At 40.4% G+C, this 253941-nt stretch overlaps 3 protein-coding genes across 3 annotated transcripts; 2 read left to right on the top strand and 1 right to left on the bottom strand.

Annotated features, from left to right (window-relative positions):
• The first annotated feature begins 13416 nt into the window (after positions 1-13416).
• On the top strand, positions 13417-28206 carry TARS1 (threonyl-tRNA synthetase 1). Its single transcript, XM_042875362.1, has 19 exons — positions 13417-13491; positions 14030-14110; positions 14841-15031; positions 15586-15709; positions 16867-16988; positions 17126-17243; positions 18009-18073; positions 18155-18233; positions 18795-18941; positions 19806-19904; positions 20587-20753; positions 21303-21465; positions 21554-21691; positions 22416-22493; positions 25056-25156; positions 25237-25341; positions 25969-26041; positions 26724-26838; positions 27780-28206. Exons 1-19 carry the CDS (start codon positions 13471-13473, stop codon positions 27926-27928), a joined length of 2136 nt encoding a protein of 711 aa, XP_042731296.1. The 5' UTR covers positions 13417-13470; the 3' UTR covers positions 27929-28206.
• Positions 28207-48489: 20283 nt separating this feature from the next.
• On the bottom strand, positions 48490-235567 carry ADAMTS12 (ADAM metallopeptidase with thrombospondin type 1 motif 12). Its single transcript, XM_042875418.1, has 23 exons — positions 235456-235567; positions 229824-230185; positions 156883-157057; positions 128843-129039; positions 126004-126087; positions 124651-124775; positions 122595-122744; positions 118856-118999; positions 115632-115776; positions 111259-111351; positions 110918-111063; positions 109914-110083; positions 102150-102283; positions 94328-94448; positions 87759-88003; positions 86680-86821; positions 77345-77471; positions 71151-71361; positions 67374-68513; positions 59713-59865; positions 58177-58350; positions 53310-53463; positions 48490-51272 (listed from the first exon to the last, which is right to left on the bottom strand). The coding sequence occupies exons 1-23, from the start codon at positions 235565-235567 to the stop codon at positions 51040-51042; spliced, it is 4737 nt and encodes a 1578-aa protein (XP_042731352.1). The 3' UTR covers positions 48490-51039.
• An 8758-nt stretch (positions 235568-244325) lies between these two features.
• Positions 244326-246870, top strand: RXFP3 (relaxin family peptide receptor 3). The gene has a single exon (XM_042875358.1). It carries the CDS (start codon positions 244397-244399, stop codon positions 245732-245734), a length of 1338 nt encoding a protein of 445 aa, XP_042731292.1. The 5' UTR covers positions 244326-244396; the 3' UTR covers positions 245735-246870.
• Positions 246871-253941: the final 7071 nt, after the last annotated feature.

The following is a 253941-nucleotide window of genomic DNA, read 5'->3' as shown; positions in this document are numbered from 1 at the left end:
TTCTCTTCTCTTCTCTTCTCTTCTCTTCTCTTCTCTTCTCTTCTCTTTTTTTCTTTTCTTTCCCCTAGAAATCTATCCTCACTATTTCAAGGAATCTGGAACACCCATAACAGATTTCTTATTGCTATGTGTTGAATCTGGGTGTCTCTTCTTGCATTTTACGGTCTCACATTTGTATGGTTATATAAAAATGCACACTGCCATTAGGTAAAAAATGCTGTAGCATGGAAAGCTGAGATGAGCAGATCTGATACTAAGAAATAAAAAGGAGTCATGTTTACGTCTATCTTTTAATTGAAACAAACGTATTTGTAGATATCTATACGAGAACTACGTAGTGACAGGATAGCACACAGAAAACAAGGCTTACATATAGGAACAACACTTCGCAGAGCTAGTTACTGTTGCTTCCGCTTCACAGCTCAAAGTAAGGTTAAGTGGGAAGGTGAAGCTTCTCTTAGGACTGGGGAGAACAGGATTTGGGAGGACAAACCTGATGTATCAAAGATCAACGGTGATATCAGGGTCATTCCTTCACCGTTATGCTGATCTTTCCTTCCAGTGCTGAATCAAGGTTTGAGGATCTGCTTTGGTTACACAGTGCTATACCTACCTTTCCTTTCCCACTGGTGCTGAAAGGTGCTCTGGAATTCAGCCACATGAGAGATGTGCTCCTCAATTGCACAAAAGCAGGTTCTAGGATGAAAACATCTCCCCCTCACCCTTCAACTGGTCATAAATTTTGCTCATACTCACAGGGAGTATTTTGAAAGCAAAAAATGTTTTAGATGCTTCTAAAACATACAAATTATGGGGCTGAATTCCAGCCAAATATATATATATATCCTGACATAACCAATCAATACTTGCTGTTTTTCTTCAAATCTGCAAGGTAATACTGAATGTGAGATAATCATAGAATCATAGAATCATAGAATCACTAAGGTTGGAAAAGACCTAAAAGATCACCCAGTCCAACCATTCACCTATTCCCAATAGCTCCTACTAAACCATGTCCCTCAACGCAACATCCAGTCTTTCCTTGAACACCCCCAGGGTCGGTGACTCCACCACCTCCCTGGGCAGTCCATTCCAGTGCCTGATCACCCTTTCTGAAAAGTAATACTTCCTCAAGTATTGCAGTGAGAGACAACAAAACAGGAAATCTCTGAAGAGACAGAACATTCAAAGGAAGACAGGAGAGCTGCCATGGCCCACAGAAAAATCCTCCTCTTCGAACTGTCTTAATAGGCTCCAGCCTGAGAAAAGAAAAATTATGACAGACATGATTATATGTTTCTTTTACGTATGACATGCCCTGATTTATCAGAATTAGATTACTGACAAACTGGTAGGAGTTAGAGCAATTTCTGCATGGCCAAAATTAATACTTTGAGACTAAGTATAAATCACTGTCAGAAAGTGTCTTATAACAGATTTATTTTTATGCCCCATGTAATAATAGCAAAGACTTCAGAGGCTCCCTGAAGCATTGCCCTTCCATGGAGGAACAACTGTAATGATCTTAAATTAGAGTTTTTAGCCCTTGTATGATACACATTTCAGACATCTCATTTTTTTTCTACTTCCTTATTCAGGTCAATCCATCAATCTACGGCAGGGATATATTAGCCCTGACATACTCCATGTCAAAGAAAGCTGAAGATAAGGAATAGATTGCTTGTGAAGCTGTGAGAATAATTATTTTACAGTAGCAGGCCACCAGGACAGCATGTCTGAATTATATTCCGTGAATTATATTCAATTCCATGAACTATATTTGATTATCTTCCATATTCCCTTTCCCTAGCCTATATGAACCATAAACTGTCCACCTTAGTAATAATGTGTCTAAATAGAAAGTGTAGGAAATACAGGCCTTGCTGAGAAAAATTCATGATAATTTTAAAATAGAGAGAAATCATGTTTCATTTCTATGACTATGCTAAAGTTGTCACAGATTTTTCAGTTCCTGAAGACACTTGTCAAGTGCCTCAGGAAGACTATTGCCTGTTGACTGCAGGAAGAAGCACTGCAATTTTAGTGAGGAATAGACAAAATCATCTTCTGAAATGCTTCAAAGTATGATAGAACAGTTTGCACAAAATGATACTTCTATTCAAAATAATTTTCTCTTCAGTATTCCCATTACTGGCAAGTAGAAGTTATTGTTTCAGGTTTATTGCAATGTACTTTTTTCTTTCTGACCTGTGACTAATATTCATGAAAAAATGAATGCCTGTACTTCAACAGTCAATGTGTGTCTGTAGCAGCTACTGTAACTTTGCCACACCTGTGCTTTTTCTTTCCAAAATGAAGGAAAGCTGAAAAAAGACATGACTACAAAGAAGGCCAATAGTTTTCTTCACTAAATGTAGCAATAAAAAACCTTTGCTACTATAGCGTAATTATAAATACCCAGCATATAGTGTCTACTATATATAGCGTCTACCTAGCAGTAAGTCCACTTGATATTGCCCTTTACATAGTGACCTTACAATTATATAAATATATACTGGCACTGTTTTCAGTTGCTTATGATTTTAGCTGAACATTAATAGTTTGGGTCCAAGTTTTCAAGATGTGCGTTTACTGCAGGCTTTCTTTCTGTTCTTCTTTTTTTTTTTTTTTTTTAAACTTTTATTCTTATTGAGTATTGAGCTGGAAAAACTTGGCCATTCCTAAAAAGGTTGAGGAACTGCCTTAAAGGAGTAAGGAAAGGCATTGCCTTACCCCTGTAAAAAAAAAAAAAAAAAATTCTGGCAACTTCTTTTTGATTTTAGCCCTTCAAATCAAATCGGGCTGGTGAGAGGGAGGAGGAAAGAGACTATGTGTGAGGTACAGACACACGAAAATACGCTTGCACCTAACCAGATGCAAACTATAAAGTTTGAAAAACTGGTCCTACAAACAGTCCCACCAGCAGCTAGAGGTTAATTATAAACAGATTATAAGCAAGATTTCATCTGTCTTCTGTGTGCACCATCCCATAGCAGCTTGCTCACCGTGTTGTATGCGCAGTCTACCTTTACTAACTCAGCTTTAGCTGCACAGCACCTCTGCACCCTACAGCGCACATGCTGCATTGGATGAGTATAATTCCTTTGGGATAGGGCTTTGGGAGACCCCAAACTGCTCCAAACTATGCTGGATGAAGGTACCAAATATTACATTACATCGTGAAGCTGGATCCTTTTGTTTTCTTTGGATAGTCCAGGGAAAAGCTGGTCAGCCTCCTGAGACTTGGCAGCACTGGCAATTCTCCAGGACTTGCACCAGAGCTAGCTAGCCACAGTGATTCCTTTCTGCGTCCTACCAGACTTTACATGCTTCACAAAAAATGAACAAACAAAAATCAAAACCAAAAAACAAATGAAAACAAACAATCAAAAAACCCAAAAGCCAAAAAACACACTCTGGATAACAGGAACCAATCCTTCCTTTTTTATTATTTTTATTCACTTTGGCCAACATTTAGTTTGGAGTAATTTTAGATAGTTCTGATTAGTAATAAGAAAGTACACTATATTTGCATGATATTTTAATTATAAAACTGGGCTAAGGAGAATTTAGTCTTATTATGTGTAGATGTACATCTATAACTCAGTCTTATTCCAACATCTGCAAGCTGTAGCCTCTAGATTTTACTGACAGCAAGTAACAGACCAAGTAAAGGTGTGAGAGTTCAAAGGCCAACCAGAAAACACAGCTTAATTTGTTAACACAGCCTTATTAAAAAGAACCAGCTGAGTTTCAATTGTTAGCATCGACTTTGAAGGTAATTAGTTGCCAAGAAAAGTGCAGAACACCCATTCAGATGTGACTCACTGAATTCTCACTACAGAATTTGGCATGTGGCTTATCTGTGCGTTGTGCTAGAGGAGAGATTGCACAGTGTTGAAACAGTGCCAGACATACAGATACACAATGTGGACAAACACTCAGAAGCAATGGAATACTTGCAAGCTTCACTGAAAGGTGAAATGAAATATGAAATAACTGATTGGCTGATCATAACCCAGTTCACAAGTGGAAATAAGAAGGTTAGGAAATAAGAAGCTCTCAAGGACTACTGGAGTATGGCACTACTCATAAATCCACAGATGAGAAGATGCCCTGATTGTGCAGCATCATTATTGACATGGCACAGGCATTGTTTCTGTACCACAGGCAAACAAAACCCAGTTCTCTTTTGGGTTGATAGAAATTCTGTGAGTAATGTTCTACTTGACGTCATCTAATGGTGGTGTTGAAATCAGTTAATAGGGGCTGTGAAATAGGAATCTTACTTCTGAACCAGTCTCAAATGCTGGATATTAAAGATAAAGCTTTATTACTATATAGGAATTCTCTATAAAACTTGAAGTATAATTCAAGTACAAATTCAACAACCATCAAACTTCAAAACTTTGATATCTTTTATCTCTTGAAAATATTTAATGTGGCTCTGCTAGTGTGATGCCTTTTCAATAATTTGTCATCAATTGAACTAGAAGAAAAAAGAGCAGAATTCCTATAGAGGATAAAACTTGGAATTCTGTCTTTTACCATAAGATTAAAATAATAGTTTTTTAAAAAATTTGAAAAATGTGGATTTTTCCATCAATAGCCTTTGCAAAAGAAGCTCCTTGTTTATGGATCTACACAGTAAACAAGTAAATGAAATTTCTAGGTAATGATGAATTAATAGGAATTATCACAGTGTACTTTGGATGAAATCTTTTCCAGTTCCTTTTGTTAGCTTATAAGAAAAAAAAAGTCCATTTTTTCTTTTTCTTTAAGAATTCTTCAGCAACAGCAGAAGTACACACTGCACAAAAGTTGCACAATGTACAACTGTACAACTGTCATTCTGTCGAAAAGGGGTGACAATCCTGAATAAGTGGCTGCAGGCATCTTCGGTAAACATATATGGAAATGAGTAAGTCAGACAGCTTGATACCACTGATTTGATTTGAGCTCTACAACCTTACTCCTTGAAAGTACGAGGCTGTCACAGAGTGGAAGCTATCTTTCCTTTCTCCTGCATAAATTATAAATATTAAACTTGTTGCACTGGCTGCTCAAGAAGGAATAATACTTCTTGTCCACCTTCTGCCAATGTTAACATTAGAAAAGATTCACTTCAAAGAACCAATTTCTAAATTTATAGATCTTATTTGAGTTCAAAACAGACCATTTATGAAAACTGAATTCAATTACAACGAGAACCATGTTGATTCAGATCAAAGTGAAGTTATGATAACTACTTAAAATTGTGGAGATTTTTGCTGCCTTTTTCACTTCCCTGTATTAAAACAACGCCTACAGATTTTGCTCCTGGGATTTTACTAATTAATTATGACCAATGATTATGATAAGAATGAATGATTACGATAATTAATGCTTATACTAAGAAATAATACATTGGACACTTTCCTGGACTCAGTTTAGCCTTGGTTGATCACCTCTGACAGGCATGGGGCAATGGCCACTCTGTTTTTTATATGCATTTGTCTCTATCAAAGAATCAAGTCACAGTTTGAGATAAGTAGCAGGAGCTGAAATACAAACATCTGCTGTACCTCACCAAGTATTCCACCAGGGCACTTGAAAAGGTTTTGGAGAGCAAAGATCTTTTCTGATCTAGTTTTAATAACTCTAAGATAGGTACAAATATCGTTTGTAAAATAAATGTTATAAATTCTGTCATGGTATTCCTCAAAACCAGACATTCCAGATCCACTATCAACCAATTGCTGTTATGTGTTATATCAAATCGGGAGCAATTCTGATATGCTGTTTTCACATCTATTCCTATATAAAAGCAGTAGAATTTTCACAATATAAAGAAACAAGTCTTCGATATTTTGGCTGGATATTCAGCCTTACAGGCAATATTGCTTTACATAGTACCATCAACAGAGGAACGCATTCATCTTTAACAATATTCTGGCAGAAAATGGGGTTTATTTTTTAGGCCTGATCAGATCACTGAGGTGGTTTGCAGTTGTCCTGGCATGGTGGAGCAGGGGATCTAAAAGACAGCAGCAAGCCTTAAGACGGAAGACAGGAACTCCTTAAAGCTGGCATTAGCGCTGAAGCCTCCCTAGGTGTTTTCCCCTTGTATTAATTAATGAATAAATTATGGTGAAAACAGAAAAAAAAAACCAACAAAAACCACAAATTAAAAACCTCACCACTTTCAGTAGTATTGACTAATCTTTATGCAATTACTTGATTATCTTGATTTTGGGATATTGTGTAATGAATTTTTGAAGTATTGTTGGCTTGTGAGAGAGTAATAGAAACACTTCTGTTTTAGGCAACACAAAGTTGTTAGACTCCTCAGGCTTGTCACATCTCTTTCTCTGCTATCAACAGCAGTCATATGTCCCTCCATATAAAACAAACAAATGAATAAATCAATGGATGCAGTGAATGACATTTAGAGATGAATCCAACTCTATTTTAAAACAAATCACAGTTTTTGACAAGCAATCTGCTTTTACAGAAGGGCTTTCTGTAGTGCAGTGCTCTGACTATTAGTAACTGTCCATAGATCAGTTCAAATGAAAGTGAAAAAGGAAAGATGTTATTTCTCTGCCTTCAGCTGAAAAACAACTGCTTCCTGAAGTGATGGCTAAATGTGGTGTGTAGCATTTCATCAGAGGTAATTCTAGATGCAGGAAGAAGTGATGTTATTCCACACATTTCTTCTGTCAGCTTTCGAGAGATTATTATGTGAAAATGAAATCAAGCCATGATAAAAAGAGCTTCCTAGTGTTACAAGTCTACTACGGTTACAAGTACCACAGCTTAGTGGAATATTTGGATTCTAGTTCATAGCTGAAGCTATGCAGGTAAGACTCGTCTTTCAGCCCTGATGTGAGATTCAGGAGGATTGCTTTACAACTGTATGGTCAAAACCCAGTCTGATCGATGAAGAACACCTACATAATCATCTCCACAAAAAAACACCTTTAAATACTAATTGAGAAATCTGCCTCAGATTTAGATAGCATTAAAACCTGTGCATAAATTGAAAAAATATCTGATGCTTTCTTCTAAAACAACTGCTAGTGACTTAAAATTTAATTAGTAATTAATTAAAGATATAATGCCTATTTCATTCTCCTTTTAGTCATATTTGGAGAAAAAAGGTGGTATTTGGTCTAGCACACCTGCTAAGATTTGCAAGATACTTAGAGATGATGTGAATCCCATACTAAACAACCAACAAATAGTGTATTCAAAGACTGAAAATTTTAAGATCTTGTATAGATCAAAATTCATCTTGTCTGTCTGAAGATGGAGGACAATGGTTTCTTCCTCAGTATCCCTCTAAGACACTGTATATCTCATGACTATAGAAAAGGTATCTATGTAAGGAATAAGCACAGGCAGAAACCCTAATCATCTCTGCATTTTTAAAAATTAGTTGGCATAGTCTTAGCATAGTCCAGCTATGGTCAGCTGCAAAAGTTGAATCAGTAAAATAGATAGGAGGAATTCCTATTTTAATTATGCATCTATGCTGAATATAAAGATTACACTATCTATAGAACCCAAACTGAAGTCTATTTGGTGTTGTCTCAAAGAGCAGTCAGAAGCTTCTGTTGGTCCTTCATAGCAAGGTGTGCTATGCAACATCCAGAACTGTCAGGAACAGATGGCAGGTCCCAGAAAGTGGAATAGTTTAAGTGGGTGATAAAGAAGGAACAACTTATGGAAAGGCCAGCTCTCTAACACAACAAGTTTCACATTTGCATCAACATACTATAGATAGTCTCTACAAAGAGCATAGAATAAACATAACATAATTTGCAGCTGAAGTGTGACTGTTCTAGGGATTGTGTACAACAGCAATAACAAGATAAAAGACTTAATGTCATATCCATACTGGAAGCAGAAGGTCTGAATGAAACACATGGCTTTGAGTACTGTTATCCAGCCCCTAGCTGGCTAGCTAGTTCCTGCTGCCAGAGTTTACTTACCTACTAGACATGCCAGGACAATGGCAGATATAATAATTGCTACCTACCCCAATTGTGTCAGTTTGATTTTGAGTTTAAAAGGTGTTTCTACTAAACTAGGTCATTTGACAGAACCAGTCTAGGGAGCAGATTCGTATGAAGAAATGCCAAGAGTGTGGAGGGGACAATAATTTCTGGTGAAGTGAACAGTTCCAGTTGAGTAAAAACAAATTTCTTACCCCAAGGCAGCTGCACCCAAGTTGGCATACAGTGCTCTCATAATGTAGAAGAGAATACAGACATTTACACAGACAATAACATTTTTTACTGTCTTTCTCCTGTGGTTTACCTTTGGAGCAGACATTAAACAGTACCACTGTCTAAAAGGGTAATGGACCATACAATTTTTATGAAAGGAAGCCTTTAGGAATAGGGCCTACCAGCACAGGCTGTCTAAGTATGTGCCATATACAACAATGTAGTGCTTTCCTCATACAGCGTTGGATATGGTAGAATCACTTGAAGACAGGGCCAGAATCTTGACAAATGAATGGGGAAAGATCAGAGAGATGTGAGAGAAATGAGAAGTGCAGATAGCCTTGGCAATCAAAGACTAATAGGATCACAGAATGACTTGAGTTGGAAGAGACCTTGAAGCCCATCCAGCTCCAATCCCTGTCGTGGAATGGTTACCACCCGTGAAATCAGGCTGCCCAGGGCCCTATCTGATGTGGCCTTGAACACCTTCAGGAATGGGGCATCCACAACTTCTCTGGGCAAACTGTTCCAGTGCCTCACCACCTTTATGGTAAATGATCATTTTATTTGCAGCAAAACGTCTGCATTAGTGTGTTCGGAATTAGCTTACTGAATTCTTGCATGGTTAGATGAAACTGGCATAAATATATATATTTTTTTAAAAGTACTACAGCTACAGCTACCTGAGTTAAACTGGACAGAAATTTCAAGAACGTTCTCTCCTGGTTCCAGTCCAAAAAGTCATTAGGTTGTATAAGGAAGGGGTATTATATTAGAAGTTTGTGAACATGCCAAGATAAATACTGGGCTGACAATTAATTGAAAGACAGTGAAAGATATGATACTGTTAAATTATCTGAAATGCTTCGTGTCAGGTATGAGTAACAGTTCTCTCTGCTCTCTTGGAGCACTGTTATGAGAGAAACACAGATAAACAGGACCGTTCAGAAGGGAAGAACAAGAGTCTGGAACCATGTCTTGTGAGACAGATTCAAAAATTAAGTTTGCTTAGACTAGAAAAGAGAAGACTGTAAAGAGGTACTACACTCCTTCCATATGGAACTAATGGACTTATTGCCAAGACTCCTTCTTTCATTCTTCCAGGTAGACTGTGAATAAATCAAATTTTAAACTCCTCTCAGAGTATCTTCCCCTTTAAATATCTGAGAGCAAATCCCTCAAAAATCCAACTTCTGGTAGTTCCCATAAAATTAGGAAAATGTTCTATCCTCCATCTCTGTAGTTATAAAATCTTGAAATAATTTTACTAAGATAATAAATAGTAAGGACACAAAGAAAAATGCCTTTACATGACTCATCAAGAGTGGTTTGACGAAATTCACAGTAGAAGATGGCCCAATTTGGATCATCTTGAATGTTTTTACTTGAAGCAATATTATTGGGATGTGTCCATGAAATGTCATTAAAAAGGGATGTTCATAGGAAAATCACCAGAACGTTTGAGTCATGCCTAGAAAAAAGAAACTGGTAACATATTCGGGCAATAAAATAAATGATACTGAAAACGCCTAAGGTGCAATTAAAGACAGTTAAAAATCTTATTTTAATTTTTGTAGTTTGTCATTTCTTCTCCTGAATATATAACAATGCTAACATTTTATTTCCCTTTTTAAATATTGTCTCACAATCTTATCTTAACTAAGCAAGAAACAGAAGGTAGGAGCTCTGAATCTTCATCTCACAGTCCACTCATAAGATTTGGAGTGGAGAATAGAGTGGGAATCACAAATCCAGACATAGGAAGTCTATCTTCTCCCGAGACAAATACCCAAAAAGAAATTTCTGTGAAAAACAAAAAATGGTTTTATAGGCGTTCTGTAGTGTTTTTTTTTTGCTTGTTTATTTGTGGGTGGTTGTTTTCATAATTTTTTTTTTTTTCTTTTTTTTAAATACTTTAAAGTGCAAATCTTTTTAGTGATAATGTAAAGGGGACATCTTGTTGTAAATGCAGAAGTCTTACTCCTGAATATGCCATTTGGGTTAATAACATGCTCCCTTCAAAATGACATGTATGATTTCTAGGATCTGACTTTGACTGAATGAAAAGCTATTACTTTTCACGCTGTGAGATAACAAAATATTGTTGACTTAACTGTAAGTAAACTAGAACTCTTCAGCCAAGTGAAGCAGGGTTAATTCTGAAGTATAAGGGAAACATGAGACATGAATTACCACTGGCACATTTGTTACTGAGGTAGAAGGCACTAGATTTTATTCAAGAAAAGAAATATCACCTATTGTCCCACGTTTTTAAAAAGCCTAACTAATCCTAGTAGGGGCCTTTTGCTGTAACGTCAAGGAATGAATCTTGGTTTTAAGATTCACCAAAACTTTTTAACCTGTGATCCTAGCATATGTAACCATGAACAAAGAAACTGGATGTCTCCCACATTTGATCAAATACAGCCTATACTGTTACCTTAATGAAACAAACAAACAAACAAACAAAATCCAACAAACAAACAAAACAAGCAAGCTTGGTGGTAGACAACAAACCAAACCTGTATCTTCCCTCAGTACTGACTAATTCGAATGCATTATCCTCACAGCCGCAGATATGAAGGATGGCTGAAGGAAAACTGAAGAGGACTTGCATTCTCGGACAGAGATGGGATAAGCCATCACTGCGTAGAGTATGCTTCCATTGTACAGATAGTATGGGAATTGCTGCTATTAGAATGGATTTGCTCCATAGCAAGAGAGAAGCAGCATCTCTTTTGCGAGAAATATAATGGTTAGAAGGCTTAAGCAAATCTTCTGGTACCCTAAGGACTACATACAAAATACATAACTACATACAAAACTACATACAAACAATGACTTGTACATGAAGCTGTCCTAGATAGAGACAAAATGAAACCGGGTCATTTCATTTCATGAAAGACAAGTCATTTTTCTTATCCTCCTAAAAATATAACTATTTTATTTTGAGAATAAGGCCATCAATGTTGAACAAATACGAAAGGGCAAAGGCTTTAATTCAATTTTCCAAGCATGTGCCAGTTTGAATCAAGGCTGCATTTCTTTTCACAGCTATTTGACATTTAATGCCAGCTTCCTTAATTTTTCCTTTATGCGTTAACTCTATGATTTCTATGCTTGCTTTACTGAACTTTTGAGAAGTTTACTGCTTTGTTACAGCAGTCCAGTTAAAATTAACACAACAGAAAACTGCACAAAAAGATTTTTACTCTGAGATTCTCCAGTCTGCATTATTTTTTAATGGGAGCTGATGGCTCTTCCCTTGATGTGGGCTTCTGGCAGTTCTCTAGACCTTGATTCTAACAATGTATTTTAAATCCCTGACATAAACAGGTGGCTATTTCTACATTTTAGCATATCTATATCTATCTGCCATTTTTAGTTCTCCTAAACAAAACAGAAACCAAAGTCTTATTCCAATCAAACTCTCCAACATTGTCTTCTAACACATTTCAAAGTAAGCAAATACGTCCAAACATTCACTTGGTGATAATCATTAAAGCACATTCAAATCAATTTCACTGGCTTTGAACCTAGATGAATTCAAAAACATATCTTTAATTCTGCTGCTTAAGAGTAAATCCAGGAAAACATTCATCAGCGTTCTAGACATTTTTGTTTAATGCCCTAAATCTCATTATCTAAAATCAAAAGTTATGAAGACAGCATGCTCTGAAATGCTTTTCCAATCAGCACAGTATGTTTCACTGCTGCCATCTTCTGGCAAAAGACAAAAGTTTTCCTGCCACCACTTCTGAAATGTTTGATTATTCTTCATCATTTCTTGACCCAACTGGAATTCAAAACACAAAAAGTATTTTAGAAGATACAGCAAATCTAAAAATTAGTATTTTAAAAAATATATCTTTGTATTATTAGACTGCGTTCCTACAAGACATCTTATATATATCATTAATTGAAGCATGAAAGGAAGTTTTTCCAATATTCAGTTGATATTTTACTCTTAGATAGCAAATAAATTATTCAGGTCTATTTAACAGACTTGATTCTGTCTTTTAAACTCATATTTACTACATCTTCCTTTTTGACTATTTTAAACATATAAGAAGATCTGTATTTCAAGCTCCTGCATTTGTGGTCAAATAATGCAGTGGCGTTCTCTAAACTACCTCACCCATATCAAAGAAAGCCATACAAAACTGCATAACTTTTCTCATCTTTTTCCTCAAAGCACCAGAGGCTGAAGACTCCAAGGTGCTCTGACATTCATATAGGAATATTTTGATTAAATACTCCCAAGCTCCAAAGCATTGCAGTAGATTAAGGGGAAGCATCCTACACGTCTTTGTACACCAGGAAGCAGAAGGGATGCCAGGCAGCCAGTGGACAGAGCTGTATTCCTGACCTCTGATTTTGACTCTTGCGAGACTCCTTCCAGTAAGAACTATGTCTGAAATTTTTGGAAGTGTGGAATTTCGTAACCAACATCTTTCTTATGCCCCGTCACTTGACCAGACAAACCTAAGGCCTTCAACAGGATTGCACGTGGAATTCCACGGCCACGAGAACACACTGAGAAAAAGCACATTTCCTAAATGAAAATACTATTTATTTTCATATAGAAAACACCACTAGGGTGAGGAGAGGAGGAAGGCTGCAATAGCAAGAAGCTGTGCAGGAATACCACAGCCTTTTCTCAGAGAAAGAAATCAGTGACCTCCAGCCCTTGCTGACAGCAAGCGTCCTCCAGCCTGCACCTTTATGCCCAAGTTAGGATTTCTTCAAAATGTCTATCAATTTTTTATTCTTTTTTTCTTTTCTTTTTTTTTTTTTTTAATTGGGAATCAGACTAGTCAGGTCAATTCGATTTTTGTCTCCTTTGCAAAAAAATCACTCTAATTAATCTATCCTTAGCAGATTCTGAGGCTGAGATCAAGGGAGCAGAGAGAGAAGCAGACCCCACAGCAGCCTCCTTCCCGTGGCGGCTCTCCACGGCCCCGCAGCCCTGGCCGCGAATCTCCCCGACGGAGTGAAGACAGCAAGACCGCAAAGGGGGTGGGGACGGGACGCCGCCCCGCTTCCCGCCCTCATGGCCCCCAATGGGACCGCCGCCATCTTCCGCCACGCCCACGCGGCCGCCTGGACACGCCTCAGCTCCGGTCCCGGCTCGACTCGGCTCGGTCCTATTGGCTCGGCTCGGTAGAGCCGCCCCCGGTTGCATCAGCTTCGGCGGCCGGGCCGCGCCTGCGCCGCGTCGTCAGCCTTTTCCACCCACCCCTTCCACGCGGCGGCCATGGCTGGCGCTGATGGGCAGGTGGGCCTCGCGCAGGGATGGGGCGTGCGGCGAGCAGCACCGGGGAGCCGCCTGGCTCTGCGCTCTCTCACCGCGCCCGGGGGCCGTGCTGAGGCGGGGGTTCCCGGTGGCAGGCCTGGGGAGGGGCGGGCAGGCTCGGTCCTTTCCCCGTGAGCCTTCCATGAAGCCGCCGGGGTGCTCGGGTCTCCGGGAGAGGGGGGTGGGATTGGCTGCGTACCGGGCGGGCTTCGGAGGACTGTGCCCCAGTGTGTGGGGTTAGGGTAGAGTGCAAGAAACTGCTGGAGGATGAGGAGATGTATGTGTTCCATGATGTAGGTTACATATTAGGAAGAAGTTTTTCACACAGGGTGGTGAGGCATTGGAACAGGCTGCACAAGGAAGATGTGGATGCCCCATCCCTGGAGGCCAGGCTGGATGTGGCTCTGGGCAGCCTGGCCTGGCGGTTTGCGGCCCTGCACATAGCAGGGGGTTGAAACTGGATGATCTTTGTGGTCCTTTTCAACTCTGGCCATTCTACTATTTCATGATTCTCTTATAGGTAAATGCTGGGGAAGAAAAAAAGGCTGACTGCGGGAAGAAGAAAATGAAAGAAGCATGCGGTGATGAAGGGCGTGCAGAGGTGAGCCCATGTCAGGCCATCGGGTGTTGAAAGATGTAGTTTTGTGTACTGTTGACTGCTGTATGTCACCCGTCTGATTCATTCATCTGCTATTGCAGTAATTCCTTTCCCTGTTGTTTCTTAGTTCAGCAGAGTTTACCATGAGGTGGCTTTGTTGCTCTTGACAGCAGGTTATATTCTTGTCAGGGGAGAGCAGCTCCGGTTTCTGTGGCTGCTGCTCCATGATGCAGCCCGCTGGGGATCCCACCAGCAGCAGGAGATAGGCAGCAGGTCTGTGGGGTGATGAAAGCCCGCCTGAGATGCTCTGCTGCTTCCGTTTGTGGTTGGTGTGAGTAAACAGTGGGCACAGAGCTGCTGGCCAGGTCTGAACTGCAGCCATCTGCACCGTGGTGCCTGCACTGACAGCCTGACGTCAGAGCAGGACCTGTTCAACTTCAACAAGCTTTTCACATTGTTTTTTTTCCTTTTGTACTGTGTTAAACTAGCATTTGCTACAAGTTTAAGCACGAGGTTAATCTAGTAGTTCATTAATATATCTTATGCATATATTAAACAGATGCACTGTGGTATGTATAATGTTACTATGTAATTGTAATAGTTGTCTGTTAAGGCACAGCACGCGCATAGCTGCAGACAGTCACATAGGCCTCTGTGAAATGTATATGCTGTTCACATTCTTGACATCACATGGTATTAATCTTTTGAATGTACCTTTATTCTTTATGTGTAGCTAAATCCTTGGCCTGCATTTATCAATGAGCGCTTAGAGATGTACAATAAACTTAAAGCTGAGCACGATGCACTTCTTGCAGAGCGAGCTGCTAATGATAGTAAACCCATTAAAGTTACATTACCTGATGGCAAGCTGGTTGATGCTGAGTCCTGGAAGACCACACCTTATCAAATTGCTTGTGGAATTAGGTATGATTCTATCCTATTATATGCTTAGTAATTTTTAGACTGATCTACATCTGCAAATTGTGGCTGTGATCATTAACATTAGCAAATGCAAAATTTGTTTTTGTGGACCTGGATAAGATGATTTGGGTGATGTTTCAATTGACTTCTAGAGTGAGCTAACATTAGAAATGTATTTTGCTTAATTATACTTCTATGGCATGGGAGATACCTATCAGAAAGAACCCATCTCCAGCTGACTCGCATATCTTGTGAGGTGGATTTGAACAATGTGTGCTGGACACCCTATCAATTAGAATTATGAAAACTGTTTGATTCCTAGAGGTGAAATACCACCATTTTATTATTATTACTAATTAATGTCTTAATACTTTGTCATTCGAATCTGCTTTGTTTTTGTGATTTGGAATCAAGGAAAGTGTTTTTGCCTAGAGGAGCTGTAGAATGACTGCATTAGGAACAGTATTTGATAATTTAGTGGAGCAAATTTTGAGTACTTCTGCTTGTTGATTTTAAACAATTATATACTATGTTTTTTGTTTGTTTTTTTTTTCCAGTCAGGGCTTAGCTGACAACACTGTTATTGCTAAAGTGAATAAGATGGTTTGGGATTTAGACCGTCCTTTAGAGGAGGATTGCACCTTGGAGCTGCTCAAGTTTGAGGATGAAGAGGCTCAAGCAGTGAGTATCTGCTAGCTAAAATTTGTTTGCTTTTAGATTTGCGTTAAACCCAGCCTCCAGCAGGTGCTAGCAGGTGCTAGCTCAACTGTGCTCAAGGGAGGAGAAAGGGAGGGAAAAGATATGCTGTGTAGGTACATCTCATTTTTTGTAATGGTTCCTTAGGAAGACATGGTATTGAGATAATGTATAGTCAGTGTATTTGTTGTGAAGTGTGCTAACTGTTGCTGTAGTTATGCAAAGTGTGTGATATTTACAGCCTTAATGTTACGTAAATCTTCTGAACCAACCACTTTAGCACTGGCTGTGCGAGCAGTGATGGGTACAGGATTGCTAGTACGAATATCAATCTGCTGAGTAAGTTGCTCTTGTATTTTTTCTATATACTGAAGTACATATTTTCTTTTGGCTACTCATTCATCTAAGTGTGGATACCCAGTGAATTTGTAAATTCTGTCTTTTAGAAAAAGTAATTTGATTAAGAAACTGCAAATTCATTGCAGCAGAGATCCTGTGTTCAAATGTAGGATTTTCATGCCAACTAAATGATTACTTCTGTAATATTGATCTACTGTTCTCTGACTTGTGCAAGTAAAAGCAGAGTTAAATCTTACAGGTCAGGTCTTACAATCTTAGCTTTAATTTGCTAACCCTTTAGGTGCACTACAAGGTAAAGAGTAGTTTTTTAGCTTTAAACTGGTTTTATATCACTGCAGGACTTCCCATACTTCTAAATGTTTGTAGGACTGTGGCCTTGTTGCAAATGCACCTTGCTGTTTATGCTGTGTGTCAGCAGAGCCAATCGATTGCAGTTGATAGAAAAAAAGATGTTGGATTAGTTTCCTGACTTCTAGACAAATCTAAATCATTTCAGCAGAGGCTAGAAAGAAGAATTCTATGCTTTCGGTCTGTAAAATTAAAAAAATCCAGCATTTCTTTGGAAATACTGGTGCTTAGGATAGGAGTATTTCTGGGCCAGTCATTGATGTTCTGAAGACTGCTATAATATGAGGTCTGCATGAAGTACCCTCAGAAGCAAGCGTTCAGGAAATATTTTATTTAAAATATTCAGAAATGTGTTGTGCATATTTGGACTTATTCCCTCCCGCCCCCCCCCCCCCCCTTTTTTGTTTTTTTTTTTTTTTTTTTACTTCCATTAGGTATACTGGCACTCAAGTGCACACATAATGGGTGAAGCTATGGAGCGAATTTATGGTGGATGTTTGTGCTATGGACCACCAATAGAAAATGGATTTTATTACGACATGTTCCTTGAGGATGGGTAGGTTTTATATATTTTTTTCTTTTTTTAGCAACTGAGGGAGACGATGGTTATATCAAAGTCTGGGTTACTTGCAAACAGATGAGAAATCACAAGTGCAAGTGAGAGTGTTGTGCTCTTCTGCTTGTTTATTTTAGAGGTGTATCAAGTAATGACTTCTCTGCTTTGGAAACACTGTGCAAAAAGATCATGAAGGAAAAGCAACCCTTTGAAAGACTGGAAGTTAAGAAGGAAACACTACTTGAAATGTTTAAGGTAAGTTGTTCTTGGTTGTTGTTAGCACACCATGCAGTTACACTCTGAGTATCTGTAACTTTAGCCACATTTTCTGTTGTTCTGTTAGTGATAGAGGAAGGTCTTTCAAAGTCGTTTTTGAAGATGTGTTCTTACAAACTCATTTGTGATATTTTACCAAAAAAAAAAAAAAAAGTAAAATTATCATTTAGATTCTCACAAATAAATCGATTTTTCTCCAGCTGTGAGAATTGTACTGGGTGATCTTGGCAATATGTTTGAATTGGCGTTCTTCATTTATTTTCCACAGATGTAAATTTGCAAATGTGCACTTGTATTACATTGGCTGTGGTAATATGGTGTGCTGATACTGAACTGTGTATGCTGGTGCATTCAGAAAGCTTCATAAAATATTTTAAGGATGAGATTATCAAGCAAGAATAAATATTTTTTTTTCTTTTTTGTAACTAGCTGTAAACAATTTCCTGGCATTCTTCAAATAGAGGTTACTCAGTTTTTTCTATTAAGACTCTAAAGAGAATCAGTATTGTTCAGAGTGGAAGAGGCCTTAATAGGTCTTCAGTCCACTCTTGTGGTCTGTGTGATCACTGAAGCTGGATCAGGTTCCTCAGGTACTGCTTGCTATTCTGTTCGACAGGAGCACCATGTTATTGAGCAAAGTGTCTTTTGATGTACTGTAGCATTGAGTTTGCAAAAAGCCTAAACTGCTGATCAGCTCTACTGCCTAACAAGAAGTTAATAAATGTGTGGTTCTCTTCTTCTCAGTATAACAAATTCAAGTGTCGCATCCTGAATGAGAAGGTCAATACCCCAACTACAACAGTATACAGGTAATTATGCATGCATAGTATTACTAGGTATAATTTGCTGAGATTCAATATACTAAACAGATGTTTTTTTTCTATTTTTAGATGTGGTCCCTTGATAGATTTATGCAGAGGACCTCACGTTAGACATACTGGCAAGATAAAGAGCATAAAAATTCATAAGGTATGACTGAAACTATTCTAGGCAAATGTGTTAATTGACATGTGTTGCTGTGTTTGGGCAGTACAGCAGTAGATTATCCAGGAGCATAGTGTGAAGTGGATAACCTGGCCATAAACTCAATTTAACCAAATGGCAAAGGATTGTGTGCTATAAGAAATAGATGGCCAGGGACATCATTTCCAGCACATCTTGGGAAGTGGGTATGGCTTAATTCTTGGTTGGGATGTATCAGTGAGAGTTCTTGTTTTAGTTTAGCTGATGGTTGTGGCTCAGTGTGAACAGAGCAGATGAAATAGGATGGCTTCAGAGGGAGATAGTAGACTTGAGGAAGAAAAAAAAAAAGGACCACTTAGGGCCTGAAACTGGTTTTTACAATTCAGCTCTTCTTTGTACATTTCTTTTTTCACCACTGTGTTTTTATAATTAAAAGTGTATTCATGCCATATTTATATTAAACAGCAATTTGTTTAATTATTATGTGTGCCTTTTACAACAGGCAAGAGCAATAAAATGTGTAGGCTCTTTCTTTTCTTCATTGTTTCATTTATTTTTTGTGCGCAGAATTCATCTACTTACTGGGAAGGCAAGGCTGATATGGAATCTCTCCAGCGAATCTACGGAATTTCATTCCCAGATGCAAAAATGTTGAAGGAATGGGAAAAATTCCAGGAGGAGGCTAAAAACAGAGATCACAGAAAAATTGGACGGGTAAGGCATTCTGTATGGTAGTGTATTTTACAAACATAATGCATACATAAGCTCACAATAGAACTATCTCACACACAGCATATACTTGCTGACACAGCTAAGATGCGATGCAGCTGTATTTTCAGTTGAGTTGCAAAGTCACGTTCTTTTCTGTTTAAAAGCGTCAGAAGTCCTAAAGCAAATGATGCAGAGCAAAAGCCTCTTCAACAGGTTAACCAAGACATTGTATGAATGCTTTGGTATGCAAGACCTCTTTAGTCTGCAGGCAGTGCTTATTCTTACCTGGGTTGCTGCAGCCTCTTCAGTCACAGTTTTGCCTTCTTTCTGATCTTTAGAATCTATAGTACGTTTTGGGGTTGAGTTTTTCTGGTTCATTAGTTCTTCATTTTGTTTTTTAGATGGAAATCCACGTCTTATAATTGGTAGCTTTGAATGCTATTAAAAGGTCTACTGCTTGGACATCAGGAAAAAGAACAGAGTACATTATATGCAATCTTGAAGCATATGCTTAATTTTTCACAACGTTAGCCAATTACAGTCCAAATATATAGTTAATATTTACTTCTGCAGCTCTAATTATTCAAATATTTTTTGTCAGTGGACAGGGGTGCTGTGTGCGTGCAGTTAGGAATTGCATATAAACCTGAGTTTTTGGGGTACTGACAGTAGAATAGAAAATTAAGTTTTTGTACTGTATTTGTACTAGTGGGGATACAAGTACTAGTGAAATGCAACTGGTCTATTGTTATTTATCTTTTATTTTATTTTAACCCTTGGTGGTGACCAGTAGTAACTCATTTGTGAATGTTTATTGAGGAATAAATGGCTGCGCAAGTACTAAGTTTTTCCAATATTTTTCTGCAGGATCAAGAACTCTTTTTCTTTCATGAGCTCAGCCCTGGTAGCTGTTTTTTCTTACCAAAAGGAGCTTACATATATAATACCTTAATTGAATTCATCCGGGTAAGTAATGTCTTTTGGAGACTGTCTTACAGAAGGAAGTGCTTAACTTCAGAAAAAATGTGGAAGTATACAACGATGTAACAGTATTAATTGACTTGAAATGAAGGGCTGTTTAAGCTCCCCACATGTAAGCTGTGTAACTGAAGGAACCTGGTTACTTACAACTGGGGTTTTAACAATGTCTGCCAAGTTATATTTTTATTGCTGCAGTTAAAATAGTGATAGTGATGACTCATGATAGAGCTAAGCTCACTCTACTGTTGTTTCACTGATCCTTGTTGATTCTACTTAATAAGCGTTAGACTTGGACTTCTTCAGCTAATTATTAGAAAAATGAGGAAAAAAATCCTGATCTACCTGTTGCAAAATGTAAATATCTCTGTGTCTTATTATTAGATGTTTGGGCTGTAAAGTAATACCAAGTGTCATGGAATGATTAGAGACTGCTGCTTTGCTTGGTTGGAAGGAACTTGTTCTTGCTTACAACAGAGGAATTTTTGAGGGAAGGGTGGTATGCTGCCATTTCCAGCTTGTTTTTCTTTTTTTCTTTTTTTTTTTTTTTTTTCTTTAGTGGTGGACTCTATAAAAATTGTACTTGCTATTTTCATGACTGCAGATCAAAGTCTGAGTACCATTACTTTCATCTGCTTATTGATTATTTTATGTACTGGGTTTATTTTAGAGTGAGTATCGAAAACGTGGATTCCAAGAGGTTGTCACTCCAAATATTTTCAACAGTAAACTATGGATGACTTCAGGGCATTGGCAGCATTACAATGAAAACATGTTTTCCTTTGAAGTGGAGAAAGAAGTATTTGCTCTGAAGCCTATGAACTGTCCAGGACACTGGTAAATGCACATCATCTTTGCATTGGGTTTTCTTTTGATTTAAAAACAAAAACAAAAAAAAAAAAAAAACAACAACAAACAAGTAGAAAATCACAACTAAAAATCCTTGTTAGGAGTGTCGTAATTATGACTGTTGTTATTGTGAGCTCTCTCTACAGGGACCCCAAAAATTGCCTTTTTTTTTTTTTCTTTCTGTCATTGCAGTGACTTTGTTTCAGAACTGAAGCTTACCTTGATGCTGCAAAATCTGAGTAGCCAAAGTGGCTAGCAGGGTATTGTCAGTTTTGTGGCAGTGTAGCCATTCAGGTTTCAGTGCTCACTTCAGGAGTTGGTACTGTCACTGTGTGAGGTGGAGGAATCCTCCTGCCCACGTAAGAATATCTGATTAATTTTCCTGGAAGAAAAGAAAACTAGATATAAGTGATTGTTGTATTCAGATGACGTCTCTGGCAGTGTGGGCACTTGCTTAGGCAGTGGCTGCTTCCTTTTGGTAGTTCTTTGCAGAATTTTGATTCTAGATGAATTTCAAGTAATTAACTTTTCCTTCAGCCTTATGTTTGATCATCGTCCAAGATCATGGCGTGAGCTGCCCTTACGGTTGGCTGATTTTGGTGTTCTGCATCGAAATGAACTGTCAGGAGCTCTTACAGGACTCACTAGAGTACGTCGGTTCCAGCAGGATGATGCTCACATATTCTGTTCCGTGGAACAGGTATGGACTACTGGTAAATGAAATAGGGTATTAAAATCAGAATAGCTGAATTTCCTGTAGTTGAGACTGTATTTCCATTCTTACGTAGATAGAAGAGGAGATAAAGAGTTGTCTACAGTTCTTGCGTGCTGTTTATGATGTCTTTGGATTTTCCTTTAAACTGAATCTCTCTACTCGTCCTGAAAAGTATCTGGGAGATATTGAGGTGTGGAATCAAGCTGAGAAGGTAAAGTCATTTTATTACCTTTCTGTATGAAAGCAAGACTGCAGCTGCAAGATCCATAAGGGTATATTGCCTTCTAGGAGGTGGTGTGGTAGCTGGGCATGAGAAATATAACTTAATAACTGTCTCTAGTTCCGGGTGGGTAATAAAATAGCTTTCTTAGTATGCTGTGTACGAACAGTGTGCTCTCCATACAGAAGTGATTTCCATGTCAGAATCAAATTGTCTCTCTCCTTTCTCTTGTGTGTTTTTGATCAATTAAATAGTAGGAGAGAAGGGGGGGAAAGAAAAGAGGATGAAAAGAACTAATTTTAACAGCTCTTGTGGTAAGATTTTGAGGCATCTTCCAGAAAACGTTATTTTCATTACTAAAGCATTAGCCCTTGCAGGTACAGTATGGAAGGAAGATGAGGCATGAACAGACATGAGTAACAGGAATGGATTCTCCCTCAACATTTGCTATGTGTAAAAAGTTCTTGCATCTTACCTAATGCTGCTTGTTTGGCCTCTTAAAAAATGTATGCATTAGTTTCAATTTGAACTTTTTTTAACCTGAGTCTCTTCTAAAACTTTGTTTTTCCAGAAGATGAGTTGATAGGAATGTGCAGAGGTGTTGTTGCAGTAGTGGAGAAATAATGAGAGTCTGGTAGTGTTAGATGGCTGCAGCAACAGGATGACCTGATGTGAGAAGTGAGAAACACTGAATACACATATTCTTTATCTCTAGCAACTGGAAAACAGCCTTAATGACTTTGGTGAGAAGTGGGAGTTGAACCCTGGTGATGGAGCTTTCTATGGACCTAAGGTTAGCGCGTTGCAACGGACCTCTGGGTGGCGGTTTTAATTTTGTTTGGATTAAGTACGCAAAAAGTCTCACAATTCCTTTTTTTCCAGTGATGCTTCTGTAATTTTAGCATGCAGATTTTCATCTTCATAGTACAGCAGACCAGGAGAAAAAAAAAAAAAACTTAAAGTCTTTGTCTTCATAAAATTATGCCAACCGTAGAATTTCTTGGAAAGAAAAGTGTTTGGCGTGTATTTGTACAGAATGTTTGCAGACATTCTGTCTGTGTACAGACAAATTCAGACAGATACCTGACCAGGGTGAAGGGTTTGTCAAAGTAACATCTGAATTGCTTTGAGGTAGAGAGAGATGCTTGCCGTTATTAAATACATTGGTTTTTTTGTATCTTCTAGAGAAAATAGTGATGCTCTTGTTTTTTATTCATCATCTTCTTCATAAAGACAGCTTTTACTTTCAGCCTGCTCTGCATGTGTGCTTCCAGCATAACTTTACAGCTGCATTTTGCGATGTTAGTCTGCGTTTCTGAAGCATTGGTGCTGTTCAGTTTTGGCTGGAGAATAAAGAAGGATTCTCAAACTGACAGACCGGTACAAGCAGTGATTGTAAAAGGCTTGAAAGAGGAAGGGAAAGTGTGGGTTTGCTGGTTTTTGCTGTTTTTTTTTTTTTTTTTTTTTTTTTTTTTTTTTTTTTTGTGGTGATTGTTGTTGTTGTTTAATATATATGTTCAGTTATCTGGTATCATCATCAAATGGTGCTTTCTGGCTGAAATTGTCTGTTTCCCCAATGACCTAAATTCCTGGTTTACTTGAGAGAGAGAGAGAATTCTCTGTGATCCTTTATGTAGCTTTAGTACTCATTTTACTGAGTTTACTTGTAAAACTATGTGCTGCTTGAGTTGGAGTTGGTTTATTGAGAGATATGAACAGAAGGTGGCACTGTAAGATCAGTGTGCTGTGTTAGAAATGATCATTTTGGTGATCAGTGAATGAATCATAATGCGATAATCCTATAGCATACAAGCAGGAAGAAAATCCTAAACCTCTATTCCAATTTAGGAAAAAAAAAAAAGACACGAGGGGAAAAATAATCAGTTGTAATTAAGTTTATTAAACAGATTTCTGAAAAATGTTGCTTTTACTAACATGGTTTTGTAGCACTGCTGGTGGGTTTTGGTTTTAAAAAAGACCCTTGCACAGTCTGTGTGTCTTTGTAAGAGCTTCCTCTTCGGCTGTAATGATGAAGAAGAGATTTCTAGAAATTTTCTGATGTCTTTGAGCATGAGGACACAAAGCCTTATAGCATTGCTTCTGAATGTTTCCCTAATAGATGTAAATTTAATATATGTTTGTCTTCATTCATCTAGTAAACTAGTTCTGATTTTTGTCTTTGTATGCTGATTGAATCAATTTCATTTTATGGGTTGTAGGTGGAACGTTCTGTTACAGCTTATCATTCATAATGTGAAATGCAAACAAGATTTAGTAATTTCCTCAGTTCATTTGAAAGGAGGCAAATATCTGCAGGAACACTTTCCTTTGTTAACCTTAATTTACTTTAGCTACAGTACTAGGAGCAAGGGTAAGTTGAAGTGAGCAAACACATAGCTGTTTGCCTTGGTCTTAATGTGAACTGGTTAAAGTTGCATTGTTAAGTGAAGCTTTGCACTCAGGATAGAGTGTTTTTTTGTGTTCTGTAAATGGATTATTTTGAGTTTCTACCAGAAAAAGTCATTTACAACCTTTTTTGATTTCTTCAATTGTAGCTAAATTGTGATAAGCACTGGCTTCAGAGTGCAGAACTTTTAAATGAGTTATTATTTTGCCCAGTGACTTCAGAAAGGCTCTTCATTGTCTTTCAGCACTTAACACACTGATCTCTTTGTTTGATCCTTAAGTTTGAAAAAAAATCACATTGCCCTGCTGGGAAAATGTTGAAGAAGACGTCAAATTCACTAGATCAGTAAGGACTGGATAATACAAATTGACTGTTTTCTAGTGATGTCTTGTCTAACTTCTGTCCAAAGTGTATTCAGGATTAAAGTGTCAGATGCAATAGATTAGCTATCTGTAGTAAAGACTATTCTTAGTAAGACCATGTGCCATTAATTAATATGATCTCTCTTGGTAAGTGGATTATTTAACAATACAGTGTGCATCCCGTGTTCAGGATTTTTGGAAATAAGTGCTCAATTTGGAGCCAAAACCTACACTTAACCTATCCTCCTTCCCTTAATGTGCTGCTGAGTTTACTCAGTGAAAGACTCATGAAGGTCCAATGAAAAACCAAGCAAACTCGGAAAATGTTCTTGAGATATTAATTGTAGTTCCCTCTGAAATAACATCTCTTCATATGCTCACCCTGTTTTTGGTCAGACGTTGTTTGCATCAGAATCCACAAGTTGTTTTAAATCATAATATTGTCCAAAGTGTGTTGTCCAAACCCACATATACTTTCACTGTGCTCTGTGAGTGAAGGCCTCCATCTTAGTATGGTGAATTTATTTTCAGAGTGGCATGCTTCATCTTAAACTCTGGTAAAAGTTTTGTTCTTTCGTTTCATAAGATTGACATTCAGATTAAAGATGCCATTGGACGCTACCACCAGTGTGCTACAATCCAGCTGGACTTTCAACTGTCAATCAGATTTAACCTCACTTTTGTCAGGTAGGCACAGTCTGAATTTCTTAATTGCTATGTAATTTAACTTTTCTGTTGTTCATGTGTGTAACTAACTTTGTTCACAGCCACGATGGTAATGACAAGACAAGACCCGTTATCATTCACCGTGCTATCCTGGGCTCTGTGGAGAGAATGATCGCCATTTTAACTGAAAACTATGGAGGCAAATGGTAACATTGAAAAGTGGATTCTAGTTTGAGCAAACACTTTCATATGAAATACCAATTAGCCCCAAGCATGCAATTGTCAGTAGAGTTTATTGTACTTGCTTGCTACTGAGGTATATCATAGGCAATTGTCTCTGAATCCCTTTCTTCAGATATGAAGTAGTAATAGATACAGTAGCACGTGGTACATGGTACCACTCTTGAACATACACAAGCTGTGTATCTCTTGCCTTGCTCTTCCAGGTTTGATGCTGACAAAGAGTCGTTTATGTTGGTAATTTCCTTTATCTGCTGCGGTGTAGTGACCCTACTGATGATGACAAGACTCAAATATTATTCCCAGTATTTGTTAGTAAAGAGACTAGTGGCTCAATTATGTGTGTAAAATGTAACTCTAGTCTTCAGGACAAAAAGTACTTTTGCTCACCCTGCAATTCTTTCAGACACTTTCATTTTCTGGAAGATAAACTGTAACTTAGATATTGGGCTGTCAGTGCCTCTGGAGCCATTCTAAGCTGCTTGCTTAATGAATCTTGTCCGTAGATTTTTAGTCTCATCTGTTCCTAGGTTTTTCCATTCTGAAAAATACTAAAAACTCTCTAACTTTTTTTTTTTTCTTGTTTCTTGAAGGCCACTCTGGCTGTCTCCACAGCAGGTAATGGTAGTGCCAGTGGGACCAACGTGTGATGAATATGCCCAAAAGGTGTAGTATATGGTTTGGTTTTTGTTGGTTGGTTTATTTAAGATATACTGTATTTAATTGAAATACTTAGGTATTATTACTAGTGTCACTTGTCACAGGGAAATGTTCTAGATCTTTGTATGTATCATTTGTTTATTAACGTGACAGTAAGCTGCTGAAGATGTAAATGGATTTTAAAGAGGAACTAAAATAGATGTCAGCAATTCAAATATCAGATGTTTATTTGGGGTGGGGTTTTGGTGCTTCAGGTTCCAGTTCTCTCTTGCAATGTCCATCTTGCAGAGCAGTAAGAAAGATGAAGAAAATTCTCTGCATATTTGGCATTTAGCAGACTTCTCTATTTCTAAAATAGATAAATATCTAAAATAGCCTGCAAAATTAAAAAACAAAAATTTACAAACAACTTTTAATTAAGAGCTTCAGCATGCTGTTGCCATTCACAGCATCAAATTAAAATAGATACTGGTCCTAAATGTGAGGTATTCATATCAGTGCTTAGCAGTTTGTATGATGGCAGACCTCGTTTCCTGCTTTGAATAGGGCTCATCTCCAAGGCTTGAGCTGATGATAGTGCACTTGATTTAGAGGGTCAGATAAGCTTGACTGGCTTAACTGCCAGGTCGCAATTAGTTCATCATCACAAAATACCCTATTGTGACGGTTTAAATACATTTTCTCCTAGGTGAGACAGCAGTTCCATGATGCTGGGTTAATGGTGGATATTGATGTAGATCCTGGGTGCACCCTGAACAAGAAGATCAGAAATGCTCAGCTTGCACAGTATAACTTTATTCTGGGTAATGTATAGTGCATTTGTTTGTACCTTATGCTGGCTGACCTTTTCAGAGAGGTTCTCTGAGCAGGCAGAAGTGTTTTAGCTCACTTTGCTCCTCCAGAGTCTCCACTCCAGATGGTCTCTCCTGTACATCTGATGAGCATTCCTTGCTTGAATGGCTTTTAGTGAAAAAGGTGCTTGTTTTGTGGACTGAGGCATTACTGCTGCTTTAGAAAAAGTCTCTTCTGTTTTCTGGCCAGCAGTGTGGAGACACATGTCAAAACCAGTGTCGCTTGTCACTCAGGTTGTTAACTGTGATTATGAATTTAGTTTAAAAACCACAAACAAATAATGAGAGTACCAGGAAAAACATCTCACCTGACTTAAGTCCAAATGCTGCTTCAAAGAGTTGTTAGGCAGCTGCAGCTGAGGAATCTCCCATTCAGTGGAGAAATGCAATCCTGTAGCTATCTCCAAGTACATTACATAATCAGTAGTGCTGCACATAGAGATATGTCTTGGTATCTGTCAGTGTTTAATTAGCAAACCTTTGGACTTTGCTAATAAACTATCTTACTCTTTCTGTAAAGAACAAGCAAACTAGTAGCTCTTGGTCAGGTCTTGTTTCTAATGTTTGCTTTCGCATTACTCTTCTCATTTTCATTTCCTGGCTCTCTTTAATATAAAACTGGGCTCATTCAGTTTACTTCTAGCAAAACATGAATAAATAAAGTGTATAATATACTAAAAGTCTGTTGAGTGATAGGAGATTAAATAGAGCTATTGGCTGCTATAAATCTGAGTTGGAGTTCTTTGAAGGAGGACCTCCTAGGAGACTTAGGAGCATATGTTAGTTGCTAACTTCTTAGAATTTTTGTTAAATATACCAGTGTTTTAAGGGAACTGGTGGGAAGACATTTTTTAAGTGGTGGTTTCATCTTTTTGTACCTTGGTTTTTCCTAGTTGTTGGTGAAAAGGAAAAGGCAAGTGGAACAGTTAACATCCGTACCAGAGATAACAAGGTGCATGGTGAGCGTACAATTGCTGATACTGTGAAGAGACTGCTGGAACTGAAATGTTCTCGTTCCAAACAAGCTGAAGAAGAATTTTAACACCACCTGTTCCACCTGACATAAAGTGATTCTAGATTTCCTAACTCAGTTAACCGCAGAGTTATTTGTACAAGATTTGCAGAAGTGTTCTGTCAGAAATGCCTCTTTTTGTAAAAATCAGTTTCTCACAAACCTTGAAGTAAAATTTTGTGGCCTCTAAACAATGACAAATGAAGCAAGATGAAATGACTTTCTGTGACTGCAAAGGAAAATGGAAACATTAATGGGGGATATTTACTGTGTTCTAGCTACTTAAAAATAAAATGTTTTGATAACAACTGTTTTTCATGGAAGTTTTACAAGAAACCTCAGGCTTAAGAAAGCACATAGCAGTGCTACACTGCAGCAGCATTATGATATCTCCTTTGGCAAGTTGATACCTTGCAATCTTGTCTGCCTGTCCTACATCAGTTAAATTCATTGACTCTGAACGTTTCCCAATCACATAGGCTGAGAAATGAGTAGAGATTCTCTGCTTAGTAGGTGTAGGTGCTTCTGGGAGGGTTCCAGCTCTCACTGCAGAGTGCTCCAGCCATGGGGTTGTCTGCTGTGTAGCGCTGAGCTGATAACCAAGGCCAAGCTATGCCCTTTTCTGAAGGCAGCACTTGAAACATGCTTTAATTGTAAGCTCACTGTTGTTTCAAGAGAGGATATGACTGGAAGAGGTAGGGAATAGTAGGGCCAAAGAAGCAGCTAAGGAAGCCAGAATTGTTAGGACCAGATGATACTAAGATGTGTTACTTTTCAGTGTGGTACAAACACCTTTTGTGCAATATTTCTATACCAACCTTCCAATCCAGGACCTCACACAGTTTTGGTTTAGTTTTTGCACATCTGTTTGACAAGGCAGTTGCTAAATTCCTGTCACTGACAAAAATCCTGGGATGTACAGATGCTTTTTTGTGTGTTAATCTTAACTGACCCAAACGCCTTCTAAAAGTAGTTGATGACTTTTTTTCTGAAAATAAAATCCATTCTAGATTAGCCAAACAACCAAAGTTAATGTAAGACCTTCTGCATACAAGTCTGAGGCCAGGTTTGAGCCATCTTATTGTATAAAAAACTTCCAACTCTCGTAACTTCCTGTGTTATTTGGGAAGAAAAAACTCATCCAGCCTTTTCTCACCCATCTTTTTCAGGTATGGATGATATATTAGCATTTGAATTCATCAAATTTTAACAAAAGCTTTTTAATGCTCCTTTGTCAGACAAGTAACATTCTATTTGATTGCCTACTATAAAAGAGAGAACTGACTTTGAAAGCAACAAAGCAGTGGAAAATTATTTCAGTGAAGATGGAATAGGCTTAAAATACCTTAATCGAATTTTCTATTTTTTTCATCTACTTTACTTTGCTATGAATTGGTTATTGCTATAACTAAGCAGGACTAGATGTAATTTCTGAAGTCCTGAAGTGGCAGGACTTAACCACACGTTGAAACAAAGTCAGAGTAGAGATCAACGCCACAGGAAAGAAGAGCAACTAGCTCCTTTTCTCTCTGGGAATCATGTCTTAAACTGCCTTTCAGACACGATGATATATATTTCTGAGTTTCATGGAGAGCTGTCTTTTGTGTTGGAGGGTGTCCCTGTGCGTGCTGGTAGACGTAATAAGATAATGGTGCTGTAAAATGCTGGCCACTACTGTGTATGACTCAGTAGATGTCAGTTCTGGACAAACTGTCCTTTTACAAACCTTATTTGCATAGATCATGCTGATAGATTGTGTAGTTCATCTATGGAAAAACCCTATGAAAGGAATATTAAGTACATGAAAAATGTATTACTAGAAACAAGACCTAAGGAAGATCATCCAATAAAATATGTATATACCCCAAGCAAGGTGTGGGCAGAACTGTGGTGACTACATCCAAACTGTGATAAATACACAACTCCATTCAGGTGCCATCTAAATGCTTTGTTCTCTGCAGCTTTGGTTTAAGAAGTCTTCGCTGCAAAGACATGCAGCCAAGCACAGAAGCAGAAATACTGTGGTCTGAGCTCCATCTTTTCCTTAGGTTAAACTGGAGGTTCCTTGAAGAGCAAGATTGGGTACAGCTTCTATAGTCTTCAGTCCATGCTTTACCACAGTTAGGCAAGAGAAAGCCAAAAAGTCTGCAGCCTGATTGTAAGTGCACATCCCTTGGGAAGTTATTGTGGGAATGTGAATTACCTCCACAGACTGCACTGTGCCATGGGCATTTCCTCTGGAGTAGCTGATAGGATACAGCTCATGCTTTGCTTTACTTCAGAGTGATTTTTATTTATTCACTCCCTAAAGCAGATTCCAATGCAGATGGCTGAAGGAGGGCCAAAAATCGACAGGGCAGTTAGATAGATAACCTGATAAATCACTCCAGTATATAAAAATAAAATCTTCAAGGAATTTCAGTATCTAAGATAGATCACTGTGCCAGCTTTCCCTTTTTCTGTTATTCTCCTCAATTGTTGTGCAAACTCCCTTGAAAGAAATTCCCCTGGTGAGTCAGCTGGAGACTGCCATGAACCATTCATTCAAGAGTCAGACTCTTCCTGTCACATCTTGGAATGAAATTCCCGCAGTGGCTGATATTACTGCTTCAGAATAATGCTCCAGTATTTACTGTTCATAAAACTGACATTTACTGCCTTATTGCACTCCTGAAACACCACACTTCATGTTGGGAATACTCACAACTAACCCTATGATATATGCATAAAGTGCATACAGCAACAGCACAAGTTAACTTAATATTCTGCAACAGCTTAAATGCCCAATGACATTAATCTAATCATGCTTAATACGTGTTTTCTCAATTGCACACTTTATGATGAACTGTAACCTGTCTATAGTATTAGTAATCTAAGAATTTATTTTGTGATTTTGTTTAATGGGATAAAGACTCAGATGGAAGAGATACCCCTGTATATCTGCAAGGATACTGGAACAACTCTCAATCAGCTAAAAAATGGGCTTCTTAATATAACTATTAAAAGTTATCTTTTACTAGTGCAGCCACTGAAACATCAAAGTAGAATTGATAACAGCGTATGTTTCCAAGAAGCCGTTACTACTTGAGAGGTAATAATCATGCAGTCATCTTCATTCATAAATACTCCACTAAGCCTTGAAGTAAATCAAATCACAGGTGTATTCTACATTCTGGCATCTGCATCACGATAGATGGGGTCAGCAGAGGGAGCAGGTGGAGTCAGATACCTTTACATCACACTAACAGGAGCAGAGTTTCTTCCTTTAGGATTTGTAAGACCCTGTAAGTCTTTGAGCAGGTGATCCGTGGACAGTTTGTGTACACAGCTATGGCCAGTGATGACTTCTTGTCTCACACTGACAGGAAAGTGTACCCAGCGTTTACATTGCTTTTACTGACAGATATGCTTTGGAAATTTCAGAATTTAATTTTATCCATCAGTGTTTTATTTTTCCACTAAATTAAACTGTAAAGATCTGACTAGAAATGATCATCAAACAACAAATACCTGTCTTGCCTTAGAGTACATAAACTTGTATTATTCTGGATCTGCATGTGAAGAACTCAGAGCTGAGAAGGAACAAAGAGCACACTTGTGAGAAGGAATACTAAGCTTTTTTTTTCAGACCAGAGATTGGCAACTTTCAGATTTCTTTGTTGGGAATCCAACATTTAGCCTGGCTGATGGGAAGGAGATGGCAATGTACTGAAGAAGAATGATCTGTGTGAAAGACTCAGCTCTTGCAACTGAGTTCAGGAAAGATGTCATCAGACAAAGTGGGACTGAGGAAAATGAGAGCTCAGAGTTGGTCCACAAGTACTCTGCAATGATGCTGCCCAGCCCTGAGGTACCTCAACTGCAGAAGCAGTTTATTTATCTTAGAGCTCCCCACCCAACATGCACCAAGTGCCAGTCCCAGAAGTGAAATCCATCCTTTGGTTCCCTCCTCTGCCATCAGGATTCAAAAGAAGAACCTATTGTGAGATTGGAGTCACTCCCATATAGAAAATGATGCATGGGAGAACAAAGAGAACAAAGAAATACAGAAAACAGGGCCTTCAAACACATTACAGTTTTATAGGAAGGAATTGTCTTCTCACCACTTTGGCGAAGTCAGAATTTCTCTTTACATTTCAGTACGTAACAAATCTCAAATTGCTAGCAGTTAAATCCTGAATTTTCAATACACTCCATGCAGGTGCGATGGAGTCACGGAATCACAGTGTCAGGGATTGGAAGGGAACTTGGAAGGCCATCTAGTCCAGTCTCCCTGCTGGAGCAGGAGGTGCAGTGATGTGCATGATTTTGTGTTCTCGACAGAAGAATTCTTTGCAAAGACATCATTTATTTACAGGATAATCCAAATCTTCTAGGTAACAACCTTATCGGAACTATTGCTGATAAGGTCATTTCAGTCATCTCTATGTATGGAAGTGCAGGGAGATGATGGCAAGCTGTCATTCTTTCTTTCCAAATAAATGAGAAAGTAGTGGCTGTAGTTAGTTACATCAGTCTGAATATCTCACTAAAGATACACAGAATAATTTAACTTTCTTTTCACATCAATGAAGAAAAGCAAATATTGCATCACTTAGAAACACATCTCGCATAACCCGTTCAAATTTAAGCTGGAGAGAGGAGTCAGCATGCCTTTCATATAGAGCACTAGCCTTACCTCAGTAAATGAAAAACCTGCTGAGGTCGTAGCACTGAGACTGCCATTCTGATCCTATCCTGCTGTAGCTGCCATTGCCACTGCCAAATGGTAACAGCTTTTTTTCTGAGTGAGAATCATGTAGTATTACCTCATGGCTTGAGCTAGGACTGCAAGGAAAAGACTGCAGAAACACTGCCTACCCAAGTGGGGGGCTGACTCCAGGCTGTGCTAGCCTTTAGCTGATAGAGGAGCAGTTCACCAACACACTGTGAGCATTAATTGCAGCGTGTCTGATTTTAATCATGCTTTTTCAGAGAAGTAGTACTGAATTTGCTGCATCAGGGTGCATCAAGTTGCATGTCTGTGGGGTGTCTCAAAGAGTGGATATTTCCTGTTGCAACTCAAGGTGTCAAGGTGACAAGGACCCACATGAACCAAACAAGGTTCAGCAAGGCCAAGCGCAAGTTGATGCATTTTGATTGGGGTAGTCTTGAATATGTGCACAAGCTGGAAAAAGACTTTCTTGAGAGCAACCCTGTGGAGAAGGGCTTGGATTCTGTGGATGGAAAGCTGGATATAAACCAGAAGTGTGCTTTCAGCTCAGGCCAACAATATCCTGTGTCACCCTCGACAGAGGGGTGGCAGCAGAGTAGAAAGCAGAGTGCAAAGAGTGGGGATTGTCCTCTTCTGCTCTGCCTATGTGAGGCATCATCTGGAGTACCATATGCAGGCCTGGGCCCCCAAGAAGGACAATAGAGCTGGTGGAGCAGGGTTGGAGGAGGGCCATGGGGATGCTTAGATGGCTGGAGCACCTCTCCTACAAAGAAAAATTGAGGCTTGTTCAGCCTGGAGAAGAGAAGGCTTTGGGGAGACCTTACTGTGGCCTTCCAGTACTTGAACTTTCATACAGGCAGATAGTGATAGGACAAGAGTAAATGGCGTTAAACTAAAAGAGGAGAGATTTAGATTAGATTCTAGGAAGAAACTCTACTCAGAGGTCAGTAGAGGCACTGCTACCCAGAGTGCTGTGGTGCCCCATCCCTGCAGATGCTCAAGGCCGGGTTGGACGGGGCCCTGACAGCCTGACCTGGTGGGGGCAATCAGCCCACTGCAGGGGTTGGAAATGTGTGAGATTTAATCTCCTCTCCAACATAATCTATTCTGTGATTCTGTGATTCTTTGATTCTGTGATTCTATGAAATAACAACTGAAAGCTCAGCTGTGTTTCGCTCATGAACAGTGACATCCATCTTTTTGCAAGGGGCTCCTCCTGCACCTCTCCACGGCAGCTGCCAGTCTCCTCAGGTTCAGACTCTGGGAGAACACCACCTGCTTGTGATGGCTTCGCTACACAGTGACATGAACATAAATGGATTGGCTGTGTCACAACCAGAGGCAAAAAAAGGACAACAGCAACACAACAATCGAGAGGGAATTTCCATAAATAGTTTTTTTGATCCCTACCTTGTACAAGCCGTGGTTTTATGCCAATTGAAGGAAAAAATAATTAGCTTAAAACTGTAACAGAAATCTGGAGAAGAGCTTTCAACTTCACATCCTAAGCTCTGCCCCTTCACTGTGGGGTCATTACTCTTAAAAACTGTCCTGATGTGACAGTAGAACATGTAACATGATTAATGTAATAGTATTAATGCACTGCCGGGGGACCTCAAACAAGATCAAACCCTCATTGTTCAAAGCTGCACACAGGCGACCTCTGCTCGGAGGAGACGGCGATTTAATTAACGGGGGCACAAAGAGTGCAGGGCTCTGCAGCGCTGCCCAGTGTCACCCTGTGGCTCCACGGGGCTCCAGTCATCTATGCTGGCACACCTGCACTTTCCTCCCCTCTGTGTCTCTGGTGGGCTTGTCATATGTCTACTTGAATTAGACTGCATTCATTAGAAGAAAGTGAGACTGCGCATGTGTGTACACTCTGTGTGCAGCATCAGTCTGTGTCACTGGAAGGCATGGCAAGGGGATTGCTGCTTCTGCACTGTTTTGCCAGCTGCCAGCAGCACTCACTGGCAGACTCAGTGATACATGAACCATGCTGTCAGCCACAGGAAGGGAAAAGAGAGGCAAAATCTTTTTCTCTTGTGTAGGATTGAGTTTCTCCCTGGTTTTAAATAGCAGTGGTACCAAGCCAACTTGAAAACACTGTGGCAGAGATCTGTGCTGTAATATTCGGTTTCAAACACTCAGTTGGACCTCCTTCACCTCAAATCTTGAACATCGCTTTCCTCCAGCTCTGTAGGAATAGTCTGAGCATCCAGCTGCACAATGCTGATGGGCATTCATGGCTGAACTCCTTCATTTTGTGGCCCAAATCAGCAGTGCCCAGCTGCAAGTTGAAAAATCTATCAACTCATCTCTTTGATCAACCTTGGCTTATGGTATTTCAGGTCCCATTTTGATTCAGTGCTCACAATATCACCAGTGCCTTTAAAGCACGATGACCAATCCTTGAGAAGACAGCAGTCTTCATAGGCCATATAACAATATCTGGAAAAAGAGATAAACACAGATAACAATATCTGGAAAAAGAGACCAAGAAAATCTTACTTACTGATTAAGTCAGCCCGGTGGTTCATAGGAAGCAGCCTTCAGACCCTTGGGCAGGCAGCGTCCATCATGTACCACAGTCAAGTGCAATTCTAGAGGGGGATGACTACCAGAGAAGTAGTGGAGTCACCATCCCTGGAGATGTTAAACAAAACACGCAGATGTGACACTGAGGGACATGGTTAGTCGGCATGATTGGACTGAGTGATCTCAGCGTTTTCTTCCAGCCTTTGTGACTCTAAGATTCTAAGAATGTGTGCTGCTTCTACCTAGATGTTTGTCAGCAACTCTTTTTTTTCCTTTCTCTGTTCCTTTCCAGAAGTGCTGTGAGCAATGAAGACGTTACTACTGGTGTTGGAGTGCACAGGAAGATCTACATTACCCACTTGAAAAAGACAAAAGCCTAATGGCTAGCAGTATAATTTTTTCTTCCACAGAAGACTGATAATAGCTTTCAGTTCTCCTTCCTGTTGGAAGGGGGGGAGGGGGGGAGAGATTTTCCCTACACACTTGTTTGTTACTGTTGTAAAATTGCATTTAAACTTGACAAGAACCATTGCCACTCAAGAAACAGGAAGAGCTGGTGGAGAAGCACAGGACAGGAAGGCAGCACCGCAGCCTCAGCAAGGGTTACCTGGTGTAGGAGCAGCACGAAAGAATTTCATAAAATTAAAGACTCATAAAATTAAAGACCTATGGCTCATTAAAGAACCACAACCCCATAGCATTCATCTTCAGATGCAGCTGAGGTTTCTTTCCTCTACCTTCTGGAGACTGGAAACTTCTGGCTCTCAATTACTCTTTGTAAATCCAGAATGAGAAGATGGGTGACAATTTCCTCAAGAAATACAGACATTGTCTGTGTTAGTTACCAGCACTTTGTGAAGAGCTGAGTTTGCTGAATGTTTCTTGTCCGTGCTCGGTTTTGATAGCCCTCTTATTTTGTGTTGCAACCTTAAGAACTGTCAGCAGAGATTTCTGTGAGTACATCTTAAGCTGCCCCAGGCAAAGTTTGCAGAGCTATCCTTGATCAAGTAAACCAGCCTTCTGGATTAGCATTCCTGAATATCCACCAGCTGTCAGTCCCAAATTTATTAGCTTTTGACACCATCTCCTGTAATTTCTTATGAACAAACTGGTGGAGTCATGAAGGTTGAACTAGGTAAGTAAATATACATACCATGGACTGACAGGTGGCTGAAATCCCAGGCCTATCAAATTGTGATCAGCAGCACCAAGTCCAGCTGGATACTGGTGACTAGTGGTGCATCACCAGGTTGAAACCGGGACCAGTTCTGTTTCACACCTTCATTAAGTAACCGGGCAATGGGACTGAGTGCTCCCTCTGTAGGTTTGCGCTGGGAGGAGTAGCTATTTTTTTCCTACTGTTTCAAGTGGTTGTACGTAAGGACAAGTTACCCAGAGAGGTGAAGGAGTCTTCATCCTTGGAAAAATTCAAAACCCAACTGGACATAATCCTAGTCAAACCGAGCAGAGAAACTGGACTAGGCAGTCTGCAGAAATCCCTGCCAAAATCATCCACTCTGTGATTCCATGAATTTTCCAGAAGGTTATTAAAGAGACATGAATAGCACACACTGCTTCAAGTACAGGACAGAAATCAGCAGCACACACATGGAAGACTTTTGAGCTGGGGATTGGATATTGCAAAAAAAATGCACATATAGGTATTTATCAGACAAGAATTGACCTTGTATTATTACTGGAGCCATTTTCAAATCATGAATTGCATTCATTCATACAAATCTCATTCAAGGAATGATGAGCTGAACATCTGACGCCTCAGTCAAAGTTACCATAAGCTTTGCAAAATTGTTTTGTGGCCATGGATTGCATTTCAAATTAAATAAATAAATGAATAAATTGAAAAGCAATTATATTTTTGTTTCTGTTTTCAAAAATTGAAGGAGGGCAAACTTCTGTTTATGAAAATCCTTATGAATTGCCCTTCAATTTTATTTAGTCCCACTTCAAAGGAGCATGGCTTGCTATTTGAGATAGAAATTACTTACATCAGTTGGTTCAACCCACCATTTCAGGACTCTCTTCGGATCTCGGATAGCAATTTCATATAAGTCACAATTTGAAGTTGGTTATGTTAATAAATAACACCTAGTGCCATATAACAGGTAGACTATAAAGGCAATTTAACAAATAACAAGAACAATGAATTGTATCATTGCTCATCAGTTACCATGTAGTATTTCTCAAATCCTTATGGGCAGAAATGTAGCCTTAGAAAAGAAATTGGACAGAGAAGTTAATACCACCACGTCAGAAATATGTTAAAAGTGCTGTTTCTCAGTTGTTGCTATGACCAGACACAGAGTCAGACAGATGCAAACAGCAGGTCAAGGCTTTGACAGCTTTCCAGCAAGTACCACAACACTGTCAACACTTCACTTCCAGAGGAAAATGTTAACTGTGACAATACGCAGGTTTTTTTTCCCACAGGAGAAAAATCACTGTCTAGTAAAATGTCATTTACAATAAAGCACGTCATTTTGAAAAAAAGAACTCCGAGCTTCCCACAAAAGTTGAAAAATATGTCTTCTGTGAAGTCTCTTTCTACCCATTAAAAATCCCTGAGACTCTCCGGGTCTCCACTGCCCAGAGATTCAGAGTCCAGCTGCTATGTTGTAGGCTAGAAGCCACTGACATTTGAAATAATACTGAAGTAGCATCTGATATCATTTCATACAGAAAGTGGCATTTTCACTTGTAAATGGCTGAGCAGAGGGCGAACCCAGATCGTTGGAGATAAGCTGCAATTCCCACACTGCAAATTCATAAGCAAGTTGCTTCTTGTTCAGTAATGTATAGAGGTGGCAGAGTTTAAGTCCTTCTCTGAGACATCGTATAATAAAAATTACACAAATTTCAACTTCATTTTATTAGTAATCAACAAATTCCAATGCTTTGAAGTCACCTGTGGATGACCACAGGCCTATGGCTGCGCTTCGAATCACACAGATCTATACCAAGGTCACCCCACTCTTCTCACAAACTTCCAGCACTCTCAGCTGCCCTCTTCTTTCACCTCCAAACCAGCAGCTGCTGGATCAGCTTCTAAAACAATGTACTTTTCCTTCTAGGCTGTTACTGGAGCTGAACTGCTCTCCCCAGCTCAAGGCAGCTCTGTTCCCACTTTCACCCACTGACACCTACAAGATTGTTTGCACAGGGTGCCTGAGGCAGCGAAGCCTGTCGACTCCCAACCTGGTTTCACTCTGCAAGAGTGCCTGAAAACTGCCCCTTGGGGAAGTCCAGGAAGGCTCTGCTTTAACCCCTCCGTGCTCTGAAGCAGCAACCTGGGGATGGGATTCACCTTGCTTTGCAAATGGAACCTGGAACACAGCATGTCCTTGTGGGGCCCCACTACACTACTGCGCCTTCTCTTTGCCAGGCTGAACAGCCCAGGTCTCTCAGCCTTTCTTCCTACAGGAGATGCTCCAGACCCCTCATCATCTTTGTGGTCCAAGTCCCAGGAGTCTCACTGCTCCCAAACATCACTCTGTAGTTGCTTGGAACTGCAGCTGCTTAGTTTGTGAAATTAATTCCTATGACTTTAAAAGTGCAGTTGAGACTATCAAAAGGCAATACAGAAGCATGCCATGCAATAGATCTCAGACAATGAGAATATGAAATCACAGAATTTTCAGCTCCTCAATAACAAAGCCTCTATGACTCTTACCTTTCTTTCCCCCCATTTCAAAGGGCATCTGGCCATCTGCTCACAGATCAGTAGTTGAACTAACAGATATTGAGATTGAAGACATCTCAAAGCTGTTGTCAAGCACTTTTGAAGTGTGCCTTGGGATTACAGCTTCAGGCAGAGGTCACACCTGTGGATTTTAGTATCTTAGTTCTTTCCTAACCAACACAGAATCATAGAATCATTACTCTTGAAAAGACCTCTTAGGTCATCCAGTCCAACCGCAGCCCATCCCTACCATGCCTACTAACCATGTCTCTCAGTGGCACGTTTCTTGATCACTTCCATGGACAGTGACTTCACCACCTTCCTGGCCAGCCTGTTCCAACACCTCACCATTCTTTCTGAGAAGACATTTTTCCTAATGCCCATATTTTGTCTCCTCTGCAACCTTGAGGCCATTCCCTCTTGTCCTGTCGCTGCCACACGAGTGAGGAGACCAATCCCCACGTCACTACAAACTCCTTTAAGGCAGCTGTAGAGAATGGTAAGTTCTACCCTGAGTCTCCTCTTTTCCAGACAGAACAACCCCAGATCCAGTGATGATAGTTTCCCTCCAGTAGACAGTGAAAGCAGTTGGACTGAACAAATAGGTGCTGGTGAAAGAGTTCACTTTCTCCATGTGACATTTTCATTTTATAAACTAACACTGCTAAAAATAAGCACACTCAGAACTGATTGTAAAAACAGGGAAACATCAACCAGACACTTTTATTTCTGTGGAGAGAGGTTTTTGATTTCTTTTACCATTAAGTGTCTTTGTCAGTTATCTGGAGGAGAAGAAAGAGTGAAACAGTACATGAGAGTACTGAGAGGGGAGCTACTTGTTTGTGGAATTTAAAGATTGCTTTTATAAAGAAAGAAAAACAAAAAGCAAAGATGAAAACACACACACAAGTGGGTGGCTGCATGCTTTTAAGTTTGTGACACTGAAAAATACTAGCACAGTAATGGCAAACTACTGAGTTTATATTTATAACCTAATGCTGTTGGAGTATGAAGTAAAATTTGAGCCCAAAAAAACAGTGAAACTGGTAACATGTGCAGTGACAAAACTTGATTTGCAAATCTGCAGCAAGTTCCTGTGTCTACATTTCAAAGGAGTATTTTTGAAGGTTCAGAAAAAGAACAAAAAAATTGAAATATGCTTAGGCAAACTGAAAAAAATGAGTGCATTTATTTCATTTAAGAGAAGACTGAAAATTGAGTTGATCAAAATTTGTGAACCCATTAGAGTTCTAATGGAGACTGTATGTATTCCTGGCTGTATGAAAAAACAGCACAGTCCAGATGTTGGAAATAGAAGGTACGGAATTTCAGCAGATAAAGTCTTGAACATGTGGTAACAAAACATGAGATTAATTTGAAGTTTCTGCCATCCTAGCAGCCTAGTTCACAAGCAAAAACATACCTTGATTTCATCGGGCACAACCCCAGTACACTTCAAATTAAGAACATACTTTTCTTTTGATTGGAACTGTTAATGACACAACTGCTGATCAGCAGCATTAATTCACTAGCATAGGGGTAAACAAATATATTTGTTCACTAAGCAAAAACAAACCCAATGAATAAAGGTGACAAAAAAAAAAAAAGAAGGAAACCAGCTCCCCTTGTTTGTGGCAGAGTTTGTGTTTCACGTGCAGCACATTTTCTTCTCAGCAGACAAATCCGAGCAGAAGGGGTTGGGGCACTGGCTGCTGCAGAAGATACACAATGTTCTTTCCTCACTTATTTTATTGTTTCCCCTATAAAAGTTCCTCAGAGTCAAGCACATGACGGCTGTGTGTTTGTGGAGAGTGTTTGGAGACTCCCAGTAATTCCTAACAGGGCTGATTCAGCATAAACTTGCTTTGGCTATCAGCTAGTGAAGCACATCCAGTGAAACCGACAACATTCACCTTTCTGCTCAGTAGATTTCCTGCACAAAATCAGCACAGTTCATCTGACAACCTGAAAATAAACGGCTTTCATAAGTAACTGATTCGCTCTCTGTGGACCGATTAATTATGAAAAAAGAGATCAGCTGGAGTCAAGATGCAATGGAAATATTTCCCAGTGCACCAGAGAGGAGATGCTCCTTCATCTCACCCATCAGCTCTAAATACTATAGTGTCTGTCTCTTAATTCCACTCTAATTATCACTACATAATGATAGGGGCAGGACTGGGAAGTGGCTGACACATGCCACTCATGCCAAGACCCAGCAAGACGTGTTCCAAACACAAGCTCCAACACATTGCTTTTGCCTTGTAAGCAGCATCCTCCTGCACTCCCCAACAGAAAGATTTCACTTCGTCAATATCAAAATAAGCAGGTTTGACACCATTCATGACTTTTCACTGAGCCTAACAAAGTGTGAAAAGTTTCTAACACTCCTTCCAATAATACTTTCTTCAGTGAATAAACTTTCGAGAATAATTAGTCCCTGCTGGTGCTGTTAAAACTTCTGTTTCACACAGAGGAAACCATTCTGCACCTAAGGCATAGGCTGCTGCCTGGGAACTGTGATTGTTCAGCCTGGAGAAGAGGAGGCTAAAAGTAGACCTTATCACACTCTACATCTCCACAAAGGGAGGATGTAATGAAGTAGGGGTGGTCTCTTCTCCCAGGTAGCAGCAATAGGATGAGAAGGAATGTTCTCAAGCTGCACCATGGGAGGTTCTGTTTGGCCATTAGGACAAGGTTCTCTTCTGAAATTGTGGTGAGGTATTAGAACAGGCAGCCCTGGGAGGTGGTGGAGCCTGGAGGTACTCAAGAAAATTGGTGATGTGGCACTGAGGGGCACAACTAGTGGGCATGGCAGAGATGGGCTGATGGTTGGCCCAGATGATCTGAGAGGTCTCTTTCAACTTAGTGACTCTATGATGTAAAACTTCAGCTCTGATCTTTATTTAGTTGCTACAGCTTCACACCACACTAAGAGTCTTGGGCAGGGCAGGCGATGACAGTAGGATAGAAGCTCCTGGAACACAGCTTCCTTTGTGTGACATCAGTCAGTGAACTGAGAGACATGGGCTGCTGAAAGGGTTTGCTGAGCTCGGTGGAGATTGCAATGTGTGTTCCTATCTCATCACCTTTTTGAATACTGTGAGGATTGAAAGATACATTTTCCATTTGGAGGATGACTGCAGTTCAAGGATCCTGGGGCTGCTAGAATGAATGCTGAAGAGACAAATGAGCAACATATCAAAAGCCCCAGCATCTCTGCAGGGGTTTCACGCTAACTCTCCTTGCTCCTAGCATGTTCCTGCTACAAATGAGGGTTTCCTTGTCCATCAAACAGTGTGTTGCTTGTGTGAGTAGAGCAGCAGGTTTCATTAAGACCTCGTTAGCCAAAACTGTACTGGCATTAATTACCAAGACCCATTTCTGCTCCCATTAACTTCAGAAAGGTCTGTTTGTGGCAGCATCTGCTCTGCTCAAATGCATGCTTGGAAGATGGGCATGGTGAGAAATGAAGTGATCCAGAAGAGAACTGTGCAGAGAGCACTTGCTAACAAGGGAGGCATCCAAACTCCTTGTTCATGCTGCGTCCTGAAGATGCTCATGGCCTCCCCTAGCTCAGATGCAGAAATTTCATTTTACACAGCCTTAAAGCCAAATGCAGCTAAACTCATCCTCAGATAGGCAAGAGGAATGCCCCCACCAGCCATTCCCTTTTCTCTGGTCTGTGGCTGCTAGGTGCAGGGTCTGGGCACAGGATTTGCTTTCAGCTTGGGTCAGAATGTCACTGGCTTTTCAATGCCTCAGTTACGGCACAGACGTGTGGACAAGTAGGGCCCTGCTGTTTCCATGAAGCTTTGGAGGATTAGGGACAAGGACACACTGAAATGAATTAGCAGTTTTCCTCTGGAGAAAAGCACCGTTCAGTTAGCATTCAGATAGTTGGAGCTGCAGCAAATGACACCAATTTTGTAAGCCAGCATTGTTTGAGTCTGATTCAAGTTGCCATATATTATAACATGACAGTGTATTTTTGCTTCTAGAGCCAAGCAACCAAACAATACACTTCCAAATGAACACAGTGGATAAGAGGTAATTTAATCTCAAGCTTCATTAGTTCAGCTATTGTATGAAACAGATAACAGATACAGAAGAATAGACAGAAAACACGGTCTCCCTGTGCCTGCCATCTGTGTAAATAAGAGCATGGGGAGTTAGAAAATTCACTGCAATCCCATTCATAAGCAGTCCTTATGGATTTATAATAAAACTTTCTTTCTGATAGGTCACAAGAGGAATCAGCTTCTCTCAAACTGGAATTTTCTTAATGGCAGTTTTCCATTAGTGCCACGTTTGCCAGCATTGCAGCTGGACAGCATTCCCAGTGGGAATCTCCTCTAATTCCAGCACTGCCATACAATGGTGCTCTTTGCCCAGGCAGTCTCGCAAGCAGGAACACAGCTGTAGCATTGCAAGGCGACAGTGGGTACCTGCTCACATCCCAAGGACCACTGCTGCAGCAAAGCCATGCTCTGACACAGTCGTGTACAATGATCTCGATCTGCCCGGAACTCCCTTCTGATTCGCAAGGAACCAGCTTGACCTTGCAGCCTCCTCTTGTTCTCAGCTTCGTCCAGCCTCTACACAAAGAACATGTTCTCTTTTTGCTAGCTGATAACATTTACTCAAATCCAAGAGGATCTTTAAGGGTGGGAAGGCACTGCACCCAGCTCCATACCATATGGCTTGAACACTCCCAACAGCTGCACAGTGGAGAAACACACCCAGCACTCTGCTTGCACGTAACATCTCTTGGCCCTTAGGAAAGGCTTAAACAGGCTTATTGCATTTATTTGAAATTACAGAATCACACAATGGCCAGGGTTGGAAGGGACCTCAAGGATCACGAATCTCCAACCCTTCTGCCACATGCAGGGCCAACAACCTCCACATTTAGTATTAGACCAGGCTGCCCAGGGCCCCATCCAACCTGGCTTTGCACACCTCCACGGATGGGGCATCCGTAACCTCTCTGGGCAGCCTGTTCCAGTACCTCACCACTCTCTCTGTAAAGAACTTCCCCTGACATCCAACCTCAATCTTCCCTCCCTCAACTTAAAACCATTTCCCCTTGTCCTGCTGTTATCTACCCTTTCAAAGAGTTGATTCCCCTCCTGTTTGCAGGCTCCCTTCAGGTACTGAAAGGCTGCAATGAGGTCACCCTGCAGCCTTCTTTTCTCCAGGCTGAACAAGCCCAGCTCCCTCAGCCTGTCTTCGTAGGGGAGGTGCTCCAGTCCCCTGATCATCTTTGTGGCTCTCCTCTGGACCCTCTCCAACAGCTCTCTGTCTTTCTTGTACTGGGGGCTCCACACTTGGATGCAGCGTTCCAGATGGGGCCTCACAAGAGCAGAGTAGAGGGGGGCAATCACCTCCCTGTCCCTGCTGGCCACCCCTCTTCTGATGGAGCCCAGATACCATTTGCTTTCTGAGCTGCAAGGGCACACTGCTGGCTCATGTTCAGTTTTTCATCTATCAAGATCCCCACGTCCCTCTCCACAGGGCTGCTCTCAAGGACCGCTCCTTCCAGTCTGTATAGATACCTGGGATTCCCCCAGCCCAAGTGCAAAACTCTGCACTTTGCTGTGTTGAACCTCGTCAGGTTCTCACATGAACCATTACCCATGCCCAACATGCATCACCCATCCTCACAAACTGAGGATACTGGAATCGCTCCCATGCTCCATTGCTCCCCAGCAGACATTAACCATTGTCCTTCCGGGTGCACGTGTCTGCATGTCCATCCAAACGGCTGCATGAAATCCACATACTGTGACCATTTACAGTAACTTCCCTCTATCCTAGATTATTTAAGTAATAGTGTATTGCTGCAAAAACCTCCAAGGATAGGAGATGTATGGGCTGTGCTCATCCATCTTTTTTTTTTTTTTTTTTTGATACAATGGTTATTGCTTGAAACTTTCTGTACTCCTGGTCAGAGTTTAATCTGACACTTGCTTAATTACCCTGGCATTACCCTTGCTTGAGTGATACTTTCAGGAGCAATTCATTGTTCAGATTCACTATGGGGGAAGAAGACAGATAATGGGCTTTTAAGTCCTGCGCATCACCATCACCATCCATGGGATGTGTTCATGTACCGTATACTCTTCCACAAAGAACTTCACATAAGAGCCATAAGATCAATATTGAACGTCAAAACTGATGTGCTGTGGACTGAGCAAACAAGCTGGGATGAAAAAACCTGTTATTTTCTCAGAGGCAGTGTATTAATTTCTTTTCAACAACTGCATAACAGATCTGAGACAGGAAAAGTGGGTCCCCTTCAGAGCTGACATCTTTTCCACAGCAAAGCCCAAAGTCATATTAGAAAAGGTACATCTGTATTTTTAATGCAACTAAGCCAAAAGGCAGAATTTGCAAGAGTTATAGTTCTGAAGATTTAGATGCACCTGATAGCACAAGCAGTGACTTCCAAAGAGGAATTGATGGACTTCAGATGCTATGGTCGCTCTATTTTAGCATATCTAACAGGCTGAATTCATTACTTATTTAGAAATAGTTATATTCCTCCGCTATTCAGTTTTGATTTGCTAGCCTGAAGACACCAACATTCGAATTGCACAAACTAGCTTAGATTTATCTTTTATGTTTTAGTTTATAGCCTCCAACTCTTAGTAATTGCCAGTGAATGTCAGCTGAGTCCATCTCTGGTTTTTTCACTGTGGTATTTAGTATGGGGATCTGACACAAATATACTTTTCCCAGTATTTTTCCCTGCTTCTTATAGCCTTTGGTGCCACAAAACATCAAACCGAGAGCCAAAACCAAAGAAGATGAAGAAATTTACTGCAGAGAAAACCTTTATCTAACACCATTTTGCACAGGAACTGCATAGCGTTATGCAGTTATAATATTGAATGCAGTTATAATAGTGAATTATTCCATGCGAAACATGCCGTGAAATTTTCTCCAAGAAATTTTTCCTCTGTACCTCTTTTCAATGAGGTCCTTTCCAGAAGCAGCTCCTCTGCAATCTCAAGGCTGTGCCCCCTCTTTCCCTGCACCTGGTCAATCCTGATCACCTCTGCAATGGAGCTCAGGCAGGCTGGCTTCTCACTGGCAGACTTGATACCCTGAGCAGACACAGCAGCAGGCAGTGCAGTGCAGTGCAAAGTCTGTGTTTTCTGCACAGACCCAAATAAATCATTACAACAATAAGAGAGTAAGACACAAAATTGTGGTGAGTTTTCTGGTGAGTCCATGAGCCCTATCGGCTCACAGACAGTGCTGGAAGAGGGGTGGGATTGCCCAAGCAGCTTGGACTGAGGAGTAGAGCTCTGCTGGTGGCAGAGGGATGTTGGAGGTTCAGCTGCCTGTGAAACTGGAGCAATATTTCTACCATGTGTTTATGTAATCGTGCTTAGACACTACAGATGCTCTTTCATTCTGGCACTTGCAAGCAGTTTGATGTACAGACTGCAGTGGGGTTTAGGGATAAAGCATTCCCCTGGCTAATTTACCAGGTGTGTGATCCAGAGGTGCATGCTATGCAGGTAATGCACATTGAGGGAAACGGTTTTTAACTGTCTTTGACTCTATGCCTTGGGCACTATATTATTCTTCCCTTGTAAATCAAGAGTGAAATCAGACAGCTTCTTCTCACAAGCCAGGCTTTGGTATAGGCCTATTTTACTCATCAAAGAGTCAAACTGAAGTTAACTCAACTGAAGTTAATCTTACTGCCTGAGACCAAGCAGATGCGCTTTAGCTCCTTGGTAGCAGATGGATGTAGGCATGCCTGTTGTGGGAAGTATTTGTTTGGAAGTATTTGGTTCAGTGAATCTAGCTGAGGGCAGGGAGCTGCTAAGGACCATCTTTTCAGCTGCATGTGACTGGATAGAGGTAACAGCAAAGAAGCAGCAAAAGACTGCCTTCTCCAAATCTCCCAATCCAATAACTGTTTTTCTTCTGTCCCAAGTCTTTTATTTAGCAAAAATTGCAACTAATGGCTCATAAAGATAACAGTGAATCAGCAGAAGTCCTCAAGAACCTAGAAAAATTTTAGTTTTGAGTTGTCTGCAGTGGTTTAATCCAGCAGGTGGTTGAGGACCACAAAATTGTTCACTCACTCCCCCACTTTCCCATGCAACAGGGGAGAGAACCCAGAAAAACAAAGTGGAACTAGTGGGTAGAAATAAATATACTTAGTAAGATAGAGAAAAGGAGGAGGATAATGATTATGACAAATACACATACACACATATATACAACAGCACATCATAAGTGATGCATAATCGATTGCTCACCACCCACCAATCAATGCCCAGCTAGCCCACTGGTAGTGGAAGAGAGATGAATTACCACCACCTTCAGTACTCCTTCTTCATGATGTCATATGGTATGGAATATCCCTTTGGCCAGTTGAAGTCAGATGTCCTGATTCTGTCCCCTCCCAGCTCCTTGGGCCCTTTGCTATGAATGGCCTTGGCTCTGTACACTGCTTGGCAGCAACTGTAAACATTGGTGTATTATCAACATTGTTCCTCCCAGAACCAAAACTTAGCAACATACCAGACACTATGAAGCAAACAATTCCGTCCCAGCTGCCTTTAGATTAGGCATCTGATGGCAGCCTTGGTATTTAACAACTTGTCATTTCTCCCACGTTTTCCTCCCCAAACCCAGACATTCCTGCTTATAACAGTGGTTGCCCACTTTGAATGTGGAGCAGCTACTGCTCATCCTCATGGCTCTCATTGCTACCTCCACTACACCTGTGGAACAGACCACTGTAATACCGCTATGCTAACATGTCTCAGGCCTTGATTCTGTGGGCATTCAGGAGATATCTGCATTTGTCCATTACGAGAAAGGAGGGATCAATCAATTACAGAAACATGCAGCATCTTTGTGTGAGCTCCTATTTTCTGCCACCTGCAGGTATAAAGACTGTGGAGCCTGTAGTGCTGGGTGCACTCAACAAACCCTTGCAAGAAGTGGAGAAACTCCAACTCATTTCTCAATTCATTTCATCGCTGTCTCTTAGACCACCTACTTAGGATGCTGCTCCAGGGGCTGGAGTGCTCCTTTGTGAAGCATGAAGCAGAACCATGACACAGAACTTCCTGCAACAACCACAGGGTGTTGTGAGCCTGAACCTATGGATGAAGCATGGATGGAGCTGGGTAACGAGGCATAAACTCATGGTGCTCTCTATACAAGCTGAAATGCTTAACAGAGATCCCTGTGCTCCTGGGCTGCAGGTCAAGGAACTGAAATAGTGTGACTACATTTCTGGGCAGCACAAATAAGCTATATTAGCAAATCTTGAGTACTGAAAGAATACAGAGGTGGGAGTGGAATGAACATACAATAACAATGAGTAAACAATTGCTAATGAAAACAAATACTTCCCACAACAGGCATGCCTACATCCATCTGCTACCAAGGAGCTAAAGTGCATCTGCTTGGTCTGAGGCAGTAAGATGCCATCTATTTCATGGGAAATAAGCACCGTGACCTGCTACATTTTCCCTCTTGATTTTAATGATCTTTTTCATGTTGGAATATCAAATATCAAAATACATGAACGATGAGGATGCATCTAGAATGATTAGACAAAAATCACAGGGACTGGAAACAAAACACCAGGGACAACAGATGTAAGAGATGCCATTTATTGAAGCTTGAAACAAGTAATCATAGTCTGCTTTTTAAACCTTGAAATGTTAGAGCAAGCAGTGAATGTGCCAAATACAGACCTTTCCTGAGCAACCTGCTGAAGCTGATGTGTCTCAGGCTAATATGATAATATAATGATATTATGCCTCAGCTCTCGATACTCCATTCAGTTTTAAGAATAGCGACCATCTGGGTTAGGATCATAAATCCACATTTACTTAAAAAGAGATATGTCATAAGAAATTAATTTTTCTAAATGAATGAGAGAGGACTAAATGCTGTTAGCATAAAGGAGATATTAAGCTGATGAGTGCAATGTAAAATACAGCAATGGGCGCTGTTCTATTAAAATAGTTCATGTTATTATCACAGTCTTTTCCCTACAGTTTTAAGTTGAACAACAGTGACAACTGTGCTATCCCAGGTAGAATGATTATTTCCATTAATGTTCATGATATGACTTACTTTCATTCGTTTCAAATGAAGTAACAACTCCCTGAATAAAACTATGAAGACAGACTTGTTTTTTGTCCACACTGGCTATAAGGAGCACTGAAAAGCCCAACTGAACCCCATGGCATCCTTCCTTCCACCTGCACCATCTTCACGCAGCCAGCTCCCTTCTCATAAGCCCCCATGACTGGTGGTCCCTCTGCTGACCTCCAGTATGCATTCCTCATGACGGTCAGTCAGTTTTGTTTGGCCATCAGACAACTGCCTCCATACTCCACATACTTCAGTATTCTTATGTCCTGTGCAACATGAACCAACCTGATTTCTATCGTTCAATGGGCCAATTCAGGACCTCAGAAGGACACAAGCACCTGTAATACTGAAAAAACAATATGCCTGGCATTGGCCAGCAACACCATGGATATGTATTGTTTAAGAGTGCGTGCCCGTAGGCCTGCACGCACATGCACCTCTGTAAGTCATCCCCCACGTCTATTGTACTAGCACCATGTTTTTAACAGTGGATTTTAAGTTTTATCAGCACCTATAACTGGGGTTACATTGCCATCGCAGAGATTAGTAAATCTAATCTTACCATGCTGCGTATCCTAAACTCCCAGATACTTCAAGTGAAGAAGTGAACCCTTATCCAAAGGCCACAAACCCACAAAAAAGGGCAATTAGACTTATGGTCTTCTGTATTAAGTTAATACAACAAAGCCAGGCCCAAGTGTTTTGATTAACTTCCATACAGGTTTGTGTAGAAATAGGACTATTAGCTAGTCATAGCTCTGTAAGCTCAGTGACACTTCAGTTCATGGCTATGTATTTCACTCTGCATTGTATAAGATAAGACATTTCCCTGTATTACAATCTCAAATCGTCAAAGGTAGTTAGGGAATAAATCTGAGATATTCAGAAGAGTATGAAGACTCAAGGTGTCCAACTTCTACTGAATTTCAAGCTAATTACTAGGCTCTGTCTACCTCTGTTGAAAATGCCCAGATATGCTTTGAAGAATCCAGTCTGGCCTCCCTAGCAGTTGTTCTGCCATTTCCTTCAATAGCAAAGAACTATTTGGCTAGTGCTGTCTTAATGGTTGAGGTCCAGAATCCTGCTATGCAGATACTCTGGCTCTCAGGTTCCTAATTCTAGGTGTTACCTTTTGCTATGATTACTGATAGATAAGGGGGAAAAAATTTTCTGTGAGTAATAATAACATGGATGTGATTTTATGCTCTTCAAGGAGCTATTGGGTTAAACAGTACTGCTATCTCAGATAAATAATTCACACTGATATTCAGTACATTCATATGGGAGATGCAAAAAGCTTTGCTTGCATAGAAGAAAGCAATGTTGCTTAAAACACATTTGGGAACTTAAAATTCCAATTTTGATGGGTTGTTATAGGTTACAACAAGACAATTGCAGTAGGAGAAAACTGGTCAGGACAGGCTGTTTCTGAGGTATCCTTTAGATGTTCAGTCAAGGAATAAGTGAACAATTTTTCTTTTAAAAAATAACTTTTTTTTTTTTTTTTTTTGCTGTACGGCCTGCACATCAGTAATAACAAAACTCTGCTTTTAATTTTTTAAGAACTGAAGTGTGCAAATGATTGAGAGGAACACTGCCACTTCACCTCATTTGTTTAAAATAAAAAAGAATATAAAAGTGAGTGAGAACATGGTGATCTGGCCCACAGCGCAAGTCTGTGTTGGCTGCCCCATCATCCTTCATTGGGCTCACGAGTTAGGTGGTGCTGCTGTTTCAAGCTGGTTTTGGAAAAAAGATGGAAGAGAGCAAGCAAAACATTAATTAAAAAGACTTATTCCAAGCTTGTCTATAGCCTCTATGCATGCCTAAGTACTAACTGATGGCACATTGCAAATTATGTTACAAATCTTGGACTTCTACAGATAAGAAATTGAAGCAGTAAATTAGGACTGGTAACCCTAAGGAATGTGTTTTCCCAGCTGTGATCACAGATTTTCATTTATGTTGGACGGTTCAGAAAAACACACAAAGACACATAAAACTTGTAAACAGAAGCCCTATTGAAATTAACTAGCTAAAAAGCAGCTAGTGCTGAGCAGCTTGGCTGTTATTTTCTTGGTTCTGAGGTGACTTTCTTCTAGATTTAGCATAATGTTGTTTGAGGCCTCGCTGATCCCAGTATTTTGCTTTGTTACGAATTCGGGGATGGTTACATGTGGAGCAGCACTGCAATTGTATTGAAGGCACCAAGCACTTGCCAATGCCTCTCAGCCTCTGGCAGAAGTGAGCTGACAGTTGATCTTTGCTGCAGGGGAGGCCTACGGTACAGAAAAAGAGAAGAATAATCTGTATTTTGCTGACAAATCATCTGCATGTCAAGAATCTTAAAATGCCTTATGACAGCTTTCTCCTCCTTCATATTACTGGTTAACCTGAGTCTTCTGAAAGTCTAGGATATCCAAATGGAAAGGTCATAGCAAATTTCACATGGCCTTCTGCCTTGGAAAATGAAGTGCTTTTTAATTATTGGTCAGTGGGGTTTCACTTTTGCAGCAGACAGAGTTGGTTTATAGTTTTCACTTTATCATTTCTGCTTTTTAGAACTGTCAGAAAGATTCAGTAACAACGATTTACATGCCTGGTACACATTTTGGTCCTCTACATTTTTTAAAGAGTGTATTTAAGACAGGCCAAAGAGCTGCAGCGTGCTACAGAGCAATGCAGGGCAGGCAGAAAGAGCATAAACAAGGCACAAGCAACTACAGGTTCAGCTTGACTCTACTTTCTGCAGCACTAAAATAAACCAGAGACTGCTAACATCTGTAATATGGTGCTGACAGCTCTTCTTTAATAAACTGAGACATATCAGATTTGGTTAGGAATTAGAAAATCTGAGAAGCAATAGCTGAAGAAAGGTCAAGGTCTGCAAAAGCAGAAAGGTGGTGGATTAGCTGAATGCAGAATTTTTTCAACAAACTCCTCAGTACCAGAACTGAAAAAACACAATGAAACTAGTAAAAGGGGGCTTACAACAGTCAGGATGACTTTCCACAACAGACTGCAAACTTCTGGAACTCGCTGCCAGAAGAGGTGGTAGGAACAGAGAGTATCAGAGTTTCAAAAAAGGAGTTTCACAGAAGAAGTTACATAAATTTAAACAAAAAGAATCAGGATAGTGCGCTTTTATTTGTCCTCCTATATCAGTTGGGAATGCTGGAGGTAAAGCCAGGAAATAAGCCACAGAGAAGCACTCAGCAAATGTAGTTTCCCTAAGTGGGACCTCCTAATGTCATTCCGGGAGACAAAATATGGTGCTGTATGCACCACTGGCCTGCCCACTAGGATATTTCCTATGCTTCGTTGGCCTGTTTACAGAAGTAACTATTAACTAATCTGCAAGGGTACTATTTATCTGAGTCTGTCTTTTCAAATATGAGAGGGATAAGAGATAAGCAGACCAATTCAACCCTAGGGCAAAATGTGCTCAAGATCTTTGAACAGCAGGGGGAATCATATATCACCCTCAGTTGCATGCCATATCTGCATTACCCTCAGGAGCCAATCTCTTGTCTCTTCATCAGACTGCACCCTCACTAAAGACTTTCTAAGAGGGAAGAATCCTCCTCAAAAAGGTCTATGAAGGCTATTCCAGCAGGCATCTGAGCTGCCGCTGTGCTCACCCTTAGGATACCTGTTGGACACTGCAGTACACAGACTATGGAGCTTCAGGTTTTTCTACACTTTGTATTTGTCATAAACATGGATAAAGATTCTTGTCTGTGTTTTCTTTCCCCTTCTGCTACAGTTTTTCTTTTTCTGGACAATAATTATCTGGAGGAGTTTTGTTCTCTCTGTCTCTTCACTTTGAAGATACACACATGTCCCACTCTCTGGGACACTGAATTCAAAGCAGAGTCTGTGTTCACTGCTAGTCAGATTTTTCTTACAGTGTCTTTCTCACTTTGCTTGCTTGTACTCCTTGTTTAGAATTTACAGAGCCTATAAGGTTGTCTATCTTAAGGAACAGCATCTGTTTGTACTCATGGCACTTCCTTCTACAGGCCTTGAAAGCAGCCGGTGAACTACGTAAAACCCCCCAATGCAGGCAGACCCATTCATTTAGCTGTGGCACTGTAAATCATGGGTGCATGCTCAGAAAGCCCCATCACAGCAACACAAGGCAAGGACCGGAGAATATAGCATGATTCTGGCAACGGTGTAGCTGAGTAGTAACTAACCTATAATTACTGTACATGTAGCATTCACAGCAAGCTCACAGACTCCCTGCTTTTCCAACACCTCAGAACAAACACAGAGCTACTGGGAAGCTGTCTGCTGCCAGCACATTATCATACCTGCACTCTTTCTGCACGCTTGCTGATTGCACTGCTGATGCTCTGATGGCTTGGGCTTATCCACACACATACTGTCATCTTCTGTTTCATCGGTTTCTATATTCCTGCACTTCACGGTTCTTTGCTGAATGCCTCCTCCACAGGAAACAGTGCACTGAAAAAAAGTCATTTTAACACTATAAAGTATTTCTAAGTGGGAGTTGTGTAATATATCAACACGTGAGCTGTAGTGAAATGGAAAGCTAAAAAAACATACAATTCAGAAATAAGGACAATAAATACTTTGTGTACTAAATTCTCTACCTAGACACCTATCAATATGGCTAGATTTGTCAGTATACAATGGAGAGAGAAACAGAACACATTCAGCACCTAGGAATGTACAACCAGGGTGACAGGAATACTTTCTGCACAGGAGGATGGTCTGAAATGGAAATACTATAAAGACAGTAGTAATCCAAATTAGTACTGCAAACTGACAATTTTGTTAATCTGTGAAAAATACAATTCGTGTATTTTTCATGAGTTGTTTTAAACATGAATAATCCACATCAAGTATAACGCTAGGTCTAGAAATGACCAAGCTTAAGATTTCAGAAAAGCTCAATGAGAAGCTTTTTTCTTTGGTGACACTTACATTGTGGTTACCCTTAATTTCTAACAACAAAACAACTACCACCTGCTTGTTCTGGTGACACTGCTACTCTGAAAATTTACTTAATTCTTCATATACCCCAGAGCTTATGAGAATTCCAATGAATGTTTAATTCTTGCCCTCTTCAGATAAGCAGTGGCCAGCAAGGTAAACAGTTCAATAGATGTAGCTAGTGCCAGCTAATGAAGTGCAAGAGGTGAAGACAGGCTCGTTAATTTTGCTGCAAATCACCCTATTTGTAATGTACACCTCTGTGCGTAAGACACAATATTACTGGTGTGAAACACACAGAAAGAGATCTTGGTTACTCATGTAGCAAATTTAGATTCATGTTTTTTAAGTAAATTATAGTACATGGAATTAATGGAGCTGTAAAATTTTGGTATTCAGTTGCTTATTTTATGCATTTCCCAACTTTTTCACTTCCCTGTTTATCAGAGTTGAAGCCACTACATCACACTGTTAACCCATATGAAGGCTTTCTGTCAAAAATAACCCTCAAGAATTTTTCAGTGTTAAATGATTCTCCAATATTTTCTTATTTGTGGTTTCTGGTTTTTGATGTTGTTTCACTGCTCTCTTCTGCTGACAGGAATGCTTCTAATGTATGAACAGGTTTATTAAGGAAACTGAAATATTTATTAGATGTACCAGTTTGTTTATATATGTATCTCTCTCTCTATATATATATACACATATTTAAAACCATTTATTCCAGATACATGAAAGTTCTCCAAACAAATATACCATCATCATCAATTAGATTTCCAGAATCCAAAATAGGAGGCAATGTATCAAAATTTAAAATCTCTGCTTGTGTAGACAGTTGCGATATGCCATAAAGTTTCCTTCGGAATATCGTTCCCAGCTCACCCTTGCTTCCAGTTTCCAAACACGAAAACCTTAAAGTAAGTGGGAAGGCTCTGAAAGCACAGACAGATCAAACAGTCTAGCTGTACTTGGAAGGATTCAGCTAGGCTTGCATCAAAGACAATTCAGGTTTTCCTTGCCTCTAAAAAGACAGCAAACGCTGAAGCTACAACAGGCCGCCTTTTATCTACATAGTGTGTACTCAGAGCTTCTTTGTATCCACCAGGTGAAAGGATTTTCTCTTGGGTTTCATATCAATTGTTCTGAATTGTAGTGTATCAAGACAAAGCTTGCTTGTTATGACATAACAAGTGATGGAAATTTGCCAAATTGAGGAGAAACTGCTGAAGGTTGGCCATAGGCCACTGTGAAGAAGTTTAAGAGGAAATAAAGGGGATGAAGTAGGTGGTTGTACAGACCACACAGACCTGAAGGGACATTAGCATATATTAATGAATTCTTAGAAAATTATGAATATATATGCTGTTTTCAAGAAATGTGCTGCAAATGTATGTCTTAATGTTTAAATGTAGAATGTGAATTCTAAGAGCATGCATTTGATTTGCATGGTATAGATATCAAGAATAAAGAAATGCCTGTTTTCTTGACACATAGCTGGTCATTCTCTTGAAATTTTACCTCTTTATTAAGCACAACCATGTTTTGTTAATCAGTGTCTTTCAGTAAAAATATCAAATGAGCAAGGGAAGAGTATTAATGGTAAGTCATTCTTCTTGAGAGAACTAAGAACAAACAATCCCAAAACATGAATCACTTGAAGGAACCCAGGTAGGCTGGATCTGGAAAGTTTGGTTCTATTCTAAAGAGATCTCCCATTGTAAGCCCATTTGTCCAGTTTTACAACAACTTCTCCTACAAAGACAGCAGAGAAAACTGGGGCTCTTCAGCCTTGGGAAGGCTGCAAGGTGATCTGGTAGCCTTTCAGTTATCTAAAGGAGAGCTTCTTTAGCAGGGCCTGTGGAGACAGGACACGAGGAAGTGGCTTCAACCTTAAAGAGGGTAGATTTAGTTTAGATATAAAGAAACAGTCTGTTGCAGTGAGGCTGGTGAGGCACTGGAAGATGTACCTAGTGTGATTGATACCCCATCTCTAGATACTTTCAAGGTGAGGCTGGATAAGGCCCTGGACAAACTGATCCAACTGTGGTGTCCCTATTCATTGCAGGGGAGTTGGACTAGATGGCCTTCAGAGGAACCCACCAATTCTAAAGATTCTAAGATTCTATGAGAATTTATTCTTTCTACTGGTACCAACACTCAAACACAAGCAGGTAATTAATTGTTTGTCTGATCCCTGTCCTCTTTTTCACCTTAACTGTGGTGAAATGTTTAAATAACATCAACAGTTTAAATATGACCAAATTTCACAGAATTACAGAATCAGAAGGCTTGGATATCATCTAGTCCTCCCTCTGTTAAACCAGGCTCCCTATGGTACATTGCGCAGGAAAGCATCCAGTCAGGTCTTGAATTGAATACCTTCACAGGAGACTCCACAGCCTCCACGGGCAGTCTTCTCAGTGCACTGTCAAAAAGTTCTTCCTCATGTTTGTATGGAACTCCCTGTGCTCTTTGTTTTGTTTGTGCTCTTTGCCCTTTGTCCAACCCGTGAACACAAATACAATAAAGAAGAAACTGAATCCTACCAAACCCCATGTCTGGTTAATCCACTGAGTACAAGATTGCCTGTTACATGATGCAATGGAATTGGGTCTTTTTGTCCAGTCACAATTGCCTCCTTTTGGGCAGCAGATGTGTCATTTTTGCTGGCCACCACCACATGACCTTGAACACTATCAAAAGAGGTGCACAAACTCGTGAGGAGAGAGATAGGAAGGAATAAGAACCCTGAAAAAGGCCACAAAGACAGCAGTGTTCTTCAGTTAGAAATGTGGATCCACAGGTAACAAGAAGCAAATCACTGACTCATTTAATTTGGAAAGGTGCAGAGGCTAGGTTGCATGCCACATCCTACAATTCAGTTATGAAGAGAAGATTTGCACAGAGAAATTTATTTCATTGTATGTTTCGAAATAGACAGGGAACGAGCCACGATTGGTCCAAAACACTTGGGAGAAAACTGTTCCTGACACGTATTAATGGAAATAATATAAGACGGAAGTGGCAACACAGAATTGCTCACGTAACACCACCAGCAATTTCTGCAAGTCATGTGCCTGTAAGATTAAACTGCAATATTTATAGAAGATAGTACATCTTCATGAGATGCAACACCTCATTTTTATGAGGCAGTTAGGGACATTAAAATTCACTCAGTGCAAACAATATATTAGGTACAGAATGGCAATAAAAAGTGTCATGCAAAGACAAGACAAGTTTTTCAAGCATTTTTGTGTCCCTTTCCCGTTATTACTTCTGAACTGATTTTTATTCTTTTCACTAGGTCTGCAACAGAGCCTCCTTGAAATACATAGAAGATCTGTGGCCTGTTGTGAAATAAGGTGACAGGCATATTTTGAATAGTGCACTGTTGCTCTCCTACAAGGAACTGTATCTTTGTGGATAGAGGATTGGAACTGGCATCCAGGAAATTCTACTCAGTATCCTCAACATGAAGACATCTGCCAGGATTGAACAAGTGTTTTTATAAAATATTTTAAGTAATCATTTGGCTACTATTATTATTAAGCCATTGTTAACTGCAAAACTCAGGATGAGGTCTCCCACTCAGTGCAAGTGGGATTTGTAAGGAAGCAAAATTTGAAAGCACCAAGTCCATACCAGCAAAAATACAGCACATGGCACTTTCTCTAGAGCTGCTTTTAGCCGGAGCAAACAGTCAGATATAACAAGACTACATGCTTTAGCTGGTATAAATATGTGTCCAGCTGCCTATTAAAATTTGTTGGTACAGATTTATATTACAAAGTGGCTTCAAAATCTGATTTTACTCTTGTTTTACCTCAGCCTCTGTTCCCACAAAATTCCAGTCCCAAAAAGTGTAAAGGCAAACTCAACAAAGACATAACATTAAAATAGCAGCAAAAGGGAAACATTTAAACGAATCCCATTTAGTGATCCAGCAGGATAGCTAAAATAAATCCATTTAATCTTCCAGGCCATCTGCTTCTTTGTTTCAGGGTACAGTAATTTACAGCTCTAGCTGTGTATCACACGCAATCCTAGGAATGATTCTGGGAAGTCTTAATAATGTCTGGGACAATTTTTCCTCTAACACACAAAAACATAGCAGAACCTCTAAGCAGTAACAGCTGTGTCACTCTTTGTGCAGAAGTTTACTTAGCACTGTAAATTGGCAGCTAATTGTTCATTGCCAAAGTTTCTTTTGAAGACTAATACCTCATTCCAAGGTTCCACTCGCCACTGCAAGCAAGGCTCCGTATTGCAACTAGTAGTGAGTTGTGGTTTATATCCAAGTAATTGGCAATGAAAAGGCCTGAGAAGCTGCTTCTCACGACTGTCGATGCACTGAACGTCTCGGGTCTTGAAGCCTCCATTACAGTAGGCAGAGCACTGTAAACAAAAGCAGAAAGGGACACTTCTTCAAAAGATGTCAGCAGATGTGCCCTTCCTGTCTCTCCAGAGATTGCTCCCAGGCCTCATGTAGCAGCACCAGCTTCTGACCCCATGCAAAGTCTCTTCTGCTGCTAAGGAAGAAATAAATCTGCTACTCCAAGGATAGGAACAAATACACATTTAATTATTCTGTCTTAATCTAGAATTAAAGCCAGTTCTGCCTATGACACTGAATAGCCTCAGATCAGCTTTGATCTCTATGACCATGTTGCATTATAACAACTAATGCCGTTCTCTTTTATCTAAGTAATTATTTCTGAGTTGAACAAGGGAAGTGAACTCACTACTTCCCCTGGGAATTGAAGAGTAGGTGGAAGAGGAATTAATGTCCTTGTTCACAAAAGTTTCTGGTCCTCTGAATAGAAACAATAGACAGAAGTCACCATGCAAGAAATTGAGTACAAAGCCCCCAGAACATTTGCAAATTGCATTTGGTATTAAGCGCAGACTGTAAGATCTAGTTTGAAGCACTTTTCCTTTAGGGGAGGGGAAGAATTAGATAAGAGGAATGGAACACAGATTTACTACACCAACAGTGGACTGCAGCCACCTTATTCTGATAAGTTGCCTTAAGATAGGTGGAACAAGAAATGAGAAAAACAATTTTGACTGGCAGAAGCAAACAAACAAATAAAAAAAACACTTTAATGTATCAAATTGTGGTTATGTCTGTATAGTTCAACTGCTGAAAAGTAGAGATACTAACAACAGTTATCTGCTAAGAAAGGTCTTTTGTAGCGAACTATCCTCTTTATTCATGCTCTAAAACATTTGTTTCCCATATTTTATCATTAAATCTGATTTAAAGCCACTTTCTGTGACATAACTGTCACCTACCTGTTGCAAGAGCAACAACATTTATGAAGAAAAAGTGAAGGTGAAATACACCTTCCTTGAAGTAGGACCACATTATGTCTGTGCATCACTTAAAATCAATTTTGAAGATTTAAGTGTGGTCATTTAAGGCCTTGCCTGGACTTTCTACACAGACACATATTTCACGTACAAATCACTTCTATGTCAACAAAATCAATAAAATAACACAGATTTTTTAACCATAACCTTTTCTGCAGACCCTTCCCTGTACAAATCTGCCCTCTAGTCCAATGGCACCAACGCTGTCTGCAAATATGATAAAAAAGTTTGAGAGACTTATTTTTTTTTCCTATACTAAACCAGCATTACTTCAAACAAAATTTTGTAATTTTTTTCCTCTTTTGAGCCTTGAAAAATAACCCACTGTTTGATGCTCCAGTTTTAAAAAATGTGAAGACAAGACATAAACATGAATGAAATTACCTTGCTCCAATTTCCTGTTTTCCAGCTAGCACATGGGCGGAGATAACATTTTCTGGCATGATCCGGCTTTTTTGTGTGCTGACAATGAGATACATTCTTGCTGCTGCATTCCACCTGCCTCCAGAAAGCCCCCATTCCACAGGTGGTAGAGCACTGGCCAAAGCGAGAGAAAAGCCCAAGGGGCAAACTCAAGGTTAGTAAATCATTCTGGAAACAATTCATGTGCCTAAACTAATACATCCAGAGCAATTTTAGTTGACCTAATTTCAGATGTTTGTACAGGTGCTCAAAAGAAGGCTTCAAATTTACCCAAGACTTACTTAAAATGTACCTAATTCTTATTTAAAAATACTTTGCATTTTTTATATTAGGAAAATACCGATTCTGGCTTATACTACTCACTGCTTTTCCCTGGCAATCTTCTGCTTTCTAACGCTTTATAAAGCTATAGCAGATGTTCTACTGTTTCCTTCTCTGACCTTTGGGGGCCTAAGGCAAATTATTATTGCTTCAAATCTCCATCACTTGTACTTCTCTAATCCTACGCAAATAAGATATTCAGTAAATTGAGTACATGATGCTGAAAATCTGAAATAAACTGCATGAGATTCTTGGGAAAACTGCACATGAAAAAGATTTTTAAGAATTCAGAGTGGCTATGTGCTTCCAAAAATCTGGGAGGGTTTCAGCACCCGAGATATGAGAATATCGATCATGACAGCCAGGCTTCAGAGACTGCATGCTCTTCATCAAAAAGTCTTTACATCCTGAAGCAGGAAGAGGTAAAAAGTAACTAGAAATCCTCATTCATCTTTTTCTCCCTTAAAGTGTGAGAGATAGTGAACTATATGCGCAGAGTCAAATTCAACATATGCCAATCAGCCTGTAGTTGGTAGAAGAAACACCACAGATAAGCTTGGATTAAGCCAGAAAAATAACAACTTCTATTGTTGTGGTTTACAGCAAATCTACTTGTCTATCCAAGGAGCAAAGAACTGCCAGAATACTGGTAGTTACTATGAGATTTATCATCTGCATTACAGTAACAGTAGAAAGAGAGCTTAGCAAGAGAGTAATATATTTAGGTATGGTGACATTGAAATATCAAGGCCTTAAAGAGAAGGTATAAAAAAAGCAGGCACGAAGTTCCAGTAAGGACAAATAAACAGAACAAAAATACAAAAGATGTCAGAATATTGAAATGAAAATGAATTGAAAGTAAGGAACAATAAGAAAAGGTTCCATCAAGTTGTACGGAAGAAATACAAACTCTTTGTCCCATGTGAAGTATAATAGCTGACATTCACAGCATTGTAAGAAATCTCTGGAGATGGCCTTAACCAAGCAGGACCACTTAAAGCTCATTGCCCAAGACCATAGCAGGATGGAAGAAGTTCAAAGGGGACAGGCTTCATTTAAAGTTAATTTTAACTAGAAGACAGCTTGCATCAGAGTAGTAGAAGATTTCTAAAACATTTCAAAATACTAAATTGAAATGTGTTGAGTACCTCAAATTAATTTCATCTGCTCCATGAAACTGAATGCATTGACCTTCTCCTCTCAATATTCATTCAAATGTTCACAAATATTCTTAGAACTGTTGAGAATTATTTTTTAAAAATTGTGGAGGACTGAGAGGGCCCCAGAGGATTACAAAATAATCTTTCTCAAATTATCTTTGGGAAAGGAAAAAGACAGATCTGTGCACTGAAGAACAAATACCCTAACTTCATTTCACAAGATACAAGAGCAAGTATGAAACAATCAAAACCAAAATGGCATAGAGTGGCAAAGATGATAAAGTAATAATGCAGTCAACATGGAGCTATCAAGAAAAAATGGGGTATCTGGTTTAATGGTAAAAGAGATAGTCGATGTGATACATTTTTTTATATGATTGTTCTTTTAGCAAATGATGGAAATATGATTTAAGTGACATTATTACAGGACTGGTGCACAGCTAACTGAAAAACTGTAATAAAGTGGTCCACAATGATTTTAAGTCAAAATGAAAAGACATTTCAAATATGGCCTTGTAATGCTCTGTCCAGAGCCCAGCTCTTTTCAGAATTTTCATTAACTAACTGAATAATTATGATAGCATGCACTCATAAAATGTGCAGACAACACTTGGTTGGGAGAGTTGGCAGGAACATGGAAAGACCGAATCTGAGTTAAAAAACATTGTGCTGAGCTAAAAAACTGTAATGAAACAGTAAATTGAAATTCAAAAGTTGTTAGTGTGTAACTGAGAACATCAGCTGAGAAGAGAAATACTGCATTGAGAAATCCAAGGCTTACAATGGCCAACAGATGGAATGAATTGAAGTGAAAACAAAACAAAGCGAATGTGATCTTAATGTTCACAGAGAGAGTCATATAACATTGTAATAATTATTTCATTTCATTTGCCAGGTGTCAGCTGGGGCCATAATGAACACCACTGTTGAAGATATATATGGTGAAACTAAAGCAAGTTGAGAGAAAATAAAATCACCACATGCTTAGAAAATACAAGAAAAGTGTAAAAAGAACTGGATGGACTTGAATAGAAAACAGACATCCAAGCCATTGTTGAAAAGGCAATGACCTACCATGGCCACTGCATATTAAAAATAATCTTCATTTTCAATACAGAAAATTTAAGTAAAATGTAAAGAAAATCATTCTTACAGGGGCAATGAATAGTCACTGATAATCAGTGATAGTCGGATCACTGGATCTCTCCTTTAAATACCTGTTTGGAATGCACTGGGCTTTGTAGCACAGCCCTTGCACTGATGCTCTCTTACAGGGTCCTCCACCCAAGCAGACTTAAATGTAGGTCTTTGGGCATGTGCAGGATGAAATGCTTCACTTGTACTGCCTGAATATAGGAAGCTCACGCCATTCCCACCTTGCCATAGGAAGGCAAAGGAGAAGTTCCAGACTGACATCACAGAGTACATGTCCTACAACCAGAAGTCTGTTACACAACACAAGGCTTTGCTGCCACTCAGCAACCCAGACAGACTTAGAATTAGGTAGAGAGAAAACTGATGAGATTCAGGAAGAGCAAACACAGGATCCTGCACCTGGGGAGGAGTAACTGCACGAACCAGTTCAGATTAGGGGCTGACCTGCTGGAATGGAGCTCTGCAGATCAGGACCTGGATGTCCTGGAAGTAACAGATTGGCCATGAGCCAGCAGTATGCCCTTGTGGCCAAGAATGCCAATGGTATCCTGGAGTGCATTAAAAGGAGCGCAGCCAGCAGGTCAAGAGAGGTGATCTTCCCCCTCTACTCTGCCCTGGTGAGGTCACATCTGGAGTACTGTATTCAGGTTTGGGCACCCAGTTCAAGAAAGACAGGGAACTGCTGGAGAGAGTCCAACAGAGGCCACAGAAATGATGAGGAGTCTGGAACATCTTCTTTCTGAGGAAAGGCTGAGAGACCTGGTGCTGTTCATAGTGGAGAAGGCTGAGAAGGGATCTCACAACTATTTAAAAATATCTAAAGTGGGGGAGTGAAGTGTATGGACCAAGCTCTTTTCAGTAGCTCCCAGCAACAGGGGGCAGAAGGCATGAACTGGAACACAAACCTCTTTATTGGGAAGGTGACAGAGCGTAGGAACAGGCTGCCCTGAGAGGTTGTAGAGTATCCTTCTCTGGAGACATGCAATACCGTCCTGGATTCTTTTCTGTGCAATGTACACCGGGGAACTTGCTTTAGCAGGGTTTGAACTAGATTATCTCCAGAAGTTCCTTCCAACCTCTGCCATTCTGACGTTCTGTGAATCGCCAACCTGACAGAGGAAGAGACTGATCCACAGGCTGCATCAGACAGAGGGCATCAACAGGATCTTCCTGGTCTACCTGGGCTATAACTCCACTGCTATGGACACACTGACTCATCTCTTGCTGATCTTTTTAGCCATGTGTTTCTCTATGAATTTGCAACATTCCAGGTAGGCCAGAGAGCAAACAGACCTTTTAAGAACCTCTTCCATCATCAATGAGACATAGTGGAGGAACATGGGAGAAGGCAGAGTTACACAGTTTTTGCCTCTGTTTTTACCAACAAGTCCCCTTCCATACTACCCAAGTCACAGAATCCAAAGGCAAGGACTCGGAGAATGAAGAACTGCCCACTGTAAAAGAAGACAAGCTGTGAGACCATCTAAGGCATACATGTCCAACCCACTAGTTTCATGTTTTTGCTATTTTTTTTTCTATATTTCAATTTTTTTTTAAGATGTTGTGTTACTTATATACATTAACTGAACCATATATTTTATATGCAAACCAGAAAATCCCTCTTCAATTAACACAACCAGGCAAGACAAAAAGAACCCATAAGAAACCCAAGTGTGCACAAGTCCATGGGAATTCCTGATGAGATGCATCTGAGAGTCTTGAGGGAACCAGCAGATTAAGTTACCAAGCCACTATGCATCACAGTTGGGTGAAGATCCCACTGACTGGAAAAGGGGTAATATTAGCACTTATTATTAAAAACAGAAAAAGGAAGAACTGAAAAATGACAGGTCACTCAGTTTCATGTCTGCTTCTGGCAAGATCATGGAACAGAACCTCCAAGGAACTATGCTAAAGCACACAGAAAACAGAGAGCGGAACAGACAACAAAGCTTCACTAAGGATAAATTCTGCTGACAAACTCGGTGGTCTTTTGAGACATGGTGACAGCATTGGTAGATGGGGGAAGAATCCACCTATCTGGACTTAGGACAAGCATTTGACACTGTCCTGCAAAACACCCTTGGTTGGGGAGACATTTGGAGAGACACTGATTTGAAAGATGGAACACTTGGTAGATAAGGAACTGGTTGGAAGGTTGCACTCAATGAGTTGCAGCAACAGCTCAGGGCGGAGACCAGTGAAGAGGGGACAGAACAGGCATTGCCGTTATTTTATGTCTTTGTTAGCTGCGTGGACAATGGAATTGGATGCAGCACCAAGTGTAGCCATACAGAGGGACCTGAACAGGCATAAGAGATGGGCCCATGCAAACCTCATGAAATTCAACCATGCCAAGTGCATGGTCCTGCGCTCAGGTCAGAGTAATCTCAAACAAGAATATAAACCAGGCAATTAGTGGATTGAGAGCAGTTCTGTAGAGAAAAACTTAGGGGTATCAGTGGATGGAAAGCTGAATATGAGCTGTTAGTGTATCCTGACAATCCAGAAACCCAACTGTATCCTGGAATGCATCAAAATAATTGTGACCAAGTGAGGGAGATGACTGTTCCCTCTCCATGTGGATTCTCATGAGACACCACTCTACAAGGCTCCATCTGGAGTACTGTATCCAGGCCTGGGGCCCATCAGCACAGCAGCTCTTGGAGCAGGACCAGAGGAGGGCAATATGGATAATTAAAGGGCTGGAGAACCTCTCCTGTGAAGAGTGGCTGAGAGAGGTGGGGCTGTTCAGCCTGGAGAAGAAAAAGACCTGGAGAAACATTATAGCAGCCTTCCATCATTGAAAAAAGGCCTACATGAAAGCTGGAGAGGGGCTATCAGGGAATGCAGTGATTAGAAACAGCCTAAACAAAACAAGACAAAACAACCATCCAAAGAAAAAGATTTAGCTTAGATAGAAAGTCCTCATTGTGAATGTAGTGAGGTTCTGGAACAGGCTGCATAGAGAAGTTGTGCATATCTTATTCTTGGAAGTGTTCTAGATGGGGCTTTGTGCAGCTGGATTGAAATTTGATGGTTTTTAAAGTCCATTCCAACTGAAACCATTCTATGATTCTATGCTCAGTTCAAGGAGGTTTCCAGTTCTGAATTAAAAATGTAAAATGTAAATAGACTTCTTGCTATGGTTGCCCCTTTATCAGCTCTGACCTCAGAGTAACTACTGTCCCAGAATATAGCAAAGTAACTGCACAGAAACTTGTAAAAAAGCATAGTGCTGGGTATTTGTAAAGGAAGGTATGAAAGATTGTGAACACTTTTGAGAAGCCATAAAAAACGTAACAACTTATATTGCTCCTTCAGAGAAAATGTAACTTACTCAGGTATTATAACCCCTCAGTAATGATCAGAAATATCCAGACTGGGAAGCTCAGTTCTCCAGTGGATCTGTTTTGCACACAGGAGGGTGACACTCACAAAGTTACTCTTTTAAAAGCTTTTGTACCTAAAAAGCTAAGATCTGGGACAAGCTGACACCTTTCAGAACAAGTCTACAAGTCTGAACCTTTCAGTTGTGTTACACTTCAAAAGAGTTTCCAGTTTTCTGTGAACCGTATTTCTTTTTTTACTCAGAATGACAGAGCTTTCCTAAGTACTACAGGATGCTAAAACTTATTTCGCTTCAACCTCCTTTAAGCACAGCCACTAACGCAGATAAAAACTGATACTTTCTCCATTCAAGACATACTTAACACTGTAATTATCAGCTACTATATCCAAAGGTACAGTAATGACCCAACCACAGGCCCAACAACTTTAACTTCAATGTGAACCAGACAAAACACTTCCTCTTTACTGCTGCTACAACCCAGTTCCAGTTTACAATTACCTAAACTTCAAAGAACAGTGCAACTTCTCTCCATGAACATACTGGTTTAAATATAGACAAACATTCTCATCTTAACTTTGTATATTCAAACTGGTTTTACCAGGCCAAATGCTGCTCTGAGTTAGAAGGTATTTGCTTAAAGGTGAATACAAATATTGATAGTGGTATGAGATAGGAACGCATCACATAAATCTGTTAATAGCCAACTAAAGATATGTTTATTAATCATGATACATATGTGCTTTATTTAGAAACAAAGCTAGCTTAGTACGTTATAAGGGTAATGTAGATAAGTTAGGAAATACAACTTAGATAGAAATAATGTATATACGTTATAGTTACAATACAGTAGCACATGTAGAGCTAACTTGGATTATTTAATAGGTTTGTAAATATCTGAGGTGTGGAAGGCAGAATGGCGAGGCCGGACTCTTTTCAGTGGTGAGTGGAGACAGGACAAGGGAAAAGGAAACTGCAGCATAGGAAGTTCCGCACAAATGTGTGCAAGAACTTCTTTACAGTGAGGTGACGGAGCACTGGAACAGGCTGCCCAGGGAGGTGGTGGAGTCTCCTTCTCTGGAGATGTTCCAGACCTGCCTGGATGCCGACCTGTGCGACCTGCTGTAGGGAACCTGCTTTGGCAGGGGGGTTGGACTCGATGATCTCTGGAGGTCCCTTCCAACCCCTACAATTCTGTGATTCTGTGATTCTGTAATTATTTCGAGCACATTTATTGGGTGTCTCTAGGATTCATCTTACAGCCTATCCTTTTCCTGTGCTCTCAAGCAGAGCTCTTGAGGTCTCAAGGCTGTTGTCAAACTAAATGTCATGTTCCTGGAAAAGCTGCACAGAGCTGTGCAGAATCCATACAGACAAATATGTTTCATTTAAGCATTCTAACATCACATATCCTAAGTTCTGTTACCCATTTTTTGTTATAAAAAGTTTTTAATTTGAATTTATGATACTCATGTCGGATAAAAATTTAATTTTTTTAAATTAAAATTTTTAAATTAAAAAATCATTTTTTTTAAATTTTTTTAAAATTAAATTTTTAAAATTAAAAATTTATTTCCCCAGCAGTGGTTCAGAGAACTGACACACTTTTCACTGTTTATGAACTAAAAGTAACATACCTCACTCCAGTTCCCTACTATCCAGTAGGCATCACCACGCAAACTGTTGGATATTGTTAGGAGGCTACTTTCTGTGACACTCATCACAATCCTCTCAGATGTTTCCATGTGGTTCTTGAGAGCATGCTTGTTTACTAACAATTGCGTGCTGGAGGTTACGATGTCAGGGAGCTTCATTTCTGTTCTGCTGTCAGCTCGTCCTCTCCATACTTTACCAAATGTGGTGGGCACTACTGTAACAGATGCTTCTTGGGTAGTTACTTCTCTGATGGGCACATCAACTTGCAGACTGATAGTGCTTGCTGTTGTCAATCCTTGTGCTGCTCTACCATCAGGAAAGGGCATAGAAGGTTCTTGGGGATGAGATAAGGGGGGGAGATGAGAAGTCACATCCCCATTTTGAAGGACGGGAGAGTTGGTATCTAGCATTGTGCTCCTGGTTCTGATTTCCAGATTGTGTTCTGTGCTATGAAGGAAATCAGTTGGTTTCTCACTGCCTTCTGTTGACCCATCAACATCATCAGATTCTTCAGTTAAGTAATCATAGCTGGAAGTTATTTCTGGACTATTTGTAAAAGAAGAGACAGGAGTGTCTTCACTGTTTTGCAACTCATCCCCTACAGTAGAAACTGTCTCACTTTTAGAAACCTTTTCAGCATGCTTTATAATTTCAGTACTTAAGCTACTAGGAAAAGGCCATGAAGTAGTATTTTGATGAAAACTATTTTCAGTAGAAAAAACAGGATAATTGTAAATATCACTTGATCCAGCAAACTTATTTTGTAATGTTACGTTGGTGGTTTCTTCTTTTTGTGGGATTTTATCTAAACCAGAGGATGTAGGCGAGGGAGTTACAGTTTCAGGCTTGGGAATTCTTGTTGTTGCATGGAACCTTGGGCTTGGAACAGGAATGGGTATTCTGCGAGGTGGGCTCCACTTGGGATTCATAGTTTTTCGGATTATGATCTTTCCTCTTCTAGGTACCTGTGGGGGTATCAAGAATCTTCTAGCAGAAGGACATTGCTGGAGACCACACAGGGCTTTAGAGTTTGGTCTTTTGGAACTATCACATGGCTCGTGATTATTTTTGGCACAGGTGACACTGCGAGTCCTTATCCCACCACCACAAGTAACTGTGCACTGCAAAAGAAGAAGAATGAATGTAATTCATCATTCTGCTGCACATGTCAATAAAAATAAGTGTCCAATTGCAGCAGTTTAAGTAAAGAAGGATCTTTATCAATAGTGAAAAACTTTTTTTTCCCCTATGGAACAAGCATCCCATTCTGTGATTTTCTTCTATCATGGAGCATTTTTAAAGTTCTTGGAAGAGTAAATGTCAACTTGAGTAAACATCACTGATAAAAGACTACATGATAAAGACAAAATATGGAAGTAATATGTCAGAATCTGATTTCTGCAGTGAAACAATCACAAAAATTGTTTAGCCAATATCTGTACAATTGAAAGTATAAAAAATAGACTTGAAAGCTGTCATTAAAATATTATTAAAATATATATTGCTTACTACTGGCTGTTCACAATGCCAAAGACTTGCTTTGATGATAGCTCATAGATCCTTGTTAACCTTGCAAAATGGATCTTTCATTCAGTTTTAGTGCACTTGCTGCCAGGATTGCAAGCATTTCCCTTCTAAATTATGGACTTCTAACCCATGTGTCTTTTATCTAAATGGGAGCACTTTCATATACAAAGGATGCTAGAAGCTAAGGATACCCAGTTTTTCCTCTGATGTTATGTCCTGTTATGATGTTATGTTAGGTACAACAGTGGGTTAGTTTAGCAGGTGTTTGAGGATATAAGGCTGATTGACTTGTTTGCTGGAGATGTTACATATAACCTGGTGAAGGATGTCCCCTTAAGATCTGAGGGAACCCTACCAACTCATTTAGCTGGTTTAAAATAGATACTCAACACAAACACTCCTATTGCTAGCACTTTAAAACCCTTGAGACACACAATCCTTCTCAGGGTGCAGTAGAACACACATGAATTGATGTTCCTGGTGCTTCCCGTGTTGCTAATGCCTCTAAAATAACATCAGGTCTGCAGCATTAGCACAGTAACCTCAGAGCAGGAAGGTTAATTAGTTACTCTGTCTGTCCTCCTCCTTGCATTTCTGGCAAAATAGTGTATTTACTGTACTTAGAACTATGCAAGTTTGTATCAACTGCAATTTCACCTCTGAAGTTACTGACTTTGGTAGTAATGTGCTTTGCTTACTAAGAAAGACAGTAACTGCTGGCATTTGGTAGCAGCTTCCACAGAAATGCAACACAGCTTGTCAGACTGTGCCATGTGGCTGACTTGGATTAGCATTTGTGAATTAGAAGGAATATCTAACCTCGCTAACTTCTTGGGGAAAAATTATCTCCCCTAGAATTAGCTTTGAAAGCTTCTGCTTTAGATTACAGATGTAGTACAAAAGAGATTTCAGAATATCTGTAACACTTCATCTTCATTATCTGCCCAATTAGGTATTTTCATTTTCTAATGTATAGAATGGTCTTTTAACAACCAGATAAACTAGGAGAAAAAGGAAGTTTTCTCTTTCACACATCTATCACCTAAGGTTTTTTTTCCATTTACTAATATCTGGACATTGCTACCATTTCTGCTGGAGAAAGTCTGACCTATGCTCTCACTCCAATTTATTGAAGTGAAGAAATTTATTTTTGTTAGAAACATGCAAATAAAAACCAATGACAAGTGAGCAACTGCTGTATTCAATAGCAGCATGATATTTTTGTAAGTAAATTGCCATTCTGTATAAGTAGGCCATATACTCACAAGTGTATTTTTGTTCCACAGGTAGTTAAAAAATGATGGCCACCCAATTTACAAAACAATCAACATTTAGTGATGATGGCTTGTGAGCAGTATAAATTGTATTAGTACTGTCACAAAATTCAACCAGTTCATTATCTGTATCTACTATCAAGCTCATTTGTTAGTTCCTTAAAAAAAAAAAAAAGAAAAAAAAAAAGAAAAAAAAAAAAGGAAATCAAATTAGGAAAAGGAAAAATTTTTTAAAAAGAATTCTTGAAAGTTTGCAAAAATACAGTGATTTTTAATTTTATGGACACCTAAAGGGGAAAAGATTTGTTGAGCATGTATTTTTTTTTATTATCAGATCAACTTTAGCTGAGTGTATGTGACAATATTGCACGGTTGTGAGGTGAGCTATAAGCAAATTTCAATGTAACAGAACTGATTAGAGTAAAGCAATTTAAAAATTTTACACGATTGAAAACCTACTTCTCCCCCCTACGAAGTGTCCCTGTGCATTTTTAGTTTTCATGGAGAAGCAGACTGCTCAATATCCCGTGGTCCCATAACTCTCATCAACTTCAATGGAAAGCTTAGGTGTGAAGCACCTGCAGATACCAACACTATAATCTGAAGAATGCTAAGAAGCATGAGATCTCTCCATGGATTAATTACGAAAAAGCACGACAAATGAGTATTCCATATTAATAGTAACTTATATTGCAGAATAAGTTCCAGTATATTTAAACAATTTTACTATATTGCAGTCATTAATTTGATGACCTCACATTCTGCAGGTCATCAGCTGCCAGTGAATTAGCTGCACAATATACTGAATTATCACAGCAAAAATGCTCATTGGTCTTTTTTTGTTAAGTATGATAGATCACTTCAGAAAAAAAGAAAATAAAAAAAAAGCTCAAGCAAAAAAAAAACCAGAAAAAATAAAAAAGCAAACTTTTAATGTCACAGCTGACACAAACTTACCTCAGTCCAGTTGCTCACTGTCCAGTCGGATGGGCACAAGACATCTCTGTTGCATGACAAATGGGTCTTTGGTTTAAGCAGGTGCTGGCATTCTGTGACAGCCAATGCCTGCTCATCAGATCCCACTGTTTGGATGCAAAGTACAGTTCGCTTCTTCTGTCCTGTCGGGCCACATGTTGTTGAACATTTCTGCCATTCACCTGCCCACCATCTGACAAACAGAAATGTAAGAAACATTGCAACAATAACCCATCACTAGTGTATTAAGGATAGCCTTTCACACCCAGATTCCAGTAACTGCTGGGCAGCTCAGCAATCTTTTTTATATTAATATCTGCTTATTGTTACCTTAATACAGAAAGAATTAACTAATTAGAATTTGTACTTTGTTCCTTCAAAATGGAAAAATCAGCCCCTTATATTTGCCTCTCCTGATCACAGATGGTCTTCCAGAGCAAACTGTACAATCCTTCACTAAGTGAAAGATAAATGTTTTCTCTAGTGCAATGTTTTCCAAGTAATTTGGTTTAGTTTACCATAGGCAAGAAAATAGCTCCAAGCTGCAGTATAAGAAATCCAGCCCAGTTGTGAACTCCTAAGTCAAAAAATGCTCCAAGGTACTATTGCTTCTTGTTCCTGAGTTTTAAAGCAGGTCATGATGACAAAGCTTTACACGCACAACAAAAAAAAAACCACCAAACCAACCAAAGCAAAAAACACCAAAAAACATAATGTATGTACTTAGAAAATGACTTTCTGTCTAGAAAAAATTGTTTTTGAATTAAAACCAACATTACAATTCTGCACTTTTTTTTTTCTTTTTTAGCTAAATGAACTTTGAGCAAACTAATTCCATACTAATGAAAACATCGCAGTTCCACAGCAGGTTTATTAACTGTTTGTAGCATTCATCTGGCTCAGTCACAATTTCCAATCTCAATGCATTTCTGGCTTCTTTTGTTTGCCAACAAGCCCTTTTCTCCCCTTCCTCCATAGTTTCCATTTTCCTTGATAAATTTATTCTTCAATTGCAAAATAAACAAACAAACAAACGTCACTGATTTGGAAGGCAGTGATAAGCATAATCATTAAGAAAAAAAATATAAGGACTCAGAGCAATCAAGCCAAGCACACAGCTCTCTTTTGCAATCTTCTAGTTTACTCTGGGGAGCCTACACCTTCCTTCTTCTCTTCAGTTATGAAAACATATTTCGTTTCCTTTTAAATTACACTGTGAGCCCTCTGAAGCACAGATTGTTTTCCAAAATGCTATGGAATGATAGCCCACTGCCATAAACCTGTGTGAGCCCTCTGGATACTGCTATAATAAAAAGAGCACGTTATTTATCCTAGTCTCTTGCCTTTTTTTAGAGTGCCTCTTTCTATTTTGGGCTTCTGCAAATAACCAAGGAAAAATAATCAGTTAAAAAGAAAAAAACAAGTACACCTCAGATGAATGTGGCAATAAAGGAGATAAAAATATGTTATTGTAACCTGAACCAAGTAATTTCAGGGCTGTTTTCATCTCTTGCATCTTCCTTCCAATTCTCTTTATCATCTTAGGTGTCTTGTAAATAGTGCCTCCAAAAATGCAATCTCAAGTATGCAAATTGCCCCATTAATTTTAATGGCACCAGATCAGATATTTCTAGTTACAGAGTTGGCTCCCTCCATAATTTTCACATGGCTCTGAGTAAGAGGCCAGCAGTTTGCAGGTTTGAGTACTGAACTCTAAATAATGAATTATCACTTCGCTACAAAATCTACCTTGACAAGTAGCAGTCGTGCACTGGTAACAAGCTAATGCACATGAAACATTTTTCTAAATAAGTCATGAAATTAAAAAAGTTTTCTGAAGCTAATAAAATCCAGAATCAAGACTATCTTATTCCACCTTCATGCCAATCTTCATCTACATTTAGTCATGTAACTTTTTCTATTGAGTATTTCCTCATTCAACACGGGTAATAGACTGTACTGATGAGATAATTTTCACTACACACTATCCCAACATTTATTTTTTTTTACTGAAAGCTTATTCTCATCAGTAAGTGGAGTTCTCAGGGGTGTATAATTCTTACTTTGATTCTACTTCATATACATACGTCATAAACACCCTATCATGAGGACTTCTGAACTTCAGAGTTTCAGCGGATGTGGAAGAAAGGCAAATTAAGGAGGGTGGAACATTAACATCCACTCATCTGTTCTGTTACAGGATAACTCAAAGCAAGTCCTGGGCCACGGAGTAGTAGCACCCAAGTGACAAGACACCAGTCCTGTAGGAGCTTCTACTGTCTCCACATTGCAGAGACATGACTGAAATTGGAGACAACTGTTGAACATGTAGAACTGACGCAGTGCCCACATAAACAACTTCTAAATTGAGATGGCCATGCTGACAGACTTTCCAGCTTTGAGTTGGACAATGAAGGGCACTCCCAGACAGACTTAGCTTTAGGCATGTTATAAAGAAGGATTTTTTTAAAAATCACATTAAAAGATGCTTGGCATAGAAAAGGATGTGGGGAAGAAAACCATATATAGCTGTGCTGATTGTGAAGAGAATCTGAGATGAATTGGCAGAAACTGAAACCTGATGGGCTTTATCTACCCCTTGTCCCTACCTCTGAATGCCATTTCCCATGGCATTCACCATTACAGCAACTGGGAAGTTCTTAAAAATGCGTCTCCTTGTCCCCACAAAGCAACAGGACTGTTTTATCACCATCGGCATGCATGGCACAGCACAGAAAGACTGTTAACTAACAAACTGTAAGATTTAGAGAACTAATCTGAGTGGGAACAAATTTTTCTGGGGCTCTCAAACTACAGAGTATCCACTGTATAGTGAAAATGCAACTTCGGTTGACTTTCAGTTGCAGCTGGAAGCACTCAAGCTTTTCCACAGTCCAACAAGAAGCACCTGACAATGCACCCAAAAAATGAAGGATATGCACATAAGAGGAACTTGAGTCTGTAATAGTTAAAGCAGAGCCCAACAGCTTTTTCTGTCTATGCACAGATGATGCTTACTGAATAAGGTTATAAGTCTTGTTGAGACTTTGTAATCTATGTTTGCTATCTTCATGCCTATAGGGTCGAATATTCAGTCAAACTTAAAGAAAGACACTTCTTGCACTATATGTTTTGTAGAACACCAGGCACAGCAGATACTAACAGGGCACTGATTTTTGGTCTGTTTATAATAATAAGAACAGGATGTTTTGTTCTTATTGTGTTGCTTAACTGTTCTGAAAGAGGACAATACAGTAACAACAGATAAATCTGGACCCTGCAGGAGATCCCAAATACTTCATCAAAATCTATTTACCTTTCCTCTTCTCATACATGTCGTCAAGTTAAATGGTCTTAAGGCAATTATCTTCATGGTGGGAGAAAACATTCTATTCAGAGCTTGAGAAGTTAGAATCTCTCTCTCCAAGTACTGTCTGTCAATTTTTATCATGAATACCTGTGGAGCAAAATCCCTGCCTACCAAAGAATTGTGTGGCAGGAAAACATATTCCGTAGCACATTGTGGAAAACACACAGTCACTCCTGCTAGGCAGAATCACTGAAGTTTCACATGAGCAGCTGTTTTTAACTCTCAACTGTTCAGCCATCTTTATTTTGTTCTTACCCAATACGTGGCACATACTTATTGCAATATTTAAAATACTTGCATTGTTCCAGATTCTTTTAGTAGGAAGTGGGGGAAAAACAAAACAAAACAAAAAAACAAAACAAAACAATAATCACATTAAGACTTGGATTTTACAGAAGCCTGTCATTTAAATAGTTTATAATTAACTTCCTGAAAAGAATTAATAAGATAAAATCTGGTCTGTGCGAGTTACAAGCATTACTATAATGTTATTCTTTGCCTGTAGATACTATTTGATACATTATCTGATGTTGAGTTAGGGTCTAGTAGCTAGTGACACAGCAGCATGTGTATTATCAATAAGATATCTATCACAGGTTAGAGCAGCATTGTGCAAGAGAACATCCTTGTTGTATCACATGGAATGTTCCCACAAAGATACTGATTTGCTCTTGGGAAGCAATGGTATCATCTAGCAGTTCCAGTCCTGTGGCTACAGCACTAACAAAAGTTCCCAGCCATGCCATGTTCAGTTACACTGTCCTCACCTCTAGCACATAATTTAGCCACCTTGTTCTGTAGTAGCTTCACCTGAATTCTCAGTTATGCTATATTGTACTGCGCAGGACGGTCACATCATTCTCTACCATTCAGGTTTTCTTTGGAACCACCTAACTGAACTACCTTGAGAGCCTTCTTGCTTTTCAGACAGAGATGTATAACTCATCTGCCTGGGTTAAGATGGCATGTATGTCATGAAGAAGTAAATACCAGTTAAACCCCATGCTGGGACTACAGCCTGGATCAGAGACCAGATCTACTGAGTGAATGGCCTGAGAAGGGTGAATAAAAACCCACTCTCTCCTGTCAGCTCTTCCAGTGAAAGAGTAAGTAACCACCAACAGAAGCCAGTGAAAACCAGATTCAAAATAAATAAAATCACAGATTCATAGAACAAAATCATTTTGGTTGGAAAAGGCTTCCAAGATCATAAAGTCCAACTATTAAAATGAGTAGGCATTAAAACTGTGGAACTTCTTGCCAAGGAAGTTGTGCAAGAATGAAGTTTTACAGGGTTGCAGTGCCAGTCTAAGATATTACTGTGGAGATATATTTCTCTAGAAATGCCTTGAGTTAAATGCATTTGGAAACTGGAAGCATATTAGAAAGAGAGATGATTTATGCTTGCTTTGCCTGCTCTTCTTTAAGCATGCAGGCATAGGTCTGCTGAAAATCAGAATAGGGGCGTGATCCAGGAGTTCCTTAATCAAACTATTATAGTCATACTTCTGTTAAGATAAAAATAAATAAGTAGATCTAGAAGTATACATTATATAGGTTTTCTGCACTGAAGTTAGCATAATTGTCCATATTTTGCAGTGCTCAGAAATGTAACTGGCCCTTTTGTCTGCAGAGCATGATAAGTTTGAGAAACATGATTCAGATGGGCAATGAACAAGAGCTTTTCTGCCTACTTCACATGCAGTATAATTCCATAATCTGTGTAATGCTGGAAAAATTCTCCTCTCCCACCTTCATGAAGGTCCCTCAATAATGCAACTGCTTTGAACGAATGGGGTAACTTGAGCTCATTTGAAATTTTGGAATAAATATCAAGTGTATACATGTTATAAATACAAAGCATCCACACTCACACTAACAGGTAGGTTTGGCTCTCACGTGGTCAACTAGTTGCTAAGTTTGATCTATTGTCTATTCGTATTTCCTTGCAATCTATGGAGAATTATGAGATGTTCGTGGTTCATACTTTTAAAAGTCATTTATTGAGGTTGTATCTGGAAAGATGTAATTCCCAAAGGAAATATCACACAATCTTGTGAAGATATTTGGAAATGATTAATAAAACCAACACAGTTTGCTACAGTAAAGCTTCATGAAAATTGCTGCTGACAAATACAGCATAAAATACTTTAAGGGAATAACTGCAATGACTTTGATCCTGAGTTAACTGGAATTACTAGGTAAAGACTTGTATAACAATTGTATATGTTATGCAAAGGGACCTGGACAAACTTAAGCAGTGTGCCACAGAAACCTAGTGAGGTTCAACAAGACTAAGTGCAAGATATTGCATTTGGGTTGGGACAATCCCAGATACATGTACAGACTAGGACAACTCCTTTTAGGGAGGTTGGAACTGGTTGGTTTCAGATCTCTTCCAACTCAAGCCATTCTATGATCCTATACCATTGTGGACATCATGATAAAGGATTTCCAAAGACAGTAAAAGACAAATGTAGGACATGTCAGTACATAAAGAAAAAAAACTAAAATAAATACTGACTATAGCAAAAAATGCAGAGTACACATGTACTCTGCATCACTGATGCCTTCTAGCAAATCTGTGCCTTCTTTTCAGCCACAGGCTACTATCAAAATGTTTACTGTGGTTAATTAGTTCACTCTTAATTTGACCACTACTGGGTTTCTGACACCTCTGCTCTAGAACGCTTGGAAGCTGTCTTTACGGTAGGCTGTAGATGCCACACTGATCTGGTATTAGAACCAATATATTCTTTTGAATGACTCTTATTTAAGATTACAAGGGCCTTCAAAGTAATGGTACCTTGGTGGACAATCCTTTTCGTAGCACTTCTTCTGTCGTCCATTTGGCTGTGTGGCTGGGTCACAGAAGGAGTTCTTGATCACTCCACCTCCCTTCCGCATGCAGTGGGCAATCTGGCGACGCACCCCTGTAAGAGACAAAATTGGAAGAGTAATCCCTGTAGGCCAGGGACAAACTGCAGAAGCCCTCCAGCATGAGGAGGACACTGTCTACACACCACATCCCAGAATACAGAAAGAGCTGTGAGATGTTTTCAGGAGTAGAAGTCAGTTCTGCTGACGACTGAGCTAAATCAGGTACATGTGTCTTTCAGTCAAGCTAAAAGGGAGTTATGCAGAGCTCCAGTGAATCAGTTAGCTAAAGGTACATACTAGAAGGAACTTATCTCAGTGAATTGTCACTCTCAGAAAGATTCTTACACCCCTGAAATCAGTTGAATTTAAAGAGCTGTGAATGTTTTTTTTGGATTTCTCACAGAGCAGAGACAACAAGGCAGCAGGAGGCTATTCACAGCATGTGGATTATTACTGTTCTTTACTTTGTTCTCTTGGAACAGGCAATTACACAGAAAACAAACCAGAACGTTTCACCTCTGTTAACCCTATGATTGCTAATGCTCAGTTCTGCTTTTTAAAAGTTTTAAAAATGATTCAAATCTGGACCTAAAACAACAACATCATAATACAAAGGAGAAAATCTGTTTTCTAGATAACTGATGCACAGCAGATAAGAGGCAAATCACTATCATGGAGAGAGATTCCATATGTACAGCTTAGGATATTTTTTAGCAGTTTCAGTCACACAAACTCCTGCTCATCGAAGAGAAAGAAACCAGAAGCAAAATACTGCATTATCCCAGTGCAAACCTAAAGAAAAGCATGCACCAGAGGAGTTCTGCAATAATTTGATGTTGGTCCTGTGCTGCAAATCCAGACAAATGTCTGGGATAAACATGATTGAAGAAATCATGTTTGCTCACTGTGTTAACTGTGCCATTTATTCATAGCAATTTATATGCAGATGTTAAGGTAATATTTCTGTGAGTTTCATCCCTCTGCTGGGAAGAAATGGGCTTAGTAGCACTATTACTACACGTCAGAGGTAAATGTTATGTATTTTGTGATGTATTTAAGAACTAAGCTTTTCCTTTTCTCACATCTCCCAGTAATCAGCATGGGAGTCTATCCAGAAGAAAAGAAGAGAAACTCAGATACAATGCTGCTTGAAAAACCATGAAAATATTCCTCTATGCAGTATTTTCTTCTGATCCTCTATGCAATGTTCCCTTATAAGACAATTAAAGCATACATCCTAGAATTTCACACTAGCATTATGGCTGGCTTGCCTTAAGCAACTTTGCAGCATTCAAAAACACATTTCTCTCCAAAATTAAACAATTCACATACATAAATAAACACAGGAAAAAAAAAACAGACTACTAAATCTAATAGTAAGAAATCCAAAGCTATTATCAGAGGTAATTCTTCTTAGAAAAACTGAGCATGGTGTGTAGATACGAAGGGGAAGGTTATGGTCAGACAACACTGAAAAAAGCCTTCAAAACAAGAAGAGAAGTCTTCCATGCATATCAGGGTTATTTCATAGAAACAGACAGAAACCCTTAGTTTCTATGGATAGCACCCTAACATTTCAGGTATATGATACTTAAAAAAGTGGTGCAGCCTTCAGACATGACTAAATCTATGCAGCAACTCAATACATTGAGTTTCCACCATTCATAGATAAGAGTTGATTTTAGAATAGAATAGTTCAGTCGGAAGGGACCTCTAAAGCCATCTATCTCAACAGCATTAGTTTAGAATGAGAACTGGTTTCATCTAGAAGAGAGGATTAGAGGGACTGCAGCCCTATGCTTCTGCTAACATTCTTTTTGCTGAGGCATTCAAGCTTTAGAGTATGTGACATGGCAGCAGCTACACGGCAGCACGGCCATCTTGCCTGCAGTGTGGTTGCACATGGCTCTCCTCTTTTTTTGGGGACTTCAATAAACAGAAAGCCGTTTGGTCCAGTGCAGGGACCAAAGTCTCAGGGATCAAAGTCCTGTTTTATGCTACGAAAAACGTAAGTGGAATAGTAAGCTGCCTTCACACTAGTTGTAAACAATGGAGTTCACAGAAATACAACTCTGACCCTTTCAAAATCATGATATGATGCTGCTACAAATGCAAATTAAGCAAGAGAACTCCTCTTTTGCTCCAATAAATTTTAATGTCATTTCAGCTGCTGTAGTTAACTTCAAAACAGCTATAAACCTTACCAGAAATACTGCTTTGAGGCTGTACATTCTCATAAAACATTTGTTGATCACTGGCATCAAGAAACTTAAGTCACACAAACAAAATTTTTAGTATGGAAGTTACATGAATTTATATTGTAGTTTCAAAATCTGGTAAATTCAAGGATGAGTACATATATTTAAAGAAGCCATACATGCATTTTTCTTTCCCATCAGGACGATATACAATTCAGTTACAAAGTTGAAAAGAATTTATATGCTTGTATAGATGCACACACATTTTCTTAGAAGCTGTCATCTTAAAAATACAGTGGTGCTTCAATAAAGCCATGGAAAGAAAGGAACATTGTGTGCAGTTTTATTACGTTATTTCAAGGTTTTCAGCTGGTCTGGAAAATGAGATAGAAAAAGAAAGTTGGACTGGCAAATGGTACATAAACTAGCTTGCATTTGCCTAAAATGACATTTTATGCTTCCTAAACCTCATTATTCTATTGAATATTCAAGTCATCTTTGATTTTCTATGTCACTCTAAAAACATTATTACCACTTCTATGATTAGACGGAATACAATAGATATCCGTAGGCAGTTGATTTTTCTTAACTTTTTTTTAATCTTGAGCAAGTTGAACTAGAAAGCACTGTAAAGATACATGGGTCCCTCTAAAAATAATGACACCTATTTATTTCCATGGAAATTACAACAACAACAAGGACAAAAACTGGCATAGAAAACTACTTTCAACTCTGCTCTACCAAATATTTTCACACATCTTAATTTCACTTACTCAACTCAGAAAGCACTTCTACCACTCCAAGAAGCTTCAGCCCTAATACTGAACTTTTTAGATGGGAGGTAAAAATTTTCCCCAGGCAAAAATGGTATCCACTGAAAAAACAGTTGGGTTTGAAGGGTTTTTAAAAAAAGAGTAGACACTTGTTAGAAGAACAGCTGTGGCAAAAAAGTTGGAACGAGATGATCTTTAAGGTTCCTTCCAACCCAACCCATTCTGTGAAAGGCCAGCTTTGAGTTTGGGCGTGTTCAAAGCTGTGAATGACAAAACTGAACTCCTGCATTCCAGAAGCATATGTACAAAGTGTGCAAACAAAAGAGCATAGTAAGAGCCATTTGTGTGAACATGGAATTTTCACTGTTGTGCAACAAATCAAATAGTCCACGGACTTCACTTTGGTACTTGAATGAACAAATTATATCACATGCATGCACAGATCACATATGCAGTACAATAAACTGCCTTCACATTCTTGGCATTATAAAACTTAGACCCATAATCATGAAGTAAAACACTGTGGCTATTGTTTTCTCAATCTCAGTACTGCAAGTTTAGTAGTACATTTCAGTTCAGGAACACCTGGAGGTAATTTTTCAAAATAGACCTGATAGCAGTTGTGAAGGATTTAGAGGGCACAAAGCAATTAACCCCTAAACAAATCTCACAGTTAAGTCCTTCTGAAAAGCTTTGAAACTTTGCCAATCACTGGTGTTATCTATTGAGAAGTAGATTTTGAAGTTGCCTAATATTCTCCCTTAGTTGCAGCTGTGCTGTATTTTTTTGCTTCTTATTACATTCCACGCCACTCAAAACTAGTCCTACAAAACATAACTCCAGTATTTCAAAAAGGACAAGGAGATTTTGCTTATAGTTTCTTTTAGAATCATAGAATCATAGAATCATAGAATCACTAAGGTTGGAAAAGACCTAAAAGATCACCCAGTCCAACCGTTCACCTATTCCCAATAGCTCCTACTAAACCATGTCCCTCAACGCAACATCCAGTCTTTCCTTGAACACCCCCAGGCTCGGTGATTCCACCACCTCCCTGGGCAGTCCATTCCAGTGCCTGACCACCCTTTCTGAAAAGTAATACTTCCTCATGTCCAGCCTGAATCTCCCCTGCCGTAGCTTGAAACCATTCCCCCTGGTCCTATCACTAATGACACGAGAGAAGAGGCCGACCCCCAGCTCACTACAACCTCCCTTCAGGAAGTTATAGAGAGCAATAAGGTCTCCCCTGAGCCTCCTCTTCTCCAGGCTGAACATTCCCAGCTCCTTCAGCCTCTCCTCATATGGCCTGTGTTCCAGACCCCTCACCAGCTTTGTTGCCCTTCTTTGAACACGTTCCAGGGCCTCAATATCTTTCTTGCAGTGAGGGGCCCAAAACTGGACACAGTACTCGAGGTTTTCAGTAGGTTCCACTTCGAGGTTCCACTCTTTGCTGGATGAGGCTGGGAATGTGACCACTGAGGATAAGGAAAAGGCGGAGGTTCTGAATGCCTTCTTTACGTCTGTCTTTAAAAGTCAGACCAGTTATCCTCAGGATACCCCTCTCTCTGACCTGGTAATCTCGGCCGGGGAGCACACTAACCCCCCTGTGATTCTGAAAGAAACAGTCAGAGACCTACTGCTCCAGCTGGACTGTCACAAGTCGATGGGGCCAGATGAGATCCACCCGAGAGTGCTGAGGGAACTGGCGGAGGTGATAGCCGAGCCGCTTTCCATCATCTGTCAGCGCTCCTTGTTGACTGGTGAGGTCCCAGAAGACTGGAGGCTTGCCAATGTGACTCCCATTTATAAGAAAGGTCGTAAGGAGGATCCGGGGAACTACAGGCCTGTCAGCCTGACCTCGGTGCCAGGGAAGGTTATGGAGCAGATCGTCTTGAGGGAGATCATGCGGCATGTGCAGGGTGACCGGGGGATCAGGCCTAGCCAGCATGGGTTCATGAAGGGCAGGTCCTGTTTTGACCATTATTTTAGGAAACAACAGTGGGTAGTCATTCTAGAAAAACAGTTAGTGAGGCATTTAAATTAACTGTCCTATAAAAGAAGCTTAAAGTCTTCATATGCTATCTGGCTGGACAGCAGCCTCTGGAGGGACAGCCCACTGTCAGAGGGTTGCTGTGTGCAACTCAACTTTGATTGTGCAACAGTCTGCAGGATGCCTTCTGTAATGAACAGATCCTGACAGCAATGCAATTCTATACAAAGCAAAAGAATCTGCAGCATGGACTGAGCAAAGCTCATGATTTTTACTGTAAATGATGGCCACAAGAGTTTGTCATGAAATGAAATTACCGAACTATTTTCTACACTACATATAGATATCAGATATTGTCATGTATTCTCATCTTCCCTGCAAACAGCATCAGCTATCTTTGCTACAGAAAACATTGATTTTTCAGACAACATTATTCTCTGCTAAATGACTATGTTGTTGACAAGCCAGATGAACTCGCTCTTTGAGACTACAAGACATATAAGCATGTGAAGGAGATGATGGAAAACATAAGCACATGTACTACTTCTTTATCACAGCTGCAGTGGAGTTGGAGAAGCACATGGGCCAGGGCACAGAAATATATGTGGCACAACCTTAAGGTGAGAAATATAGGTGAACGCCTCTAAGGAGTTGACCTAAGGTTATTCTGTGAAGGTAAAGCTTAATTCTACGAATACATTATGCATCATTGGAAATTTCCCTTAGAGAAGGATGTAAAACTGTGGTTTTTTTCTTCTAGATACAAGAGGCTTTCCTGGACCAGTCTGCTCCTGTGTATGTTGTCCCATTTGCCACTCTCTAATTGTGTTTTCCTCTCTTGGCTATGGAAAGTGTGATTTCATTGTCCTGATCTCTGTGGCTACAAAAGGCCGAAGAGCTCTTGGATTTATCACTGTCCTATTGACCAATCTTAATGTGTGGCCTACAATGAATCTTTAGGCAGGTCCAGGTTTGCCAGGAAAAAAAAAAATCTCTAGGTAAGAATCAATTTCTCTCACTGGCTATGTCAGTCAGTTTTCAGTAGTTCAGTTTTCTTGGCCCCCCTCCCCTTTGAACCTGAAAAGCAACTAGTTCAATATTTGGTATTCACCAAATGATGAATGAAAAAGTACTTCAAGGTTATTTCATTATCACATTTAGTCTAAACAAATGCAACTTTTTTCTTTTAATCTCCTTGACCCCCACTAAAGGTTTGTCTTCAGTAGAGTTGTCATGCACTGTATTGATATGAAGATTATCTTCTTGCCTACTTCAATACACTTTACGTTAGAAGCCTTAAGAAAATATTTTAATGCTTGAGATTTGGCACAGCAGGTTTGTTACTGCCAATGGCACTAAGTTCTGGTTCTAAACAGCCTGTACATTCAGATAAAATCAATCTCATTATTTAAACCTAAGGGGAAGTTCTGCAGAAGTCAGGGAAATATGCTGATTAATGCAGCAACACTGGGAACATTAAGTCCTGCCTTTATTTTTGCCACTTGGTTTCAAGCTGAACTCAAGAGGAACAAATACAATAATGTGCAACTGTGAGAATTTCTGGTTCTACGTAAACATTTACTACCATGTCCATTCCTTGCTAAATGAGGCAAGACTTCAGAGTTTACCAACTTCTTTGCTGATGGACCATTAACATTTTCCAAATACTCTTTCCTCTGTGGCTGCGCAGCTGAGCTCCAAGTTTTGTTGTTAATGTGCAGGGTTACATCTAGATAAGCAGAGCTCAAACTCATGTGGAGCCTAGTAGGGCCACAACTAGCTCAGAGACTCTACCAACAGCATGACTGGTCCAAATTCAGGCTGGAGCACAGTCAAATTAAGCATAGAGTACCTGCAGAGAAATGCAAATAGACTGTAATATCTGAACTCTGTTTCCCTAGCTCAAAAAAGATAAGGATCTCATAAAAAAAGTCCAGCAGGTGGCCATAAAGATGGTTAAGGATTAGGAGCATCTCCCATATGAAGACAGGCTGAGAAATCTCAATCTCTTCAGCCTCGGGAAAAGAAGATGGACAGAGCATCTGATAAATGTTTATAAATATCTAAAGAAAGATGGGAGGCAAACGGATGAGGCCAGGCTCTTCTTGGTGGTGCACAGTGGTAGGACAAGGATTAATGGCCTAAAACTTGTACGTAGGAAGTTCCATACTAACATGAGGAAGAACTTGTTTACAATAAGGGTGATGGAGCACTGGAACAGGCTGCCCAGAGAGGCTGTGGAGTCTCCTTCTATGGAGATACTAAAGAGCTGGCTGGTTATCTACCTATGCATATACCTATACCTGGCCTCAATCTCTTCCAAATCTTGTGATTCTGTGTATTTCCTCTTGTTCAAGCAATGAATTTAAGCTCTATGATAAGCCTTCCCTTTTCCTTTGGGTAGGGAGTAAGTAAGTGACAATACCCTGACTTCATCACTCCCTAGCAGATTACACCTTCCCTGAAGTCTGTTTTGTAATTTTTAGAAGTGTATGTATCTAAGGTGAAAGAGAGCAAAAGATTTGTTTATTCCTTTTATCTTGTCCATCAATGAATACAGAGAATGGAGTAAGTTTCCATGCTTTCATACTGTGATGTACCTCACAGTATCCCTGCAGAGTCATATGAAGAAGTTCACAGTGCTTTGTGAAATGTTTCATTTCTACCTATGCAAAGAACAGGCCCATAAGCTCAAGAAGTATTTATTAAGAAGCCAAAGATGGTAAAGGGGAAAGCCACTTATTAAATAAAAACTGAAAAAAAAAAAAAAAAAAAAAAAAAAAACATATCCTGCAGTCTTCTGTTTAAATAATCAAGTTAGAAATAAGTTAGAAATCAAAGCCAAATCACACAATTCTTTAGCCAGAAGGTAGTATACCAGATTATAATTTACTTAGTAGGAAACACTTCTGGGAAAAGTGAAGCAGATGTTGAATAAAAACATAATAATCAGTCTAATTTCACTTTTCCTCCCTCTTTTTGTTATCATGACAATTGTTAGATTAAACATCAACCACAAGTACATAAAAGAGCTAAAACATGCAGCATGCCATTAAGCAAAGCATTTGTTTTAAGTACCTAAAGAAAAAGCTTTATTTTGCTAACAAGAAAGCCCATGGTGTTCTGTGGTGAGAAGCTCTTTTCTCAAAAACAAAACAAAACCCTATATATATACATAGAAGTTTGCACTTAAAAGCAAACATCAATACATATTTATACACACATAAACGTATTAATATAGGAAAGTTTTTGGGATGGGGTTATTTATGAAGATCTCCTGAAATTCTTCTTTTCATCTTCTAGAATTAAAGCTATTCAATACCTTTTTTTCCCCAAATCCTTGAAAAACACATTCTTTCAGTGTCCTTCACAACAGGAAGGATTTAAAAACCGTTACTAGTATAATCATTATTTTGTCATACCACCAACTGGATTTGTTAGGAAATTTGTCTTTATTTTTGAGAAAAAAAAAAGAAGAAACCAGCAATGATCACATACTCCAAGCAAAACCCAGGCATTAGAAAGATAAAAAATCTATTTCACATCAGTTATCCAACGGCTATAACATCAACAGTGTACTGATGTAGTTTAATGTACTGTCCTACACCTTAAAAGAAAGTTTTTCTGCTAGCATTTTCTCTTACCAAAGGCAGTTTTCTAGACCTGTTGTTAGCATTTCATGGTTGTCATTCTACACAATTGTCCAGCTTAATGCACCACAAAGAACTACAATACAAATGGAATTGTTCCATTGTACTGAGAGAGGCAAAGATACACAAGTTTCAAAATCGACTGAAATATTTACCGAGAAACACACGAAAGTATTTTTTGTTTTTTGAACAGAAATGAAGGGTAGTTTTTGTATTTAACATACCTGAGTTTAGAACACCTACACAGAGAAACAAAAGGTTACAAATCAGTACCTCTGTGAAGTAAGATTATTACAGATAATTCTGAAAGTGTGAGGGAAAAGAAATCTTGATTTTCCAGTTTGGCTCATGGACACTGAGAATTTCAGGGCAGGTACTGAAATGCTCATAGACACTAAGAATTCAGGGCAGGTGCTACAAATAGTTTCTCATCTTAAATAGGTTTGTTATCTTATTTTAAATATCTTATTTTTATCTTATTTTAAGATATTGGTATCTTATTTATCTAAAATACATTCTTACATACAAGCTCTCTAGCCAAATGCATGTAAGAACCTTACCTCTTAAAGAAAAAGAAATGACAGAAATGGTCTAGATCATTTTAAGGAAAGTAACAAAGACAATAATAGAAAAAGAAAATATGGAATTACCTCTTCCACAAGTAACAGTGCAGGCTGTCCACTCTCCATACTGCCAAAAATACTCTGGCTCTCCAATCTCATTCTCATGATTTTCTTCTTTACGAACAGTATATTCATACTTGATCCCAGGGTTAGTCTCTTGAAAAAGTAGCTGGAAAAACAGTACAGCTCACTTAATCATTTATCATTACTATAACCTTCTAGCCCAAAGCTTTTGAAGTATGACAGCAAAAAAAAAAAAAAAAAAAAAAAAAAAACAACAAGAAAACAAAACAAAAAAAACCCAAAACCAAACAAAAAACAGCAAAACCAGCAGGTTTACAAGCAATCTATTTTGGAGCCCACTACCCATTCAGAAATACAGACTGGCAAACCTTTCATTTGTTTGCTGACAATGGCAGACGTTTCTTTTTAAGACACAACCGTTTGTCATGCAGTTTTGAAAGCTCATGTGTAACTGGGCCAACAAAATTGGTACCTATTGACCATGAGATAATGCAAAGTCCATTCAAGGCTCTGGAAAATGTGGCACTGATTAAGAGCTACTACCTACCATTATAAATGGTAATTACCCTACCCATATATAACAACTGTTAAAAAATGTCCAGTAGGTCAGAAAACTAGAGGTTTTATTCAGATTATTATTATTTTTCACCATTTCCAGACGAAGAAGAAAAATTCCAAGTAGAGCCACTTGTGAGTATCACCATTTGACTGATAGGAGAGAGGTGAGAGAATCTTCAAGGGATAAACTACTGAGGCAATGAACTTCTCCTCTTCCTTCTAAATGGTTTCATTGGATTTGATTCCTGGAGGTGACAACCGAATACCCACTACACGGATCCTCTCCCATGACCATAATCAAGACATACATATGACACAAGATATACATATACTCAGGTACAATTAACTGCTTTCTCAAGCAACATGTTTCTTTCCAAAATAGTTCAAATGATTTTTTAAACATAGGATGCTAGTAGAGCAGTCTATATAAAAATACACATATTTTTCCAGCCTCTGTTTTGAAGTCTTCATACATTCAGCTGCTACCCAAACCCAATGGGCTCTGCTAGAGATCTGCTACTTACCTGAATCCATATTGATTCATTGGTGGGTCCCGGAGCTGTCAGATTTTCTAGATCACCTGTCCTGTCATACTGAAATATTGTTCCTGCTACTTTGTATTCACCATTCCACTGGATGATAAAACCTCCATTCAGGTAATATTTTTCTGGATCTTTACTTCGCACAGCAAGGAAATTGCCTGCTTCTGCAACTTCTGTGACTCTGATACCCCTTGCACCTTTTGGAATTAATCCAATATCAACGTATCCTAAGAGAAAAAACAGATACATGGAGGTAAACAAGAAAAATGTCATTGCAGTTTATTTCAGATGTTTTGAAACACTAGATTTGCTTGGGAAAAAAAAAAAAAAAAGTATGTATATATAAGTGCTCTCATGGAGCTTTTAATTTACATATTTATATATTCTTTTCATTTAATTAATGGTGGGACTTTCCAACCCAGATTTTCCAGTATCAGTTAGAGAATATGCACTATGTTTCAGCAATTATAGTGGCATTTAGAAAGGATACGGATGTGAATACTTTCCTGAGCTGTGCCACATGACATTTACTTCACAGTTGAGCATCTGCATCTCTGCAACCATGCACAGGGCTCTGGCATAGTGTAACCATGAGTACTCTGGGAAAAGACTAGGGAGTCTTTGGTTAAGAACCTGTTGTAGTAAAGGTTTTTTAATTTGTAATGAACATTTTTATCTGTCATCAGTAGATGTAGATGATTTCCCAATCCTGAAGTCTAAAGTCATTAAAGTTCTCCATGACGGTTTCCCTTAGACAAACTAGCTACATAAAACATGGAAGCCATTCACGTGCAAAATCATCTGTAAGAAGAGGTTATTGTTTTGTGTGTAAAGAATGAAATCAGAACACCTGCTGGAGAGTTTTGTTTGTGCACAGGGGGGTTAGGCTCTGTGATTCTCACTCTAGAGAGAACTACAATTGCTACTGAAAGAAAAACATAAAACAGAAATTTCACATACAAATTTGAACACAAACTGAAATAGCTTTCTTGATGTTGCACCTGACTGAGTTTTAGAAACTGGAAGGATGACAAGCTCTACAAACAGATGCCCTAGGAATGTAAGCTGCAGAAGTTTGGTTGCAGTGTAGGTATGTAGTTCCTCATCACTCACAGCTGTTGTCACAAATTAAATTCTGAGAATCACATCCCCGTCACCTCTCTTGTGAAGTAAGCTGATCAGCTTTGATTACACAGGTGTAAGCCATACAGAACTTCAGAATCAGTGGTACACATAAAATGCTGGACAATTTCAGTAAGTTACAGCTTCACAGAATGACAGAATTGTAGGGGTTGGAAAGGACCTCCAGAAATCATTGAGTCCAACCCCCCTGCCAAAGCAGGTTCCCTACAGCAGGTCGCACAGGTAGGCATCCAGGCAGGTCTGGAACATCTCCAGAGAAGGAGACTCCACCACCTCCCTGGGCAGCCTGTTCCAGTGCTCCGTCACCTCACTGTAAAGAAGTTCTTGCGCACATTTGTGCGGAACTTCCTATGCTGCAGTTTCCGGCCGTTTCCCCTTGTCCTGTCTCCACTCACCACTGAAAAGAGTCCAGCCTCGCCATTCTGCCCCCCACACCTCAGATGTTTATAGACCTGGATCAGGTCCCCTCTCAGTCTTCTTTTCTCAAGGCTGAACAGACCCAGTTCACTCAGCCTTTCCTCATAGCAGAGATGCTCCAGGCCCTTCACCATCTTTGTGGCCCTCCGCTGGACTCTTTCCAAGAGATCCCTGTCTTTTTTGTACTGGGGAGCCCAGAACTGGATGCAGTACTCCAGATGAGGCCTTACCAGGGCAGAGTAGAGGGGGAGGATCACCTCCCTCGACCTGCTGGCCATGCTCTTTTTAATGCACCCCAGGATACCATTGGCCTTTTTGGCTGCAAGGGCACACTGCTGGCTCATGGCCAACCTGTCGTCCACCAGGACACCCAGGTCCCTCTCCGTAGAGCTCCTCTCCAGCAGCTCATCCCCCAACTTGTACCGGTGCATGCAATTATTCCTCCCTAGGTGTAAGACTCTACACTTGCTTTTGTTGAACCTCATCTGGTTTCTTACTGCCCAGCTCTCCAGCCTGTCCAGGTCTCGCTGAATGGCAGCACAGCCTTCAGGTGTGTCAGCCAATCCTTCCAACTTTGTATCATCAGCAAACTTGCTGAGGGTGGCCACGATCTGCGTTTTGATTTTATCAGGCAGCACCATTTTTTTGTTTGTTTGTTTGTTTAAAAATGGTGTAGGTAATTATTCCTGGATATATGGTTCCACCTGTCAAGATTATCTAGAGATGTGAGATTCAATAACAGTCGAAATGTCAGCTGGCTAACCTGCATACTGTATTCATTAAAATCTGCAGCATCCATGTTGTAGGTGCTGTCATATGCCTGTGCAATGGCAACTCTCAGATGCTATTGATCTTTCAATTTTTAACAAAAATTAAATCTGTATCTTCCTAATCATGGGAATATTATATGAACGAATTCATACATCGCTACTGGGGCTGAAGAGCTTGTTTCTCTTTTCCCTTTGCTGTAAGTCAGAAGAAATTTCAACGAAGTACTTAGCACAATATTGCAGATCAGATTACAATCGTTCTATTTCTCACACCAGCTCCCATCCTGCTCTCCAGTTTGTCATATATGTGAGTTTCTTACTTAAAACTGAATGTTCTTGAAGCACGATTTTCTTCTAAGCCAGACTTTAGGTACTATCACAAAAATATACATGAAACAGCACAGGCTTCCCATGGCAAATCAGGTTTGCAGATCAAAGTACAGTTGCACGCAGCCTTTCCATGGAATAGAAGGAGCACTGCAGTGTGTAACAGTAATGGGGAAAAAATTATAGCCTAAAGACAATCTCTGAAGTGAGGATGCAGGAGAACTTCCAGTCTCTCAGATTCCTATCTGCATCATGGCTGTGTCCAAAATTAATCTCAAGTGTGTATCAGGCCTCTGTATGCATTTGGGCAGCAAGGGACTGTGCAAAGTGTTGAATCAGTTCTAATCAGGTTGTTCACAGGGTGCAAGAAACAAGATAAACCTCTGGGTTAAAATGAATGCAGTCACATCTCCTCATTTGCTTGTCAGTTCAGGAAAATTCAGTCCTCCATAGGACCTAGCTCTGCCTTCTGCCTAGCAGAATCATCTCTCCTCATCCCTGTTGCATAATCCCTCATTTCTTGATTTTTAAGATTTAAAGGTTCCTAATGAAAATTTGAAAATTATTTTCCCTTACACACAGTGAAGAGAGAAGGCAGAACAAATCTCTGTCCTTCTGACCACCACCCTGTCCCTAGCCACTCCTTTTCCTTTTCCCAAGATTCCTTTGTTTGAACTGCAAAACTTCCTTTTTGTTTATCTATTTACTCCTCATTCTGTCTGCCACAGTCATAAACCCATCATTTGCAACTCAGCCTTTCTTCCACCCTAACACTTTTCCCTACCAAACAGCAGAATTTATTCTCTTTCCATTGTCTGCATGCCTGGTCAGTGCTCTTCTGTGCACAGTAATATTCCTCTGCAGCCAATGTGAGTAACAACGGAGATTTAGAATCACAGTATCATGGAATTGCTCAAGTTGGAAAAGACCTTAAAGATTATGAAGTCTAATCGCAACCTAACCATACTACCGTAACTCTAACTGCCCTCTGCTAAACCATGTCTCTAAGCACCACATCCAAATGGATTTTAAACACACTCAGGGATGGTGACTCAGCCCCTTCCCTCTGGAGCATATTCCAGTGCTTAACAACCATTTCTGTAAAGAAGTTTTTCCTGATATCCAACCTAAACCTCACTGGTGCAACTTGAAGTCATTTCCCCTCGTCCTGTCACCTGTCACCAGTGAGAAGAGACCAACCCCACTCTTGCCGTAAGCACCTTTCAGGTATTTGAAGAGAGCAGTAAGGTCTCCCCTCAGCTTCCTCTTCCCTGGACTAAACAGCCCCAGTTCCTTCAGTAGCTCCTCGTAGGGCATATTATCTATATTTACCTCTCTTTAAAATACTCTAATGTTCAATAAGGCCAGGGTGCTGCACTTGGGTTGGAGCAATCCCAGGTATTGTATAAATAAAACTGGGGGAAGATCTCCTTGAGAGCAGCCATGCAGAGAAGGACTTGGGGGTCCTAGTAGATGAGAAGCTGAACATGAGCCAGCAGTGTGCGCTTGCAGCCCAAAACGCCATCTGTGTTCTGGGCTGCATTAAAAAAAAAGGGGTCACCAGTAGGGAGAGGAAGATGATTGTCCCATCTCTACTCAGCTCTTGTGAGGACCCACAGTACTGCATCCAGGCCTGGGACCCCCAGTACAGGAAGGATATGGAGCTCTTGGAACAGATCCAGAGGAGGGCCACTAAGATGATCAGAGGGCTGGAGCACCTCTCCTATGAGGAAAGATTGAGGGAACTGGGTTTTTTAGCTTGGAGAAGAGAAGGCTCCAGGGAGACCTCAGTGTGGCCTTCCAGTACTTGAAGGGAGCGTATAAACAGGAGGGGAACAGCTGTTTACAAGGATGGGTAGAGATAGGACAAGGGGGAATGGTTTTAAACTGAGACAGGGGAGGTTCAGATTAGATATTAGGAGGAAGTTTTTCACCCAGAAGGTAGTGACACACTGGAACAGGTTGCCCAAGGAGGCTGTGGATGCCCCATCCCTGGAGGCATTCAAGGCCAGGCTGGATGTGGCTCTGGGCAGCCTGGTCTGGTGGTTGGCAGCCCTGCACATAGCAGGGAGGTTGAAACTTGATGATCATTGTGGTCCTTTTCAACACAGGCCATTCTATGATTCTATGATCAATCACAGAAAAACCTGTGACTGCCCCAGCCCAGAACCTTCAAGCTTTCTACCCTAAGAGTGCAGCTGGGGCAGCTTAACAGTCTTGCTAATGAATCTCTTGGAAACAGTGTGGACTGAATACTGGCAACAGCTGAGACCATTTGTGCAAAATCAGAGTTCTGATTTGTTTTTTCATCACAAAAATCTAATGGAACCCATTACACTGATAACACTGTCTCTCCTGTGTTTGGAGTCCCTTCCGCCCCACCCCCCAGCAAGTTTTCCCGTTTTGCATTGAAAGAAAAGGAAAAGCATTTAAAAGAAACTCCAAGTGAAAATACAGATATATATATATATGAACAGGTAAGACTTCAGGCAAGAGCAATCACTCTGCCATTCAATGAAAGGCTGAGTTATTAAAGCTCTTTTCCAGTACGCCATTAGTCTGTCCCGGCAACCTAGCTGACTTGCAGACACACTGTATACTGCTACAGTATCAGAGTAAAAAAAGACCTAAATTCTGAGGAAAGCTTTAGATTAGAATATTTACCCTTGCTTTATGCTTCCCTGTGCCACTGAACTTTCAAAAAACCCTCAATTTTTCCTTCTCAGTTGATAGCAGTACATATCCTGAGCTTTGGTCCAGTTTCATTACCTGCAATGAATTTATGACCCCAAAATCACTGCATTTACATGAACTGTTCAGTACACACACAGTTATTAATCTTTCCTGTAAGACAGAATGTCATAGTACTTGTAAATCAGTCAAGAATCAGCCAGATGTTGTGAGCATCAGTAAGGGCCATACAATGCCTTAAAAGCTGAAGAGCCTGCCAACCTCTGCCTTTCCTGACACGTTTTCTTTTTTTCTCCGATAGAAGTAGAAGAGAAAGTAGAAGGGAACAAGTAGAAGGGAAAGAATCTACAGAAGCAATCAATTTTTTTTTTACTTTATCTAAAATGATGAGATTATTTACTTAACATTCAATACACACACATACAACCTACATGGTTGCAAGCCTCTTCAAGTTTTATTGGTAGAATTCAGATATGGAGTATGGAAGGTGTATATCTAAGTGCACAGTGAAAAAAAAAAAAAGAAATATTTAAAGGGCTTTCCCCCAAAATTGTAAATTCTAAATTATTTGCACAAATAATATTTTATTAGTTCTAGTTCTCACTCCCTCTTCAAGACTTTTTGGCATTAATTCATTCCCCACAAGGCAACTTAAGGACTGCATGTCTCACTGCCATTGGTGAAGAAGGGCTCAGACTTGAAGTTCTGATGCAAACCTCTGTAACATAGCAAGGACTCACTTTTCCACTTTTCCAGCCCAGAAGCCTACCGCAGAAACTTCTACAACAAACAGATGTGCAAAATTCTGTGCAAGGAAGAAGCTGTACATGGTCACTAAAGCCAATGCTATCGAATTTGGGACACTTGGAAACACTTGGTCCAGTGTTTCATGAGTGCTTTGCTTTGTCTAGGGATGCAGTTAATATTTTCCAAGGGCATTAATTACACTTTCTTTTTGGGTTTTTGTCAATATCAATGTAAACTGCACAGGACCTGTTAGTCTCTGACATCATTTTTATCGAAGTGAACTTAAAAAACAGTTCACCAATCTTTTCAGGCACACACAAGTTACTTGTGAAACATCCTATTGGTATTTCTTATACAGATTGATCGTTCAATTCACAACGAAAAACATTTCTTAAGCCTTTTTATGTGGATAAAAACTTCATCAATAGAAGAGTTTAAGTAAAGAACCCAATTTACCAAATCCTTCACTTTGATTAAATGTCATTTTTACTGTATGACAGGCAGAGCCATCTCCCAAGCAAACTCCACACTGGTCTTCAGTGGCATTGGAATTTATCTCATAATCACAGCCAACAGCCTAGGGAATTAAAAAAAAAAAAAAAAAAGACTTTCAGAATACAGTCTTCACAATGAGGCTTCAGCATATATATTACATATAATATTAAAAATATATATGAATATTTTATAACATAAAGAAACTAGTAGTAGAGATCATGTAGGTGAAACTCCAATGTATAAATATGAAGTCAAAAAGAACAAAAATCCCACAAACACCACTAGGCCATGAAACATATATTAGTAACTAGGCACATATCTGATCTGGAAATATCCCACTAAAATGATCTCAACTTTTTGGACTATCCAAAACATCTAGCATTCATGGCTGCTCTCTTACATCATGACACAACCATGTATTCCCAGAAATAAAATGTAGTAACAGAAATGAAAGACAGGGACTCTCGCCAGTGCCTCAGAGAAACCCCAGTATTTTACCCACAGAATAACACCAATATTTCACAGTGTTTCTTCAACCGATGTAGAACAAAAGCTATGCACAGGAAAAGATGCTTTGAATCTGCATTAATAATGGCACATAGGGCAAGGATTACTTGCCAAGGATTCACTTTACTGAACATGCTGAACTTAGACAACTGTACCCAGCCAAAGCCAAAAGGCGTGACAAATAATGACAGACCACTTTGTGATCACTGTGTATTGTTTTGTAGCAGTCCTACTGAAGAACTACTGCGGTAGACAAATCTCCTGAAAAGTAAAACTTTTCAGTAGGCGTCAAGTTTTACAGCGTCTTCTTCTTCAGCTTGCCAGCACAGGGAAACTTTAAAAATCATACAGCGCAAAATAAAAGCTAGATTGTTAAGTACTGTTAAGCTTTGCACTTTTTAGACTATTGCTTTTCAGAAAAAGGTGTATGCGTAACAGCACTCAAGCTCCTTGATATCATAAATATCTTTAAATCACAGCTGCATTTCAGCTACCTTTGTCACAAATGAATATCAATGAATTCTGAAATACATTAACAACCCTTTATACCAGAGCCTATCATCACTACTGAGGAGCTGGCTGCAGCTTCCCAACTAAATGAATCTCCAATTGCATTGTTCCATGTTTGCTGTGTGTATCAGCATGGATTCACCTGTAATGTACTCTCATGCAGATAGAGCACATTTGGCAGTGCTCCACATTCATCTATTTGTTCACCTAAGGAGCATGCTACAACATTTGACCTGGTTCTCCTGGAACTGAACTTTTGAGTTATACATAATAAACACTATTTACTGATATATTTTTTTGCTTGATTTGAAGAATACTTCAATAAATAATTTTGTCTGCCTCCCTGCACCTTGAAAATTACATCTGGGTAATAAAAAAATTAAAAAAAAAAATTCTCAAAAATTCAGGGTAAATTTTGGGGGTGAAGAGAGTTGTTTTCAAAACCACACTGAAGTGCATCAATACTTACGTTACTCCCCATTCTCTTCTCCCTCCCATATTCTAGTATCAATCTGAAATTACTTTAAGATTTTGACATGAATTAGTGCATAGTTTAAATTCATCAGATGTTACATTTCTTGATTTATTAAGCATGTATTAAATAAATAAAATCCTATTTAGCTTAGAGAGAACAGATGCAATTCTGGCAACTCTTGGGCACGTCCCCACCGCAAAGGATGTAGCTGGTTGGCAGTCTGAAAGAAGAGACTGGGGACAATTGTCCCTTCTCACAGTCTGGCTGGTGTATATGGATACTGCCACGTGCACAAGAGATTGAGGGGCTGCTATCCACTTGTGTGTTACCACTTCAGCCTCAGTCCCAGTATAGTATTCACACTTCACAGATTCTAAATTATTTACTAGTAAGGGTTTTATTTTTTTGCAGTTTTGTCCATTTGTTTTTGTCAGTGAAAGTCCACAGTGCTTTATGCTATCGTGACAAGCTAAACTTGCAGAACACAAGCAGAGCCTGGTTGTGTCTAACACTTAGTGGTCGTTAGCAATGTTTGAGACATATGGAAGTCTATCATCGCAGACTCCCTATGATTTAGATGAACAGCAGTAAGGCATATGGCAGCAGATGAAAGTTTTACTTTGCTGATTTTTGTCAAAGTAAACTTTCAGGTGCAAAACCTGCCAACTTCTCTGATATCCCCTTGATGTATGAAGATCTGTGTATCCTCTCTTTTGATTCTGATCCCCTCTTACCTTCAGTATATCAGCTCTTGTAATCTTCCACAAGCTTTTGATAGGAAAGCCTATCTGTTAATCTAGGTACAAAGCCTTCTTCACATTCTACTATTTTTTCCTGTCAATTTCAGAGGAAGAAACACCTGAGCTTTTACTCTGTGCACCAGTGATTTAATGAGCAGCTACAGGAGCTCCAAGGAAAGGCCTCAAATTAATGATGCCACTTTATATAATAATATTATCACTCACATTTTTACAGAAGTTTCAAAAAACACTCATCTGTCACTTTAATAACAGCACTTCATCAGCACCTTTGATGCCTGCTATGAAAAACAAGGCTGTGCCAAGATGTTCTCTCTTGATTCACAGAAGGCCACTTTAAAAAAGAGGGAAAGTTTATTCTCTCTGTTAGTGATGTGTATTTCATAGATAAATCTCAGCACTAAGTACGACATTAACGAGAAGTACAGAATGTTGCAGAGATAAATACATGCTAAGAAGGTTCATGACTCAGTTTTTACCTCCAAGCATATAGCTGCTCAACCAGAGATGGATTAAATTGTAGTACTCAAATGAGGTACCCATATCACTCAGACACAACTGTAATGAGTGCAAAATGATTCTTCATCTGGCAAAGAGGTCAGACTTGTTAGCTAAGGATGCAGCACAATTTATATTTCGCACTTCCTAAGAATGTAAAGAGATAGGTACATAGCTATCTTTCTTCACAAGATGCATTTTCCAGTGTATCCACTGTACTGTCAGCACACTTGTTAATAGTCTATAAGAAGTTAGTAAAGTCAGCAAATCAGTTTTATCATTAGACCAAGGTAGTAATGAACCACTCTGGGAAGTCCTGCAAATTGAAGTTTATTTTCTGTTCTGTGCACACATTTACTGTTAATCAGAAAGCAGAGAAAATGTTTCAAGCGGACAAAATATATATGAAAATGAAAAATCCAGAAATAGAACTCCAACACTGCATGTTTTACTACTAGGCAATACTAATGAGTGTTCTGGAGCTTCTCAATCAAACTTCTGGGAAGGAAAGCAAAAAAAGATGCTTTCAAATTTTAACATCTTTGTCAAATAAGCACTTGCTTTTAGAAAATGCATATTCTTAAAATGGTTTCTTTTCACCTCTGCTGGCTGCTTGCTTGAGTAGTTACACCCGGCGTTAGCTTAGTGTGAGCTGTCAGTCAGCCATTCTGAAATCACTGAACATATTTCTCTTGTGAGTACTATTTAATCCGAAAATCTCAAAGACTGAACAAGTCCTCAGCTACTCTACTCTACTGGCACTGCTGACCATGTCCAGCAGAAGCTCCACAGTATAGCATCATATGATCACTTTCCTGGCTTCAGGGTGCCAATTAGTGTCTCTGCATGGGCTGCATTTTGCGTCAGTTCAGATTTTCACACATTGCTATACATTTCCCTTAGCAACACGTTAAGGGCATCAAAATATAACACTGTAACATGAAAGGAATCCCTTTGTCCCTTCCAACTACAACCATAGAGGCTTCTATTTTGATTTTCCTCTGACATTTGAAACAGTTTGGAGCAGACATCACAACACCATAGAAGCAAAGAAAGGGTATGCTGCAGAGGTCCCCAAGAATGAAGCATCCGGAGAGCCGTGCCAGATTAAATCAAGCTTTCGTTTTACAGCCTAGCTAAGAAAATGCTGCTGGTGATGCAGGATTTCGTATCTAGCTGAAGGTCACCTTCTTACAAGGCTATTAATGAGCTTCATGGCTATTAATGACGTGTACATTTTCATATGTTTGAGTAAACAGCTCCAGCAGTCTTTCATTAGGAATACATTTACGTGAACTTGAATTTCCACCTTGTCACTCCAGTGAATAACACATTATTTCTGTTATTCATTAGATTTATTTCTAGATTTATCCACCTTCCTTTTATTTGCCTTCCCCAGTTTTCTATCCTAGATAAGCTAAAACTGTCTTAAATAACAAACCTAAGATTTCTGCCAAAATGACTGCTAAAGCAGATCTAGAGATTACATGCAGGTTATTAAACCAAGAAAAGAAAAACAAACAGTAGCAATTAGGTTCTGAATCTACTGCACACATGTTCTTGTGCACCCTCTGCCAGTTGAACGTGCTGTGCTAACAAGAAACCATTGTATGCCTTATCATGTATTTTGCAAATCAGTGTCGATTTCTGTGGCCTTTATAATTGCCTCATATATCAAGTGCTTTTCTAACACACCTGAGACTAGCTTTATTACTGGTCCTACCACACAATGTGGAGGCAAAAACAGTAGCCTGAATTGCCTCGGCCATGTTACAGGAAGGAAAAGTAATTTATTTCCTACTGCATGGTAACTGAAGGAAAACAGCCAGATGTACTGTCCTTTTGCCACTTCCATTGAGAGAAATTTTTGTGTCAGACTGGCTGTGGGAGGCAGATACAAGGAGTCCTTGCTGTCACTGAAGGATATGTACTGGACCTACTGACAGAATATCAAAGTTACACAAAGTCAGAATCTTGTCACGCTGGCCAAGACACTGGCTTAAACAGGGAGAGATATATCATGATGTGCCTATTTCATTTACATTTCTTTGTCTAGACATGGCTGAAATAATGTCCTGTTGGGCTAGCTGACGGAGGAAGAGATTGAACCCCAATGAGTGGCAGTAGAAGTACTGCAAGAAAAAAAAAAAAAGTAATCTGCTTTTAACAAGAAAAAAAAACACAAAAACAAACCACAACTAAACACTTATCTCCCTGCTATGATGCTGTGTTCTTCTCCACCATAATGTTAATCTCTGAACACAATAATTGTGCATTACTACAGAGAACAACTCAAGGATTTGCATGACTGAAGGTCATTTAAGCCTATTAAAATTCTGTGCAGCAGATGAATGCCTGTTACAAACAGCAGAGTTGCCTGGTCCTTCACTGTCAGTGTCTGCACTATCTCAATGCAGATACCATGTTAGCTTTCACTTCTATATAATGCCATGTCATATTTAACAAAACTCCTCAGTCTGGAAAACTCATGTATGCACACTGTTCAATATATATATCACAGTGGCAGTATCTCCCTTAAAAACCCTATGGGATCAATCAAGTGTTCTAATAAGAATTAGAGTCAGCCTGTGGTAAATAATTCAAAGCATAGGGAGATATGATATGCTCTTTAAATGTCTTCTAAAGGAAAAAAAAAAAATGGTTCCCAAAGGATGGAGGCAGAGAAATGTGGTTAAATAGCAAACTAGTCATGATATATCTTGATGATGTTAAGTATCATTAACTGACCGATCTTGATGACTGCCTCCACTCAAAACTGTAGGCTTGACATTGTAACAGGAGATAGTCCAAGAAGAAAAGCCAAGATACGTGCAAACAGAATAAAAGGGTTAAGAGGATGGCATGTCTCTTCTCCTTATTAGCACCACCTGGAAAAAAAACCTGGTGGCAACATCAGGCACGTAACTTTGAGATTCCAGTGTTGAGTAATTTAACAGCTTCATGTACTTGCATGGGTTTCTCTTCTGTTTAATTCAGAGTCTTATTTGCCAAGTCCTCCAGTGGAGTACCAATTCCAGTTTGCCCTTGAATCAACAAAGGAAGCTCTAAAGAAATACTATACTAACATCTAGCAGGTAAGACTTCCTGGCACACTGAGGCACAGGCAGTGCTACTGAAAAACTTGGCTTTATACATTGGATAAATTGCAAAGGCCAAGAGAATCAGCACTGGTGTCTGTACTTACTTTCCACTTGAAGATGCAAATCATGGAATTGCCAAGTTGAGTAGGCAAGCATTCAGTAAACCTCAGGTAATTAAAATGAGGCACCTCAATCCACATTTAGTCATCCAGTTAAAAACAATTTAATGTTCATTCTGAGCAAAACCATGGATATTTGTAAAATCAGCTGAATTTAGGAGATTTAAGTTCTTGGTTGACTATGAGTCTACCTACTTTTTGTTTTTACATACAAAAAGTTTGAACTACTTATTTAAATAACAGCCACTTTGCAAACCAAGCATTATTTTAATAGAAATGTGAAGCATTTTTATAAGATGTACACTTGAAAGCATTATGAGGCACTGCTGTTAAAGTTTCCTAATGTTCCCACATTATTACATACATGTTACTATTGGAGTGGAAGAATTATATACCAAACTAGTACTCTTAAATGCATTTCTAGATTTTCTCACCGTGATCTATAATATAGGTACTGTATTTTGCTAGCCAGACTAAAATATCAGTGAGTTATATTGAGAGGTACTTGAAAATTCTTCTCCTCGAGTGTAATGTAGGGCTCCTATTACAGATAAAAGCACACTGCCTTACAGAAATAAGAGCTATTTGGGTAACCTATTCATCACTGGGTATCATTTGTGGCAGTGGCATGATGATATTTTTCACTCCATGATTCCGACTCCAATTAAAGCTGATGCAGTAGTTGACATGTGGAAGGCTGACAAAACCATACTCATTAGTAGAGACTGTGCTTTGAAGGAAATTTTTTAGAGACACCTTGAGCCCTAAGAATCAGTATATCTGGTATTAGAAACTGCAGTTAAAATAACTTTTCCTTTGAACTCTGATATACCATTACATTATTTCTGGTATAGGTATAAATTTGAATTGTCACAGGAAAGGTTAAATACAGAAAACTTACGTACAGAAGCTATAATGATCCATAGTGACCCCAATCTATTGGGTGTGGAAATCAGAAAATTAAAACATAACAACACAAACACAGCCTTCTGGATTTAGTGCATTCCATCTTCTTAGTGAGGTTCAAAAGCACTAATACAATATGCAACATTAACATGCTTCAGTATGTTAATCTTTGTTTCCAGCTGGCTTGAGCTGCTCACTCACCATTATAGTTAAAAGAGCATTCTGGCTCTCAGCAAAGACAAATGGAATCTCTTCACTGTGAATTTGAACACAATCTCAGTAACGCGTGTCCTGCAAGGAAAACTTGTAACAAACTTTGTGTTGCTTTGCTCGGAAGCACAGTAGCTAGTGAAGTGCAGAACATGCTGAGAACCCTATGTTTACTCTTCAATAAACAGAAGGTTACTGAACTGCATGCTGTGTGTTTGCTAGTTAACTCATTGTACCACATTATTCAATTTACTGTTGTAAAAGAAATTTTTTTTTATCGTCTTCAAGAGCAAGCGCCTAGTCCTATTACAAGTCAGCTCACAACTGTTATTTAGTGTGCAACACTGAACTGAATTTTCAAAATCAAACCATGTAGCAGAGATACCAGTTGTAACTCAAGAGCAACAGAGCCTGTGACAAACAGGCTTTCTTAATATTATTAAAATAGAGGAAGAAAAGATGAGTTTGAAGGTACCAGAAAAAATCAGGCTAATGGACTTGCTAAAAATGATAGAAATATCTCTAACGTCTGCTCAGAAAAGCTCTGTCTGTGGATTTATTTCCATGAGCATTAAAGATGCAATCAAATGAAGTGCTTCACGTGGATCTTCCAACAAAAGAAAACCTCAAAGCATTGATTTTTTCCCCTTAGCTATATTAAAAAATTTAGAGAAAGAAACATGCAAACATACCCAATACCTTACACATGCCATTAATACAGATATCTCGGCTGTGCCTTCCTTCAAAGCAGGGAGTACCATCAGTGACTGCATCCAACATCTTCTCTGAAAAATGGTGATCTATTGGGCGACAGTGGAGCTCACAGGGGTTAGCTGAAAGGAAAGTGAAATAATTTCTCAGAAAATATTTCAGCACGACATTGAAATGTAACGTACAGGGAATAATAGTGTGTCTTCATTCTACCATCCACCCACTTTCTCTGGCATTTATTGACAAGTAATGGCATAATTAGAAGCAATTAACAAAGCCACAACACTCACGCTAAAACAGTGTAAGAGGCCTGACAGATGCAACTAGCATAAAGAACAGCTGGAGCCTAGTGTCCTCACACCTCCACACATTCCCTTGCTGATATATTAATGCCCAGCTGAGTCAAGCAATAATGAGATCTTCAGTTGCGAAAGAGAAAGGGACAGGAAACCAGCAGAACCAGCTGTCATCAGTGAGGGAAAAAGAGGAACCAGGGAGTAAGATTGTGAAAAATAAGCTACTGTTTTTCATCAGCTGAAGACTGAGTGATTTCAGGTATATTTTACAACTTCTGATCAGTGTTGTCAGCTTCTCTCAGGGAAGCAATGAAATGACTGCTTCTCATCTTTAGCATGTCAGTTAAGGGTCGTATCACTGCTTATTTTCAGATATTTGCTGGGAGTTAATATATTATTTCAACCACTCCACTTTTTTTCCTATTTGGCAATTTATGAAATAATGTTGGTAGGTATGACAGATCCAGGCTGTTCTTGCATAGAGGTGCAACAGGAAAAACTGTGCGAAAGCAATCTGTGGGTCTCTAAAACAAGATTCTCCCCAACAGCCCAGCTTAATTTTAGTCTATGCATGGATGTAGAAGAGTTAAGGAAAAACAATAGAGAACAACAAGAGTCCAAAGAAGGACAAAGAAGCTGTGAAGAGTTTTATAGGGAGCAACTAAGGGAACTGGGACTGTTCAGAGGAGGCTCAGGGGAGACCTTATCACTCTCTACCTGCCTGAAAGGAGGTTGTGGTGAGGTGGGGGTCGGCCTCTTTTCCCAGATGTGACTAGATGAGAAGTAATGGCCTTAGGCTGAACCAGGGGAGTTCAGGTTGAATATTTGGAAGAATTTATTTTCAGAAAGAGTGGTAATGCACTGGCACAGGCTGTCTAGGGAGGTGATGAAGTCACTGTCCTTGGATGCATTCAAGAAACTTGTAGCTGTGGCTCTGAGGGACATGGTTGGTGGTCATGGTAGAGATAGGTTAATTGTTGGATTAGATAGAGGTCTTCCTGACCTTAATGATTCTATGAAATATAAATCTGCCTTGCATCACAGATATTGCTTCTTGGAAACTGGGAACTCTGGATCTCGGGCTTAGTAGGGTCCAAGGACGTAACTTCGGAAAATAAGCTGTAAACAGAAGATGAGTTAGAACTGAAACCAGGGTCAAAGCCAAGAAAAACAATCTCTGCCCTCGTACTAAACCCTTAGAAAGCCTCCAGCACTGTCAGAGCTATTTGACTGAAAGAAAAGCTCTGCACTGCCACAATGAGGAATGGCAGCAGGAACTGTCCTGAGCCCCTGTCCTGTTCCAAGACCCTGGTCAAGCCAAGCGTCACAGCAATTCGTTCATGCTCATCAAAATGAAATCCTTTGCACAGCAAAACAGTAGATGTTAAAAATATCAGCTTTGGGAACTTTATGGGTCCAATTTTGAGCCATTTTAATAAAATCACTCTGGATGCTACAGAGGAGCCTCTACAGAGTCACAGCTTCATCCTGTATCAACAGCCAACAAAAGTTGCTTGCTTTCCTCTCTGAAAGCCATGCAGGGTCACTATAAATGGATATCCTAGCTGATGAATTTGTTTCCCTTTCCTCCCTTGTTGATCTTGCTTTTGTCATACAAAGAACTGCATTCAAAATTGAAGGAGTTTCTAGTAATGAGAAAAATTCAATTTTTTGCTAATGCAAAGAAACCAAATCATTTCCTTTAAAAGGATTTATGCTTTTGAAGGGGGAAATTGACTTTTATAGCTCTGACTTGTACAGCACCAATATACATACAGCACCATGCTGTGCACAAAACTGGGATCAGCTCCTGGCCCCAGGGTGCTTGCAATGCCAGCACTGACTCCTGCACAGGCTTAGTTCTAATTATTAATCTCATTCATGTAAACAGAATTTCTGTGGAACTGGGACCTAGAAACTAAAAAATAGGATCCACCAGGAAATCCGAAACCTTAATGAGAAGCTTTGTGTTTTTCCTCTTGTCAAGAGAGCTAAAATGGTGCCTAAAACCTGACAAGAATGACGTTTGTGTCATCTCAAATTAAAAATGCTTTCATAAAGAAAGGCAATGGAAGGATTAGTGGCAGAGGAAACACATGGATTAAGGCTAAGAAACAGGAGGAAATCAAGTTGATAACGAGTTGTGTTCAAGAATATTAGCAGAGATGGTGCTATAATCTAAGGCAAGAACATAAAGTTCGTAAACCTTATCAGTCTTCAGCCCCTCTGCTGTTAGACAGAACATCTGTCACATTTTACTTTTATTCAGAGCAGTCTTTTTGCTTTCTAATTTGATTTCTTTCATGCTCTGAAGTTTGCTTCACTTTACCTTCTTAGTGCATCATTTTTAACAGCACAGCATAGTAGTTGGTATGTCAGAAGACTTCCAGTTAGCCCATGACCTGCTCAAAATTCATCCTGACACAGATTTTACATAATTCCATTTCAGTTTTACACTGTTCAGAATAAAACATGTGAAGTACTAGTCAGATATCTGTATCTCCTTCCAAGCTGTATGTTGGCATAACAAGCAGAATGGTATCTATCCGCTTCCATTTCAGAAATCAATCAGCAATAAAAAGTGCTGACATAATCCAGCCACAATGATGGTCTAAGCATGCAGCTCAGAAAGAGTTTGAAGGGAAAGACAGTCTTTCTTGACAAGCCAAATAAAAAAGTAAAAACAGATAATCAGCAAACTTCCAGACTTGCAAAGCCTCATGATTCAAAGAAGGGCTTTCAAGCTTTCCTGTTTTCCCTAATTGTAGTAATTGAATTAAAGTCTAAAAATAGATCCTACCTGTACCACAAACCTTCTGTTGCTTTTCTTCTTGTCAGTTTTCTACTAAGTCCCATTGGAAATTAGAGGATATAACTCTGTCCCCAGAAACTCACTCTTATTCAAAAAGAGTGTTCTCTTATTCTTAAACTATTACCTTATTTCATCTGCATAGAAGGCTCATTAGGGCACTACTGAAAAAATTATTCAACTACTGTATTAGCCTTTCATTTTCTGAAGTTATTTACTCATCTATCAGTATTTTTCACAGCTGAGCTCAGGAACCTATTGAAGTATCAGGACTCCATTATTCTAGGACTGCAAATAAACTAGATCAGAATCAGTCACAGTCATCCAAAAGTCTAATGTTTTAAACAAGAGGCGGATACAAATGTAGAAAGGTGTTTTATCTTCTATTTGCAGTTAGAGAACTTTAGAGAACTGACACTAGGAAAATGCACTACCTGACATGACTAAAATGCAAAGACTGACTCTGAATTCACATCTTTTAAATCCTACATTAGCCCTCAGGGAAAAAAAAAAAAAAAAAAAAAAAAAAGACTAAACTGAGATCAGTGCAAGCATCAGGGTTGCTCCGATAGAAATCTTCAAAGCAGCTGGTTTAGGTTCTATTACTTTGGGAAATTTGATTAACTCACAATGAGGCTTTTAAAAGGCTGTCATCTTTAAGGAATTTTTTAAGGCAAAATACACAGAAGATCTTACAATTGAGCATACAGATGAAATACTAGATCCTACTGTTAAACATACAGTAATGAACACCTGGGTAAAACCACGTCAGTCTTACCCAGGTTTACCCATTCCTCCATGTAGGATCGAAGCCACTTTGACTGCTCCAGCATTCAAGTATTTAAATTGTATTAACTATAATATTAATTCCCCAAACCCTCTAGGTAACCAGAATTAAAGAACTCGATGTGTAACCTAAAGCGCTTTTTTACTATTCTGGTTGCTAATGCTTGTTCTGACTTCCACAGACATGAAGAACTGCTGGAGCCTGTACTTTGGTTCTCTTTATACGACCTGAGTTGAGGATGTCAGAACTGCATTATGAAGTACAATTGCATGAAACTTGATATCAAATTCAAGTGTGAAAGCAGAAAAGTTACATTCACACTGAACTAGTAAGACCATGGGGTCTTGCTTTTCAAACTCAATTAAAAGGGGCTATATAGCTTCTGATCCCATGCAATACACCTTTTGAAACTCTTTTCAAATAGCTTACATTTAATTCAATCTTTTTTCTAGCGCAATACTTGATTTTGAAAAAAAACTTTTCCTTTAAACTGTATTTTTTTACTTGTTTGTCATTCACACTGCTCTTCTGCGAACCTCTTCCAGATTGTCTGTGTCATTCTGGCAATGCATTGGTGCTAGCTGGACACAACACATTAACTGAGGTGCCTTGAATGATCAGCTGCCCAGAAAAACTGCATCTTCTGTTGTATGCACACTGCTCACATCCTGCACCAAGAATATCATGCTGTTTTGAACCGGGACAGGATCAGTCATAGAAGAATATCAGATGTAATGGAATCCCAAGCCTAAGAGTTTTCTTTAGCAGCCTTTGACTTAGTTGTAATCAGAATAGGGCTCAGGAAGCAAGACAGCAGAGCTGACTAAAATTCAGGAATATGACTTTTTTTCCCCCTGCATTTATCAGAATGGAATTCATATTCACAAAGCGTAAACAGAACAATATGAAGATAACCAGAAAAGAGTATATTGCCTGCTCAGAGTAGAAATACAGAATGTGAGTGTTTCTCTTATAGTTGAATCACGAGAGTATGAATGCTGGAAGTGTAATTTTAATGTGACAGAGAAGGATGTGAATAACACGACTGCCACCAGATGATAAGTGTTTTTTTTCCTTTCTGCTTGAGAACTGCTGAGTCACGGCCTGAACCTCTGATTGATCACTGAGGCGAGCCATGAGTCAGCCAGAGGAGCACAGCTGAAGGCAATTCACCTGTGCTGCTGGAAGGGGTGGAGCCAGGCTGCACCTCTCATGGACCCATTTAAGAGCTGCCTACCAGTGGAGAAGGATCTTGTCTGGAGATCCACTCTGCTGGAGTTTCATAAGTGAGCCCAGGATATGGGTAAGCTTTCCATCTATTTTTTTTTTTTTTTGTTATTATAGTCTGCTGTGCCTCTCTTGTTTATTTTGTAATTATGATAACTTAATATTCATTGGTTATACACCTCTCCCTCAAAAGGAATAGAAGAGGTGGACCTCCACTTCTGAAACCCCTTTCAATGTGAGTTTGTGGGAAGTCACAATTGAATGAGGAAATCCAAAACAAAGAAAATTAGAAAATACCATCATCAAACAGACAAAACATGTTGAAGGAAAGGTATTTTATCACATTAACCTAACTTGGTGCTCCAAAAGAAAGTTTAATTCCAAATCAATGGCAACAGAAATAATAACTTGCACTGTTAGCTGAGACCCTGTGAGTATCAGTGCAGATCTTATTAAACACACAGGCATGTTTTGGAGGAACTATGAGGTTTTCAATACTTTAGCTACATAACTTCTATCTGCCAGTGCATGAGATGATCCTGGCACTGACTGAGAACAGAAAGTTGTTTACATAATTACTTTTGTCACTTCAATGTAAAACTCAAACTGACTACACTGACTTTAAATCCCAGGTAGCTATCAGGTTCAAATAAATGTAATCTGTGAAAAGGTAGGAAATAAATGGATGTGGGCTCAGCATGATGGCCAGAGAAGTTGCTTAGTGCCAAATTCTGCGTAAAGTATCAATGCAGGGAGCAGGGACCTGAATCAAGCAATTCAGAAAATACCCTGACCAGAGCCACTGTATGCTTTAGCCACATTTGAACCTTAAAGTCCTCTTCATATTGAGATTCTCGGGGGTACTTGTGTGCTCTAGTGTGAGCAGATGGGTTTCTGTGCTCCACAGTAAATCTAAAGTAAATCTGCACAAGCCCCTAGGAGGCTAAAGCTCATTTAAAACGGGAGGAAAAATCTCCAAGTATTTATAACCTCAAACATAATTAGTCTAGGTAACAGCAAAGTATCATTCACTCCTTTTCTTCCTGTTTGCTTGTTAAAGCTACATGTTGCTATTCATAAGAAAATTTTTGTTCTTTTATAAGGATACAATTTACACAATGTAAAAAGACATTAAAGCTCTGTTTAATTAAGTGACAATGACTAGAACAGGGTTATTGAAACTATGAAATCAAAGATGCAAGGGTTCATCCACCATTTACCCTTTTTCTACAAGGATGAGGGAATATAGAAATTACCAGCATCTCAAAAATTTCTAGCTCATGTTTTCATCTCAACTAAGTGTTTTCACACAAAAATTAGTGTATCACTCAGGGTTTGGGAAATCTTCAAAACATTTTCTTTTACCCTTATTTCACGTGTACAGGATGAGAGAACCAAAGATGACTGATAGTAAAACATAACCTTCTTGGGAGCATACTTAACGTAGGAACAGAATGCTCTGAAAATTCTTTAAAATTGGATGACAATTTAAAGGCAAACAAAAATCTTGAAAATACAGAAGAAACTGCCGACTCTGGAGCAACCCCAGTACCAATAACAAGTAGACTTTTATCCCAATTCAAAACTCTGGAGTAGGACCGATAAAATTCACAGAAGAGAAGGAAAAAAGACTAGACTAGAGCAGAATATAATAAAAACAATTGTAAGAGACTTAAATAAAAGATCAAGTCCAACTGGCTGACCACTTCAAAATTACAAGCTGAAAAATTTTGAGTTTTGCTTTTTCTTTAAAGAAGAATTACATATGTAGCTTCTTCTATTTACTCCTTAAATTTCTGCATAAACCAGATTCAGGCTTCAAGGTATTAACAACTGCCTCTATACTTAGTAACTAGATGTTACAAAGCAAGTGATAAGGCAGATGCATTCTTGTCTTTATAATACAGAGCACTTCATTACTGAATCTGTTGAGGAATTAGTTCACAGAATGACAGAATTGTAGGGGTTGGAAGGGACCTCCAGAAATCATTGAGTGCAACCCCCCTGCCAAAGCAGGTTCCCTACAGCAGGTCGCACAGGTCGGCATCCAGGCAGGTCTGGAACATCTCCAGAGAAGGAGACTCCACCACCTCCCTGGGCAGCCTGTTCCAGTGCTCCGTCACCTCACTGTAAAGAAGTTCTTGCGCACATTTGTGCTGAACTTCCTGTGCTGCAGTTTCCAGCTGTTTCCCCTTGTCCTGTCTCCACTTACCACTGAAAAGAGTCCGGCCTCGCCATTCTGCCCCCCACACTTCAGATATTTATAGACCTGGATCAGGTCCCCTCTCAGTTTTCTTAAGGCTGAACAGACCCAGTTCACTCAGCCTTTCCTCATAGGAGAGATGCTCCAGGCCCCTCACCATCTTTGTGGTCCTCCGCTGGACTCTTTCCAAGACTCTTTCCTGACTGTGGAGCCGGGCACACGTACCATAAACACCCAAGTTTGGAAATACCTCTACAACAATACCTGTATGCCTTTGCATATACACAAAAGGCATACCTGTTGGTGGAGGCACATAAAATTTTTCTAAGTACTTAGATGACTTTTAATTCAGGAACTTCTGAACTTAAATAGATGCTTCCCATAGATCTATAAAATTATACAAGAAATTCAAAAATTCGTAGCTTATTACCTGTGTTATAAACTGGCACCCAATGGTAAAACTCGTTTTGGTAGGGAACTGTGTCAAACTCAGTGCACTGCATCTGGCGAAAAGTTGGCAAGCCTTTCTGACAGGGGCTAATGTTACAGACACGATAGCGTTTCCTTTCTCCAGTGCAGTAGTCTCCTCCAAATTGTGGTCTACAAAAAGAACGTTGAGACTGGGATGTGATATTGGGAGAAAAGTAGTTTCAAACAAGCAATGATTTTCAGGTTCCAGTGAAATAACAAAGTGAATCAGAAACTTTTATAGGATAAACATACCTTTCACATGTACAAACACTTGAACATGCCAGTATGAAGTATAAGGATCCAGAGATAACCTGTATCTTGGTACAAGCAGGAAGAAGCACTTGTACACTGCCCAGCTAAGCTGATGACAAAATTGCTTTATCAAACAATCTTCTCTGAAACACTGTATTTTCCAGACTGTTTGACAGTTCTTCCAGAAAGATCAAGTGATTTTTCAAAATTAGATGTAGGGTCCTCATGAACTCAAGTATGTATTAGAAAACTCTGCCAATCACGTTCTGCACCTATCAATTCATGTGTATAAATCTGAAAACAAAGCTGATGACTAACACAAAACATGAAATGCAAGTCCTTGATTCACCTCAGGAACAGAATGCTACCTATTGTTCCCATCCTTTCTATGAACACTTATTTATTCATGACAGCACTATTAAATTAACATTTGTAGCATTTATGCAAAGCCTGCATGCAAAATAACAGGATTTTTTTGATTTCCTGTAGAAATAAGCTCCTTGGAAGGTAAGGATTAAATAATGAGATAATGATTGTATAAGGTGCACCAAGTGAACTTCACAAAAGTATGCTTAAATGGGGAGATGAAGTTCAGTCTGTTTTGCTGCAGCACCCAACAGTAAACCAGAGTCACATAGAAATGTCTCCTACATCTTAAGTACCATAAAGATCTTGAATAAAAGGCATGAAAAAATTGTGTACTCAGCTTACTCTGGGTTATCACATAGTCTCTCTGCGCTCTGAACTCCTGCCCCACAGGTCCTTGTGCAATGGGACCAGGATGACCAAACACCCCATCCACCGTGGACTGCTTCTGGAGTTTTGCCTACTGTAATGCACTCACCAGAGAAGCACCACTGAAGAGAGAAGAGAAATTATAAACAAGACTATTACAACACAGAAAAATGTTACATTAACTGCTTGCTATTTCAAGTTCTGAAGACTGACAACTTCAATGGAAACTGAAAAGCAGATATCAAAGGGTGACTCTCTTTTACAGGTAAACAATAGTAGAGATTCTCATGGTTTTTCTGAAAACATTTTGCAGTCACCTTGTTTTCTCCACACCGAGTTCCATCTGCAGCAGCATCCAGCTTAGAGCGGCAGGAGCCTTTCACTGAGCACCAGAGTGTTTGGCAGAGGTTCTGGAAAAGAAAGAAAATGGCTGTAATATGAAGCAGAGCTCAAGAACTCCCATGGCTAAGAGCTTCAAAATATTCCTATAGTTTTGTACATCAATTTACCAAGCCTTATAAGGGCTGCGTTTCCAGAGACATGTTCAGAGTTTTCCAAAAGTTAGGACACAACAGGAGTCCGTATTCAGGCACTCTTTGTTAGCCTACAAAGAGGGACTCTGACAAATACCTAACTGTGAATACTTTCTGTAAGTGAATGAACTGTTGTGAGTTTAAATACTCTCCTCATTGGCTGCTCACCTTCCAGCTACATACAGGAAAAATTACAGTGTTTGGGAACTACTGTTTATAGTGAAGGTGAATAGAGTCTGTTATTTTCACATTAAAAGTACAATGCAGTATATATGGTATTTTTTACTGCTGCTTATTTGTAAACAGTGAAATCAAAGAAGGTTACTTAAACCTGTCAGGTAGGTGAAAACAACATCACATCTACATCAACAGCCATGCCAACATCCACAAGCTCCCAAAATCTGAGGAAGAGAAAGAGGTCTCTTAAAACAGCCAAGCAGTCAGTGAGGTGGTACTCTAAACAGCAGGCTAGGATAGCTGGCTGTAAGAAACCAAGTAGTAGCCTGGGAAGAATAGTGTCTTTAATTGGTGATCTCTGGCATATTAGCAAGGTCAGAAGCTGGTGCCACGCACTTCTGCATCAGTAAAGCACAAACTTAAGCTGCTGTTCCACATGCAGAGGTCGGCTCTCCACAGATGGGACAGACATCCCCAGAGTCAAAGATAGGTAAAAAATCATTGCAACAACATTTTAACAAAACCTCTTCAAACATGCAGATCTATAATCTGAGGAAAGACATGCGGCCAATTTGCCTTTGACAGAGGTGCTTAATGTATCTCTGGTAGACTTTCCTCAATTCACATGCACGTAAGCTTGTCTTTTAGTTCACACACAGGAGTCCCATGTGCTTAGGACATCCTGAATGAGCAGGGCTTTGGGTGGAAATACATTTCCAAGCTGGACAAACTAGAGGTGTAAAAGAAATTGTGCAGTCCCAACTGGAACAGCAGAAGTAAAAGCTGAGGGACTCCATGCTAGGTTTTGTCTGAAGGTGTTTAGCTGCAGTTAAGTGCTGGGATCTGAGTTCAGTTGCCTATGGGATCCTCAAAGTAAAAAATGTTCTGGGCTTGAGAGCCAGGACAGAAATTGGGTACTTGGGAAAATGCAGCTCCAATAAGCTAGCATTAACATTTGGCTGAGTTTGAAATAAAAATGCAGCTGCTGATTCTGGCCTGTTTATATTTAAAATAGCAAAGCTTAAGGGTAGTCTGTTCTGAGAGTAATGACTCTTATTTATGTGTGTCATACAAAACATGTCTAAGTACTTCATATAACAGTTGGAAATATGTATCTCTGCTCATTCAGCCGCTTTTGGGTGGTATTTACTAGTCAGAAGTTGTTCTGCAGTTCCTATTTATAGTTCAAGAGCAACTCTTTGCAACTCTTTGTGGCACCATCATTGTCAGCATGTAAAGGCAGAGCAACCCAAATGTTCCAGCTGCTTTAAATTTCTCCATTATGAAATTCATCCATTATTTTCAGCTGTCAAATATAGAATATGCTTCATGCATGTGCCTAAAACACACTACTGCACTGTGCTTCAAATGCCAGAGAAAGAATAAAAAAAAAACAGAATATCCTGAGTTGGAAGGAAGCCACAAGGATCGCTGAGACCACCGCCTGGCTCCACACAGCACCACCCAAACCCAACCTGAAGGCAATGTCCAAAAGCTCTGTGAGCGGCAGCAGCTCAGTGCCGTGCCCGCTGCCCTGGGCAGGCTGTTCCGTGCCCACCGCCCTCTGGTGCAGAGCCTTTCCCCACCCCCGGCCCTCCCCTGGCGCAGCTCCATGCCGTTCCCTCGGCCCGGTCGCTGTCACACAGAGCAGAGCTCAGCGCTGCCCTCTGCTCCAAAAGGAGCTGCAGTTGCCATCAGGCCTCCCCTCAGCTCCTCTGCTCTGAGCCCAGCACACCTAGGCCCTCAGCTGCTGCTCACACAGCAGCCCTTCAGACCCTCACCACTTCTCAGCCCTTTTTTGGATGCTCTCTGATGATCTTATGTCCTGTTTGTGTGGTGGTGCCCAGAAGTGAAGAGACACCGAAACTGAACACAGCTTTCCAAAGGTTGCAATTTTTATGAAGTACAAATACTCATATTTCAAAGTCAAGTGTTCATGGAGAAAATTCTTTAGCTTTAAAACAAGTTCCCATATCAATCTCCATATACCAGAGCTTTTCTCCATCTTTAAGAATAAATGAAACAACAGTACAAGAAAAAGCACTCTTTACTGTGTATTTCTGTAAATATGTGAAGGAATTCATGACTATAACATGGACTCAAGGCAAGGCAAGTGTATGATGTACACTTTCCACTCAGTCTGTGAGATAAGGGTCTGTACCTTAAAAAGTTCAATGTAAAAAATCCCAATTTTACCAAAGTCGGTGGAAGTTTGGAGGTAAGGAGTGGGTTATAAGATAAAGATGTTGAACTTCTATTATCTGTAGAAAGCTACAGATTTACTTACCATTTGGAAATCTCCCTAATCTGTACTTTGCTTTCTATTTTTTATTTTTCTTACTATAGAGACAACATGCAGGTACTTCACAAGATACTTCGAGTACTTGCAACTTAAATGGTTCATGGAAACCACTATATGAATTCTAGAGCTCGGTCTTTGCAAAGTATAATCACTGAACACCTGGGTATCTTCAGCTAAACACAGATTCTTCTCTGTGGATTGAATTCAGATAGACATTAAAAGTTGCACAACAAATATAGCTCTGACAGTGACTGTTAAGTAAACAGTGGAAAGGCAAATAATAGTTAGACCTCTTAGATGAAATGCCAGGCAGACTATACTATTCACAATTCATTTCCTTGCCAGTTGCAGCTACCTGCAAAACAAAGTCCTTGCAATAAAAAGCAAAATAAGATAATACCAATTAGTCTTCTGACACATGCCTTGCTGTAAAATTGGTCAATCAAAAGATGTCAAATGTAAAGGTCTACTAGGTTCAAACCGAAGGAGACACAGAATAAAATAGAGCTGCAAAATTACACTTCAATTTTCTATCTGTACCATTGGACAAATTACAGTAGCTGGGGAAACTGGAACAGCAAATGAAAGTAATTTTTCAATACCTACTTCAGATTCAGTAGTTGCAGTTCAACATTGGTAATCATGTTATCTATTAAGGCTAAGGAGATTAATCAGAAATAATCCCTCTAATAGGATACACTAAATGAGGATACACATAATTATCCAAATGGAATAAACAATCAAGATCAGCAGTCCCCAGTCCACAGCTGTGTGCAATACCTTGCCTAGAGAAGACAATACTGCCACAGCCCTTTTTAACATGGGGATGAAACATACTGTTGCCTTCAGTGTTTGCTGAATATTGCAGTCCTAAACTCATCAAAATTTAGTGATCACTTAGCTAGAGTATCACTTGAAACCACTATTTCTGAACTGATCTATGTAGGAAAGTACCAGCTGAGCAAACTAGCTCTGATGCTAGGTACAGTTACAATAGCATAGCACTGCACCATAGCTAATATGATCTATTACCCTGCATTACTTTCTAGCTTTATGGGGAATCATGTTGATGTCAGTTTAATGTTCCTATGCATCTCTGTTTTGCTGTGCTATGAGATAAAGCCCCAGGCTACTATCCAAATTACCCATCTGCACATATAAATCTCATGCATGATGGGGACTTAAAGATTTTGCAGGGGACATGGGCTGAAATTTCCTTTAATTATTTAGTCTATCAAGAGTGTGAAAAGTCAAGACACTGGAAAAGAACACAAGCCAGATTTCTTCAGAAAATACTTTCTGGAATGAGAGAGTTGTTGCCAGAAATATTTTGTCAGTATCTTGTTTTTGAAAATGTGACTCCACTTACAACTAACTTAAACTCACTAATAGAAGTTTCAAGTCAAAATTACTCCAGATGGGCATTTAATAGCAGGTATGGGCCCAGATCCAGAGAATGTCTTGGAATAAACAAAGCATACAGAACAACAACTCTCTTCCAGAATCTATAGTGTGGAATTAAAATACCATGTTAGGCAATGCCTGTACTGCATATATAGCCTATAAGACTGAACATGCTGTATGTAGTTAGCAACTGAATTTCAGTGACTGTGCTTCCATACTGTTCAAAAAGACTAAGTTATCATTAGCAGAATAAATAAAAATATACAACACTCACATCCACATCTTCACAGAAAGTAGCATTGGAACCATACTGAAGCTGGCACTGGTGATGCACATCATAAATCACCCCTGGAGCAATGATTGGGGACTTTAAAACTTCTTTTTGGGGGATGTCATCCAGACAGAATCCCCATCCTCGGCTAAAAGACAAAAATTGCATACTGAAAAAAAAAGCAAAAAACACCTAACCCCAAATCAAAACAACCAACCACACTTTTCGATACTTCTATGCAGACTTTTTTGTATGGCCTTTGGAAAAAAACTCTTCTATATTCCATCTAAGGTATGCTGAGGGGCTACCACCAAACAGCACTCACTTCTGGTTAAAGAAATTTTTAAAGAGAACAAAAAACTGCCTTCTCTGGAGCAACCCCAGTATCACCAAGAGGACTTTTATACAAATTCCAAACTCTGGAGTAGGATCATTAAAGTCTAAAAAAGTAAAGGAAAGCAGAACAGAACAGAAGAGAATAGAATAGTATAGTTTATAGTATAGTGTAGTACAATATATAGTGTAGTGTACAGTCTGGTGTACAGTGCAGCGTAGCATAATGTAGCATGGTAGAGATTAGTACAGCAGCATAGACTACAGTTCAATTGGAAGACATCTTCAAAGAACATAAAGTTCATCCTTCTGATTACTTCAGGGCTATCCAAAAGTCAAAGCACAATACTGAGGGCATTATCCAAATGCCTCCTGAACACTGACAGCCACAGGGCACCAACTACCTCTGTAGGAAGTTCCAGGATTTGACCACTCTCACAGTAAAGGAACTTTTACCTAATATTCCATGTGAATGTTCCCTGGCACAGCACTGTGCTGTTGCTGTGTGGCATCAATTTGCAGAGAGCAGAACCTCCCACTGCTTCGCCTTCTCATAAGCTGCAGAGAGCAGTGAGGTCACTCCTCAGCCTCCTTTTCTCCAGACTGGACAAAACAATTGTCCACAGCTTTTCCTCACCAGTACACGTTTTCCATCTCTTTTACAGCTTTATTGCCCTCCTTGGGATGCTTTCACAAGAACCTTATCATCTTCTTGATATTGTGGAGCCCAGAACTCCAAGAATACTCCACTGCTAAAGATCTGCATACAATACTGCTGTGCTAAATACAGCAGAGAATTTGCCTATTCTGATTGCTAGCTGTGCTGTGTTCAGTGCCCCTCACAAGGCAGTTTGCTCTCTTGGCTGCCCAGGACCTCTAGCACTTCTAGGTTTCTCCTGCTTGAGCCACTCTCCAGCCACTCATCTCCCATCTGTGCCTGTGTCCAGCACTGCTTCATTCCAGGTGCAGCACTCAGCATTCTCCATGTTAAACTTCATGCTCTTGCTGACAATGCTTCAACCGATCTAGATCACTCTGCAAGGCCCCTCAAATCTCCAGGTAGTCAGAAGCACCTCCCATTTAAATGTTGTTGGCAGACTTGACGAGAAGTAGCTTCCTTCTCAGCCTTCTGTTTGAGATTCCCACTACAGATCTCTCAGTTCTTTCCCCACTGTGTTCAGGGTGCACAGCTAATAATCCCAGACAAGAATTCCAGTCTGATCAACAAGAGATTAAAAATCAGCCTCGCAGTTGCTCAGTGTCATCTGCTCACATCTGGACATGAGCCAGCAGTGAGCTTTTGCAGCCCAGAAAGCCAACTAAAATCTTGAGCTGCATCAAAAGCAGCATGGTCAGCAGGACAAAATAATCTTGCCGCTCTGCTCTGCTCTGGTGAGACCTCATAAGCAGTACTGTGTCCATAGGTGGAGTCCTCAGTACAGGACAGGCACTGACCTGCTGGAGTGTGTCCATAGGAGGGCCATAAACAAGATGTATGGAATGGAACATATGCCCAAAGATAGGGAAGAGAAGGCTGAGAGAGCTGGAGCTGTTCAGCCCGGAGAAGTGGAGGCTCTGTGGTATCCTGATAGTGGCCTTTCAGTATTTAAAGGGGGGGCTATAAGAAAAAAGGGACAAACTTTTCAGCAGGGTTTTCTGTGATAGGAGAAGGGGAAACGGTTTCAGACTAAAAGAGGGAAAACTTAGAATGGATATAAGGAAAAGAGTTTTCACAGTAACAGTGATGAAGCACTGGAATAGGTTGCTCAAAGATGTGATGATTGCCCTGTCCTTGGGTACATTCAGGATGGACCAAGCTCTTAACAACCTCATCTAGCTGAAAATGTCTCTTTTCAGAACAGTTGGACTATATGACCTTTAAAGGTTCCTTTGAACTAAAATGATTCTATCATTGTATATTCATTGAGTCTAATCTTCAGTCTATTAGGAGGCAGCTCACATTTTTTTCAGAGTATTACTTACACTGAAAAATTAATTTGTAGCAGCAGCCCACTTGACATTAAGTACTAGTTCAAATTGAAAGAAGTCTTCTTCCTTGTACTTTAACGGGCCTGAGCCAAGGATTAATAATTTGTCTATTAGAGCAGACTCACTGATCCCCATGGCAACTGTTTTCCAACATACATACTGAAATAGAGCAATCTTCAAGCCATAAATATTACTTAGTAATTTACTTCAGGAATTTGGTGGTGGCTATGCATACTGAATCATGTCCAACTTAAAACATAGCAAGAAATATGAAGAAAACTTCTACTCCTTCTTCTCAGCCTCTAACTTACAGCAAAGCAAGACTAGATATTATAAAAAATGTAACAGCTATATTCGTGGCTCTGAGAGATTTAAATATCTGTGGCTCTTATGTGTGCCGATCATCCTGAGACCAGGCAAAATAAGGCATGTCAAATGGAAATATCATGAGGTCATTGTAGCTCAGCGAGTAGTTTCAGAGAATATCACCACTTCTGGTGAAATTTATACCATATTGCTGCTCATATAAAGAACTGTTGAACTTCAGCAAATCATTGAAAAGGATCACGTATCACTGTGGACAGAGGCAAGACCAGGTTCTCTCAGAGTTCTGGACAAAATGCTTCTTTCTTTCTGGTAACTTCAAAAAATTGCAGGTTGAATCAAACCTGAGCTGTTATGACAAGACTGGAGTTCACTCCCAGAAAACACAAATATAGTGGAGCTTTCCAAAATTTCTAAGCTATATTTCTGAGCTATAATCTCATTCATGGTAATTAATTCATGCATACTACAAAAACCTAAATCTAGTAACATAATAACGCAGGATTTACTTCTAACCTAATATAAACATTTCATACACAGTTGTACTCATCTTGGGGAAATGCTACAACCCGGTCACTCACTCTAGGAATCGTGTGATGTACTCCTTGCTGCACTGTGACCAGGTGAGTGGAGTAGGATCATACTGCAACTGTCGGGACATGATGTACGGGCGCTTTCCAACAGGCTCACAGTCATTCTCTTTTCCGTCATGCTGGATACCAAAACTGGAGACACAAAACAAGATCCAGTAACTCCAGCTGCTTGGTTGTACCACAACACCCATCTGTGGGTTCCACGCTGTGTTTAAAAAGACACTAGGGTTTTCAGTTGCTTCCTCACCTGGTGAACTGTAGATACCTGTTTTCTAAAAAAAAAAAAAATAAAGAACTGATCCAAAACCTACAACAAATTTGTACTCTGCTAGGCTTTCAAGTAAGTCTCCTAGGTACAGCTATATAATTGAGGTACAAAATTAAGAACATACTGTCAAAGGCTACTACATTCAGGGGTAGTTTTGAGAATACTATTGCACAAATTGGCCAAGAATGACATTTAAAATTGAGTTAAGTCAAAACTTATAGACATCTTCCTTGTTCATGGACCCCAGTCATTTAGACTTGTACCACTTTAACTACAATCAGACTTTGTTACTCTCCTGTACACTCCCCTGTTACATCTCTACTTCTTTTTAAATCTTTTTTGGTAGAGATACTGGTTTCCACATTACAGAACCTTCAGCTTCCAGCCTTCACTCCTTTCTATTCAACTTTCTCCAGTTGTGCCTCACAGGCATACAGGTCTCCCATAGCAGGTCTTCCTGATGCGGCTCTCTACAGCTTGTCTGCCTTATTAGGAGATTTCTTTATTCAAGAGCTAGTAAAAATCATTAAAAACAAAAACAAAAACAAAACCTTTAAGTATGTTTGAGTAGGATTCAGCTGACTAACCAGAGATACCTCCACGTCATCTCCTTGTGAAGGAGATTTTGTCTGAACTAATGATATTGGATTGTATATGTATAATATATATATAGGAGTATATATATGATAGTGTATATATATATGTGCATATAGTAGTGTATGAATATTTTGACACTTGAATTGTTAACATCTGAAGTTTTATAAACCCTTATTTCACAGCCTTGAAAACTAACTCAGGTTGTGATTCAGCCATGGATCAAAGACTTTCTGGTGAGTTCAAACCACTAAGTCTTTATTTCTGGAAAATGTAATTGTACCATGACTCAAATGTTCTAAAGGCAGAGTACGATTTCAGTCAGAACTAACTCCAGTGGTGGGCCTGAGTTGTAAAAGCAAGTGTGTCCCCCTAGTGACAGGTCCTTTTCTACAAACAGGATCTGATGCTACAGATGGCTGTGAACATCTAGAGGGGCAGCAAGAGCTTTTTGAAACCATTAAAAATGGGATTTTTTAATCTTTTTTTTTTTTTTTTTTCATTTGTTCTTACAGAGTTTTATTGTCTGTATTTGAAATTTTTAATTCGTTTTCTCCAACCCTGCTTGAGTGAAAGATAGTTACAAATTAATTATGAATGCTATCATTCTCTTTGGTAGACAGTCCTTGATGGCAAGGCCATGCAGCATCCCTGCAATGGCAGCACAGCTGTACTTTGTCTCATCATATCCAATGGAACTGGGCTAGACCAGGAGAAGGTCACACATGGTCTGTGGGGAAAAAGTATTTTCTGACAACTATTGTCAATGAAAAAGGTTCCCTGTCAGCAAGATGTGGGGATCAGAAGGATGAACCTCAAAGCACCTAAATCTAACTGAAATAATTATCATTATTTCATTTCTGAGAATTCACAGGTTGAATAAAGAAAGGCCAATTGATACTTTAATTATTTTCATATCAGATTTTACATCCCATCAGGAAGTATATACTTCAGTCTGAGTGGCAGTTGGGTGTATAAAGAAAGTGATGTGATACAAGAATAAACATGTCACCTAGCCCAGCAGAGAACTGCATGCAAACTGAACTGCCCATGTGATAATGTTGTACCTTGAGGAAATCAATTCAGTGCCAAAACATTCAAAAGATAAATTATTTCACGTGAATTTAACAAAGCAGCTAACCAAACAAAACACCTTCACATAGATAGAAATGCATAAACCTAGTTTAAAGCACAAAATCCCAATTGCAGACTTATAGAATCACAGAATTGCAAGGGTTGGAAGGGACCTCAAGAGATCATCCAGTCCAGCCCTGCTGCTAAAGATGGTACCTACAAAAGATTACACAGGTAGGTGTCTAGATGGGTCTTGAATATCTCCATATCTCCTCTGCACAGCCTCTTCCAGTGCTCCATCACCCTCACCATAAAGAAATTGTTCTGCATGTTAGTGCTGAACTTCCTATGTTCAAGTTTTAGGCCATCACCAAGAAGAGACTGACTTATCTATTTGCTGCCCACCTTTCTTTAGATATTTAAGAACATTTATCATGTTATATATAATATAATATCATTTTAAGAACATTATTAAGAAAAAATAATATCATTTATTAAGAACATTTAACTCTCTCCATCTTCTTTTCTCCAGGCTGAATAGACCTACATTATTCAGACTTTCCTCATACAGGAGATTCTCCAGGCTCTTAGTCATCTTTGTGGCTGTCCACTGGACTCCTTCTAGGAGATCCCTGTCCTTCTTGATCTAGGGAGCCCCGAACTGGACACAGCAATCTAAGTGCGGCCTGACCAGGATGGAGTAGAAGCGGAGAATAACTTCTCTCAGCTGGCTGGCCACACTTCCTTTAATACACCCCAGGATATCATTGGCCGTTTTGGCCACCAGGGCACACTGCTGGCTCACGGCCAACTTGTTGTCCACCAGGACTCCAGGTCCTTCTCTGCAGAGCTGCTCTCCAGCAGGTCATTCCCCAACCTGTACTGATGCATGCAGTTACTCCTTTCCAGTTGCACGACTCTGCAGTTGCTCTTGTTAAACCTCATCAGGTTCCTCCCTGCAAAATTCTTCAGCCTGTCCACGTCTTACTGAATGGTGTGGCAGCCACTCCTCCTAGCTTTGTATTATCAGCAAACTTGCTGAGGGTGGACTCTATCCCTACTTTCAGGTCATTGATAAAGATGTTGAACAAGACTGGACCCAGAACAGACCCACGGGGATCACCGTTTGTTACATGTATCCAAACCTATTCTGTGCCTCTGATGACCACCTTCTGAGCTGTGCCAGTCAGCCCATTCTCAATCCCAAACTAAATGCCAAGTAACTTTAGTAACTTGATCCACGTGAATCCACAATGTAAATGTTATCTGCAGAGGCTGCTAGTTACTAAGAAAAATCCCAAGGTAACCTTAGTAAGATGGGAAACCTGATATTCTTGTGAAACTTGACCTGTTTTATTTAAAAAATGGCTTTGATCTGATCCGCTATACTGAAATACCCAATACAACAGTTATTTTTTATGTAAATGATTGATTTGAAGATCATGTGAAGTAATTGAATAGTAAATTAGTGCAGTCTCAAAAAATGAACAAAAGTGAAAAGTTAAAGCATTAAGTGATGATTCTTTACAGCTGAATTATTTCATCATGATGTACTAATGTAGTAGACTATTAGAAGGGGTATACTTAAGAGTTGTAATTACAAAAAAGTCAAAGGCTTAAGAATTTGTTTCTTATTCTTTTGCTCATTAAAAACAACTATGGCTTTGATTTAATAAAAAAGACACATCAAATCACTCCTTTTTTTTATGTTGTTTCTGTCTGGCAATTTATGTATCAATATGCAAACTATAATTCAATTTCAGCAGGTTTCCCCTTCATTTTCTGTTGTACCTGTGTCCAAGTTCATGAGCAATAGTGAACGCCAACGGAAGACCAGAATCTTCATTGATGTTGCAGCTTCTGTGAGGCTGACACATGCCTGACAGATGAGATAAACCTAAGGTTTCACACGGACGATTCATGCCAGCACAAATGTCCTTTCTAAAATCACAGAAAATGACTTGTCATTAAAAGAGATTAAAAGCAACTGTAATGTCCCTTACATTGGGTGGTACGCTTCCAACTCATAACATATCAGTTCTGATGTATCTGTGTTTTAAGCAGGAGTTGTGATAACATTTTATAAACATACACTTCTTTTGCTACCGTTGTATTATATCACTATAATAAATCATCAATATTGACGCTCTGGTAGTGCTTAAAGACATGCTTATTTTCAACTCACATAAGAAAGTTTTAAAACCTCCATCTCTGACAGCATTTTGATCATAGTACATCTGAAGTTTTCGAGTAAATGCCTGATGACAAATTGCATGCTGGATTTCTTTTCCTCTAATTTTGCACAAGTATTTATTAGTTCTCTCTTACATTTTAAAGAAAACTCTCCCTTTAATTCCACTGTCTCACATAGGACACAGGACTCACAGCTACAGGCAGCCAATATTACAGTGCCGTTACGGAACAGAATGCGTACTATCCTGGAGCTAAAATTCCTGTAAACTCTTTAGGCTAACAACTTCACTCCCTCAGCATGGGTTACTGTCCCTAGCAAGTAGGCATGTGCTGCTATGTCAGCATGAGCATTAAGGAGCTACGCACAGTCAGAACGTGGTCCCTTCCTTCAAAGTGTCTAGCTGGATGCTGAGCATTCTGCTAGAATAAATAAAAGGAATAAATGCATGTTTTGCCTCTGAACAAGTCAAACCATAATACAAACCTCTACGTCCACGACATACAAAGGAAGGAATGATTCAGATGTCCTGTGGGGGTCAGGTTGATTTAACTTCTCCCAGTTCAATCAGAGCAGGATAAAGAGCTACAGCATCATCTCAGGCTCTTTCACTGGGGAGCATACCACTGCAATAGTGTGCCATAGTCTAAGTGGCAGATTTATTACAAAGGATGTGATTTAATCTTGTATATCAGCTCTGCCAGGTACAACACATTTGCAGATACTGAAGGGGTGCCAGAGTGGCTACCCAACAACACCTCATCTTCATTCAAGTGAACCATCTAATGCCTGTTTATCAGGAGTGCTAAACAACTCAACATTTTGAGATTTCTTTTTCTCATTCTTCTCATAACACTTAAGGGTTTTTTCGTTGATTTCCTTCTCCGTCTAAAAAAACTTTTTCTGGATCTGAAACCTAATATTTCCTCTCAGCTTTGAATCCATTCTGACAGGCCAGCAGAAATTCTGCTTTGTGCCCACCAAAAACTCCCTGCACAACCTCAAACTTTTAAGTTTTCTGTGTCTCCATTGCTCGCACATACATAAATATATATATTGTTTCTCATTGAATAATGAGATAATACTTGAAAATCGCACACTTTAAACTGAAGTCTTCATAAAATATTCTTCCATTCTGAGATGTCACTGTTGTTATTTGAGAATTTGCCATTACAGAATTGCTCGTCTACTCAGTGGGTTATTTTGGTACATCCCTTCAAAGGAGAATAAAGAAGTGATTAAGCACTAGATGAAACAGGATCAAGTGGAGAAAATGACTTGAGCTCTGTAAATTGCTAATCTCTCGAGGCATACAATTCCCAATTTCCTGACGAAGACGCATCTCTAATAAAACACCCACATACGTACAGAGACTATTACGTGTACTTTGAAAACAAATGAAAAACAACATCTTTAAAACAGCAGGTCTAACCTTAGCCACGTTTTCATAATATAACTCACATTCTATGCCTGTTTGAGTATCAGGAATGCTCACACTATGTTATTTTGCATTCATTGTGGTATTTCAGAAACAGCACTTTTTCGTGTTTCTACAAAGGATGAACTAGATGATGACACGAGCATTTAAAAACAAAAACATCACCAAAAGAAATGTAACAACAATATTTGGTCACATCTGCTGAACTGTTGCCATACCTTGTTAGAAGAACAGCCACATCATGGTGCGTAGGGTTGATGTCACTCTTAGGATTGACACTCTTTTGCCATTTGCAGAAGCTGGCTAGTGTCTTATCAGCATGGTGAACTATCTTCAAGCCTTGCTAATAGGAAGTGAAGGAAAATATTGCAAAATATTTTCAAAATATTGAAAATATTGTAAAGACAACACTGCATTGCAATCATATGTCAGTTGCATTAGCTGTAAGTTAAAATTTTGACATTTTTGCAGTTGCAAAGCTAATGAAAAAAATAATGAAAAAATAAGCAGAAGAAAGGTACTTTTTTTTGTACACAAACTTCACAAAATCCAACACTTGCAATTTTCAAACATTTTACATTCTCTGAGAGCAGGTTTTTTTCTTTTTACTGAAGAAGTTATTGGAAATTAAACTACTGTTTAATTTCTGTGTTTGTGACTTGATGTTACATGAACAAATTCATGCTTAAGGAATGGTTACACTCTGAAGGGTATATCTCTTTCACAAGAAATTTTAATGTTTTTAAATTCCAGAAGGAGGCAATACAGTCATAAATATTCCTTTCCCATCCTATGATTATATAATACATATGCAAGCTAATGAAACTCTTGAAATAGAAAGTATGAAAAGCCTATTCTCTCCTTACTGGTGATGAGAATCCACTGTATCTTTCCTCATTTCATTTATGCAAACTTTTTAAAAACACCGAAATATCATTGTTAACAGATGCTAATTTTTAGTAAAAAGATGAATATCTTAGTACCAAAATTTAAAACCAAATTTTTAAAGTTATCCACCATGTTTAATTCCAGCATTACCATGCTCAACTGAATAGGAATCCATTTTCTATTTACAAAACAGCCATATAAATTTATCAAGTACACTAACGAATGTGAAGTTAGTTTACACCATTTAGTATCTACTTAATCTTCATTTTTTGGGATTTGAAAGAGGTATAGTAAGAAAAAGCATGTTGCAGCCTCCACAACAAGAATAGTTTTACTTCTTCAAGAGACTGGCAAATACTCTAGCATCATACTTTATTAGACACTTCCAGTAGTGTTAGGTAATTAGACACTAAGTGATGACACACTCCATGTTCCCCATTCCTAATTTACCTATTTTAATTACATTTTCCTTGAGTATTTTATGCAGGAATACCTGAAGTAATCAGCTAAATATTCTTTTATCCAGGGCAGAATTTATTCTAAAACCAGCCAGACCACAATCACCAAATTAATAGAAGATTAAAATGAACAAATGATCTTAAACAAACAAATGCTTATCTTTGTAGTTATGGCACAGCTCACAAGTTTCATAAGCAACATTTTGAAGAAAACAAAAACCTTACCTCCTCCTCCTCAAAAAGGATGAGCCGGACCAGCACAATGTGAATCGCATTGCCAATGCTTGGATCGTGGAACAACCCTGTGACCTGTGCCAGAGCCAGGAGGTATGAGATTAACTGATTCCTCTATAGCAGAACAGAACTTGGGAGAGAAAATATAACATTGACTTCAAGTACACCATCCACCTTAACGTGTGGGGTGTTGTTTTGATTTTCTTTTCTTTTTTAGATCTGTAACACGCTTCACTGAAATTTTACTGAAATGCAACTGATGTCAGAATTACTGCAAAGGGCAGCTCTGCCAGTTGAGCAATGCTTCAGGATTTGGCAAAATTAGTAAGATACAGAACAAACACTTAGGTTAAGAACACAAGATTATTTTATGTCTTCTGGATGAATGTACCAACTTTGGGCTGGCACCCTCCACTGTCTGCTCAACCATTTCAAAGATGATGAAAAACATTAGCAGAAAAGAATGTGATGTGTACAGTCACATAATAACGATGGAGAGGTCCTCTCAGTGCTCAAAAGAGCAGCTTATCAAATCCTCATGTTTTGATTTGATAGGAATCAGCCTCTGCCATAACAAAGCAAAAATAAGTCAGTATTGGGCAGATTAATTAAATTATAGATACTTGGATATTCACAGCACAGATGGGGATGCTATGAACAAAAGCAAGAAATAATTAATCTATGTTTTAAAAAAGCAAAACATTAATAACTGAACTCTTGAAAAGTTTGGCCAAAATAAAATGTGCTGCACCTTAACACAGTGTTGAATGAAGACAGAAAGAAAGGTAATCAGAACGGTATGCAGTGAGAATCTATCTACGTAGGTTGCTCCAAAAGTAATGCTTCTACTTATGTGCATGGAAACTGCAACAGACATAACAAAATGCAATAACATTCTTTGATACAGCAAATTCTCAGCTACAAAACACTGTTTTTAGACACAGTCATCATGATTAGGTGTGTACTTTCATCTGCAGTGAATCAGAAAGAGTCTGCCATGCTCATAAAAATCTCATGGCTTTCCAGAAGATGGCTTGTCTTTCACATCACTGGCACTGCTGCTGAAACAATCCATCCATCACCCCACTGTGCTGCACAGTTTGGTTTCCATAAATGTTTGGCAAACATCAAAGAAATTCAGTGAGTGCCATTTTTTCCGCATGGAGGAATTCAATTACACCTTTGTTTCATATATGTTTCCATGTCACATGCCATTTTTTGCAGACTGCCTCTCTGCTGCCATCTATTATACAGCAACAAAACGTAATGGGATACTGATGAAAAAGCTCAGCCTCTACTGTCTTACTACTAACATCTGCTTCTGACGTTGAGGGCAAAAACAATAAAACAGGAAGCATTAGCTTTGGAGCAGCACTTGTATAAGTGAGCTATGCCATATTTCACAAGAAATATTGAATGGATATAGACTGCAATGGAAATAGACTGCATTTAGGTCAAAATTGTCATGTAGAAGATGATTAAAGTAGATATTACTGAGATAAAGTGAAAAACGTGTTTTTTGATTATTAAGGTCTAATTTGTATGTGAGTCTTCTACAAGATATGAGACTGCAAATGGAATGATTCTGGCTAACTAACATTTCAGGTACAGACTGCAGAGAAAATGTTAAGACTTTTTTGTTCCTTAATCTAATCAGGACAGGGATTTACTCCACAGACTTTTCTTTTTCACGTGTATACAAAGCCTCACATGCTCAGTTATTATTTTTAACAAGGACTTTATTTTAGATGCACAGTATTTATCTGGTAAAGCAGTTGCACTCATTTTAGCTGGGGTAGAGTTAATTTTACTCATAATTGCTCATATGAATGCTGGTTTGGGTTTGAGACCAGCACAGTGATGGCAATACACTAATGATTTAGCTGTTGCTGAAGTAGCCTACAGCTGTGCACAAATCTGGGATGGGGGACATCTGGGAAAGATGACCCCAACTGAGCAAAGAGGGTCAGTAATACGAGCTGAGAAAGGGAGAAGTGGGGGATGTATATGCATGTGGAGTAATGATATTCGTCTTCCTGAGTAACTAATGTATGATGAAGTTGTACTTGGAAATGGCTAAATATCTGTCTCTTAGTATGAAGCACTGAATGTGGTTATCTCAACCCAGGAGTTTCCTTTCTTTTACCCTTGTAATTCTCTCTCCCATCCCACTAAGGGTGGTGAGCAAGTGACTTAGGTGCCTGTAGGGACAAACTCACAGCAGAAATTATAGAAAGAAAAAAAAATATATCTGAAGAAATCACAGTCTTAAATGTTTGAGTAACTGAATCATTTCTGTTAGGAATAAATCTACGCCCTGTTTGTCCAGGCTGAACTTCAATAAAAGCATCCCTCCCTAAACTATGCCATCTTCATAATGTTGGAAAAAAAGCTCAAAGTTATTGTAATTTCTATCGCTTTTCTCATTCAGAGACATAGGAAAGAATCTGTATCTACAGAATTTCTCTCTACTGCTGCGGCCACCAACCCAGTTTCAGCAATGAGCAACAGGCCTCCAGGGGAGACAGGGAGTTTCATTTCAGTAGAATGAAAATCAGTGCTAGAATTTGTAACTATGTAGTACAGCCCTCAAAAGTGAGAATTACAGAATCTTCCCTCACTTAATAGCCAAAGAAAAATGGCATCTATACAAAATAAAAGGAAAAAAAATCCTTCAAAAAAAATGTTTTAATGAATATATGTGAATGATACTCTATTTCATTCCATGAAAAATGTTAGACTTGTTTCTGTGTGATCAGTAACATAACAAATTTATAATTTGCTTCATTCACCTAAAAAAAGATTTAAAAAGGCGAAATATTTTACCTACCATATTCATTATAGTGAGGATGTATGATTCCACATGGTCGCTTCCATGATATTCAACCATCTTACTGTCTGCAACCACAAGTGTCTCCACCCATCGCTCCTTGCTGACAGATCGCCGAGAAACCCTTCTGACAGCTACGTGATTTTGTTCCCATTTCTCCCTCCGATGATCTTCTTGTTTGAAAAAGTTAAGAGTGTCTGGAACAATAAGAAGTGACACTGACTTCAAAATATTTTCACAATTGATTTAGATTTGAAGTGTGTGTCTGTAATACTTGCAGATATTGAAGAACCACAGGATACTGTGGGTTGGAATGGAACTCTGGCCACCACCTAATTTGCCCAAAAATTTAAAAGTGACATCAGTTTGCTGAAGGCTAACTCCAGTGAGGCTCTGAATATTCCCCCACGATGTACTAAACAATGCTCTACCTTACAAATCTGGCTGCCCATACTCAAAGCAGCAGGCATTAAAGTGCAAGAAAGACCCAAGCTTAAAAAACTTAATTGGTGGTACCCTTTTCAAGGAATTTCTCCTCTGTCTAGAGATCTAGCTCTAGCTCTAGACTTCCTAGTAACGTCAGTTGATAGTTCAAGATAAGGGACATACTTTCTCCCTATGTAGCTCCTATACTTGATGGGATAGCAAATTGCTCAGCGCATGGAAAATATCACCCAGAAATCTGGAGGGGTGGGAGTGCTTCACTAATAGATGCCATCTGAAAACTGGTGAGGCAGATGGCAGGAGAAATCCTTTGTGCTTCCACTGATCCTCTAGGCATCCAGATCATTTTGGGAATAACTTTTTGCTCTGCAGAGCTGCCAGCAAACTTACCCAGTGCTCAGTGGGGTTAATTTAGAATAGAATAGAATAGAATAGAATAGAATAGAATAGAATAGAATAGAATAGAACAGAACAGAACAGAACAGAACAGAACAGGACAGAACAGGACAGAACAGGGCAGAACAGGGCAGAACAGGGCAGAACAGGACAGGACAGAATAGAGCTAACTAAATGTTAAAAAATAGTACTGATGGCATAGTACTGATGGCCTATTACTGATAGCATATGCCTTCTGCACACTGGCAGCCATAGGACATCTTGCTAGGAATAATGTTCCTAGCCGTCTAATTCAGAACCTTCTGAATTAGAAGGAAACCTTAAAGATCATGTAGTCCAACGAACAGGGACATGCAATGAACAGGGACAGAAACAGCCAGATCAGAGTGTTCAGAACCTGGTTCAGACTGACCTTGCATGTCTCCAGGGACAACGCATACAAAACATTTCTCAGCATCCTGTTCTATTTCTTCCTGTTCTTATTATATATTGCTGTTTTTTTTATTTTATTTTATTCAAGCAATATCTCCCCTTGTTTACTTTGAAACCATTTCCCCTTGTCCTGTCACAATAGACCCTGCTGAAGAGTCTGTCCCTGTCTTTCTTACAGCCCTCCTTTAGATACAGACAGACAGCTAGCTGCCTGGGCCGCAGGGCACACTGCTGGCTCACGCCCGGCTGCCATCCACCGGCACCCCCAGGTCCTTTCCGGCAGGGCCGTGCTCTGTCCCTACATCCCCTGGCTCGCACTGGCAGCGGGGGTTGCCACGACCCGGGTGCGACGCCTCGCGCTTGAATGTGTTGAGCCTCAGGAGGTTCCCCTGGCGCACTGCTCAGCCTGGCCAGGACCCTCTTGAAGCTATCCCATACCTTGGGCATGTAAACCACACCACACAGCTTGATGTCATCGGCAAACTGCTGGAGGTGCACATGATCCCCATCCACGACTGTCCATGTCATTGACAAAGATGTTAAAGTCAGTCCCAGAACAGACTCTTAATAGGCATCACTCATCACTGATCTCTGTTCAGACATTGAGCTGCTGACCACCATTCTCTTGTACTCAAGATACAATCTTGCTACCAGTTCCTCAGTTCCTTATCCACTGAACAGTCCACCCGTGATAGCTACTACACCTCTGCCGTGAATGCGCCATTTGCCATTTATAACACAGATGCTCAGCCACAGTGTATCACAGCATGTTATATGTTTGTATGTGGCACCACAGGACTAGCAACAATGCATATAATCATAGAATCACAAAATTGTAGGGGTTGGAAAGGGCCTCCAGAGATCATCGAGTCCAACCCCTCTGCCAAAGCAGGGTGCTACAGCAGGTTGAAAAGGTTGAAAAGGCAAGCATCCAGATGGGTCTTGAATATCTCCAGAGAAGGAGACTCCACCACTTCTCTGGGGAGCCTGTTCCAGGGCTTGGTCATTCTTACCACAATGAAATTCTTCTGCATGTTACAGGGATCTTTGTATGTTCAAGTTATAGGCCATTACTCCTTGTCCTATTGCTACACACCATCAAGAAGAGCCTCGAGTCATTCATTTGCCTCCCATCTCCTTTTTGATATTTATAATTATTTATCAGTTCTCCTCTCCATCTTCTTTTCCCCATGCTGAACAGACCCAGGTCACTCAGTCTTTCCTCATATGGGAACTCCACAACCCCCTGGGCATCCATAACAATCTGTTCCATCACCTTTCCAGGGACAGAGGTGAGACGGACTGGCCTGTAGTTTCCTGGATCCTCCCTCTTGCCCTTTTTGAAGACTAGAGTGACATAATGCATCTCTCAGTTTAAAATCTGAGTTACAGTATATATGCAAAAGAAGATGCACAGGATTTAAGAAATGGATTCTCTGAGGTCTGTCTGAAAGTTGCATAGAGAAGAAAATGCTCGTGCTGCTGATTTAGTATTCATAAAGTTGGAACATGCATATTAATAATCAAAACTACAGCAGATATTATGCAGTTGTAATGCAGCTACAGTGCACGGATATATATTATGCAGCTGCTCCATTAGCTAAAACTCACTAGGATCTGTTAGCACCATGTTGCAGTACCATTTCATGGCTTCAGAGAGTACCAGGCACATATCACGGAGAAGCACACTGACATGCAAGTTTAAGATAACCAGACTCATTCTGTTCCTTGGAATCCTGTGCCTTCCTCAACTGCTTCCTGAAACACACTGTTTGAATCTGAACTAATACACTATGCAGAATGCAGTGGATTCTATATTGTAAATCTGCATTTTAAAAGATGCTGAAGTACTACTTTCATGAAGGTTTTTACCTTCTTGGAAAGACAAAAAGCGTAAAAAAATAACAAGTATTTGAATAAACTTAAATGAATTTCCAGTCACCACACACCACCACATAAATTTCCTTTGTGATTAACAATCCAAATCTGTCAGTGTCATTCTGTGTAGCCACACAAGCAAACTTTGTACTGTACATATATTAGCTAGTAAAAAAGTTACTCTAAGGAAAATTTCCTTCCACTACATCAAGGAAATCAAAGAAAGCCATACATACTGTACCATAATCCTGAAAAGTAAGTTTCATGGAAAAATATTTTCATATCTGCATGAAAGAATATATGTGTAATCTGTGAATAAAATTGAAGCAAAGAAAGTGGGTACTTTTTATGTGTTCATTTAAGAGAATGAAACAGGTTATCACTGATGTAATCCCTATCCTACCTCCACTAGCCCAGGCTGCAGCATCACTCCTGCTGTCTTTCTCAAGCTTTATTCAGTTACTGTCATACTCACCTCTACTGGGGCTATTTATGAAATGTATTCATTGGTGTTCTCATAGATTTGCATGGTTTTCAGCAGACCTATTTTTCTCACTGACTATATTTTCAAGAGCATTGTGCTGAGAAAAGCCTTCCCCACAGCTATCAGAACAAAAGATTTTGTTTAAACTGCAACTTAAATGATTTACTTATGGCCACATAAAACATCACATAGTGGTCAGGCTACGTACTCACATCTATCAATGACTTCTGCTTATTGTCAGGAGACATGACAGCTTTGGAAGTGAAAATGTTCAAAGCTATTCACACTGTAAGAGTGAATAACCTTCAAGAAAAAGTTTGCAGACCTGAATAAGGAGGAGGCTGTGAACTGCAGGAAAATTTTGGAAAAGAGATGTGAGGTGGGAAAATTAATGACAAGTAGCAAGAAAATACCACAGACAAAACTCTTTTCTGAATGACAGTCCCTTCTAGTGCAGGCATCCAACACAGATCCATGTAGTCATTGAAGAACTACATGTCCAGCTACGTCCTCTGGCAGCTCTGTTGGTGAATGAGCACAGAGAGAGATGCTCTTGGAGCAACAGTAATGCAGAGGTGGCTATAATACATTGCTACTTCTGCTTCTACATCTCTGCAAATGATTGCGTTGTTTAGCTTTTCATTCTGAACAAGAGCACATCACTTTGCTTTCACCTTACATTAGCAATGTGTTGCATGGGATTTCAGAACTGCCGACAATCACAGAATAGAATCATAGGATCACTAAGGCTGCAACAGACCTTCAAAATCATCCAGTCCAATCATCCACCTGCTACATAAATTTCCTCACTAAACCACGACTCTCAGCAACACCTAAACATCTCTTGAACACCTCCAGGGATGGTGACTCAGCCACCTCCCTGAACTGCCCATTCTAGTGCTTGTCCACTCTTTTGGAAAAGAAATTTCTCCAAACGTCCATCCCCAACCTCCTGTCTGAACAATCCCCAGGTGCTCTGTTGTCCAAAAGTTGAAATCTTGACCAGGAGCCCACAGGTTCAGGAATACCTACAGAAAGATGGATGGTTTGAAATCGTGTAGCACCCAGTGCTGTCAAAGAAACCTACTTTCCATACTGCCACCATAAAGGAGTATTATTCCTCTGAGTCTTCAATTGTCCATTGCTGACAGTGGAGATGCGACTCAGGAGACAGAAAAAGATTCACCTCCCTCGAAACCACTGAGTGGGACAAGAAAACTCCACAAGTTGCAGAAGAGAGAAAAGGTATTCTTGACACCTGAGGGTTTTCCATGCCTTCTTGAAAAACAGATACAACAGTTTGTATTATGTAAACATATGTCAATATACTGCTTGAAATCCCTAAGAACAGAAATAAAGGAAGTGCAGAAAGGATACTCAGGAGTCTCAGAAAACTCAGATACTCTCAGATACTCAGGAAACAGAAAGCTAGTAAGAAATTCAGCTAACAAAATGCATGAAGTTTGAGCAGCAACATTCAGAAGTTTCTGAGATAATTTTGCATGAGAGGTTTATATTAGATTACCTCAGGCATGTCCAACCCACAGCCTCTGGTCTGCATGTGGCCCAACTCAGCAGCTCTGCCCCACTGAGCGGACTGGCCTGGCACTGGGGCATGGGGAGGGAGCAATGCAGTGTTGGCAAATAATATGGCACTGTGCTAATTCGAAAGGAAGTTGTGTCAGTTCTCAAATATTACAGTTTGAAAAGATATCACATGCAGAAACATTCTGCCAAATTCAATGCATGTTAAGGAACACTTCATAAAGACAAAACAGTGAACCTGAAAAAAAGCCTGCCAACATAATATTTTTAAAAAGTTAAAACTCAAACTGTCTCTGTTATAAAAGCTGCTTATGCGATAGCAAATCTGATTGCAAAAAAAGTCAAAACCATTTACTGATGGTGACTTTGTTAAGCAATGTATGGAAAACACAACAGATATAATGTGTCCTGATTAAAAAAAAAAAAAGGATTTTTCTAATGTTAGTTTGTCTCACCAGACTGTAGCCAGGTGAGCTGAAGAATAAGGAAAATATAATGAAAAAAATATGGAGAGTGAAGCTGCCAATTTCAAATGTTATGCTTTGGCAATAGATGAAGGTACTGATGCTACAGATACAGCTCAACTTGCTGTCTGCATGAGAGGAGCTGATGTTGAATATAATGTCACTGAAGAAATGACTGCTTTGTGCCACTGAAAAACACAACTAAATCTCTGTATTTGTATGAATCTGTCAAAAATATACATTAAAGTTTGATTAACTTTTGTCAAGATTTCTCTTATAGCCACTGATGGTGCCCCAGCAGCGGTTGGTAACATAGTAGATGATGGAGTTACTCTTCTGAAGGAAGGCAGCTAAGTCAAGGTAAAATGCTGAAAACACCTTGCAAAGTGATACCAAGTCCTTTATGAAATCAAAAGGAAAATTTGTGCCAGAATGTGAAGATGAAAAATGGCTCACAAATTTAGCATTTTTGGTGGATTTGAATGCTCATTTAAATGCGTTAAACATGCATCTTCAGGGTGAAAATCATCTTACCTGTACTGTGTTTCAGAAAATAACAGCTTTTGAAATGAAGCTTCTATTATGGAAGCTATGGCAAATAATTTCACATATTTTGATGCCTTGGCTAAACACAGTCCTGTGAACAGTAAAAAATATGCAGCCTTGCTTTCTGTTCTGATAAAGGAATTTGAGAATAGGTTTCAAGATTTAAAAAAAAAAAAATGTTTTGTATATTTGCAATTCCATTTTCATTCAACCTAATTACATTACTTGCAAATCTTCACATGGAATGTTTAGAGTTGCAATCAGACCTTCAACTCAAAGAAAAAATGGATCATGTCCCTTTACCAGATTTTCACAAGCCCATATCTTACCAGAGAGAATAATATCTTGTTCTTCACAGTCACTCCTTATTCATATCACCCATTTTTGGCAGTACTTTTGTCAAGGATGAAGCACAGGAAGAATAATATTTTATCAAAAATCTCCAATGAACACCTTGAGAGCTCACTAGGAATGGCAACCACTGCCATCGAACCAGCCTGATGCATTTGTTTCGTGAAAACAAGGTCAATATCAAATATCCCACCAGTTTTATGGTTTTGTTTCTCTGTTTCTAATGTTTTTATTAAAAAAAAAATACATTGAAAAATAAGATTTGTTACTTATTTACATTACATTTATCATATGTTTTATATGTGCCCAAAGGAATTCCTGTTTGTTCAGTGTGGCTCAGGCAAGCCAAAAGGTTGGACAACCATGGATTACCTGATGAGTCAAGTGGGTCAAATACATTAGATCAGTCATATGTAATGTTCATAGACTAAAAGGTGTAGAGGACCACAATTTTCCCATTCAAAGTAGTTGACTCGTTTTCACAAAAGGATTGTTTGGTTTTGGGTTGATTTATTGTTTGTTGTGTTCTTTTTTAATAAAAATCTGAATTGTTTTAATGACAAAAAAAAAAAACAAACAAAAAGTCTCCTAAAACTATCCATACAAATACTAGCTGGCTAACAGAACAATGTATACAACCCTTAACTCTCAGCTACAAGGAAAGATTTTAAGCTTACTATAAGTTTGAATTAAAAATGAAGGAACAGTAGCATAAAAAAAAATTCTCCTGGGCAGGTAAAACCTGCATGGCTTCTGTGAAATAAATACACTTATTTTCTTTTAGCAATTCTATTTCACTTTTCATTAAGTGTCAACTACATTGTTGTTTTGTCAACTTGCTGTTATTTTGCAGATAAACTTCACTTTGAACAATTAATCTACTCACAATATCGTTGGATTAGGGTGAGTGGGTGTTTTTTTGTTAATTTCTGCTTCTTTCCCCCCTCTTGACTTTCTTAAAGCATTGATCTGACTCCCTTCTTTTGAAGCACTACGTGGGATTTCCATATCAAAGAGTCTCTTTCCACATTTTCTTCCTGCAGATGTTGCACGAAGCAGAGTGCAGCACAGAGTGCAGACACGGATCCTCAGGGAGCTGCACACACAGCCACCTTCCAACACCTTTGAAGATGATCTAGGGACTCATATGTATAAATGTGTAGAAGAAAAGTTAAAATGCCCGTAAACTTCCTGGAGAGGAGAGTGCAGACCACTGAAGGCTGTCAAAGTAGAGTGGCACAGATTCATGTCTTCACTTTCCATTCTCATCTCCTTTCTCTTTGCACAAGAGCTCGTTTATTTTCTCCACTCCGTATCATTCACAATCAAAACAACACAACTGCACACACGAGGTATGAACAACGTTAATAACATTAACAATCTTATATCCCCCATTCCTCAGAACTTTCTACACTATAATTTTCTTACAATCTTCACTTTATGTCATTGCTCTAAGACACAACTTTTGTTTAAGTATTAACAGAAAAACCAGTTATGGAATGAGCTCCTCAAAAGGTCAATAAACTGTTAATAACAGTTACCATACATGGAGAGATGAATAAACAAATGAAATCATAATTAATAACATTAATCAAGCACACAAAAGAACACACAAGTTCAACCACAGACTAAATAAAGGAAAGACTGAGGAGTGACTCAGCTAGTAAGCATCAAAAGGACACAAAGACAAAGGAAATCAATATGGTTTTCTAAAAAGTGCTTTTAGAAAATCCCATCATGCTTGGGCTAGATCTAATCAAGGACACAGTTTTCATGTCAGCACCAGCTTCCCACATAACCAATATCCAACCTTTCTGGGCTGCATTAACATTTCAGCAAAGCTAAAGGACACAGGGCCCACATCACATGTGGTGAAATCCTGAAAGCATGGTGCTGGCTGTAGGCAGGCAACAGGCTCTGGGGCTGGGAGGAGCATGCTGAAAGACCTGATGAGCTTTGTTGAATGCACAGCAATTCAGGCTTCCCAGCACTCTGCCAGACTCCTGATCATCCTCATCTGCCTGGGAGCTGGGTGTGAATTGTTCAGGATTCAGATGAAGTTCCACTATCACAGGTCCATCTCCTATCTTCCAGGATGAGAGGAAGCAATATTCCTACAAACTCTGCTAACAACATTGTTGATGAGGTATGCTTTGTGAACAATTGTATAGTTTGCTCTGCTGAAATACAGTAGACTGGTTGCTAGAAATGTCTTCTTGGGCACTACAGTATTGCCACTCTACTGTCTGATTTACTACAGGAATTTGACTGTTGATCTGCAAAACTAAAAAGCAAGAGTTTACTCAATATAGTAAGCGAACTGCCCCCCTGCTCTAATTCTAATTCTATCTGCCAAAGTAAGTAAGGCAGCCATATAGAAAAGTTTAGTGGCACTAAGTACACTAGCAATTCTATATCCATACTCTCTTACAGGTAAAATCTTGGTTGTGAATAAACCTTTTAAAACTACGTCAGGAGTCTAACAATGTGAGAGCAAAGATTCACATTTTATGCAGAAAAACTGCTCTTAAAACAAGGAACAAAGGACATGAATTTAAAACAGAACACGTAAGCAAGTCAGCTTTTCTCAGCAACACTTCTGAAACAAAGCTAAATTACATAAATGCCTTTTGAGTGTTGAAGAACTATTATCATTATTTTATCATGTTGACATGAGAATTTCCCAATGTTGACAAGACTTAAGACCCAACCAAAAAAAACCAACTAGCATAGAGAAAGGAAAGCTGCATTTTTGCAAGCTTTAAATTCAGCACTCCTGCTATCAAAAATACAAAGTGTCAAATAGTGGAATCATATCACGCTAATGCAGAATGAAGCTAAAAGCTGTGTTCACATATGCACTTAATTAGAAACAGTTGTCAAATGTCTCTGCCACTCAATACCATTCACAATTTCACCATTTCACTCAATGCCATGAAAGGATGGAATGACAAATGTTCTGCATCACTGGCATCAGGAAACATACAGTGAAAAATGTCCTGGGAAACAGCTACATCTACAGCTGCCTACACTTTGCAAGAAAGATGCTTCTTTGGACTGAATGTTCTCATTTCTTCTCCTCGGGGATTAAAGCCAAGTCAGCAGTACACAACAAAAAATTACAGCTCCATAAGGAACTGCTCTGGGAGTGGTTTGAACTTTCTTCCTCTTTTTGCCCCTTATCTTGCTGATAACATCAGTGCCATGGATTAGAAGAACAAGGTGACTTTTATGAATTTAATCTAGCACTTTGTAAAAGGACACCTTAAAACAATTTATCTTGTAGTACTATTCTATTTTCATTTGATGAAAAACCGAGTATCTTCTAAAAAATAATACATCTCACTGTAAAACAAATCTGTATATTAAGAATTCCCAATAATGTATGTCCATATTATAATGTCTGTTACTAAAAATTTAAGAATTGCTAACCTCAGTTAAAGAAAACCGGAAGAACTATCATGGTGCAAACAAAAATTTAAACATATAGGTTTTATTAATATCTTTTTTCATCTTTGTATGTATCAGCATGAAAATTCATTTGTATGGAACAAAAACAATTGCCTAAAAGTAACATCTTGAAGAAATCTTTGCGTTGCCAGGGCTTACCTGTTTTCCAGTGAGGTGAACAGAGCATTATCCAAAAGCATTATCCAAAAATTCCATTCACATTGCAATGAAGAAAAAAAACTGCTTAAATGTAGGTGATCAGGGGGTCACTAACTCCTTTCTACCAGGAATGAGAGTAAGTTATTATTCCAGTATTTCCTAAGCCTGCATGACGCAGGAAAGTATGTTCAGGCACAGCAGCATTGAGGAGTGAAAGAAAAGGCTGAAACTCTGGAAGGACAACTGCTGGACATACAGACAGGATTGTTATGAACCAGCAGGAAACTGGCAGCATGGGTCTCTGGAATGCCCATTCCCTCTCTGAAGTTACCTATGTGATCCCCAGAACTCACTGCAGGCTCTCCTAAAGCCCCTCTTCAAAAGCTGATGAGAACATGAGAATTGTGGACAGAGAACATCGCTGCAAGGACAGGTGCTACAAAATGTAAAACAACTGAAGGAAACAAAGAATGGGGAAGGACTGCTCAGGGCTGTGCTCCAAGGACCAGGGCAGTGAGAGTGACTCAGGTGGCAGGCTTTCTCTCGATGTGGGACAGGGCGGGAGAGCACAGTGGTCTTCAAGTTGTGAGAATTGCAGCCAACCAGCAGAGAGATGCAGTAGGCAGCTGACAACTGCCTTCCATTTCCTGGGCTCCAGCAAACTCATGTGCCCAGAGGCAGACTGGATGCTGTCCCACAGGTCCTGAGGAGAGTAATTTCTCTAGGCAGCTTGTCCACTCACAAATATTTAAATTCACATTACAAACTAAACCCAAAAATGGTGCACTTCAGAAGTTCTTCATTAGAAATCTCTTACTGAACATAACCACCCACGGTTGATTCAGGGATTTTAAGTAAATCGGCATTCTTCAGTGTGCAAATATTTCAATTCAGAGATGTTGTGCAATCCCCCTTTCATCAGTGTCTGAATCATACACAGTACTGATATTTATCAAAAATCCTAAAATGAGGAACTATTTTGTTCTGTTCCCCGGAAGAGCTATGAGCAAAGGAGAGAGGTGAATCAGCATAACGCTCTCCTTCGATCCTTAACACATGCTTCTTTCCACTCGAGCCTTCCCTCCAGCCAAGACAACAGTTTCCTGGGAGTTGACCAGGGAAAAACAGCTGCAGAGGATTCCCCTTGAGGGAAATCAATCCTCCTACGTGCAGCCCTGCTCATCTCTCTGCAAACAACTCAAGATTTCCCAGATCCTCTCTGGAGAGAATCGACTGCTCTTCCATATACCCAAGATGCATGTACTTCTTTCAGACCTGCAGTAACTGTGTAAGGACTTCCTCCACAGACACTCTTCAAAAAATCCTTTCAGTACTGTCACCATCACCACAATAGATATGCCCAACAGCATTTTTGTCTGCCGATGTCCCCCTGCACACACGAATCAGAAATACTGGGGGTACTGAGAGCTTCCCCTGGCCCTCCAAAAGCTGTCCTGTATGCCAGAGAGACTCCTTTCTGGCTCGTTATCATTTCCCTCCAGCAAACATAGCAAAAAAACAGCCACAGCATCTCTTGGTGCAAAGATCTAGTACAGAGCAGCTGGGAACAGCTGCAACTGCTGCTGGGGATGGAAGTGAGAGGCAAAGGGGCAGCTGCAAGATGCCATCACTCCTGTGTTTACCCAAGCTGTTGGGTGGTCCCAAAACAGGACGCAGCTTCCCTGCAGACTGTGACCTTGCTCTGACTTGTATTTTCAGCCTCAGAAAGAAACTTCCAAGTTAACAGAATCTCAGCAGTTTAATTTGCAACTGTCCGTGAAAAGTGTGAATGTTGAGTTCAAGCTATTTCATGTTACATCTGTCCTCCTGTTTGGGTTAATCTTTTTGCATTTTTCTATTCCTCTTGCCCTAATTTCTCCAGTTCCATTCTCAGAACAACTTCCACCCAAGAACTCTACAAGATTCCAACTTTGCTGCAGCTCCCATGTGTGAGCCCTAGCACCCAAACTCCTTGTGCTGTTTTTACAGTTTCTGTCCCAGATCTCGGCACACTTTGCTCTGCTGTCTCCATTCTTTGACTTGTGATGGGTCACAGAGAGCTCAAAAAATGCTGCTCAGCTAATTCTCCAGGAAGCTCCAGATAATTGTAACATTCACAATCTGCAAGCAGACAGATGTACATGTCAGGTCTTTCTGACTTTGTGAAATAATTATCCCATTCTCTTAGACAAAAAGTTAAATTATGGGAAGATTTTTCAGCTGAAGGCAGCATTAACTTAGCTCAACAAGTGGCAGGTTTTGTCAATTTTACCTGAGACATAAGAGTTGCAATGTATAGGATTTCAGGATATGACTTCCTATCAAAAGCTTCAGATGAAATCTACCAGTTCTGTGAAATACATCACTTCGAATTACGCACTTGTTCATACATGCCCATGAAACACACACACACTCTAAAAACATTTAGGAACCAAACCAGGTCCTCTACATTTAATCAAAACTGCAAAAATCAAGAACATGTATGAGCTCTACATCTCCCCAAGACCATGTTAAGGATCCTCCTCCAGACATCCTGTTGGGTACCATGAATGAACACTATCTTTACAGAGAGTTTCTCTATAGAAAAACTAACAGTTTCTGAGTAGTTGATCCGCATTTCTTGGAGTTAAGTAAGGAATTTCATATTGTATATTCGTATTTCATAATGTATGGAGCTCGCTGAGACAAAGGCTGCTCACAGTCTAAATAGGTTCTGTAAAAAAACAGAAATTTGAAAGGTATCCCTTTTTAATTAATTGTCTTTGCCATGTTATCCTGCATGTCTGAAATTCAGAGCAAATTTACTCTTCATTTCTCATTATCGCACTGACTTCAGGAGGTAGATGGCAGTTCTCTTAATTTCAGCTTTTATTAGCAGGAATAGTAATTTTGCAAGCTTTTCTGTGCTTGGGCAATATTGGACTTTAATTTTCTAGATACTTCTCTCATTGTTTACTTAATGTACAGATTATTGTAAATTGCCTTTTAAAGACATTATACTTAATCTCTCTTTATAACTTGCTTCATTCACTCCTAGTCCAAGATATCAAACTATATGGATATGCTAATAGACTGGAAAAAATGTGGCAAGAGGTTAAACTCAGCAGTGATATCTAGCATAGATCTTGATCCATTACAGTGTAAAATGTAAGGCTTTGGGAATAAACACACATATTGGAACCTGTTGACTCTATTAAAGTGACTGATTCCATGCCCTGAGGAGGAATGAAGACCACGCTCCTCATTAGATCCTGAGAATAGTAAACGAGGATACACAGGCCAGGAATCCCTTTCAATAGTCACTATCTTACCATTTTATGGTCACTCTGTCAAATTAAGTGCACGGACACCTTTGTTACTTGGCAGCAATGCCAAAAATACAGATTTACCTCATGTATTAGTACAAATGTGGTTTAATTGTATAGGATTAGTTGTTGCCATGCACACCTACAGTACTAAGGTGTGAGAGTAAACAAAGGCTCAGCACTTACCTGACAGCAAAATGCAATTTGCTTTTTGGACCTACCACCAGAACAACACTGGCAAGCTTTCAAGATGACAGATTCATCCATTTTAACTTTTTCAAATCTGCAAATAAGTCAAGAATTCAGCTAAAAGTATCTTTTAAAGAGTGGATTTGAGAGAGCTCTCCAGCTGCAACGTGACAGCTATTCCCACTATAAAACACTAAACAGAAATAAATGATTTCATGTCCAAACATGAAACAGGTAAAAATTAAAGAAGAAAAATTAAAAATTAGTTGTAGACAGATCTTTGGCTTAGTATTTGATGAATTGAAGTAATTCAGCCTAGCCCTCAGTAGTTAAGTAAAAATGTATGAGGATGCATTTACTTAAGTGAATTACTGAAACACCCATTAAAATATGTGTGCTATTATTTCACTGAGCACTGAAAATGAGATTTTCCTGATCTTATAGCCAATAGTTTTACAACTGTCTCTTGACTGCTTTGAAATCCAGACTCTTATCAAAAGACAACATGAAAAGAAGAAAATAATCTAGGTTACACTTAATTTTTTTCTACGTCTCAGTGTACCTCTCTGTTAATGCAAAAGACCGAACCTGATACCTTTCAAAGCTTACTAAGAGGTATGTCTCCTAATTTTATGTCAAACATAGAACTACTTACTGTACCTACATCCAAGTACAATGCATTATACAATCTTTTAGCAGAACACACACATAGGAGTGGGAATAGAAAAGGAAAATGGAAATACTGTAAAAACTAAGTATTTGGAATATCCAGTGTAACTCATAAACAAACCTTTATCAAATATGTGAGTGTTCCCCATATAAATTGCCAGGCTTTGTTTCAGCACTGTTTTCCAGCATTTTATTTAGCTCCTGGATATGAACACAACCATATTAATCTATTCCAATCTTTTATTTCCTTTTTTTTTTTTTCCAAAATAGTTTCTCAGTTTTTCAAAATAGTGGTGTGCACTACCAGGACCAGAGAGAAGTTTTACAGCTTGAAAAGCAAGAAGGGAATCAGTCTTCTCCAAAAACTCCAAAACCCTGCTAGCATACTAGTGTTCTTGGCTTTTAGTAAGACAAAGATGAAACTCCAGTTCAGGATTTGTATTAGCTAATTTGCGTGTGATTATCATTCCTGGAAATTCTTCAGTGCTTTTCTGCAAGATCTCATTAATTATGCTGTGTTCACACAGAAGAAAACAGAAACCACTCCAGCACGCTGTATGTTTAAATTGCTGCCCACAGCAGATTGGTGGTGCCAGTCCCTTTTCAGAATACAGAAAAATCAGCCTGCACTGAGAGCTCCATGAGGCTACATTCAGCTTAGTTGTACCCCAGAGCTCTGCTTATACAGTAGCACTTGCAACTCCATTCACTTTTAAACAAGAGAAGATCAACGCTGTATTCTGTTTTCTGGTGTCCTCCTTCCATTTCAACAATTAAGAGGAAAATAGTATTTTTTCCAGACATCACTCAAAACTGTCACACCTTACTTCTATTACAAAGGAACTTTAAGGATATGAGCCATTATAGGGGAGCAAAGATTAAAGCTAGAAAGACTCAAACCTATTCCTTTGCTCAATGTCCACACTTGCAAACATTCAAACCATAAAGACTCTTTCCTAAAATACTGTAGCTCATTGTATCTTTCTGACAGCACTGTGTGAGTTGAGATGTGAAGGCAAGGTGTGACAATAGACTGTGGTAGGTGACCAGCAACAAGTCAGTGAAATTCTGCATGCCATTTTCCCCATGTCTCCGATCTTCACGGACCTCTCTAAAGATCTTTATGCTGGAGCCATTGCACTGGCACAGAGGCCAAGTACTCATGAATGCACCAACGATCAGTAACTGCACATGTCTGGCTCAGCAGTTTGTTATACACAGAAAATAATTGTAACAGCTCATACAGAATTCCAATTTTGAAACATACCAAAAAAAAAAAAAAAAAAAAAAAAAAAAAAAAAAAAAAAAAACCAACAAAAAACAACCCAGCAAAACAACACTTTCAGTTTTAAATGTTCCGAAAGTACTTTAAGAAAAGTGAGGTACCAAAACTAAATTAATTCATAATGTCTGTGCTGTGAAAGAGAAATAGCTACTCACAGAATAGGTCTTTGAAGCTGTAGTCAGACCACGCCTTTTAATTAATTTGGTTTAAATATAGATTACTAAGGGAAAGAAGAAAGGACAGTCTGAAATTAATTTTGGAAAGAACAGTTGTTATTTCAAGGTTTGATAAGTTATAGCTGCATATGCTTTAACTCTTCCTATTTCTGGGCTTATACAACAGAGTATATTTGGCCTTCCTCTAGACCAGCTGTTGTTTTTTCCATTGCGTTTCTCTGTAATACTTTAAATATACCAATTCCAGTAGTGTTACAAATAAAAAAAAAGCATATGCTAGCACTTTAAGGAGCTTCCCTGGCTGAGGGCAAGTTGCTTGTATTTTAGATGATGTTTCAACCTTCAAATCCTCGTGCTCAACTCACTTGGTACTGTAAGCAGCAAATACAGCAGAAACATAGCTGCGTCTGAACCGCACAGTGTCTTCTACTCACAGTGTCTTCTGCTTCTTAGAAGCAGATGGTTTTCACAACTCTTTGAAACACCATCATAGAGGCTCCCCTTGACATGCACGTTTTCAGGCCTTCCCGAAACCAAAAGCCCTCACAGATCAGTAGTCAAAACAACAGGGCAGGTACAGGCTGTGTCCCAGCTACTCAGTTCTGTGACTAGGGAGAACTTACAAAGGCATCTGTAGAAGCAGAACAGCACAAATGAAACCAGACATGTTGAGAAGGCATCTCTGCATACGGGAAGTGAAGGACTCCTGCCATTGGGCAGTCCACAGAAGCAACCATATTATGATATCATCCTGGGGCAACCTCTGATTCAATTCTGAACTCCTCATGAGTGCTGTGGCCCAAGCCAGTGTGTTCCAGCTTCTAGCCAGTGTCTTGAGCGTGATTTTTTTATTTGATTAATGTTCCCTATCAAGCACTGGTTATCAGTGGAATTATTACTTCTTGGATGTCGTGATTCTGTTAATTTTCTTTTATTTTTGTCATACACTGGATGGACACAGACCAGGGACACCAGCTATAATTAATGACTCCGTGTGGTTGATTGCTTGTAGAAAATTATGCCACAAACATTCAGAGAGAGGAGTTATTGTGGCTTCCATAAACAAATACCAAGATGTCTGCAAATGTTTGGTTAGAACTGGGTTTGAGCGTTGAAATTTGCTCTCTACAGGAAAGAAAATCATGCAAAACCTTGTTAACAAATTCAACCTTCATTATTCTGTAAATGACAGTCTCAGTTTTCATTTGCAGAAACTCCCTGGCTCTTCTCTGCGGCAGTCTTGAGATTTTTAAGGTATGTAGGGATGAGACCAGCAGGAGAAAAATGTAGGCGTGTTTGCTTGAAAAACATCCAGTTCAAACACATTATAAAATGATTAATAATAGCCTAAGGAGAGTAAATTACATTAAAAAAGAAGAAGCTGGGGAAGAGGCTGTTGAGTAATCCCTTCTCTAAACATAAAGTGATATCTGCTTTAAAATTTTTAGCTGCCTGCCAGTGTTACTGGCTCAGGCTCTGCAGGAAATCCCCTTCTTTGCACTTTCTTTTCATTACCAGCCTAGTAGATAAAATTTAGTACTTCTCCTACCCATCCACCTCCTTTGAGTAACACCTGACTGCCAGAATTACTTCATAGAATCACCACAGAATCATTAACCAATGGATGCAACTGAGACCTTGAAAATACTGTAAGACAGATAGTGGCTTAGTGAATATTTTACCTGGAGAATGTCAGACAAATATTATAGAAAATGTCAGGAATAATCCCTTGCTAAAACTTCTGCAGTGGCTATAGGAAGACTTTGATCCGCACCCAAATCTCCACAGAGCTGAGGGAAATGCAGACTTGAGGATCAAATGACAGCAATGAGATTCAGAGTGGAAAGAATTTGATTCAGCTTGTTTTAGTCACCAGGCAAGCAAGAAACTTGCTTCTAATTCTAACTTTGACACACTTAAATCAATGTTGTACTTTGCATTTAAGACATTTATCTGCAGATTTAACTCAAATATTATTATGCATCTGAGCAAAACATTAGACAAGATTTAGACAAGACCATTTAAAAATACATATAAAATTACTGTTTTTGAAGAAGTGAACAAAGGATATTTTGCACAAAGATTCACTGTCTGGGAGTGTTCACTGAGAATGACTACAACAGCTTACAGAAGACTTTCTCTAATCTACCGGACTAATTTGTGTGCACAGAGGCTTCACCATTAGTTGTTTTAAAAGAATAAGAATACATCTTTTCCAGCTTAGCTACTTGATTACAAACTGTTTGAAGTAAATTTGAATATTTGCAAGAGAAAAGCAGAAAGTCAGTACAGAAGAGATTACGGCAATAGTCAGTATTCTCTTTTATGTTCTTTTAGGCAGAACCTGGGCATGCAACAGATGGTTTCACAGAATCTTTGGTATAGTAGTTAAGCAAGAAAAAACTTCTTTTCTTCTCTTGCAAATATTCAAACACTTCTGCCTTCAACAGACAGAATTTAGGATTTGATTTAAAAAAATGACTGAAATGGTGATGATAGGAAAATCTTACAACTTCCTAAGTTATGCAATATCCTTTGACTCCAGTTAAGCATAAAGTTAAAACTTATGAGAAGAGTGTGACAATCTTTAACTATAATTCATTATAGAACCTTGGAATCATGGAATGGGTTGGGTAGGAAGAGGCTTTATAGTCCACCCAGCCCCAACCCCTGCTGTGGGTTGGTCGCTCCCCAGCAGCTCAGGCTGCCCTGGGCCCCATCCAACCCAATCTTCAGAACCTCCAGGGATGGGGCACCCACTGCTTTATAGGTAGCCTATGGCAGTGCCTCACTGCCCTTTGAGTAAAGAATTCCCCCCTAACGTCTGACCCATATCTGCCCCCTTTGCAGTTAAAACCATTATCCCTTGTCCTATCACTATTCATGTAAAAAGTGAGACTGTCTCCTGTGTATTAGCTCCTGGAGGAAGTACTGGAAGGCCGCAATGAATTCTCCCCAGAGCCGTTTCTTCTCCAGGCTTAACAAGCCCAACATCCTCAGCCTGTCTTCATAGCAGAGAACTCTCTCCAGTAACACAAAACATATCCAAATTCAAGCACATTTTGGGAGAATGCACTGAAGAACACCAGATCCAAACAAGGAGTGAACAAACTGTAAAGACACTGTGTTTCACACAGAATAACCTAGCGCCCAAACAATGTCAGTGTCTTGCAGTGTAAGTGGGTCACATACAACAGGAGGTTACCCAGAGGCTCATCAGGGACATGCAGACTTTGAAGAAACTAATTGTGAATGCTGAACTCGTATGAGTTCATTAGCCCCATAGCACATGTCCAGCACTTCTCAGAAGAATTAGAAATCTGTGATCTGCCCAGAAATAATAAGGCAATTGTAGTTTCTTATTAGAAAGTTCACAGAAAGTTCAGTATGACTGTGAAATTTGGCACTAAAGGCTGAACAGCTTTGCCAATACAGCTCTATTAATGAGAGAAGGGTTCTGAGCAAGTTTTCAAACTCCTGTATTAAAAATTTTTCCCAAATGCAGCTTTCTATGTGTTTTGTTTTGTTTTACTGCAACTCTGGAAATAAAATATAATATTGTTCAAGGTTTATATTCTTCTGTAAAGGAGAGAGGAATGGCATGTGAATGTTACAGTTTAATTTTTATGCTTGTTAAGGCTCCCCAAATCAATATTGCGACAGCTTAACATTTACATTAAACTTTTTTTTTTTTTTATCAAATCAATATCAGCTCACTAAAAGTGAAATAAAGTCACACCGTTTGACAAGGAAAGCTGTAAGCACAGATCAAGAGCAGAGTATATTCATCTACCAAGGAACATGGTTAAAAACACTGAACCTAAATTCAGTCTGCAACGAGGCTCTTTAATCCAACGAGTGGTTAAGTAGACTCTTTCAGTGAAGACAAGGAAGAGATCCCAATCTACCTTCTAAGCAATAGTTAAGCACAGTGCAGCAAATACTTTTCCTTCTCAGTGGCACAGAAAGGAACAGAAAGACTGCTGAAACGCAGGAAAGGAGATTCCTCCCCTACCACTCTTACAGCTTTGATTCACATTATGTAAAAAATGGCAAGTCACAGAACTTTAAAATTCATCCAACCATTGAGTGAAGAAGCATATCATGTTTCTGATGCTTTTTCGTGGAAACAAGTTACTACTGCCAAGTTACATCAACAGTCTTCTAAGTTTCCACTTATTTCACCCTTTCCTTCAGCATAATTCATCTACCAAAGAACATGGTTAAAACTGTTGAACCTAACTTCAGCGACTGTGACTGTGAAGAGGAAATGGACCTGGGGGTGTTGGTTGATTTCCAGCTGATCATGAGCCAACAGTGTGCCCAGGTGCCCAACAGGGCCAATGCCATCCTGGACTGCATCAGAAATAGTGTGGTCAGCAGAGTGGGGAGGTGATCCTCCCTCTGTACTCAGCTCTGTGTACTGTGTACTGTTTTGGGCTTCTCAACACAAAACTAGACATTGAGGGCCTGGAGTATGCCCAGAGAAGGAAAACAAACTTGTGAGGGGTCTGGAGCACAAGTTCTTACTGAGGAGTGGCTGAGAGAGCTGGGATTGTTCAGTCTGGAGAAGAGGAGGCTCAGAGGAGACCTCACTGCACTCTACAACTTCTTGAAGGGAGGCTGTGATGAGGAGGGGTTTGGCCTCTTCTCCCAGGCAACAAACAGGACTCGAGGAGATGGCCACAAGTTGTACCAGAAGAAGTTTAGGTTAGACATGAGGAAAAACTTTTTCTCTCAGAGAGTGGTCAGGCACTGGAATGGCTGCCCAGGGAAGTGGTGGAGTCACTGTCCCTGGCAGTGTTCCAGAGGAGTCTGGATGAGGAGCTATGAGATATGGTTTAGTTTGTGGTAGCATGGTAACGGGAGGATGGTTGGACTAGATGATCTTGTAGGTTCTTTCCAATCTTGTGATTCTATCATTCCATGAGTCTTTGATAATACAAGTACTGAAGGAAAACATCCTGTTAAGGCCAATAAGTACTAGTTGAATACCAAGTGAAATTCCATTGGAAAAGAGAATAAGAGAAAGCATAAGGAAACCAGGCATCAGCAATCTGCTAACATTGAGAGAGCTTTCTCTGGACACACACAGCATAGAGTTTGGATCCACTTGGAGAAACGTTCTGGTTTAGATCCTACTGAAGAGGAAAAAATGATGAAATATAGTATTTTCTTCCTTTCTCCCCTCCAAATATTTATACTGTCTGTTAGGCAGCCTGCACCCATAGCCCATCAGGTAGCAAATACTCCACCCTAATCTTCTTTAGGATGCAATGATGGTCTCACATTGTGCCAGGGGAAATTCAGGTTGGGTATTAGGAAATACTCCTCCTCAGAACAGGCTGACCCTGGAGATGATGGAGTCAGCATCCCTGGATGTGTTCAAAAACTGAAGAGATGTGGCACTTGGGAATGCAGTGGTCATGGTGGGGATGGGTTGGCAACTGGACCTTGGTGACCCTACCCATCTTTCCAGCCTTAATGATTCTAGAATTCTATCTTCAAACAAGAGGAACCATCCTTTGACAATTATTATTCCTCTTTAAGAACTGTAAAATAAGCTAGCTTGTATGTATGAGACTGTTGAGTCATGGTTGAACCACTGATTAATCACCTGAGGCAAGGACTGGGTCAGCCAGGAGAGCAAAGGTGAAGGCAATTCAGCTGTGTGACCAGAAGGGGTGGAGACTGGCTGCACCCCTCCTAGACCCCACTAAAGGGCTGACAGCCACTGGGAAGGATCTCTTTGTGGAGATCAATCTTTTTTGGAGTTTCCTGCTGCAAGCCTATATCCTCAGTTATGGGTGGGCATTTCTTCTTTGACTGTCTCTTTTCTACCACAATAATCTTTCCAACTATAACACCTGTAAAGTACCATCCTAGCTGTGCTACTCTTCTAACTGTACATTTGTAGCAGTACTAGCTTGAACTGAAATATTAAACTCTTAGACTACTGAAATTAAAATATATCAGCATTATCCTGTGCCCTTAAAACGTGAAGTTCAAATAATATTTTAAACAGATCCATTGAACATCAGTATGGTAATGAAAACTAGATTCCTTTCTACTTCTCAGCAAGAAGGCTACAAGTCCGTATCTATTTATTTGTTACAAACTCCACTTTTTTTGAGCATTTTTGAGAACAAAGTTAAATGAATATGGAAATCTTCTTAAATTTGTATGTCAAATGTTAACAGATGCAAATTGAAAGTTTCTTATCTTCCCCGGTGCAGAATCCAGAGATTTCAGGACCAGAAGTCAATTTTTCCTTTTTCTAGAGGAGGAAAGCACAAGAAAATGAAAATAATCTAACATATCTCTGATAAGCTTCTAATAAGAAGAAAAATTCTGAAACTTGAAAGTGTTGTGGTTTAACTCAACAGGTAGCTCTGCACCCCACAGCTGATAACCGCCCCCAGACAGTGTGGGGGAGAGCTCTGAAATATGTGGAAGCGTGAGAATTCCTGGGCTGGCATAAAGATGGCTTAATAGGAAAGAAAAAAAAATAAAATCAAAGTAAAGGGGAAAAAAAGAACAACCAAGTGAAACACAGTGCAATTCTTCACCTTTCAGTGATGGAAACAAAGCCAGTCCTCGAGCAAGGGCAGGCCTCCTGCCACAGTTTTACAGTTCCACACAACTGTGTGTTGTGCGGGAGTCCCTTCGGGCAGTTTGGATCAGCTGTCCTGGCTCTGTCCCCTCCCAGATCCTTCTGTGTGCTCATCTCCTCACTAGCAGGGCAGAATGGGAAGCTGAAAAGTTCTTGACTCAGTGCCAGCACATCAGCATGTGATCCACCACTATTTCATCCTAAATCCAAAACACAGCGCCAGCGCCATACCAGGTACTGGCAGGAAAATTAACTTTATCTCAGCTGAACAAAGTTAGATACATGCATTTAATTTCAAAAGCTTGTTTAAGTGAAAGAAAATGCTGATATCAAACAATTAGAAACAATTATTACATCCACTGTTAGTAGAAATAGGCCAGAAGTCCTTGTTTCCAAGGTACACCAGCCCTGAAATGCCAGATCTCCTGCTATCCATGCAAGCAGGTCCTCACTGTTTTCACTTCAGGGCAGCCTGCTTCAGACATGAGAACACACTCATGAAGGCTGCTTCTTTTGTTGTTCCTGCTTTAAAAAAAGAGGTCATTCTGCCTAAATGCATCCATTTCCTCTTTTTTTTTCTTCACAGCAAGTATCTTTTAAACAAGTTAGTAGATCTTGTTCATAGAAAGCAGAGGGATGTGGGGAGAAAGATGCTCTTCTCTCTGCATTAAGTTCATCTTGATTATTACAATTCAATATGTGAATTTACTACCCTAAAAAAAAAAAAAAAAAAAGTCTCTGCATTTTGGAGAAACTATGCAAATTAAGCTGAGTAGTAAATGATTTAGTTAAATACAGGATAAACAAATATGTCATCATCATTCTTTGAAAGATCTGAAAGTCACACAGCATGTATCAGGGTTTCTGCCAGCAAGAAAGGCTGCTTACATTGGTCACAATGTTCTTCCAAAAAAAGACAGGCAATCCTTTGAGAATAAAACAGTGTCCTGGAAGTTTTTTTTTGCCCCTTCCAAGTAGCTAAACAAAAGACTTCACTGTCAAGCCAGGACTAACAGTTTATGCTGTATGCTTGCAGACAAGAAATGAGAATTCTCTGGCAGCAGCAAGTTAATCATCAACAGGCAAGATCATTATTCAATAAAATCCTGCACTCAGACACATTACCTGTAGGAAGAACAGGTTATTATTGTCTGAAAGAATCTTAATAGCTTTCTAGTTATCTGTTAAATGAAACAACATCATTATGCAATAGTCCTAAAAACCAGTTTTGCACAGATGATGTTGCTCTGCTTCTTCAGTTCGTCCACCCCACTACTCTCATCTGCCCTCCCACCCCAGCCTTAGCCTATCACAGCTCCAGGAAATGAATGCCTCCAAGCTTATGGAGAACTTTCTGTTTATAAGATTTGTAACTCCTCTGTAGACAAGGAGTTAGAGGCTTATGTGCAGGTCAAACTGATGTTAAATACCAGTATATGAAGTATTCTCAGAGAACTGTTTTAGTACTTTAAATCTCACCTTTGTTATATTGCACAGCGTACTGCAGTAATCACAGGGTTGCGGTCCAAATACAACTCAGCTACCATAAATCTAAACCACTGCTACTTGATCCCATCAACAAAACAAGAAAAAGGAGCACATCTCTCACATTGTATCCACCCCTCTGCTTTGCTGCAATCTCACATTAGTGCTGAATCTGGAAGTGCTCATTTTTCTGTTGCAAACTTCATAAAGTTTCTCTATTTTACACCTCACAAATAAGCCCAATACCTTGTGGCAGACTTCATGAAAACAAATGGGAAAGAAGCTGGAAGAGATAATTACTCATTGTGTAGAGGAGATTTTAATTCCTTCTCTTTTACATGTCAGAACATTGTAAAGTTTTTAACGCAGCCAATTTATGAAAACCAAACAAATTCTCAAATACTCAGTTTTCCTGTCTTCCAGGCACAAATGGTCAGAAAACTTATCTGTAAAGGTCTGGACAATTTTTCATTTGTCGTGCTTGGGCCTTGTCAGAAATTTCGAATAACAAGAAGACAGCAGCTTGCAATGTACTGTATCATAGTGCTGTTCCCCAGATAAGCACTTGGTTTTGCATGCAGCTAATGAATGAGTCATCTAGCAACTGTCGTAGCAGCAGTAGGAGGGTAAGGCACATACCTAAGTTTTAATTTACACCATTTATCAAAATATTTTTTCTCCAAATATATGAAACTTAGAAATGCTGCAAATTGTAAATTAATTAACATAATAATTGTAAAAACACTGGAATGCAACTGCTGCCAAAATATTACTTTGGGTAGATTAGAGATAGATGACAAGTAGGGTTGGAAGCTTAGACTGATTTGGTCATTGCCACACCAAAAGCTGCTATGAATGCACTGTACAGAGCTTTTTTTCCAAAAGGAGACATGGTTGCTGAATTAAGAAAAGCTTAAAAATACTGCACAGGAGGTCAGAGTCCTCACCTGCTCCCTTACAAATGAATTCCCACTGATTTTGCTTTATACTCCTCACTTGAAAGATACAGTAGTTCTGGTGAGACGATTACCAATATCAGCACCAAACTTTGTGCGCTAACTTGAAAACATCCTTGCAGTTCAACTCTTCCAAGCAAAACTCACTACTACATTTTAACTTTGGCATTCAATCCCTTCCCTAGTGCCTTAGTGTAGATCCTAGAAATGTCTCAGCTGTCCTAGTTTAAGTAAAAAGAAGCACAAACCGAATCAAATAAACAACAGCACATAGCACTTATCATGAACATCAGCCCGCAAGTTTAAAATATTTGACTCTGACAACCAGGTCAAACATGTGATATGGCAGGCAACTCTTCACCGATTACTTCCCAGCGTAGAGGAGTCAGAGCTAGAACTGATAATACAAAAAAATGGTCATGATGTTGAGTCTCTAAAATAGAATGGTAAATTGGAATTGTTTTGCTCTGAAGTGTTTCCAAAAGACATTAATCTGGGCCATCTGTGATATCAGACGCTAGAACTTTGCCATCAAACTTAAGAGCATGAACTGCTTGTAGTCTTGAAAAGGGGAAGAGTCAGTGTACCACCTCTGTAATCTACTTACGCAACAAATATTCCCCACAGCTTATACAGTGAATATATTTAGCACAGAATTCAAGAATTAACTCACCTTCCTTTTTTGTTTTGTATCTATCTCTAACAAGAGCAACAGCTCTTTAACAATGCATAATGTAAACAGGAAATTACACTGATTTTTTTTTTTTCTATCCTTGTCAAAGAGCTGACTACAACACAGGAACTAAGGGCCTTCAGCCAGGATTTTTGTATTCTTTCACAGACAGAGTGGAACCATAACAAAGAGTGTATCTTCCCAATACAATGCACGTTTTCCCATTGTTTCCTTTTACAACAGTCAAGCAGATTACTGTTTGACCAAAAGCAGGCATTACCTAAAAAGGCTGACTAAGTCAGTTGCGCACAGAAGTACAAGTAGGAGTATACTACTTTGTTAATTCATAATATGCTCCCTTTGCTAGCCTGGCATATCATGAACATACTATTAATATCAGGAATAGTTCTGTCACGTTAAAATGAATAATATCAGACAAGAAGTTTAAATCCATAAAAGCTTAACTAGGCTAAGTGAAAAAACCTCAAGGAAGCTATGCTCAATTTGTCCCAGCACCCAGGTACAGTCAGTCCTTTTCTGTCTCATTCTGCAGTATTTTAAAAGAAAACACCAGATGTAAAAAAGTGAGCAGAAGAAAGAAAATTACCAGACTACACAAATGCACAGGTAGATACCTTATATATCCTGTCTTCTTTCCATACTTAGTTTTTCTGTTTATAGATATTATTCTGTGCAGAAAAGAAACATGAGAGACAGTAGGCAGAAACATCTTCTCACTTTTCACAAGTAAATGTAAAATAATCCCTCCTATAAGGGCAGACTAAGAGAGCTAGGGTGGTTCAGCGTGGAGAAGAGAAGGCTGCGAGGTCACCTGAGACCGGCCTGACCTGTCTGTATATAAAGGGGGCCTACATGAAAGAAGGGGAGAGACTTTTTAGCAGGGTCTGTGGTGATAAGACAAGGGGAAATGTTTTCAAACAAAAAGAGAGTAGATTTAGGTTGGATGTGAGGAAAAAATCTTTCACAGTGAGGGTGGTGAGGCACTGGAACAGGTTGCACGGTGTTGTGGTTGATGCCCCATACCTGGAGAATTCCAAGGTGAGGCTGGATAAGGCCCTGGCCAACTTGATCTAGCTGTGAATGTAGTGTTCACTGCAGGGGAGTTGAACTGTATGACCTTTAAAGGTCCTTCCAACTCTAAGGATTTTATGATTCTATGATATAGCCAATAGACAGGAAAGAAAACAGAAATTAAGGTTTAATCTTAGGTTTAAGATAAAATAGACAACAGTTATGGATATTCACAACTTCTTGACATAAGGCTTAGTTATCTAAGAAGTAGATACACTTTTTTTGATGAATAATAATGAGAAGCAGCACCAACACTAATTCTTCATGCTTCCACTTATCCTAAATCTACCCATTATCACAGAAGATTGACTATTTCCCCACTAGTCATCAGGCTTCCAGTTTCCTTCAACTGTCATTTCATGCTGCTCTTACCCAGCAAGCAATAAGTGCAGTCCTGGAGGTCTGTGCTCAGAAATAGAGTGGGGCTGCTTCTTTAAACTTAAAACTTCTTAAAATCATCAACTCACATCACACATCAACAGAGCTTCAGCAGCAGTCATGACTGAGAATTAAGACTTCCAACATAACCCTCTTTATTTTCTGCCCTCAGAAAAGAGCTAACTATCCTTTAACTATTAACCCATCAATAAATAAATAAATAAATAAATAATACAATGCAGACAAAAGCCACTAAGTATTCTGTACCTCCTTTTGTATGTAGCTTGGGCTTCAATTCGTTTAGGTTATTCATTCTCCCTACCAACACTGTAACTTCATTAATGACCGAATCAATTAAATGATTACAAAAATAATTACAATACCTCATTTTGTAATTAGGAGATATCAACTACCCTTTGGACATGCCCCATCTCCCCCTCGTCCTGTCCCCCCGTTCCCTTTCCAGGATAGTCTATTAACTTGTTTTTTCCACAAACCATGATGTTAATCACTGTGGTGTTAGTATTTAAATTACTTCCACTTATGCTTCTTTAAAAAATCCCACCTCATGGTTGATGCTTTGTGCTTCACTTTCAGAACAACAAAAGAAATATTCTGGTAACAATCACAAAGAATGCAGAAATCTTAAATTTAAACAATGGATTAGAGGTGAGATCTTTTATACTAAGGAGAATACTTGCATGGAGTAAGAATATCTTATGAAAATCAGTATTGGCTGCAGTTCTTGTCAATCCAGAACAACTCAAGAATACAAGTCAAATTACTTGACCTGTTTGGGCTTGAGAAAGAAGTGTGGGGTAAAAAGGATCAGTGCTGCAAAAAACCATCCCAGTAGCCACAAGGAGGACTTAGGGTTAAGCTCAGAAAAGAACCTACATGGATGGTTACAGAAATGTTTTGACTGAGATGCTCTCATTTTACATAATCTCTTTTTCATTTTCCAGAATTCAGAAAAGCCTGGCATAATGAATGGCATAGACAAGTGGAAAATAAACATACTTAAAAAAAGACAGATAGGAAATTGGGTAGAAATTCAGCAACGTTTGTACCATTCACTCCACATGCTTGTTCTTCTTCCACTGGGATTGCTCGTCTTCTCCGTAGAGCATTTTGGAGGGTTTTTGCTTCATAGATAATGTGGGCTTGGGGTTTTCCTTTTTTCTGTAGATGCTTTTTAATGGGCTCGATGAAGTAATCCCCATGAGGCAGATGGAAATATCCAGTCTGAAAATAAGCATAAAATAGTTAATCTACTTTCCAGCACTGGAAATCAAAAACAAAACAGACTCTTTTCACATCACTATCCCTGGGCTTTTCTCATAGTGAGTCACTACACTGTGGAATCAAAATATGAAAACAATAGGTTTTCAGCATTCATTTTGCTGCGTACATCATTGTTGCTTTGTACCTCATTAGGGTGTAAGAGGCTAAATGAGAACAGATGAAATATCTTCTTCCTAATATCCTGAAATTCCATGTAGTGAGGTAAAGGCTTCCATATCTGTGCAAAGCCACTGAAAGGTCAGGAGTTAATTAGACAAACATGATGCACTACAAAGAGTTGCATCTTGTTCTTCTGGCATTTTGCAGCCGTTCCTCAGAGAACAAGCCCTGAAGAGAAGCTATTTCATAAGCTAAAAATGTAATTCTGCACCTTCTGAAATGCCACAGATTACGCAACACAAACTGGCTGAACTGTGTGGCCCGCTCTCAACTCAGATAGCAAGCCCCCCCACCTCCCTGAGTCTACAAGCTTCCAAGTAGAAGAAATAAGCAGTTTGTTGCAAATCTTAACAAATTATTTTGACCATACAATAGACTGGCATAAAAAGGGAGGTAAAATTTCCCGTGCTACAGCTTCTGTATCAAGCTACTAACTTTAACTGAGTACGCTTTGACAGGGCCTTTGAAAGCCAGCTGAACTACACAGGATTCATTTACATCTCCTGCTGCAATCCAAGAGATGCATGCAACTGAGCACAGCTTAAGTCCCTTGAGTCTTAGTTTGCCTTTCTGCAGCAACTGCTAACATCGCAAAACCATTATATGTATATGTACATAGTTCTTCCACTCCAAGACACACAGAGCAATACAAAGTCTAAAGCAAATAATCTACTAACATCACAGCTCCCACAGCCCAGAGCAGGGATGTGACAATAGATAAAGGTATCCCATCTATTCTTACAGCTCATTTTCCTCTATGTTTTTGCTCTTGGTATGGCCAGTGCAGACTTCTTAACTTGCTCCGGGACAGGAAAAAATACAGCAACACTGAGATTCTTTAGTTGCCATATTCAAATTTAAAAGAATAGACAAATTAAAAAACAATTCTAAAATACTATGAAGCCTTCCAGTTTGCCTGAACAGATGGGAAAGCCAGCCTGAGAACAAGGAAAAGAGGGAACTCTTCAGAGTCTTCCCCACTCTCTCTTAAAAGTGAAAGCCCTTTCCTTCCAATTTTCCACAGCAAACTGAAGTCTAAAAGCCAGAGACTGCAAGACTCAAAGTCCCATATGATTGTTCATTAGGGATTCCTGTTATTGCTTGTATGTTTTCATTCCTTTTTTTAAAAAATGAAATCAAGCCTATCAATGCTGAAACAAGAAACCAAAATTCTCAGGTTTTTTTTTTTTTTTTTAATTTTAAATCAAAGCTTCTTTTAACACTGAAATGCAGTATAAAAGCAATAGATCATATGTTCAGAATGGATAAAAATGTCAAGAAAGTAGGAACATGCAGAGCAGGAATGGAGGCTAAACCATGAAATCAGTGGATGTGGCTCCCCTGCTGGTGCTAGAGGAACCAAAGCACTGGCCCAGATCTTTGCCCATTCCTGTTTTGTTTCACAGCACTCTTTCTTTGATATTACATAAGATTGAGCTATTTGAACTTCTTTTCCTTGTGTTTCTTAACCAGAAGGAACCAGGAAGAACTAGCCATCATCACTTGAGACCCTGATTTTGTAAGGCAGAATGATTAGTTACTGGCTTATTGTGTCAGAGTTGCCTCTGTAAGAAGAAAGGCAATCAAAATTTTAAAAAATGAAGTATGTTACAAACTACAAAGTTCCCACAACAATGCTTGCATGTCAAAATTCAACTATCCAACTAAGGTTTATGGAGCAGGGGATTAAATACAAATTTATGATATTTCATATTGCCCATATTGCCCAGTGACAGGAAGAGTTGTTCATTGAGCCAACAGCCACTGGCTTTGGACTTTCCATTGATTTTTTAAAATTCAGTTTCCAAAACATTATTCTCTCTCAGAATGTGACATGTGCTTTCTGAGCCTTAACGCTTTTTGCCATAGCAGCTGCATGGCAAAGTGAGCTCTGATCTCATGCTGTCATGACATTCCATTTCTGTGGTTATCATCATAGCCCTCATCAGGAGTATATGGGCTACTTGAATCTTGTCTATACGTGTTTCACTCTTTGTATGGATGGACAATTGAACATGCACAGAAAAACATCCGCACCAGAATTCTTTGAAAAGAAAAAGCTTGAAAAGAAGGTGGAAATAGAGGAAAGAAAATTATCTGAACTGTATTTCTGCCATGCACCAGTCAGAGAATGTGTAAGGATTCTTGAGACCAGTTTTAAATAGCACTCTATATGTGTGTACAGAAATATTTTCTTTCTTGTGTTATCTAAAGTATCCTAACACAAAGCAAATTTAGGGAGTCTCTTTCCTTTTTTAACAGTTACTGATGATAAATACAACTCAAATACATTTTCAAGTACTTCTCTTTTTATACCAACTCCAAATCACTGCCAAATTACTCACAAACTGTCAGAACCAGAACTGCAATTCAGCAGTGGAGTGCACAGAATAGAACATTCTGCATATAATACATATATTTTGCTGCCATTGTAACTCTATGTCCTTGCTTAACAGTAGGTGGGTGGGTTCACTATGATGACAACCTGAGCAGTCCATAGGACTGAAGAAATGAAACATCCCAAAGCATTTGTTTTCCTGCTGACAGTTCAGTATCGTGTCAGACCTACCAAATCCTCATCATAGTTGTAGAGTCTATCCACCGATAATTTACTGTGAACATTTAATTTTCTCTCATACCCCAGAAACAGAATTGAGACCAAACAAAAGTGACCATACCTTGCACTCTACACATCTATCGCACTTAAAGCTTGTGTCCAGTACTGAGCTTTGACATGCCTGGTTTGCAGTGTGAACACAATAAAGCAGCGAGGACTCACACTTACAAAAGAACTTCCTGCTATAGTAGAAGTAGCACCATAAGAATGCTTCTTAATTTTTTTTTTTTTTGTTCTATAGAGACTTTCTGTAGAAAGAAATTCTTTGCATAACCCAAAAAGGCATTAGTCTGTCTTTTGAAACAAGATCCTTTATCCTTGCTTTGTTTACTCTGAAACTGCTTTATTTTTGTCTGATCGATTGGCTGTCAGGCAGAAACAGCTATTTTCATTCCTGTATGAACCAGAATGAGGAGAACAAATGTTGTACTCTAAGTCATACATTAAACAAATTAACGATTACACAATCTATCAGCTGCAAATATAAAGATCCTGCACATTAGTGCTTGGATAAAGTTTAAATCCTGAGAAATGTGCAGCTTTCAAAAATAGTCTATTACTGAAGAAAAAAAAAAAAGAGTAATATTTTATATTTTGAATGTTAACCTACTCGCCAAAAGTATATATTTTTATAAATTCAATTTCCTGCTCTGTCTTCTTGAGAAATGTGATATTTGTGTAAGTTTATGTGTAAAACCAAATGAAATAATTGCAGTAGGAAACACACTGTGTTCACCAATGCTGCTTGGGATGAAGTGACCATAGATCTGTGTGAACCATGCAGATGCATGCTTTTTAGGCAGTTTCCAAAAGACTTTTAGTTCCTACTAAACTTGCACTTCACAGCTGCACTTCACAGCTGCACTTTCCTTATGGGCTATTTACCAAGAAAGGAAGTAATGAGACCAAGTAAAAGAAAACATCACCAATCTCTGCGTTAAACTTCAGAGCACTCAGAAGTGGTAAATTTCCCTTTGCCATTTAAGTTTTTCTTATATTTGCTGTTTGTATCTGTTTCTTTTCTGATTCATAAATATAACAGTGAGTTGTTCTGATTTATAATTTCCAGCTATGTATACATAAAACATGTTTGTTTCCTCTTTAGGAAACAGCATCAACTTTTCTTCTCTTTTTCTTCCACATCTTGTACCACATTTGGTGATGCCATGAACTGCAGCTCCTGCACTCATCCATACTGTCTCAGTATGCATAATTGGTTACCATTATGAAGTTCTCATCATAAATAAGCAAGCTTTGTTTAAGTATATTATAAAATGCAATTGCAAAGTTCAGTTTCTATCCCAAAAAAAGTGACTGCAGCTACGATTCTATTTTTTTTTTTTCTTCGTGAAAAGCTACTGCATAAAATGATAATAGAAATGGACCAAAAATTAAGCAACATGGTGGGTCTCTCAATGCCTCCAGGGGAAAAGCTAGAATTTTTTTATTTTGACATGTTTTGAAGCACATTTTCCAAAGCTGTATTTGGAAATGATGTTACATTATTTAGTAGGATTTTTCACTTAAGTGCCTGATTCTCCTCACACAAACAGCTCCGTGGACACGTTGCATCTCCCACACTGCATATCGTTCACCATGAGGCAATACTAGGAAACTTCTGACTTGAGGTTTTAAGCCAAATGTTTTGATTTCCAGAAGAAATCTTTGTTTTCCAGTAGAATTTTTGTGTAATATTTCTTCTGGTGAAATGTTCAGGGGTTTTTTTGTATTGTTTTGTTTTTGGTGGTTTTTTTGTTTGTTTGGTTGGTTGGTTTTGTCAGTATATATTTTCTGGCAGATTTTTTTTAATCGATTCCACATGGCAAGCTGAAGCAGCATCCCAGGAGAGAAGGAAGGAGAGCAGCCTTAGCCTTGGATAAGTTTTGCAATTTCTACTTCTGTGTCAGATGGAAAGGACTGGAATTAGCGGATATATGTCAGGCAAAAGGGCAGAACAAAAAGAGAATGCAAATCTTACAGCCTAAGTCTGTGCTACTGAGCAAATTGATAATACTGAAAAAAAAAAATAACACCTGTAATGAGAGCAATTTGTTACTTATTCAAAGAAGACTGAAATATTTCTGACAGTAGGGCAGCAGCGGACATTTGTAGTCTACCTTGATTTCAGCAAGGCATTTGATACTGTCTACCACGACATTCTTGTAACAAAACTGAGCAAGTGTGGGATAGATGAGTGGACAGTGAGGTGGGTTGAGAACTGGCTGACTGGCAGAGCGCAGAGGGTCGTCGTTGGCGGTGCAGAATCCGGATGGAGACCTGTAACCAGCGGTGTTCCTCAGGGGTCTGTGCTGGGTCCGGTCTTGTTCAACATCTTCATCAATGACCTTGATGAGGGGATAGTGGCCACCCGCAGCAAGTTTGCTGATGATACGAAGTTGGGAGGATTGGCTGACACGCCTGAAGGCCGTGCTGCCATTCAGCAAGACCTGGACAGGCTGGAGAGCTGGGCAGAAAAAAAATGGGTGAGGTTTAACAAAAGCAAGTGTAGAGTCTTGCATCTGGGGAGGAATAACAGTACAAAAAAGACAGGGATCTCTTGGAAAGAGTCCAGCGGAGGGCCACAGAGATGGTGAAGGGCCTGGAGCATCTCTCCTATGAAGAAAGGCTGAGTGAACTGGGTCTATTCAGCCTTGAGAAAAGAAGACTGAGAGGGGACCTGATCCAGGTCTATAAATATCTGAGGTGTGGGGGGCAGAATGGCGAGGCCGGACTCTTTTCAGTGGTGAATGGAGACAGGACAAGGGGAAACGGCCGGAAACTGCAGCATAGGAAGTTCCGCACAAATGTGCACAAGAACTTCTTTACAGTGAGGTGACGGAGCACTGGAACAGGCTGCCCAGGGAGGTGGTGGAGTCTCCTTCTCTGGAGATGTTCCAGACCTGCCTGGATGCCGACCTGTGCGACCTGCTGTAGGGAACCTGCTTTGGCAGGGGGGTTGGACTCGATGATCTCTGGAGCTCCCTTCCAACCCCTACAATTCTGTGATTCTGTTGACTCTGTAAACATGGTACGTTTGCAGAAATTAAATGAAACAAAAATAAGAAGATCCCAGTTTTACCCTTAAGTAATTCACTCTACAGCCACACATTACAACTGCAGTGCATGGTAAGAGAAATCCAATTTAAATAAAAGAATTTTCTAATTAAAGAAAAAATTCTACTGTAGGAAACAGATGCATTCCCACACTCATTACCACAGAACTTCAGCCTCAAATAATCAAAATTGAACTAGTGAAGTAAATTATCTGTAAACATTACACATGCTGAGTTCATTTTCCTTTTTCAGATTCTGATTTAATTGCTTTCTGAGCATTTTTCCCTCCAGGATCTTTCTATGTAAAATGTCATCAGTTACTTCCAGCTAAAACACAAATATCGTGACATGAGTGTCCAAGTGAAATTTCACATTCTTCCTCAGGTACAGGTACAAAGAAGTGGACCTGCAATGCCATTGCTTGGGCAGAGAGGAGAAGGTTTAGGTTCAACAAGAGCAAGTGCTGGGTTGTTCACTTGGATTACAACCCCAGACAATGCTACAGGCTTGGGGCAGAGTGGCTGGAAAGCTGCAAGGCAGAGAAGGACCTAAGGGTGTTGGTCAGTGCTGAGCTAAACAGGAGCCAGAAGTGTGCTCAGGTGGCAAAGGTCAACAGCATCCTGCCTTTCATCAGAAATAGTGTTGCCAGCAGGAGCAGAGAGATGATCATCCCTCTGTACTTAGCTCTGCTGAGGCCACATCTCAAGTACTGCATTCAGTTCTGTGTCCCTTGCTACAAAAAAGACATTGAGACCCTGGAGCATGTTCAGAGATGGGCAACAAAATCGTGAGGGGCCTGGAGCACAAGTTTTATGGAGAGCAGTTAAGGGAACAGAGATTGCTGAGTCTGAAGGGGAGAGGGGGAGACCTTATCATTCTTTACAACAGCCTGAAAGGAGGTCGCGGGGAAGTGGGGATTGGCCTCCTCTCCCATGTAATAGCAAAAGGGCAAGAAGTAATGGTCTCAGGTTGCTCCAGGGGATGTTCAGGTTGGATATTAAGAATATTTTTTTCTCCAAGGAATTGGAACAGACTACCCTTGGAAGTGGTGGTGAAAAAATGCCTGGAGTTGTTCAAGAATCATGGAGGTGTGGCACTGGGGGACATGGTTAGTGGGCATAGTGAGGATGGAGTAGTGGTTGGACTAAATGATTTTAATGGTGTTTTACAATCCTAATGATTCAGTGAAGTACAAAACAGTTGAAATAAAAATCCTGTAAATAAACGGCAAACACCAGGATTTGTGTGGCCTATTTAAACAGCTATTTAGTTTACAGAGTTAATGGCATTAACTATTTGTTTGCTTTAGTTCAGGTATACACTTTCTCAGTATGATTCTATATTTCTAAGACTAAGGCTGATTCTCTATAAGATATTGAGAAATCTAACAAGACACTTTTATTATGAGCATCATGCACAGAAAAGATCAGCATTCTAGCTTTTTCAGGGTTCTACAGAAAAAAAAAAAGATGTTTTCACCAGGATTTGATGAAGATCATAAGACACTGACAAAAAAAATCCTATAGTTTAGCATTGTTTTGTCCAAAATTAAAATAACTTATTCTTAGTGTACTGCAAGTAAAAGAACAAGACAGTGTGATAAAGAAAGACTTTATGCTCTTTTGTCACGCTTGTTACCTTTCATATATTAAAAGCAAACAGAAAACTGTTCAAGAGGGTCAGGTACATGCAGAGTTATGCCTTGCACGCTTACGGGCTCAGAAAGTTCAATTAGACAAAAAGGAGAGGGGAAAATTGCCAATTCAAGCTCAAATCTACAGTGAGATGGAGATTTGTAGCAGAAAATAAGGTAATTGAGAATGAAAGAGTGCCTGACGACTTTCTGTTTTTCAGTTTTTAGCAATCAGACTTGAGTGGTAAACAGTCTGATGATAAAACCAGAGCTAAGGAGAAAAGCCGGTATCACAGAATCACAGAACTCTAGGAGATAAAAGGTACCTCTAGAGATCATCAAGTTTAACTGCCCTGCAAAGCAGGCTGCACATGTCAGCACCCACGTGGTTCTTGAATTTCTGCAAAGAAGGAGAACCCACAACCTCCCCTTGCAGCCTGTTCCATGGCTCAGTCCCTCTCACCATGAAGAAGTTCTTTTGCACATTGGTGTGGACTTCCTATGCTCAAATTTATGGTAGTTTTCCCTTATCCTGTCCTCACAGACCACTGAAAAAAGGTTGGCCATGTCCCTTTGATTCCCACAGTTTACAAACATTAATAAGATCACCTCTGAGTCCTCTTATCTCAAGGCTAAACAGACTCAGGTCATCCAGTCTTTCCTCACAGGACAGGTGCTCCAGGTCCTTTATAATCTTTGCAGCCCTCCACTGAACTCTTTCCCATATATCCCTGTCTTCTTTGTACTGGGGAGCCCAGAACTTGACATGGTATTCCAGATGAGGCCTGACCAGGGCAGAGTAGAGAGGGAGGATTACCTTGCTGAACCTGCTGGCCACATTCCCTTTAATACACTACCCTTTCAAAGAGTTGATTCCCCTCCTGTTTGTAGGCTCCCTTTAGGTACTGAAAGGCTGCAATGAGGTCACCCCTCAGCCTTCCTTTCTCCAGGCTGAACAAGCCCAGCTCCCTCAGCCTGTCTTTATAGGGGAGGTTCTCCAGCCCCCTGATCATCTTCGTGGCTCTCCTCTGGAACCTCTCCAACAGCTCCTTGTCTTTCTTGTGCTGGGGGCCCCAGACCTGGACACAGTATTCCAGATGGAGCCTCACAAGAGCAGAGTAAAGGGGGACAATCACCTCCCTGTCCCTGCTGGCCACCCCTCTTTTGATGGAGCTCAGGATAGTATTTGTCTTCCAAGCCGCAAGGACACGCTGCTGGCTCATATTAAGTTTTTCATCTATCAAGACCCCCAGGTCCTTCTCTGCAGGGCTGCTCTCAAGGCCTGCTCCTTCCACTCTGTATGGATGCCTGGGATTCCTCTGGCCCACATGCAAAATCTTGCACTTTGCCGTGTTGAACCTCATTAGGTTTAGCCGGGCCCACCTTTCAAGCCTGTCAATGTCCCTCTGAATGGCATCCCTTCCTTCCACTGTGTCAACCTCACCACTCAGCTTGGTCATCAGCAAACTTGCTGAGGGTGCACTCAATTCTGTCATCAATGTCATTGATAAAGATGTTAAAGAGCACTGATCCCATGACAGAACCCCTGGGGGACGCCGCTCATTACCTGCCTCCACCTGGACACAGAGCCATTGATGACCACCCTCTGTCTGTGGCATTTAAACCAGTTTCTTATCCATCGAGTGGTCCACCTATCAAATCCACATCCCTTCAATTTGGAGATAAGGATGCGGTGGGGGACCCCCAGGTCCTTCTCCGCAGAATTCCTCTCTGGTAGGTTGTGTCCAAACCTGTACTGATGCATGCAGTTATTCCTTCCCAGTTGCAAGATTCTGCACTTGTTTTTGTTAAACCTCAACTGATTTCTTTCTGCCCAGCTCTCCAGTCTATCCAAGTCTTGCTGAATCCCTTGTCTCTCGTGCATCAATTGCACCACTCAGCTTGGTGTCATCTGCAAACTTGCTGAGGGAGCATTCAATCCCACTATCCGTGTTGCCTACAAAGATATTAAATAACACTGATCTCTGAGGAACGCCACTCATCGCTGATTCTCCACTTGGACGCTGAGCTATTCACTGTAACTCTCTGAGTGTGACCATCCAGCCTTATTCATCATATCAATTTTTCTCCAATTTGGTAACCAAGGTGTCATGAGGGACAGTGTCAAAATGGAGGAGGCATGAAAGTACCAGCATTAGTTCAATGGTGGCCACATACAGCATAATTTCTGCTTTTCATTGGACTTGAGAAGGACAGGTTCATTCCTCTTCTCACAGTATAATAGAGATGGAATCTTGGTTGAGGATTATCTCGGATGCATTTAAAACTAAGGCAGCTGCACAATAAAAGTCCACCATTTAAACGGATAAGAGAACCAAAGAGATCAAATCCTGTGTTCATCTGTTCTTCTGCAGTGCCCCAGAAATGGTTCTGACAGCCAGGAATAACTTTGTATAGATTTTGGCTCACTGTAAGCTTCACAATTCCTAAAGAATTTGAAGTACGTGGCTATATTCATTTATATTAGAGGAGATTATTTTCAAAATATTCTGTGGGAATTTGAGGATACATTAAAAACACACACAACCTCAATCATGTAATTTTAAAATATGTGTCTGTTCATAATTCAGGTCATGGCATCCCTCATGTTCAACTGTTACTGTCCATCCTAAAAACATCTATTAACTCTTTGTTGGTAACTCTAGAAGAAGCAGACAATGTAACTTCTTTACATATTCACTTCTGGATATCCTGCTGGCCACCAGCTAGATTGATGTCACAGACATATCCCCATCACACTACTTTCGCTGCAATTGAAGATGCAAAACTGAAAGATTACTGCATGGCCATGAGGCTGCTCAGAGCCTCATTAATCTCTGTGTGCAGCCTTCTGCTTTGACATCTTCAGTGGCTCACAAAGAAGATGAAGATGTGTTCCCACAGCTTCTACATCTCTAACTGTATCACAGGCACTTCAAGTTGTCTAATTGTCAGACAGTTTCTCTGTTACTTTCCACATTCTCATTTTCCACTTCTGAAATATATCCCATTTAATCTTCTTGTGCCAGAATGGTGCTCCTTTGCTGCGTACAAAGCTCAGACACACCATTTACAAAAAATTATCATCTATTAGGGAGAAACAGTAACTATCCATTTTAATGGTCTTAAAGTAAAGCAAAGATTACATTTATTAAATCTTACACAACTTCCAGCAATGCCTATATTAACTTGAAACAATCATGTGTTCGTCACAGGCTGAGAGTCCAGCAGTGTGATTGCATGACACAGCTGACTCGTAATTCATTAACTCATACACAGTTTGAGTTCTTATTCTATTTGCCAGTGTGATTTCCACACTGTGTTTAAGAGACCTGAGCATTCTTTGAGGCCCACTGCACTCCAGAAGTCATGAGCAGTTCCTTTGTAGTTTGATAGCTAACAGGTCCACTGCTTTTGGAGATAAAGCTGCAACACTTCAGGCTGCCTATCTGCTCAAAGCTTGGGAAAAGACACTCTCACTGGGGCAAACTGAGTGGATGGCACCTCGTCTGTGCCCTGAGCTCAGCTGTGCAGCTTACTGTAGCACTCTCAAACACAAAGCACAACCTGAAGTCCTTCCTCCTGCACAAGACAGCTAGGGGACACTGGACAGTACAGCAAGCAATGAATATCAAAAAGTATCAATAAAGCTCTCCTTTAAGGCGAACATAATAGCGAGTTAAATCTAAATAAAGAACAACCTTTACAACCCAACTTTAATGACATCACGGAATTTTTCTGAGCATTTGACTCTCTCCTATCCTTGCTCTCTTCATCCTGTTTCACAAAACCCTTGCGCTCTGGAAGTTTTAATGGCAAATTGTATTGCCAAAAACAAACAAACAAACAAACAACCACAACATAACAACAACAAAACTAAAAAAACCCCATAAGCTTCTTCTTCAAGTGCAGGAGGCTTAGTAATAGTAAAATAGTAAATAGTCATTAGCGGATGAGATTCTAGCCTTCATTTGAGATCCAAAAAAAACTTGTCAGGTGTCATTGTTCTGAGACAAAATATGTTTTCCCAATTCCTTCAGAAACAACCCCCAGTTTCGAGAAGTAGGGAAGAGCAACAGCTGCTTTATTTTTGGAAAATACTTTTGGAACATATAATTCATGCCTTCTGAATTAAGCTTGTTCAGCACTGCCTCTACAGGATTTACACATTACAAACACTTTTTCCCATTCCAACATCACAACAGCCTCTCATGAAAATAGAAATAAACATTAGAAGAGTGGTTTATACTATTTAGCGGATAAGAACCTTTGAGACTTTTGATAAGAGAATAAGAATTCTAATACTTCTATATGGAAGACAGCAAACTTTTACTGTTTGTGAAGCCGATTATGTTTAAAGTGCCTACAAAAAAAAAAAAAAAAGAAGAGTAAAGACTTAAATACCAGTTTGGTGAGAAGTTCCTCGCCTAAACTTTTATTTCTAATAACAATGGAAAAACAAGCAAAATGATCTGCAAATGTAGCCCCTAATCCTACAGACTGAATGCACCAAGACTGTTTTGCTTTCCTGCTCACTTCTATCATGAAACTAAGTCCATGCTAGCAAGCATAACAATGTTAATACTGCAGAGCTCAAACTTTATTAGAGAATAACAAAATATTTATATTTAAGCAAGTGACAAGTGGCATTGTTTCTACTGACAAGTCTTGTTTGTATTAATGTGATCCACAGGAACCCTACTCAAAAGCCAGAAAAGCAGAGATACAAATGATGAACACAAGAGACAGCTGCCACGACATGAGAAGATAGATGGAAGAAAGCACAACTATTCCTTCTTGCTGTGGATCAAAGCCTGGCTAGCAGGAGCTTTACTCTCCTGAAGAGTAGAGCAAGTGAAGGTCACAGCCCAACATCTACTGTGCAGAAAAGATTTTGCCTGAAGAAGCAGAAAATTGAGAGGTAGAGTAACATCAAACTGGATTCCACTAGCCTGCCTGCTGACTCCCTTCTCCTAGATTTATTCTATCCAGCTCCATCCTACAGAGTTTTCAAGAGCAGATGGCATAATTCGGGTCTGCAGTTGTGACCATAGGTGTGTCAGAGGAGAGGGATTCTGCCTCTCTTTACTCCAAAATCATGAGAGCTCTGGCTGTGCACTGCAGATGAAACTAAGAAATTAATTTCAGCATACCTCCAAAGCATCATTGTACCACTTACCTGACACTGTCACATCAAGGTGACCTAAAAGGCAAGCAGTCCAAAAGATCACTTCCTTGCATCACAGCATAACCTCAGAGCAGCACTGTGACACTGAGTTTCAGCTCAGAGCCTACTGAGAAATTATGCCTTCTGTTCAACAAGTGCTTGAAACATCCTTCCCTTGTTTCTGTAAGAAGCATGAGAAAACAGCTGCAAAACACCCTTGCTCTGTACAGCTTTGCAGCAGGCTGTGAGCCACATTCCAGTGGCAGCATGCTGCACTGTCACTGAGAAGGGATGACGGGAGAGTGGGTTTATCAAAGCAAAGTGCTTTATGAAACAGGAAAATTCAGTTCCCTGTTGACGGGACCCTAGGATATTGAGGGAGTGACTCAGGCAATTGTTATAGTGAAAAAGGACCGAGAATAAGAAATGAGATATGGAGAGGGATGAAGAAATAAAATAAAACCATAAGGAATATCTTCAGAGTCCCAGAATCCAGAGAAGAAAGTGCAATCTCTAGCACATAGATAATGTGTAACACAAGGCAGCCTTGGAACCTGCGTGACAAAAACTGGTAATTGCAGCAGAATTGCTACACTTCTGTTGGCCTGAGGCAAACCACGTGTCACTCATTTGATTTTCCCTGTTATTTCTGCCTGTCTGTTGAAGGAGAACTAAGTGATTTTATGACTGCATCCGGCACACAAATCTAGTACAAGGTCCAGGTCCCACGCATAACAAGTTGAAAGCTGATCAGATTCAGCACTGGGCATAGGTCATTTTAAGAGCATAAATTAAGCAAGCACACTCTAAACTTACTTTAATTTTCACCCCCTACGAATCTTGACTTCTGACTGAAATCCATTTATTTTGATATGAGAGGGACACTGTGCACACTTACATATCATCCAAATTACCTGCATGTGTGAGGCACTACAACTAGCGGGCAGAACAACCACTCTCTTGAAGTTACAGAGATGACTTGAGCTTTGAGATTGAAATTCATTTAAAAAAAAAAAAAAAAAAAAAAAGCTAAAAAAAAAAGTCAAAAGCAAAACATTAGGAGCAAAACCTTGCAAAATTAACAAGAATCCCTCAATCCATTCCCAACCAAGTTTCAGCTCAAAACTTGGCAGGATTCAGGTTCAGGAAGAATCAAATCAAATGCAAAGTTGGTACAAAACCAGTAATTGAGTAAACTACTTATACTAAAACTAGCATAATTAGATCTCTGCTAATTCCAAATTCTTTCTGCTGAGAGCTAAATCTGACCAAATGCCAAACTCTGCCACTGAGGTGCCGAATTAGCTCCTATTGAAGCTGCTGGAAGTGAAAGCACTCAGTGCTTTCCAGAGCAAGGCCAAGGGTAAGTTTTACATGTTTAGGCTCCGTCTGTAGAGGAGGAGATTAGTGCATATGTTTGCACTGCCCTGCTGAGGAAGAGTGACAAGCACCCTTTTAACCTCTTGTAATTATACGTGGAAAATAGTAGTATCAGATCAAGGGCTTTGCCAGTCATCTTCAGACCTGTTTAAGTGAGGAACTGATTGGCTGTGCTGACAGCAGTTGAGCACCAGCACAAAGAGCCTATTCTCTTGGATTCTGTTGTAGAGATTTCTATTGCAGGAAATTTCTCAGACCATGCACTTGTGATACATATATTATAAAAGGACATTTTATTTAAAAACATTAAGTTCACAAGTGATGAATGCCCTGGAGACATCTCAAGAAAGTGAATATTGAAAACTGCTAGGTCAATTGAGTAGGTGACCATGCAGGTGACTGTTCTGTCTGTAATCAGCTCTGTTGAGGCCACTTGAGTACTGTGCTCAGTTCTGGGCTCTCTTCTACAAGAAAGGCATTGAAGCCCTGGAGCATGTCCAGAGAAGGGCAGTGAAGCTGTGAGGGGTCTCATGGAGATCAGCTGAGGGAACTGGGACTGTTTAGTCTGGAGAAGTGGAAGCTCAGGGGAGACTTCACTGCCCTCTACAGTAACCTGAAAGGAGATTGTGATGAGCTGGGGGTCAGCCTCTTTTCCCATGTAACTAGTGACAGGATGAGAGGTAATTGTCTTAATTTTCACCTTGGGAGATTCAGATTGAATATGAGGAAGAACTTCTCCCTTAATAGATTGGCTAGGCATTGGAAAAACTGCTCAAGGCAGTGGTGGAGTCACTGTCCCTGGAGGTGTTTAAGGAAAGAGCAGATGTAGTACTTAGAGACATGGCTTAGTGGGCAATATTAGCACCAGGTGGACAGTTGGACTGGATGATCTTAGAGGTCTTCTCCGGTTTCAATGACTCCATGATATTATGATTCTATGATTCAAGAAGTCAAATGGCCAATAGTAGTGCTGGCTGGCCTGATACAAATGCACTAATTGCCATTTTATATTCAGAAGGTCAACTAGCAGGCCACTCTTGAACAGTAAACACGGGACAAAGCAACACAGGAGCAGCCTTTCTTATTACTGCATCCCAGAGAGCAGATTTGACTTGAAGCATTTCCTTGTCTTCCAAAGACATCAGAACCTGGCAGTGTGTAAAGGGAAGAACATCCTTTCCATTAGCATCAGTGTTTAGGTTATGCTCATCAGAAAAAGTCCGATATTTCAAGGCCAAATGACTTAGAGCACTTCCAGAAACTATAGATAGCTATGTCCTAATATAGCAAAATACTTCATAGTAGGCACTGTAATGTATGCTAAAGCAGTCAAGAAAAAATTGCTTGTTAACCGGACGGTGCTCCCTTTTCTCCTGGAAAATTACAAGAATTCAGTGAATCCACTGGTAAAACTAATGCAAAATACAGTGCATGAAATAGAAAACAGAACAGAATAATTCAGAGCAAATCAAAAATAATTACAGTGTCTTTTTGTAAATCCACAACATGCCTGCCTACACATTGAGCACTTTGTAAAGTTTTGTCACTTGATTTAAAAAATAGTGTAATAGAAATAGAAAGGTATATAGAAAGGTGGGTAAGTGTAAAGAAGTGTTTTGTCAGCTTCTGCTGAATGATTACCTTAAAAAGATAAAAAAAGAGACAACACGGGGCAGGCACAGAGAAACTGGAGAGTTTCTGTCTGTTTCTTATCAGCTCTAGCACAAGAGCTAGAGAGTTTTAAAAAGCTAGCAGTAATAAAAGATTTTTCCATTTAAAGGCATACTTTGAGTGGACATTTGCAACATAGAATTGTAAATGGGAAATATTTAGAGAGATTCCAGATAAACCCATTTAGAGAAAATTAATTCCGGCTCTCAAATAGAAAAATACCACCTACAGCTCAGAAAGAGCACATCAAGAACATGTTCCTATTTTCTAGCCCTGTACTTACACCTCTCTGTGGGAACCACCTGCTGTTGACTATTATTTCCTTCTGAAAGTCTGCTGTGTACTCAGCAAAACCACGGCTCTGGCAAATTAACACCCTCAAAGGGAAAATTCACAATCTGCTGCTCAGTCAGGAGTTTTTCACTGGGGAAAGAGGCTTTCTGGTTTGTGTCTCTTTTGCAGCCTGAGAGGCTCATTCCCTTTGTGCCTTTTACTCTCCAGGTTCCTAACTTTTTTTAGTCATAACATCAGCCCATTTGGATCTTCACAGCAGAGAACATGTACTCTTTTCCATCTCTAGCCTAGCCCTTCTTCACAGTTCATGTTGGAGGCTGGACATTTGGGTTGACCCTGTACTGCCAGGGGTCTTAAATCTCCATACAAGCAGCAACCACTTAATTTAAAAAGTGTCACCTTTAAAAATGGTTCTTGGGTAAGTCTCTTTGCATGCAAAAACGATGACTTAGCTGTCAAGATAACCCATGGAAATCTAATGGATAGATTTCAGGCTACCAATTATGAATGTACAATCATCTATAAGTATTTTGACAGCTAAGCCTTTCTTCTGGTTTTGCCTATTGGAAAAAAAAAAAAAGGTTTTGCCAATTGAAAAGCTATTGTTTTTATTTGAAACTGATAGAAGAATTAGACTTTTCCTGAAAATCTTTTATTTTTTTAACTGCAAAGTAATTGCTTTTGCTATTTTGGAAATAAAACACTTTTGGAATAAAAGCATTTCATTTTGTCTTTCTTAAAAGCAGCAGTCAGCCTCCAAGCTTTAAATGTGGTATCCCTTAGCACAAAGAAAAAGCAATATAGAGAAGAATTGATCTATTTATATGGGAAAAAAGTTCCAGTAAAACATTCTTGGGAACAGGAAGGTGAGGAACATTATTTTGCCATAGTAAAAGTACTCATTTTTCTTTCCGCTCCATCTCTTTATTTGCTCAAAGGATGTTCTGTCTTCAAAATAGGCAAGTTCTGAAATTCTCATAATGCATCTTTCAGCAGTCCTGAAATGTTGAAAACACTTTCTAATTTGAAAAAAAAAAAAAAAAAGAAAGAAAAAAGAAAACACAGATGTTCAGCACTTCCAAAAACTCAGCACAGTATCTCTTTTTTATATATAACACAGTGATATGTAGGTGTATAACCAAGATGTTATAATCACAATATAATTGTGTATAATCAATAGATATCAAGATGTTATAATCACAATATAAACAAGAGAGTAAGGCAAAGCAGACAACGATAACAAAAAGAGAGTAAGTGGAAGAGCTTACCCTTCAGTTGAGCTCACCAGAAGACACCAAAAGAGGGGATCTCCAGAAGAGATCCTTCCCCTCTGGTAGCCAGCTCTTAAATGGGTCCATGAGAGGTGCAGCCTGGCTCCAACCCTTCCGGCAGCACAGGTGAATTGCCTTCAGCTGTGCTCCTCTGGCTGACTCATGGCTCACCTCAGGTGATCAATCAGAGGTTCAGGCCGTGACTCAGCAGTTCCCATACACTCCACCCCTTCACGGCATGAACCAATGATCAGGTTAACAAAAGGGTAAGCTTTCCCTAATACAGAGATCCGGTATATCGCGACGCTTATACAGTTTTATCGCGACGTATGTTGGTACAGTTCAAGACAATTGATGATTAGTGGATGTCTATATTCTTCTATGGGCCAGTGCTCGATGATGTGACTGGAGGCATGAGGTCCTGAGGTGCAAGTCCATTCTATGTTCCATCAGTCCCATGCAGACCATCACCGGGTGTTGTACGTGATCTGACAGCAACACTGGAACGCTTGATGGCATTTTGTTCCTTCCGGTGGTCCTGAAGGCTCACAGACTCACGGGGAGTAATACAGATGTTTTACAGGTACCGGGAGGGGAAGGTCTGCTCTCCAGGGCAAGATACAGGCCGTATTTCTGTCTTGGGTCAACACTTCCACTTGTACTGGGGCACGTCCTGGCCGCCTGTACCACACCTTTTGGCCGGATATCTGCGGCTGCATAACGATATCAGGCACCAAAGGAGGTGTCCTGATCTGCCACAGGGACATGATGGGGGTCCCTTTAGCAACAAAGATCGGAGTGTTGAGCACAATATCAGTAGGCCATGTACCTATTACTGGAGGGACTACTGAGCCTCCCACCTCCAATAGTCTCCCCCAAGGTGCAAGTAGGCCACACCACTTGGGTCCTACCTGCACCTTCCAGGGCCATTTTATTTTATGGGTACCTGGCTCTAAGTTTTCAGGGGCAGGGAGCAGAAGATTATTTTCATTACCAATCTGGGGTCTTACCTGATGATCAGTGCCCGTAATTTGGATCCTAAGCGGGGTGGCCCATGTCGTCTGCAACATTCTCAGGGCACTGGGTCTGCCATCTCGAGGTCTTTCATTCAGGTCCCGCAGGGTTTCATACAGTCTTTTTGTCCACCCCTGCAAGGACTGGGAGTCTGTCTTCAGGGCAGCCTTAAGAATACCATTATAACGTTCGATGAGGCCTGCCCCCGTTGAATTATATGGCAGGTGGAATCGGCATTCGATGTTATTTTCTTCTGCCCAGCGCTGTATCGTTGCACCAGTAAAATGAGTCCCTTGGTCGCTCTCGATGACTTGAGGTGTCCCGTAGGCAGACATCAGTTTAGTGAGTGCCTTGATGGTATATGCCTGGTTTGCTTTCGGTACTGGATAGGCCTGCAGTAGCCCACTTGCAGTGTCGACACAGGTCAGGGCGTATCTCGCCCCTTCGGAACGAGGAAGGGGCCCGATGTAATCGACCTGCCATCGCTGGAGAGGATTGTGTCCCCTAGCAAGATGGGCTGGTGTTTCGGGCAACGATCTCGGTCTCATCTTGGAGCAAGCGTCGCAATCCTGGCATGCCTGGACGATATCAGATAGTTGTATGGGCAGTCCCCATGCTTTAGCAGCTGCCCACATTGTCTTTTGTCCAGCATGCCGTAGCTTCTGATGTAACCAGCGGGTGATGTTCTCAGATGGTGAATTCTCAATCCATCGAACTCGGGCCAATGTGTCGGCTTCATCGTTTCCCGGTGACTGTAGGGGCTGATGACCAGAAACATGGTAGACACGTACAGTCCTGTGTTTGACCGTATTCCATATATCTAACCACATGTCTTTGCCCCAGATCAGTCGGGCGTGGATAGTCCATTCCTGGGTGGCCCACTGTGCAATCCAAAGAGTGAGCCCCCGGTACACAGCCCAACTGTCTGTGCAGACGTTCAGGATACCATCACCGGGTTCCTTGGTTATAACCATCCACACGGCTCGCAGTTCTGCCCATTGGCTGCTCTGACCATCCCCCTCGTCGAACCAGATTGTCTCGGTGGAAGGATGGTATGCTATTGCTCTCCACTTGCTCGGGTTGCCCTTGCTGGACACATCTGTGTACCAGGCATCTTCAGGGATAGGATATTTTCCCTCCTGAACGGGACTCTTCTCTGGTGGAGCGACCAATATTTCTTTTGGTGCATCACTGTGATACGTAACTGGGCCTAGGATCTTCTGGAGTTCTTCTTTCAAGGGTGATGAAGACAGACTGCTCCTTTGGCTGAGATAGGCGACCCATCGTGCCACTGTTTGTGCTTGGGCCACCCCTGTCTTAGGAAGGTGGGTCAGATCTTTCACCCACCCCTGAATTGGCAGAGTGGTCTTGACTATAACTGCAGCTGTTTGAGTTATTGGCTCTACTGCCTGTAATGCTGAATAGGCAGCCAATAACTGTTTTTCAATCATACTGTATCTTTCTTCTGCTCCGTGCCAAACCTGAGACCAGAAACCAATGGGGGTCCGAACAGAACTCTGGCGTTGCCACAGGCCCCAACCGAAGCCGTCTTGAGTAACATGAACGTCCAACTCGGCTGGGAGGGTAGGATCGAATATACCCAATGCCTGAGCTTGTTTAACTGCCAGTTTTGCTTGTTGGATAGCATCCTGTTCGGTTTTCCCCCAGTCCCATAGCTGCCCCTTTTTTGTGAGTCTGTATAGTGGCCTTAGCAGCTGCGCTAGGTGAGGTATAAAGGAACGCCAATAACCCAATATACCTAGAAACTCTTGCAGCTGCTTTCATGTTGTAGGGACTGGGAACGCCTGAACCTTATCTATAACAGCACTGGGTAGCACTTTGGTCTTTCCTGACCAAACCACCCCCAGGAATTTTACGGACAGGCCTGGACCTTGCACCTTTTGGGGATTTATAGCCCATCCCCTCTGTTGTAAATAGGCGGTTAATGAATCTGCTGCCTGTCCTACTGCCTCCAGTGAGTCGGATGTCAACAGGAGATCATCAATACAATGATATAGGTTAACATCATCAGGTTTTCTCCAGTCAGCCAGGTCACGCGCCACTAGATTGTGACAATACGTTGGTGAATGCACGTACCCCTGTGGCAGGACCTGAAAGGTCCACTGCCTGCCTCCCCACGTAAACGCAAACTGATCTTGCGATTCCTCAGCAATTGGGATACTGAAGAATGCATTTGCTAGATCTAGGACACAATGATAGGCTTTTATCTCCCTACTCAATGTGTCCATCAGGGAGGCAATATTGGGTACGGCCGCATGAATAGGCGGCGTGACCTTATTTAATTCTCTGTAATCTACTGTCATCCTCCATGTGCCATCCGACTTTCGCACCGGCCATATGGGGGAGTTATACGGGCTGTGTGCAGGTCTTATAATGCCCACTTTTTCTAATTCCTGCACCGTTCTCGATATTTCATCTTGCCCACCCGGGAGTCTATACTGTCTAACATTAGTAATCCGGCGCGGTTTCGGCAGGCAAACAGGCTCATGTTTCGCATGGCCTCTTAATATTGCCTGCACCGCCCAGATACTGATACATCTTTGTCGAAGTCTGAACTCTCCCACAGTTGTTTGGAGAGCCAGACCCCATAGAATGTCTATGCCCAGGATGTATTCTTGGACTGGGGCAATAGACACCTTGTACTCCCGGGGTGGGAGACGCCCAACACCTAATTTTAACCATGTTTGGGTGACAGGAATAGTCTGTTCCCCAAAACCACCAATCATCACTCTGTCACCATCAAATTTTCCCGGATCTCCATAGATAATTGATGTTTCTGCTCCCGTGTCCACCAATGCCATCACTCTCTGAATATTTTTTCGGGACCAATAAATCGTTAATTCTACATAGAGCCTCTGGTCCCGTCTGGAGGCCCTATGGGGACTAACATCCCTTGTCACTCCATGAATTGTGCTAGGGCCAGTTCTTTTGCTTCTGACAGCTCAGGCATTGTGGCCCGAGACACCTGAGGTGGCTTCTTTTTCCTGTTTGGAATAATAAAATCTTCCATGTTGTTGTTGGAACCCTCTCTATAGCTCTTACCCTTGATTTCTTAGGGTAGCTCTGGAATTTTTGATTGTCCTTTAGTTGTCTCCAGAGCTGGAGAAGGACATGGTTGGGCTGGTGGTCGATCTTGCAAATTGGACCCCAGCCCGAATTAAATCATTAAACATTTGTTTTCGGGATTCCCTTATGGGTCCCGATGGAGGAGCTCGAGTAGCTGGCATTTTGGTTTTATTTACCAGCAGGACCTCTGCTTCCTCCAAAAACCGAATATTGTGCCTAGCCCGCAGGCGTTCTGTTTCTCCCAAGTCGGCAACTAACTGGGCAGCCTGCTGGACTACGGCTTCTGACGCTACAAGGGGATTTAATATGGAAACTAGGGTGCCGTACAGATGGGAGGGAGCTTGCTGTAAAATTAAATCTCTCATCCCTGCTGAAAATTTAACCATATCAGGGCCATCAAATGTATCTTCATAGATGGCCTCTCTTACACCCAGTTCACGGATATAGTTTTGAAGGTCCTCCATGGAGGACCACATACCTGTATGTAACGGTATGTCTGATTTATTCGGCCATACCATACGGCAGGCCGCCATTAACCATTCTAGTATGGAATGGTTTTCATCACGATATTGATTACCTACGTATAACCTCTGTCTGAGAGCAGGATGGACGGTCATGGTGGCCAACTTAGCTATTTCTGGGCCATTCACCAAGACACTTTCTGCCCCAGAATCCCACAATCTCAATAACCAAGCCGGCACACTTTCTCTAGGCTTCTGCCGAAATCGTTGTACTAAGTCCATCAACTCTGTTGCCGTGTGTGGCCGAGCTGTAACGTGTAAATGAGTCTGGGCAGGGGGCCATTGATCAGGCGGCACCCCTGCCGGTCTGTCCTGTACTTTTTTTGTTTTTTGGGTTACAACAGGACGGACTTCCAGTGGATCAGTTAGAATTGGACATTCAAGATCTGATTTGGATTTCTTGTTCTCCTGATCAACGAAGTCTGTTGATTCAGGAGTCTGGTCATCATTTATTGAAATGTTACGAATTTAGCCTACAGGAAGATGTAGAATTGGCTTCTTCCCTGTTAAAACACCAAGTTCGTGCTCCAGCTTTTCAATGCGGTCTTTCAAAAGCTGATTTTCAGTTTCTAAAGTATTATTTCTTAAGTCCGCATGATTTAAGGCAGTTAACAATGGCCATGCCACCATGGAGGCAGCCAGTTGTCTTTCTTTAGTAGTGAGGACATCCTTGCCAAGTCCTTGAAAATAATCTGCCATGCGATATGGGGAGAGATTGCCCATAACGCGTAAGGGACCCCATTTTTCAATGATAGTAGCTAACTCATAACAGGGCAATCCCTCAAATCCTGGGATCTGCCCTGGAATCATTTTCTCTAGAGGAGTATTGTTCTCCCCCTTGACCCATTTATAGAAATTCCACAGAAAAGACATGATGTTAATTTCAGTATATTCAGCCTGCCTGGCTCGCCAAGTGTACAACCAAGATGTTATAATCACAATATAATTGTGTATAATCAATAGATATCAAGATGTTATAATCGCAATATAAACAAGAGAGTAAGGCAAAGCAGACAACGATAACAAAAAGAGAATAAGTGGAAGAGCTTACCCTTCAGTTGAGCTCACCAGAAGACACCAAAAGAGGGGATCTCCAGAAGAGATCCTTCCCCTCTGGTAGCCAGCTCTTAAATAGGTCCAGGAGAGGTGGAGCCTGGCTCCACCCCTTCCGGCAGCACAGGTGAATTGCCTTCACCTGTGCTCCTCTGGCTGACTCATGGCTCACCTCTCAACGGTTTATGGGCTGGTTCAGCCCGGTTCCGTGACGAGCGGGGCGGAGGGATCCGCAGATTCACGCCTCCGGAAAAAAAAAAAAAAAAAAAAAAAAAACAGGAGACCCCAAAATAATTAAAACAGCGGCACCGATCTGAGGAGAAACAAACTAATTTACTACTTAGTAAATTAGTAATATTATCTAATTATATATATATTATAGTATATTAGTAATATTATCGGAATGCAAGATAACACACTATAATACAATATAATCAGAATTGAAGCTAATAAATCAAATATAATGAGAGAGAGAATGTCCAAAAGGTGGATAGGCCTCACCACAATGCTGAGGTGAGATGCGCAGTCCAGCTGAGCAGCAGGGAGATGGGAGCAGCGCCCACGACGAAGGGCAGGCGAGAAAGCGCACATCAGGTGACCTTGCCAGGAGTTAAACCTCCTCTCCCTGACCGCAAGGTCCTCTGGGGAATGTAGTTCTTCTTCTCTTCAGGGCAGGTACCCAGGACTTGAGCACTGACAGTTAAAGTCCCAGTGCCCCACATGATGTTATGATGTGGAATACCGAAAACCAAAAATCACAAAACCATGACATTCCACCCCTTATTCTACATCACTACATCATGCTTAATATATATACAAACAGTAATTACCAAACATTAAACACACGCACACACAAAAAGATTTGTATATTTACATGGAATTACTGGCTCCATTCCCCCAACATCAAATTCCCTTGTGGTATACACTGAACATCCCCATTTCTCTGCATCACCCACCAAGTGGACCCAGGTCCCTAGGCAAAAACAGTTCCACGAAGAGGTCTGCCCTTCCCAGAAGCTGGAAAGACCCAAACCGCTTTTCCCAGCATGTTCTTTACATGTACTACAGGAACCTTATCTCCCTTGACAGTATGTAGGGAGCTAGCAAGACCATCGCGATTGATTGATCCTCTAGTATTGACCAACCAGGTGGCTTCTGTCAAATGCTTCTCCCAGTGCTTAAATGTTCCGCCACCCATTGCTTTCAACATGGTTTTTAGCAACCCATTGTAGCGTTCAATTTTACCAGAAGCTGGTGCATGATAGGGGATATGATAAATCCACTCGATGCCATGATCTTTGGCCCAAGTATTTACAAGAGAATTTTTGAAATGAGTCCCATTATCTGACTCAATTCTTTCTGGGGTGCCATGTCGCCATAGGACTTGTTTCTCAAGCCCTAATATGGTGTTTCGGGCGGTAGCATGAGGTACTGCAAATGTTTCAGGCCACCTGGTGGTTGCCTCCACCATGGTGAGCACATAACGTTTACCATTGTGAGATCGTGGCAAAGTGATATAATCAACCTGCCATGCCTCCCCATATTTATACTTTTTCCATTGTCCTTCCCCGCAGAGAGGTTTCATCCTCTTGGCTTGTTTAATTGTGGCACACGTGTCACAGTAATGGATAACCTGTGCAATGGCATCCATAGTTAAGTCCATCCCTTGGTCTCTAGCCCATTTGTATGTTGCATCTCTTCCTTGATGACCTGAGGTCTCATGGGCCCACCGAGCTAGAAATAATTCACTCTTCTGTTGCCAGTCCAAGTCTATTTGAGCCACATTAATTTTGGCAGCTCGATCTACCTGATGGTTATTTTGCTGTTCTTCAGTAGCCCGACTCTTGGGCACATGAGCATCTACATGGCGCACCTTTACAACCATAGTCTTTGTTCGGGCAGCAATGTCTTTCCACAGTTCAGCAGCCCAAATAGGTTTACCCCTTCTTTGCCAGTTATCTTGCTCCCACTGCTGTAACTACCCCCATAAGGCATTTGCCACCATCCATGAGTCAGTGTAAAGATAGAGCATTGGCCACCTCTCCCGTTCAGCGACATCTAAGGCCAGCTGGACAGCCTTTACCTCTGCAAACTGGCTTGATTCGCCTTTCCCTTCAGTGGCCTCTGCAACTTGTCGTGTGGGGCTCCACACAGCAGATTTCCATCTGCGATGCTTTCCCACAATACGACACGATCCATCTGTGAACAGGGCATATTTCTTTTCATTCTCTGGTAGTTCATTGTATGGTGGGGCCTCTTTAGCACGTGATACTTCTTCTCCTGGTGATGTTCCAAACTTTTTGCCTTCAAGCCAGTCCATGATGACCTCTAGGATTCCTGGAAGGCTGAGGTTCCCCATCCGCGCTCGCTGCGTAATCAACGCAACCCACTTACTCCAAGTGGCATCAGTAGCATGATGGGTGGAGGGAACCTTTCCTTTAAACATCCAGTTCAACACTGGCAGTCGAGGTGCCAGAATGAGCTGTGTTTCAGTACCGACTACTTCAGAAGCAGCCCGAACCCCCTCATATGCAGCTAAGATCTCCTTCTCAGTTGGAGTGTAGCACTCTTCAGACCCTCTGTACGCCCGACTCCAGAATCCCAGGGGTCGGCCTCGGGTCTCTCCTGAGGCTCTTTGCCACAAACTCCAAGTGGGACCTTTCTCTCCAGCAGCAGTATAGAGGATGTTCTTTACATCCTGTCCCATCCGTACTGGCCCTAGGGCCACAGCACGGGCTATCTCCTGCTTAATCTGCTCAAAAGCCTGCTGCTGTTCAGGACCCCATGTAAACTCATTCTTCATTCGCGTCACATGATAAAGGGGACTTACAATGAGGCTGTAGTTTGGAACATGCATTCTCCAAAAACCCACTACGCCCAGAAACGATTGTGTTTCTTTTTTATTAGTGGGCGGAGACATGGCGGTGATTTTGTCGATCACATCTGTCGGGATGTGACGACGGCCATCTTGCCATTTTATGCCTAGGAACTGAATTTCCTGGGCAGGTCCTTTCACTTTGCTTCGCTTAATAGCAAAACCAGCACGCAGAAGGATCTGGATTATTTGCTCTCCTTTCTCAAAAACTTCCTTTGCTGTGTTGCCCCACACAATGATGTCATCAATGTACTGTAAGTGCTCAGGAGCACCTCCCTGTTCCAGTGCGGCTTGGATCAGCCCATGGCAAATGGTTGGGCTATGTTTCCACCCCTGGGGCAAACGATTCCAGGTATACTGAACGCCCCTCCAGGTGAAAGCAAACTGTGGACTACATTCTTTGGCCAAAGGAATGGAGAAAAAGGCATTAGCAATGTCAATGGTGGCATACCATTTGGCTGCTTTTGACTCCAGTTCATACTGGAGTTCTAACATGTCTGGCACAGCAGCACTCAGTGCGGGTGTGACTTCATTCAGGCCACGGTAATCTACCGTCAGCCTCCATTCTCCACTGGCTTTACGCACTGGCCATATGGGACTGTTAGAAGGTGAGTGAGTTTTGCTGATCACTCCCTGACTCTCCAGTTGACGAATCAACTTATGAATGGGGAGCAAGGAATCCCTGTTGGTGCGGTACTGCCGCCTGTGCACCGTTTTTGTAGCTATCGGTACCTGTTGCTCTTCCACTCGTAGCAACCCCACAACAGATGGATCTTCTGATAGGCCAGGCAAAACAGACAGCTGCTTAACACCTTCTGTGTCTACAGCAGTTATTCCAAAGGCCCATCGATACCCTTTGGGATCCTTAAAATATCCTCTTCTGAGGTAATCAATACCAAGTATACATGGAGCCCCTGGGCCTGTCACAATAGGGTGCTTTTGCCAGTCTTTACCAGTGAGGCTGATTTCGGCCTCCAACATAGTCAGCTCTTGGGAACCCCCAGTCACCCCATGAATATAAACTGATTTTGTCCCTTGGTGACTTGAGGGCATTAGGGTGCACTGAGCAGCAGTGTCCACCAGGGCCTTATATTTCTGTGGTTCTGATGTGCCAGGCCATCTAATCCACACAGTCCAATACACTCTATTATCCCTTTCCCCCCCCCTGGCTGGGGGCAGGGCCCCTCTATTTGTTACCTCCGTTGTCTGCAGCAACTGGAGCAACCACCTTTTTGGAGAAGTTCACCCTGGTGGTTGTTTTGCCTTGTAATTCTTGTACCCGTGCTTGAAGTGCAGGATTAGGTTGCTTATGCCACTTCTTCATATCTTCTCCACAGTCACGTAGGTAATGCCACAAGTCAAAACGTGACATAGTCTTACTGTTGTCACTTGCTCGAGCAGGAGGACGTCTTCTTTTGATAGCTGAGACTTTGGATGACGCCGGCCGGGAGGAAACCAAGTTGATCAGTCCCTCCAGTAGGCTGTCTTGGGAATTCTGATCTCCATTGGATGTATCTGTTACCACCATGGATCCATCAGCATCAGGCACGGTAGACAGTTTGTCTATGATACCTTCTTGCTTGCTCTCCATTCTGTTCAGCTTTTCAGCTACCTTTGCAATGGCTGAAACACAAACTCGTAGAGGGCTTAAATGTAACTCAAAGTCTTGAAGTTTATTAATCAGTTCATTTATAAGGGGTCTTCTTTCCCCTCTGCCATACATTGCTGCAAATGTACTGGCGTACTTTTCTGGTGCAGTTTTTGTGAATGTACGCCACATGTTTGGTGTACACCTGACTCTCTCAGGATCATGCTCTTGGTCTGGATCATCAGGAATGAAATCAGGGCTATGTAGCATTTCTACAATAGCACATTCTCTCAAATAACTGATGCCTTTTTCTATATCAGTCCATTTCTTTTTCTCAGGCATCAGATCGTCTTTGAAGGGGTATCTTTCTTTTACAGCTAACAACATCCGCTTCCAGAGAGTGAAGGCCTGGTTCTGGCATGTGCCAATGCCTCTGTCAATGACTGAGTCCCTAGCAATGCCACCCAATTGGCGAGCTTCTCTACTATCTAGCCACACACTGTTGACCCCATTGTCCCAACATCGAAGTAACCAAGTGGCAATAGGCTCATTTGGGTGATGTGAGAAGTCTTTTCTCAGACTTCGAATTTCTTTCATTTTCAGGGATCGATCAACAAGGGTAACAATATCTTGCTCACCTCTTCCTCTGTCAGGACTTCTTGTTGCCCTTGTAGGCGTTGGTGACCGTGGTCTTACTGAGGGCCCCTCACCTGGACTCAGGGGTGCTTCTCTTAGACCTCGGAGCCAATCCTCTGGACCTCCTTTCCTCCTCTTTCCTCCTCTTTCTTCTGTTCTAACTGAGTCGAGATTCATTTCGTTTTCTGTCCTCTTACAGGGGCGACTGACATCAATTGTGGTGCCTCCTGTGGTTGATCAGGTTGATCAGGTTGGCTCTCACCCTCTAGCTCTGCTTGGAGTCTATCATGTTTGACTATGAGATTATTTAGTTCAGATTGGAGGGTGTCTCGCTCAGTTTGGAGGGTGTCGAGTTTGGATTGGAGAGAGTTTCGCTCGGATTCGAAGGCATCTCGTTGAGATTGGAGATTCTTTCTCTCAGCTCGGAGATTCTCCCCTTCGGCTTGGAGACTTTCTCTTTGCGTTTGGAGACTGTTTCTCAACTAGGAGACTCTCTCTCTGGACCTGGAGACTCTCCCTCTTGATTCGGAGGGCATCTCTCTCGGACTTGAGGATATCCCTCTCAGCTCTCAGACACTCTCTCTCACTTTCACAAATTCTCTCCCTTTTTGGGATACTATTGAATAAGGCCCGATAAGCATTAGACAGGCCCCAAATCATTTGTGCCTCCTCAGATCTGCCTGAGCCGCAACATTCCTGTCTCAAATAAATGCTTAAGCTTTCAGGGTCTTTCAGGTGTTCAGGAGTAAAGTTCCATGACACCGAAGATGTCCATCTCTCTAAAATCTCTCCCAAGCCTCTCCACACTCCCTGTCATTCAGTATTCTCTGGTTTTGGGGAAGGCTTCCTCAAAATACAATAAATACAAAAACTGACTGAAATAATGAACACTAAGTTCAGGGAGATTAACAAAGCCATCAGGTGAGCATTCAAACACTGCATAAAGGATTCAAAGGAGAGACTGGGAACCTGTTTAAAAATCCCAAGTTCTGTGAAATTAGCAGCTCCCTCTGCAAACAGGTTTAAAAGAGAAAGCAGAATCATTTTCTTTTCTCTCTTCACGGGAGCAAGATAGCAGTGCTCAAAGTTTACAAATATCCCAGAACACTGGCAGTCCGCCTAGACTTTCAAGGTCAAGTTTTCAGTGAGCACCTGTGAAAAAGATAAACTTTCCCAACGAAGCTCTCCGAGAGCAGAGAGAGATTCGTTCTAAAAAGCTAAAAAACAGCCTTTGCCCGCATTCTCCACCAAGAATGTCAGTGGTTTATGGGCTGGTTCGGCCCGGTTCCGTGACGAGCGGGGCGGAGGGATCCTCAGATTCACGCCTCCGGAAAAAAAGGAAACAGGAGACCCCAAAATAATTAAAACAGCGGCACCGATCTGAGGAGAAACAAACTAATCTACTAAGTATATTATCGGAATGCAAGATAACACACTATAATACAATATAATCAGAATTGAAGCTAATAAATCAAATATAATGAGAGAGAGAATGTCCAAAAGGTGGATAGGCCTCACCACAACGCTGAGGTGAGATGCGCAGTCCAGTTGAGCAGCAGGGAGATGGGAGCAGCGCCCACGACGAAGGGCAGGCGAGAAAGCGCACATCAGGTGACCTTGCCAGGAGTTAAACCTCCTCTCCCTGACCGCAAGGTCCCCTGGGGAATGTAGTTCTTCTCTTCAGGGCAGGTACCCAGGACTTGAGCACTGACAGTTAAAGTCCCAGTGCCCCACATGATGTTATGATGTGGAATACCGAAAACCAAAAATCACAAAACCATGACACTCACCTCAGGTTCAGAGGTTCAGGCTGTGACTCAGCAGTTCCCATACAGTAGGAAAATATGAATAAGAATATGCCTGTTCTTCCGCTTGCTGCTCTTCTTGGAGTTCAGACAGATGTTTTATGCAGATTAAATACTTACTTGAAGGCATGCAAGCCTTAAATCTAAGAGATATCAAGCATCTTCGATTCCTACTCAGAATAATTCTTGCCTGCTAGAGACTAATGGAAATCCAAAGTCTTGATAACAAGGAGAAATGAAAGATAATAAAAGGACTAAGTTATATGCAGTCCTGGGAGAACTCAGCGTTCTTAAAAAGAGGTACACTTTGTCCCTAGACATCTAATAAGCAATTCTTGTGGTCAGGAGACTGTTTAGAAACAAACTCAGGAAGAAAGTTAGGACTGAACTATCAGTAATTCATTCACCTTCCACAGAGATGATCTAACAAAAATAGTGTACTTACAATTGGCAATATGTTCAGCTGCCACTATCAGTGAGAGAAGCACAGCTAAATGTCAGAATTTTACTGCAGGAATCTCTAAATCTGAGTGAATCACAGAATTGCTGAGGTTTGAAAAGACCTTAAAGATCGTCTAGTCCAACTACCAACTCATCCCCACCATTCCCACTAACCACGTCCCTCAGTGCTGTATCTCCACAGTTCTTGAACACCTCCAGAGACAGTGATTCCAACACTTCCCTGGGCAGCCTGTGCCAATGCATCATCACTCTTTCAGAGAAGAAATTCTTCTTCATATCCAGCCTGAACTCCCCTGTTGCAACTTAAGGCCATTACTTCTCATCCTTTCACTGTTACCTGGGAGATGTGTCCAACCCTGATCTTGCTACAATCTCCTTTCAGGTCACTGCAGAGAGCAATGAGATCCCCCCAAGCCTCTTCTGGACCAAACAATCCCACTTCCCCTAGCTGCTTTAAAGATTAGACTTATGCTCCAGACCCTTCACAGCTTCGCTGTCCTTTGAACATGCTCCTACACCTCAATGTTTTATGGTAGTGAGAGGCCCAAAACTGGATACACTACTCAAGGTACAGTCTTACCAGAGTACAGAGGGATGATCACCTTCAGCTGGCAGCACTGTTTCTGATACAAGCCAGGATACTATTGGTTCTCTTGGCCACATGGACACACTACTGGCTCATGTTCAGCCAAGCATCAACCAGTACCCCTAGATCCTTTTCTGGTAAACAGCTTTCCAGCCATTCTACCCCAAGCTTGTGGCACTGCGTGGGGCTGTTGTGACCATTGTGAAGGGCATTCAGTGTTGTTGAACTTCATACAATTGGTCTCAGCTCACTGATCCAGCCTATTTAGATCCCTCTTAGAACCCTCCAAGTCTGATCATGTCGATCAACACATCCTCCCAACTTCATGTCATCTGCAAACATACTGAGGGGGCACTCAATCCTATTGTCCAAATCATCAGTAAAGATATTAAACACAGCAGGCTCCAATACTGACTCCTAGGGAGCACCAGTAATGACTGGTTCCCACCTGGATTTAACTCCACCAACCAGGAAGATTCAACCTCCATCATACCACCAGTATATCTGCCTTTGAAACTGTGGGCCAAATACTAAAACAAGAGGAACTGCTTTTGTAACAGCCATCATATTTTGTGAGGTTCCATGAAACCAGTTGGGTTTTTTTTGTCTGCTGACCTTAAAAGATAATGCCACTAATATGGGAAGAATGTAATAGCTGGAGAAATACATAATCAGCTCTAGCTCCACATGTCCACCATAGCAGCTTAGAATGCAGAAAGCAAGTGAAGGAAAGATAAATATGCAGTTATGCAAATAGAACACATTTGTTAAACAGAAATTAAAATGGATATCTCAGGTAAATTCCTGAAACTAGATAGAAAATGTGACACACTACTGTGCAGTGAGATCTACCAACAGCAGTTTCCAATTAATCTAATTGACTTGCAACAATGAAACTGACCTCTGTCTCATTATATTGGCGATATATAAATAAATATCATTGGATTTAACTAAATTTGCAGTCTGCCAGATGGAACATCTGTTAAATAAATAAATAATAATAATACATGATGTTGTTTTAAAACTTGTTTTCTTTATAGCCAGACATCCTTTAGTAATCCCATACATTAGCATGCTTTTAGCATGTGTTGATATATGAAAGCGAAGGTCAGAGCACACAAAACCATTTTTATTAATCACCTGCCATAGATCCTTCAAATGCAAGGGATTCAAAAAGATTTTTGCACAACACAACATAAGCCGCAAGTCTGAATGACAAGCAAGAACAGCAGGGTCAACAGTGTTGACAAGCCGCAGGTTCTGGCCTGCTGACGCTAACATCCAGTGGCAAACTGTCTCACTGGTGACATATACCATCCTCCCATTTACCACTGCTCACAGAACTGCTGGTATTGGCCAGTTGGATATCTGCACCGCAAGGCTGAAAAAAGTCTCAGAATTACACAAAAAGCTCATTTTCTTCTGTTGAAGAAGAAAGGTAAAGAACCAAAGCATACACCAAATGTACAGTTTCCCAAGGGAAAATAACATTTTCTAGCCTGTACTCATCTGCTACTGCTCCATCTATAGTGAACAGAACACTTTATACATTTTTGGTGATGCGCTACTCTTATGGTTCAGATATCTAGCACAACCGCTGTATGAATTGTTAATCTTGATAACAACAATAATAAGTGCAAGTAATATTCAAGAGGAGTTAACTTTTCTTCTTGGGCTCCCTTCAGAGATATGACTTGAAAACCTTTTGACAAATGATACATGCATCCTCATTTGTCATCATGGGGTGCTGTGTAGGTGTCATCATTCACCTACACAGAAAATGTCAGTGTTGCAGTCAAAGCTACAAGTTGCCATGGGTCCTGCTCTGTCTTGAGGTACCAGTAAATGTTTTGTGCAGTGGCCAAGACACTTCATCTCAGCAGAGCATTTGCTGGGAATCTCTACAACAGGGTACTGGTTAAGTGCTTTACTTATTTATTTATTTTAGATTCCTGACAGACTCTGCAATCTGTCAAGCACACCAAGTGCAGAATAATTGGAAGTATACCAGAAACACAACCTGAGAATATAGTCTGAAGTTTGTCTTTGTAGCTATACTTATACAGACACACTGACCAAGACAACCCCTTGGCCCCCAAAAACAGTACTGTGTTAGTTTTTCTCCTTTTAAATTATAATGAAGCGTGGAAGGCAAACTTTATCATTTACATTGCTTTATTTTGCAACATACACCACTTTTCAATCTCTACTTTCACATTCCCAGAAAACCTTCATAAAGCCCCCAGTTGTAAGCTGAACATGATGTTTGCAAGGGTAATTAATTTCAAGCATCTGTGCAAAGAATAGTACTTTCATTGCAATTCACTGCCCTTCTGCCTGTACTGGCAGATGTCTATTTGGACACAAACAATTGAAAAGATGCAGTGAAAGACAATGTCATTGCTATAGTATGCCATGTTTCCACAGGGCACAGGCAAGAAGTAACTAACGAAATTTGGGATTCCACTCACCTGGCCTTGAAGGTCTTATTGCCCCCAGTACAGGAGGGCCACTAAGATGATCAGAGGGCTGGAGCACCTCTCCTATGAGGAAAGGTTGAGGAAACTGGGCTTGTTTAGCTTGGAGAAGAGAAGGCTCCAGGGAGACCTCAGTGTGGCCTTCCAGTACTTGAAGGGAGCGTATAAACAGGAGGGAGTATGGCTGTTTATAAATGTGGACAGTGATAGGGCAAGGTGGAATAGTTTTAAACTGAGACAGTGGAGGCTTAGGTTAGGTATTAAGAGGAAGTTCTTCACACAGAGGGTGGTGACATGTTGGAACAGGTTGCCCAAGGGGGCTGTGGGTGCCCCATCCCTGGAGGCATTCAAGGCCAGGCTGGATGTGGCTCTGGGCAGCCTGGTCTGGTGGTTGGTGACCCTGCACACAGCAGGGGGGGTGAAACTTGATGATCACTGTGGTCCTTTTCAACCCAGCCCATTCTATTATTCCATGATTCTATTTGCTGTCCAAGAATCAACTTCAAATCTTCTCCTGGGCTAGTTCTCAACCAACAGAGAAAATTTGGCTAGGATAGGGATTGATTCTGGGGGCTGATAGCCTGACACAATGGAGCAATGAAAGTCTTCACTCAAACTCCAGTCATCCTCCAGTCAGTAGTAGGGGGAAGAAAGATATGTGCACAGCAGGGTGATGGTAGGTGCTGTTCAGGCAGGTCTAATGCAAGCAGCCAGACTCTTCAGAGGAACAGACTTCACTACCAGGGCTTACTACACTCTGCATACAGATATTCTGGATGTCTTTTTGTATTCAGTTAACTCTCCCTAACACTTCTGGAGTCCCTCTTATGTGTGGGACACCAGACTGAACTACTGTGGGATCAAAGACTTTCTGAAAGGCTAATGCTTATGCTGTGTAGGTGCAGGAAAGATTCTTGAGCTCTTCTTACCTATACTTTCTTCATGTTTACCTTGCTCCTTTCAAAAATTAACTTCACTGAATGGTACAGCTGCTTTAGTTGAGCTCATCCCTTACTCAGTCAGACACCAAAGCTTCTCTGAAGATGCAGAGATCTGAAGTTACACAAAGATTTTTTCCAGAGTTGAGCCCATGCAGGGGGACTGGGGAAGGGAGCAGAAAGAGCTGCACAGATCCTCGAGCTCTTGTGAAGTTCTGTTGCATGCTCCCAGAAGCAAAACCACTGAGGATATTTTTTTGCAGTTCCAAGTTGCTGTGAATAGACAAGCCCATGGTTGCATACTCCTGTGTGGCATAGAAAGCAACGTGACATTCTGTCCAAAAAGTCTTGCCAGAGGCTGCAACCTCCTGACTCAATGTCACAGCACAGCAGTGAACTATTGACTAGAATTGACTCTACCTCTTTGAACATGTCATCAGTCTTTGATCTCATGTCTAAATCATTACACAAACAACTGAGTTGGGCTCTCTTTTATAACTGTTGTCTGTGGAAAAAGACAGGCATCTCAATAGGATGATAGAAACTGTTGGCACAGATTAAGGTATCTAAATTAAATTCTCAGCTAAGTAGGTGGGAAGACTCTACAGCAAGGAATTCACACTAATAGAAGGAAGTAAAGACAAGAGGAATTAGCAGAAGTAGTCAATGGGAATCAAAACTAGTTCTGAACTCTTAGCAGTGTCTAATTTATTCTATGTTTGTAACTAGCCCAAACCGAGATATTTCAGCAAGGCCAATGGGATAACTAAGCCCTGTGCAGCTAGTGCTGCCCAACAGTTCCCTTGAAATGGAGGGGCATGACTGGGAATGTAAGCGGGTGATTTAGGCACACAGTAGTTTGACAGTGAAGAGCAAAGGTATTTTTTTGATCTTGGGAGAAATTACTGAGCCTTCTGAGTGTAATTTTCTGAAGCTTTCTGAATTAGTGCATGTGATTTAGGAGACATGCAACACACTGAGATTCAATAACTATAAAGCAGAAAACAATTTAATTCACTAGAAAATGTTTTCTGGACATCAATTATTATTATTTTTAAAAGTCTGGCTTTTCAGCCAATAGCCAGTAGGAAAAATTTCAAACCCTTTCTGAGTAGCTCAATGCACCAGTACCCAGCCACTTACAAAGAATAATAAATGGGGGATAATCTGCAAAAAGGCTCAAGAAAAAGACAATCCTTGTCTGTCCTAACTAGAAAGAAGCAGTTTTCCTCCCTGGCAATAGCAGCTAGGTGAAGCTTCCTGTGGGCAGTTTAATCAAAAATCTGTAATCTCCTGGTCCCAGCTGGCGATGTTTCCCCATCCCTATATTTCACTGATAAATCCTTTGTTACCATCAAGATGAAAAGCATCTCTCTGTTCTTTGTCTGAGGCAAAAATTCTATTCTCTTCACTGGCGACATACAGAATGCCTGGAAGTGCCTTTCTTTATTCTAACTTGCACAAGTTGCATTGAATTGTGTTTTGATGCAACATGTGCAGTAATGAATAACAATAAAGACTTGGAGAAAAAAAAGCACAAAATTAATTGTTCATTATCTGCACTATGTAGCTTCTAGCAATGACTTCAAACAGAAGGGAAATTCAAAAAGCAAGAGTCCCATTAGGACTCATCTCAATGCAGTCTGTGTCAGGAAAAGCAAATATATTTCCCACTTCCAGCTGGACAACAGTTCAAATTCCACCCATACACACTTACACATTTACTGCAAAACAAAAGCCTTGTTTATGCTCTAATTCTTGTAAAACTATAGGCCCTAGGAGTTTAATGTAAACCTGGTTAAGCATAAAAAAAAATTCTCCTCAGTGGGTATTTGACTGTGGACAATGAAACAACAATAGGGAAGACTCCTGACAACACTAATGCTGTCAGAGATCCCAAGCTGAAATACAAAATACAAGTTTGAAGGGCAAGAGAAATCACTGACTGGTGCGGAAAGGAACTTCTGCCATCATTTTGCATTACTGCAGCAAGATTGCTTCAGAGTCTTCAGAAGTCTCTGAAGTAACTCTGAAGATCCCTCTCAGTAGAGCTGATAAAAATCTACATATTTTGTGGTTAAATATTAACTGTTTAAGGAACTGAACTATTACCAACGAATTTACACAGAATCACAGAATTTAGGGGTTGCAAGAGGCGTCAAGTGATCACCGAGTCCAACCACCCTATGTTCAAGTTATAGGCCATTACTCCTTGCCCTATTGCTCTACACCACCAAGAAGAGCTTGGTCTCGTTCATTTGCCTCTCATCTCCTTTTTGATATTTGCAAATACTTATCAGATCCTATCTCTGTCTTCTTTTTCCCAGGCTGAACAGACCTAGGTCACTCAGACTTTCCTCAAACAGGACACGCTCCAGGCCCTTTACTATATTTGTGGCTCTCCACTGGACTCGTTCTAAGAGATCTCCATCTTTTTTGAACTGGAGAGCTCAGAACTTGACATGGTATTCCTGATGTGGCCTCACCAGAGCAGAGCAGAGGTGGAGGATCACCTCCCTTGACCTGCTGGCCACACCCCCTTTAATACACCTGTCATGGTTTTATGATTTTTGGTTATCAGTATTCCACACCATAACATCATGTAATGCACTGGGGGTTTGACTTCTGATGCTTGAATTCCAAATCTTTGTCCGACGGAGAAGAACTACATTTCCCCATGAGGCTTTGTGGTCAGCAAGGAGATACAACTCTGTGCAAGGTCACCTGATTCCTTCTTCTTTGCCTGCTCTTTGCCTTCTGCGCTTTGCCATCTGCGCTTCGCCATCTGCTTTTCTTCATTCACTCAACTGGACTGCACTTCTCACCTCAGCATTGTGGCGAGGCCTATCTACCATTCAGACAAACTCTCTCTCTCTCATTGTACTTTGCTAATACTATATTTAGTAAATCAGTTTCTTCCACCTCAGATTATTGCTGTTGTTTTCAAGTATTTTGGGGTCCCCTGTTTCCCTTTTCCGGAGGTGTGGAACCACAGATCCCTCCGCCCTGCTGGTCACAGAACCAGGCCGAACCAGCCCGTAAACCACTGACAACACCCCAGGATACCATTGGTCTTCTTGGCCACCAGGGCACACTGCTGGCTCATGGCCAACCTGTCGTCCACCAGAACACCCAGGTCCTTCTCCGCAGAGCTGCTCTCCAGCACGGCAGCTGCTAACTTGTACTGATGCAACCTCAGGTGCAAGATTTTATACTTGTTTTTGTTAACCCTCATCCGTTTCGTCTTGCCAATTGTTTTAACCATGCAAACCAAAATTTCCTTTTATCCTGTATCAGTGGCAGGCAACAGATTGACTTACTTTCTAGAGAGTAGTTTTACTACTAGACACAACTAACATTCATTATTTAGAGCTTTACTGCTATTTAGGTATCCTAAGAAGCAATCTCACTACTGCTTTTATAACAGCAATGTGGGTGAAACTATATGCACGCACACACACACACACACACGGTATGACAAGGTCTTCACTGCCAGCTATATGCAACAGATTCTTCACAACTACCAGGCAACCCTACAGGCTTGGGGAGGAGTGGCTGGAAAGCTGCTTGATGGAAAGGCACCTTGGTGTATTTGGTGATGGGCAGTCAGATGAACATGAGCCAGCAGTGCGCCTAGATGGCCAAGAAGGCCAAAGGCATCCTGTCTTGTATCAAGAAAGGTGTGATGAGCAGGACTAGGGAAGTCATCCTGCCCCTGTACTCAGCATTGGTGAGGCCTCACCTCAAGTATTGTGTTCAGTTTTGGATACCTCAGTTACAGAAAGAACACTGAGGTGCTGGAGCAGGTCCAAAAGGCCAACAAGGCTTCTTTAGTGAAGGGCTTGGAGAATGTGTCTTATGAGGCACTGAAGGAACTGGGGAAGTTGAGTCTAGGGAAAAGGAGGCTGAGGGGAGACCTTATTGCTCACTTCCAATATCTGAAAGGTGCTTACAGCAAGAACTGGGTTGGTCTCTTCTCACTGGTGACAGGTGACAGGACAAGGGGAAATGGACCAGAAAACACTTCTTTACAAAAAGGTTTGTTAAGCACTGGAATAGGCTCCCCAGGGAGGTGACTGAGTCACCATTCCTGGACGTGTTTAAAATCCATTTGGATGTGGTGCTCAGGGACATGATTTAGTGGAGGGTTGTTAGAGTTAGGGTAGCATGGTTAGGTTATGGTTGGACTCGACGGTCTTTAAGGTCTCTTCCAACCTGCGTGATTCTATAATTCTATGATTCTATGATTCTATGTCCTTACTCTTAAGTCCAGTAGCTTTGTTTATGAAAATAGTAAGCCTTCACCTGGGAATTACAATGCTGTTGCTCAATGTGTAATAGCCTTATTTGTCGACACTTCAAGATGCTAGTAGTGTGGTAGAAATTCTGAAATGAAGTAAACTACTCAAACAATTAAATGCTAGCTAACCATAAGAATGGTATTTATGTACTAATAATCTTGTTCATAATCCAAATTCCTGTCTCCATGTGTAATCTCTCAAAACAGATTGTGAGTGATTGCAACTATACCTAATAAGGCATTAAGTTCCAGATTTTGGACCATGGCACAATGTTATGGGCTATTTCTGCATAAAATCTGTCTCATCAGCCAAGTTCTAAAACCAAAAGAAAACAGTTGTACATTCTACTTTACTTTATACAGTAACTTTGCTTTTCCCCCTAAAAGCTACAGTTTTTTCAAGTTCTGTGCTTTACTGACATTAAACAATATATCATTATGGATAACAATCACAGTAGGTAACAAATGACCTAACAGTTAATAAGGTATTGGCAAAAACCTGATTCTTGATTTGGCTCTTCCAGAAGGGCTTGTTACATGGCTTCCACAAACTCAACCAAACAACTGTTGGGGGATTCTCTTGCTTATAGGTGGTGACGCAGCTGTGGGACAGTGAACAAAGCCAGGTTCTCATCTCTGCTTCTCCCCATATTTTACAAAGAGAGAAGAAAAAAGATCTGTATGACCAGACCATACTTAGGGTTACCTGTCAGCATATTCTAGAAGAGAATAAAACATCTGTTGTTATAGCAATCTGGTAATTGAATATTACCGCTGTATCTGTTATAGCATTCTTATTTGATGCTGGACAACAAGAAACTTTGTATGCAATTCCTGAGTGTATCCTTTTTTCTTTTTTTTTTTAATTTATCTAACTTCCAATGATAGCTGGCAGGAATCAAACATATAATTACAAGCTGCTTGAATGTTTTGTATTTCAAAGGAAGATATAAAGTATGCCTTAAAAAATACAAATTATGTATTAGAGTTCATCTGCAGCAAACATCTCAAAGCAGTGAATCTGATTTTAATCAGAGAGGTTCTGATTTTAACCTCTCTGCTCAAGCTTGTAAGATGTAAAACAGGTGAATGAGCATATCCACCCTAGATTTTGAAAACATATAAACATTCACTGCTGAGCACAGGAAAACTCAAGAACTACAGTTCTTTCCCAAAGAAGGAGGTTGAACCATGTAGCTAAACAAAATACTGATCCACACCATAACAGTTGAAATGGAAACAATTAGGTCTTGCTAGAACACTTGAGAGGAATTAATTGAAAAAGTATTTGTATAAAAGATTTATATCAAGTCATTTGAAGGTCTCATAACACACGCACACTATTTCAGAGCAAAGGCTGTAACAGCAGCAGTGCAACAGGCTTTCTTCAATATGGATGCTGCTACAGGAGATTGCTTCAGCATAAGCCACATTGCAGTGCCTTTTGCAGTGGGTTCTTCCCATACAATGGCTACTTTCTGCAGGAGCAATATGAATAACATTTGCCAAGAGAGCTATTTTTACAGCTCCAAAGCATCTCACACCTGTATAACCATTAATAACACAGCACATATAGCATCATTTATTGTATCAATTGATGGAGTAGTGAGTGTTCTGTGAAGAGTAAGAGACAGTGCTTTAATGCAGTTGTTTTTAATTTCCAGTAGCAATTCACTGGAGTGACAGAAAGTGAGATCATAGACAAGGCTATCAAGTGTTTGCCATTCCCACATAATCAGCAATATTTTATTTTTAACAGCTGAAAATGATGCTGGACACAAAGTCTGTTTCCTAAATAAACATCCAGACGTAACTAGTCATGCAAGTTCTCCAACAAACTTACAGATTATATTAGTCCTTTGGGAGAAAAAATATCTCTGTTGCTGTTTTGTATCTGCCCTCCCCTATATTCCTTTTGTGCGCAATTGGAAAGCAATTCCCAAAGCCTGAGGAAGTACTGTATTCTCAAGTATTTCCTAAGGCAATTAAGAACTTCGAGTAAAAATTCTCCTGAAGCAGAGGAAAAACAACAAAAGCAAGCAAACAACAATGAGCAACAACACTCCACTTGTACTCAGTACAAGTTTCACCTGCAGTTCCCACATTATTTCAAAGTCTACTCTGAAATAATCAGCACCAGGAAAGAAAAGCTGATTTGAGAGAAATAGATTTGCTGCTTATTTCTTCCGGATAATTATCTTCTCCAACTTTTCAGTGCTCAAAATGCATACTGTTCCATATGTCTGTATTTCACATGCAATTCTCCTGTCCCAGTACTGTTAACAACTTGCTGCAAGGCTCAGGCAAGCCACAACCACACAAATTAGCTAATAAGAAAAACAGCATTTCTTGGTGTGAAACCAAATGAAAATTAAAAGGAATAAACAGCACAGGTGAGTGGAAGAAAAACTGATCATCTTCATGTTTCAAATGAAGTGTAAAACTCAAATCAACTTTATCTGACTCAACGTTGTGGACAATGAGTCAGATGTAAATAAATGCTGGTAGAAGGATTGGAGTGACTGCTGTTAGCAATCTTCAGCAATAACCTAATCACATTCTTAGTTGCACTTAGCCTGAAGAAATTCCCTTCCATCAAAAGATGTTCTCGGCGGTGAACAGAGAAGTTACGTTAATCAGAAGAGTAAAATCCAGGTCACTCAACCACTGCAGAAGCAGATGGAATATCTGTGGAGAACTACCTGAGAAATCTGCAGAGCCCATTGAAAATAAGAGCTTTCCTAACAAAGAAATGGTTACCATTTACATCAGTCAAAAATTCCTCCTCAGTCCGAACTGTGAGAAAGGAAGGAGTTAATTTCATTCTACAGCATTTATCCAACAGATGACTACACCAAGTAAGAACACGTGCAGAAACCTCAGCTTCACCAGATGTCTTATTTCCTTGTTTCGTCTTATAAACTCTGTGCCCCAGACTACTTTGGTTCTACATTCAAAACACCCTGGATCTGTTTGGTATGTGCAGCGCATGCATTTTGGGGATCATAATCTGAATTAACTGTTTTGAAATAGCATAGCTCTGAAGAAAGAGTGAAAGAATACAAATATCATCTGTGCCAGCAAACATATATGCATGGCTAAAACCTTGAACATTAAACTAAATCCCAGATGCAGGGATTTTTCCCCTTCCATCAAACTGTCAGGGAATGTAGGAAAGGAACCAGTACCAGTTTCACAGTGTGACACAACTTAGGAGAAACCTCTAGGCAGGGCAAACAGTCTCTTCTCTTCATTGTGAGGAAATTAAATTTTAGTGCACTGCTAGCGTTAAATGCTATCAAGACAAAGCTAGTAGGGTGAAATTTAAGGTGAGCATCTTGATGCCTCCATTCAAAAAGAAAAACAAACAATGTAAAACATCTTAGGACACTTTAATCAACTCTTATCACTTTGAAACAAAGATCTTTCCACCATTGCAGTTACAATATCATTTGAATAAATAATTTCACAGCACGTTTCCAGAGTGTGAAAATATTAATTCAAACGTTGCAAAGCCTGCAATACATTGGTTTAAACATTCAAACTTCCATTTCCCTTTCCATGCTTTTACTGGCTTCCACACCAGGGAGGCACAATAGGAAAGAGCTGAGCTGTTTTCATGACAATACTAGCTGTGCTAAACACGTGCTGGCAAATCCAATAAACTATACAGCCACATCTTTTAACACAGCATAATAGGTTTTCCCGTAAACAGAGAAAGAAATTACTCAAAGCAACAAAATATCCCAGAAAAAAGCAAACTCCACCTGCTAAGCACACTCTGACCTTTAGGATTCATTCCGAAGTAGCGGTCAGTTGTAACTAGCCTGAAAATATCATCCATAAGTCAAACATAAAACAGCAGAATTTTAAATCATACCAGAAGCTAGCATCTATGTTGGTCTGCTTAAAAAGCTTCAGATTAAGATTAATTTTATTTGCAAGTATTTTTTTCCTATCATACACACAAAGTACTTGATATGATGCCAACAGCACTATTTTACCAACATGAATTCAAAATAAAGACTTTGACTTTGACTCAAAACTCCATTGACTCAAAACTGAATAGTACAAAAACACTTTTGCCCATTCCAGAAAAAGACAATTTATATTTCTTTTACGCTATGCTCACCAGCATGGCATTAAATGGTATCAAGTCACCAAAAAAGCTTGAACAGATATTCAGTGACAGAAACACCAGTTGTGGCATTTGCTTTCAAACAGGCTGTAGACCTCTAGTTGCCATTCATGTATATCACAGAATCACAGAATCACAGAATGGTCAGGGTCGGAAGGGACCTCAAGGATCATGAATCTCGAACCCCCCTGCCACAGGCAGGGTCACCAACCTCCACATTTAATACTCAACCAGCCTGCCCAGGGCCCCATCCAGTCTGGCCTTGAACACCTCCAGGGAGGGGGGTACCCACAACCTCTCTGGGCAGCCTGTTCCAGCACCTCACCACTCTCTCTGTAAAGAACTTCCCCCTGACATTCAACCTCAATCTTCCCTCCCTCAACTTAAAACCATTTCCCCTTGTCCTGCAGCCCTGTGGAGAAGGACCTGGGGGTCTTGATAGATGAAAAACTTAGTATGAGCCAGCAGCGTGCCCTTGCAGCTTGGAAGGCAAATACTATCCTGAGCTCCATCAAAAGAGGGGTGGCCAGCAGGGACAGGGAGGTGATTGTCCCCCTCTACTCTGCTCTTGTGAGGCCCCATCTGGAATGCTGCATCCAAGTGTGGAGCACCCAGTACAAAAAGGACAGGGAGCTGTTGGAGAGGTTCCAGAGGAAAGCCAAAAAGATGATCAGGGGACTGGAGCACCTCCCCTATGAAGACAGGCTGAGGGAGCTGGGCTTGTTCAGCCTGGAGAAGAGAAGGCTGCAGGGTGACCTCAAGCAAACAAACAAAAAAACAACAAAAACATCTCAGACATAGAATTTAGGTGATTAGTGCATGAAGGCAACCAGAACAAGAATCTGCATATTACCCACCTTGTTTTTATTACTGTACAATTACACAGTGATTTTTACTGGCACCTCTACTCCCAAAAAAGAACTTGGATTGAATGCCATCTTGCCCGCAAAGAGTGCAACTCTCTACTTCAATTCTCCAACCTTTGCAAAGGTTAAGAATCTGATACCATGTATTCCTAAGACATTTCCAGCACTAGAAAAACATTCTCACATCCCAATTCGATTGGAGCTGCACAATTCCCTGGTTTTGCAGGTTCAGAAAAAAGAAAAGAAGAAAAAAAGAAAAGAAGGAAAAAGAACTGGCAGTGAAAGCGGAAAACTGAAAGCAGAGAAAAACAACAACAACAAAGGCAAATAAATAAATAAATAAATAAATAAATAAAAAACAAAGAAACCCAACAGGATTAAGGTTAAGACTATGTGATATGTCCCAGGTAAGGGCCACACAGCTTAATCCTTCTTTTAGCAATGCAGCTTTGGATGCTTCAAATAGAATCCACATTGCAAACTTAGCCATCTATTTGTTCAGATGTACCACATTTTTTTGCATTTAATCTTTTACGGTAAAGATTCAAGACTATGTATGGCATGGACTGCATTTCCTAGATATGCCAGAGAAAAATGAAAATGTCTTGAATTCAGCCTTGAAATGGCTTGCCTTTTTAGTGAACAGAACACAGATATTCCATAATACTAAATGCAAATATTACTTCCCAAAAATCTTTGCCACAACCAGCTTCCCACCAGCTTCTTCAGAAGGTAGATCTGCGTCGTGGAGCTAATTCAAGCTAAGATATCTATATTTTGGAGCTTCTAATAGACAATTCCAGAAAGAAAGGAGACTGATTTCTTTTCTGAGACTTTGTTATGATTTTGATATCCATGTTAACAATTAAAAAGGATTCAGACAGGATCTTATCTTTAGGCATCTGGTTTACCTCTTTTTCTGTCAGCATATCTGAATAGAAATACATATGATAATAGGTTTTTCTAGAATGAGATTGGCTTTTAAGCAGTCTTCAGTCTGAAAAGCAGATTATGCAACCAGCCAAGCTATTAATACATTTCATTATGAAATACATTAATGAAAAATGAAATGAAAAATCATTTCACTCTGCAATACAGGTATCTTTGAAATGGAATTCATTGTCACTAGTCTAGTACTACTAACACTGAAAAGTGAGCATTGCCCAAAACCAAGCTTTGGTCAGTAGCTTTAAGTACATCACATAATAGCAATCATACAGAATCAGAGCATGTCAGAGACGTGTACCACCAAAGTTATCTATTTTTCAGACACAATTTTCTCATGAGAATGGAGAAACACCTGCACTGCTTTTGGAGCAGACACAGCAAAGAAAGATAAATGGAAGTGCAGGTTAACTTGAGGGACAGTCCTACATACAAATTTGACAGGGAGAAGATACCTGAAAACTTAGATCAGACAGCTGATTAAAAAACTGACATGCAGGTGTACTTCACGTGGAGAATTCACCTTTCTCATACATACCAACTCTACGCAAGTTAAAGAGCATTTCACTGATACAGTTATCCTAACCTCTGCACACAGAGGAGGATCAAGACTTGGAAAAAAAATGACTATGAGTTCACAGAATCACAGAATCACCAAGGTTGGAAAAGACCTTCAAGATCACCCAGTCCAACCATCCACCTATCACCAACAGTTCTCACTAAACCCTGTCCCTCAGCACAAAATTCAAACGTTCCTTGAACAGCTCCAGGGTCGGTGACTGCACCACCTCCCTGGGCAGCCCATTCCAGTGCCTGACCGCTCTTTCAGACAAGTAGTATTTCCTAACGTCCAGCCTAAATCTCCCCTGGTGCAGCTTGAAGCCATTCCCTCCAGTCCTATCACCAGTTTCATGAGAGAAGAGCCTGACCCCCAGCTCGCTAGAGCATCCCTTCAGGTAGTTATAGGGAGCAATGAGGTCTCCCCCAAGCCTTCTCTTCTCTGGGTATAAACTATAAAACTTTTTAAAGAATAAGATTTTCTCTAGATATATTTTTACTTTATTTTGGTTACCTTTGACAACAGGAAAGAAAACAATATAAAGGAGCTTATTTGAAGACCATATGCATGAAGGTCAGCTGTGTCATTCACGCATATCTCTCTGTTTCCTCTAAAAAGAAGAATTATTATTTCAGTCATGTTCCTATGTGCCTCCAGCAGGGAAGAACCCTACAGCCATAAGCCACATTGAAAAGACAATTACAATTTTGTTTTATTACTTCAGAGCTGCCAAATAGGTAAATGACAATGCAGGAGAACCCTAACTTTCTAAAAATAAATGTTTATTCAAATGAATCTCATATGGAACTAAAGGTTCATACTACCTTTAGAATTCAGTTGTGTGATAGAACTTTTGCAACCAAAGGATTATCAGACAGCAGCTGTTGGTATCAAGAACAAATCACAAATTCAAGCTATTTAATATGATTTGAATTCAGTAAGCTCCCTTTCATTTAAATGCGGTCTATATTTAGTTCTGGCATTGCACAAGACAAGCAATGGGATGAAGAACAGCAGTCAGTTCTGAATTCAGCTTGTTCAGGACTTGAGAGACCTGTTCACACCAGTTGCAGGAGGGAGCAGTTGCTGGATCTGGATCTTTCTGGTAACCAGAAACGTTAGTCTAATTCTTGTTCACACACCTTTTCAGGTCTACTGCTTTACAAAATACGGAGCAAATGCAGGCAGATACCCAAGCAAGTCTGGAATAACTGTGCAGCCTCTTTGCTATCTCCTTCAGCTACCCTTTCCTTAGCAGAAGTGAACCTAACCCTCTTGTCATGTGTTTTGAGCTGCATTTGAACAATCCTTCTGCCTGCCTTCAACTCCTCATTCTTGGAATACCATTGCAGTCAGTTCTTATTACAGCTACATCCTGTGAAATTATCCAAGAACAAAGTAGACTTCTACTTGTTATGCCCAAAAGTAAAATGTTGCCATCCATGATAAAATTTAAAATCCTCTAGTACAAATTTATTGACAGTTCACAAAATAAATAAATAAATAAATAAATAAAAATTAAAACAAAAAACAAAAACAAACAAAAACAGAACAAAATGTAACACTGTAACATAGAAATAGGGAAAAGAACAACCTGTAAAAGCTTCAGAGATAACAAGAAGTACTGTTTCCAGTCACTTGATATCAATTTCTTTAACCTATGGGTATTTCCATATGACACGTATTATACATCTCACTTGAAAGAGAGTACATATCGGCACAAATTTCTGGTTTTAATACTATGTAACTTTAGTTCTACTTCTTTTTTTAAACCACGAAGAAATAGATTACCTATCTCTAATATTTTAACTTAAGATACAAGTCTGTGTAGCAATAGAATGGAGGGAAAATGAGGGATCACTTTTTAAAAAAAAAAAAAAAAAAAAAAAAAGGAAAAAAGGCAACATTTTGTCCAGAGAAGTTAATTTGGGAAGCCACAACCTAAACAAAACGTCCCATTGAAACAGTAAGTGTGTGAGGACTCCTTCTGGGAAGAAAGAAGTTCTGGGATTATTTCACAGGATGTAGCTGTAATGAGAAGAACTGACTGGCAATGATATTCCAAGAATGAGGAGTTGAAGGCAGGCAGAAGGATTGTTCAAATGCAGCTCAAAACACATGACAAGAGGGTTAGGTTCACTTCTGCTGAAGGAGATAGCAAAGGGGCTGCACAGCTATTCCAGACTTGCTTGGGTATCTGGCTGCATTTGCTCTGTATTTTGTAAAGCAGTGAGGGCTCGGAGCTCACCTCTAAGAGACTCAAGGTGTGATATCTGACTAGCAGATGGAAAAATGCATCCATTTTTGTTCAGACTGTTCAAAATGCTGCCAGCCAAATCGCTAACGTAAAACCCCAAGTCTTAGTCAAACAGCCCAGCAGAGTAACATCTGTGGCTTGATTTCCTTCGAAACAAAGACACCTCATCAAAATGTCATACGGTGGTACCAGTCCGTTTCATATCTTTCTTCAGAACTGGTTTCTCAGAAACAGGGGAGGGCAAATGTTTGGTTTTCTAATTCAGAGCGAAGAATTATTTTATGAGACATTTCAGTAAACGAGGGTAGCATATCAAATAATGTTTCTAAAAAGTACAATGGCCAGTTGCTATGTATTTTTTCAGCAATAATTAACTGACCATCAACTCTGCAAATGCCACTTTCTTTCTTTCACATAATAACTGCTTTATCTGTAGTGCCAATATGCAACAGCCTGACAGAACATGATTGCAAACAGCTTCCCAGATCATTGTCCTCGGGCTCAAATACAAGCTGTATTAATGTTCTTTTCCCCAATGTTAAATGTTTTTGATAGCTAAGAGAAAGGCTCCATGGTAGAAGAACTAGTTGCTAGACGAGGGCGTCCCATTGTGGGCTGTATTTGGCACTTCTTTCCTATATTGTGAAAGCATGACACCCATTAGTATAATTGGGATTTACAAGCCTGCACAATGAGGCAAAACTTATAAAAGACCCAAGAGAGTGAACATAAGCTATCATCAACTGGGGTGAACTTGATGTGTAAGCCATAATGCTGTTTCAAGACCATTTCTGGCTTTCACAAAGAATAAAAATTCTTAATATTGCTTGGTATGCATGTAATTCTATTTCGTGCCTGTATCTCACAGCACTTACTAAAACAAGCCAAAATAAACTAATCCTAAACCCACATGCAGCCATACATTTTAAAAAAAGCATCCCTGAAAAAACAGATTATATTTTTAAAGTAGGAGAAGTTAATGGAATTAAACCTGCTGGGAGACAAATGTGAAAGTCTTCATTTCTTCAGCTTTCTTAGTTTTGCTAGGGTATTCAAAAATATTTCAGTGAAATAAACTTCTCTAACTTTGCATGTGAATTGCAATCTTAATGCTAACTTCCATGGTGTTCCAGGAGACTGTATCTTCCGGTACCTGCTAAAGTTGTACTCAATTTATGACATGAAAAAGTCTTGGAGTTAAAAATATAGACATCATACCTTATTTTATGCAAATTAGCTACGTTAAAGACCACCCTAATGAAGATGGAACTTTACTATTGTAATTCTAACTGTCCTTGCAATATGTGCGTGATTTTCAATCTCACCCTAATCAACTGTAACTATTATGTGTCTACTTACATTAATGAACAAGTTAAGCTACCAGACTCAAAAACAGAGTCTTTCCTCTGGAAGTATCCTCAAGCAAAATAAACAGACACCCAAGCCAGCAGAGAAGAAGAATCAAAGAATTCGGTTGAGGTAGATCTCCCCCTTCCTACATACTTTCTGCCCTGCTGATGGTGATTACAAAATCAATGAAACACAAATAACATGTACTGGAAATAAAAGCATTAATATAAATTTTGGTCCCTTGTTAAATAGAAATGATAGAGGCTATAGACAGAGAATCAGAAAAACTGACAACAGTCAGAAAACATAGTTTCACTCATGAAAGTATTCTTCTTTTATGTATGGGAAGGTAGTTCTCCAAAGCCATTATATCATTTCTACTTCTAATATAATAAGGAACATGTTGAACTGCAAATACTAAAGCACTTTCAGGGTTTTCAAGCAATTTGTATCTACAAGTTGTAAAAGAGAAGACCAAGAACTATGGGAAATTCACACTGTTGCTCTGTAAATTCTGGAATAAGAGATATTCTCAAGAAATGGCAAAGTCAATGTTAGCATAGGAGAGAGCACAACTTAGGATATCATAGTCACATCAACTTGACATGATTCAGGGCAAAAAAGGAAGGACTGCTGATACTAGCCAGACTAGTAAAGAATTAACAGCAGGAAGTATGGTGAAAGCCAACTTTATAAACAACAGATCCTATCTAATGAGATTACAATTTTACATTTTCTAATCACATTTCCTAATTAGATTAGAAGTTTGACCAGAAAAAAAATACAGTATGCTTATAACACATCTCAGCTCTGTAAGATATCTATCTTGACACATTTTATCAAAGAATGATTTACTTAATTCTGACTGAGAGAGCTTAACATATAATTACAGAACAGCAGACATTATTAAGCAGGTATTTTTCTATCAAAATCCTCTGAAGGCATCAATTTTTTTCCCTCTGGAACCATACATTCTTAGGAAGATTTGAAAAGCAGCACATAAACATTCTACTGTCTGTAGATAATACAAAGATAAGGGCATGCTTTGTTATTGGAAAGGTGGCAGGCACACAGCAACCAGAGCCACTTGCAATCTGATCTTCAGGAAAGAGCACAAAATTCTATGAGGTCAAATGAAGAGTTGCACAACAGAGAAACTAAGCCTTGGAAAACCGTGCTGCAATCTGTGAAGCCAACTCTGAGGTTCTTAGTGTCACCTCAGACTGGCTGAACACTAGAGCTCTTAACAGGCCTTGGCAGACAGAAAGGTAAATGCAATCCCAGAAGACACAGAAGGACATCAGAGTCTCTCCTACTCCACCATCCATTGCTGCATGTGCCTGCTAGCATCCTGCCAACTGTACTTTGCCTCGGCACACATCTACCTGGCTTAGATCAGTCTTCGCTCAGCACGGAAAACTTTGCTGGAAAGCAGGTAACAGCCTAGTAGCACTTCCTATTTCAGTGCTGCCACACAGAATTACAAGAAATAAAGTACAATCCTGAAAATCGCTAGTTCTTACCTACCACAATACAGTGAGCAGTGTGACAATTTTGTATTTTTCTCCACGGTGTCACTGTCTTCACTGACAAATTTGGTTAGACCTGTATTTGTAGAAGTTACACTTATTAAAGTTTCGTTATTTTACCTGCTACTATTGATTTGCTTGCATCTGAGTGTACAGGCTAGCTTATGTTTCCTCAGAAATAAAGAAAATTAGAGCTTTTTTTTTTCAGTGGCACAGCAACAGCCATTATTTCACCCTTCTGTCCAGCTTTCGTATTTTAATGCTGCATTGATCTTCATTCAAGCAGAGGAAAACTCTTGGGGACACAGAGTGCCTTTGCAAAAGGCATACAGCAGCTACTGGAAATCAGTGTCTCAAAGCACTTAAACCTGTCCCCAACACCTTCAATTACTATTTCCTGTTAAATGTTTCTGAAGTGACACACACAGAATATTTAAGACAGAGTATAGTGGATAAAGAGCATGACGTGTGTCAGCTACAGAGAACATTCTGTAAGTTTAAAATCAAGCTCAGTTCAACACAGTCTTAAGGACATTATTTTGCTGTTTTTCCCAGTGAGTTCAGAAGCACCATCATGCTTGCAGAAACAGTCTACACATTAAACTGCTTGAAAATTAGCTTTGATTAGGTACTCAGGGGATTCTTTTCAACTGCCTGCTGCCTCTCTTACAGGCTTATTTCAGCAAATATCAGTTGTGGTCTGCTAAAATTTTCAATATGCAAGGACATATTTTCTCCCTTAAACTCAAAGATACATACTAGATTTAAATAAGTAAGTAAACAAATAAATGAGAAAACAACCCAAACTATTGTGGACGTGAACTCCTTGTTTTGGGTCTGAAGATGTTGTATTGAATTACAACACTTGATCAGGCTTGCAGATCCTGCCCTTAACATGCCTGGGATTTTATGTATTAAAAATACTTAAAAAAATAATTTTTACACAGCTGATTACTTCTGTAATAGCTGTGTTATCTAACACTGGTACAAAAATGGAAAATTGTTTATAACAAGTATGTTCTTGCTTCACCATAGACAAAGAAATCTGTATCAACATACAGCCAAGGATCTAAAGCCGTTTGAACATACAAAGACTTCTCAATCTGGTGTTGGTGGGTTTTTGTTTTTGGCAGGTTTTGTTTTGTTTATTTTATTTCAGTATTTAGGTTACTTTTTTTGTTTGCTTGTTTGTTTTCCATCCCTGTGGAGTTTGGGGGAGACTTTTGCTTGCACTCCTGTCTCTTTACACAAGTTTTCCTTTGTTACCCTGGGTTCCACTTCTTTTTCAACATTAATTTTTTCAACAAAGTTGTAGAACCTTACATGTTTTCAACTTTAAATGCAGTGTTAAGTTTTGTGTAATTACTACCACTTCAGCTACTCTCAACTTCAGCTGTAAAAGGCTATCTACAAAACAAAGGTTTGGTAGCAACTTTCTGATGGGATACTGGACAGTGCTGCAGGAGCACTTTCCAGAACAGGACTTTCGCAGACCACCAGTATCTCACTAATCTTCATCCTTACTCTTCAGAAGGTTTTTCCCCCAGTTTTGTTTTGTTTTCTCTCTTTTTTTTTTTTTTTTCTTTTTCTTTTTTGCTGCCACCTATGAAGAAAATACTAGTCAAATTTTTCAGGATTTTTTCCCATCTTTTCAATGCTTTCCTGATAATCTGGAAGTCCTCGTGCTCCACTCTTAAGCTACACGTATCCATGGAAGGTCACCTGGCCCTGTCACACTGGCCATTTTCCTGTATTTTTATACCACCATTCTTATAAAAGTGCAGAAGTAGGTTTTATCATGCAAAAATAGAAGATATCAACAGGGCAATAGGAAAATATACACAAAGACAGAGAAGCACAGGAGAGGAAAAGATTCTTTACTATCTATTGCATCGCTACAAGAGAAACATACCCTTTTCCAGTTTTTCCTTCTTATTAGAAAGAAGATCACACAAGGAAAGGGAAAATGGAAAAGAAGATTTCTTAAAACTTTCCACTAAGACTACCAGATGTACAGGTGCTCACTGCATCCATGTCAAATACCCAAACTTCATGCAACCCTGCTCTCCTCACTGGGAACAGTGGCACAAGAATGTATCTTATAAGATCAAAATATCAGACTTCAAGTACAACACCACTTAACCACCATATAATTGCCACTAACACAGCAAAGCCTGAACTTCTCTCTCTATTAAACTCTTATTGTAAAACATAAAGTGTTTGTTATTGTTATTAGACAACAATCACACCCAAATTTTTTGAGAGATTACTTCCACATGGAAAGAGTTTTTCTGAAATACATCATTCCCATCGAGTCACTATACTTCAAAATAGGAATAAAGAAGTAAAAAATGGAAAAAAAATTAAATCAAACTCAACCTCATCTTGAAACACAACTTTCCTCTTTTGCACCCTTCTGTCAGAACTTCTACTCATAGCATTTTAAGAAGGCAGCCCAGTAATTAAAAAACAAAAACAAAAAATCACAACACAACAAGCAAACAAAAAAGTCCCACCAAGAACAAAATACATATTGACCCTGCCAGACAAATTAAGTAGTAAGACAAATAAGAAGTAAGATACTGGACTTTACTATTTACTACAGATCATTCAAAAACCACCATAAGTCTTAAAAACAGGCAATGCAAGGTCTGTACTGTACAGAAAACACTGTACTCTCATTTCACATTCACATTTCTGACAAGAACCTGCCAAATGCTGCTTCTTGTGATTCAAAAGAAAAGAGGTGAAGCTTGCAGCCAGATACCAAAATTTATCTCCTTGCATCTGCAGCATCAGGGTGTCTTATTTTTTTACTTTTTTTACTGTTCTTATTTACTTTGCTATGAGTGAAATCAAGTGAGCCCCTCTACACCTCTACACTCTGCAAACTAGAGTTAACAATCCAGTCTGCAAACTAAGTTTACAATCCAGAGAGGCATGGAAGTGTTACAATGAAGATAAATGCCGTGAGATGTTCAACTGTTCCAACTTTCACTTCAACTGTCTTTGAGTTCAGTCTGCTAATTCCTGCCATCAAATGGTAACGTAACAGTGAAGGATGCAGGAAACAACAATACAACTTCTGAAGCCAGATTGTGCCATCCTTCCTTCCATTCTCCAGGCAGCACCTTGATTCCCATCAGCTCCCATTATCTGACCAACTTTGGGGTGTAAGGGCAGTTGGCCAGCAAGTGAGAAATGTGGCTTCTCTTAAAGTCTTCCCAAAGTCCAGCCATGCCAAGAAACTTCTCAGCTTCTGCAATCTGGCACTGCACTAGAAAAAAAAAAAATGAGCATACATTCCCTTTAAGAACTTTGAAGAAGTTGAGCCAGTCAGGAGCTACTCATTACAAGCAACAAGAGCAGAATTTGTTCCTTAGCTGTGCCTGCCTTTTGCAAATATCCTTACGAGCTTTTATGGCTCAGGATGTGTTGTTTTGCTTCTGACAAACATCTCTGCTGTTCTCATACTCCAAATCCCCCTGGAGACACTATGCCAAACTGCTGCTCTACTGCTGCTTAAATAGCCCTTGTACATAGTAAGTCATGTGCAAATGCAAACACTAGGCATTTTAAGCACCACTTCTAATTTGTATTTCACAGCTTTCCATTTTAAATAACTTCACAATATATTTGATCTTCTAGGGCAGTGGTTAATGAGATAGGAGAAGACATCAGAAGGGGAACACATTTCCTGGAAGATAAGAGCAGAGAGGACAACACCATAGGATCAGGCGGAGGAGCCAGCTGTGCGGTTTTGGAAGCCAGAAACCTTAAGGCTGATTTGACTGAGAACTGGCTTCTGCTCATAGAGATAGCAAAGAAAAAGTAGCAAGAGTTTCAGTGACTGTGGACACGTGCTATATCTGCTCACCCTGCTGGTAACTATCACAACTCCATTTCCATCTCTGAGTTCAGCATCCCTTCTTGGCTGTAGTATGAGCAGTTCCACTCACTTTACTGACGGTGGGGGGAAATCTGGCACAGTTAATGATTAAGAAACCACTGAGTAAATCAACCAGGACTACTGTCTCTTTTCCTACTGTAACAACAGCATGAAACTACTAATGATGCATAATAGAAAATGAAGAACTGTGTTACAAGGCATCCATTAAGTTTTATACTACTGCAGAAAACAGAGATAGCGCATTTCATTCTTTGATGTTTTAGCAATAGAGGAAACCAGAGATGGTCTTTGTCTCAGCCTTCTGCACAAGACAGATCTGGTAGCACTACAAGTGTATTTTCTGTGATATTGCCCAACACTCACAGAGCGAAACAATTAGAATTACTTGTCAGCATCGTCTTCACCCCTCTCTTTTCCTAGCACAGCCCCTGGAGCACAAACTTACATTTCAAAAGAAAAAAAAAAAAAAAAAGCAAAAGAAAAGCAGAGACTACAAAATCAGCAGTATGTATGCTGTCTGACTAAACATAATGTAAGCCATACATAACAGAATCCCAGCCAGAAAGTAAATAGTTTACTGCCAGACATACTTTCCCAGTAACTTCTTAAAGTGAAAGGTGTCCCCAAGAGCCTTTACAGCCCTGGAAAGCTCTTCAGAAAGTAATTCTCTGAACTCAAAAAGGTAATGTGACTCTTATGTTACAGAATTTACCATGCAAGTACATGATGCCCAGGCTTATCTATCTGCAACTCTAATGCATTGTGATCACATAATGAAGTGGTGTAAGAGACATCTTGTTTCAGCAATAGAAAGCAGAGAATTTGAATCCTTCATGAAACCAACACCAAAAAGACACGCGATAATACAAAAAGCTGTAGTACAATTAAGCCTTTCGGACAAAGAGTCAGTGAGTTTCAGAGTATTCTGGGCAGCGCCTAGGTTTACTCTTCTCTTGCAGACAAGCAAGTATATCTCTCTGGGAGATACCAACAAAAGATGATAGGCAGTAATTCGAGCCTATTTCTTTACAACATTCAGAGGCTGTATTTAGACTAACACTCCTGCAATGTATGAGAATTCTACCCTCAAAAAGCCCACTACAACACTTCTGACACCACACAAGGGCAGCACCACCGCACTTTGTGGAAGAGAAGAAGGATGAGACTGATAGAAGGGTGCCTCAACATGCCTCCAAAACCATCTCCCTTTTGGTTTTCAGTCCAGAGAGGCCACACAAGCAGTCAGTCCCAGCAGCAAGCAGTGGTCAGAGGGAGTAACAGAAGTGAGAGCAAGCAGTGAACAAAGAAGAGCTGAGCTGTACCACACACAGCAGTGTATTGCAGATGACAGTCACACCCAGTGAAGCTGGCACTGCATTACAGGATTGCATTCACAAAGCTACTTAGCATCAGTACACCACTCAAGAAGAGAAAAAACAAAGTTATGGCAAAGATTTGTCAAGACAGATCTTAATTTAGGCATCACATATTCTAATGCACATTGCTCATGGATACAGAACACAGTACAGTGTGACTGGACTAAATGGAAAACATTAGGAGGACCTTCTTCTTGCTTGGTATTTTTGAGTAAAATTACCACGGACTTCTTTAGTGCTTCCTGCTTGAACAAACCAGAAACTTTCTGCATTCAGTCTAGAACACCAGTACACGCAGACACTGCCTTTATGTGGCTCTGGCCACACGCAGCAGAGTGCACCACACGACCACTGCTCCCCAGAAGCTGCACTCCACAGTGGGCATGTGCGCAATGCATTTGTGCCAGCTGGAAGTATGGCAGCTCATTTCAGAATGCAACAATAAAAGAGGTTATAAAAATCTTCCTATGTCCTGTCTGGAGCTTATACTTGTCTCCCCCACTTTACTGCACCAAATGCCAACACACATACTGCCATGAGCACTGTACCCTTCACATGTCATAGCACTGAGACGATCTCTTTACCTCTGTGAGCTGGACGCTTTGGGTTTCCTGAAGCAGAGAAGCTGAGCAGAAATTTGATCAGAACAGGATAATATTTGAGCAGACTTAGAGTGATCAGACAGAGATGCTCTCATGTGAAGCCTGTTTTCAGGATGTATATCATTTTCGCTTGCTATTACCAGTGATCAGTAGAGAAACATATAATACTAGGGAACAGAATTTCCCAGATGGGAAGGCAGACAGACAGGGCTGCCTGAAAAAAGTAAGTTTGAAACTTTTTGTGCTTTTTGTCAAGAATGTTTTCTGCCAGAATCAGCCATACAGAGGCTAGCGCTCTGCCAGTTGCCACAGGAGCAGTGCTGTGGTACCCATATCTTGCTGCCTGTGACTGAAAGTATCAGAGGATTATGCTACAAGTCTAATGGAAAGCAGAGTGCCTTTTGGTTATTTTGCTATTGTTTTAAAAGCTGTAAGGTTTTTCTGTGTTCTCCTTAATTAACTATGTTCCCAAATAAAGCCACTTGCAAGCAGATTCTCCTGATGCACACTGCTGCTAAGTGCTTCCTGACACAAACCCTGGAAGAACAGTTCTTGGCTCTCTCTCCTTTTGTCCTATATACAGAAACTGAGGCAGTGCAGGGTGTATAACAGATCCCAGACAACTTTATGAACTTTATGGCTGCCAAGATCTTTTCTGTAATCACCTACATAAACAACACTCCTCTTTTTTCTTCTCTCCCACACTTTTTTTTTTCTTTCTCCTTTATGTTCTTTCTTTCCTTTATCTCTTCTCTATCCTGTCTCCCTTCATTTAAACCTCGAGTTTAGCTCACATGAGGTGTCTCTTTTGGTTCAGAAGTATTTTGAGGTGCTGGAAAGGTGCTGGTTTTATTCATATACGTTCCATTACCCAGACTCATACCAAATGCAGTCACACTATACCTCAGAGGGTTACACTCGATTTGGCTTCCACAACCTTAAAAAATGATAAAGATGAAGTAAATGAAGATTACTTGTGAAGAATATAGGATATATATCATCAGATATCAGAGCAGCACTAACAGGATGTGTCTTGCCTTCTCAAAATCCCACCCTCATTTGTTCAAGTATGCCTAAATCACCTTCCACAGTCAAATAATTGATTTTGCTCTAACTTCAAAGCTTGTTTACTCCTCGTCTGTTGTCCAGGTCTTCCCAGGAATGTCAGCCCGTGTGTTCCAAGAGTCTGCGAATCCTCACAAAACTCTCTGCTCTGAGCACCCAAACCAATACTCTAGCCTTGCTAGAAACAAAGCTTGAAAGAAAACCCTGAGTTGGCAGATCTAGCTGCCAATTCTCCATCATATAAACTAAGTTTCACATAAGAAAAGCAGGACTGACTCAGATCTATATCTCCCACCCTACCATTTCCAAGAACTGACAAATGCCGACACCAAGAAAACAGTAGAATATGATACATCCTACTCATTCTCCCCCACTTTTTTCAAACGGTGATGTCTGTTTTGTTCTAAATAAAACTTTGAACATATTTTTTCTCTATTTTTCTAATCTCTGATCAGCTTAAGATCATCTATGACATTTTGCAAGGCAATATCATGCTGGTAATAAGCTATGTTGGCATCAGATAGTGTATTTAATTCTTAGTTTATATTTCAAACCGAAGAACATTTTTTGAATGCAAATTCCTGTTATTTTTCAAATTTATGATTAAACACTCTAGGCTATGACACTTGAATTCTCCTCCTTAGAATTTCAGTTCAGACACCATCTATTTTAGAAAAACAGCATCCTAGTCGATCTCTGTACTGATGAGATCTTCCCACTTTGGGTCTTACATAAACTTCATTAATATTCTTTAATTTTGTTCCAAGACTGTTAAGAAAAATGAATAAATAAATAAAAGCAGCCCCAGAACATAGGGTTAAGAAACTCCAAAGAACAGAAACTCTTCAGAAAAAACACAGAACACTTTTCCAAGAGTGAAAAATACAACTCATTTTTGCTAACCTTGGTCTCCATAAGTAAGTGGAACACAGAGAGGGTGGTTGGTTTACATCTTAATATACCTGTCATTCAAGGAGCTTATCGCGTGCTTTTCTTGAGAAGTGTCGCGATAATCAATTTAATTGGAGCAGGCACCATATAATGCCTCATTCATGTGCATAACAAGAAAAACTATGTCAAAACCTGCTCTACCATCTTCCCTAAAGAAGAATAACCAAAAAGATAGTGCTACAGAGTTGGAGATCACCTTTCGTTCTAATGAAAAGCAAAGCACTCAGAGCACTGCTACAACACAAATTTGATAGCCTTAAAAGTTCACCTGGATAAGAAGTCAGTGTGTTTGGTTCTTAATACCCTTTCAGCCCTTTTCTTGGAAGACAATAATAATTAACGCAGGCAGGGGCTTTGCAGTTAGTCACAGCTAATTTGCACTCAGTTTTGTTCCCTCCTTAGATTTGGATTGCCCCTCAGAGTGATAATGGATGTTTAAGTTTTATTGCTCTCCCTGGCATCTTTTTGCCAAATTACTACTATTCTCAGACTTCTGAACGCCCCTCCAAAGCTAAGTGAAATCCATTTCCTCAGTTGATAGAGAACACTTAATTGGATAAACAAGTGGCATGCTCTCCCTGTGGCTTTGCTAGCAGAAAAGAACCATACATTTCTCTGTGTGAGGAGAAACCTGTACTGCTTTAACTTATCCTTTTTCAACCTGTTGAGACTGTGATCCTACTTAGAAGAAATAACAGTAGCTGTCTCTGTGTGCTGTCACACAAGAAACATTAAATATTCCTGTCATTATTTTTCCAAATATTTGCTACCAGGCTTTATTTTAATTAAACTACATAACAAAAGCTGTCAGGAAGTATTGAGCAACTCAAAATGGACAACTGAAAAAACTGTTAGGGAAAAAACAGTTTTCTTTCAGTTGTGCGTTATTAGGAAAATGAAGAAGAAAATGAAAATGAAAAATGAAAATATGTAGAAAACGCAGCTCAAATATTCTGTTATCAGCATAAACATGGACAGGACTTAAACACAGATAAAAATCTGAGGTAAAAGAAACAAAAGACATCCAGAGATCACATCGCAGACAGAGCCAGGAAGACTTAGTTCTCAAAAGAAATCCTGAAATCTCATGGCAGCCAGCTGCTTTTTCTCCACTATGCACAACTCAACATTGAAGATGAGGGTTTCTAGATTATCAAAAAGATAGGCTGCAACAATACTCTAGCTTGATGAAAAGCTGGTAAATTCCTCATGCTGCAGGAACACAAGAATGGCTAGACATGGCTAGACAGCACAGAGCCCTTCAGACACTCATGCTTTTACAGAAAGGCTATAGCAAGAACTATGTGAGGATGAGATGACACAATCCCTGACCTCAAGATATTCTGGCAATCTTCCATAAAGGAATCAAAGACCACATTCTCATCACATACAGAGTAAACTTTTTCTCCACCAATTCCACATTTGACCTATTTTCTATATTGCTGTACTAATTGTCTCACATTTATCCACCTTCTAAGGTCAATTTAAGTGACAGATCGTGCCTCACAGTTGGTGAGATATCATTTTTCATTGAGTAACACAGTCCCTCTATTGCAGCCTTATCTCCTCCAACCATTTCTTTTACTCTCATCCAAACACACACCTTGAAAGAAAAATCATTGGAATACTTTATGATTCTGAAAACTTTGAAAAAGCACCCAATTTCTGCACCTTTGACAAGTTTTTCTTCAAGACAATTTTTGCTTAGAACCACTTTTCCTGTCATCTTGCCAACGTTAATTTTAATTCCTTCTTTACCAGCAATCATTGCATTTTCAAGAAAAAAATTTGGTTTTCTGTTCACTTATTTTTATTCTAAATCTTTATTTCCAGTATCTTCTTTTTCCTTTTTTTTTTTCACATAAGATAACAAAAATTATGAATTGTCATTTGTATTGAGCTTCCAAAAACTTATTAAACAAAGTTCCATAGCTTTTAAGTATCTTATCCCTCTAGCTACCACCTTTTGAAACTTCATCATTATCAAGCACTTTCCCTTTTGAAAATTATGTGCACCCATAATAGAATGGATCTACAGAAACAAAAATCAGGTCCATAAGCTGGAGCACAACTTCACAGCTACAAAGTACTGCATGTAATTCCAACAGATCTAAAGAGTTCCAGTATTAAATCTAGTACTTTATTATCTTACTTGGCACAACATAAAAATGTTTTTTAAGCTAGCAGAATGACACCTGACAGTCCACTGTGAAAAAAAGAAGCAATAACGCAGCAGATTCAGAAACACAAAATTCTTACCTATTCAAGAATTTTATATATATATATATATAATATATATATTCATATATATATTATATATATATATATTATTCATATATATATATATATGAAATGTATGAAATTACAATGCCTCATTAAGACAAGCACAGTTTCCTCATCCTGTTTGTTTTGTGTGCTTAACACAGCAGAAAGACTGAGAAGGGCAAATATTACATGCTTAATACCCACAAGTACAAAATATACAGATAATCTTCCTTGACATTATAGAGACACAGATGAAAGATACAGTAGCTAGAGCACAGTGCAGGTGAAATGCAGCAACTACATAGGTAATTTTATTCTGGCAGCTGGTACAATATGCCATATTGCAGAGCTGGCAAGGCAGAACTGGAAGCAAACATTTGGGTGATGCTACAATGAACAGTTTTCTTTCATTCATGTTTTCCTCCTTTATATATGACACTTCAGTACAAAGCCACTGACCACAATGTGAAGCCACTATCACTTTAATTGCAGTGATAAAGAGGCACTACATACAATATATCTCCTCTAGGCATCAGTGGACAGGATTCACTGTGAGCATTCTTGAGTCAAGTTTGGAGCTCTTCCAAGATGTTATATTTTCCCTTTCCTGAAGGAACGACACACCAGAAACCTGCACATCCCAGAGATATCCAAATGCTGTCCTCTGTGAGGCACAGTGCTGGGATTCATTGGTTTTATTCTACATTCTTCTTCACTTTATACCACACCCCAGTTAGTCTGGCAGCCACCTGCCATTATACTGCGCTCCTTCAGACGTGCTTCTTTTTTGTGTCAATTGGCATACAGAAAAGGCATACAAAAAAAAAAAAATCATGTTATGAAAAAAATGCAGTCCTCTCATGCACTGCAAGAGCCACGCATGTCATGTCTGCAGGTGCTTGCTCAACCCTCGGGCTCTCATACACATTCCTCACCCGCTTTTTCCATACCCAACTTAATGTCATTATTTGAAAACTTACAGCGTCGTATTGCACTCATGTCCTGGACAAAAAAGGCTCCACACTATGACATAAGACACAAAGGAGCAGTGAAGGACATTTTATACCCACCAAGCATTTTTATCAAAGCTCTTCCCATTCCTTTAACTGCCTGCATTTGAGGGAGTTGTGCAGGGTCAGAGCAGTCACAGTACTGAGATTACTGCGGAGTTAACAGCACCAAACTGAATTTAAATTTAAATGTTTTTAAGTTCTGTAGCTTCCACAGATGCTACTACTATTAATATCTCAAGACACAGTCCTCCCAGCACCTGGGCAGCAGAGCAAAAAATACTGCCTTTCAGCACTGCTTACTAGAGTGTCTAAGGCAGCTATGATGTAAGATTGATAAGTTTCTGGTGTATTAAAATATGTCATTACCAGCAAGTGACAATTCCGAAAAGAATCGCCTATGTAAGTTTTCTTTTTGAAGGACCTGAGGAGAAAGCAAAAATGTAAAAATTTTTGGAACTACATTCAATTGTACAAACCGTAAGTAATAGTGTAACACTCAAAACATCAAAGATCTCAGACACATTTGCTTGGGACCACTGCAATATAATTTGTTCTTCCACACTGGAGATAGAAATAAGGAGGATTTTCTGTATTTCCATGATAGAAATACAGCTCAAAGAAAATTCTTCTAATTTGTCTACCTTCACATCCGGCCCAAAAGTAACAAGCACCCATTCAGGGATTGATTAATGAAGGTTATGAGTTGAGAACAACAATTTGTTGTTATATTTCTGAATTCCAAGTACTTTAAAGCTGTGGATATTTTCTGTCAGTTCCCACCCGTTCTCCTCCAAAAAAAAAAAAAAAAAAAAAGTGCAGATTGAGATAATCTAAAAGAATATGACGAACAAGCTGCAAGCTGGGAGAATTTTCCAAAACTTTTCATAAGTCCAAAACATAGTGGATTTGTTAGCTTTTATTTAGGAAGGTATCCAAAACCACATACCAGGAGACAAAATCCTAAATAAGAATTTAATTTTAGGTGTAACTGAATTTTCATTTGAAGTTATACAATGTGGGAAAAGCAGCATGGGGAAAAAAAGCAGAGTTCAGTGACAAACCTCTGCAAATTATGTGTAGTTATCTGAAGTTACTAGAAGTGTTCACTGATAGTCTAATTTTTGGTAGAGACTTCTCTCAAATAGTGTCCATGAACTGCAATGTAACAGTTCAGTAACAGTTAAAAACTACCTCCAATATTATTTCTGCTTCACAAATCCTCCTAGTGAGTTCTTTTAGTAATACAAATTATTTATATTTCCTCTTGCAAATGTAGAAGCATGTTAATTTCTAACAAAGAATTTGCTGCAAGAGGAAAATAAATTACTTAGAAATTGTTTTTTCCAAAAGCAAACAAGCTTTGTCCCCTAATACCTAATCCACTACTCGCTTGATCTGATCTAATCATAAAGACAGTGGACCTGGCTAGATCTTGATTCATTTCTTTAATAAACTCAAACTCAGAGAATATTTGGGGGAATAGAAAATGAAGGCATAAACCACAGGTAACAAGAATGAAGAAAAATATCTGCTTGTACTATTAAGTTACATTAAGCTCCAGAGCTATGGACATGTAATGATGTCGCAAAGGAACCAAAAGTAGATCTCCTTCTTCATGGCAACTTTCCTTGCATTTACATTTTGGATTAAAAATTAGAGTCTGTTACACAGGATCTAATATAGTTCCATCTTGCATTTCCTTTGCATTTTACTGTCTCCTGTGATAGTGAACTGCCGACTGGAAAGAAATCTGTAACAAAACCTCTGACGAGTTGAGCTCAGAAACACGACCTATGCAAAGACAAGCAACAACTCACATTTTAATCTCCAAATACTCCTGTAGCTACAGATAACAAGTTGCAGACATAGCTGCCCGGGAGGTGGTGAGCATTCATGACAATTTACCAAGAAGGCAAAGCACAAAGGTACGAATTCACTATAGATTGATGAAAAGTGGTACATTACGGCATGGCAAAGGGGTAAAGGCAGCAGAGAAACAATCTCATCTGTGCATCTTAAGAAATGGGCTCTGACTTGCCTGCTGCTCTGGAGAAACAGGAACCCAAGCTGACATCTTCATAGCAAAAGCTGCTTATATACAGCAGCTTGACAGCTACCAAAATAGAAGTATCGGGTGTTCAGAATCACCTGAAAACAGAAGGGTTATACAAAATATACTGTGCCACTGAATAAAACCATCAAAGCCACTGTAATCAATGTTTGATCGTTCATTCTGTCCCCTAAAACAGTAATTTCAGAAGGCATTAAAAGGAAGCTGACAGAAAGCTTGGTAAAAACAGAAGAAGTTATATCTTTTATACCATTTTAAATGTGCAGGGGAGTCCAAGAAAGTATCTGAAAGATGAATCTGTTAGGAGATTCATGAATGAAAACATGCAAGAAATATATCAAGAAGTCTGATAAAAGCTGAAAACAGAAGCAAAGATGAACATAATGGAAATGTCCCACTACTCTCATCTTACTCTTCCCCAGATATTTACTTGCAAACATTGTTAGATAGAGGGTGAAATAGACCTTTTTTTTTGCCCTACCAACAGCCTCCGTGCTTTTGCTTTTAGCAGATTTGGTCCATGATGGTTCTAGACAAGGAAATGAGTCAAATCCATAAATATTGCATCAAATTAAACAGATAATTGAGCTCTAATCAAGCAGTATATGTATATATTTAAAATATGAATACATATGTACTTATTTGCATAAGCATACAACAGATTTAGGTCTACTGTTAGCATTTAAAGGCATCCAGAAGCCTAAGCAGTTTCACCAGGAACATTCTGCTTGCCAGCAGAGCAACTTGGAAAACAACTGAATGTATTTAAACATAGCCACTGCTTTGACAACACGACCAGATTAGTATTATTGTTATTACTTAATTAGTTATTTTTGAAGCTTGCAATTTCAGATCAGTCTCTAACCAGAGCATGGTAGGGAGCCAGCGTATACATAAAGCACATAATTATCCCATCCTAAATTAGTGATTACTTGAAATCTGTTTCAATTTAAAAATGGGTTGGGAAAGTCCTCAGCTGCTAGAGAAACCCAGTATATTTGGGCATGACTCAATAATAACCAATACATAGAACAGCACAGAAGTCTTCCTAATGCAAAAGCACGAGACAGAGCTACATACACATTTATGTGTGCATCTGATGTATATATATATAATAAACCTTATATACATATAATAGCCCACTGTTACTGACCCACCTCAGGGCCTGCAGCTGCTCATCTCCAGCAGACAAACTGAGGCAGCAGGGCCTGCTCTCCAGAAGAAGCCATGCTCATGGAGCTGCAACACAGTCATTTATCCTCTAAATGCCAGCAGTGGAGACAATGTATTTTGCTCTGTTGTTTATAATTCCTATGGCTGTTTACCACCTAACTTACTGCCACTGCTTATCTGCTCAGAACAGGAGCAAGACAAACTTCTCATGGTACTTTTGTTTTTCTTTTGAACAGCTAGGAAAAAAAGGGCATACAATTGGTGAGATTTGTCCTTATTAATGTCACATTATATGCACCACTGGGCATGTAGGAAAGCATGAGTTCCTCCCCTTATGCTCATCATCAGTGATTACATACAATGCATAAGCTATGATGGGCAGCAGGTACAGCACATTGTTCATATGGCAACCGAGGAAAACAACTCTGTTAATCTGCAAGCTTCCTTTCAGCATCATGAAAATGGATTAAGAAAAAATTATACAGACAGCAGAACAATCAAAACCTGGTTTCTCCACAGATTTGCTTCCCACATGCTCCAGTTCCCCTCTTAAAGCTTTTTTTTCTAGTCTCTCTTAAATCTCCTCTTCCAGCCCTCCTCACTTTCAGTTGGGCCACAGGTAGCACTGTGCCATCCTCAGCAGCAAGTTATAGTTCTGCTGAGTCATTGGTCAACCATTGTATGTTTATCAGTCATTTCATTTATCAAAAGATCCCATCTGTACCAGCAAAATTTTTGAGAACTTAGAATCTGATTCCTCTACTTCTCTTACAGATCAGTCTGTTTGGCCAGAAAACTTGCAAAGATACTAAAATGGAGAACAGATAATCTTACAAACCTCATAGCATTACAAAATCAAGTAGAAAAAGGCATTAAGTGTATTTTTTACTGCTAGGTTACGAACCTGTAGTATAAAGTCACACACCGACAGCTTCCCCTAAGTGAATTATAAGCTTTTTATTAGGAACACCACACATGAAATCATGAGTGGAGATTTTCAGGGGGGAAAAAAAATCAACAAAATACATGAAACCACACAAATACACACACAGACAATTCATTAGATAGACTCACGGAAACCAGAAGCATGATTGGAAAGCACAGTTTCATAATGATATTCTAGATCACGTAGCTAGTAGCCACAGAGTTAAAAATAACAGAATAAGATTTCTTAAAACTGCACAATAAATAACTTTTTTTCTGAAAATACAGAAGAAAGACATCTTGGAGGAGCAAGGCAGTCTAATCCTGGGCACTCCATTCAAACCAGTTACTAGCAACTAATTTGTGCTTTAACTTAGCCAGTCAATGACAGATTCACTGATAGGTAACAACACTGTAAAAGCTACAGCCAAACACAGTTTCCAGGGCAGCAACTTCACGTTGGTCAAAGGTGACAAGGCCAGGACCAGGAGCCACCGACACAGCTGGATTCTCATGTATTGAGATCACGGATGAGATTCATTTGACCTGTCAATTAGAGTATTTTTGCAGACAAAAGAGTGGGGGGAAGGGAGCTGGCAGATGGATGAAGTTGGATTTCACATACAAAGAAAGGGGATGATGTTGAAGTACTGAAGTAAACGCTATTGCAAATTTGAATGATTTATCTGTTTAACAAAAAGAAAGCACCACCCACAACATACCCTACTTCTGAATGTTTCTCATAGGAAAATTTAAAAACAAAACAAAAAACAACCCACAACACAAGCCAAGCAAGGAGAATATCCAGATATTATTACATACAAAAGGGTGGAAAACAAAGCATGACATAGGACAGATGCCCAGGGAATACTGGATTTACTGTGTGACTTTTTTCCACATTCCATTTCCAGAATGCTTCATACTATTGCCCAAATAAGAAATGTACAGTAGATATTAAAGAGAGTTGGGAGTTACCGAGTAGGTCTTTCCCTCTTTACACATGGCAAAATAAGCCAAGTTGCAACATTCAGACTTCACAAACTTCATTATATCTAGGCATGGAGAAATCCCCATCCCCTAGGGAAAAAAGGTAGGCAGATCACTTTCATGCCTGGCACTCTCCAGACTGCTCATTCATACTTTTTAGCTCCAGTGTGTGGACAAGACAAAAGAGGATGCTGCAGAGATTTCACTGACATCTAAATAAAGAGGTATAGCTGGCAAATAGGTCACCTGCCACACTTCTCACCACAAGCACCATTCACCAAATACTATAAGGCTGGAGAACAGCAAAGAAAGAAGTGACAGATGCCCTTAAAGCAAGAGGAATGAGAGAAGGGGAAGAGACCCCTGGAAAAATACTTGTGTACTTATCTTGAAGGACATGGAGATTGGAATGGAGCTTCCTTGTTGAGGTAGCACAGCTGTAATACGCTTCAATTCATTACCATCAGCACCTCCTAAGATAGGAACCACCAAAACTCCATGTTTTTTCAAATACCTTATGGGGCTGTACAGTTGCATGTGACGGAACAGTGCTGAATCAAAATTCGTATGTTCATAAGAGCAACTTAAGAAAAAACAAAATGTGATCTTTCCAGAAGTGTACATCTGTACTGCCAAAAATCTATCCACTTGTGATGATCAAAATCCACTTGCTCTTCAAGAGAAACAGTTTCATTGGCCACAAGTATACTACAGTGGAATAGAAAGATATTGCCATTTTTCTGGGCTAAAGAAGCAAAATTTGCCCAACAGGAGTTTTGCAAGGCTGTAGAGCTACCCTTAATAAGTTAACAAGCACATTCTTCACAATGAACAAGCCTCACAAACTGAAAGATGTAGAGGTGGTTAGAAGCTTAGTGATGTATTTTGTCTATTACTTTAAGACAAAATGTTATTAAAGTGTTCTAGGGATTTCTTTACTTCCTAATCTTTTCTAAGGAAAACACTACCTTCGCAAAATCTGTCAACCAGGTGCAAGCTTTCTACATCCACAAGAGTGGGAAAGTCTAGAATAGTGGTATCAAACTAATCTTGCAGAACACACTATCAGTGCAATGCTGTTACAGTATCTGCTCAGGACAGTTCAACATGGGGCAGAGATGATACTCTGAAGATCAACATGGAAAAGGTATCTCACACTAAGTAGAAAAACTGCCTGGGATATAGGGGAAAGTGATCACGCTGCATTTCTCAAAATTGAAGCAAGATTGAAAGAGAAAATGATACTGATGAATGGAGATTAAGAAGTAAGGTGACACTCCGTAAGTGCTAGATTTTGTTTTCAGGTCTCATATATGGTGCTATGCCACAATAAGAACAGTTTCACATGAGCAGAACTCAACACAGCTCTGCTTTTCAATGAAAAGCTTGCTGCAAGCATCTGGGCATGCACCAATCTGCAGAGAGAGGACCTACTTGGCATCTCCCACCAGCTTCCATATAAAGAAAAGCTGTCATACAGCCATCAAGAAGAGATAACAGGTGACTGTTCTGTCTGTGGCTGGGCACAGAAGGAAGAACTGAGCTGGAGAAAATCTTAAAATTCCTGAGCACAAGCAGCAGACTTGACCTAATTCTGTACAGCCAAGAGATCTGGTTTGCTTGCTCACCACTGCCAAGGAAAAGCTGTGTACTGATTTGGGGGAGGCAGGAGGAGGAATAAACAAGCAAACAGTACTTCGTGACTTTGTACAGCATTGCTGTTGCCTGGGCAGCAAACAGCAGCAGCACTTCTGGTAAACAATCACGTCCATCAGGACAGAGGCAACCTGCTGACCTACTCAATGTCACGCAAGGCCCCAGAGTTTACCAGGTACAAGGTACAGACCATTTTTAATTTCCATGCTAATGTTCTTCTACTGCTCTTCCATTTCCATGATAATGTTTAAAGAGTCTTTGAAGATTAAAACATCACCAGATGTCCAACAGCAACTGTCCACTGACAATAATGGTCAAGGAAACGAAGCCTTTATGATGCTGTCAACTAAAAATCCTATAAACAGTGACTGAGATATTGATGAATAAAAGAGGGCCTTGTTCCTAACGAAGAGGATAGATTACCAGAGAAAAATTAACTTCCCTACAGGACTCAGTGCATGAATTCAGGATTCATTCACTCTATTTCTGAGCTTTGTTCCCTCCCATTCCCAGTAAGAGGCTAGGCTCACACAAACCCGAACTGCTACACAAGGAATAACACACAGTTGAGAATTAAGGCATTAGTGTTGGGAAAAATTCATTGTGATGTTTTGCTGAAAGGCATCATGAAAACACAGCATTATTAGAAGTGTGTCCTATATGGCATGCCAAGACTTGTCCAAATGTTATTTCTACAGTGGGACAAGAACAGAAACGTTTCCTCCCTTTACTTTCTCTTTGCCAACTTTCCCATACCAAAGAGATTTCATATCTGCTCTCCTCCCACGTGCCACAAGTATGATGATTCCCAAGCCAAAAAGCACCATATTGACTGAAATCAGGAGCAAAGGCTTTCCCCATGTTTTGAAAACATTGCTTCTCTTTCTCAATCATTAGTTTACAGAGTCATAGAACAGCTTGGGTTGAAAGGGACCTCCAAGATCATCTAGCTCCAATGCCCCTGTCATGGGCAGGATTGCCATTCACTAGATCAGAAGGCCCAGGCCCCATCAAGTCCAGCCTTGAATGTTTCCAAAGAGGGGCAACCACAACTTCTCTGGGCAGCCTGTGCCAGTGTCTTACCAGCCTCTGAGTGAAAAATTACTTCCTAACATCTACCCTAAACCTCACCTCTTTCATTTTAATTCCATCCCCCCTTGTCCTATCACTACCTGTGTAAAAATCTGGTCCCTATCCTGCTTGTAAGATTCTTTCATGTATGGGAAGATATCAACGAGGTCTCCCTGGTGACTTCTCCAAGCAAAACAATCCCGGCTCCCACAGCTTTTCATCACAGGAGAGGTGCTCCAGCCCTGTGATCATATTAGTGGCCCTCCTTAGACCCACTATAATAGCTCTGCATCTTTCTTGCACTGGGGACTCCAGGCCTGGACACAGTATTCCAGATGGGGCCTCATACTTGTTAATGCGACTTAGAAGCTCCAATGAAAACTCCAGTTGTTCAGTCCATTTACATGGTTTATTCAAGAGAAAATTTGATTCTGATATATGTTACAAATAAGAGTTATACAATCATTGTATGAGTGATGCTCATAACAGCACAGCCCTGAAAATAACAGTATATATCAAAGTAAAAGCAAAAGGGAGGTAGAAAACAGAAATCAGTTTTCTGTGGTGAGCTGAGGTGCTGAATCTGAGCCTGATCCTACCCATGAATGGCACTGGATACCCACAGCAGTTATTGCTGCCTAATCACACTCTGGGAAGCAGCTATCTGCCAACCACACTGTTTTGTCATCTTGTTCTTCTTCACATCTCAGCACTGGAGACACTTATCAACTTGTCCAATGTAATATTATTCTTATCAAGTTGTTTCAGAATTCCTACAGTAAATAAGCTTACCATTTCTCCTCAAGGGATAGTTTTCTAGTTTCTCAAGCAATATTTAACCATACTATGGTGTTTATCTATTGTCAGTTCTCCCTCCCTCATAAGAATAAACAGAAAATGTATTTTTAGTGGAAAAACACAGTATCTCCTAGTTAGGAGGAGAAAAAACAAAGGGAAAAAGAAAAAAAAGCAGAAATAGATATGGTGCTGAAGAGCAAAATCTAGGAGCTCTAGGACAGAAAAAAATTATCCATTAGCTCATGAGGAAGAAGGGCATCACAAACAGCTCAGAAATCTCAGGTTTTCATCCTGAAAATGAAATTGCACTCCTGGGCTGTTTGGGCTCGGTTCTGAGACTAATGGGGCAGGGGTACCCATGGACTCATTCCCCAGTAAAGGGGGAAGTGGAAAGGAGAGAAAGGGAAGGGAGATGGACCTAAAACAAGACAGTGGCAACAATCTGAGGAGGAAAGTTAATTTATTAATTATTACATTGGAATGCAAGGTAACACAATATAATAAAATGGAATTGGAGCTAATAAATCAAATAAAATGAGCGAGTGCCAAAAACCAAAGGCCTTACTTTAATGCTGAAGCGAGATGGCTAGGGAGCAAATACACTGCAGAGATGAGCAGCAAAAGGGGAAAAAAAAGGGGTGGAAGAAAAGGGGGAAGAGGCATGCCTTGTGATTTGCAAACAGTTTTATCTTTCCCTCTGAACAGAAACGGAAATGAAAAGTGATCTGGAGAACTGGAGCATTAACTCTTTAACTCCCAGTCTACTACATGCTGCTATGATGCGGAATATCCTAACAGTAATCATAAAACCATGACAATTTCTCAATGCTGATAAAAAAGGATTAGTATGTTTTCATGTGATGTAGTCTCTTATGAAGAATCAGGGAAAGACAAGAAAAACTACATTCCTCTGCTTGTGGTGCTTCCGGGTATTAAGAGATTCAGACCCAAATCCTACTGAAACTTCTTCAGAACAGAGATTTTCAAACTTCATAAATCACCCCATCAAAGCTATAGTGGTTTTCCCCTAAGGCCACTTGCAATCTGAATTAATTTATGATTCTGTGTCTTCTAAGTTTTAGTTTTGAAAAAAAAAAAAAAAAAAGAGACTGTTTTTTGGATAAGGTGCTTTGTCAAAAATCCCCTGGCCTGTCTACTAGCCAACTGCTTTGAAAAACCTCAAATCAAAGCAAACCTCAAAAAAGTTTGTAACTGCAACCATATCAGGCTGACTTTATGATTTAATTAAAGAAATTATTCTCTAAATCCTTGCTGTGGATAAAATACCTCAGAAGGCATAATGAAGTTCTACTGTTTCATTTTCAAATTTTCATTCTAACGATGACTAACCAAGATGTTTCAGCAAAGCACGTGACAAATTAATCAAGGAAACTAATCTTATCTTCATACCATCTTTACCTTAGAGACCCTTCAACCATAAGGAGATTCAGAGGGGTTTTCATAAATTGATCCCCACTGGAAAAATTTCCAAGGAGATTCCTGATCTCCATTCCTGCTGGGACTGACCAAGTAATAGTCCAACAGAAAGGAATTCACTGGATACTGATAGGTTGGCAAGGAACAGATATACTTTACAGATACCTTGCTGAGGAATTCAGGCTTAAGTGTGAATCACCATTCCTTAGCCTGTTGCAGGCCAAGATGCATTGGTCAAGAGGGGTCAATGTGCTGCTCTATCCACTTTAAACTACTGTCAATTATCACACTAGGATCAAGGCTTTAAAGCACATGCAGGCTGCACATACTGCCTGTATACTCCACTCTGCTTGCATACTGTAAGAGCCCTTTGCATTTTACCTCTCACACTCTATGTGCCATTTTAAAGAGCTCCCTAAAATATCACCTTATTCATATCCAGGCACTTTGTCTCCTATTCCTCTCCACAAGATACATACAGCCTCTTTCTCTTGAACTAGAAACCTGAGCTACAGTACTGATAAAAAACAAAGCACAACAAAATCAAGGATTCCACTTCCATATCTCACTTTGATCCACAGCTTACTGAGAAATAAAAAACTTCAAGCTCTAGACTTGGAAGTATTCCTTTGAATGAAGGATGCCTATGTTTGATTCAGGTTTGAATTTAAAGCCCTGGCTAAGGTTTCATCTAACCAAACATTTATTTTTGAAGTTATAATACAGCCCTTCCATCTGTCCCAGCTACCACCTGCTGATTCAGTTTGTAAAGAAATTCTGGTGCACTTGAGCTACAGTCCTTTTGGAAGAATAGCATTCCAGGTGCACAGCAAAGGCACTTCAACTACTAACAGGCTCAAAACAATGAGTAGTGGAAAAACAAATAATAGCTAAAAAGCTTCAAATAATAGCAAAAATTTCAAAGTACTGGAGGAAAAAAAAAACAGTAAAAGTAAAGTTTTCATAGTAAACCCCAAGGGTCCTCAGCTTTACCTTGTGACCTCCTGTTTCTCTTTTTCAGGAATTGCACTCAAAACACTGAATTGATTCTTCTAGAGAATTGTGTCACTAAAGTTTTGGATAGGTTCATCCAGTTTTTAAGTTCACACACATTCATAAATGCTTCACTTAGTTCCAGTGACACCAGAATTAGCCCAGAACCCCACATCACTTACCAAGCCATTGCAAGTGCTGATTGCTGCTGTTCCACTCCCTGAACCTGGTTGCAATACTGTGCCAATAAAGTGGCAAGGAACTCCTGAGTGCATTGCAATCTTCGCACGACTGTGGTTGCCATGTCTCCTCTCCACTACGTAGTTGTGGGAAAGAAATCCCATGTGGATAGTCAAGTTGAAAAACAGATCCTTCTCCTTGTGGTTAATTTTATAATATATTGCATTCTCTTTTTTGTCGATATCTCTCTTCTTTCTTGTGTTTGAGATGTGATGGTGTAAATTAAAAGAAACAAAATGCCCATTTGCATCTACTCTTGCTGGATCTACCACTTCGTATTCTTGCAGTGTCTTGATAAATTGCCCTGAAATGAATGTGAAAAAACAAAGAAGCAAAATCGGTAAATGTAATCCTGTTCAGAGATCACGTGGTTTAAAGAAAAACTCAAGAGTGACAGCGGTCCACCAAGCCATACTGCACAAGAGCTGACACTCTGTATCTTGCATACCCATCACAAAAGGCTCTGATCAAGGAGATGGTGTCCACACATTCAGAAACCTGTCCACCTTAAGTAGGAGATGGATCCTTATAAATTAGGAAAAATAAAAGAAAACGCTACTAAGTGGTTTTATGGGCTACAGGAACAGCAAGAACATCAGTAGCCTCAGCCTTGGCAGATGCTGCAGCAGAAGAAGGAATTTTAAAGGGTTTGAAGAAGAATGAAGTAACTATGCAATTTTGCATGAGGATTGCCAACCACGATAAGACTGGATAAGACACCTTATCAGGATCCAGAAGAAGAAATTAGGAACCAGCAGAGAAAAATATCACTGGCTTTCTTGTCCCTTGCTACGATACAGTACAGCTGTTTCTGACTTCTTGCTGTGGAGTTTTGTTTGTTTTTTTAATTAGTTTAAACCTTAAAAGTCCCAAGCAAATAATAAAACTATGTAAATTGTAATCATAAGAACTCGTAAACTAAAAAAAGGATCTTCAGCTGGCATAACTGACTTCAGCCCAAGAAATCACAGGCTGAACATCAAAAAGAAATTGTGAGGATGCACATTACTTCAATTCCTCCTTTCTCAATCACTCATTCACAAAGTGAATCATCTCATTTATTAAACCAATTAACAAAATAATTAACCTGCTTCATAAATTTCCAGAGCCGCATATTCCTCCCTAGGACTGCTAAGATAACACTTCTAGATACACTTCTCTTTCCACTGACTACACTTTCAAAGCTTCATAGGCTAAATCATGCCTAGACAAATTGTTGTCTGGATTCATTGCCTTTGGAAAGGAAGATATCTCCTTCATCCCCACTAGCTGCAGCTGGGACATGACTGCTCATATTTCCTTAGGCCATGTGCACTCAAGACACATGCACTGAAATACTCCCAATTGAAAACCAAAACATACATGCATACACACAGACAAAATGAAAAATACACACCAGACTTCTCAGCACATACATAAAACTATGAGGGCAATATGTCTTTACTCAGTAGCATCTTCTATTTCAGAAATAAGCTCATCGCTTTTCTACACAATAGACAATATATTTTTTTTAGTGCAACTCATACCAGCAGCCTACAGTAACTTTGTGCCTTTCCAGGAAAACCACAGCAGTGGGCTCTTAATCTTCATAGCTGCAGGTATCGCAAATGGGGAGACTCATTCCTATAACAAATTCTGAGAGATGCCTCCTGCCCTTTTCTGCATCAGCACTGTGGGAAATGAGAGGCTGAAAACTCAACCCACACACTGCTATCCAGAGTTTACACAGCCTGTTGACAGCAAAGCAAGTGTCTGCTGCTTGGCAATTTAGCAGCTGAAACTATCCTGGGGTCCCCCTCCCTTCATGACAGTCCAGTGCAATGGAAGAATGGGCACCAGGAAAAGAGAAGAAACCCCAAAACACACCTTGCCTGCAGAAGATGTTACAAAATTCCTGTGTATTTTCCTCCATGCCTTACACTGTGCAATCAAAGGCAGGGTGAATAGAGTATCCTGGAAGATCAAGCTCCCATTTGCCTGCTTTTCAGCCCAATTCATGGAATGATGACTTGACCTTAACTTGCTGCGGCTCAACTGTTAAGCTCCATTCAAGACCAGAGACTTGCAGTTTTGGACTTTGTTTAAGTGTTTAATGAAGTTTCTTATTTCATTGCTATAGAAATTAGTGTGCAGATGCTAGGGCAATTTAGACATTGTCAGAAAAACTAGAAATAATGCTTAAGCATCTGTTGCCAACAAGGTTATCAAAGCAGAGAAGTCTAACTTCTTTCATCCACTCTTTCAATACTCATCTCTGAATGTTAGTCACTGGAGAGTGAAATTATGCTGAAATAATATTATACAATAATATAACCACAGAAATGAATTATTTAAAAGTCTGCAAAAGACCATAGGGAATAAGATTACAACACAATAAAGCTTAACAAGATGAGGAGAAAGGTATTTCTGCAAGTAATCATTATCAATGTTAGCAAAGGCAAACCTATCAATATTAGAACAACTTACTAAGCTCCATGCTGAGGCTAACCACCCAAACTCTCTAGCTGGAGACAAGTCTTAAACAAAGATAGGAGACACAATTTTGATAATGCCTTTCTGCTCTTCTGGGAAAGAATAACAATGAAAAGGAAGCAGCAACTGAGAGAATAACTTCACACATGCAGTCCTCACCTCAGTAGAATAAGGGCTGTAATTCTTCAACACTGACTTCCTGAAACTTCCTTCTCAATTAAAGCATTATGGGCTCCCACAAAACCTACTGCCAGCAAACATGAACAGAGGGAAATTATTCCAGGACCACAGATGAGCCTCAGGGCTGGCATGCCTTCATAGAATCACAGAATCGTAGGGGTTGGAAGGGACCTCCAGAGATCATCGAGTCCAACCCCCCTGCCAAAGCAGGTTCCCTACAGCAGGTCGCACAGGTCGGCATCCAGGCAGGTCTGGAACATCTCCAGAGAAGGAGACTCCACCACCTCCCTGGGCAGCCTGTTCCAGTGCTCCGTCACCTCACTGTAAAGAAGTTCTTGCCCATGTTTGTGCGGAACTTCCTATGCTGCAGTTTGTCTCCACTCACCACTGAAAACAGTCCAGCCTCACCATTCTGCTCCCCACACCTCAGATATTTATAGACCTGGATCAGGTCCCCTCTCAGTCTTCTTTTCTCAAGGCTGAACAGACTCTGTCCCACCAAGTGGCCCGCTCAGGATCTGCAGGCCAGGAAATGGAAGATCTCCATTTAGGCTTAGGTAGCACCAGTGTGGAGAACATTTTGTCTTCCCACAACTGCCATTTGGGCATGCTGGCTGGCATCATTGCCCTAAGCAGTACCACAGCATCACATTAAGCAGGTCATACATGTTCAATCAGCTCTTTGCCTTGATACCACAGTGCATGCAAGGGTCATTTCAGACAGAGAAACTAACCAGCCCCAGGCCCATAGGGCTTGCATAAGAAAACTAAGAATTGATTAAATCATTTGTGGAACCCTCCCTACAGACCCTGCAATTTCTGTGACTTGAAAAACATCTGACAGTACTTAAAACTACTGCTGTCCATTCTACTCCTGCGTGGATTCAAACTCGCAACATGTGGCAGAGTATTGCCTATATTAAGAACTGCTGTACAGAGAGCAGATAAACATGGGAAGAAAAAAAAAAAACAGTCACTGTCTGTCACATGGGACAGAAAATGTACAATTTATTTTAGGGGGAAAATACGTTCTTCTGAAAACATTCCTTTAAAATGTGACACATCATCACTTGCATTGACTCATCTTCATCTCTGTAGCCCATCTGCATCTGCCCCTCAAACCATCTGATCCCCTGGGATAGGAAATAATGTTGCTCATCTCTGGCAGGAGACTCCCTGAGCCAGAGAAAGGCTCTGCACGCAGGAAATACCCCTCCTACGAAAAGACCCATCCTGGAGAACAGCCATCCAGGGAGCCCTTGGTCACGTAGCAACATTAATTGTCTGATCAGTCACACCATGGATGCCAAGTGAAAATACACATCTAACAGCTATGCTGTTTCAGTCCTAGATGTCGCACGCTTCACTCTCACCTCCATCTGCACTCTGTCTTCCTCAGGAAAAGAATAATATTTTGAACTGTCCCTTTATGCAGAGTTTATTAAATTTTAGCATTCAATGCCTATAAATGAAGATAATTCTATATCCATTTCTAAATATCTGGGAAATAAACAGCTGCCAAAGTGCAAATGGAGCTACCCCTGTCCTTTCTGAGGGACAGAAATGATTGTATTCAATCAGTGTAAGTGAATTCAACAGAAACTAACTTCAGGATAACTGTTGCTCACTTTCCAAAAAGTTTATTTAACAACCATTTCCTTCCAACATCTCTGAGGGACACAGAAGACCTTCTCTGTGCTCACACTCTTCCACTGACAGCACCACAGGTGTTGATTTGATCAGGAGGACTTTCAGAAAACAAAATTTTCTCCTACTCTTTCAAGATTTTGATGACTTGGCAGAGTTTCCCAGCTAATGACTTTCCTCTTCTCTCAGCTCTCCTTAAACTGGAAACAGTACAGAATTCCTAAGTTATGCTACCCTAGATGTCCAGCAGCTGTAAATGGATATGGTAAAGTTAAGCCACCTGTGGAAGTCAGGCCAGGGTAGTGTTCAACAAGAGGCTTCTCTAGTACACAAATGCTCAGCCTTAACCTACTGTCCTCAGTGCATACAGAACCATAGAATCATTAAGGCTGGAAAGACAGGTAGTATCACGAAGTCCAATGACCAACTCACCACCAGTACACCCTCTAAACCACGTTCCCAAATGCCACATAGTTTTTGAACACACCCAGGGATGGTGAGACCATCACCTCCCTGGGCAGCCTGTTCCGAGGCAAAGTATTTCCTAACATCCAATCTAAACCCCCCTGCCCTCCCCCTTCCCCCCTACTGGCACAACATGAGCCCATAACCTCTCATCCTAAACAAGGCTTAGGTTGAAGGAGTTGGTACCTGGTGAGCTGCGGGTGCAGGATACTTGTATTCAGCCATTCAGCCTCTGATGATAAGGCTTACTCTGCAAATGTATGGGATTAATACTTGGTTGCTTTTTTTTTTTTTTTTCCCCATCTGGAGGAGCAAAACTTCTGCAAATTGTCCTAACAAAGCCAGGCTATATCCTATTAACACCAATCCAAGCTGCTGCAGTACAGAAGTGATAAAAATAATCAGAAATCTCTTTCAGTTTAGCAGTAAGAAATGACACTGTTAATTAGGAGATGATTCCTAACGAGGAACATGAGCAAAACATGGGATGCAGCAATGTCTTTATCTACATAGCACAACTCAATGACTTCCAAAAAGCAACAGGAAGCTGTGAGAGCTGTGCTTTACCCTGTAAAAGTTTAATTCAAAGTCTCGCGGCAGCCCCGGCAGCACCGCACGGGCAGCGCCCGGAGCTCACGCTCCGCAACAGCGCAGCGCCGACAGAACTACGGCGGGGCCGGAGTACGGCGTATTTCAGTTTCTCCTGCCTGGGTAACAGCAGAAAAACAGCAAACGCGGACCAACCCGCCCCGGCCGCCTCCCTCCATCCCTCCTTCCCTTCGGACCTCTCTCCGCCCGCGTCTTACTGACCTTGCCTTCCGTCGGGGAAAAGCGACCCGGCCGTCCCGCACAGCGCCGGGACGTGAAGGATGAGAAGCCAGAATGAGCCGCTCGCCGCCCAGCTAGGCGGGACGCATGGCATGTTGCGGGAGGGCTGCGCTCAGCCGGGCCGCGGCATGGCCGGGCAGCGGCGGAGCGGCCTCCCGGCACCGCCCGCACTCCGGCGCCGCTCCCCAGAAGGGCTGCGCGGGGCCGTCCCGGTGTCTGATTTCTGCCCGCGGAGGAAGGAGGGCCGGGAGGAAGAGTGTTCACCCCCCTCCCCGCGCCTCGGAGCCGCCGGGGGGTTCACGCGCCCGAGAGGAGCGGAGCGGATCGAACCGGACCGGCGGCGGGCGGGGGCTGCCGGCCCTTCTGCCCGCCTCATGCGGCGGGGGCCGTGAGGAGGACCGGCCCGCACCAGCCAGGCGGCCCTGCCGGGTCCCCAGTGAAAGGCCATGGGAAGGAAGCAGCCCTTCATCCCCGCTCCCATAAGGCAGCCCTGCTCACAGGGGCGAGTTCTATACCTAGGCACGATGCACGCTGATAGGTAACGTGTTTCCCACCAAAGAGGCGATGCTTGAGAAGCTGGAAGATGCCAAGAGGCCGCCGAGCCCATGGCACCTCAGCAGCTATGGGGCAGCCTCCATGTAATTTCTCTCAGTGGCTCTGGTGTTGCTCTGGTCCATCATGGGGAAGGCCTCTAGTCACCTTAACATTTGTTTTTAGCTGGTGCTTTCTACTCTTCTCCAAGGATTAATAAATGCAACCCCTGCCTCACAGAATCATAGAATGGTTTGGACTGGAGGGGATCTCGAAGGTCATCCTGATACAATCTGTGGCAATATTGTTATGCTTGGTAAGCTCCTTGGTGGATAACTATTAGTTTGTTTAGACAGTGGGAAGGGTCTGTGCTTTTGTATTGAGTACGTAACGGTGATTAACTCATTGTACCATGCAGACAGTGGAAGTTCTGTAAGTCAAGTAGATAAGGGAAGTTCTGCTTTGAATCTGTTAGTTGTGAAATTGAAGCATTGAATATGTACATCTGGGAAAACTTCTGAATGCGTGTATATGAACAGAAGACCTTTGGTGGAAGGTATGCATCCCTTGCATATATGCATACCCTGGTATGCATACCCTCCGTTGGATACGGAACTGGCTGGAGGGCCGTGCTCAACGGGTGGTGGTCAATGGAGTGAAGTCCAGCTGGAGACCTGTTACAAGTGGTGTCCCCCAGGGGTTGGTACTGGGGCCCATCCTGTTTAATATCTTCATTGATGACTTAGATGAAGGGATTGTGTGTACCCTAAGTTTGCAGATGACACCAAGTTGGGAGGTTGTGTCGATCTGCCTGAGGGCAGGGAGGCCCTGCAGAGGGATCTACATAAGCTGGATCGCTGGGCTGAGATGAATGGGATGAGGTTTAACAAGGCCAAGTGTCGGGTTCTGCGCTTTGGCCACAACAACCCCAGGCAGCGTTACAGGCTTGGGGATGAGTGTGAAGAGGAAAGGGACCTGGGAGTGTTGGTTGATGCTCAGCTGAACATGAGCCCACAGTGTGCCCAGGTGGCCAAGAGGGCCAACGGCATCCTGGCCTGCATTAGAAATAGTGTGGCCAGCAGGAGCAGGGAGGTGATCATCCCCCTGTACTCAGCACTGGTGAGGCCGCACCTCGAGTGCTGTGTTCAGTTTTGGGCCCCTCACTACAAGAAAGACATTGAGGCCCTGGAGCGTGTCCAGAGAAGGGCAACGAAACTGGTGAGGGGTCTGGAGCACAAGTCTTACGAGGAGTGGCTGAAGGAGCTGGGATTGTTCAGTCTGGAGAAGAGGAGGCTCAGGGGAGACCTCATTGCACTCTACAACTTCCTGAAGGGAGGTTATGGTGCGAAAGGGTCCTCTTCTCCCAGGCAAATAGTAGGACCCGAGGAAATGGCAAGAAGTTATACCAGAGGAGGTTTAGGTTGGATATTAGGAGAAACTTTTTCTCTCAAAGGGTGGTCAGGCACTGGAATGGCTGCCCAGGGAGGTGGTGGAGTCGCCGTCCCTGGCAGTGTTCAAGAGGTGCCTGGATGAGGAGCTACGAGAGATGGTTTAGTAGCTTGTGGCACTGATAGGAATGGGAGGGTGGTTGGACTGGATGATCTTGCAGGTCGTTTCCAACCTTGTGATTCTGTGATTCTGATTCTGCATGACAGGAGGAGTTCATCCTCCTTGCATCCAGTGCTGAGAATAGAGAATGCCTGCTTTCTAACCCTCCAGCTTGAGTCTTAGAGAGTTTCCTGATCGATCAGTTAACAGCATCCAACCAGTTCCAACCCCTGCCATGGGCTGGCTGTCTCCCACCAGTTCAGGCTTCCCAGGGCCCCATCCAACCCGACCACGAGCACCTCCAGGGATGGGGCACCACAGTTCTCTGGGCAGCTGTGCTAGGGCCTCACTGCCTCCTGAAGGAAGAATTTCTTCCTAATGTCTAAGACAAATTTTCCCTCTTGGTTTAAAGCCATTCCCTCTTGTCCTATCACTATTAGCCTGTGTAAAAAGTCACTCTCCCTCCTGCTTATGAGCTTCTTTCAAGTACTGGAAGAAACAGCCCAGTCACTTTACTTCCTAATGGCACCATTTTGGTTCTGTCCTGTGATTGTGACCAATTCTGAGTTTTTCGGTAGTCTTAAAACTGACCATACCTCTTGTTTCTTGGATTATTTCTTGACCATCAAGGTTTAACAATGCTCTCTCTTCTGTTGAAAGTTACTCAGAGGTGAAGATTCTTATGTAATTGCAAACACCCCTCAAACTCCAGAGGATAAAAATGCAAGAAACAGTTAAAAATCCAAGGATTTCCACATGAGTTAGAAATGCAGATTCTCCCAAGCTTGGGCCGTGATAGCTCCAGAAACAAGACATATTTGTGAAAGAGTAGCAATGTTTTATTTATGAGTCATAATGTGCTCTCTTCTGGCTAACGGAATGTCAATGGAATGGCACAGATTTTGCAGGAAAGAGTGATTTTGTGTAATATTTGAAATCCTAACACTTGCCAGAAGAACTTTTCATTGGACCATATTTATTTAATACAACAGTATATTACATGTAAGTCTTTCATGTTACAGTGGCAAATTCCCTGATGCACTTGCCATTATGTTTTTTAATATTCTAGTCACATATCAGACACTGGACTGAGCTGTGACATTTGAAATTGTATCCTATTTAGCTCTCTGTCAGCACATCACTGAAATTAATTTAAAGGAATGTGTGACCTGAAATCGATATGATGTCTTTAAAACTTAACATTTAAAAAATTAAGTTAAATTTTTAAAATAAATTGGAAAATAAGGATGTGCCTACAATGAATAGAATTAAAAGGAGAAAAACTAAAATGACCAGAACTGACTACAAGCACTGGAAAGAAAGGTTGAAAGTTCAAGGGATGGGCATGTGTATACAAAGTCCTGGTTTGGAAAACTTACTGAAGGCATTCAGAAAAGTCTCAGGTGTGAGGCATGCAACTGTTCATTTGCTAGAATTTCCACTCATCTTTTTGTTTGCAGTATCTGGTAAGAGGCAGCTAATATTTTGTGAAGGATTCCATCTTGATCTCTTCAGCAGGAAAAGTTACTTTCCATTGCCCATAATTATCTTGAAGCATGAGACGTTTTTCCTTCTGATTTTTTTTTTATTTTTTTATTTTTTTCCCTCCACAACTACAGAGCTTGTACTGGTTCAAATCTCCCAACCTTGCATATTTTCTTCTCTAGTATCTCCAGACATGAGAACAAGGGATAAATATCAGGAAATAATAAAGGAATGAAAACTTCAGGAACTTAGGAGTGTTTGTGAGAATGTTGGTGTTTTGTTTTGATTATGTTTTATTAACAACCAAAAATTATACATGTAAAAGCCATACAGAACAGAGGAAAAGAACTGTGGGAATCTGATCCAAAACATCTATGATTTCCTGGGCATACATGTATACTGGGTGCAGTGTCAGAAAATACACTGGGGAAACAGCTGGATTCCAGCAGCAGGTTGCTCTGGAGCTGGCTGACAGACACTTAAAACGTGAAGCAATGGCACAAGTAGAAAGCACTTCCATGCTGTGCAGACGTAGTGAGGCCAGCTATTTCAGTGCTCCAGATTCACAGAACTGTGTCTTCCCTGAGCAGATCCAACATAGGAGTGCTCTTATGGACTATGGAAGTAGAATACCTACGTATTAAACTGTCATTCACAAGAAATTGTTAAAATCTCATGATAAGGAATTAAGTCGTTGTCTCTTGTTCCAAGAGTTATAACCTGAGGTTTTAGAACATTTTGAGAAAGCAAGCACTATTTTTTTCTTTTTATAACTCACCTTTAATTACAAAAAGAAAAATAACACATCACAACATCAGTTATTTTCCTGTGACAGCAATGGTACTGTGGTTCAGTGCCTGTACATTTATTGAAAGGAGATCAGAAATGCCAAGACATACAATCAAGGTACATTGCCAAGTCACCCATCCCTGAACCCCCTTCTATTTCCCTGAGTGGACCTCCAGGACTCAGATAAAAGAACTGTGTGTATAGAATTCCATGTATTTGTGTAAATGTGTGTAAAGAAGTGGAAAAGCAGTGGCTAAAGAAAACTGAAGAACAGCACCGTGAACTATGTCGTTTGATATCAAGGAGCTGCAAAAAGATGAAGTCCAGCTGAAGACATTGAGAATTAGCATCTCCTACCCTAAGTTTAGAAATCTAAAAGGCATGTAATAGATGCTTGCTTGTCTGCTCCTTCTGTCAGCAGAGGAGTGCCTCTGGAAGAAAGTACATCCTTATCTGTTCTGTACAGAGTGAAACATCTTCTGGGCCTGACTGCCTGTTAACTATACAGGCAGCTTAAGAATCTGCTTGGATTAGAAATGTTAAGAAGATAGATCACATGTGTTGTGGTGGGCCATGTTAAAGCCAGAAAGTATTAGCAGGGCAACAATCTTTGAGAGAATGACTCCGAATCCCAAGGGCACTGGAGAGTATGCTGAGTGCATCTGTGCATTTGCTGGCTCTTTTCAGAGGCAAAATTAGATGGGAGTATTGATAACATTTTTTAAAAATAATCTTTTCCCCTCTTTCTCTGTTAGAGATGCGGTCTCCTAGCACAGCTAATTTCTGGTAACTGCAATAGACTATGTTGGATCTCCCATTCCATTTCGGTTATACTCTAAATATTTCTGGAATTTCTTAAGTTAGTTACTCATGCAAAAAATATTTGCTTACATTCCACTTATGGTACGTCTGTGAGCAGATTCTAGTAATAGAATGAAACAAACTCTAAAGCAGTGAGTAATTGCATTAAAAGAATTGGGGGGGAAAGCGGGGAAAGGGGATGTTTACATTCAGATTCCAGTGTTCAAACTTGGATTATTTGTAATTGGACAGATAATATTCAAAATGATCACTTTGTCCATGTAAATTTAAAAGCTCATTTGATCTTAATGTCTATATTAACAATTTAAAGCAAAATTGTTGAGCAGTAGTTCACTTTGAAATTAACTTTTTTTTTTAATTAGTGTCATGAAAATATGTTTTTAGTGATGTGTGTAGGAATTCAGTGAGGAGAGGACATGGAAAAAAATCACAGAATACCTCAAATTCAAAGGGACCCACATAGATCATTACAATTTATATCTACATTCAAGCAATACTTTCTGGAGAGTGTATCATGTTCCATGAAGCCTAACAAGGATTTTACCCTTGGACATGATGTCTGTGTTATCTAAGTGAGGTTTGGAAAGAAAATCTATATTTATCTCTCACGTTGCCACAAATGCCTTCCTGTAGTGGATACACACCAAATTGTACCGAATATTCACCATCAGGACAGAGATAGAGAGCTATAAAATGCAGTTCCAAATGTAAGAGTTGACTATCTGAGAGTAGTCAAAAGCATGAGAGCTCAGCCATGAGCTCATAAAAAGCCAAGAAGAGACCATGTAAGTTCTAGAAATTAGGCCAGAGAAAAATAAATAAATGTTAAACATTCTTTCATTTTTCCCATTTCTGTTTCTGCCTCTCTCACAAATATTCATATATACATATATATATGTATATGTATATACATAAACGAAAAGAAAACTGAAAGAAACAGAACTATAACATAATGTAACATTTAAGAATAGTGTGAAGTCAATCTAAGTAATGCGTTATGAACTCTTTTTAATGAACTGCATTAAGACCTTTATACTTCTGGCCCTTTCTTTGGTATGTAGAATACATACATACATACATACATAAAACAATTTTACTGCCTCAAAAATGCCCTGAGAAACAGTCCCACTGAAAATGTTTCTGTAGTTGAAATAATTATACATTCTGTAATTCAAAAATACAGTTTCAGCTACAAAAGAAACAAAAACAACAAACTTTCAAAATGAAAACAAAGCCCCATCTCCCTCTGCCAAGACACTCTAGAATTGCATACAGCCAGTTCAGCCACTGCTGTAATCATAGCCAATCCTTCATTTTTGGAAGAGGTTTGCCAAGCAAGTGAAAATGTCATGTAGATCTTTCAAGGTGCACTGCAAGTAAATTATGATTTTCAGCAAATGTTTATTTGGCATATTTATCTGAAACACTCTTAAATGTTGCTTTAGAGGCATTTGCAGGAGCACATTTCATTCTGTCACATTCACTCTGACATGATAGAGTTAAATCCAAGGGGCAGTTGCCACTGCAACTCTCTGGTGACAGCCTTCTACATTTGCTGTTTAGATCAATGCTGCCTTAAAACAAGTGAAGATGGCCCAATGGTTATTGCAGCACAGCATTATACAAACTCCAGAAGACTCACACATAGCTCTAAACCATCTGCTTGAGAGTTCAGAAGTAGGCAAATCAGTCACTTTTACTGCAGTCATAAGAATACTCCTTGGAAGCCTAAGCCTAACAAGTTTGTTAGGATTTTCACAGAAGTCAATTGAGTAAAGCCAGCTACACCAACTATTTGATAAAAAGAAGACTCCAGAAAGTCACATGTTAATGATAAGTCTTTGGCAAGGTTACTGCACTTACATGGAGCAAGTAGAAGGTAGCTTTGTCCAAAATAAAAAACATTGGGCATGAAGAATTTTGCAACACCTCTTCAAAAAAATCAGATGACATTTTATACATTTTCCAGCTACAGAAATGTCCTGATGATGTGACAAATAAATTATTGTGAACATACAGTGAGCATTTCTTTGACTATTCACCTAGCTAACAAGTTCTCTTTACTGTCTCTAAAAATCCTCTTCGGTAAAGGATGATGAAAGAAAAAGACAAACCTACAAGCTACAAAGAAGCTACAAAGAAATCCATCCGGTGGTCAGAATATGAGCAAAGGACCTGGGCAAGTATGTTGTGCTTGCATTCCTGAGCTCAAAATCCAGTATCAATATTCTCATCAGGTACCTCTGTTCCACTCTGAAGCTTTTTCTGTGTGGATTACAAAAAGCAATATATTTTCAGCTATGGTTTCTCTCCACTTCCCCCTGCAATTTTTGTTACTCCAGTACCAACGTATTTAGCATAGCAAGTAATCTGGAGGCTAAACCTCCCCAGAGCATTACAGTTAATTACAGAACTAATTCCACTAAGTTATTCATTTGTTATGTGCAATAGAGTTGATGCAAAGAACTTCCAGATTACTCACATTCTCTGTCAGCATTTCCATTAACTGGCTGATACTTTCAGAAGGTCACCACAGATGTAGAACATAGTGAAAAGTGGACCACTCGCAACAAGTGGCACACACACATTGGTGTTTTTGCAGGGATTTCAGTAAAATAAATCTGCGTTGAGACTACAGAGAAGATGGTCACTTGGTATGGTATGTCTAAGTCCGTGTGGAATCTATTTTCTTTTCAAAATGTGCGCTAATTTTGCTCCGTTTAACATGGGAAGACGAGGAGGAAAGCTCCGATTCACTTCTCACCTGTTGCTTTCCGTTCCGCTGCACGGAGCCGCCTCCAGGCGCGGTGACGGGCAGCGGGGGGTCCCGAAGTCTCTGGTACGCCGGGGCCCCCTACGGGCGGGCGGCTGCCGGAGCTGCTGGCAGCGCGGCCTCAGCCCCTCGCCGGGCTGCTCCGCTAAGAACAGCGGTAACTGCACTGTGTTTTCCCCCGAGCTGCAAAGGTGCTGGAAGGACTCGAGCGAACGGCACGGAACTGCGTCAAGGGCGGGTCGGGGATGGTCAGGAGATTTTGCCCCAGAGGGCGGTGGGCATGGAACAGGCTGTCCAGCGCAGTGGGCACGGCCCTGGGCTGCCGGAACTCAAGGACTGTTTGTACGCCGCTTTCCGACATAGGGTTTGTTTTTTGGGTGGTGCTGTGTGGAGCCAGGGGTTGGACTCACTCATCCTTGTGGGTGCCTTTCCACCTCGGGACGTCCCGCGGTTCTGTGAATCGTGTGCCCCTGCGCTGCGTGCAGAATTTCCTCGGAAGGAAGGGAGCCGCCAAGCAAAGATCAGCGCCACCGGCACTCCTCAAGCTCCGCGGGACGGCTGCAGAAAGGCAGGGCTGCTCTCCGGAGCGTAAAACACCGGCCAGAATTTATTTTCTTAAGGAGATGGAGGGAGAAGCGGTTGAGCATCGCTTTGCCATGGGTAGCTACCGACGCGCACGCCCGTCCCAGCGCGGGACAGCGGAGCGGAGCGAACTCCCTAAAAACCAAGGGCTGGAGCCGTGCGGCCACCTCTGCCTGGCCGGGGCTGGAACACAGAGCAGGAGGGGCTGAAATGGGGGCGCGGCCGCAGCACTCAGCACCCGGGAGAGCTCCGCGCATGCCCCGGCCCCGCGGGGGCGGATATAAGCGCGGCGGGCGCACCGCCTCGCCAAGCGGCAGAGCCGCTGCTCGTCCTTTGCGACGGTTCCCTCTCTGGCGCTCGGGAAGCGGAGCTTCCGCCGCTCCCGAGCATGGGATGGATGAGCCCTGCGAGCGCGACTCCTGCTCGGCTGCCGCCGGCATAAAAGAAGGAGCGGGTCGGGATCCCTGGAATGCACCGCTGGATTTGCTGCAGAGCGGCCAGATGGGTAACAAGAGCAACGTGTCCTTCCTGCAGCTCTTCAAGAACCTCAACTTGGAGCGAGCCGATGGGATGCAAGGAGACAGCTCCGACGTGGTGCGGATTGTCATCTCCCTGGTGTACTCTGTAGTGTGCGCCCTGGGACTGGTGGGCAACCTGCTGGTTCTCTACCTGATGAAGAGCAAGCAAGGCTGGAGGAAGTCCTCCATCAACCTCTTTGTGACCAGCCTGGCTGTGACTGACTTCCAGTTTGTGCTGACCTTACCCTTCTGGGCTGTGGAGAATGCCCTAGATTTCAACTGGCTCTTCGGCAAAGCTATGTGTAAGATTGTCTCCTATGTGACAGCCATGAACATGTATGCCAGTGTCTTCTTTCTCACTGCCATGAGTGTGGCTCGATATCGCTCTGTGGCTTCAGCCTTGAAGAACCAGGGGCGAGGTGACCCTCTGGGTGGCTGCTGCTCTGCCAAGTGGCTCTGTGCACTCATCTGGTTGTTGGCAATCCTGGCTTCTCTGCCCCAAGCCATTTTTTCCACCACTGCCACCGTCTTTGATGATGTCCTCTGCCTTGTAAAGTTCCCTGAGGGCCGAGGAAGCAATGCACAGTTCTGGCTAGGTCTGTACCAAACCCAAAAGGTGCTGCTGGGCTTCGTGCTGCCTCTGGCCATTATCAGCCTCTGCTACTTGCTCCTGGTGCGCTTCATCAGTGATAAGCATGTTGGCAGCACCTGCAGTGGTCCCAGCACTAAACGCCGCTCTAAAGTCACCAAGTCAGTGTCCATCGTGGTGCTGTCATTCTTCTTGTGCTGGCTGCCCAACCAAGCGCTCACAACGTGGGGCATTCTCATCAAGCTCAATGTGGTGCACTTCAGTGCTGAGTACTTCCTCTCACAGGTGTACCTCTTCCCCATCAGTGTGTGCCTGGCACACTCTAACAGCTGCCTCAACCCCATCCTCTACTGCCTGATGCGCAGGGAGTTCCGCAAGGCACTGAAGAGCCTTCTCTGGAGGATCACCTCACCTTCTCTCACCACCATGCGTCCTTTCACCGATACCACCAAGCCAGAGCAGGAGGAGCAAGCCCTGCACGACTTGGTGCCTGTCCACCCTGTTGCACCTTCCTCTGCAGCTGCAGCTGTCCAGCCGGAGCTGGCTTACTACCCACCTGGGGTGGTGGTGTACAGCAGCCGATGTGACATGCTGCCCGCTGCCTCCAGGGAGCAACACTACTGAGATGGCCATGGAGAGGGGACTGGGAGGGGGTTCTGTGCAGGATGTGGCCCTGGGACATTGAATGCCTGTTAGGATCAAGGGAAGGTGAGATAGGTGGACAAGGGTGGGAGAAACTTTTCTGGAGTTGTCTGCTCTTGGAAGCTGTGTGACAAAAATTATCTTGAAAGTGTGCCCCAGAATGGAGAACAGGAGGAGGAAGGGATGTTGTGGTGTGCCAGGGATCAGGAGGTCTCTCAGAGATGCATTTCATTACTTACATTTGTCCTGGCTCCTGCTGGAGCTCCGGCTGTGGGGTCAGCCAGTGAGGGTAAGGCTTGTTGGGGTGAAGCAAGACTGTTCCCACAACATCAGCTGTGCTCATGCTCATGGCATGAGCATGAAAGGGCCAGGTCAAGCAGGTATAGGGCTCCTGCTTGTTCAGGCTCAGCTCTTTTCTCCCTTCCCAGGGACCAACCAAGAGGGGAGAAGGAGCGCTGTGCTTGTCTTTGGATAGTTGCAGGATCTTCTTTTGTGGCTTCCTCATCCCATCTGCTGCTACCGGCATACAAAGCAGGATAACAGATCCTGGACAGCGAAGGAGAAAGCCTGGGACAGGACTTGCAGCTTCACAAAGAGGGGTTGCTTTGGTTGGGTTTGGAGGGAAGGGAATTGCACCCTACCACCTCCTAACACTGTGCTCCCCAGCTCTGCTGAAGCAGGAAACCTGCAGGCCCAGCTCCAAGGCAGGCTTCTGTCCAGGCATACGGAGGCTGCAGGTTCTGCTCTGTGCCTCAGATTGTTGGGCAGTTCACTCCAGGAGATCAGCACAATTGTAAATAAAGGAGAAAAAGGGGAAGAATCTACTTCAAACTGTTTGCTCCAGGATACTTCTTATTTCAGCTAAAACAAATCACAAAGTTTTGTGGGATCTGCAATGATACTTGCCAGTGTTTCAGTTAACTCAGTCTCAAATCCTAAAGTGTGAGAAGCCCAAGAAGCTGCAGTTCAGCACCCCAGAAAAGGGCAGAAATTTTCTGTCCCAACCAGTGTTCCAAAGAAACAGCTGGGGAATAATTTGGGATTGATCTGAAATGAACTTGCAAAAGCATTAAAAAAAAAAAAAAAAAATACTGTTCCAAGCTGTGAAACTTCTTATGATAAGGTTATATATTTTCTAATTTATTTTTATTTTTTTTATTTTTTTTTATTTTTTAGTATGGTAAAAAATTTTAAAAGGAAAGGTCAAGGTTGTTCTGTTTTGTTCCTTTTTAGAGGAGGGAAAAACTTTTTTTTTCAAAAGGTGTTGATTAATATCCGAAAGTGCAAATGGGTTAAATGTGTTGAAAATATCAACACAATATTTAAAAAACCTCTATTTCCACTTTCCGCTCTTGTAGTGTAACTCCAAAGTGTACTTGACTCTGTGAGGGGGAAGCATTTCTGTGGAGGGCTCTTTGTCACCTCTAAGCACAGATACAGAGCAAACTCACTATTTCTGTTTGGAGAAAAGTACAATGCCTTTAGAAGCAATTATGTCTTGCAGAATCCTTTGGGTTTGCTGTATATGTCAATAAATCCTGTTGTAAAATTCCAGTTTGGTCTGGAAGCAGCTGGTTCTGCTTCTTGCAGTGAGACACTGTTCTTTTATTCGAGTCAGCAGAGACTTTTACTGCAGCCTTGGTTGCCTCTAACGGGGAAGATGCTGAGATTTGGAAGGAGCCTAGAGAACAGCAAAAGTGAGCTGGCAGCTGATGGATGTATATACAAAGATGCAAAGACTCTGGAAAAAATACAAACAAACAAACAAACCCACAACAGGTATCTGCAGAAGATCTGGAGCATTTAAGTACTGTACAAGAATCCCTCTAAGTTCCTAAATGCTGATTTGGATGCCAGTTGAAGTCTGTAGGTACTTAAATATTAACTGGAAAACTTTTTGTGCCTAAAGTCTGCTTCTGAGCATGCCTGAATCTACTTAAGTTTGTAGCACTGTTTATGATTCATGGGGATCCTGCACTCAGGACTGACTGCTGTGTGCACCGTAAGCCATGGAGGCAGCTCTGCACCCTGACACAGAACACCCTGTACCAGGCCACACAAAGTTAAGAGGGGATGTAAGCTTAACTGATTCTCCCTGTCCCTTTGTCCAGACGTGCTTCTCCTGTCTTGTCTTTGATGCATGCACAGATTATGCTCTTTCCTCTTGCCTTCTTAAAAAGTGTATCAGTGGGCAGAGCTCTTGCTCACAGTATAGGAAATGCTCCTTTTCACCTTTGGTAGTACTGGGGATGTGCTTGAATCCTCTGGCTTGAAACTGTTTCCTATTGCATGAGATGCTCACTGTTACAGGGTCAGAAAGGTAAAGTAAACCATTGAATGATATTTTGCAGGATAATGATGAGGGCATGAGCCCTAGAGAGGAAGTTCTGTTTCTCTTGTACAAAAAAATGCAGAAGAGAAATTGGATCCAGGCCTGAATTCTAGGTTTCACCTTCTCGAGGATAATGATTAACTGGTTCACTTTATGATTGTATACTTGTCCTTGCTTCCAGGTCCTGGTTCAATTAACGTCTCGGTGGTGTACATAATGAGGTGGCTTCCACAGACTGAGAGCTTTCAGGCCCTAAGAATCCAGTAGCCTAATGTGTCAAAAGATTTGCAAGAAATGCAGCTGGGTTTCATACATTCTAGGGAGAAAGCCCTAACAACAGTGTAGTTATCTGCTGGCAGCAGGTTAACTACACTGTTGCATGAGGAGAAGGATGCCATGAACACCTTAACCCAAAGTTCAGTCAGGCCTAAACATACTTCTGTAAGACAGGAGCAAGGATGAATGAAGAGGAGAAATGGACCTTGAAACTACACTCTTTTCTTGCTATTGAGCAGCCTAGGTTCTTGTGTGGTTTGCTGCATCTGCAATTCCTATTCTCAGACGCTTTAATGCTCTTGTGCACTGCATAAAAAGCTAGAGTATACTTAGATAAGTATCTAAAGCACAGCTTTGAATTTCAGTAGGTGGTGAATTGCCTAAAAGACATCCTCTGTGGTGGTGAGCATGACAAAACTTGTGTGTTTTTGTGGATGTCAGTGTACACAGTTTTATGGCAGCAAAATAGCACATAGTTGAGGACAACCCACGATTAGTCCAGAATCCTAGCAAGATTTGGTGATCAGAGAAAGCCTCAGATGTCCAATATACAAAACTCTTTCGTATGGGAAATCACTCAAATAAGAAAATGCTCTGGGTGCGTTGAGAGAGACCTGACTAAATTTGTAAAGGTCACCTGTGTGGTAAGCCACTTAAGTCTAAGTCACACATATGGTATTTGAAAGTGACACAACTTACCACAGCTGTTGGGTAAACGTTGGTTTGTACCTGACCTGCAGTTGCAGCTACATAGTTGGCCAATATGCACAAGCAGAAAGAAGTTTTGTTCCACATGTGCTGTGAATTGTAACTATCTGTGCATGAAGTCTGGGCTGTGTTGTACAGGCAGTGGCACCAACCTGCATGCTCTAAGTGCTTAATGTGCACAAAGTCTTAGGAATGTGGCCACAGCAAAAGGTCATTGCAGCTCCAGCTTTGAGACTATATGGTATTGTGGGTTGTCCTAAATAAGCAGTAAGTACAACACTTTCAAGAACGCTCCGGTTTCCTCCAAATGTTTGTGTTTTCGTTTGTAACAATCACATTTTCATGGTCTGAAATAAACACAGCTGAAATAAACAATACATACAGAGTTCTTTGAGGTTTTTGCGACGCACCTTGTCCTATTAGAGGTTCCACTCGAGATGCTGGTGGTGAGGAACATGTTGCTAAGGAACGATAGGAACCCAAAGGTGCAGACTGACACCTAGTGACAGCCTGTAAGATTCTAAAAAGCCCAGATACTCTGATTGATATCAACTTCGATTGCTTAAAGACTTCTAAATGCCCACTCTCCTACCTCCCCCAGGTAATGAACAGAGTTCTTAAAATGTTAACAACCTCAAATTGAATTTCCAGGTCTCTCTTTGAAATGCCTCTTCAGTATAAATACTATGTCACTTTCTTTTTGAATTATTTTTGCCCGAACTCTAGCAGTATAAAACATAAAAACCCATTTATTTCCTGTCAGTACCTCTTTCTTTAGAAATTTATTGCTTAGTTGAGTGCCTGCACAGAAAGCTTTTACTCAGCAGGTATACATGAGCTTGGGCAGGCATCAATGCAGATGCAGTGCAGCTCAAGGACATTAAGATTGGCAGCTTGGATCTGTAATTTCAATGAGGGTTATTTCACTCCTGCTTTGGAAGAAAACTCTGATTGAGGTGTACAGAAGGCAGGGGGTATTAAATAAAATACTTTTCTTTCTCATGATTATTTAGCTATAAGAGCTTCTTCCATACACTATCTCAGCATCAGCTACTGCAGTAGAGGTTGATATAAAGTCTACAAGAAAAGACTGGGCAGTCAGTTAACTTATTCCTTTGGAAAAGCGTAGCTGCTGACATGCCTTACATATCTTCCCTAGTTGCAGGTTTTTTTTCTTCTTAGAATAGGCACTTTCAGTTCCAAATGAACTTGCACATGTGTTCAGATTTCTCAAGCTTCTTTTTGTGCATAGCCTTAGAGTCATTCCCAAAACCTTAATTGTAAAACAAACATAGACTAATGAGATGCCAGAGTAAATTGAGGGGGGAAAAAGAAAGAGCTTGCCTCCTCCCTCCTCCCCCCTCCCCCCCCCCGAAAAAAAAAAATATCCAAACACACAAAAACAAACAAAAAACAACAGCAACAACAAAACACCTAAAACAAAAACAATCCAAAATAGAAGCAAACAAAAACTGACCGGAGACAAAAAAGTTTTGCCTTTTTTTGTGCAAGTGTTTTTAAACTTTGACCTATACTCTTAGGAAGCACTAGAAAAAGGTTAAAGTGACCCATAGCAGACTCTCCACTTTGGGAAACAGCAAAATAGAGGAGTTCGTTCAGATGCTAACTCCTTTCCTCACTCACCTGTTTACTGTGAAAATGATGTAGTATTTCTCCAAGGGGTCTGTGTTGTTCCTTGCTCAGGCCAACACTCATTGTACAATGATCAGGTTCAACTTTGACTTCCAGCGTTCAACTAAGCTTTCTACTTTTATTCAGAAGTGATGCCTAACCTCATGCTGAATGAAATTCAAATCCAGAGGAAAAATGACTCTTCTCTGCGCTTATGAAAAAGACTCTGATCAGCTCAGACAAAAAATATGAAAATCAAATTCCTTCAATTTCCTTTTCAGACCAAAGGTTGAAGCTGAGATAGTGAAGCTGCTAGTTATTTATATCCACCAACAATTAGTTCTGATTTAAAATGAAATCACATCTGATACACCTGATAATCTTCTGTGAAGATACCATTGGTTTGGTGGATAAGAGGAGAGCAGCAGTTGCTGATTATCTCAACCTAAATAAGGTTTTTGATGCTCTTTCCCATGACATTTCACAAAATCCCAGTCATAGGGGCAGGAGGGGCTTCTGGAGACTTGCTAAAGCAGGTTCCCTAAAAAACATTGCATAGGAAAGCATTCAGGCTTTTTAAAAACATTTTGAGAGAAAGAGACTCCACAACATCTCTGAAAAGCCTGTTCCAGTGCTCTATCACCTTCAGAATTCAAGAAGAACTTTTTCATCTTCACAGAGGAAAGCAAAGATGAAGCAGAATAGTCTCCTGCTCCTTGTCATGTTTCTGGGCACCAGTAAAAAACCCTGACTCATCCATTTGTTATCTACTCTTCAGATACATATAAGAGTTACAGAATCACACAGAATCGTAGGGGTTGGAAGGGAGCTCCAGAGATCATCGAGTCCAACCCCCCTGCCAAAGCAGGTTCCCTACAGCAGGTCGCACAGGTCGGCATCCAGGCAGGTCTGGAACATCTCCAGAGAAGGAGACTCCACCACCTCCCTGGGCAGCCTGTTCCAGTGCTCCGTCACCTCACTGTAAAGAAGTTCTTGCGCACATTTGTGCGGAACTTCCTGTGCTGCAGTTTCCTTTTCCCTTGTCCTGTCTCCACTCACCACTGAAAAGAGTCCGGCCTCGCCATTCTGCCCCCCACACCTCAGATATTTATAGACCTGGATCAGGTCCCCTCTCATTCTTCTTTTCTCAAGGCTGAACAGACCCAGTTCACTCAGCCTTTCTTCATAGGGGCAATACTCCAGGCCCTTCACCATCTTTGTGGCCCTCCGCTGGACTCTTTCCAAGAGATCCCTGTCTTTTTTGTACTGGGGAGCCCAGAACTGGACGCAGTACTCCAGATGAGGCCTTACCAGGGCAGAGTAGAGGGGGAGGATCACCTCCCTTGACCTGCTGGCCACGCTCTTTTTAATGCACCCCAGGATGCCATTGGCCCTCTTGGCCACAAGGGCACACTGCTGGCTCATGGCCAACCTGTTGTCCACCAGCACACCCAGGTCCCTCTCCGCAGAGCTCCCCTCCAGCAGCTCATCCCCCAACCTGTACTGGTGCATGCAATTATTCCTCCCCAGATGCAAGACTCTACACTTGCTTTTGTTAAACCTCACCCATTTTTTTTCTGCCCAGCTCTCCAGCCTGTGCAGGTCTCACTGAATGGCAGCACGGCCTTCAGGCGTGTCAGCTAATACTCCCAACTTCGTATCATCAGCAAACTTGCTGCGGGTGGCCACTATCCCCTCATCAAGGTCATTGATGAAGATGTAGAACAAGACTGGACCCAGCACCGACCCCTGAGGAACACCGCTGGTTACAGGTCTCCATCTGGATTCTGCACCGCCAACGACGACCCTTTGCGCTCTGCCAGTCAGCCAGTTCTCAACTCACCTCACTGTCCACTCATCTATCCCACACTTCCTCAGCTTTGTTATAAGGAAGTCGTGGGGGACAGTATCAAAAGCCTTGCTGAAATCAAGGTAGACTACATCCTCTGCTCTCCCCCGATCCACCCAACCAGAGACAACATCATAGAAGGCTACCAGGTTGGTCAAGCACGACCCCCCCTGGTGAACCCATGCTGACTACTCTTGATAACCTCCTTTTCTTCCAGTTGTCTGGTGTTGTTGGTAAGGTTCCCTCTCAGTCTGTTCCAGGTTGAATAGTCTCAGATCTTTCATCCTGTCCTCATAACAGTGATGATCCACTAATCATTCTTATAGCCCTCCTCTACACTGATGAAGATGTTAAATAAGATTGGACTCAATAGTGATGCTGGGGGAACGCCAGTTACAGGCCTCCAATGATCACAACTACCTGAGCTCTTCTGGTCAGGTGGTTCTCAATCCACCTCACTGTCCACTCATCTATCCCACGCTTCCAAAGCCTACCTATAAGGATATCATGGTAGACAATGGCAAAAGTCTTGCTTAATTCAAGGTACACAACATCCAATGCTCTACCTTCATTTACCCATTTTGGACATCCCAGAAAGCTACTTCGTTGGTCACCACGATTTCCCATGGTGAATCCATGTGGACTACATCTGATAAACTTCTTTTCTTCTAATTGCTTGGAGATGACATCCAGAGTAAGTTGTTCCATCACCTTCCCTGCTGGAAGGTGGGCTGTTGACTGGTCTGTGGTTTCCCAGGTTCTCCTTCTTGTCCCTTCTGAAGACTGAAGTGACTTTGGCTTTCCTTCAGTCTTCTGATGCCTATTCTCTTCTCCATGACCTTCCATAGAATAGCTGATAAAATATGGACTAGGTAAATGGAAAGTGAGCTGGATTGAAACTGGCTGAATTGTTGGGCCTAAAGAGTTGCAATCAGCAGCATGAAGATCACTTGGAGATCAGTGAACAGAAGAGTATGTGAGGTCAAAAAACCAAAACCAATCCTGTTCAAGACATTACCAATGATCTAACCATGGAACAGAATGTATCCCAACCAATAATTCAAAAGTTGGAGTGGCTGATATACCAGAATGTTTTGCCACCACCATTCATAGGAACCTCAGTAGATGGAAGAAATGGGCTGACAAGAATCTCAAACAAAGAAACTGCAATGTCCTGTACTAGGGAATGGAAAGTGCCCACACAACAGTCAGGCTGAGGCTGAGTGGTGGAGAAGCTGTCTGGCAGAAAATAACCTGTATATCCTTTTGGACAAGTTGCATATAGGCCAGAGAGGTTCTCTTGCAGCAAAGAAAACCAACAGCTTTCTAGTTAGAGCATCACCAGCAGGTCAGGGGAGATGATCCCAACTCTGCTCAGCTCTGATGAAGCCA

This window comes from Lagopus leucura, unplaced genomic scaffold (assembly GCF_019238085.1).
Source record: "Lagopus leucura isolate 7727_CA_CO unplaced genomic scaffold, USGS_WTPT01 Super-Scaffold_100014, whole genome shotgun sequence".
NCBI classification, from domain to species: domain Eukaryota; kingdom Metazoa; phylum Chordata; class Aves; order Galliformes; family Phasianidae; genus Lagopus; species Lagopus leucura.
The sequence above is the reverse complement of the archived record's forward strand: the minus strand, read 5'-3'. Positions and strand labels throughout refer to the sequence as shown.

Bases quoted from the DNA above. Each gene is read 5' to 3' on its own strand.
- TARS1 (XM_042875362.1), top strand. From the start codon at position 13,471: ATGGCTGGCGCTGATGGGCAG. The intron at 21,466-21,553 runs GTATGGACTACT...ATTCTTACGTAG, and splicing joins TATTCTGTTCCGTGGAACAG to ATAGAAGAGGAGATAAAGAG. The intron at 25,342-25,968 runs GTAACATTGAAA...TGTTTCTTGAAG, and splicing joins GAAAACTATGGAGGCAAATG to GCCACTCTGGCTGTCTCCAC.
- RXFP3 (XM_042875358.1), top strand. From the start codon at position 244,397: ATGGATGAGCCCTGCGAGCGCGACTCCTGCTCGGCTGCCGCCGGCATA.
- ADAMTS12 (XM_042875418.1), bottom strand. From the start codon at position 235,567: ATGCCATGCGTCCCGCCTAGCTGGGCGGCGAGCGGCTCATTCTGGCTT. The intron at 102,284-109,913 runs GTAATAAGCTAC...CTTTCCTTTCAG, and splicing joins GGTGCCAGTTTATAACACAG to CTAACCCCTGTGAGCTCCAC. The intron at 58,351-59,712 runs GTAATTTCATTC...TTTTGTTTACAG, and splicing joins AAACAGGAAATTGGAGCAAG to TGCTCTGCCTACTGTAATGG.